Consider the following 254,910-nt stretch of genomic DNA (forward strand, 5'->3'; position numbering starts at 1 on the left):
CGGCAGGAAAAATAAATAATTTTCCGAGGTGACATGTGGTTTTAATTGTTAATTCGCACTCCGGGAATACTCCCGAGTACATTTCAGTCCGAATTATGGTGGCAAGAAAATTTGCACTTCTGAAAGAGAGAAAAAAACAGGGCTTTTTAATGCGAAAAAGTAGCCCAACCTCACGCTAGGTACATATTATCTCTGGATTCGACTCCAAAGCTCAGAAAAAGCTCTGCAAGTTACGGCGATGAGCAGAGGAGTTTGTTAGGAGAGTTACACTGAGAGTGGACGCATGTATCAAGACAAACTCTCTGTGCAAAGATATATACGAAACACATCTTAACATGGTTGCCACTCTGTTACGGACCGACTCGATTCGTATATGGATGATGACATTTGGCAGCATTGCTGGAGATTTCCCCAATAGATTTCCTCTAAAATTTCAAAGAATGATGCTTTGGGTACATACTGAATATAAAATGTGTTAAATCGGATGAGCAAATAAAAATGATCGAACGTCAGCCTGCTCCGAATTAACGCGACTCGCGAAATATGGATGATCGTAATGTTTGGCGATATCGCTCGAGATTTCACCCTTGAATTTCCTCTATAATTTCCTAGGATGGCCCTGGGGTTCCATACTTAACATAAAATGTGTCAAATTGGATGAACAAATGAAATAGATGTAAGGGCTGAGCCTGCTCCGAATTTACGCGGCTCTCCTCGTTTGGATGTTGAGGCAACTCGGCAAAATTGCTCGAGATTACCCCCCTGGATTTTCTCGAAACTTTCCGAGGACGGTCCGAGGAGGCCATAGGGACTTCATATAAAATGAGTCAAATGGGATGAACAAATGAAATCGATGAAACGACGGAGCCTGCTCCAAATTTACGCGACTCCACTCGTATGAATGATGGATGTGGCAACATTGCTCGAGATTTTTCCCTTGAATTTTCTTGAAATTTTCCCAATGGTTCTGGGAGGCTATAAATGATATAAAATGAGTCAAATCGGACGAACAAATGAAATTGATGAAATGACAAGGCTTGCTCCGAATTTACACGGCTTGACAGGAATGAATGACGGATGTGGCAACATTGCATAAATTTCCCCCTTGAAATTTCTTGAAATTTTCAAAGGATCGTCTTTTGAAGCCATTCTTACTATAGAATGTGTCTGACAAGATGAACAAATGAATTGGTTGAAACGACAGAGCCTGCTCCGAATTTACGCGACTTGATTCGTATCAATGACGGACGTGGCAACATTGCATGAATTTTTCCCCTTGGAATTTCCTGAAATTTTCCGAGGATGGTCCTGGGAGGCCATTTATGATATAAAATGAGTCGAATTGGACGAACAAATGAAATTGATGAAATGACAAGGCTTGCTCCGAATTTGCGCGGCTTGACAGGAATGAATGACGAACGTGGCAACATTGCATGAATTTTTTCCCTTGGAATTTCTCGAAATTTTCCGAGGATGGTCTTTTGAGGCTATACTTACTATAAAATGTGTCAAAATGGATGAACAAATGAATTGGTTGAAACGACAGAGCCTGCTCCGAATTTACGCGACTTGATTCGTATTAATGACGGACGTGGCAACATTGCATGAATTTTTCCCCTTGGAATTTCTTGAAATTTTCCGAGGATGGTCTTTTGAGGCTATACTTACTATAAAATGTGTCAATATGGATGAACAAATGAAATGGATGAAACGACAGACCCTGCTTCGAATTTACGCGGCTCTCCTCCTTTGGATGTAGAGGCAACTCGGCAACATTGCTCGAGATATTCCCCTTGGATTTTCTCGAAATTTTTCGAGGATGGTCTTTAGGGGCCATTCTTACTATAAAATGTGTCAAAAGGGATGAACAAATGAAATCGATGAAACGACAGAGCCTGCTCCGAGTTTACGCGGCTCTACTCGTATGGATGTTGAGGCAAATCGGCAACATTACTCAAGATTTCCTCCTTGGAATTTCTCGAAATTTTCCCAACATGGTCCTGGGAGGCTCTACTTACTATAAAATGAGTCAAATCGGATGACAAATGAAGTTGATGAAAGGACAGAGCCTGTTCCAAATTTACGCGACTCTACTCGTATGAATGATGGATATGGCAACATTGCTCGAGATTTTTCCCTTGGATTTTCCTGAAATTTTCCGAGGATGGTCCTGGGAGGTCTTAGTCAGCATAAAATGAGTGAAATCGGATGTACAAATGAATTGGTTAAAACGACAGAGCCTGCTCCGAATTTACGCGACTTGATTCGTATTAATGACGGACGTGGCAACGATGCATGAATTTTTCCCCTTGGAATTTCTTGAAATTTTCCGAGGATGGTCTTTTGAGGCTAAACTTACTATAAAATGTGTCAAAATGGATGAACAAATGAAATGGATGAAACGACAGAGCCTGCTTCGAATTTACGCGGCTCTCCTCCTATGGATGTAGAGGCAACTCGGGAACATTGTTCGAGATTACCCCCTTGGAATTTCTTGAAATTTTCCGAGGATGGTCTTTTGAGGCTATACTTACTATAAAATGTGTCAAAATTGATGAACAGATGAAATGGATGAAACGACAGAGCCTGCTCCGAATTTACACGACTTGACTCGTATGGATGACGAACGTGGCAACAGTGCATGAATTTTTTCCCTTGGAATTTCTCGAAATTTTCCGAGGATGGTCTTTTGAGGCTATACTTAGTATAAAATGTGTCAAAATGGATGAACAAATGAATTGGTTGAAACGACAGAGCCTGCTCCGAATTTACGCGACTTGATTCGTATTAATGACGGACGTGGCAACATTGCATGAATTTTTCCCCTTGGAATTTCTTGAAATTTTCCGAGGATGGTCTTTAGGGGCCATTCTTACTATAAAATGTGTCAAAAGGGATGAACAAATGAAATCGATGAAACGACGGAGCCTGCTCCGAATTTACGCGGCTCTATACTCGTATGGATGTTGAGGCAAAGCGTCAACATTGCTCAAGATTTCCTCCTTGGAATTTCTCAAAATTTTCCCAACATGGTCCTGGCAGGGGAGGACTGGCCCTAAATTAAGTATGGGGCGGGGCCCTAGGGGGTTCGGGGGCCCTCCCCCGGAAAATTTTGAAAATTAGGCCCTTTTAGAATGAATTTTACGCTATTTTAGACCCTATTCTTTAATATTATTTTTGAAACATTATCCAAAAAGAGACCAGAAGCCCAACGTTACGTAACTCTTTTTTGCCGTAAGACCTTTTTTTTTCCCTGTTAATTTAAAAAACTGACCAAAATAGGGGGGAGGGGCGAGGCTTGTGTTACGTATTTATTTATTTTTTTGAGGGGGGGGGGATGGTTCGAGCTTGCGTTACGATGCGTTACGGAGGGGGGATGGGGGTAAAAAAATCGGAAAAACTGCGTTACGTATTACATGGACAGCCCCCATTATGGATTTCGCTAAAGGGGGAAAAATCGCCGAAGGCCCCTACGAAATCCCTTGAGGAAGGTAGGAAAGGTTCCCTACTAGGGGCCTCCAAAGTTCAAAATTGCATAGAAATGCGCCCTCGAGGCCTCTCTGAATCAGTACCAAAGGGCCCCCGGCAAAAAGGACCCTTTTGTCGAATCGGCGAGAAAGAGCCCGGTGCCTTGAAGGTCCTTAGAGGCGGTATAAAACCGCATCAAGGCCTCTTCAAATCGGCAATAAATGGTCCCTTGGAAACGGCAAAAAAGGACTCCTTCGAATCAGATAAAGGGGCTCTTTTAAGGTCCTTAGAAGCGGCAAAAAAAAGGCTCCATCGAGTCTTCTTCGAATCGGCAATAAATGAGTCCTCAGGCTCTTCCGAAATGACAAAAAAGGACCCCTTTGGACTTATTCGAATCAGAAAAAAGGGCTCTCAAAATGCAACGCCCTTATGATACGGCATAAAAAAGCTCCTTCAGGGCGCTCTCCGAATCGGCAATAAAGTGTCCTGTCCTCTCAGGAGTCTCGGGGCCCTTTCTCGAGGACGAACCGAAAAAGCCCTCGGGCGCTTCTTCGAAACGGCGAAATACGGCCCTTCAAATCGGCCAAAAGAGGCCCCTCCGGGGCCCATTTTGGCCGATGAAAGTGGGGCGATCGCCCCATCGCCACTCCGGCCAGTCCGTCCCTGGGTCCTGGGAGGCTATCCTTACTATAAAATGAGTCAAATCGGATGAACAAATGAAGTTGATGAAAGGACAGAGCCTGTTCCAAATTTACGCGACTCTACTCGTATGAATGATGGATATGGCAACATTGCTCGAGATTTTCCCCTTTGGATTTTCCTGAAATTTTCCAAGGATGGTCCTGGGAGGCCATTAATGATATAAAATGAGTCGAATTGGACGAACAAATGTAATTGATGAAATGACAAGGCTTGCTCCGAATTTGCGCGGCTTGACTCGTATTGATGATGGACGTGGCAACATTGCATGAATTTTTCCCTTTGGAATTTCTTGAAATTTTCCGAGGATGGTCTTTTGAGGCTATACTTACTATAAAATGTGTCAAAATGAATGAACAAATGAATCGGTTGAAACGACAGAGCCTGCTCCGAATTTACGCGACTCGATTCGCGTCAATGATCAATTAATCAATCAATCAATCAATCAATCAATCTATCAATGGTTATTAAAGTAGGTAGAGAAACTGACGAAGCATCAACTCCACCGTCCCTTCGCTCCCTCCCCCTCCCCTCCTCTCTTCTCCCCTCCCCTCTTCCTCCCCTCCCCTCTTCCTCCCCTCCCCTCTTCCTCCCCTCCCTTCCCCCTCCCTTCCCCTCCCTTCCCCCTCCCTTCCCCCTCCCCTCTCCCTGCCACTCCCCTCCCTTCCCCTCCCCTCCCTCCTTCATCCGCCCCTACAGCCTACCTTCCCCCTCCCCTCCTCTCCCTCCACCAACCGCCCCTTTAGCCTATCTTCCCCCTCCCCTCCTCTCCCTCCACCAACCGCCCCTTTAGCCTATCTTCCCCCTCCCCTCCTCTCCCTCCACCAACCGCCCCTTTAGCCTACCTTCCCCTCCCCTCCCCCTCCCCTCCCCGCCCCTCCCCCCCCCACCCCTCCCCACCCCCTCCCCACCCCCTCCCTCCTTCATCCGCCCCTTTAGCCTACCTTCTCCCCCTCCCCCTCTCACCTCCAACCGCCCCTTTAGCCTACCTCCCCCCTCCCCTCCCCCTTCCTTTCCCTCCCCCTCCCTAACACTCCCCCGCTTTTCCCGCATCCCTAATGCATTATGCACCTCTCCCTGGCCATCATCTGATCGCGACGGGCCTCTCCTCGGGCTATCCTTTCTGCCAATCGGCTCTGAAAAGATAATATCTGCGATTCATTAATACGGAAGACTCCAAAAGGGTTTAATAAACCGTGAAAATCGATCCCGGAACGAACTCCGCTGTTTTAAGATGGTTCCGGATCTTTTCCGGATCTTTTAGCATACTACCTGTTCCGAAAACAACGGACATCAACTTTGTAGGTAACTATGTAGCTCACAGGTATGGACTGTATGGACAAACGGGGTGCCGAAGTCAGGGCTGCCAGAACGTGTACTTTCGGTACACACGTGTACTATCGATTTTCGTTTTGGATTATTTTGTACTTTTCAGAATTCGGATTAATTGTGTACTTTCGCCGAATTTTGTGTACTCTGTGTACAATTTTTTTCAAAATTAGGAAATAATCTCGAGTTTTCAAAGAATTTTTAAAATTTCCCGCCGAATTAGTGGCGCAAATAATTTATTAGGCTAAAATTCCCGCAGAAATCCCTCTCTGTTATTCAATGGTTGATTCTACCTAATTCTACTCAATCGTGGGATCAAATTGTAGACTTCCAAGTACTTTTGGCGTGCTTTTGTGTATATTTGAAAAAAATGTGTACTATTTGTGTACTTTCTTTCTCGCGGATTATTTTGTACTTTCCCCCAAAATTTCGGATTATTTTGTACTTTGGACTCTAATTCTGTGCACTTTCTCAAGTCCCGTTTCTGGCAGCCCTGGCCGAAGTGGCAGCGCTGAGAAAATCGGCGATCGAGTGACGTATGAAGTCGTACCGTCCATTTGCCGCGTATTTGTCTTCGCAGTCGTACTCTCGATGCTGTCAAATCTACGCGTTTTGACGACTTTCCAAAATTCCATTTGTCCATACCTGTAGTAGAGTGTACCCATAGAGTACAATAGAGTCGCAAAGTACTGGATCGCCGATGAAGCCAATCCATGAACAGGCGTTTCCGAGCCGCGTGTGCTCCGAAAATAGTGAACCATTTGTGAACCCAACGGCATTTTGTAACACGGCGGCTTATGGAGAAATCAAGAACTGCTTGTGGTTTTTAGGTATTTTATAATTCAATCAGCATTAATTTTTGCAAATTTTGCTATTTAAAGGTAGTCAAAGCCATAATGAATCCATTGATGTATATTACTCCTGGATAAAATTCATATAGGAATTTAATTTCTGACTTATACCAAGTGTGAACCAACCGGCATTTTTTTACACGGTGGCTTATGGAGAAATCAACGACTGCTTGTGTTTTTTCGACTTTTTTTAATTCCATCGGTATTAATTTGTGCAAATTTTGCTTGAAATAGATATTCAAAGCCATAATGAATCCATTAATGTATGTTACTCCGAGATAATATTCATTTATGGACTCAATTTCAGACTTATTACCGGCCTACTTATTTTAGCTGGTTCAGTAGCTACGTTTATGCGAGGCTCGAAACCGGGGTTTCACGAAACCCGAGTTTGTAATGCAAGTTTCCTCCGTCGGGTTTATGCGGGCGCTGTAACCCGACTTTCGCGGGAAATCAAAGTTTCCGATTTTGGCGCTGTTTATGCGCATATTTTCGATTGAACTTGAATTTCATGTTGGCGCCATTTTCACAAGCTATACTTCATTTTTCCACTATGAATTGATTCAATAAATTATTAGGTATTACTCTTTTATCCTGTGTATGTTCAATTTTTCCACAGTATATAAGCGGAGGCTTCATCTTCACTAGAAAAGCCTTTACTGACTTTCTGAGCAACAGTTGGAAAAATGACAGTAGATGTTTAATCATTTTACGTTCATCTTTAAAATTGAATGAATACCTAATCTCAACAACCCTCCAAATCATGGTCGAGCTTATATTCTGAGTTATTAATCCATTAATGTATGTTACCCCGAGATAATATTCATATATGGACTCAATTTCAGACTTATTACCGGCCTACTTATTTTAGCTGGTTCAGGTTCAGTGTGTGTCTAGCCGACGACGAACGGAGCCGAGTCGGGACTGTCGGGAGTGGGGAGCGCTGAGCGCGAGTCTCTGCGTATGCGTCATCGCTAGTCGCCGCACACTAGTCTCCGGAGAACTGGACAAAACAGCCTCGAAAAGTGACTTCATCGGCGATCCAGTACTTTGCGACTCTATTGTACTCTATGAGTGTACCTTGCTCACTTCAGTAAGTCTGTGAGTAACGGATAGACTCTATTAGTGCCACGTCACAGTCGGTATCGATTGTATCGAACTGGATCCAAACAATCAAACATAACCTTACTATTCAATATGAAACTAAAGAATTTCAGAGATAATTCGCTCAGTTTGAGAAAAAAGTTGTGTTAGAGACAGCTCTTTTAATCGCGGAACGTTCCCGCATTGTTAAGTTGACGGGATAAAGCAGTTTCAGAAAGGTGAAAATACCCACGAGGGCCACCATGATTTAGGCCACTCCTATGCCACTCCAGTTTCTTGGCTTTTGACAGTGAAATTCTGGGAGGGAGGTGTCAAGATGAGGTTATGTTTGATTGTTTGGATCCAGTTCGATACAATCGATACCGACTGTGACGTGGCACTAATAGCGTCTATAACGGACTCTTCAGCGTCGAACAGTTGTGTTGTGAACGATTGAACACTTTAGACACCAAAAAATCCCCTTCTGTATCTTCTCACTAGTCACCAGGCTCTATTACAATTTTTCGGAAGGCTGGAAGTTCATGAATTCATGTTTTATCATTATGTCCTCACCACCGCAAGTTAAAGAAGTCAAGGTTTGATTCAATTCTTATGTACTAGGGCATGTAATATCCATGGCCAGAAGAAGGCGAAGCTGAGTAGTATGGGCTTATTGTCGTGGATAGCCGTAACATTTGCCTCTGTTTGTATCAGTTAAATAATGGATGTTTAATCGAGGACGAGGTGTCTTAGTGCAGGTTTTGAAAAATTTGTATTATTGATGATTTCAACTAAAACTAGTCTCGCGTATTCTCTAACGAGTCCACTACGTAAATCCAACTTTTAAGTATTACGAAGCAAGTTCAAACTTTCTCTCCCCCATAAGGCACCGTGTAATTTTGAAACTGTTAACTTGTATTCTAGAAAGAGGCACAACTGCATTTTTGCGCCCTGGTCTCCAAGGCCCTTAGAGATTCATGTTTTGTGATCAGATTCGAAAGATACAATTTGAAATTGCCATGTGACAGTTGATACTACATAAGTAGTTCACACAAGGTAGGTTCGACAAGCTGCTGATAAAAGAGCATGCAGTATCCTTTGATTTGCATTAAAAATCCTGTAAGAATCCACCGCTGGTTTGAATTAAATTGAAGTGAATTTGCTCCTTCTAAGTAGCACTTCTCCATCCAACAGTATTGGACCATCAAAGTAACAAGGGTTTGTGTGAAAGGGCACTTTTTAGACCCAAAGTTTATGAAAATTATTTAGGTGTTAATAAATGTCAGCAGTACATATGAGCTGTTTGTTTTTGAAATGTGTTGAATCCAAATATCGTGATTTGCATCGAGAAATGTGTGTTGAAAGCACATGCGCAGTGGCTATCGTTCTTATTTTGGCATCGAAATCAAAATCTGCTAAAGTTCTTGACATAATTGATGCTGTATACACCATGCCAGTTCAACCATGCCAAAACAAAAACGAAAATTTTCTACCGAGCTCTTTGTAGTGGTGTAGAAACTTCCCGATCAAGGATACCCGGAACATTTCCCTGTTTTCAGTAGGGATGTCGATACTCGGGGAAGCACTGATACCGGTATCGAGCATCAAGCTGAAGTATCGATACTATTTCTGAATTATGTTGCAATGCGGAGTGTGCGTATGTCTGTCGGCTGTTAAATTCCGCCAGATTTACGCCTCTGTTGAAACCGCCCTTATTTGCATGTTAAGTCAACTATTATGAGCCCTTTACTACAGTTATCGAACCGAGCTTTTAAAATTTTTAAGGAAAGTAATCATCTTGAGAAACTTGATAACTCCGCTGTTTGTCACAGTGCATAGTGAAGATGAAATAGAAGAGAGAGAAGTTTTTAAAAAAGAAAAAAGGGCCTTCTTCATGGCCAAATCAGATTAAGTATCGATATCGTCGATATTGGGGTCTGGGGATCGAAACGTGTCACCACATGGTGTCCATATTGTTGTGTATCGATCAAAAGTATCGATACTTAGGAAGTATTTGTTAAGTATCGACATCCCTAGTTTTCGGTAGAATAGCAAAAGACTCTTTGTTTTTCTCACAAAATGGAAGCATTTTATGAAAGAAGGACCAAGAGAAGGTCACAGCTTCAAAAATTTTTGAATGAAAATGGTTATTTTAAGTGGGAAGGCTTAGAACATTCTGCATCCCCAGCTCCTCCAATATTGAATTGATTTTTGTGGTTTTAGGGCTTGAGGAAATCATCTCAGTAAGTTTTTGACTGTGGAAATCTGGTTGTGAAAATATAATGTGGATACTGGTTGCTCTGTATTTTGAAGAAGGATTTGGCTAATTGTGACAAGGGTCTTGAACTGCTTCAAGGCTGCCAAACTTGAACTCAGCAGCATTTTTTGCCTTCTTACTTTCTAGACTGCCAAGAGAGATTCTTTGACAGAACCTTGTTTACTTAATCCAACTCAAACTTTTAAAGAGCCGTATGCCAAAACGACATTTTTCGCCCCCCCCCCCCCCCCCCCACTAAAACTTATTCAAACTTTGTCTATCAGTTACTAATAATGGAGCGCTTCTTTCCCCAAATATTCAGACCCCCAAAAAATTTTGGGGGGGCGCTAGGGGGGGTGGAAGTCAAAACCTGTGAACCTCGATATCTTTCGAACGAAACAAGATATTGAGGCCCGGTTTGGACGAAAAATCGTCAAAAGATGCATACTTTAAGATTCTCAAGTTCAAAATCCCTAAATTAAATTTTTAACTTAACTTATGTGCTTTTTTCAGTTTTTGAGGAAAAACAATTTCTTTTAAACACACTAAACTGAAAAAGCACAATTTTGTATTTGAACTAAAACCAGTTTTTCAAATTGCTCGTCTTTTTCCGCATCCAACGAGTGGTCGTATAAGCTGGGGAACCGAACGGTTCCGGAGTTATGATCGATTGAAGTTTCCGCTCAACGCGTGCCGACCGATTTTCGCGCGCCAAAAAGTCGGATTTGACTGTTATTAAATCAGATTGAATGTTTAAACTGAGCAAAATGCATTATTAGGGACTCTTGAGGGTCGCTGAGTTCAGAAATTACAGAGGCCCACTGAGCGCCGACCGGCCGCTCAGTGGTCCTATACGGAGCTGTAATTTTAAAAACGCGAATTTTTTGGAAGTATCTGTAATTTCTATCTGTTTCGTTCGAAAGATATCGAGGTCACAGGTTTTGACTTCCAACCCCCCTAGCGCCCCCCCAAAAGTTTTTGAAATGCCGTTTTTGCATACGGCTCTTTAAGTACCTGTTTTAGCATTATGCTGCATTAGATAATCATCTCCTCTCATGAGTAATTTCTTTTTTCCTCCAGGATTTCCAGTTCAAACTCCATTCAAGGCTACGTGTCTTTGTTGGCTCTCCAGATTCTGGTCTGTTTCAGCATAACGTTAATATTCTTTGTGCTTCTAGTAGGTATGGGCTAGTATTCGCTGGACATCCCACTGGGTTCAGAGGTATGATTACTTGTATCAGATCTTTTTCATTCCCTAATCAAACGTATCGATACTATCAACCTACAATACTATATCAATGGGTCTGTTGCACCCAATTTCTTTAATCCATTTTCTAGAAGTGTACATTGTTCTGAGCACAATGCATTTGTCCATAACTTTTGGACCCCCCGAACACCCCAAAAAACTTCCCAAAAGATAAAGAATTTTTGGCAAATTTTAAGAAGAATGGCGGAAGATTTTTAGCCAATGTGTGACGTTACAACTTGTTCTCTGCGTATGATCATTTTACAAATACATGAATTTCCTAAAGAGAAAACAAGAGTCCAGACGTGAATTGTCGACAGTGCCTCCCTCCCCCCCCCTACTTTTAAACAAGTCTATTTGGCTGATTCACCTGGTGCCCACTTTCTGGAGCTCTCACGGAAAATGACTCGGGGCTTATTTTCCTTGAAAATATCTCTGAAACAAGGAAAAACTTATGGGAAGGATTCGATAGATTTTTCTGAAGAGATTGATGTGTAATTCATGACAGTTCATCCTCAAGCACACTGAACAGTTCGACCTGGAAATCTTTTTTTCACCTTGAAATGCAACACCCTCCGATTGTTTACCGACACCAGGGCAGCTGATAACAACCACCAGCACTTCTCGATCTGAAATGTGATAATTTTTTAATTTAAATTCATTTTCTGTGACTTAGGTTGATTTTTTGTCTTTTAATCAGTATCGTCCTAATACCTTTCATTTCAGTTTCTAAAGTTTATTGCGTTTCTTCATTGTTTCGTGCCCTCCTCATGTTTGAAGCTGAAGCCTAGTAGCTTGTCGGTTTGATCTGCTTTTTTTTCTCATAGACGATTTTAATGTGCCTCACCCTCAAGTCTCAGCTTTAGCAGTGTTACTTTCCATAAGCAGGCAGACAATTTATTATTGTCTGCCTGAAATAGTGGTTTATACCCTCTCTCCATAAAAATCTCCAAATTAAGTCCTCGCTCCAAGTTTGAGACCATTCCTCAGTTTTATCCTTGGTGCCGCAGTGTCATCAGAAGTGCGCAATGTCTGAAGGAACAGTTCATGGTACCACTGTTGTCAAGTTTGTAGACTTTGTCCGGAGGTGGCTACCGCCACCCATGATTTGGAATTTTTCAATTGAGAATGAACTGTTTACACCCAACCATGTACCTACACCAATTAAGCTTGACAGTTATTAGTGTAAGCTCAACTTCATGAGGTAAGAGTGAATATGGCACCGTTGAATATGAAAATAAGTTTCATAAGTTCAAATAAGTCTGCCCTGAAGATAATTTGAATGCTATTTTGAAGCACTGGTTTCATTTGCCCGAGGAGGCGCCTTCCAAATTCACTGCCAATGTGCCCATGGAGTCCCTATCTTTTTCTCACAAGGGTATCTGAACATTGAATAAGTTGTGGATAACTTCCTCAAAGCTAAATCAACTTTTGATAGCCCTTTCTGTGACTTTCGTTGATTTTTTGTCTTTCAATCAGTATCGTCTGATACCTTTTCGTTTCAGTTTCTAAAGTTTATCGCGTTTCCTCATTGTTCCATGCCCTCCTCATGGTTGAAGCTGAAGCCAAGTATCTTGTCGGTTTGATCTGCTTTTGATCCTCATAGACGCTTTTATTGTGCCTCACCCTCAAGTCTCAGCTTTTGCACTGTTACTTTTCCCACATAAACACTAACTTTGTTGATAATTAAAGCTTGTATTTCAGTTCTGTGGCAGGATTTGTTTTCTGAAAGCAGCATCTTGTGGCTGCAGCGTACAGATTGAAATCATGCTTGTTTTCCTCAAACAACTTGTGTTCTAAATTTATCATTGAGGTGTCAAATGGTGTGTATTACTGAAACCTAAAGCCTAGCGTAGTAGCATTGAGCACCCAACTCAGTGTGAGGGGTCCTTTGTTGCGGTCAAAGCTTCTTAATGATGGCAGTTTCTCATAGGAAGAGTTTTTGATGGATCAGGAAAAATGAACTGATGACTTAAACTGATGAAGTACTCTAGGTCATGCTCTAATGATTGTTTTAGGGCTATTGGCGTAGCTAGGTCATTTTGCTGGGGGGGCCTGGCCTCTCACTACCGGGGGTCTGGAGGGTATGGAATACCCCCCAGCCCAGGGGGGGGGGGGCGGGAGGCCTCCCCCGGAAAATTTTTGAAATTTTAACTCTATTTGAGCGCATCTCGGGGCACTTGTGGCGCTAATCTTCCTTCAATTTCTGCCTAAAAATCACCCAGTTTTGTGCATTTTAAGGTTAAAATACTTTGAAATTGTTGTATTCAAAAGGTTTTTTTATTTATGGGCATCCTCTCACGGGCCAAGGCGACAGAGACTTACCGTTTAAGATGGTGTTTTGGCACCATCCAGAATTTCTGGGGGGGGGGGGGGGCAGATGATACTATTTCCAATTCTGGGGGGGGGGGGGGCAGGCCCTCCCTGGCCCCCCTTCCTACGCCTCTGTTTAGGGCTTCTTTACATAAGTATTAAGATTTTTTAAGTGAATAAATCTCTTCTAGTGAATGTGAATTAGACTCCGAATGATTTCCTTTACCGTCCCTCTAAGGATATAATAGGGAGCAAATGAATCAAGTGAGTTCAAATGTGTCTGTTGTTGTTCTTCTCGTAACTCAACGCTTCAAAAGATCATTTAAAAATTATTCATCATAAAGGTTTCCTAGGTCTATGAAATACGCCTTGAAATTTAATTAAAAATATTTCAAAGTCATGTAAAGAAGCTTTTCATGGTCTTTCATACTTTAGAAAAATCTCCAAACATGTCATTAAGAGCGCTTAAATATATGATGCACGCACATAATGTCACATAAAATGTCTTCAATCCGAGAGCCCTCCATTATTGTCACTGTTCCTCCTAGATATCTAAATTTATTTCTGTTCTTTTTTCCTGAGGGGTGAAAAACATCCAAAGCAAGATTTTAAATTTCTTTTTTCGTAACAGTGCAATTTTCAATGCCATTTATTCACATATCAGGTTGAACCTTTGACCTGGCTTGTTCTTTCTCTGCAGCCCAAAGGCAGCATCTGTGGCAAATGTTTATGTTTCTGTAACTATTCCTTTGGGCTGAAATAGAGCTGAAGCTTCAGACTTTTGAAATACGGATCCACTTCTCGGACTTCCTGACTTAAATTTTCCAAATACAGCATGAATTCAGTCTTCTGTGAGAGTAAAGTTCCAGTAAGCCTCCTCAACCAATCATCCAGCAGTACGGGTTAAAATCCAGGAGACCCCGATGAGCCCAGGGGGTGGTTATGTTTTCTTTAGGTTTTCTGGGCTAGGACAGTACCTACCATTAGCTAGATATTGCTAATGAGGGCTATCAAAAGTTGATTTAGCTTTGAGGAAGTTATCCACAACTGATTCAATGTTCAGATACCCTTGTGAGAAAAGGATAGGGACTCCATGGGCACATTGGCAGTGAATTTGGAAGGCGCCTCCTCGGGCAAATGAAACCAGTGCTTCAAAATAGCATTCAAATTATCTTCAGGGCAGACTTATTTGAACTTATGAAACTTATTTTCATATTCAACGGTGCCATATTCACTCTTACCTCATGAAGTTGAGCTTACACTAATAACTGTCAAGCTTAATTGGTGTAGGTACATGGTTGGGTGTAAACAGTTCATTCTCAATTGAAAAATTCCAAATCATGGGTGGCGGTAGCCACCTCCGGACAAAGTCTACAAACTTGACAACAGTGGTACCATGAACTGTTCCTTCAGACATTGCGCACTTCTGATGACACTGCGGCACCAAGGATAAAACTGAGGAATGGTCTCAAACTTGGAGCGAGGACTTAATTTGGAGATTTTTATGGAGAGAGGGTATAAACCACTATTTCAGGCAGACAATAATAAATTGTCTGCCTGCTTATGGAAAGTAACACTGCTAAAGCTGAGACTTGAGGGTGAGGCACATTAAAATCGTCTATGAGAAAAAAAAGCAGATCAAACCGACAAGCTACTAGGCTTCAGCTTCAAACATGAGGAGGGCACGAAACAATGAAGAAACGCAATAAACTTTAGAAACTGAAGTGAAAGGTATTAGGACGATACTGATTGAAAGACAAAAAACCAACCTAAGTCACAGAAAATGAATTTAAATTAAAAAATTATCACATTTCAGATCGAGAAGTGCTGGTGGTTGTTATCAGCTGCCCTGGTGTCGGTAAACAATCGGAGGGTGTTGTATTTCAAGGTGAAAAAAAGATTTCCAGGTCGAACTGTTCAGTGTGCTTGAGGATGAATTGTCATGAATTACACATCAATCTCTTCAGAAAAATCTATCGAATCGTTTTCTGAAATCTTCGATGCATAAATATTTCCTTGTTTCAGAGATATTTTTGATGGAAAATGAGCCTCGTGTTATTTTCCGTGAGGGCTCCAGAAAGTGGGCACCAGGTGAGTCAGCCAAATAGAGAAGACAAGTTTAAAAGTAGGAGGGGCCACTCGGTCGGCATTTCACGTCCGGCCTCTAGTATTCTCTTTGGAATTTCCTGGAAAGGAATAGAGGCCACGAGCGGTATGCAAAAACGACATTTTTCGCCCCCCACCCCCACCCCCCACTAAAACTAACTAGCGCCGACCAACCGGCCGCTCAGTGGGTCTCTCAAGTAGCTCTACGGGGAAAAAGTGAATTTTTGAATTCAGTGACCCTCAAGAATACCTAAAAATGTATTTTGTATGGTTTGGACTTGAAGTCTGATTCAGTAACACCCAAATCCGGCTTTGGAACCATATTTTGGCGCGCGTTGAGCGGATACTTCAATCGCTCAGAACTTGGGAACCGTTCGGTTCCCCAGCTCATATGACCACTCGTTGGATGCGGGAAAAGACGAGCAATTTAAAAAACTGGTTTTGGTTCAAATACAAAAGTGTGATCTTTCAGTTTAGCGTGTTTAAAGGAAATTGTGTTTCCTTAAAACTGAAAAAAAGCACCTAAGTTAACTTAAAAGTAATATTTTGGGATTTTGACCTTTGGAAGCTTAAAGTATGCAATTTTAGACGATTTTTTTTCCGAACAGGACCTCAATATCTTGCTTCGTTCGAAAGATATCGAGGTTCATAGGTTTTGACTTCCACCCCCCCCTAGCGCCCCCCCAAAATTTTATGGGGGTCTGAAAATTTGGGGAAAGAAGCGCTCCAGTATTGGTAACTGATAGACAAAGTTTGAATAAGTTTTAGTGGGGGGGGGGGGGCATAGAGAAAAAAAAGGAGGTGTTTGCATCTTGAGGATTTGTACCCACCTACGTCATCAATGTAAACAAGACGCTCGTTGAGGGTTATGTTGACGCTGTAAAAACGGACCATAATGTCCGATTTTTTTACTTAAATCAACTCTTTATTTAATTTCAAGCACTTTTTATAGAATGACTTTTTCCCTTAAATTACACCATTTCCAAGAAAATCGACAGGATAAAAACGTCGCTGTACCCAACGACGTCATCAAAGCTATAGATACTCTATGAAAAATTCCAAGATGCCCGAAATGCAAACACCTCCTTTTTTTTCTCTATGGGGGGGGGGGGGGGGGGCGATAAATGTCGTTTTTGCATACGGCTCTTTACAAATGAAATTCTCAGCCTGCTGGAGGCTGTATTGATCAAAGTTGCTTGCAATATTAAGCTCTTTATGTTCTTTAATTGATAAAAACATGCCTAGAAACTTACAAATTGCATCAGATGATTTAATTTTTTCTGATGTATCAAAGCATGTCACTGAAGTGAGGTTATGTTTATAATCACTTGCCAAATTAGTGGAACAACAAGTCATCATTAAGAGTCAAATAGTGGATGCAAAACTTGGTTCTACACCATATATCCAATACATGCGTTGATTTATTTGTACAAAAACTAATAAATAGCATTGACTTGATCAGCTAAAACCCCTATAGAGGAACTTAACCTCACTTTCAGGACTTCCTTGGATGTAATAAATATTAATCTGATGCAGTTTTAAATCATCCGTTGATGCTATTGTAAATTAGAGGATATGAGGAACTGATATCTGCAAGAAAATTTGGTAAAATAAGTTACAAATTGACTTAAAATCGTGTTAGAAGAATGACTTTAGATGCCTAATGGGGAAACACAGGTGCATTGGAGTGGCGGGACACAGCGCACAAGTTGTGATGTGGGCCGATTTTATTTAACAGGTGAATCCATGTAACCTTGCCCTCCATTCGTCAATTTTTGTTTTTCAACAAATTCTTCTTTCTATGTGACGGCAGAAAGCGGGAAGAAATTCGTCAGACTCTCAACTGGTCTCAGGCTAATTTTTTTTTCAAGGGAGAAGTTAGAAAAATCTCTGGTGACAAGTAACCAGGGTCCATTTCAAACCTTCCAATCGAATAAATTACCTTCATCATCACATGAGACTTGCCAGAAATGATATTTTACCTCGGTTCTATCCTCAACTTTGATAAAATGACCATGATAAGTGCATCCCCGTAAATAGACTCACGCTAGGTGAGCTGGTAGACTTGTAACCGTGTTTCACATAATTCTGGTGACGCTCTGCTTTTCGCCTCCATCGTGTTCAGCAGGTACCACTAGGGTGCGTCAAAAAAAATGAAAGTCAGAAGTGTTCCGCTTCCCAGGCGGCAATCGATGATGTTCGGTAAAACAACATGTTTGCCAATATTTGTGATTTCAACCATTTTAAATGGTGCCATAAGTCAATTTTGTGATGAAATTCTGATACTTAGGTTGAGACACCGATTTCGTACAAAAAACTCGATTTTACGCTTGAAATCGTGCGTTTACAAGAAAAATGCCAAAGAGCTCAAATTGTAGAGGATAAAATTCTACTTCAGGTAGACGTCTTTGTATACAATAAAAATCAAATTTAAGTAGTGAAACTCACCTCGGTATTTATTTTTTTGGTCCTCAGAATTTCTGAGGTCTTCATTTTTCACTAAAATAAGTCGAAAAAGGGTACTACTGAACTGTAGGCAAGTGCTGAGGGTCCAAAGAAGTTGTCCCATTTTCCATAAGAAATGGCCGCAAGAGCTTTTCCATCCATACTTTCAGGAATCATAACGTATCATCGCAGAAGCCTAAATCCGGTGTCATTTCTCGTATAGCCCCCCAGGGGGAGGGGGGGCAGAGGATCAAAGGTCAAACGCTCCGACCGCCATAACTTTTGAACGAATCATTGAATCAACTTGATCTTGGGCTCAAATGAAAGCTCTTGACAAGACCTTTCATTTGATGTATAGTATTGTCTATTTTTGGTAATTTTTCAACGTAAAAAAATCGTTTTTTGATTTTTCAAGCCCAAAAAATTCAGTTCTTCAGGGTTTTCTTTGAAGGGGAACGCATTAATCATCACAAAAACCAATTTAAATGAAAGCCCCTGGTTCAAGTTTAAAACGAGCTATTGTGAACTTGGGGAAATGAATGGTTCAAAAGTTATGACCGTTCAAAGTTGGCATGGCGCGCTACTTTCGAAGCGCGCAGAGGGTATACTCGCGTGCCACCCCTCCCTACCTTTTCCCCTGGGGCCCGCTTGAGTTGATAACGGATACAGAAAGGTCCAAAGCTCCTTCCACCTAAAGGACGACCAATCATTAGTGTAAAATTATTTTTATTTCTAACGAAAAAAGGGAAATAATAATAAATTAAATGTTAATAAACGATAAGACGCTGGCATACATTATTTTTTTGCCCCCCCCTCCATGATTTAATATTTGATGCAGCCAAATCAAGCTTCCTTTACCGCAAAATACACTCAAAAGCTGTAAATAATATTCATAGGGTGTGGTACGCAACTAGCCGACCAGCACTAGAAACTCGCATTTACCACTGAATATCTCTCCCTCACCTCGCTCTGATCTATTTCCCTCTCATCAAGATTTGAATCGAGGTATGCGAAAACGTCCGATGTCCATTTTTTTGGATTTTGAGTTTTTTGGCTTAACGTCATCTTCGAGGGTAGGCGCATCTATGTGTAGACGGATTTGACCTGTTTTTTGTTTTTTCGCCCCCATTTAGGGGGTCGAACCTCAAAAGTATGCGAAAACGTCCGATGTCCATTAACGAGGGTCATCCAATGAGGTTCTCTACCTCTTATCTTCCAAACGGAAAGAGATAAATCAAATCGGTAAAAAAGTTCTTATAAGGCATACTCTAAGCTTTAAAAGAAGCTCAAGTTTTTGAAAATTGGTCGAGGGGTTCGCGAGGAAACTTAATTTTACTGCGACAACTTCCTGTCGCCGCGCGCCCACCTTCGGAGTCTGGATGCGCGGAGAGTCGATTATTTCAGACTTGGGTTTTCGCCGCTAAGCATCATATCAAAAAGAAATTTGAAGGTTTTTATTGAGTAGACCTTACCTTACTTTTTGACGTAGTCCCTGCCTCTGTTTTGACATTTCTGGTATCAATATTGCAGCTTCTTGATTCCTTCCGCGTAGAGGCTGGCTCTTGTCTTGGCACCGGAATCCGTCATTGACAGCGCTCTGTACTTCCGAATCATTCGGATTCCGCTTTCCACCGAGGAAGTTTTTCAGCTCAGTGAACAGACGAAAGTCACATGAGGCTGAATCGTAAGAGTACGGAAGATGGAGGGAAATTTTCTTATGCAAAGCAACTGATTCGGAAGTGTAGAGGGCTTGTCAATGACTGGTTTAGGCGCCAAGACAAGAACCAGCTTCTACGCGGAAGGCATCAAGAAGCTGCAATATTGATACCAGAAATGTCAAAACAGAGGCAGGGACTTCGTCAAAAAGTAAGGTAAGGTCTACTCAATAAAAACCTTCAAAGGACTACGTGCAAAACAGGCCATTTGGGGCTCGAGGCGGATACTTTTGAGACTTGCCCTATTCATTCACCTAACAATGCCTCACCTTTTCCCAAAGTTTCAAGCCCCCCAAAAATTTTGGGGAGACGCGGCGGAGGGTCAAAGTTAAAAACCGGCAAAATTTTCGCGAATTTATTACTCGAAAACCAAGAAGTTTTGGAAAATGCGGTTTAAACGAGCGTATTCAGCGTGACGAGAGCTTTCAGAAAATGTATAACATCATAGGGTTTTGTCAACTTCAGCTCGAATTATTGCCTCCGAAGCGCCGGAACGCTCAAAACAGACCCCTTATTTTTTCACGTTTGGGCCGATTTAAAAAAAAGCCATTTTTTTATTTTCGTGAAAAACTGATATATTGTTCCTGACTCTCTGCAGCCCCTCTAGCTCTTTACCGCATGCTGGGGAAATGTTTTGGTCGCGAGTTATGAGAGCGGAAAGGAGCGAAGGTCGGGAAAATCGGCTATTTTAAACTGCGCGCGCGGCGTTGATCGGAGGGAAAACGTCCCCTCCCACTCAGTTCGCCGAATCACACTCCTCTGCCGACCTCGCATTGTTGCCACATGTCTCCTAATCCGTCACCGCGCGCAGTTTAAAATAGCCGATTTTCCCGACCTTCGCTCCTTTCCGCTCTCATAACTCGCGACCAAAACATTTCCCCAGCATGCGGTAAAGAGCTAGAGGGGCTACAGAGAGTCAGGAACAATATATCAGTTTTTCACGAAAATAAAAAAAATGGCTTTTTTTTAAATCAGCCCAAACGTGAAAAAATAAGGGGTCTTTTTTGAGCGTTCCGGCGCTTCGGAGGCGATAATTCGAGCTGAAGTTGACAAAACCCTATGATGTTATACATTTTCTGAAAGCTCTCGTCACGCTGAATACGCTCGTTTAAACCGCATTTCCCAAAACTTCTTGGTTTTCGAGTAATAAATTCGCGAAAATTTTGCTAGTTTTTAACTTTGACCCCCTGCCACGTCTCCCCAAAATTTTTGGGGGGCTTAAAACTTTGGGAAAAGATGGGGCATTGTTAGGTTAATGAATAGGGCAAGTCTCAAAGGTATTCGCCCCGAGCCCCAAATGGCCCGTTTTGCACGTAGTCCTTTCTTTTTGATATGATGCTTAGCGGCGAAAACCCAAGTCTGAAATAATCGACTCTCCGCGCATCCAGACTCCGAAGGTGGGCGCGCGGCGACAGGAAGTTGTCGCAGTAAAATTAAGTTTCCTCGCGAACCCCTCGACCAATTTTCAAAAACTTGAGCTTCTTTTAAAGCTTAGAGTATGCCTTATAAGAACTTTTTTACCGATTTGATTTATCTCTTTCCGTTTGGAAGATAAGAGGTAGGGAACCTCATTGGATGGCCCTCGTGCTTTTTTCCACTCCATTATTTTTACAACCCCTCCCCCCCTCGAAATCGACGAAATTGGGATCTGAAGTGTGTTAATTTTCCAAAAGTTTCCAAGGGAGATCCGTCGGACTCACCTAGTCCCTGGGGATTCCATACCCCCCCCCCCCCCAACACAGACACACACCCTCACCCTGATACTCCATCGCCTCTTACGTGTCGCGGCTGCGCGGGCCTTAAATTCATAACCGCCACTGCATGCATAAATACTTACACCTACCTAAATACAACATATCGACGGTGTAAGTGCGTAACCATTTATCTCGTTTGCGATGTCTCAAAATTTCCGCTGTTATTTTATTTATTGAATTAAAGGAGAACAAATCGTCATTATTCCTTAAACTTTTTGCATAATTTTTTCGGACTGAGAAGAAAAAACACGGCAGTTTTTAAAAATCGCCGTTAAGTCGTTTTCCTTTTTAAAATAAGACATGATGGGAAGTCTGCAACGTCGCAAACCTTGATACGTGGTTGCGGACTTACTCCGTCAATCTGGCTACAGTCACCCGGTAAGCAGCAGATCTTCGTGCGACTTATCAATAATGAAAGTTTTGGGCTATCTATGAGAACTCTGTAGTGACCGCAATTTTCATCAGAAAAATTTCAAACCGGGTTAAATAAGACCGAATTTTTATCTGCTTTCATGTGAGATCCACAAACTCTGTCTTAAAATCAACGGCTTTGGCGATAATAGCCGTAAAACGAGAGAATAACCTATTTTTGACCGTTTTTTTATCGGGGGGGGGGGGGGGCTTGGAGGGGTCCCCATGATTGTTCGAGGGGGCAATTTTGGATTCTCGTTAAGGTTCCCCTATAGATGAGAAATTAAATGAGAAAAAAAGTTCTGCTCCCAAAACATGCGATGGTAGCCGAAAAAACGAGAGAAAATAACCGATTTTTGACAGTTGTTTCGATTATGGAGGGGTTTTCGGGGGGGTCCCCATGATTGGTCGAGGGGGCAAATTTGGATTCTCGTTAAGAACTCCCTATAAACGAGAAATTATACGAGAAAAAAATTTCTGCTTTCAAAACATGCGCTAGTAGCAGAACAACGAGAGAAAATAACCAATTTCTGACTGTTTTTTTTTATGTTGGGGGTTTTCGGGGGGGTTCCCATGATTTGTCGAGGGGGCAAATTTGGATTCTCGTTCAGAACCCTCTGAAGATGAATAATTTCACCCCACTTTATATAATTCTAATCGATTTCATGCATTCTAGGCAATCCTGAACACATATCTTGAGGGGCAATCTCAAAGTATGCGAAAACGTCCGATGTCCATTATTGTTCTTCTTCCGCCGTCACGTAACTTTCACTGAAGCCTCGAAGAAAAGAGAAATATTTTTTTTTGTGTTACTGGAGGTCTGACGTTATGTTTTACTCTATTTTAAAGGTTTTTAGAGGGGTCAAAAATAATGGTTTTTGGGCAGATTTTTGCAATGTATGCGAAAACGTCCGATGTCCAAAGCCCTTTTTTTAAAATTACTCGGCACTGAATGGGAGTTGGAATGGGACACAGTTGTGTGCCTTTTCTACAACCCTTTACTAAGAAACACATGCCTTGATTTTCTTCAAAACGCCGATTCTAAAGGCCTCCACAGTTTTTTGCGGTTTACCAAAAGTTGATTTTTTGGACATCGGACGTTTTCGCATACCTCGATTCATTTACCTGCAGGGGAATAATCAGATACCGTAATGATGAGAGGCTTGATTTGGCTGCATCAAATATTAAATCATGGAGGGGGGGGCAAAAAAATAATGTATGCCAGCGTCTTATCGTTTATTAACATTTAATTTATTTTTATTTCCCTTTTTTCGTTAGAAATAAAAATAATTTTACACTAATGATTGGTCGTTCTTTAGGTTGAAGGAGCTTTGGACCTTTATGTATCCGTTATCAACTCAAGCGGGCCCCAGGGGAAAAGGTAGGGAGGGGTGGCACGCGAGTATACCCTCTGCGCGCTTCGAAAATAGCGCGCCACGCCAACTTTGAACGGTCATAACTTTTGAACCATTCATTTCCCCAAGTTCAACGATAGCTCGTTTTAAACTTGAATCAAGGGCTTTCATTTAAATTGGTTTTCGTGATGATTAATGCGTTCCCCTTTAAAGAAAACCCTGAAGAACTAAATTTTTTGGGCTTGAAAAATCAAAAAACGATTTTTTTACGTTGAAAAATTACCAAAAATAGACAATACTATACATCAAATGAAAGGTCTTGTCAAGAGCTTTCATTTGAGCCCAAGATCAAGTTGATCCGATGATTCGTTCAAAAGTTATGACGGTCGGAGCGTTTGACCTTTGACCCTCTGCCTCCCCTCCCCCTGGGGGGCTAGACGAGAAATGACACCGGATTTAGGCTTCTGCGATGATACGTTATGATTCCTGAAAGAATGGATGGAGAAGCTCTTGCGGCCATTTCCTAGGGAATTTGGGACAACCTCTTTCATCAGAACTCCCGCAGTTTAAAAAAAAGGTCCAAATTTTTTGAACAATCCTCCAAAAAGTGTATGGTTCCAAAAACAGGATCGTGCTATGATAGTAAGGGATAAGTGCGTTTTGACCCCAAAAAAATTGCATAACAAACTTTCCCTATGTAATCGTCATCAGTAGGTCCTCCTGAACAACTTCCTAACTGTTAAACATGGTCAGACCCTGGAACACCCCTCAAAGTACCTAAAATTCAGAATGGCGGCCGTAATAAGGGTGTCCGGAAATCGGTATTTTACAATGTTCATTCCGTGTCATGTGAGGTATTATTTTATATGTAACTTTGGTCGTTAATGTAATAAATGAACTCAACAAGGCCCACGGGTCCAAGGGGGCACTCCAAATCAAAGATGGAGGCCAAATGTGAAAGGCAGGAGGTTGCATTTTTTTAAATATTCACGTAAGGAACAAGGCGAGTGAGCGATCTCCATTCCTTTGTAAATTTAGTCATGAACTTCATACATGAGGGTATAAAAGCACCGCCCAGCCCCCCCCCCCCCTCATTAGGAGGAGTGTCTCATATCCAAGACTAAGTTTATGAGATGTCCCGTAATAGGAAATTGATGGAGAAAAACAGGATAAATCATATGCGGGGATTGCTGAAGAACGGCGGACACGCATGAGAACTGGAAGAGAGAATCTGTTGACACATTAACTCACAAAAGTAGGAATGCATGCTTCTAAGCTTACATTTCTCTCCATAGTCCTATTTTTCATTTATTTTCCTTTATTGAGTACATTTCTAACATCAAATTTAAGTCCCTTTGCTATAAATAAATGGAAATAAAGACATCTCATTTGCCTTGTTCCTTCCATGAATATTTAAAAAAACGTAACCTCCTGCCTTTCACATTTGGCCTCCATCTTTTATATGGAGCGCCCCCTTTGACCGGGGGGCCTTGTTGAGTTCATTTATTAAATCTACGACCAAAATCACATAGGAAATGATACCTCACATGACAGAGAATGAACATTCTAAAATACCGATTTCCGGACTCCCTTATTACAGCCGCCATTTTGAATTTCAGGTACTTTGAGGGGTGTGCCGGGGTCGGATCATGTTTAATTTTTAGGAAGTTGTTCAGGAGGACCTACTGATGACGATTACACAGGGAAAGTTTGTTATACAATTTTTTATGGGTCAAACCTCACTTATCTCTTACTATTACAGCACGATCCTGTTTTTCGAGCTGTACACTTTTTGGAGGATTGTTTTTGATGGTTTTGATTGAAATTTTATTTCTATCGTATACCAAGACGTCTACCTAGAGTAGAATTTCATCCTCTTCAACTTGAGTTCTTTGACATTTTTCTCGTAGTCGCACGATTTCAGCGGAAAATCGAGTTTTTTGCACGAAATCGGTGTCTAAACCCGAATATCAGAATTCCATCACAAAATTTACTTTTGGCACCATTTAAAATGGTTGAAATTGTCCCAAATTTTGGCAAACATGTTGTTTTACCAAACGTCATTGATTGCCACCTGGGGAGCGAAACATTTCAAACTTTCATTTTTTTTTGACGCACCCTAAGGTACGTACTACACATGTGGTTTTTTTTTTTTGGTTTACGTCTGTAGAGTGAATTTTAAGGAACAAAGCGCAGCTCAGTTTCATCGAAATCTTGTTTTTTTCCTTGCTAGAAATAAGTTTGTCGGCTGAAAAATCGAGTGTCACACTTACTCAGTGTATTTCTGGTGACGCCTCTCGTACTACTTAATTTCATTTTATTATCAGAATATCTTTCATTTTTAATAGATCCGCATGGCATGATAACATAACCTCTCTTACTTTTCTATTGGTGCCATTTGTATTTCTACGAGAAACATGTCAGTGCGAAAAAGCAACTTCTGGTGATGTCACCAGGGACTACAAGTGTCACAAAAACAACATTAATAAGTGGAACCGTTTTTAAAATGAGGGTCGCTCCTTGGGGAGAGGAGTATTTTGTGGTACATATTTTTTCGAACATACCTTAGCATATGTACAAGTGTTTTCATTCGTGAACAGCGGGAAACTCTACGTCATTTGATAGTTCTAGTGACGCACTCGTAATTCTGATGAAGTGTCTGTAAAGCCGGTGACACCTTCATTTCTGCACTTTTTGTTGACTTCATGAATAAAGGAAATATTAGGGAATTTTTCTGCAAGTCTTATGAGTGTAGCGAACAAGAATTCACGTCCATGATGTTTGAAAAAAGAACGTTCGGAGGATGAATAAAATAGAAGTAAAATACCTAAAAAACCTCGAAAATTTACGTTCCATCACTCGAAACTCATTACCTGGTATACCAACGGATGCATTTCCTATTGTAAAATTACCAATCTCAGAGAGATATTTGCATGAAATGTAAGGCAAAGTGAAAAGCGTCGCTCGAATTACAACTAAACACGGTTTTCTGACCATTAAACTCGTTTCACTGTCAAACTAAACCTTAAAGTGTGTGAAAAAGATATAGTACAGTGGGTACACAAAAAAACCCTGCACTTTTTGATTGGAAATTGCCGCTTTCAGGGATCATTTTTATGGTCATAAGAAGCCCTTTTAGAAGGGGAAGCACTCTGGGGTCCGTGCAAGAACCAAGATGGCGGCCGTTAAAGATGGCCGCCGAGCGTTTTTTCAGCGCGCTATATCTCGGAAACTACGTGTCCGATTTTCGTTTTCTTGGTCTCGTTTTGAAGCTAAAATGCTTCTCCAGAAGTTTATCTCATAAATTTTTTCGCCTAAGGCACACATAAATGGTCGTTAGGAAAATTTTGAAATTTTGAAATTTTACCTGATTTTCAAGAGCGTATAATTATTTAACACGCGAGAAAATTGCGTTTTTGCCTTAAGTAACGGCGATGGGAAATTATCTGGCATTTAATTTGATACCAAAACAATTTTTGTGCGTCAAAAAATGCACCCGCTAGAGCAATTTTAGTGGAGCGTCGCGGTACGCGGTGCGCGGTGAAAACGGCGGAATACGGGCAATTAACATGCTACGCAAGTCATACGCGCGCTGTATCTCGGCACATTCTTGTCCGATTTTCATTATTTTGGGCTTGTTTAGAAGCTATGTTGAAAGTTAACTACTGTAACGGATATACTTGCGTTTTTTCTCCGAATTTTCCCGGTATTTTTCAATAGAACAGAAAATGTTCAAATTTCCAAAATTTACAACGACGAATAATTTTCAATCGGTTGGAGAAACAAACCTCCTCTCGTATTTTGTAGAAAGATCATTCTCTGACGTTTAAAATGGTACCATAACAATTTTTGTGCGATGATAAATAAATCCATGAGCTCAATTTTAAGCGCACCCCCGTGGCAAGAACTTTCCGTTAGTAGGAGTTTAGACCCGATTCGTCGCCGCGCCGCGCCTTATGCAACCTAAGTCGACGCGACCTTGCGTGATTTCCCGGATTCTAAGACAGATTTTCGATTAATCGCGATGTACAGATGGTTATCTCACTTCCCATAAAACTTAATTTGTTTATCAGGATGAATTTTCATCGGTATAGTTGGTATATACGGAGGGGAAAAGGGACAGAAATTCGTAAAAATCAACATGAAAGCGTATTCTCTTTTGGCCTTGGGGTATTCGTTGTCTGGAATAAGACGTGATATGAAATGGTTAGAAAGATCCACTTCGACGGTGCAAGTCGGCAATCACATAACTCGTTTGCAGTGTCTGAAAATCTCCGCGACTATGTTATTTTTTTAAAGGAGAATAAATGGATATGATTCCTTGAAGTTTTTGCAGAATTTTCCTCGCACATAGAAGAAAAATCACGGCAGTTTTAAAGAATTACCGTTGAGTAGTTTTCCGTTTAAAAAATAAAGTATGACAGGAAGTCTGCGACGTCGCAAACCGAGTTATGCATGTGATTGCCGACTTTCACCGTCGACTTGCCGTTTTCGATGTTTTGTTTGTGTAGTTTTGCAATAACGGAGATAGGTGGCAAATGATAGTATTATTTTGACCAAAAGCTTACAATTAGTTTGTACGTATTTAAATTCATTTGTAAATCTTGAAAGAATACCAACATGAGTTGGAATTCCGTAATTAATTGACAGCCCGGTCTTTCACTGAAAGTTAGGTAGTACCGTATCCTATCTTCGGTTATTGTGTGCCTTAAGTCAGCAATAGTGCACGTATCGTAAAAGTCCGGAGGAAAACATTTGTTTGAGGTACAAAACTCTTCTGCAAAAATCATTATGATAGGCATGATTTGCGCTCCGCATGGTAGTGAATTTCGATAAAAAAAACCGGATCTCCACGTTAGTCCCCCACCCTTGGTGACTTTCTTTAATGCGACGAACAAGAATTGTTTACATCTGTTTCCAAAGTAAGATATTTGAAAGTAATGGAAGTCGGGAAAAGAAGGAAGATGTTGGTGGAGCTATTTATCTGCCTCTGTCATTGCCTGCCTCTTAGAAATGGTCAAATTGAAATACTTGTGGGTAGCAAAAGGAATCATATTTCTGCAAAGGAGAGAATATCAGGGAATCTTCCCGCCTTACGGTAGGGCCTCTACCTGCTCAAATTATGGATTAAGAAAAAGGAAAAATAAACAAACGCTAGGTTCTGAGTGTAAAATTGTGATGATAGTCAAGCTGAATGATTCTTCAAACTCTCACAAAAATGGAATAATAAACTGAAAGAAAATATCACCAGGATTGGCAAGGCAGGGTTATCTTGCCCCCCCCCCCCTCCCCCCACTGGAGAATCTTGGGAGCGTTGAAACCCCTCCTTCTTCCTTCACTGTTCAATTCAAAAAGCCTCTCCTTGAAATTTGTTGTAATTTCAGCTATAATCGGAAGAATTTCGAGGTCTCCGTGAGGACATTTTTTTGTTGATTTCCGTACGATAATAACGGTGTTTTACATATTCTCGGCATTAACTACTTCCGCATTCTTCGTTTCAAAGATGTTCTATTTATTTAGTCCTCGTTGACCTCTCTTGTTTGTAAAAAATCGAAAGAAAAATTAGGAGAAATGCCAGAACAATCGTATTTCATCAGTAAATGCCTATTCAAAGTAAAATATGCTTATTAGCACGTCGCTTAGAACGAATTAACTTTTTAATTTTCTCAAAAATACACAAATTGAGAAAAAATACAATTCCATTTTGATTCTTTTTGAAATATGCAATCGAATAATAAAAGAAGAAGAATATTCCAACTGAAATGAGCACGAGGTTTTCATTACAGCCTATGTGCCATAAAAAGGATTAAATGCCATTTACATTATTTACGATTATGTTTCAATTTCTGCTTTAATGGTCGAATTGAAGTAATTTAATAATGTAAATGAAGTAAAGTTGATTTTTTTCTAGTTGATATTTCTTCAATTTGACTGCATGTGGCAGAGGCGTGTCTCCGACGAAGGTTTATTTTCCGCCGAACAGCACTGCTAGGGAGGGCAAGATGATACTAATTTCGATTCTAAGGGAGCCAAGCCCTCAATGCCCCCCGCTCCAACTACGGCCATGATCATGAGAAGAGACTTTAAAATAAAATAAGAAAAATTTAGCCAATTAGAAAAATTATCAGAAAAACATTTTATTATTTGCTACTATCTTGTAGAAATCATTGGAATCGCTGCAATTTTTTTTCAAAATGATGATGTGCAAACATTCTTTGCCATAACTCCGTTATTGGAGGCTCCGTTTTGTGTCAAAGATGTCGTAAAATAACCCCATCAAAAACGGCAAGTGGATCTTTCTAACCATTTCATATCACGTCTTATTCCAGACAACGAATACCCCAAGGCCAAAAGAGAATACGCTTTCATGTTGATTTTTACGAATTTCTGTCCCTTTTCCCCTCCGCATATACCAACTATACCGATGAAAATTCATCCTGATAAACAAATTAAGTTTTATGGGAAGTGAGATAACCATCTGTACATCGCGATTAATCGAAAATCTGTCTTAGAATCCGGGAAATCACGCAAGGTCGCGTCGACTTAGGTTGCATAAGGCGCGGCGCGGCGACGAATCGGGTCTAAACTCCTACTAACGGAAAGTTCTTGCCACGGGGGTGCGCTTAAAATTGAGCTCATGGATTTATTTATCATCGCACAAAAATTGTTATGGTACCATTTTAAACGTCAGAGAATGATCTTTCTACAAAATACGAGAGGAGGTTTGTTTCTCCAACCGATTGAAAATTATTCGTCGTTGTAAATTTTGGAAATTTGAACATTTTCTGTTCTTTTGAAAAATACCGGGAAAATTCGGAGAAAAAACGCAAGTATATCCGTTACAGTAGTTAACTTTCAACATAGCTTCTAAACAAGCCCAAAATAATGAAAATCGGACAAGAATGTGCCGAGATACAGCGCGCGTATGACTTGCGTAGCATGTTAATTGCCCGTATTCCGCCGTTTTCACCGCGCACCGCGTACCGCGACGCTCCACTAAAATTGCTCTAGCGGGTGCATTTTTTGACGCACAAAAATTGTTTTGGTATCAAATTAAATGCCAGATAATTTCCCATCGCCGTTACTTAAGGCAAAAACGCAATTTTCTCGCGTGTTAAATAATTATACGCTCTTGAAAATCAGGTAAAATTTCAAAATTTCAAAATTTTCCTAACGACCATTTATGTGTGCCTTAGGCGAAAAAATTTATGAGATAAACTTCTGGAGAAGCATTTTAGCTTCAAAACGAGACCAAGAAAACGAAAATCGGACACGTAGTTTCCGAGATATAGCGCGCTGAAAAAACGCTCGGCGGCCATCTTTAACGGCCGCCATCTTGGTTCTTGCACGGACCCCAGAGTGCTTCCCCTTCTAAAAGGGCTTCTTATGACCATAAGAATGATCCCTGAAAGCGGCAATTTCCAATCAAAAAGTGCAGGGTTTTGGCCATTATTCGATCGTACCCACCGTACTAATATTCTTTTCATCGGTGGCTTCAGAAAATGTTTGATTTTCACAGTTTCAAGAACTTTTTTTTAAAAAAAAGTTGGAAACTTCAACTCTCCTGTTAAATAAAATCGCGTCCCATGTAGACTGACCAGTGTCACCAATGAGAGGCCTCCGTTTGAACTTTCCGTCTTTCCTTTTGACTTTTATTTAGCTTTTGCAACTTTAATATCGAACTTGAGAGTGTTTTTAAGCACACCAACAGTTTTCTCGTGAAAAATTGCTCATGATTAAGGTAATTGTCTGGTGCAACACCCCCATTCATGGATGTATCTGAATCTTTTGATTTTTATTCCTTTCAACTGCTGAGGGAAGTACCATTGCATCGTATTTACGCCATAGAACACATGAGTTACTTTGTTAGCTCAGTGGTAGCACAGCACAACCTACCATTGCAAACAGGTAGCAGGTTTGTCCTCCTCCCCTATGTGATTATGTTGCTGCCAATTGAGCAGTAGTGCTCATCCATGGTCTGCAATGCATTTGATATGACTTCCCTCTACTGACGTGACTACTGTGCACTGTAACTGTGTCACTTCCTCGTCACTCAAGGCGCTGGTCCTCTACTCAGGTAACAGAGAGATACTGCGGGATATTTATTGCCGAATGAAATATTTTGTAAGGACATCCCTGGAGTATTGTATCAAAATCTGCAAATACTCATCAGCCACCTGATGTGATTCTAAGAAGAAAACTGGGAATTTTGAATTATACACATCCTTTGGATATTTTGCCCTAGAGTTTCATGATATTTAAAAGCAACAATCACCCCATACTTGCTTGTTGCTTTCCAATAAATCCTCTTGCCTAATAATCTTATTCTCATTCATAAATAGGAATTCTTTTTATTTCAAATACTCCATACCGCGACTAACCTAAGCAGTTCCTCATAATTAAAGCACTCTCTCTCAGTCTGGTCAGCAATGTTAAGGTCGTATTGCCAATGTTTTTAAAAACGTTCAGCAGAGTGCAGTATGGCATGTCAAAAACCCCTGAAATAGATAAAGAATTGAAAACTCCTATTCCAGTGATTGATTAGCTGCACAGGGGTGCAGAATCTTCTAAGCTTCCACATTCTCACGTGCCCGGCAGCCGGCTTATCATGTCTCAACGGGACAAATGCATGTGCATCTAACATGTGAATTGAATGAGCGCACAACTCTTGCAGTGCTTTATTCACATGTATAGAGTGCTTCCTTATATAACTGTATCACATTATTTGCGTATAGTGAAATGATTAATCTGACGAAGTATGGTAAAATGATGAGGCATGAAGACATGACTTGATATTAATAATAAGAATGGCCGATTCACTTGATTAAGACTTACAAACTAGAAATTGATGAAACGTGTAAAAACCACATACCTATATATAAAAGAACAAAAAACTAGAAATTGGTTGAAAAATCTTGGAAAAGTGAAAAAACTACTAAAAACGTGGAAGAGACGTGTTAAAAGCGCAAATTGTGGAAGGATGATTAAAATAGGACATTTTTTAGGTCCTTCCTCATTATGCATCATCTTTTCACAGCTTTTATTTGAATTTCATCCAGAAGGAGGAAATTTGGACAGGTTTCCCATAATTTCAGGTTGAAATTGATCAAAGCTACTAAATACATGGAAGAGGCGTGAAGAAAGCGCAAGTTGTGAACGGATGCTGAAAGTAGTACACTTCTCCTAGGCCCTCCAAATTTTGCATCATCCTCAATTTTTCATTGACTTTCCAAGAGCTAGAGAAAACGTGGAAAGGTCTTAAAAAGTGGAAAGCTTGCCATGCATATACATACAGGGTTATCCAAAAGTCACTGACCACCCCTGTAACTTTTTTCCGAATTGAGATAGAAGTTTGAAACTTTGGGAATGTTCCTCGGTCTAAGGTAGCAACTTTTTGGTCCCCCCAAAATTTGGGGGGCGGGGCCAACTTTTTTTTTTCAAATGGCAACCCCCCCTTTGTGATACCTCATTCGAAAGATAATAAAAAAAGAAAATTTTTGGCGCAAACCACAAGTCGAAATGTTCATTTTTGACAAAATGGCGGCCGGTCAAAGTTCAAAATGGCGGAAATTTGGCATCTCCGTTGTTTATTGACGGATTGGTGTGAAACTCGGAATCCTAGGGTTTTTCGGGATGAGAAAAACGATTCTGGCATTGGTTTTCCAGAAAAGTCTGTCCTTTTCAAAATGGCGGCGGTCAAAATGGCGGCCTCGAGCGGGAAGTGGATATTTAGGCTGCATATCGTTGGATTTGCATGAAACTTGGTATCTGGGGGTATTTCGGCACGAGAAGAACGAATCTTTCATTGGATATCTGAAATTTTGACAAATTCCAAAATGGCGGGAAATCAGTTTTACGGCTCTTTACAGATGGATATTCATGAAATTCGATATCCTAGCGGTTTTTGGCTGGTTATAAAGGAATCTTTAATTAGATTCTTGAAATATCAAATAATTTCATGCTAATCCATCAGTAAACAGCCGTAACACTGATTTCCCGCCATTTTGGAATTTGTCAAAATTTCAGATATCCAATGAAAGATTCGTTCTTCTCGTGCCGAAATACCCCTAGATACCAAGTTTCATGCAAATCCAACGATATGCAGCCTAAATATCCACTTCCCGCTCGAGGCCGCCATTTTGACCGCCGCCATTTTGAAAAGGACAGACTTTTCTGGAAAACCAATGCCAGAATCGTTTTTCTCATCCCGAAAAACCCTAGGATTCCGAGTTTCACACCAATCCGTCAATAAACAACGGAGATGCCAAATTTCCGCCATTTTGAACTTTGACCGGCCGCCATTTTGTCAAATTGAACATTTCGGCCTGTGGTTTGCGCCAAAAATTTTCTTTTTTTATTATCTTTCGAATGAGGTATCACAAAGGGGGGGTTGCCATTTGAAAAAAAAAAAGTTAGCCCCCGCCCCCCAAATTTTGGGGGGCCCAAAAAGTTGCTACCTTAGAACGAGGAACATTCCCAAAGTTTCAAACTTCTATCTCAATTTGGAAAAAAGTCACAGGGGTGGTCAGTGACCTTTGGATAATCCTGTAGAAAGCAGGGAAATCTTCAAGTTTGATCCCGATTTTGAAACGATAAATTCATCAGTAGTTGAAGCAAGAGACGAGACTTGATCAATCAGAATCAGTGGACTAATGCTCCCCTTTCCAGGAATAGTTCGAAATTTCTTGCGAATTGCGTTGTTTAGGTTGACGGCTGCAAAGCGCTAGTATCGCAAATCTCCATGCGGACTGATACGAAAACTTGGAACATAACTCTGAAAACTTTTACCTCCTCTCCTATTTTTTTTGGTCTTTCCACAAACTTGGAGCCTTTTCACAAAAAGTCTAACATTTTCTGCACCCCTGTAGCTGCATCCCTTGAAATTAAAGATGAAATGAAAACTATCTCTGAGTATGGTGTACTGAAAGAGACAAGATATTTTTAAATTTTCAAGTGGAGGTAGTCCATTTTGCAGGGCGTGGCTGCCCCAAAAAGTGCCCATATGGGGCCTCAGAGGCTGAACCAATTTTCTTTCTTTGAGGTTGTGGAACAAACAGCAACCCAAGTAATAATTTAATGTGAGGCCCTTGAAAACAGGAGACATGAAAAACTGGGCCTGATTGGCTTTTATGATTGCATTCTGCTTGAGGTGCTCTGTTGCACTGTCTTAGGGGGACAGAGTTTCCACAGCTGTAACCCTATGGTCCGTCAACAAAATAAAAGTTTGAACGTTGTTACTTTCCCCTGGTAGCAATCAATGCCACTTAGTATAAATAATTTTTTGCCAAAATTTTGGTTTAATTTAATCCTTTCAAAGTTAAATTAAATGATGTAATGGTGATTTTTAAGTTTAAACCCCGATTTCGTTCCAAAAACCACATTTTACACGGGTATTGTCCAATAGCATGAAAAATTCTGAGTAACCTAATTTGCAGATGATGAAATTTTACTCTAGGAAAACATCATGTTTTCATCATCATTAACAAGTTTTTTTTTGGGGGGGGGGGGGGAGGGTCAAGCTTGGCAAATGTAATTTCAAAGGGTGTGGAGAGGTCGTTTAAGGGGTGGCTCTAAGGGAGAGAGAGGCATCAAAAAGTCGATCGAAATGTCTTACGTAATACTTAAATGGCTCCTTAAGTATTAAATCATGACACATGATAATGAACCCACAATGAGTTTGAAATTATGACTAAAGTTTTGTGCAAAAAATTGTCCTTTTTTCATGCTCCTCAGAAGGAGACATCACAAGGGGTGTCCTCTCATACAAATAAACAGTTGGAGTCTCCCAAGGGACCCCGCTCCTCCCTGAAAACTTTAGGAGGGCCAAAAAGTAGCTTCCTTCAACCGAGGAACATTCCTTGAGTTTTGAGTTTTTACCTACATTAGGTAAAAATTTAGAGATAGGTGAGGACCTCTGAGACACTCTGTATAATTTAAGAGAAACCCTTAAACACACAGAAAGCTTCTTCACTCCATGCTTGTCTCTCCTCTGATGCGAATATGAGGTTATTCCCTCCCTTCTACTGCGCAGCGTTCTCTTGTGGCGTTTAGGTCCCTATTTGCTGGAGACAAAAATGGAGTTAGGGACCTTTTAAAATTTGCTGTCTTGTCATTGCCATTAGATACTGCCACTAAAATTTTTACACACATGAAACTCTGACTGAATATGTCAAAAATGCTAATAACTGGATTCTTTTTAAAATGTCACTTAGGTATCTTCTCTCTCTGGGGTCCTGATATAATCCCAGGTATTTACCTTTGTAAGTATCCACTTACATGACCTCAATCTTAAATATCCGGGTAATTTTTGACAACATTTTTTATGCCCGAGAATTGTGCGAATTTCTAAGGATTGTGAATTTTGTAAATAGAACTATTGATAAGATAGGTATTTAATTTTTTTCAGTTATTGCTTTGTCCTCACTGCAAGTCTCAGGTCCCACTGAACAGAAGGAGTACGAGCATCGGAATGTCGACCTTCCATTTAAACCCTCTTTCATATCTGTGAATGCTGACGAATCCCTCCTAGTTGTCGTTGTAGATGGAACTGTTGGCGCCCTAGCTACTATTTACGATTTGCCGTCTCTTACAACACAGGTGCTTAGACTTCTGCTATTTTTTTATTACAAAAAAAGAAAATAAAGTAACAGGAGTAGAAATAGAGATCAACTGCCACGCTTGGTCTGAGTGAGTCATTGTACGTAGCTGAAAACATTTTATCAGGGTCATTCCATGCCAAATCAGACCCCAAACAGAAATTTTTTAACCTGATCCCCTCAGATTTCGATCACTTCCTGCAACGAACTTAACAAAAAGCCATCAATTTTAAATTTTTTGGACTATTGGTTCAAATTTTATGGGGAATGGAATTTTCTGGAAATTGCCAGTTTTCAAGGAAGATGACAAACTTTGGAGGCCTACATCTCCGCCCATATTTGTCCTAGAAGACACGTTCTGGTGCCATTTGAAAAAATTTACAATGTACTCCAAGGTAACATACAACAAAAAACCACCGTTTTAAAATTCTGACGAAATTATGGCAGGTGCATCAAGTCCTTGAGAGCTTTTATTCAAAATTTCCGCGTGGCATCATCATAGCAACAAAAATTATGACCCAAAAACCAGTAAAAATTCCAATATTTAATGCGCCTTGAAGATAAAAGGAGGGGTATCTATAAGAGTTTTTTTTGGCTCCCCCTAGAATCTGGACATTTATGTGGGTTTTCCAAGTTGACTCAATGTAGTTTATGGAAATAATCATGATTTGGTCCACAGGCCACTGGATAGGTGTTAGGTGGTCGCCTGAACATACATCTGCAGGCACATTTTAGCAAAAAATGCGTGTTTTTCTATCACTCCGAGGATTTTTTGACACCGAGCACATCCTCTAACTAAAACGAGCTTTTAATATGTTATCAAGGAGGCTATAGGACACATTTTAACCCTGGTTTGGTTCTAGTTAGATGACACGCTCATAGTTAAAAAGAAACTTTTTCATAAGTCGACTTTCAAAGGACATCCGCCAAAATCTTAGGGAAACACATCTCTCCAACTGTATGCACGCTACGTATATTATCGAGGGCAGTTATCAAGCCTTGTTAAACTCTTTTAAGGAGGTTTTCTTTAATTGTAGCCAAAAAAAAACCCTAACGACGTAATTCCCTAAGATTTTTGCGAATGTCCCTTAAAAGTGGACTTTTGAAAAAGTTTTTACTTTCTCGCTCCCCTAGGGTAGAGAGGAAGTTTTGTCATCCTCCAAGAAAAAAAGAAAAAAAAGTTGAAATTTCATCATTTCTAGACGTTTTAAGGTCCCAGGAGTCAAAATAACCATACTTGAAAAAATGTGTGTCCGTCCGTCCGCCGTCCCCCAAATCTGTCTACAGCGATATCTCAGAATCTATCTGTTCGATTTCATTCAAAATTCTCACAGAACACCATATTTATAGTCTCCTTATGCACGTCAAACGATTTTGGGGTACGCTAAAATTTGGGGGGGGCTAGGGTCAAATTGGGTTAAAGGTCCATTTTCAGCAAAATCACACGGAAAGCTCATTTTGAGGGACTTTAAATTTTGAAAAATGCCTTTAATTCTTTAAAAGTGGGCATCAAGGGCATCACCTGGGTCATTCATTTAAGTTCCCAAAAGATCTTTGGACTAAACTCAAAATTCAAGGGATTACGAGGCCCAAAAGTAGGGCACTTTGCTCCGCGACATCACATACGTAAACAACTCATTTTCAAAGACTGTAAATTTGAAAAAAAATGCCTTTCATTTCTTCGAAAGTTGGCATAAGAGCACCACCTGGTTCAATAATGTAAGTTCCTATGAGGTCTTTGGACTAAACTAAAAATTGAAGGGTTACGTGTCATTTAGCGAGGAGAGCACTTCGGTCACACGGAGAGCTCATGGACTGTAGATTTTGAAAAAATGCCTTTAATTCTTTGAAAGTTGGCTCAAAAGCACCATCTGAGTCATTAATTTAAGTTCCTAAAGGATTCTTCGACTAATCTCATAATTGCAGAGGGGCCGATGGGAAACGCTCAATTCTCTGATAAATGAGTTGGAACGCTTCTAGGTAATAGCAGCAAACGCTTTGAGTCAGGTGAAACCTAGGAATTCAAATGCATTATATAATGCATCATATACTATTTCCAAAATTACTCCGTAGGTATACACCAAGCAAAATTAGACAGCTAATTAGGTACTTACTTACATTACATAGGTACTATGAATCATCAAGCTAACGCAAGAACTGACACTTAGATCTTTATTAAAAACTAATATGTTTGTTGTTAATGAATTTAGAATCCCGGCAGATTCCATCTTTCGCGATTCCTTTTTACGAGGTACTAAGCACAAATGTAATATAATAATACGGCACAAATATGACTGATTTAATGCTTGTTAATAAAGGAGGTTATAATTGTTATAACCCGAGGTTTGTTGACGTTTGTAGACAGCAGCAAGGAGATGACGCTCTCTATTGTTTTCGCTTTGAATTACGGGGATACGCGGTAAGGAGATGGCGCTCTTGGCGGGCGTGTGGTGAACCTCCCAGCAGGTAGATTCGCCCGCCAAATTTAAAATTTGGGAGATGCTAAGCAAAAACCGTTCAGTTTTAAGACTATTTAAACATCGAATAGTCATTCTACCCATTAAAGTAGATATTTGATGGCTTTTGACCGTGCTTAAGGAGAGATTATAATATAAAATCGTAAATGAAGTATGATGTCAATGAATGTAATGGATCCTAATGAATCGTAGAAAAGCTAAGATTTTTACGGATCGCCGTCTTTGACCGGAGACTTTGTTAATCAATTACATATTTAATTGAAGATGCCTCATAAAATCAATAAGTCGAGTCCGAATATATGAATTCATCACATATCGCGAAGACATTTACAATGAAGTTCAGTGGTTTGAATAAAAATTTCATAACTATTATCCTGCGATCAAAATTCCAATCAAACTTTATGATTTTGTAAAATTGGCAGTATATTTCTAAATATTCCAGTAAAAGTGTCTATGCCGGCGCTTCGCGCCGGCAAAAGCGGGAAAGTGTTGTGCGATTCTCGCACCATAATCAGGGCGAAGCCCCCCCCACATGCTGGCGCGAGGCGCCGGTACGCGGCGCTTGCGCCGCGCATAAATTGGCCGGAGGCCAATTTTTTTCAAGTTGGAGTGCTTTCTCCAACTAAAACCAAACCAGGGTTAAAATGTGTCCTAAAGCCTCCCTGATAACATATTAAAAGCTCGTTTTCGTTAGACAATGCGCTCGGTGTCAAAAAAGCCTGGGAGCAATAGGAAAACACGCATTTTCGTGAGCCAACTCACGGCGCCTGTAAACGTATGTGCAGTTGACCGTTTGACACGTATCCAGTGGCTTATGGACCAGTCATGATTATTATCGTAAACTACCCAACCAATACTTGGTTGGTTCCCAACTTGGAAAACCCGCATAAAAGAGGAGTGTCGTTATGGGCCATTTCCGGCCCCACCTGGATTTTGCTGAATGTTTCATATTTTCAAAGTACAAATCCTAGGTAGACTTTATGCCAAATATTTCACCGAACGGAGCCCATGCAAAGGTGCAACAACGCCCCAAACCCAGAATCTTGGCATCGAAAAATAGTTATTTTCGTCGACTTTTTGACTGTTATCACTCTTCCAGCAGTTGATTCCCACGTATTTTTTTGCGTACTTTCCGTTTCTGGCCTTTTTAGAGGCCTCCGATCAATTTTAAGGGGCCTTATGGCCCATTGTTGCCATTTTTGGCCCATTTTTAGGGGTTTTTTCTCTTTTACACACGCAGAATTCTATGCAAACCAAGAACCGTGTACGTTTTTTAAAAGAACGCAAAAAAATGAATAAATAATGTTTTGTACAACTTTTTCTACGTCGCCAAATTTTCGATAAAAATCGTCCCAAACAGCCAAAAATGGCATGAATTCGATAAATTGCCACGCTCAAGGTTCAAGAAAGTGGGGTACAACTTTTACATTGACCTACGTAAGAGCTCTTACCTATATATACAACATATCAAAAAATTATAGTTATACCTGGATTCCCACACTGTGAAAATTGACCGGGAATTCAATTTTAGCAGCCTTTTTTTACTTGAAGGTATCTGTTTTGAAAGTTTTTCGACCTTAGTCACCCTCCATAGGTATGTACTAAATGTATTTTTCTACGTACTTTTCATATCTGGCCTTATAAATGGCTTCCCGTGAATTTTAAAAGGCCTAACGGTCCATTGTTGCCAATTTTCACCAATTTTTAGGGGTTCTTTCAAGTTTACGTGTGTGAAACTTAATTTAATCTAAAAACCGTGTACATTTTCGGAAAGAACGTAAGAGAATACATATATAATGTACTTTGTAACTTTTCCCTAAGTTGCCAAATTTTCGAGAAAATTCGTCCTGAAGCGCCAAAAATGCCAAAAATTGGATTACTCATCATGATAAGGGTTTACCTCGGTTGCCTCTTTTAACCCGAGTGGCCGGTTTCCAGAATTGGCCGTTCGAGTTTGTTTTTAGTAGGATATTAAATTTTTCTCCTATCATTAAGCATGATTTGAAATAAAAGTTTTTCTGTGAGGAACTTTGATTTCTCAAAAAACACTTTACGATAGAAAAAGCGAAGGTCATTTTCGGCTTTTGCAGCCAGAAGTACGCAGGTTTACCTCATTAAAACCCATGGAGTAAAATTTGCATCCTTTCCTTTGGATGCCAAACGAATGGATTAGATTTAGATTGGGTTAATAAGCCAATTTTGTGGCTTAACTCACTCATATTTTCTACAAGGAAAAGGAGGATTAGTTCGCATGAATGCTGTAGGTGTATTTTCATGTATTTTTGGCTGCTGAAACGGAAAGTATTACCTACATTTTCCTAGCTTGTAGTTTTTTGGAAAATCCTTTCTCTTGGGAAACTGATTTTTGAGAAAAGTTACATATGACGTTTTAAGAAGCAGTGCTAAAAGTCTGATGAGAATCATCAGAGATCTTTGTTACGCTCCTCAAAAAAATGCTCTATATTTATGAAATTGGCTCACTGAGAAAATCAACTGTAACGCTGGTTCAATCACATGGGAACTCATGGAATCATTTTAATGTTTGTCGTTATTTTTCAATCGTTAATATTTTGTCTGAATAGTTTTGTACCTCCAAATTTGTAGACGAATAGTTTAAAATCAAGTGACCCACCTCAAGTACCTATTTACGTAACTACCTCGGTGCAGTCTCAGCTGATGGCCTAGGTGAATCAGATAATTTTTACGTTATTATTAACATTCAGCATTGCTTCAAAACTCAAGGAGTTGTTAGGGGGAAAACTTGGAACAGCTAGGGGAAGCCAATGCTATATTTTTGCTGTCATCCTGCTTTTGATTTAAGTATACTTAGCGTCTTAGTAAGTGGAGAGTTTGCACTGGCGAACCCAATAAAAGCTTCCTAATGAATTGAAAATATTTGTCTTTGTGTCTCCCCTCTAGAATGTTGTGATAAAGTACCAGCTACGTTTGACTGAGACTCCTGATGTTGTCGTGCGGGATCTTCATTGGAATCCATCTATTTCCAGTCTAATTTCCTTCGTCAATTCTGATGGTTCTGTGAGCCTTTTTGAGCTCAAAGGCTGTTCTTTCGGTTTCACATCCTTGCCACCAACAATTCTTGCAACGTAGGTTTCCTCTTTATGTTTGATTCTTGTTCTGCGCGGTGAACTATTATCATGAGCGCACGAATTGTACTTCAGCCCATTTCATGAGTCTAAATTGGCGGTTTGACGTCCTTGATAGACAAAACTACATTTAACTTTCATGAAATAAAAATTCCATCATTAGACATTTACTCTGGTCTAAACGTTTGTGTTGCATAATACTCTCTGGTTACTGTCGGTCCCCTCCGCAACAAAATCAGATCAGTTGAAAATGTCAGGGAGTGAGGTTGTCTTCGTTTATGCCTACTAGAAAGAAAGAAAATTCAATAACAAATAAAGTGGAATGAGACCAAGCAAGATCATTAGTTGAGATGAATAATGTTTCAAAAATGTTATCCTGTAGTGCGTTCTCTTTTCACGTTCAGTACTTATTTTCTATTTGTATACCTACTGAAAAATTGATGCTGTAAATATTCTAACATGGATCTTGATTGCTATGTTTCCAAAGAGGTTGTTCCAAAAACGCCGATTTTGCCCCCCCCCCCCCCCCCCCCCTGGATTTGGCCCAAACTTTGCTCAGATGTTGTACTAAGTGTCTCCGATGCTTAGACATAATTTCAGCCCCCCCGGATAATTAGATGGGAGGGGGCAGGGGGGCAAAGTTGCAATTTTTTAAAAACTTTAAAAATTGATATCTCGCGAACGGTTTGAGTGTAAGTGTTGCGTTTACGCTAAGAAACGTTTAAAAATATTCTCTACAAGAATATTAATGTTGCTTGCACGGTTGCGTAATTAATCGTAGTCATAAATCGATTTTTTCGATTTTGCAGGTTCGACTTTTTTTCGTTTTCCGTCTCTCCTCTCCAGGCGATTGTTGCTACGTGAATAACAACCTGTTGGGGTAATTCTTCATAAAATTCTTCATCTACCACACTTCGTTTGACCTTGAGGAAACGATTCGTTATTGATTTATAGCGATTTCTCTGCGCGTTCCCGGTTACGCGCGGGCGGCATATCAGCGGTGCTCCATCCCGCGCGGGCGAGGCAGAGGTTGTTTCACCACTGTAGGGCCTTATATTCATGTTGTAGGCTGTAATTATCGATATTTTCTCCTCCTCTTACCCTTCCCCTCCAATAAATAATTTTTTATACTTCGTTATACAGGGTGTCCCAGACCGCCCGTACCAGGTCTTTTTCTCGGTTGGTATAGGTAGTACGAAGTGGGGGACCGTGGGGTCGATTTGGGAATGGGCCTGTTGCAAACTTTTGCTAGAGCAGAATGAAGAGTTGTTTCCTATAGATAATGCCTCAAAAATCACGATGAGCGCATCGGCAAAGTCTGAAATGCACTCATAAATTCACAATCTGCGTAAGAAATTTGCGTTATTTTGAGCTTCCTGCTTCAAAAACGATCCTACTGCACAGGTGAACATTTTGTTAGAGGAGTCGCTCCATCGTCGGCAATATGCATCATGGCGGACGCTTGCGCAGTTCCTCGCGTAATTCGAGGAGAGTTCAAGGTCAATTAAGGCGGGCGAGGAAAATATGAACGTAAACACGCCGATTGTTATATGGTTTAATCCTGTTCAGGTGTTATCTCGTCCCATCACACGTGTTTTGGCGGACTGGCGTCGGCCATGATGAGTATTGTTGCCAATGGAACGACTCCTCTAACAAAATGTTCACCTGTACCGTAGTATCGTTTTCGAAGCGGGAAGCTTAAAAAACCGCAAATATCTTACGCAGATTGTGAAGTTATGAGTGCATTTCAGACTTTGCCGATGCGCTCATCGTGATTTTTGAGGCATTATCTGCAGGAAACAACTCTTAGTTTTGCTCTAGCAAAAGTTTGCAACAGGCCCATTGACCCCGAAGAATCCGAATTTTATGGTCCGGTAACCCCCATGCTCCCTTGGGGAGTAAAGAGGGGGTCACGATCCCAAAAGTCGGGGTCTCCGATAGAATTGCGATTTGATTGCATTAAAATTGGAAAGGACGAAAAATGTCACGTGAAATTGACTCCTAAGAATCCAAAATTGGACCACTTAACTCCCAAAAATGATCTCTTAAAGACGGGGACAGCGGCCCCCTCCATGATTTCCCTTAGGTCAAAAATTGACGTAGATTATCCGGAAAAAGATGATTTCCCAGGTAATCAACCCCGAAGGATCCGATTTTCATGGTCCCGAAACCCCCCTAGCCTCCCTTGGGGGGTAAAAGGGGGAGTCAAAGTTTCTCCCGACTTTTGGGATCGTGACCCCCTCTTTACTCCCCAAGGGGGCATAGGGGGTTACCGGACCGTAATACTCGGATTCTTTGGGGTCAATTCCCAAGTCGACCCCACGGTCCCCCACTTCGTACTACCTATACCAACCGAGAAAAAGACCTGGTACGGGCGGTCTGGGACACCCTGTATAACGAAGTATAAAAAATTACTTATTGGAGGGGAAGGGTAAGAGGAGGAGAAAATATCGATAATTACAGCCTACAACATGAATATAAGGCCCTACAGTGGTGAAACAACCTCTGCCTCGCCCGCATGGGATGGAGCGCCGCTGACATGCCGCCCGCGCGTAACCGGGAACGCGCAGAGAAATCGCTATAAATCAATAACGAATCGTTTCCCCAAGGTCAAACAAAGTGTGGTAGATGAAGAATTTTATGAAGAATCACCCCAACAGGTTTTTATTCACGTAGCAACGATCGCCTGGAGAGGAGAGACGGAAAACGAAAAAAAGTCGAACCTGCAAAATCGAAAAAATCGATTTATGACTACGATTAATTACACAAACGTGCAAGCAACATTAATATTCTTGTAGAGAATATTTCTTAACGTTTCTTAGCGCAAACCGCAACACTTACACTCAAACCGTTCGCGAGATATCAATTTTTAAAGTTTTGAAAAAATTGCAACTTTGCCCCCCTGCCCCCTCCCCTCTAATTATCCGAGGGGGCTGAAATTTGGCCCAAGCATCGGGGACACTTAGTACAACTTCTGAGCAAAGTTTGGGCCAAAATCGGCGTTTTTGGAACAACCTCTTTCAGATCCTTCCATTTTTTTTAAAGAATACCAACGGACATTTTTGCAAGAAACTTTCAGAGAATATTTTGAAAGAAACAAAGAGATATCATACTAAATTTTTTTCGGTACCAATGATCAGTTCAACAACTGTCTTTAAAAGGAGTGGAATGTGACAAAAAATTTGCAACATTGCAGAAAGAGATGCATGACCTTGCAGTCGCACAATTATACATATGTTGAAAGTCTGCTAACTGATTTGCATAATTTGCTCAGATGTCTGTGTTGGAGTCCGAAAGGGAAGCAAATCGTCATCGGATCATCAGATGGTAAATTGACTCAGTATAAACCAGATCTGAAAGCTGTTCGGTCAGTTGAAGCTCCACCACTAATACATAATGCCTCGGTTGTCAATGTTCATTGGCTGTCCAATTTTCAATTCTGTGCTGTTTATCAAGATGCAGCAAGTCTTGATGAGCGGCCATGTAAGTATTTTACATCTCCTTATTTCTAAAGGACACTGCAAACCACTCATAGAGTTGTGTGCCATGATCGATTTTCCATTTTTTTATCGCATGAAACTTGTCAATGGATGCTGATCAAAAGTCCTCCTTGCACCAACTTCCTACGAGCGACTGTTTTCGCACAATTCACGAGAGTTTCGCAAATTCTTTGAATGAAAGGAGTCAGTGCGGAGATGTAGAGTCAAAGAGATCCCTCATTTCAGCACTGGGGTATGGTCGGTTGTGTGCCAACAAGGAAATCAGGAAAACCCTAGGCCATCTTATCTCGTATTCTGCACGCCTTTTTGCTTGACGATCCAAATCAGTTTCTATCGCTCCCACTCTCCCCCTTACCTCTCACCGACTAAGTTTTTCCTTGTTTTTATTGAGTTTTGAAAAAAAGGGGGTCTTGTTGACTCGTGATCGCTGTACTGCCTCCTATTATTCAGGGAATCAACGAAACTTTCGCAGATTGTGCGAAAACAGTAGCTCAGAGAAAGTCAAAGCACTGATCATTTTTGATCAGCATCAACAGACAAGTTTAATGCATTAAAAAAATTAGAAATCGATCATGGCACACATCAATGTTAGAGGTTTGCAGGATCCTTTTAGTGACATTTTTTCATGTTTCATAAGAGTATTATTACTACTCTTGTTCTTGATTCGTTTGAGCCTGATCCCGTTGACCAAATCGGGTGTACTAGTCTGTTGAACCATGGTGATCCAGAATTCCCTGAATATAGCACATAAAAATGGAAAATTGGCAACGCAGTACAACCTAAACGAGGTTTCACTTCAAGTTGAAACTTTTCCTGGAAGTTTGCCTTACCATAAGCTTTCTTTTGAGGCTTGTCCTGTTGACCAACTCGGGTGTACTAGTCTATTGAACCATGATGATCCAGAATTCCTCGATATTACCTCATGAAAATGGAAAATTGGCAACGCTGTACAGCCTAAACGAGGTTTCACTTCAAGTCGAAACTTTTCCTGGAAGTTTTCCTCACCATAAGCTTTCGTTTGAGCCTTGTCCCGATGACCAACTTGGGTGTACTAGCCTGTTGAACCATGATCTTCCAGTATTCCTTGAGTATAGTGCATAAAAATGGAACATTGGCAACGCTGTACAGCCTAAACGAGGTTTCACTTCAAGTCGAAACTTTTCCTGGAAGTTTTCCTCATCGTAAGCTTTCATTTAAGCCTTGTTCCGTTGATCAAATCGGGTGTACTAGTCTGTTGAACCATGGTGATCCAGAATTCCTTAAATATATCACATAAAAATGGAAAATTGGCAACGCAGTACAGCCTAAACGAGGTTTCACTTCAAGTTGAAACTTTTCCTGGAAGTTTGCCTTACCATAAGCTTTCGTTTGAGGCTTGTCCTTTTGACCAACTGGGGTGTACTGGTCTGTTGAACTGTTCATCTGACAACAATGTCAGTGTCAGCTGAAAGAATGTATATTTTCTCATAAGAGGGTAATACAAGTTTTCAGTCAGTCTTTGACATCTACCAAGAATTGTTTTGGTATTTATTTATAATTACTACGTAATTATATATTTTTCTTATTAAGAACTAAGAGAAACATGGTGACCCCAACGTGATTTTCATCTGCGCAATTTAGAAGACGTCAAAGAAAATTAAAAGTTTTCACAAAAGTGGACTATACGGCCGAATGGAAAAAAAAAAATGATCATATTGTGGTTGAGACATGCTGTGATCGCTCGATCTCCGTGTCAATACCTAGCATGTGCAGTGATCGATTGATCTCCACATACCTCTGATATTAAAAATCGTGCAGTAATCGTCCGATTTCCACGATTCAATTTGGAAATATCAGACAGTAATTCTGCCTAACAATGCAAAAAGCGAAAAAGGCCAGTCTTTTGGCAACAAAACTTCATCTTAACTATCAGCTGTCGGGCCTTGAGACCTTCGTAGCACAAGAAAACGTTAAGTAGCATGACGAACTTAAACATTCGTTATGAGGAAGCCAAGCAGATCTTTACCCAATTTTCCGAAACAAATATTGAACTTCAAATGATCGAACCAGATGTAAATCCAAATGAGTACAGCGAATTTGAAACAATATTCTATGAAACGAGGACAAAAGCAAAGACACTAATGGAAGAAAAGAGAGAAGAAACTGACAAAAATATGAAGAATGATACTTCCAACAACGATCAAAAAACCAAATTAAAAACTCTAGAGGCTTTTCTGGGGAATATGAAGAGTATGGCAGAGCTTCAAGCCATTTTCCAACAATTGAGAAATTCTATCATCTCAAACGAGCATTAAGAGGGCAAGCCGGACTTAATCGAACAGCTGAAGCCCACCGAAGAGAATTATGACATAGTATGAACTCGTTCAGAAACTCCTGAATATGGATGATATTATAACCTGTTATCCTGTCCACCTTTCCGAAAATGGTATGAAAAACTACTATTAAAATTATTTCAGTTTTATATGTTTTATAGCCAAATCATCGTACGATTTAAGTATTGTTGAATTATGTTCAACGATTGAACGTTAATTTAGGTTGGCATTGTTGCCAAGTAAGTTGCAATATTTGCTACAAAATCACATCCAAGCCTATCTAAGCGGAAGTGCATTTAGGCAATAAAGACCTAACGAAGCAGGTATATAGGCAACAACGTCCAAAGACAGTCGTCTCAAAAAGAAAGCTTGACTCCAATTTACAACCTGAGTGAGAAGAAAAAGTATGACCTAAGTAAGCAGAAGATGTTAATGAGGTTATGATCAGAAACTGATTGTATGAGTTTTAAAATCGAGCATAATGGAGAAATGAAGCAAGTTTAACATATATAGTGGGGCCGATAAGTGGAAAATATCATAAGAATCGTGCACTTCTGGAAGAAAGCATGAAAATTTCAGGGATTCATCTCTACCCTGTAGACATTCGATTCAGACATAGACCCCAAAAATCTGAGCCCCCTGGGGGGGCAGGGGGGCCCCCAAATTTTGAATTTTGAATAACTACTGAACGGCTAATGTTAGCGTAATTTTTTTTAAGCAGGACGATAGGAAATTTTATCAGGAACAAAAATGGTGCCTACGAATTTTTCTGTGGGATCGATATTTAAGGCGTGAAACGAGAAAAACCATCGGGGGACGGGGAGCCGGCCGTTCTGAGGCAGATCCGCGCGCTGCGCTGTTTGCCCGGGACGCGCGCGGCGGCGCAGTACGGTGTTACCGACGAAACAGCCGCTTGTCTTCGTTTAATCTCAACGATGCGCAGTTTTAAAAGTATTGTGAATAAATCGTACTACCTATAAAGCCTTAAAATAGGGCTTAACTTATGCAGGTAATATATGTATGTATACAAGCAAGCGCACGGCAACAGAAAGAGAAGGGGATAGTGCTGGAGTTCCATTTGTTTTGTTATATGGGTTTGTCAAGTTTTATTACAGCATCCGAGATAACTGCATCAGACATCAGTTGAACGGAATAAAATCTGAGGCACAGTTGTCTCGGGAAGGGGGGGGGGGCTGAAAGTCACAAATCTTATTTGTGTACCACGATGACCTGAAAAATGATTTTAAAGTGTTTTTCTTTCTCTTTCTCTCGGTGCTGCGACATCAGGATGGTATCTAAATATGCTTACTTAAGCCAGGGAGCCTAATTTTGTAAACAATGAGCATACATAAAAACATGCTTATTCTCCTCTCTTTCAGGAACATTTTGGTACATCATTGCTACGCATAGGCATTTTTTTAAGAGGACCAAAACCACCTTCAAAACTTGCTCCAAAAAAACGGCAAAAGAATCTTGAGAAAGCTTGATAGGGATAAATGACCCCCAAAAAACCTTTGTTGGACTGCTTCTTGTACAGTACAAAGAATATTATTAAGTAATACCTAGCCGCCGTATCCGCTAATCTGTCAAAACGGTCCGTTTGAGTGATAAGAAGTCGCGCCTAAGTACTGGGAACCTATCCTGCTCCTATGTCAGCGCATCATAGGTACGATATTCCGCAATCTTGGTAATTTTGCAACTGATTACTGATTACTGATTTTGACTGATTTTTTGATATTTTGACGATAAATTAACCTTTTGATAATCTCTAACGCTAATTCGATCAGTGTTATAATGTACGATAAAGTTTAAGGTGTACGTTTTGTGCATTGCATATTTTGCAAGTCCCGTTTCTTGAAAATTGTCTCCGACATACTTACCTAGAACTCTTCCATGAGCTCCATACAAATCAAAAATCGGTACGAGATTTGCGGGTTGAAAAAGAAGAAATGCAATGAATTTCTTCCTGAGGCCTGGTCCTTCTCAGAGGTTCTTTAAAGAATCAGAACCTGCATGATAAATAAATTATTCCTCCTATGTTAATATTTTTTTCAATGCAAATGTTACCAACTCCATTCTAAATTCTATACAACAAAATGTAAGATAATATACATCGATTTTTTTTACTGCTCATTCCATTTTCTATGTGTCGTGGTAAGTACCAATAATATCTTCAAGGATGACTCGATAAAAAGAGGCGATAGTATTCAGGTATCTTCTTTTTTATCATTTATTTAATGTATTGTTCTATTTTTTTGAAATATGCATATTTGTTGAAAAACTGAAAAAATGGGAAGTTCATGAAAATGAGAACTTCTATTGACCGGCTGGAGGGAAAAAGAGGAGAAAAGAACATTGTCGGAATGTTCCGTATGAATCAGTACCTATGCAATTGCGAGAAACCAATGAACATGAACGAAAAACGATATTCCCTTCATTTTGAAGGAAATCTGGTAACCTCATAGTGGCGAAGGGACTGTGGAGCCCCCCTCCCCTCCCTCCACACTCCTCAATTAATATCTCTACCAAGTTTTGCAAAATTCATGGTTATGTAAGCAGCTCATTGTCTCATTCGCCGAAAGTAACGTGAAAAATAAGCTAAAAATAAGTTACGAAGGATCCGCCATTTCCAATAGTCATGAAAAAGTGGGTCAAAATCGTATTAAAACTTGTTATTTCGCTCTAATATCTTAAAAAAATGTAATCCTGTACAAAACTTACGTGAGGAAAGGGTAATTTACTCTGTAATGAGGTCGGAAAAGCTCTGCATTCAGAGAAAACAAGACGCGTGATGCGCGATGACCGATCCCTCCTATTGACTCGGCGCTCTCACATTGGAGTATTTCGCTTTTGCTTGTTTGTATGTATTACTAGTAAAAAGTAGAGCTTATATTACTGAGGAAAAGTATTTAGGCAGTATGGTAAATTCATTATTATTTTTAAAACTGCGCATCGTTGAGATTAAACCAAGACAAGCGGCTGTTTCGTCGGTAACACCGTACTGCGCCGCCGCGCGCGTCCCGGGCAAACAGCGCAGCGCGCGGATCTGCCTCAGAACGGCCGGCTCCCCGTCCCCCGATGGTTCTTCCCGTTTCACGCCTTAAATATCGATCCCACAGAAAAATTTATAGAACCATTTTTGTTCCTGATAAAATTTCCTATCGTCCTGCTTAAAAAAAATTACGCTAACATTAGCCGTTCAGTAGTTATTCAAAATTCAAAATTTGGGGGCCCCCCTGCCCCCCCAGGGGGCTCAGATTTTTGGGGTCTATGTCTGAATCGAATGTCTATAGGGTAGAGATGAATCCCTGAAATTTTCATGCTTTCTTCCAGAAGTGCACGATTGTTATGCTTATCGGCCCCACTAATATGGATTTAACTAATCCTAATTTATCATCGTTGCAGATTAATTATTATAAACTATTTTAACACATGGTGAAAATGATGCAAAATTAATAATTCCTCAGTAAATTATTATGGCATACATTAAAATTGATTTAATAGCGCTCTGATTGGAAATCGAATTTCCAAAAATTCGGGATTTTCTTTTTGGTGCAGAAGGAAATCATCCAAAATGATTGATGTATTTATACTTTTAATAATCCTCTTGGATAGAGACCAAAGACGTAAGAAATTCATTGTGAGAAAAAGTAAAGACATTTAAAGAGGTATTTAAAGATTGGGTTTTGAGCTGAAAGACTGTGGAAGACTAATAAATACTGCTGAAATAAGGAAATAAAAGAAAAGTGTTAACAAACGAGTCTGAGTTCAGTGGTTTACATAATTAGAGTGCAGATCCTTATTGATCGAATGTGCCACAGAGTGAAGTTCAAGAAGTATTAAAATTCCCGTATTGGCGATTAGTAATATTGAAAGCTATTCTTATTTCTAGCTGGAGATAAGTGGCATCTCTTGATAAGAAAGAACATAAATAGGATTTTACACTGGGTGTAGAAGCAAAACGGACTAAATTATCTGATATTATCAGACATATCATTATGATCTCAAGTTAATATCAATGTGCAAAATAGATACTTCGCTTTTTGTTTCTGTTGTCATCTTGTTTCAGGCAGCATACTATCAACTAAGAGCAAAAAATACTGCAGGAACTAAACCGAGCCTATCCATATCCTCTGCTGTCCCGTCCGTCCTATGTTCTCCTGTCCATCTTGTGTTGTCCTATGTATATCCTACATCCTATGCATGAAATCTTGTATGAAACCCTGACTGAATGCTCATTGCCTACTTTGCTGTATTATAAGCGCCACTACCCTCCGTTGATGTACAAATTAACAAAATGATAAGAGACGATGATGAAGAGAAACGCAAAAGAAGAAAATAATGAACGTATCAGTGTACGACTGAGAGGGTGAATATTCAGCTCTGGCTGATACATTGGAATACAAAGCAAAGGTCACGCCCAGGGATCCATATTCCATATCGATTTGAGTTTTGTTATACTTCATCAGTTGGCCAGCTTAAGAGCCATAAATTGGGCTTCTCAATAATTCTGTTAAAAGCCTTCTGTTATCGCGTTAGGGTCCACAAAACCTGTACCGAAACTGACATATCCCTGTCCTTAGGCATTAATGATCATCACTTACAGCAAGCATCAAAGTGAAAAACTGCTTTCTTCGTGAATCAAGTTGGGCGCATAGGGGTTTTGGCTTTGGCCCATTTTGCCCGCCGCCGGATGCCGGGCTTTTAAAAATTTTTAGAATTTGTTGCAGTCTTGCCTGTCAATTTAGCATACTTGTCATATACATACAAAATACTGCAGTATAGTTTTGAGGAATCAGCCAGTGATTTTTTAAGCAAAAATTAACAGCCAAACAATAGCCAAAACATCATTAGTATAAACTTCGAAGGATTCAGACTTTCAGCGATTCTACCTTTTTCTATTTCACTCGAGAGATTGCCAGATTGTGCGATAAATGTGAATATTTTACATGGATTTGGATTGGGAAAAGTGCTAAAAAAGCAACTTGTGTGGCAACAATAGAGTCCGAAAGGCTGCCTTCCTGGGAAAACCCATGATTTAGCCAGAAATGTCATTAAAACAATTGATTCCGTTTGAAGCATCAATTGTGTACTAGGGGAAAGCTATTTTAAAATAATAATTGTAAATAGATATAGATGCTACAGAAGGGGAAGAAGGAAAGGGAAAGGAAATGAAATGAGGATATGATTACTAATATGCAATCAGAGAGAATAAAACAAAAACATCAGAGAAATTTATATGCGATGAAAGTATAAGAAAAAAACACGAGTGGGCTCATTGCGATTCGGAACTCGAACTATACTATCGTTGAGCAGTTTTTAGACCCCTACGCCACCGATAATCTTCTTAAGAGGTAAATATGAACTTTTGGTACTTCAGCAAATCAAATCGCGGAAGGAGATCCATGGATTGTCTTTTTCCGTCACCCGATGGGACGATGTCCCAGTCAAATGCGTTTTTGAAGAAATGATCGATCCCCATCATCGCTTCATCTCCACACACCTATTCATGTGCAAATGATGGCACGCTCCGGCTACAAGGTTCTGTAACGAAATCATTTATGCCTCTAGAAGTCCAGAGTCTCCAAAATGTATACATCTTAGTGATTAAATGTCCAATCACTGAGAAAACTGGCTCCCGGAGCGAGCCGAATGTCACTCGCGTAGCGAGTGATCGGGGGTCCAGGGGGCGCAGCCCCTTGGCTGTCCGTAACGGCTAGTATCTGCATATTAATCGACAGCCAAAACAAATCTTCGATTCATATGACAGACTATGGCAACTTCTCAAGAAACATACTTTGCGGTAACAAAAAATACAAAAATTGCTTGTAAGATACTCCTCAGACACCGCTAATAATCATTTTTCTCCATGAAACCATCTTCCCGAAAATTACTTATCATCAGTCATCGATTCAGCGGGTAATACCATGAGATTTTACACAACATGTGAATGAGAGTCACTATACTTCCACGTGATGTAATTTAATAAAATGAGTCACGCACCGCGCCCCCTCCACTCCCTGAGAAGTTGACAAAATTATTAAAATGAAATAAACTGTCTTTATAATAACCAAGATCTGTCGCAAATGATTATCAGTAAAATATTTCTTTAAACTTAGATAACTGAATTTCTGATCTCTCGATCATGCGATGCAAAATCCGTCGCTCTGTCGCAGGCCCCTTGACTTGACCAACCAAGTCGCCAAATTGAGCCCAAAGATTGAACATACTATAAAATCGAGGATGGTCCACGAGCGCGTCGTCAATTAGAGGAGAGGCAGGACTTCATACTGCTTCGCGGCCGTCATTTCATCAAGATCGACGGAAACACGGAAAGGAAAAGTTAAAAGTGAAAGAGGAATGTATGCGGGATCGGTGCCACGGGCCACGGAGAAAGGGTCGCGACAAAGATCATTTGACTCAATTGCCCACCGCGCGTACGGGTTTTCCAGGGTGGCGTCTGACCAGATTTCGGCCGTGTCTAGCTCTCGTTCAGCAATCGAGGGCTGGTGGCTGTTCGCCTGGAATTAAAAGGCCGAACTGGCCGGTTGAATGCGGAATTAAATGCACAAACTGACACATGAGCAGCCGGCCACTGTCATTTGTTGAAGGGATGCATATCGTCACCTACCTGACATATGGGCACACAACACTCTACAATGAACCCTGTCTTCCATACATTTCAAAGCTTTTTCGGGCTCATTTCAATGTGCAGTTACGCTCCTATGTTAGCCAAGCGATGCATCGTCTGTGCATAGCCAAATCGTGCATTTTAATCCAAATTTGAACTGCCATTTTAGTTGTCGGGGAATATACTTAAAAATCTTTCTGCCGCAGAAAATATGCTGCCTCCTCAAGCTCTTGAGCTATAATATGGAGTAAAATAACAAGAAAAAAATATTTGAATAATTGTGCGATCCAGTACCGGCAAAAAGTTTAAATTAAGCATAAGAAGAAAATATGAACAGAAAAAGCTCTCGAAAAAAAGAGTTGCCTCAAATTATTGTTTAAAAAAACTGTCGAAAAAGAGGAAAATCCACGAACTTGTGTCATGTGCTGACGTGTATTCTAATTTCTAATAGGCAGCTCACGTTGAACTCGATGGTTTAAGAAAAATCAACCAAGGACTGGCTGTGCGATCAACCACAAATTTTGTATATTTTAGTCGTTTGCCAGACATAAATTAAGTTAAGATTTGTTATTGTTCTGTGTTCACCTGCTCAGAGATTACATATCGATGCCTAAAGTGCGAGACCGCATATATCTGTTTGCGAGATTCTAGACTCTCAGTCATACATTATTTTTTTCTTGTAAACTTATAGTCAACGTAATTTTAACAAAACTTCTTTAATTTTTTTCTCTGTTGTTTGGATATTCTGTATAGATATCAAGCTATGAAGCTGACTTGTTCCTCCTTGAAAAAATAAATTATAAGCGGAGATTTTGAGACACCGCGATGGAGATATGTGCTGTCACACTTTAGCCGTCGATATGATATGCCTCGATATTTCAGAGATTAGTGCATCACGTCTGGTAATGGGGGCGGAGGGCTGATCTGATGGAGGACCCGTCTGATAGATTTTTTGTGAAGCAAAAAATTCGATCAAAATACTACACCATGAGAAAATAAAGAGAAAATGTCATAATCTACGATTTAATACGCTTTTGCTAATTTATTTAATATGGTATCGCCGTCGAGAGGGATGTGTGTCTACAGTTCCTCTTGCACATTTTTTGGGCCATGAAATAGTCTCAGTGGTACTATTAACGCCAAAATTGTGTGTATTTGATCACTGTGCGATTAGGGATTGTTCAGAAAATACGTAACGCTGAACTCGGAGTTTTCGAACCTCCCCCTCCCCGCTTATCTAGCTTTAGTGACGTGGGCCCCAATCCTTTAAGATGTAAAAACAAAATTGTCTTACGCTCTCCTCACTGCTGTCATAGCGTACAGAGCAGTAAGGGTCAAATTTTCGAAATCAAGGCTCCTTCAAAATTCGTCTAATCCATTTTAGATGAAATCACAGAAATAGCTAAAATAGCAAAATTCATCTTATTTTCATGGAAACGAGACATATGAGAAAGCCGCAAGTGCGCAAAAAATGACGTAGTTTCAGGCAAGGTAGCAGTTCTGCCGTAAGTGCAAAATTTTCGAAATCGAGTTTTCTTCAAAATTCGTCTGAACTCTTTTAGATGAAATTACTGAGACAGCTAAAACAGCAAAATTCATCCTAATTTAATGAAAACGAGACGTATGTAAAAGCCGTAAGTGCACAAAAAATGACACAGTTTTTTTTCAAGACAGCCGTAGATGCATGAGAGCCAATGAGAACAGTGTTTTCCAGTAAAGTGCCGCCCTCTTCTGCCAATTTCTAACCTGAAAATGTGTTTGTTGTGCGTCCAAAACGCAACCACGAAAGCATGCAGAAGATAGCATTTACGGCTGTCTTGTCTAACAATAACCTAGCATGAAAATGAAAAATACCCTTTTATGTAATGGAAATTAAATCAGTCGATTTTTAATCATCCAAACGATCTCTAGGAATCTCTCGGACGATTCGTGATAATTTGAGAAAGAATGGCTTCTGTAATAAAATTTTCCGGTCACATGCCTCTGAGCCCGTTTTACCAAAACTTCATTTTGGCACTTACTACCCTCTTTGCTATCAACGGCCCATCACGTTGACACACATTAATCACCGCATCTGTAGGTACTGAAAAGCAATATAGTGATCTATTAACTCAAAGGCTCCAATGAATCATCATTTTCGGAAGTGGCTGAAATCTCGGGGATGGTACTTAATATATTAAAGGGAGTAGTACTATTATTGTGGGTATAATTAGGCCGGGGGAATAACCCGAAAATGACGCGAGGTAACAGTGACAAGGAGCGTATTGAGAATTGGCAAGAAGGAAACCAAAAACACGAAAGGTGATTAAGTGATGGAGGTGTGAGGTTTTATTCCTCCGCGCACTTCATTGTAAAAGAAAACTTTCAATTTCTGTGTTCGCAATGAAAGTTTTGTTTCACATGTATGTGAATCTATATGTCCGGAGAAAGAAGAAACGCAAACCTACCGGTATCTTTTCTAAAACAAGAATTTTTTTAATATCCTAGGCTCTGTCAAATTTTTCGCAGGAAAAATCGATGAGACTTTTCCTCCCAATAAATTAAAACCAATAATTCCGAAATGCGGTCAGGGTAGAGAGGAGGGTTCTACACTTCTACCATCAAAAGTATAAACAACACTATGAAGATGATTTGACCTAGTAAAAGCGAATACGTGAAGCACTTTTCACAAACTCTTAAAAAATTCGTCAAGAAGTATTAATTAAAATAACACTTGGTATATTTTTAAAGGAAAAATGCTTCAGGACTTTTACATAATAGATCTCTGAAAAAGAAGCCTCGTGGTTGAAGCATCATTATGATTTTTTTCTTTCAATTCTTTCAATTCTGGTTAAAACCAGATTAAGTAAAAAGTTACAGTGAAGTCAAATGTTTCAATTTCTTTACTGATGTAATTTTAATTATTGATATAATGTTTCCAAATTGCACACTAAAAAGGGCTTTAGAACTACTTTTAAACAATTTTTCTTGAAATTGTCTGTTTAAAATTTACGAGTTTCTCGATGCGAAGATCATTTGAGAAGAAGAGGAGAAGGAGGAAGAAGAAGAAGAAGAAGAAGAAGAAGAAGAAGAAGAAGAAGAAGGAGGAGAAAAATAGTAGGATTATAATAATAGTTAGAATAGATAACGCAGTAGGAATGGAAGCGCCGCGCAGCGAGGTAGCGGTAGTCTGATTTACGCGGCAAACTCAAATATCGGATATGTTGAGCGAACTTGCCGGGGCCGGCTATAGTTAACTCCAAAGACTGGATTTCACTAGCGAACATCGGAGAATGCTATCGACCGTATGGATTTGTATATCATTGCCGGGCAATGGTATTTAACTCAGGATCTAATGATCACGCCCGGCTCGATCCCTCAGATGTCAAGATTCTAACCGCACTGCTCGCCCATCGCATCCGTCTACCTGATTTCTGATCGCAGAACAAAAGAAAGGGGAATCCCATTCAGATTTGAAGCCAGTGTCAGCGATGAATCGATCCGGCCTCTCGACACTTGACGTGATACGTGCCTTTATGAGCTATCGAAGCATATCATATGCAGTCTCTGTTTGCAGAGCACTGGGATCATCACTTTATTTTTTGTAGGTAAACAATGGATAAGACCGATCATTACCCTTTTTTTTCTTTTGTAGGCAAACAGGCGATAAGACTGTAGTTTTTATTAGATTTAGTTTCATTGGTCTTCAGCTTATGTAAGGACGTTCCTCTGTCATTAACTCTGGCTGCGTGTACGGCAGGAAATTACAAATTATAATTAACACATCCTTTCCAGAACTTTCCAGAATCTTCTTTGACTTCAAGGAGTGTTGATAACAGCTGCAGAGCTTTATAGCAGGTGTTCGCAGTTGGTTCCTTGCCTTATTTTAGAGATAATACTCACCAAGAAGGATGCCAGAAAGACTAAATTTTTCCTACTGATCACCCTTAATTACTTTTTTCATTACATCAGGGTCTCCAACTTCCTTTTGGGCAACAATATTTAGCACGATTTGATGCCTCTAAGGTCAGCTTAACAAGCTGTGTGTGAGGTTTACACAATAAAGTCAGGTGTTGGTTGTAAAGTTTTTGCAATTTTTGAAGTGGTAATTTTTTTTTCAAAATCTTGTTACAGGCACTTTCATTGTAAATACACCAAAAAATGAGCCAATACAGTTCACAAACTACGATGATATCTGCTTCAGTATGGGAGCGATCAGGCCCCCTCAGTACTACATGATCCATCAGCAGTCATGGTAAAATATCACATTTCAGTTAGTTATTCATGTTATGTTAACATAATCCTGTTTCTTAGTCAGGTGACTTGACGTTTGACCTACAAAACATAGTACCCACAGGACATCACACAGAAACTCGAATTTTTAATCAAATTTTCAAAATTCGCAAATCCAAGATGATGGACGTGGCCAGAAATGCTATTTTGGCTCCTGTTCCATCGATTTTCGTGCAACTGCGTATTTACAGATAATTATCCTCTATTCTAATAAAATAATTATCAAGACGCTTGATGGACGAGGTGAGGAAGAGGAGTAAGACAGTCGATGGGCAGGAGTGAGGAAGGGGAGTTTAAAGGTCAGAGTGTTAATACAATGAGTCTTTACTTTCAGAGGCCATTGTTTAGTCATGGACAGCTATATGTGGCCCTGTCAAGGTCGACTTCCCAAAAAAGGAATCAAAATACAGAGTAAAGAGAAAGGCATTACGAATATTCTTTGGTGGGAAATTTTTCTTCGAAACATTGTTTTGTCATTCAATTAAAATTATTTTCTTACTACTCGCCAACGGGCTATTTCGACGATTTTGCTGGCCACGATACAGCCTGTGGGGGCGCGAAACGCCCCGGCGGTTGCGTCGCGTAGCGGCCAGGGGATACAGCTCCTTAGTAAACAAAAAATTCAAATTTTTAGTCAAATTTTCAAAATTTGCAAATCCAAGATGACTGACGCGGCCTCAAATGCTATCTCGGCTCCTGTTCCATCGATTTTCTTGAAACGTGGTTTCAGGAGGTTTTTTCGACGAAAACTCGAATTTTTAGTCAATTTGTCAGACCTTGCAGACCTGAGATGGCGGATGTGACCTAACATGCTACCTTGGCTCGTGCTCCATGGATATTCGTGAAACTTGGAATTTCGAAACTGTCATGAAATAAATTCCTCTTATCTGTATATTTACCCATAGTACGTGATGTACTCTTGAATCAGCACCTCAATATTATTAAATAAATACTATCTATTTCTCTACTGTGGATGGCGAATGTGTCCTGAAATGCAATGTCAGCTCCTATTAAATCGATTTCCGTGTAACTCGGTAACAGGGGGTATTTTTTGGTACTGCTGTCTCAAGTAGCGCATGTGTTGTGCTTAATCTCTCTCTAAACTCGAATTATTAGTCAAATTTCCAAATTTCGCAAATCCAAGATGGCAGATACGGCCCAAAATGCTATCTCGGCTCCTGTTCCATGGATATACGTGAAACTTGGGGTTTTGAAATTTTTATCAAATGAATTCTTCTTATCCATACATTTACCTTTAGTAAGTGCTGTACTTTTGAATCAGCGCTTAAATAATTTCATATGAGCACTATATATTTTTCTACTGAAGATGGGGAACGTGTCCTAAAATGCTATCTCAGCTCCTACCAAATCGATTTTCGTGAAACTTGGTACCAGAGGGTATTTTTTGGTCTGAAGTAGCTCATGAGTTGTGCTTTATCTCTCTTATTGGGTGAGATATATTGTTCACTTTGACTAATTTGCCAATACTATCATTCTGCTAAATCTACAATCAAACCAGTGGAACATGACCAGACAGTGTGCTAGTAACTATTATCAAAGCTGGTATTATCAGGTACTGAATCAAAGCTGTTTACTCTGTCTATCAGGATATTGAGGAGGAATTGGTCAAATTGACTCTGAGATACATGCACTATCTGACATAATTTGTGAATGACAACAATAATGTTGAACATCTATACAGGGTTATCCAAAAGTCATCTACCACCCCTGTAACTTGTTTCCTAATTGAGATAGAAGTTAGAAACTTTGGCAATGTTCCTCGGTCTAAAGTAGCAACTTTTTGGTCTCCCCAAAGTTTTGGGGGCCGGTTCCCCAAAGGGGGGCGGGGGTTAAATTTTTTTTCAAATGGCAACCCCCCTTTTGTGATACCTCATTCGAAAGATAATAAGAAAATTTTTGGGCGCAAACCGCAGGTCAAAATGTGCATTTTTGACAAAATGGTGGAAATTTGGCATCTCCGTTTTTTATCGGCGGATTGGTCTGAAATTCAGACTCCTCAGGTTTTGCGGGACGAGAAACATGACTCTGGCATCAGTTTTCCAGAAAAGTTAGTCCTTTTCAAAACGGTGGCGGTTAAAATGGTGGCTTAGAGCAGGAAGTGGATATTTAGGCTGCTTATCGTTAGATTCGTATGAGACTTGGTATCCGAGGGTATTTCGGCACGAGAAGAACGAACAACTTTCATTTGATTTTTGAAATTTTGAAAAACTTTAAAATGGCGGCGAAATAATGACGGAAAATCCCTATCACGACTGTTTACCAATGGATTTGCACAAAAGTCAATATTCTGGTGGTTTTTGGCTCGAAAAAAATGAGTCTTTCATTAGATCTTGGAAATACAGCGGAAAAATCGGTGTTATGGCCGGTGATATGGCTTTCCCGTCATTTTTTCGCCGCCATTTTAAAGTTTTTCGAAATTTCAAAAATCCCATGAAAGATTCGTTCTTCTCGTGCCGAAATACCCCCGGATACCCCAAGTCTGATACAAATCGAACGATAAGCAGCCTAAATATCCACTTCCCGCTCTAAGCCGCCATTTTGAAAAGAACTGACTTTTCTGGAAAACTGATGCCTGAGTCGTTTTTCTCGTCCCGAAAAACCTGAGGATTCTGAGTTTCAGACCAATCCGCCGATAAAAAACGGAGATGCCAAAGGACGACGGACCGGTCTTATGGCAAAAGTGGGCCCGGTTAAATCGGCTGGCGTTTTGATATGTTGTAGGTCTTAACCTACTGATCAAAAGTGTCAATGGGCATTTCTCCCTATCTCGAAGTTTTACCCCCCATTTTGGGGGTCAAAGTTGCCAATTCGGCGTATAATTGGCAGTTTTTACACCCGGGTTTATCGGTCGCCTATGAGATTCTTTGATGGTTTCTTGAGTCTTTTGTATCCTCTGAATAGGCTAGAGACCATCCGAACTCAAAAACTGACAATTTTGCCTTATGGGGAAGGGGGGGGGGGGTGTTCACGCCACCGATTTCAGAGTCGGCGAGCCGCATTAAACCGATTCTTTCGCCATGTTTTGGAGAATTTTTTATGCAAATGATTACGACTGCATCTTGAAAGGTCGACTAAGATGCAGCTCAGAATATACCCCCGGGCGGGAGGGAGGGAGGGGGGGGGGGGTGCGACCGAACTCGAGCAGCGTAACTGGCTTGCGCGGGTCGGGTCAAACCGATGCTTCTATTATGTTTTAGAGAACTTTTTTGCAAATGACTCAGGCTGCTTCTTGAAAGGTCTACTAAGATGCAGCTCAAAATATACCTCCCCTCCCGAGGCGAAAATTGGGCCGAAAAGCCGACCGAACTCGGGCAGCGAAAGTTGCCCGAGTTTGATTGTTGATCGGTTGATGAGTTGATTGGTTGATGAGATTGAGTTGATCGGTTTACCTATCAACAAATTGTAAAGTTTTCAAAGAGGGGTGTGAAAAAACGGCCAAAAATGCCTCAAGGCATTTGCGAATTTTGAACACATGGGGTGATACAGTATCTTTCGAGACGCCCAAAACCGGTCACCGTTTTGCTTAGAAGCGCCGGGTTGCGACGTTGCCATTTTTTAAAGTGGAAACCTTTAAAAATTCATGTCTCTGCTGCATCTCAACCGATTTCAATGAACTTTTTTTTAAAATGTTCCTCTTAAGTAGAGCTATCTAATGGTGTGTAGTTTTCTTGGTTTACTTGGCTTTGAGGGGCACTTGCGCGGTTTTAGCAGTTTTTGATATAGACAAAAATTTTGTTTTTATTTTACCACGATCGTGGAGTCGACAGAATCTGAACGAAAACCAGTCTAAATGAGAGTTCAGGTTCTCACCTTCCTAACGAGGACAAGATCATTCCGGGGAAATGTTTAGTTTCTGAGATATGACGGCTCAAAGTTGGTCATACGCTTTTGCGCAATGTGAATGAGTCTTATCACTGAATCATTCTCGATCTAGGGGTTCCTTACGTTCAATTTACGTGGAAATAACCACACAGAGCAGTAAGGTGTCCAACAAGAGCCGTTTTTTCACCTTCGGCTGCCGATGTGCGACGTTGTCATTTTTTGAAGTGAAAACTCTTAAAAATGCATAACTCCGCTGCATTTCAACTGATTTCAATGAACTTTTCTTTTAAATGTTCCTCTTAGATAGAGCTTTCTAGAAGTATTTAGATTTTGGAATTTTATTTACCTTATGGAGGCACTGCGGTTGTTTATATGGTTCTTTGCAGAGATTTTTCATACAAAAAATAGTGTTGCTTTTTTTTTTCTGGGGGTTGTGGGAGGGTTTGAAATGGCAGAATTCAAAATGAAGAACTTTTAAAAACGGGTTTCATTTAATCACTATTCTTACGTGTACAAATATTGAATGCGATGCCCTCATTGTACAAGAGGTGGTGTCGCTATTTTACCAAGATTTTTGCATTATACATTAAGCGATGGTGATGTTCCGATCAAGTTTGAATGTTAAAAAAAAATTGGGGGAAATAGAGACCTTCTTACGTAAAAAAGTAAGTATGTAAATAAAATTCCAAAATCTGAATACTTCTAGAAAGTTCTATCTAGGAGGAACATTTAAAAGAAAAGTTCATTGAAATCAGTTGAAATGCAGCGGAGTTATGCATTTTTAAGAGTTTTCACTTCAAAAAATGACAACGTCGTACATCGGCAGCCGAAGGTGAAAAAACGGCTCTTGTTGGACACCTTACTGCTCTGTGTGGTTATTTCCACGTAAATTGAACGTAAGGAACCCCTAGATCGCGAATGATTCAGTGATAAGACTCATTCACATTGCGCAAAAGCGTATGACCAACTTTGAGCCGTCATATCTCAGAAACTAAACATTTCCCAGGAATGATCTTGTCTTCGTTAGAAAGGTGAGAACCTGAACTCTCATTTAGACTGGTTTTCGTTCAGATCCTGTCGACTCCACGATCGTGGTAAAATAAAAACAAAATTTTTGTCTATATCAAAAACTGCTAAAACCGCGCAAGTGCCCCTCAAAGCCAAGTAAACCAAGAAAACTACACACCATTAGATAGCTCTACTTAAGAGGAACATTTTAAAAAAAAGTTCATTGAAATCGGTTGAGATGCAGCGGAGATATGAATTTTTAAAGGTTTCCACTTTAAAAAATGGCAACGTCGCAACCCGGCGCTTCTAAGCAAAACGGTGACCGGTTCTGGGCGTCTCGAAAGATACTGTGTCACCCCAAGTGTTCAAAATTCGAAAATGCCTTGAGGCATTTTCGGCCCTTTTTTCACACTCCTCTTTCTCTTCACTTGAAAACAAAAATTGTGGACGTTTTTTTCTTTTTATTCCTCAGTCTGTGAACCTCATGATATCCCACCGAAAACATTTCCATGTAAAGGTAGAAAGATTTTTTCTTTGTAGAAAAAAATGGATAAATTTGTATCATTGGATTTAATTATTATTTTTCTTTTTGGTCTATATTTTTGCTTTTTAAGCATGAAATGTTGCAGGGAGGAGAACCTTTAAATTAATATTAATACTATTTACTTGGCGGCCATTTTGTGGGATATCACTGCATTTCGGGTGAGGAATGTTTATATTTGTAGCTTGGCGGTTCATCTTCACGTCAAAATATTTTTAGTGGGATTTCTGAGTTGCATTAACGACGAAATATGGGTCCATTAATTTTATACCAGGTGTTCCAGAGTACCCATCCACTACCTTCTTCTCGGGATCGGATGAAAATTGAGCTTCGAGACGAAAACCTACAGAGATAAAATCAACCCCAAAGAATTTAATGAAAATATTTTCAGCATCCTAAAACCCTATTTTGGGCTGATAGGGGATTTAAAAGGGGGTGCCCCTCCATTTCTCACATGTTTCAAATAGGAAGGGCATGTTTAGACTTTTCTGGCCAAAAATAAGAACTTTTTGTTCCATGTACTTTTTCCTAAACCCCCATATTTAGTATGCAGGGCACACAAAAAAACCCTGCACTTTTTGATTGGAAATTGCCGCTTTCAGGGATCATTCTTATGGTCATAAGAAGCCCTTCTAGAAGAGGAAGCACTGTGGGGTCTGTGCAAGAACCAAGATGGCAGCCGTTAAAGATGTCCACCAAGCGTGTTTTCAACGCGCTATATCTCGGAAACAACGTGTCCGATTTTCAATTTCTTGGTCTCGCTATGAAGTTACATTGCTTCTACAGAACTCTACCTCATAAACTTTTCGCCTAAGGCACACATAAATGGTCATTAGTAAAATTTTGAAAGTTTGAAAGGAGGTGTATCGTTTTGGGCCTTTTCCAGCCCCACCTGGATTTTGCTGAACGTTTCATATTTTCAAAGTACTTTTCCTAGGTAGACTTTATGCCAAATATTTCACCAAACGGAGCCTAGGGTGGGACTTTTTTTTTTAAATCGACAAAATTAAATGTTGCACGGTCTTAAATGGTTCTATGTGATAAAAAAACACGGTAGCCAAGAGGATTTTGAGAAAAAAAATTTTTAACCCGGCGCGCACAGAGCCTAAACATCGAGATTTTTCTGGTTTTTTTTGGCATTTTCGCCGTATATTTTTAATATTTTTGCCAGCAACACGCATTTGACGCTAGATGTCCAAAAATTGGTAAAAACCTAGCACATACCTTGCAGATTAAGGGAAAATTTTTGTTTTTCTCCTAAGTCACTTTCCATTCGCTTGGTAATGCCGAAACTCTCCGCTCGGCAGCTCTAAAAATCGAAATTTCGCCGTTTTTCAACGTACAATGAACTTTTTGAGCAGCCTATAATGGTAGTAAAAATCCGAAAATTTGTGGAACGCAAGTCCATACCATCAGTATGGAAGGGCAAATGTCAGAGAACTCCTAGGTCTTTCATTTTCTGCCAAGCGATGCCCACAATGGTGGAAAACCCGTCAAAAATAGCTCAATTTTGACCGTTTTTTTCGCGTTCGAAAATTTATCGGACGCCCTGCAATGACAATGAAGGTCCGAAATTTTGTGGAAAGTAAGTTCATACCGTTTGTATGGAATAAAAAATTTTACTTGGTCCCTACGTCTTATATTCTTCGTTCTGCGATACCCGAAATGGCAGCGAAAACGTCAAAAATACCTCAAATTGGCCGTTTTTGGAGAATTTTTTTGAACACCTTGTAGCGGCAGTGGAGATCCGAAAATTTGTACAAAGTAAGTTCATACCCTCCGCAAGGAATAAAAAAATCTACTTGGTTCTTCGTCTTACATTCCTCGTTGTGCGGTGCCTGCAATCACTTCGAAAACGTCAAAAATACCTCAATTCGGCCGTTTCTTCAATGGCGAAATTTATTGGACACCCTGTAATAACTCTGGAAGTTCGAAAATTGGGGGAAAGCAAGTCCGTACCACTAGTATGGAAGGGCAAATTTCAAAAGATCCATAGATGTTTCATTGTTTGTCGCACGGTGTCCAAAATATACCTCCATTTTGACCGGTCTTTCGCTATCAAAATTTAATAGACACCCTATAATGACAATGGAGGTCGAAAACTTTGCTGAAAGTAAGTTCATTCCATCTTCATGCAATAAAAAATTCTGCTTCGTTCCTGTACTATGCATTCCTCGTTGTGCGGTGCCCGCAATCGTATCGGAAACGTCAAGTATACCTGAATTCGGCCAATTTTTTTTTACCGAATTACTTTTGCAGACACCCTATACTGACAGCAGAAGTCCGAAGCTATGTAAGAAGCTATTGTTGAAAGAAAGCAATGGATAAATTTAGGTATTTTTTAAGTGTTCGCCTCACTTTAGGGCGTCTAGCGACAACAATAAAAAATGGAAGGGTCTTAGAAAAATTGCCGTTCCTCAGTGATGTACAACGTATATTTGCTTGCACTTATAAGAGTCGCCAATGTCATAACAGGGTGCCAAAAAAATTTCTCACGCAAAAAATTGGCTGAATTCAGGTATACTTGACGTTTCCGATACGATTGCGGGCACCGCACAACGAGGAATGCATAATACAGGAACGAAGCAGAATTTTTTATTGCATGAAGATGGAATGAACTTACTTTCAGCAAAGTTTTCGACCTCCATTGTCATTATAGGGTGTCTATTAAATTTTGATAGCGAAAGACCGGTCAAAATGGAGGTATATTTTGGACACCGTGCGACAAACAATGAAACATCTATGGATCTTTTGAAATTTGCCCTTCCATACTAGTGGTACGGACTTGCTTTCCCCCAATTTTCGAACTTCCAGAGTTATTACAGGGTGTCCAATAAATTTCGCCATTGAAGAAACGGCCGAATTGAGGTATTTTTGACGTTTTCGAAGTGATTGCAGGCACCGCACAACGAGGAATGTAAGACGAAGAACCAAGTAGATTTTTTTATTCCTTGCGGAGGGTATGAACTTACTTTGTACAAATTTTCGGATCTCCACTGCCGCTACAAGGTGTTCAAAAAAATTCTCCAAAAACGGCCAATTTGAGGTATTTTTGACGTTTTCGCTGCCATTTCGGGTATCGCAGAACGAAGAATATAAGACGTAGGGACCAAGTAAAATTTTTTATTCCATACAAACGGTATGAACTTACTTTCCACAAAATTTCGGACCTTCATTGTCATTGCAGGGCGTCCGATAAATTTTCGAACGCGAAAAAACGGTCAAAATTGAGCTATTTTTGACGGGTTTTCCACCATTGTGGGCATCGCTTGGCAGAAAATGAAAGACCTAGGAGTTCTCTGACATTTGCCCTTCCATACTGATGGTATGGACTTGCGTTCCACAAATTTTCGGATTTTTACTACCATTATAGGCTGCTCAAAAAGTTCATTGTACGTTGAAAAACGGCGAAATTTCGATTTTTAGAGCTGCCGAGCGGAGAGTTTCGGCATTACCAAGCGAATGGAAAGTGACTTAGGAGAAAAACAAAAATTTTCCCTTAATCTGCAAGGTATGTGCAAGGTTTTTACCAATTTTTGGACATCTAGCGTCAAATCCGTGTTGCTGGCAAAACTATTAAAAATATACGGCGAAAATGCCAAAAAAAACCAGAAAAATCTCGATGTTTAGGCTCTGTGCGCGCCGGGTTAAAAATTTTTTTTCTCAAAATCCTCTTGGCTACCGTGTTTTTTTATCACATAGAACCATTTAAGACCGTGCAACATTTAATTTTGTCGATTTAAAAAAATAAGTCCCACCCTAACGGAGCCCATGCAAAGTTACAACATCGCCTCAAACCCAGAATCTTGGCATCGAAAAATAGTTATTTTTGTCGACTTTTTCGACTGTTATCACTCTTTCAGCTGATAATTCCTGTATAATTTTTTGCATACTTTCCGTTTCTGGCCTTTGTAGAGGTCTCTGATATATTCTAAGGGGCCCTATGGCCTATTATTGCCATTTTTGGCCCATTTTTAGGGTTTTTTTCAATTTTACACACGCAGAAATCAATTCCAACTAAGAACCGTGTACGTTTTTGAAAAGAAGGCAAAAAAATGAATAAAAAATGTTCAGTTCAACTTTTTTCTACGTTGCCAAATTTTCGATAAAAATTGTCCCAAACAGCCAAAAATGGCAAAAATTCGATAAATTGCCACGCTAAAGGTTCAAGAAAGTGGGGTACAACTTTTATATTGACGTACGTAACAGCTCTTACCTATATATTAAACATAGCAAAAAATTATAGTTGTACCTGGATTCCCACAATGTGAAAGTTGACCGGGATGTCGATTTTAGCAGCCTTTTTTTACTTGAAGGTAGCTGTTTTGAAAGTTTTTTGACCTTAGTCACCCTCTATGGGTGTGTACTATTTGTATTTTTCTACATACTTTTCATATCTGGCCATAACAATGGCTTCCTGTGAATTTTAAAAGGCCTAACGGTGCATTGTTGCCAATTTTCACCAACTTTTAGAGGTTTCTTCAAGTTTACGTGGGTGAAACTTAATTTAATCTAAAAACCGTGTACATTTTCGGAAAGAACGTAAAAAAATACATAAAAATGTGAATATGTAGCTTTTCCCTAAGTTGCCAAATTTTTGAGAAAAATCGTCCTGAAGCGCCAAAAATGCCAAAAATTGGATTAATCATCACGTAGAAGGTTCTAGGAAGTGAATATTAAGTTTTCTTTCACTGCAAATAACTTGCCAAAAATGGAAAATTGCAATGCTTCTCACGGAGCATGTAATCGCTCAGATGAACTGTACAAAACGGACCCTCAAGGTGCTTTTAGCTTATCCTTCACTCCATTTCACCTCTTTATTCCTGTAACCTCCAGATAATCCTTGGTTCTAAAAGATGCTTGCTACAGGCCAAATATACCAAACAACAGAAACTGCGTGGGGAAAGTGTCCCACGATCCACATGAAAGTCAAAATTCACTTTCTAGAACCTTCTACGTGATGATTAATCCAATTTTTGGCATTTTTGGCGCTTCAGGACAATTTTTCTCAAAAATTTGGCAACGTAGGGAAAAGCTACAATTCACATTTTTATGTATTTTTTTACGTTCTTCCCGAAAATGTACACGGTTTTTAGATTAAATTAAGTTTCACACACGTCAACATGAAGAAACCCCTTAAAACTGGTGAAAATTGGCAACAATGGACCGGTAGGCCTTTTAAAATTCACAGGAAGCCATTTTTATGGCCAGATATGAAAAGTATGTAGAAAAATACAAATAGTACACACCCATAGAGGGTGACTAAGGTCAAAAAACTATCAAAATAGCTACCTTCAAGTAAAAAAAGGCTGCTAAAATCGACATCCCGGTCAACTTTCACATTGTGGGAATCCAGGTACAACTATAATTTTTTGCTATGTTTAATATATAGGTAAGAGCTGTTACGTACGTCAGTATAAAAGTTGTACCCCACTTTCTTGAACCTTTAGCGTGGCAATTTATCGAATTTTTGCCATTTTTGGCTGTTTGGGACAATTTTTATTGAAAATTTGGCAACATAGAAAAAAGTTGAACTGAACATTTTTTATTCATTTTTTTGCCTTCTTTTCAAAAACGTACACGGTTCTTAGTTGGAATTGATTTCTGCTTGTGTATAATTGAAAAAAACCCTAAAAATGGGCCAAAAATGGCAATAATAGGCCAAAGGGCCCCTTAGAATATATCAGAGACCTCTACAGAGGCCAAAAACGGAAAGTACGCAAAAAAATACATAGGAATTATCTGCTGGAAGAGTGATAACAGTCGAAAAAGTCGACGAAAATAACTATTTTTCGATGCCAAGATTCTGGGTTTGAGGCGTTGTTGCACGTTTGCATGGGCTCCGTTCAGTGAAATATTTGGCACAAAGTGTACCTAGGACCAGTCCCCCCCCCCCCACATAAGGGGGGGTTGCCGGGACTCAAGCCCCGGGGCCCGGGCCTGGGGGGGGGGCGATGGGGCCTCCCAGAAACACAAAAGTTTCCATTTGTAGTACCAATATGCCGGCAAAAGTAAAATAATTTTGTTGATTGAGATTTTCCTCGAGGCCCAGACAAGCTTGCGTCGGCCCCTGGGATAGCCTACCCTTTGCCAAAACTTAGTCCCCATCTAATTTCAGATGTATATCTTTCTGTGCAATAAGCTGAATTTTTAATATGTTTTTATCTCCTTCTTTTTTCGTTTTCTTTCATCAACGGTAAAATTTTACCCCTGTCAGACATGATTCAATAGTTTACTTCAGGCATGAAAGACCTTTTATGTTTAAGATAATTACTTTTTCTATATATATTTAAAAAAAAATTATATGTCGAATATTGTTTTTTTTTTTTTTTTTTTTATAACGGCTAATTACAAATTTTCGAACAACTGCAATTATTCTGAGATTTTGAAAGGGCAAAAATCTTACATACACTAATATAAGTGCGGAAGTAGCATGAAATTACTCAGATTAGAGGCAAAATTTTAAAATATTTTCGGGGGTGACCCCTCGAACCTCCCTCCTGCTGGGGGGGCGGTCCCTCCAGACCCCCCTCAGATAGTTTACCAAAAAGGAGGCGTGCTGACTGATCCAACCCTGGGGCCCACCGATGGATATGGGGGGCCTGCCTAGGACTAGTACTTTGAAAATATGTAACATTCAGCAAAATCCAGGTGGGACCCGGAAAAGGCCCAAAACGATACTCCTCCTTTTACCCAAGTTTCAAGAGGTGTTAATTATTTAACACGCAAGAAAATGGCTTTTTTGCCTCAAGTAACGGTGATGGGAAATTATCTAACATTTGATTCCAACAAAATTTTTTTGCGTCAACAAATGCACCCGCTAGAGCAACTTAAGTAAAGCATCGCGGTACGCGGTGCGCGGTGAAAACGGCGCAATACGGGCAATGGGCCTGTTGCAAACTTTTGCTAGAGCAAAACTAAGAGTTGTTTCTTATAGATAATGCCTCAAAAATCACGATGAGCGCATCGGCAAACTCTGAAATGCACTCATAACTTCACAATCTGCGTAAGAAATTTGCGGTTTTTTGAGCTTCCCGCTTCAAAAACGATACTACGGCACAGGTGAACATTTTGTAAGAGGAGTCGTTTCATCGTCGGCAATAATCATCATAGCCGACGCCAATCCGTCAAAACACGTTTGATGGGACGAGATAACACCTGAACTGGATTAGACCAGATAACAATCGGTGTGTTAACGTTCATATTTTTCACGCCCGAATTGATTGACCTTGAACTCTCCTTGAATTACGCGCGGAACTGCGTGCAAGCGTCGGCCATGATGAATACCGCCGACGATGGAGCGACTCCTCTAACAAAATGTTCACCTATGCCGTAGTATCGTTTTTGAAGCGGGAAACTCAAAAAAACGCAAATTTCTTACGCAGATTGTGAAGTTATGAGTGCATTTCAGAGTTTGCCGATGCGCTCATCGTGATTTTTGAGGCATTATCTACAAGAAACAACTCTTATTTTTGCTCTAGCAAAAGTTTGCAACAGGCCCATTAACGTGCTACGCAAGTCATTCGCGCGCTACATCTCGGCACATTCTCGTCCGATTGTCATTATTTTGGGTTTGTTTAGAAGGAATGTTGAAAGTTAACCAGTGTAACGCCTATACTTGCGGTTTTCCTCCGAATTCTCCGGGGTATTTTTCAAAAGAACAGAAAACGTTCAAATTTCCAAAATTTACAGTGACGAATAATTATCAATCAAGTGGAGAAACAAACCTCCTCTCGTGTTTTGTAGAAACGTTTTGAAAACGTTTGACGTTTAAAATGATACCTTAACCATCGCGTAATTTCCCGGATTCTAAGACAGATTTTCAATAAATCGCGATGTGCTGAGGGTTATCTTATTTCCCATAAAACTTAATTTGTTTATCAGCGTGAATTTTCATGGGTAAAGTCGGTACATACGGAGGGAAAAAGGGACAGAAACTCTTATAAATTAAAATGAAAGCGTATTCTCTTTTGACCTTGGGGTATTTGAGGGCTTTTATGTAACAATACTAGATGTCGAGTTGTCACATCGGGGGAAAATTGCGTTTGAAGTTTTCGAAGCTTTAGACTTTGCCGCTCGTAAAACCGAGTGGATTCTTATAATGATTTTCATGAAGAGCATCTCTTCCTGCAAAAACACACGTTTTACGTTCTATTTAAGTGAAAAATTGAAGGAGTAACAGCAATTTGAAAAAAAAGTGACATCCGTTATTTTTACTGAAAACACTTTTTTATGCATGAAATAAAGTTCTCAGGAAGGGTAAGGGTTTTGAAACGATTGAAATGAACCAAAAGTATGTCAGTACTGAGTCATTTAATAAATTTGAACCAAAAACGAAACCTTCTGTAACTTCAACAACAAAAGTAAGGAACAAATAATAAAATCAGTTAAAAACTCATCAATTCTGGAGAAAGGGTCCCGATATTTATTATTTGAGTGTCAGCTGCAGCCCATGTCCGGTGCATGGGCATAATTGGTTGCATAAAGCGCAGCTCGGCGATGAATCGGGTCAAAACGCCTACCATTCGAAAGTGCTTGCTGCGGGAGTGCGCTTAAAATTGAGCTCATGGATTTATTCATCATTGCACAAAAATGGTTAGAGTATCATTTTAAACGTCAAACGTTTTCCACACGTTTCTGTACGTTTTCGAAACGTTTCTACAAAACACGAGAGGAGGTTTGTTTCTCCACTTGATTGATAATTATTCGTCACTGTAAATTTCGGAGATTTGAACGTTTTCTGTTCTTTTGAAATATACCCCGGAGAATTCGGAGGAAAACCGCAAGTATAGCCGTTACACTGGTTAACTTTCAACATTCCTTCTAAACAAACCCAAAATAATGACAATCGGACGAGAATGTGCCGAGATGTAGCGCGCGAATGACTTGCGTAGCACTTTAATTGCCCGTATTGCGCCGTTTTCACCGCACCGCGTACCGCGACGCTTTACTTAAGTTGCTCTAGCGGGTGCATTTGTTGACGCAAAAAAATTTTTTTTGAATCAAATGTGAGATAATGTCCCATCACCGATACTTGAGGCAAAAAAGCCATTTTCTTGCGTGTTAAATAATTAACAGCTCTTGAAACTTGGGTAAAATTTCAAACTTTCAAAATTTTCCTAATGACCATTTATGTGTGCCCTAGGCGAAAAAATTTATGATGTAGACTTCTGTAGAAGCATTTTAACTTCATAACGAGACCAAGAAAACGAAAATCGGACACGTTATTTCCGAGATATAGCGCGCTGAAAAAACGCTTTGCGGACATCTTTAACGGCTGCCATCTTGGTTCTTGCACAGACCCCAGAGTGCTTCCTCTTTTAAAAGGGCTTCTTTTAACCGTAAGAATGATTCCTGAAAGTGGCAATTTCCAATAAAAAAGTTCAGGGTTTTAGCCATTATTCGACTGTACCCACCGTACTATTTCAGGAGTTGGAGGGCATTTTTTGGGCAAATTTCAATCAGACACCGTAGGCGTTGAAGTTAACTGATTTTCAAAATCTAATATATCCTGAGGGAAGATCTATACCTTTGTATTGGTGGCCTTATGACCCCTATTAATTCAGAATTATGGGGACCACGCCCCCCCCCCCAAAAAAAAATAAATAAAATCTGGAGCTTTAGAGGGCCACAAGTTGAAAATTTCAAAAGGCGAGGGTATGTTTTGACTTCAGGTTTGGCTCCGTCCAGGGGAAAAGGTCCGTAAAATTTCTATGGCGTTTAGCATATTTGCCCCTTTTTTCCTCCAAAAATATGAGGGGGCTTCTTATGAGGATTTGGGCCTCTAAAGTTTTGGAACAAATAGGCCAGACGTTATCAGTTTTACGTAACTTTTCGCGTGGAAGCTAAATCTGAAGTCAAAACGTACCCTCGCCATTTGAAACTTTTTGACTTACGGTCTGCCAAAGCCCCAAAATTTTCGGGGGGTTGTGACTCCCATAATTTTGGATCAGCAGGGGTCATATGGCACATCAATGAAAAGGGTTGATCTCTTCTCTCATAGTCCAGTAATCGAAGCATTTTGATGGCCGAAAACGAACATACGGCTGAAACTAGGTCTAATCGATTCTACATATAAGAATGTGTGACATATAATCTACGTATAAAAATCAAGCGATTCCTCCGAACTTTATGCTTAAACGTGGAGCAAAAAAAGAGCACATCTTGAAAACCAGCAATTTCTCTTGATTTATAATAAGAATGTTCTCCGAAAACTAGAAGCAGATTATCAGCGTGTTAGCGAAGTCACTTAAAAAAAATCTATAAAATCGTGGAAATGGCAGTCGCAGTTGTGTATCCAGCATTTCTAGGAGCATGCGAAGGACACAAAAATTATTTTTATCCAAAACTTAACTAGTACGCTTCAAAGTAAAACAAATTGCGAGTTTCAACTTCAAGAATGAGAGCATAAGTCGATTTTTCCCATTCTTAATAATATGTGAGATTGAACCTTCAGCAGTGGAGTATGTGCAAGGCCTGCAACTTGGGTGGACTCACGCTTCTAAGCAGCCTAGTTGCCTGCTGGAATTTTTAAAGGGAATCCTTTCATCATGCCTGGATGGAAGGGGTGGGGGGTGGATTGAGGTGGGCCCAGAAATACTGTCTGTGGATGGGCCTGTACTTGGTGAGTTTCGCTACTTCCTACAAAGTACGCATGAGATAACAAAAAGAGTATATTTTATATATACTGTAGGACGCAAGCTAAAAACATTACTCTCTAGAATAAAAAATTGCATAAACTTCTCAAGGGTGAGGGGTAGGTGGTGTTAGTTTGGCTCGCAGGTTTTACCGACAGGGGAGTCAAGCCAGGTCTTACGTTAGTCTTCCACTCTAAAAAAAATAATAATTTTTAATAGAAAGAAATATGCCACTTTTCGAACTTTCTCTATTATTTTCCAAAAATTTTGGGGGGGGGGATCAGGGCACATGGTACGTTTTAAACACTTTTAACGCGGTCAACATACCACCCGCAATTTTTTTGCAGACATGTCAACTAGAAGGCCTACTGATTGAGGAACAACAAACCACGAAATCTGCAGTTTGGCCGTTTTTGAGAAAATGCGATTTTTCGCTTTTTTGGCGGGAATTTCGAGTCGAGGCGATGAAAAAGTCAAGTTAGGCTGTTTTTGTGGCTCGTAAATGCATATCCTATACATTTTCAGCTAATCAAGTGCCAGTAGGTGGATTATGCCGATATTCATATTATATTCATTGGTGGATTATATCCATTCGTGGATATTGCCCAAAATTCATATCCTAAAATCCACAACTTTCGGGTTTTTGGGGGGCTAGTCAAGGAGAAATCCGGAAAAAAGAGGGCTAACCCAGAACAACTTGCTTAACAAACTTTTCCCATGTAAACATCTTCAGTATGTCCTATTGAACAACATACCAAAAGTTTACCACGGTTCGATCCCCGAACACCCCCCCCCCCCAATTGCCTAAATTTCAAAATGGCGGCCATAAGAAGGCCTCCGGGACTTCGATTTTTTTGAAAATACGCATACAGTGTCATGTGTGCTGTCGATTACTATGTAATTTTGGTCGTAGATTCAGATATGAAGTCAAAAAAGTCCCCCGGTCAAAAGGGGCTACCCCAAATCCAAGATGGCAGCTGTTAGGTTGACTGGATTTCGGTGGTGAGTTAGAACGGTGGGAGAGCGACAATAGACGAGAAACGTGAATTCGATATGAATTGAAGATTTTTTACTTCGGCTTTGGAAACAAATCACATGAAGCAAGATATTGCAAGACGAGATTCAGCAAAAACAGACGAAATTCGAAACACGAGGAAAAGTTGAAAAAGGGAGCAGCTTCCCGAGCTATGCCCTGTACCTCAGAAAAAAATGAATGAATCACCAAAATGGCTGGTCCTCCTCTTCCAATCCGGTGTTCGATCGTGACGCTGCGCGCGGAGAGGTCTGGAAGCTTCCTCATTTTGAAAAGGAGGCGGGAAGCAATTGGAGGTGCTAACATCCCGGCTTGTTGAAAAAAATGGCTCCTGCCATTTACTGAAAATTTGGTCATTATTTGCTGAATCTTACCTTGCGTACAAAAGTATATCAAGTAATAACAAATATTTTTGGTAATTGTTAAAAATAGTTACTCTAAGTTTCTCATATAATTACAATGCTGATTTGGCATCTATGTCCGTGAGAAAGTGGTTGTCCGCTAACTTAAACTGGTGGTTAACTGTGGTTTTAAAACTTTCGTAATACATACCATTTTAACGAAAAGGAACCAAGAGTGGAAGAAAATTTAACATTGTTTATAATTGTGGACAGGTTTACTTAGCAAAACTAGTCAACTAATTATGGCTTGGTTTACTTTAGAAATAGAAAAGAAGAATTTTATCAGATAAAGTTTGTCGCATAGCTGGAGACGTAACAGCTGTTGTGATTTTGCTGTGATGGCAGCGGCTTATCAAATTTAATGATGCTGTGGTTGAAAGTAGCAGTCTCATAAAAATTGATTAGTTTTCCCTAGGCCAGTCTGAAAGGTGAGTTCCTGCACAGAAAGAAAGCAGAAACACACAATCAGTAGTAAACTGAAATATTAAAATGACAATCGATAGTATAAGTAATTTTTCAAGTCCAAAGTGATCATCCCAGAGTCCAATTATTTTGTTTTCTAGTGATAATGAAACGGAATTAGATTCTTTAATTAATGCTACCATGCAATTAATGAAAATAACTGGTTCCATATCTCAGAACAAATAAGAAAACTTAAAATTTGATAGGAGAATTTCATTTCTTTTTCTATGATTTCTCCTCATGAATCATTTGTCACTGCAAAGTTTTTGCAATGACAAATAAAATGAGTTTAGCTAACCCACGCGACCGTGTGATTAACTAAGATCATTGTTAAGAAGAAAACACGAGAAATACTTATATGAATAATAAGGTATTTGAACATCTATTTGAAAATTTAGAAACATTGCACCTTTATAGTCCAGGTTCTTATGTTCAAAAAAAGCTTCCCGTGGAACGGTAAGTGAAGCAAGTGTGGAAAATATCTTAATCTCTTCATTTCGATACGTAAAGAATTTAAAATTTACTTTAAAATTAACTTTAAAATTTTGAAGTTCTGGCTTGTGAGAAAATAAATAAATAAGGCGTTTGAATGCTGCTTCAGCTTGGGGGTTCCAATCGAATGAGTGATCAGTGGAATCTAAGATGAAGAACCATTTTGCATTCCCATTGGTTGTCGATGGAATTCAAATAAACCTCTGTTTGTAGTGAAAGCTGAGCATTAACGGGATTTAACTGATAGTTCCTGTTGAAAGAATCCACTTATGAAATCGAATTTACTGAAGTATTTATGTTTGCGAAGTTCTGTAAATAAAGAATCTATCCTGGGGAGAGGGTACCTATCGGGGATAACTTTTTTATTAATTTTCTGAAGTCAACCACCAAACGTTTATCGGCAGCAGATAATTTGGTAGATACAGTTTTATCTACGCCGGGTTTTACCACCAGGAAAGCCGGGCTAGCATACGGGCTTGTGCTTTCTCCAATAACATCAATTGATTTTAGCTCTGAAATTATCTCATGTATTTGTTCATCTTCAATTGGTGATTGGTGAAAGGGCGGAGAATGAACTGGTATGTCATCAGTGAGATTTATTTCTGCAGGAAGAATGCAAGCCTTTTTTAATTCTATGTTCTTTGATGCAAATATTTCTTTGGAATTTTCTATGATATTTTTGATCTTCTGAAAGATTGATACTGGCAGAGACCTGTCAATAGAAATTGGTGTTCCCGAATTATCAGTGGGAAGTATGTTTTCTGGGTTGATCACTTCAGAATTGACGTTTGTACAGTCTTCTGAAGAAATACAGGCAATTGTGTGATGTTCCGTAGGGATAAAATCATACATTGATTTTCGGTCATAATAATTCCTAACCTGCGTCAAATTTGAAATTGATAACTTGGGCTTTTTGATAATGCGTTTAATGCACATAGATTGGTTCGCGATGCGAGTCGCATGTACTTTTCTTGATACATTAAGCGTATTAATTCTGCCTCGCAGACTGGCCATTTTAATGGCATTTGTTTGCGCAACGCAGGGGTTCCTAGCTGTTCTAGCAGCATAAGTATAGGTATTTTGCGAAAAGGCGGTTTTAACCGTATTTTTCCTGTTCGCAGGGGAGCTCTTCCTAATCGAACAATTAACATTTAAAAGAAAATCACAATTATTAAAATCACAAGCTGAAATAGATAAAATTGATGCTTTTTCAGCGGTATTCATTTTTTAATAGTATTCCAGATTTTTGTCCAATGAGATCGATCCTAACTTAGTATAGTCATTTATGATGATATTATTGAAAGAGAAATTCTTAACTGGGATAAAATTTGTTCGCAAACGACAATTATTCATATAGATATTGTTAGAATTATACAGTTCAACATTTGGATAAAAAAATAGATTTGTTAAAAACGGGGGAACATCACACTTCATAAGAACATTCATTACACATTGAGGTTCTAAAATCGTGGTAATCTAAGCAGTTACTGGTAAGTCAAGCGGGGTTTGAATGGATGACAGTTTGTCCGCTTTTCTATTTGTTAAAGCGATTGAGAAAGTGATGTCATTGTTGCTTAGCGAAACGGTGCGAGCATGATAATTAATAATGGCTTTCGCTTGGCTTAAAAATGTGTCTCCAAGAATTAAAGGGGAGGATAGCGATTTGGTCACATGAACAGAAATTTTAAATGGGTGGTTATTGATGTTCACACATAAGAATCCCTTTTTAATGATCGGTAAACTTTCATTGTTTGCTGTTTGTAATATTAAAGGTTTTCCTCTTGCTGATAAGACATGGTTTGCAAGGGCTATCGAGCATACATTTACACTGGCATTGCTGTAACGCAATAGTATCTACATTCTGAATTTTTACCGGTATAAACGTGGATAAGTTTGATGATAATGTACAGACTCTGCTTTTGTCTGATATCAGAGCACTAAAGCTTGGGACTTGCCGTGACTTTGGATGTTTGACCTTTCTTGGAGCTGATTTTTCTTGGGTGGGTAAAGGCGGGAAATTCTTATTATCATTGTCAAGTAATTTGCACTCTGATTGAACTAATGACTTTTGGTTACAATAACAATGCTCCCTCAAAAGCTTTTAAGATTGCTGCTTGATACCACTCACTGGAAATTTTGGTCACCGTTATTTTTAAAGCACGATGTGGCAACGTGGTCGAATTTTTTGCAAGATCGGCAATATCTAACTCTACATAATTCCGTGGGGGGATTTAAGGCGCAAATTGAACATGTTGTGGAATTATTAGAACCTTGATCGAATCCATTTTGTGCCTGAGGAACGGGGGGATTTTGGGTTTGGATAGGATAATTATTATGAGAATATTGGAATCGAGGGTCGTTGTAATGTGGTCAGAACCCTTGGTTATTAAAATGTTGCAGTCTGAAATGATTGAAATTGTTATCGTAATAACCGGGATTTGGGTAATAATTACTCCTTCTTCTATTGGGATTTTGATATGGAAATCTCAGTCTAAAATTGTTAATAAGTTCTCCGTTTCCGAAGTGGGGTTGGTTTGTTGCTTGGTTGGATTGATTGGGTTTAGGTTTTTTCGGCTTTTTAAAATTTTGCTTGTTGCTTTCTTTAAGGTTTTCTAACTTTTCTTCAAAACCAGAAATTTTATTAAGAATTTCAGTCAACTGAGAGGTTTGGACTTCTTTTACCACTGGTTGTGTGACTTCAGGGATGTCAATATTAAGATGTAATTGTTTTTGCAGATAAAGATCTACTGAGTTATCAAATTCCGTCAACGTACTGTGGAGAAACAAAGAAAATATTGTCTTGGTTGCTAAGGGTAAACCTTTTATAAGATGAAAAATTATTTGATCTTCTGACATGTTTGGGTCAATTTTCTTACATAGGGTTCTTACTTTATATGAATATTCTCTTAATAAATCATCCGATTCCAATTTCAAGTTCTGTAGTTGCAGGTTAAGCCTGCTTACTCTAGAAGTATCAGCGAACTGCTCTTTGAATTTGACCTTGAAAGTATTGTTTTCTAGTACAGGGTGTTCGGTTTTTAAAAATTTTAAATACTGAAGGGCCGCTCCTGACAAATATTTTTGGATAAAGAGAGGAAGATAATCTTTGTTCCATTTGTTAACTTTAATCGCTGCTTCCACAGACTCTAGGAACTTTTCAATGGTAATATTTGATCCTGTAAATTTTTCTGGGAGAATTAGGGAGAAATTTTCTAACGGTAAATTTATGTCCTCAGTTTCTTTCACATTTGCATTATTAGAGGCATTCTGTGCGTTAAAGTTGACATTCATATTCGGGTTGGGTTGGTTTGGTTTGGAGGGCTTCGGTCAACAGGCATTACTTTTTTTCGCTTTGCCTCGGGCTTTCTTCTGATTACATATACAGGGGGTTTGACTTTTAATAATCTATTAGAGCGCCTCGGGGGTTTTAAAAAATCAGGAGGAGGCAATGGAGGTGGGTGAGGGATTAAAATATTTTCATCAATAGTTGGCGAATGCGCGATATCCTTGGCAAAATTAAGTCCGAAAGAATCATCAAGATTGATAATGTCCGGCGACTTACGACCTCTCATTTATGGATTTAACATTTTAATATTTCTCGAATTTGAGATCTAATTAAAATGTTAGAAAGTAAGGCATTGCACAGAGGAATTTACTGTTCGTATTTCTGATGACCGAAGGAGGGTGGTTCATTTTATGATTATTCGGACATTAGCTTTGGCTAAAAAATATTAAAATTTGATAGTGAAATGTAGATAAAATATGGTTAAAATGATAAATTAGCCTTAGTAACTTTCTTTGGTATGTAATTTCCTTGAGGTTTCAGGGCACTATGATAATAATTAGAAAAACGACGAAACTATAAAATTTCGATAAAAGTTAAAAGAACATTGAACATGTCCGTAAAATGTTAAAATGTGAATACGTTCATGAAATGTTAAAAGAGCAATAAAAACGTTGAAAATATGTTAAAAGAAGGCTAAAATCGGTAAGGGACATTGATAGTGAGAAAAGTATGCATGACCTGTTGATAGACGGCGCGGCGTGGTCCGGTCTTTGTCCTTGATTTGGATGGATTGATTAGAGCGTCTCGTGTTCTTCGAGTGAATTCTTTTCCTCTCTTCAACTTCTTTGGTTGTTGAGGTCCTCGTCTTCGTATGCTGGGAATCTGGTTCAGTAAGCCTTGAGCTGGACAAGCTGGTGTTGTGCAGGTCGAAGTCAGGCTGGTTTCGGCACCATGTTAGGTTGGCTGGATTTCGGTGGTGAGTTAAAACGGTGGGAGAGCGACAAAAGACGAGAAACGTGAATTTGATATGAATTGAAGATTTATTACTTCGGCTTTGGAAACAAATCACATGAAGCAAGATATTGCAAGACGAGATTCAGCAAAAACAGACGAAATTCGAAACACAAGGAAAAGTTGAAAAAGGGATCAGATTCCCGAGCTATGCCCTGTACCTCAGAAAAAAATGAATGAATCACCAAAATGGCCGGTCCTCCTCTCCTAATCCGGTGTTCGATCGTGACGCTGCGCGCGGAGAGGTCTGGAAGCTTCCTCATTTTGAAAAGGAGGCGGGAAGCGATTTGAGATGCTAACAGCAGCCAATTTTGAAAGACAAGAGGGTGGATTTTTAAAAAGTTCGCGTGATAATGCAAGTGTGGTATCATTCCTCATGTAATTTTGGTCGTAGATTTCATTTATGAAGTCATAAAATCCCTCAAGTCAAAGGAATTGCTCCAAATGCCAAGATGGCGGCCAGATTTGAAAGGCAGGAGGGTGAACTTTTGAGATGTTTACGTGACATCCCCAGTAAAAGTGAATCAACCTGACGTCAGGCTATGCTTCATAAACTACCGTGAGTCAGACGGATATCAGGAAATAAACCGGAAACTCTCAGAAAATGGCGATATAAATGAGAATCGCTGAAACGGGCTTTTTTGAATATCGCTAAAATTCACCCCATCTTTGAGGGTCGATATCTCGCGAACGGGGCGCCGGATGGGAAGACCCTTCAAATTTGTTTCTTAGATTAATGTAAAAACCCTGTACACCAATTTTCAGCCAAATCGACGGGAGTCGGGCACCGAGCCAGGTTGAGTTGTCGTGGAATGAGCCATATAGGTTTGTCCAATACGGTTTTCATTCACTTTGGTATCTCATTCTGTAAGGCTGTGAGACCTTAAATTTTGTCGAAATGGTTGTGTGATTATTTTCAGGAATATTATATTGGTAAGCTCTGCTAACAGCATGGAAGTAGGTGTCTTGGCGGCTAATGGGAAGTCGTGGATTTCATGGACTCAGATCGATGAGGGACGAGCAGAACTTCCTGCTGACCCAGCTACAAAAAATGAAACCTACCCTGTTGGATTTACTTTAGATCTTAGCTCTGTCCAACCTATTCCGTGGGGTAAGTCTTGTCATATTCTTTAGGTGATTATTAATTGCCATTTCATCATCAATTGTAATTAATGTTTGTGTCAAAGCCATTGTTATTTCTATTAATAATTTGGGGGCCGCTAGGACACCTTTTTCCGGTAATCAAAATGTCCGTATCTCGGGACAACATATTCAAAATGGCCGCCATGTCTAAAATCGAAAAGTTCGGAGGTGCTCTCAAAAATCCACGATTTACTCGAAAATTTTTAGAGATTCGCAAAATTGTGAGAGGACCAAAAACGTTTTACACAAAATTTTACATAGGCAAGCATGAACTTCCGAACCCCTTAATTTTAATTCACTTTTTCCCATTGTATTTCCTGCAGCAGTTATTTCTTCACGTTCAGATTCAGGATTTCGAAACACCACACCGCATTTTTTCGCCAATAGCAAGAAATACATCTCTGCTCGCTCTGTATGGCTGCATAAAACACCCCTTTTTTGGCGAGGCTCTTTCCCCCCGATTTTTTGAAATCGACACCTAAAAATCCAAAGTCGGACCACTCTGTGCCCAAAAATGATCCCTTAAATAGGGGGATAGCACAGCAGCCCCCTCCATAATTTCCCTGTGGTCAAAAACTGACGCAGATTGTCCGGATAAAGATGATTTACCAGGTAATCGACCCCCAAGAAATCCGATTTTAATGGTCCCAAAGCCCTCTAAGTCTCCCTTGCGGGGTAAATGGAGCAGGCAAAATTTCAAAAGTCGGGGGAAATTGTGCCCCCATTTTACCCCCCAAGGGAGGCTAGGGGGGCCTCACACCATAGATATCAGATTCCTTGGGGTCAATTACCTGGTAAACCATCTTTTTCCGGAGAATCTGCGTCAGTTTTTGACCAAAGGGAAATTATGGAGGTGGCCGTTGTCCTTTTCTTTGAGGGATCATTTTTGGGCGTAAAGTGGTCCGATTTTGGATTTTTAGGAGTCGATTTCACGTAAAATTTTCCGCACTCTTCAATCCTAATATATACTCGAATTGAAATTCGATCGAGAACCCCGACTTTTAGGATTGTGACCCCCTCCTTTTACTTCCCAAGGGTGGCTGGGATGGTTTCGAGACTATGAAATTCGGAACCCTTGGGGTCAATTTCCTATTCCACCTTGCGGTCCTCGACTTCGTCCGACTTAAATCAACCGAGAAAAGGCCTGAGGCACCCTGTACAATCGTGGTAAACAATTTTCAGCCTCTTCGCCAAGGAAATGCTGACCAACAGTCTTATGTGATACATTATATGTCATGAGCATGAAGTGTAGAATTCTGTGCGCGATACATGTGAAGCACAGAATTTTGTGGGGCACTAGTTTACTGGTCAAAAATCATCCTGCCAACTGTGCCAAGAGTAAATCTCATTTTTTGTGAACAATCACGAAAGAAAGAAACAAAAGTCACCTTGCAGAGTTAGTGACTAAGTGCCCAGGAGGTGAAAAGCTGCTGAAGTGAGTAAAGCGAGGAGAAGCATCCATTGTCTGCGTTGAAGACAGTATAAATTTGAAGTCATATTGCAATTTTTTTTTTTTTTTCAATAAAGTGTGTGCATTGTGTATCCTATGAAATCTTGCATTTCTAACCATATACAGTACTTGAAGCTATGAATTTGTAGCATTCAAATTTTAATTCGTGTTACAGGGTCAGAGCAACAGATGATTGCACCAATGCCAATTTTAGGAATCCTGTCTCATACCGGTGTTCTCTGTCTCTTTCACGTTGTGAATTTAAATTCTGCATCTGCAACTATTTGTAGTCCTCCGGAACCTCTTCCTAACAGATCAGCTTTACAATACTCTCCTGTATTTGCACAGGTGTTTCTTATTGCCTCTCAAAACTTTTCAGAATAATTTACCTGAAGAGGAGATGACTCCTCTTCAGTTTTGTAACTCTTTTGGGTTTAATATTCGTCTTCTGATGATCAATGTTGTTTTTCATCCACAATTAAACTGCATTTAACTAAACTCAAACAGCATCATAATAACTAACATCCTAGCACTAGCTGTTAAAATTTGTCTCACAGTTTCATCGCAATTTTCTGTGGATAAGAAATACATAAAAAAAAGAATTACTTAATATTTGCCTTAAGTTTCATATTCGTTTATGAATTCACTTTTGTGAATGTGCAGTGGTTTCAACCACTTTCTCAACAATGTTATCATTTTATATCCAATAGCTGTATGTTGTTAATAGTTGGTCACAAGCTTAAATGAACTAAAGTGGCCAATAGGAAAGTTACAGTAATGAAATTTTATTTTGTTGGAAAAAAATACAGACTGCATGTATTGAATTCAACATTGCAGTACTTAAATAGATCTAAAACACATTTTCAGTCATATTTTTTTGCGTTCAAACAGCTTGATGTCAGTGGTGATCCAGATAATTAGCTTACCACCTTCAGAATTGCTCAAGCGAGTAAAAACGAACTTCTTGCAGGGCCCAAATTATATAAGAATGCATCACTAGGTAAATAATACATCCTTAATTTTTTGAGTTTCCTGCAGTGTTGAGAAGAAAGGGCAACAATGGGTCTATTGAGAGAGAGAATGCAAGAGATGCAGCCACGTGAATAGACCCTGGGGGTGGGGGAGGTATGGCATAAAAATCTATTGGAAAAGTCCTAAAATCACACCTTCATGTGCAATTTGCGTAGATTGAGACACCTAATTCCAAATTTTCTGCATCCGGGGACAGTTATCTCATCAGTGGAAACATGCAAACAACAACCTCTGGTGGCCTTGGTGGTTGCCTATGCGTTGTTGTGCTTTATTTTTTTACAAGGGAAGATTTTTTATATTTTTCCATGCCTTGAGTTGTTGAGAGTGTATTTTATTAATCCGAAGGTTATGTTGATAAAGATTTTGTTCAGAATCAATAGTCAGTTTTCTTTGAAGTAGAAACTGTTTTTATCGGGATGCATTGTAACTGATAATTTTACCCTGGTTCTCTCCACCTAAAGAACACCTAGCCAGTGCCCGTCTCCAAAAATTGGGGAAATCGTCTTTGGCGGATCATTTAATAAGCACAAAACATGACCTGGAAGCCACGGAAGTACAAGTTAAGAAAAATGTGCCAAAGGAAAGAAAATGAACCTCTACGAGCAATTTTACATAGAATCTCAGAAAGGTGACAACCTGCTCAATAACCAACAAGAGAGTGAGGTGGCAACCCTGATAGCCCCTCCGATCCCATTCAGAGATGTGCGCTTGCACCAACACCAAACGGACAACACGATGACGCAATGCCGAAAACCAGGCAAAAATCAGTGATGAGAATAACGCGATGGCGGGCCGGGTGCACCCTACAAGTGTTTTTAATACGTTTTTTTTTTTTTAATATTAGTGTTTTACCATGTAATGTTGGTTTTACGGATGTCACACATCCAAGTTTTAGTGTACAGACCTGATGATGATCATAAAAAGATAGAAATAGCTATCGGCTAAGTCTAAAAAATCAACGTGATCAGGGAAAACCAAGGTAAAATTATTAGTCAGTTTTCGTGTAACCGGAAGTTGCCGCAAGTGCTGTTGCTTCTTTTCAAATACGATGATTGGTAACAGCCCCCATCCACGTGATTTTCGAAAAAACGTGTTCTTAGCAATGCAAATTGCGCATTAGGAAGTAGATTACAGTCTCTTTTAATGGGATAATCATGATTTCCATCCCTCTTTACCCCTGAGATGTCTATCTACACGATTGTATCTCTTGGGTGCATCAGGCCCATTTCTAGAAAAACAAACTCTATAACTGGAAACAATGAATTATTAAAAGGATTTATTTGCTTTTTTTGCAGCCATTAAGTGCATCTCATCAAACAATTCCTGCACCACAACAAACAAGTCGGTAAGCACTAAAATTCAGAATCTCCTTCCCTAGCGGCACAAGTTAAACATAAATGACAGAGGCTCTCTATCCTTATCAGCACCGCATGGCCAAACGGCAGCGCGCTCGCCTTGCAGGCGGGAGGCCCCTGGATTGGATCCAGATTCCGGCCTGTAATTTTATTTTACTTTATGCTTGTTTATTTTTTACTTACTTTATTTTTCACCATTCTCTCCGCCAACGGACTTACGATGTAGAACATGTCGTGACTAAAGATTTTTTACATATGCTGATTGTTGGGGCCTTAATCCCTACTTTAGTTTACAGATACGAAAGGCTACTGAGAGCGCTCGGGCCTGGCTTCAGCTCCCTTGAGCTGGGGTTCCTAGCTAACACCGGGCTCGAGCCGGGGTCCCTATACTGCAGTTCACTGGGCTAACCGGGGTCCCTAAACTACTCTCCGGGCGAACGGGGGTCCCTATCTAAACTCTCCGGGCTAACCGGAGCTTAAGAACTAAAACACCGGGCGCACCGGGGATTTACCTGCATTGACACCGGGCGTGCCGGGGAAACCTTTACCTGATTGATCCTGGCACCGGGCGGACCGGGGAATCGATGAATGTTGAAAGTTCACTCGTGAGTGGCATTGAATTAGCGCTTTTATCGGCGTGCACCTAGGACGTAGGTAAATCGGTATCCCGCGCCCGGCATAGGACGTTGAAGAACAAAAAGTAATACTGAGAAAAGAACTTAAACACCTTTAACCTTGAAACCTTCTTTGCTTTATTTACATTTATTTACAACTCTGGGAACCCAATAAATCATTATTTTCCTTCCGTAAACAAAATAAAGGGACCTTAATAAAACATAAACCACCTTGGCGACGCGAGCGCTCTCTAGGGGAGCGCCGCCGAAGCTGGCCGCGGCCGGCGTCGCGGCGCGACTAGCTGTGCGCTAGACGGCGCGGCGCGGCAGCAGAAATTACGCGCTAGAGGCGCGTACACTGACAGAAACTCGAAGTTTCTGCTGGATTGAAAGGTTATATATAATTGAGTAAACAAAAGACTCTAAAACTCACCAAATCTCGTTGCCAAGCTGAATTTTCAAAGTATCAGTCGAATCTGTATCTTCCCCAATGCATAGAGCTATGCTTCTGTGCTTCATAAAAATAAAAAAAAAAAAAAAAAAAGTAACAAAAAATTCCGTTTGACAGAATCATCGGGTCAACGCTATAATTGAGGGGGAATCTATTCATTTGTTTTGTTTCTTCTTGTTTTTATTTTTTTTGGCTTTCATAACAGATCTCCGTGATTTTTCGCAAAACGTGTAAATTTCGCCGGCGCGTTTTCGCGTGACCCGTTGGTCCAGCGGTGTGATTATTAATGGGGGGGGGGGGGGGTGGAAAAGCTCGCCCTCCTGAGTTTTTTGGCTACGCAACGGGAAAATTTGAACTGATCCTGAAATATATCTCCACTATTGAGTATTTCAATTTCCCATCTAATAATTTTATTTTTTTATTTATTTAATTATTTTTTTTTTTTTTTTTTTTTTTTTTTATCCTTCATGTTGCTGTAACGTGTTTAAAGTATAAGCATAGCTGCACGCACTGGGGAAGATACAGATTCGACTGATACTTTGAAAATTCAGCTTGGCAACGAGATTTTAGGAGTTTTAGAGTGTTTTGTTTACTCAATTATATATAACGTTTCAATCCAGCCAAAACTTTGAGTTTCTATCAGCATATGTGAAAAATCTTCAGTCACGACGTGTTCTACCTCGTAAGTCGGTTGGTGGAGAGAATGGTGCAAAATAAAGTAAGGGAAAAACAAACAAGTTTAAAGTAAAATAAAATTACGGCCCGTAATTGGGATCTGATCCAGGGGCCTCCCGCCTGCGAGGCGAGTGCGCTATCATTTGGCCATGCGGTGCTGATAAGGATAGAGAGCCTCTGTCACTTATGTTTACCTTGTGCCGCTAGGGCACGCGGTTTTTCCGCATCTTTTGCCTTATTTTTGAGGACTTTCCCGACCCCATTCGAAAAAACGGAAAAATGCGGCATCCCTAAAATCATCTCTTGTATCTTCATGTGAAATTTCAACTCGAAATTCCGGTTACACTTGGGAAGCTCCCCTTGTTAGCATTTTTTCCCGTTATTTGTTTGGCGGTGGAGTTACCAACAAACTTCAGCCCACAGAAATGTAGAAAAAAACTAAAAAAATGTAAGTGCTAAAATTCAAGAAATAGCCTGCCCCAAACTTTGACAGACCCAGATAATTGGAAGAACCAGCTGCACCTTTGCAGGAAAGTTGAATAATAATAGATGATGTAACGGACCTACTTCCAAAGACCACTGGACTATTTGAGGAATTCTCCTTTCATTACCTGGACCCTAGGAGTTATCCAAAGCCTCCGACACTTCTCAAGGAGCCATTCTTCGACAAAATTATAGCTGAAACCAATGGTATACTATGAGTCACCATTGAAAATGAAAAATTACCCAATGACTTGAGCACACTGTTGTTTAGAGGAGTTGATGCTGTTTTTTACCTCAATTATAAGAAATTTAGGAAGTCACAAGGAACCACAGTCCTTGAGAAAGAAAGAGAAACGCAGATCTTGGCTTTATCATGGACTCAAAATCAAGATACGAAGATCATATTCTCACTTTAAAACAACTTATCAAATCAAAATGCAAGAAAATGCAATGATTCATAAGAAAACATTCTGAACTAAGTCTGAATAATAAAAGACTTATTTATTAAGTCATGATTAAGCCAATCTAGGCCTATGCCTCAGATACCTACACTCCCTGCACTGCTAACTCAAACATACAGGAAACAAAACCCTTTTCAAATTTAATCTTTAAGGCTAAGTGCGAAAGAAAAGTGGTAAGAAGGAAATGCAGTTATTACAGTAAAACTCGGGATTGTGAGTCTTGAGGTTTTTGTCTCTCGTATGCACAGTAGTTACTAAGAACATCTGGCCTCCCACCTCAACCCAGAGGCCACCATATAATTAGGAGGTAAATTAATTTTCTGAAAATTTCTCTTCTCCCAAATTTTTATCCCCCTGCTCATCATTCATCAAAGGGCATCAATTGCCCAGTTATCCCATTTAAATTTCGGGAAAGTCCAAGATGAAGACCATTGTAATAAAGAAACAGGCCTCATTTTACAGATTGTTTGCTTTCTATTGTATGAAGTGCTTAAAGTTCACTATTTTCCTACTATGTACATATTTCACAACCTCAACATTGTTAACTTTATCTGTTCGATTATGGTTGCGTACTTGATTTTCAGAGTTTCCCCAGAGAAGCCTGGCACACCTATTGATGAATTATCGTGTTTTTCGACAACTGTAACTGCTCCATTAAGTCCTCAACCAAACCAGTTGTTTTCATCTGCCATGCCTTCCAAACCAGCCAATGCACCAAAAAAATTAGACTTCTCCTTTGGTCATAGTACTCTCTTGTCTACCTCCATGACCAGGCCTTTAGACACTAGCGGAGTCAGTTTGATTCCAGAAAAGTCTCCAGCCTCCTCAATACCTGCATTTTATCTACCGACATCTGAGCCTGCACCCATCATAGGTACCTCCTTTCAATTTTTATCTCCTTTTTGAGCTACAAGTACAAATTTTGCGCAGTAAATTTCATTCAGGCCCATCAGATTAAATATTATCTTGAACAAATACGAGGGTCGTCTCAAAAGTCAGTTTTCCGATTTTTTTTCTCTTCTACTAATAAAGCTAGAACAAATCTGTAGAAACGTTCTTGTAGGTCATACTCTCAGCTTTTCAACAAGTTAAAGTTTTTATAATTTGTCCTACTGGGTGCTGAGAAAATGCGGTTTTCCCAAACGAACCTTCGCGCTCCGCGGGTCCAAAGGAGGGGTATCAATACGGGCCTTTTTTGGCCCTCCCTAGAATCTGGAAATTTATGCGGGTTCTCCAAGTTGACTCAATGTAGTTTATGGAAATAATCATGATTTGGTCCATAGGCTACTGGATAGGTGTTAAACGGTGAACTGAACTTATGTCTGCAGGCACATTTCAGCGAAAAATGCTTGTTTTTCTATCACTCTGAGGTTTTTTTGATACTGAGCGCATCGTCTAACTAAAACGAGCTTTTAATATGTTATGAAGAAGGCTTTAAGACATATTGTAACCCTGATTTTGTTTTAGTTGGATGATGCACTCAAAGTTAAAAAAACTTTTTCAAAAGTCGACTTTAAAAGGACATCCGTAAAAATCTCAGGGAAACACGTCTCTCCAACTGTATGCACGCTACTTATATTATCAAGGGCAGTTAGCAAGCCTTGTTAAACGCTTACAAGGAGATTTTCTTTAATTGTAGTAAAAAAAACCCTAACGACGTAATTCCCTAAGATTTTTGCGGATGTCCCTTTAAAGTGGACTTTTGAAAAAGATTTTTTTGACTTTGAGCGAATCATCTAAGATCAAACCAGGGTTAAAATGCGTCCTGAGGCCTCCTTGATGACATATTAATTGCTCTTTTTCGTTAGACAATGCACTCGGTGTCAAAAAAAGCCTCAGAGTGATAGGCAAACACGCATTTTTGTTAAAATGCGCCTGCAGACGTATGTACAGTTAACCGTTTAACAGGTATCGAGTGGCCTATGGACCAAATCATGATTATTTCTGTAAACTTCATTGAGTCAACTTGGAAAATTCGCATAAATTTCCAGTTTCTAGGGGGGGGGGGGGGGGGGGGGGCAAAAAAAGCCCTTATCGATACCCCTCCCTATAATATTTCGAAACTTGTCGTGATTCGCAGGATATAAGTTATTCTCGACGAATAACAGATGAATTGAGCAAATGTTCAATTATTATGCATAGTACTGAGGACCTAACCTTACTTTTCAACATAGTCTCTGCCGATATCTAAACATTTTTAATACCGAGGCATTACCTACCATATCCCTTCTGCAAAGAACTCAGGTGACTGCTTCAGGAGCCAAGAATTGTCTGCGTGCTTCACTTCTTCATCAATGGCAAAGCTCTGACCTTGGAAATCTTTTTTAAGATGAGGAAACAGAAAGTAATCTCTCAGTGCGAGATCAGGAGAGGAAGGTGGTCAAAGTGGATTTCGGAGGTCAGAGCTTTGCCACTAATGGAGAAGTGAAACACGCAGACAACTCTTGGCTCCTGAAGCATTCCCTTGAGTTCTTTGCAGAAAGGATAAGGAAGCCATCAAAAATGTTTGGATATCGGCAGAGACCATGTTGAAAAGTAAGGTAAAGTCCTCAGTATTGTGCTTAGTAATTGAACATTTACTCAATTCATCTGTTATTCGTTGAGAATAATTTCTATCACGCCAATCATGTCCAGTTTCAAAATGCTGTATTTTGGACCCGCAGAGCACGGAAGTTTGTTTGGAAAAACCACATTTTCTTAACACCCAGTGGGCCAAATTATGAAAACTTTAGCGTGTTATAAAGCTGAAAGTATGACCTACAATAATGTTTCCACAGATTTGTTTTAGCTCTGATAGTTGCAGGGAAAAAAGATAAGGAAACTTACCTTTGAGACAACCCTTGTAGGTCTGTTAGATAAGACCCTAAGCTGAAATAAAAGAAAGCAGTCCAGGAGAGAACAACTCTGAGTCAAATTCATGCCCTCTAATTTCGTTGTTGGCCTGAAGAAGTCAGTGTTAAGGAACCTAACTATTGCGAAGGTGTCTGACAGAAAGATCAAATCCATCAATTTAATTTCAATTAAAGAAGACTTGAGAATTCAGGGCATGGATTGTCCGAAAAATTATCAATAAATTAGGAGAAGTTTGATAAATATTTTTTTCTCAACTTCCATTACTGCTATTGGTCCGCAACTTCTACTTCTGTTAGTTTTTCTTTCTCACTGTAGTAAATTTTCTCTTTACACGTCATGAAGTAGGAATTTCTTTATCTCTCCTCTGCGCCCACACCCCCCCCCCCCATCATGTAAAATTTGATATAAATAAACAATCATTACAACGCCCATTCCAAGTGGTCTGGTTGGGTCGCATATTAAACACGTTGACAATTCAAAAGCCTTGTAGTGAAAGTGCGAAAGTGAGCACATAGCACATGTGAGAGGCGTTCAATGAGCTTCTTGTGTTGTGTGTGGGGTGCTTGATTGTTCCTAGAATCGATGTGTTCTCCCAAAAATTCCATGAAATCGGGAGGCGGTGACCATGAAAAGCCATAAAAAAATCCAGGAAATCTGCTAGAAAGGGAAATTTTCGGAAATTTGGAAGGAGAGATTAAACCCTGCATTTTTTGAGTTTTGTTACGTTTTCCGTTCAGAGTTATGGGGCTGTATGCAGCAGTCGACAGGTTGTCACATAGAAGTTGCAAAAGTTAGTTTTTTTCAGTTTTTCCTGATCAAGAAGGTTCCCAGTGGGAAATTACGTACATTTGGGATGGTTGAAGCTTAACTTCCAAAGAGTTTTTGGAGAGGGTTGTGAAGTTTATGAAAATAGTGTAAGTTTTGTCCCTACATGGTGTGTAAATTGGATATAACTGAGATCTGTGCCTTTCAAGTTGTGTCCTTGTTTCACCTTAAAAACCCAGAAGTCTTTCTGATAAATCTCAGCCATGTGAGCTGTGCCCCCCCCCCCCCTTTCTATATGCAAATCCTCACCCTCCCGCTCGTGTATCCCCTAACGTTTTTGAGGCACTGAAAACTTCTGGAACTAAGGTAGCTTTAACTATTGAATAAACAGGTCAAGCCCTAATAATTTATGGCACAGCTGAGTTTGGACTTATTTTTTATCTCTTTTATCCAGCCACTTGCGCTTTTCATTGAATTGAGGAGTTTTTTGGAGCAAGGGCGAATGCCCGAAAAAGCCGTGGAAATCGCATTTGATTTGATTTGTGTGGAAGAGCAAGTCTTAGAGAGTACAAATGCAAAAATGGAACATTGTGACTACATTTCCCTATAATTCCCACAGCATAACAGGGAATGTATGTGCCCTTGTTCCTGAGAACAAGTCTACGAGTTAAAAGTTTTACCTTTTGTAGAAAAAAGATTATGAATTAAAGAGGTAAATGGAAAAAGTAACTTTAATGCACAATTTAAAGTAAAAGGGACTACCCTTAAAGGTTATAAAAATTCACTCTGGAGAGTCATGAATTTTGCCTTAATTTTGGGCAAAGTTCAACAAACGCAATTCAACGTGATTAAAGTTAACCATTTCAATTTCAGTTTTTGAACATTACCCGAAACTGGGATCATAAAAAGGTAATGTTGAACTAATTTTGAACTGACTGAGATAATGTTGGGACAAAGTTACAGAGGATTGGCTCATTTCGCAGAGAATTGTATGATTTTTGAACTGACGATTTGGGGGTCCGAAATCCCCATTAAAATAAGTTTAAAATGATTCCTGTGTCTTTTACTTAAAAGTGCGTATAATTTAGTAAATTTTTCCCCTTTGATTTTCCTTCTTCGGTAATTTGAACTAGAGCTTAGATTTTTTGAAAATAGGTCAAATTTGACCTTTGACCATCATAACTTAGTCAGAAATCAAGATATTGATCTGCGGTTTCCGACAAAATTCTTAGTTTTTAGTGTTCTTTCTCATGAGGTATCCTAAGAAAGGGGTTACAATTTGAGGAAAATCGGGAGGGAGGCCCACCCCCTGAGGGAAGGGTCAAGAGGGGCTGAGCGGGAATTTTGGTCTACCCCCCACCCTATCCTTGGATATTTTCTGAAACTAGGAAGGGTCAAGTTTCAGAAAACGTGTTATCCCGAAAAAGGGCAGATGCGTGCGTACGCTCTTGTTTAAAGAACTTCTCATTTATTATGGCTTTATTTTTTTTTTTCCAGGGCACCTTGAACAGGATAATGCTGAGAATGCAATAGCACTCAAGTCAGTTGCTAATAATGCAATGTTCTCTGCAGCGGTTTTTGATGAAATAACTCGGTTTGAAGCAGAATTGAAAGATTTGAAACATTTGGCTACCAACCTTGATATTACTGTAAGTGCAATTTTTCAACCTTCCGTGCTCTGAATCATTCAATGAGTTTGCTCAGGAATAGGGTAGTTGCATGCAGCTGGGATTTTAAATTTGATGACTGTTTGCAGCATAACTTTTCGCGAAAAAACCGTTTCTCGCATTTGCAAGTTCCGAAATTGAGTCGAAAGCTTCATAAAAGCTTGATAAAAAGTTGTAAAATCGCAGTAAGAAATAAACGATTTCCATTGGCTGTGACGTCAGTTGGTATTTACAAGGCCTCGCCCACCGCCATCATCCCTATCTCGACCGTGTGTTCAGTGAGCCGAAGTATGATCTGTTGTGCTATATAAAGTGTCTAAATTATCTTTTTCCTCGAAAAATACTGTCGGAAATCATGCCAAAAGGTGTTCAGAACCGTATCTTGATCATAAACTGAAACACAGCTCTAGTTGAGATCAGAAAAGTGATAAGAACAAGTCTATGTTATGGTGTTGTTGCGATTTTTGGTCATCGGCGCCACCAGCGCCGAGAGAGCCCAACTCGAGCTCTGATTGGCCACAACGCACGAACACTGCCGAAGCAGTCCGGGCGCATCCGAATCCGACGGACCGCGCGGCTCTCGGCAGCGGCAGAAGATACGCGAAAAGCGTATCCCCCTTTAACTCCCTTTTTCACTAAGAAATCATGATGGAGAGCTTTCAAAATTGTTTTGATATTATTAATCAAATCCTAAAATTTTCATCGACGCAAAGAAATCAAGTCTCGACAAAAAAAAATTGATTTTTCGCGAATTTTTGAAAAGACCGTATTTACACGTATTTGACATACGGCGAACCAGCGACGCAGTGACGTCACGCAGTTCCAGTTTCGAAGCGCGGGAAAAGACTCGTTTCAAATGGCTTTTGACTTTGAGGAGCTTTCTCTCAAAGTTCCGGTGACCGGAAAATTATTTAAAAAAATACCTAAATACTCACTAGACCTCAAACTTTTCGAAATCGAATAAAAAAATTTCATGCAACTACCTCATTTAGGAGTCTTCGGACTTGGATACTTAGATTGAAGTTCTCACACCCTAGAAAATCGGCCTTGGTGCCTAAAAAATGAAGGCTCTGCGCCAACGTGGCCCCTAAAAATCTGAATTTTCACAGGAAGTCACATAAAGAAAGCAAAAGAAATCTATTTGAATTGAAAAAACTCAGAATTTTCAGCACTACAAGTGAAAGCTTGCTTTTTCTATACTTCACGATTTCATTCTTAGTGCTTTTGTCTTCCCCAAGTTACAGCTACTACTAGTTCTGTCACGAAAACACCTTGCATCTAACTTTTCACCAAATGCGTCGCATTTTATAGGCAAAAAGTCAATTTGGCCCCTAAAAAATCCTCAATGGGGTCTAAAAATCGGGCTTGATGCGCCACATGGCTCCTAAAATTCTAAGGTGAGCTTCGAACACTGTAAGAAACACTGGTAAAACTTGGACTTCTTCTATTGTTGTTGGAGGGATTTTTTAAAATTTTCTGCTATGTGCCTTTCTTCTGAAAATGGAACGCTGGTCACAGGTTTTTGCCTTTAAAACTGGAATTTTAGGACGTACATGAGTTTCTAAACAGAAAGAAGTTAATTAATCTCTTCAGCACGATAAAAAATATAAGAAATCTTCTTTGGTGTCAAAATTATTCCCCATCCGTCCATCCGTTAGAGCCACGCGCTATCTCCACAATGTCGCGGCGCCTGAACCCAGAAGTAGATAGATGAGGAACATCGTGAGGCAGCAGTTTGAGGCGGACTTTGCTGCCATTATAGCTGTACTTAAACATATCTGGGCACAGAAAATTGGCTTACTCGCAATTTTCCTGAAAAAAAGGCACCTAGGCTGTGTGCCCTTGTTCCAGAAATAGCCTTTAAACCTGATTTGACCGCACAAAACTTGGTCCCTTGGCTTCACATTTGATTAATTACGCTGAAACTCGAGGCATACATACATTATGATACAAAGAATCCATTTCTGCAATTTCCAGAAAAAGGGCATACATGGGCATGAGCCTTTTTGCCAGAAAGCTCTTCAATTTCTTTTTCTTAAATTTTTCAAAGTAAAGAGTGAACAAAGCTCATTGAAATTTTCCCGGATTTTTCTAAATAATATCCATTTATAAAGAACATGTTCAACATTGCATATCTTGAGCTCCCATTTAAGTGCATATTGCTGTGAAAGTTAAAATGTTGTCTTAAAATATGTTCTGCTGAGGCACACTTTGGACTGCGCAACTCTTTTGCTGCAACTTACGACCTGTGCAGTCCTACATTAATTTTTTTTTGTTTTGAGGAGATAAAAAATCCGCTTACAGATACCAAACTTTGACTAGATTACGCCAACGTCACAACGGCTCCTCATACTTAACAAGAGGCAGTTCGGTTTGCTTATAGCAGAGATATAGATATATATATATTGTTTTCTGACCACTGCGGTAATAAATGTAAATTTACCATGCAAGCTACCAGTCATAAATTTTCGCTATTTCTGCATACGTTTCGGCGCTAACATGGAGGCCTTCTTCAGTGCTTCTTAAAATGCACATAGGTATTTACAAAATAAATATAGTCCCGACGTCAAAATCACACAAGCATTGTCCACAAGAGGTACAGTAAAAGATGTTAAAACTACTAAAACGACATTCTTTTAAAATAAAAACTACTACGCATATCGGAAATGGAAAAACAGCGAGCTAGCCACAACAGAATGCGACGACTGCGGCTGTCAATGACTGATCCCAGCGTAAGGAGAGTAAACAGACCAACGAATTTCGCCTGGTCATGATGGATAAATGGATGATAACGTTCCTTTGAAGGAATAATATTTAAAAGAAACGACATATAACCGTGAAGAGATGCTGGAGTATTTAAAAAGTAATGAATACAAACTAAGAGACGAACCAAGGAATATTTATGACAAAATTATTAAAAATGTAAAAAAGGAAAAAAGAAAATGTATTTTTTGAATTCACCAGGAGGGACGGGGGAAACTTTCAAAAAAGAAATAATATTTTAGCAAAATTGAGGAGTGAAAGTCATATTGTATCAGCTGTGGCATCGTCAGGAATTGCAGCTACTTTAATGCCCGGAGGATAAACTGCTCATTCAACTTTCAAAATTCCATTAGATGTAAATGAAATAGAAAATCCAGTTTGTTCTACAACCAAAAAAAGTAACATGTACGAAGTCCTGAAAAAAACATCATTGATAGTATGGGATGAATGCACCATGATTAACAAAAATGCATAGAAGCTCTTAATCAATCACTGATGGACATTTTTCAAAGTAAAGAGTTAATGGGTAACAGAGCAATACTGTTTTCAGGTGACTTTCGCCAAACTTTGCCAATTATATTTGGAGGAAAAGGACCAGATGAAATTAATGCTTCCTTGAAAACTTCAATCCTTTGAAAAGATATGATATTTAAGTTAACAAAAAATATGAGAGGAAATATAAACCAAGCGAATGAAAATGACTCTAATTTCTCCGCAATATTGTTAAAAATAGGAAATGATGAGACAGATAAAAATGAAAAAGGTTTAATTGAAATTAACCCATCTATTTGCACCACTCTGGAATGAAAAGAAGAACTCATAGCAAAAATTTACCCGGGTATTGAAAAGCTTGAATATATTGAAAATAGTTGGCTATGTGGCAGAGCAAGTCTCACTCAAAAAAAACGAGCAAGCAACAGAAATTAACTCCAAAATAATTAATCTTACAAAATTAGAAGAAAAAAAATATTTTTCAATTAATGCAGGTCTGAACAATAATGACAAATTAAATTACCAACAGAATTCCTGAATAGTTTGGAAGGGCCAGGATTACCCCAGCATGAACTAAAATTAAAAGTTGGTGCACCAATAATTTTTCTAAGAAACCTAAACCCACCTAAATTGTGCAATGGTACAAGTCTTCGCCTAAAAAAATGTACAAAAACTTATTAGAAGCAGAAATTTTAACAGAAAATGGTGTCGGTGAAACAGTATATTTGCCAAAAATAGTGATCAGACCTACCAATTATCCTTTTCAGTTTAAAAGAATACAATTTTCAATGAAATTATGCTATGCAATGGCAATAAATAAAGCGCGAGGACAAACATTCAAGATAGCTGGTATTAATCTCACGTGTAAATGTTTTTTGCATGGTCAATTATATGTAGCATGCTCCCGTGTAAGTTCTCCAAAAAACTTATTTATTGTTTGCCCTAATGGGGGGGACAGAAAACATAGTATACAAAGAAGTATTAATTTGAATAAATATTTTCCATCCCTCCATTAGAGCAAATAAAAAACCCTCTGTATACCCTCTTTATGTATTTGAAATAACAACGGACAAGTTTTCATCATCTTAGAGTGTTTTGAATGATTTTTGGAAATTTAACAAAGAAGGGAGGGTTCTCTAAATAAATTTTCCAACTTAGGCATCTATAGTAGTAAATAGAATTGGATAAATGATTTTGAAAATATGGCCTATTAACTATCAATTTTGTTTTGGAATATTCTGTAATATCAAAAATAAAATTAATACCATGAATTATTATTATTATTATTTTCCCTTCATTGGCTTATATTGAATTGTGGCAAAACGATTTATATTCACCTGTCCGTGCGAAGCACGGGTTAGGCTGCTAGTTACCTATAAAAACCAAGAAAAGACACTTGATATGTTTTAGTCTTATTTTGTCAAAAGAATGTAGCTTTTGCAAAATTGCGACTTGCAAATTTTAGGCCATTGGGTATAAGCGCGCGCAAACTGAACTTCAATGCAAGGTTGCATCGAAGAAATCACGGATAGACCTAGAACGTGTATGGTGCATTGTGCTTGACGATAACTCATTGATTTGTAGAGTACAGCCATTAAAACACCACAAATATATAAATCGGCCACTATTGTCCTTAGTCCAAGGTAAAGTGATATATTGTCTACGATAAGAAATGCTCATTCATCCCAATAAAATTGTTTTGCCTTTTTTAAATTTTATCTTGTTGCTCACAAATTTGCACCATTAACTGTGTTTTTTTTTTGTAAATTGGTATTTGTGAAGTTCAAGTAGCTTTTCTTCATTTTATAATATCTTTCTTTCTACCTCTTGCATTACTAGTGCGTACTAAAACTTGGCCAAATGTGTTAGTTAAAATATGGATTTATAATGAGAATTAGTCTTGACCGCAAAGAGTAGAGGAACTTGACCATTTTTTCATAGTAGGGGCCGGAAACATATGATAGAGAAACCTAGCAGGTGAAAAGAGTGTAAAAGGAGATTCAAATCCTAATACCAATTGAGTTTTATATCTCAGGATTGTGTCTTTGCTCAAGACCAATTTTTTGTTTATTGCTGAGAACGTGGGCAATAAGAAAACACGGTCACCTTTCGAAATCTGGATTTTCAGGTGAAGAAGTGTCATTAATAAATCTGAAATTCAGATAGACAAACATTGAGTTGACGTCGTATTAGACACATTGACTGGTAGGCGCGACTCCGTGGACCCGCAAGAATGATTGGTGGAAGGTTAATTTGGAGTTAGACATATCTTTCGTTAATCACATTATCTTAAGGCGCAAAGTTCTCCGCCCATCGACCCAACTAGGGAATAATTGCTGCGATTGGCAGTTTCACGCAGTTTGTTTACATTTCCACATTGTTTTATCTTCATTGATAGTTTTGGGCAATAATTATAGTCCCTGTAAAGCCGAAAAAAGTCGCGAGTTTTCGCCAATGCACTCTAAGTACGTCTGGCTCTGACCTAACCTTACAACGACCTCCATTTTCCAAATGATATGCAATAAAATATTATTTTTTTGTTTACAGGTAGGCTTAGAGGATGATAAAAACGAGTTGAAGAAAAATGTAGATGGTCTTGAGAGTTTTCATAAGGAGCTTACAGAAACAACAAACTCGCTGAACTCTGAAGTAGACTCCTTGAAAACAGTTCTCATGGAGGCATTTTCGTGGATTGAAGAGGCCAAAGCACGGAAAATGCAACTGTATCATCCAGGGTAAGGAGGCATAATAAATCATGGTTCAATCTTTGAAACTGTTCAGTATTCCGTGATTATGATTCTAAGTAACTGATGAAGCACTGTCTCTAGAAGGACGTCCCTAGTGATTTTCTAGGGGTATGATGATTTATACTGATGCAAGGCTGAGTGTACACAGGAACAAAAAATGAATGAAACAAATTATATAATGAATGAACGGGACAGGAACTAAAGATGAAGAAAAAACTGAAAGAATTCTTGACAAACTCTAATACAATGAGGATATGCAGTGCATGGTCATTACGAGTGAGTCAAATTCTGGACTTGAATACTAGAAAATTGTAGTAAATACATTAGGGTCCCACTTACATCTATATTATGGGGGAAATGGTCCAGAGCTGTAATTTTAACAGAAAATTGGCGGTAAAGACCCTCAAAATATGTATCGTAATATTACAAGGAAAATCAGGCTTTTGTCACATGGATCGCCGCAGGTGACCTCACACATGCAATTTTACCATCTAATCTCGCATCAGGTTAAGAATGACACGAAAATAACGTTGAGCATGTATAGAAAGTCTAAAATCCACTTCTTTTGTTACTATGAAAGTTGACTGAAGACGGTTCCAAATGAAGTGTATTACGGTAGTTTACTCCTGTATGTAGGAAACGAGCGAAACTTGAAGGGTGTTCAGTGAGTAAAAGAATGAGTTTCAGTATCTGCCAAGGTGCTGTCATCTTTGAGCCATTATACAGTGGACTCTCGATAATTCGAACCTTGATAATTCAAAATCCTCGTTATTTCGAAGGAAAGTCCGTTTCCCTTGAAAATCTCTCGATAATTCGAAGAAAATCAATGTATTTTTCTTGCGTCATTAATTCGAAATTTTTAAGCTGGCACGGCTCTCTATCATTTGAAATCGCGACGAAAATTCTTTCTGTAATTCGAAGTGTGAGAAGTAGATATGACCCTCCCTCTATAATTCGAAATCAACTGTATATGTACTTGGGTGTCTGAAAGAGCTTGACTTTTTTCCTACAGACCTTTTGGCGTACCCAAATCCGTCCATTTTCCCCTCTATAATTCGAATTCAGGTAGCGCCTTCCCTCTATCATTCGAACCTCTAATTCGAAATTTCTCCATATGGAATCTCTTTAATTCGAACTGTCTTTATTTCGAAACCTCGCTAATTCGAAGAAAAAGCCGATTCCCTTCAATTTCGAATTATCGAGAGTCCACTGTACAGGGTGTCTCAGACCACCTGTACCAGACCTTTTTTCTCCGACCGCAGGGTTGAACAAGGAATTGACCCCATGAAGTCCGAATTTCATGGTCCTGAAACGTTTTTTCCGTTTTTGCTCGTTCATTGTTCTTTTAGTAGAATCCTTTGGTAGTTAGAGCTTACAATTTAAAATGAAACAATCAGCTTTAGGGTTCCAAGTTATTGTTGGGGACTCACGTAGCTAGCAGAGCAAAAGAAAGGAGAAAAAATAGGACAGAGGAAGGAAGAGTAGAGCAGAGCGATCTGGTATTCTTGGAACGACGAGCTCCGGACTATCATACATAGCGCATAGATGGAACGTAGTAAGTAGAAGAGAACAGAAAGGCAGAAAAGCACTGAAAGGAAAGCATATCAGCGAATATTTCTAAGAAGCATATTTTTAAATAGTTTGAGAAGTTGCAGCATTGATGCATTATATAAAATGTGCGGTAGGCTCGGCGAGCCTGTCACCTCGACCATGCCTTTTGCAAGAGATTCATGAAAAGAAAGAAGGAGCGAGAGAGAGAGAGATGAAGTAGCTATCATTGTAGGGACTTAGCGTCGTCTACGGACCGCACTGTCGGGACCTCACTCAGGTCCCGACAGTGTTTTCAGGCAAAATCCATGAGTAAAATGTCGAAATACAGGGAAATTACGTATGACGTTGAAGAGTATCTCCCTCCTATCTTAGAAATTATGTTTACTTAGATCCTAACCTAAACAACTCTCATCAAATTCACAATTTTAAGGGAGTCCCAATAATGATGGTAGCAAGACGATTTTCTCTCCAACTGAAATAGTAATCATTGTCGGAACTTAAAAACGTACTGATTCGAGCGCCATCTACGTAACTGATCCGAACTAGTTACAGTGTTGACAAACGTGAAACAAGTTTTGATTATTATACGTCAACCACTTGCCCCACGCATTCCTTTCGCGGCTCGCGCCGCGCTGTTCTTTTGTCTGTCCGGTCGAGCTGCGGCTTCTTTTGTTTCTTCCACACAATATCCCTGATGCTATGGGCCTTTACGTAAATTTATCATGAATGGATTCTCATGCGCGGATCTTTTAAAAATGTCTTTGACGGAGTTCACTGCCCTGGAACCTAAGACCTTGGATTCCTTTAACTGCGACTCATGCTGTAGCATCGACACCGCGTAGCAGCGTTTTCGAGCAAGTGGGGGTGTGCAATCGTCTATAACTCGAAGGGTGCAAAACCCACAATTTTTCAAAGAACCCGAAAAATTTCAAAAATAAAATTCCGTTACAATGAACATTCTACGTGCATGTCTACGAACGCAGAATTTTGATCTGGATTCGGTGCTTTAAGTGACAGCGCTGTTATTTTCATTTACTCCGGAAAAACTAACGCTTTCCTGGACAATATTAAGACTGTAAAACTGGACAGCATACTAAGTAATTCATGTGATATGCCTATGAATGCCTTATTTTATTCCATTCATTTCAGGGGGCCTAGACAGTAAAGAGTACGTATCGGCCTTAATTGAGAAGTTGATCAGTTTTTGGAAAAGAGGGGGGGGGGGATTGCCCCGCGATTCCTGTGTAACATCTATACCACCAATTTCACTGTAATTGCAAGATTTTTATAAACAATCTTTGGCATACGTTTTTTCAGTACCTAAGTGTCGAGACTGTGATTCTAGGTTCAGTGGCGTCATTGATGACGTTGGCATTTTCACCAACTCGGTAAACATACAGTAAACACACTCATTCCCGGGACCCTTTACTTTTCCTTGATTATCCTTTACTTTTTGCTGCTATGTAAATAGGCAATTTTACGAAATAGCTAAAAAAAGGTAAACGCTTAAAGCTGATAACGTCGATCCGTGTTATACGATTAGCTAGCTATCCATAGAGTGTTATGATGCCTGTTTTCAAATTTCTTTGCTGATTTCTCAACCTGATTTTTACCCCAAGTTTTACCCGTGACATCGGCCTTCTGACGTTAGGGCGTATCTCAATTTCCACGCAACCCTGCTTTACATGTAAACCCATGCTTTTTGGGTCTCATTCGTGAATCGAGATACGCCCTCACGCCAAAGGAGCAAACGATGAGTTTCAAACTAGAAAGTATTATGTACCTCCATTTTGTGCGTAATTCTTGTAAAATCTGATCGAAATCTTTAACGTGATTTGGTGTATGTATATTTTCTTCCATTCTATGAGATTACTTCCTTCTCAGGAGCTTCTCCAAGACTTATGCTTCATTCACAACTGAATCCTTTCCCTAAAATGCCGAACTGTATACCCATAGTGTGATCACGATACACTTATTTAATTTACGATTTTATATGATCATTATTTATACAGTTATTACTTTGATGTGCTGCACGTTTCTTTTTGATTGCACCGAATGATTTGCATGTCAATGAAAGCTCAGTCAAAATCCCAATTTTAATTCGATTTTTTCTTCTTCCCGTTATCGATTTTAACTATTCGCTTTCATCCAGCATTCTTGCAAACGATCATGATTCTGAACTTACATAAATAAATTTGTTTTTTAAGATTAGTACAATAAAAATATTTGCAAGAATTAAAGAAAGAAAGCTTGATTGAGTTTTCGCCTCCATTAATCAATATGTTTGCCTAAATATGAGGCAATGCCAATTGGCCATGTGTCTCCTACTTTCCACCTTAAGCATACTAAGGCCTTTGGAAGAAAACACTATATGAGGCAGTGGACGGCACGACGACGCGACGCGACGTGGCGTTCCTCCTCCCTGATATGATCACAATAAATCATGTCGGAGGAATCGCAACTGAATGCAAGTCATTGAGGATAGGCGTTCAATGATGTACAGTCAGGCCAATGCCTTTGACTGGCCCCAGTCAGGTGACCTAAAATATTTGCGGATGGAACCAAGGAACTGGCTGTTCCTCAGGTAGTAAAAAGAAAAGGAAATCTTGAATAGGCGACGGGTCGCTGCGCTGCACCAAGCGCCGCGACGTCTTTTGGTCCCGGGCTTGTGTTATGCGCTTCGGGCTCACAATCCCTAATCATAGGAACCTAAGAAAGGGAATCATGACACGATTTTGCACGGCTCTCCTGAGAGTCCGGAAAAAATCCATGGTTTTTGAACCATGTTATCAGAGTTCCATGAAGTCAGTTTTTGCCCAAAGAGAATGGACTCCTGATCTTCTCTGATATAGCTTGGTTTTTTACCCACGAGGCCATAGTTCTCAATTTTTATTAGGTATAGCTTGATTCCATCATTTACACAGAAAATTCAGTTTTTTAGCTCTTTTCAAACGTAAGGCGGGAAAAATCTTAAGTGCAGCCATCTTGCAGGCTAGATTCACACTTCCCGGGGATTTACAGTCTTCTGAATACCGAGCTGAAATGGGCTTTTTGCCTATTCTGCTCTCTGAAATCCCAAAATTTTCTCCAGAAACCTCTTTTAGTAAGAAAGTCCTGTGAATAAAACCCCCCCTCCCCCCACCTATGAAGACGCCGAAGATCATGCCAAGACTCTTAGTCCTTAGTCCCAGAACCAGGCATCTCCTTCGATTCCAATTTACAGAAAAAATCACGTTCTGAACATCAACGGCGTACAGAAACTTTGCAAGCATGTGTTACCATTTTACCTCATTTCAATTCGTAGACACAAACTTAAAAAGAGAAACACCTGGAAGTTCTTTAAAAACTCAAACGCAACGTTGTTATTTACACCTACTCCAGGAAAACGAACCCTTTTCGGAAAATCCTGTGTTAGTATTTTGGACATCCAACAAAACTATTCCTCGTTATATGTCTATTAGTGCATGAATATTGGACGGAAGATGTATCAAATAGAGGATAAACTTGCCAGCCGAATCAATATCGGTATTTTGCGATCAAAGGGTGTAAAAAAACCCTACCCTCGGGGGCGAGCGCATTTCGTGGGAAAGGTCGATGTGGCTTCACAGAGATTTTCTGGTATTCACAGCTACATGCGATCAAATTTTTCTTGAGGATAGGGATAGCCCCCCCCCCCCCCCCCCCTGGCCCCAGCTAGACATGTGACTGTCATGCCACCCTCTTGACAAGGGAAACTCGGGGAAAATAGATTTTGAGAAAATCAGCCTCTTCTTCTAGATATTGTATGCCACTGAAGTTCGTCAGCGCCATTTTTAATATAGTCCACGTGGGATGGGTTCAAGTCAGAGACCACAACGCTCATATTCAAGTTGCCTCGGCCTTACGAATGAAGAGGAGACTGCACCGGGAATTACCTCGGTATTGAAATCTGGTCGGGGATCGGAACGCGTAGCCCGCTGTCAACCCCGGGGAAAGGCGGGGAAGGATGTGAAACGCATGCGATTAAAATCAGGACCTCGGATCGGTCTCTTTTTCGATTAGTGAAATTTTGAGTTAACTATCCACGGCTGGAGCATTTGCTCAAAATCAGTGATTTAGAGTACGTCCCTGAACCTCCCCCCCCCCCTCTCCCCCTAAAATAAAATTCCCACTGTCAAGAAATTACTCACCTTTTGCTCAGGTGGAAAACCAACTTTTTAGCAATTGCTCTCCCCCCCCCCCCAAATTCAATTCGAAATTCCCCATAGGCCCCCAATAAAGCCAGCCCCCGACATTGCCCGATCGACTTCAAACAGGTGTCCAAAACTTGCTCTTGAATTGATCAGAATTGCTCACCAAAAATTAGGAATTGCTCACCCACCATTTCCTCTCTAAATAAGAGTGCCAAAAATGCTATTGTTTGCCAAATGGCGAAATGCTACATAAAATTTTCATGAGTTTTTATTGATGGAATGAAACGTGGAGTAAATTTCACTGCAGCGCCTACATTTCATTCAATAAAGAGTCGTAAGAATATGGAGTTTGATTCGCTCATATTGCTCGGTGTGGAACCTAGAAGATTCTAGACCCCGTCACTTTTTTATGTTAGGGCTGGATTTCGAAGTTTTTTGTCCCTAGACGCAGTCCAATTTGCGGATCCCTCTCTGAGAAGAGTGATGCGTTGGTTTTTACTCTCAGGCGAGGATGGTTAAAATGCCACCGTTGGTAAGTAAAATGCGAATTATGAACCGAGATAAACGCAGTTTGAGAAATTTTTTGGCGGATGTTTAACAGGAACGTATGGGATGAGAGGGGCAGTGGAGGAATTTTTGACGTGTGCTCTTTGGTGGTGAGGACCTCTTGGCGCAAGCCTAGTGTGCCTATATGATAAATCCGGCCCTGACTAAAAATCATGCCGGTTATGTCGGAGAAATCTAAGCTCTAGAGGACAGCGTGAAATGCACTATGAATTGAGGACACCGCACCAAGAACAACCTATAGGCGTATAGGTCGTTATTACGCCAATCTGCTTTTCGGATTCTACGTACCCTGGACTATGCTGTGATAGCGATAGAATATAGATAGGTAACGTCTCGAGGTCGAAAAACCCTTTTTTTCCGAGGCAAGTCAGGCCTCTGGATCGATGGGTGCAAGAACGACCTATACGCGCGGCCTTATCATTCTCGGTTAGCGGGCATCGGCGCGCCGCGGCGATAGTGATGGCTCGATTTTTTGATCTCATTTTATAAAGATTTGTTTTTATTTCAGAAAAACGAGCTATTGAAATAATTTATTCTCCTCTCAAACTATCCTTTCCTCCAAAAATGTATACTTCGCATTTTGCCACCAAAATGACTGTTGGGTGTAATACGGGCCTATAAATTTAAGGGCCTATTATGTGCTAGTTACCCCTCTCCATACTCACCATCGATATTCTTTTATTTTGCGTTAATCATGCGTGATTAAAATGATTTATACTGCATATTGCCACCAAAATGACTGTTGGACGTAATAACGACCTATAAACCGCTTTTTTAAATTAAATATATTAGAGTGTAAACCCAAAATGTATCGCAAAATCTACCCGGCATCCTTCAGTAGAAGGGTTAGGTCACCCAAAAACACCAATACAGGGTACCTGCATAGAAAAGTCTGCGCAGTACATCAAAAACAAAACTTTAAATGCGTTTTTCTCAAAACGCGGTTTCCAGTTATAGGTTGTTCTTGGTGCAATGTCCTCACACAGATAGTCTTAACGACTTTAAATTTTTTGACGAGTCACAAGCAAAAACTCTTCAGATTCTTGAAGTAGAGTGTCTACTGAGTCATTTCAGCCAAAAAGAAAAAAAATCTGTCGAGCTCCTGGAAAATAAAGTCGATTTAAAGGTATTTTTGGGCTAAAATAGCCAAATTACCCATAGCAAGGCCCGTCATATTATTTAAAAAATTGTTTTCTTCCTGGGTATAATGCCCAAGTTTCTTAAACATGCATATTTTAAGCCTCCGATTACTTAAACTACCAATTTTAACCATATGGTAAATTTTGGGGGCCTAAAATGAGCCCTCAGAGCCAAAAATTGCAAACATTTTTGAAAACTTCGGATTTTCAGGGGGGTGTTTTTTTTTTAACGTTGTTTTTTCTACAGTCGTCAATGAGTAATTCTGAAGGGCATTTTCGATTACATAATTGAAATTTTGACTTTTCAGGTGAAGGGGGAAGGGGGAAGGGGGCACCAGGCTTTGCTTTGCCATTCTCACAGTTTCTGAAAACGCTTGAAAATTCCGGATTACATTGGAAGTCCAAAATATCCCTTTTTATTCATTAATTACTGTATCTGATATTATAAAATATGCAGCAGGAGTTACTCCCCCCCCCCTCCTCCTCACTACGCGATGCATGGAAACCTTGATCTCACTGCGCGCGCTACGAAAACGCTTGAAAGTTCCCTAATACATTGGAAGTCCGAAATATCCCTTTTTAATTCATTAATTACTGCCTCTCATATTATGAAATATGCAGCAGGAGTTACTGCCCCCCCCCCCCTCCTCCTCACTACGAGATGCATGGAAACCTTGATCTTACTGCGCGCGCTAACGGATCCTTGCTTTTCGCGTGATGGCAGTCCGTTGTACAGTAGATCCGGGCATTTGCAATAAAACATTTGGCGGTCTTTAGCATTACATATAAATAGACATGTTTATGCTACAAGTTTATCCTGCAAATGCCCGGATGCGAAAAGCAAGGATCCGTTAGCGTGCGCAGTAAGATCAAGGTTTCCATGCATCTCGTAGTGAGGAGGAGGGGGGGGCAGTAACTCCTGCTGCATATTTCATAATATCAGAAGCAGTAATTAATGAATTAAAAAGGGATATTTTGGACTTCCAATGTATTAGGGAACTTTCAAGCGTTTTCGTAGCGCGCGCAGTGAGATCAAGGTTTCCATGCATCGCGTAGTGAGGAGGAGGGGGGGGGGAGTAACTCCTGCTGCATATTTTATAATATCAGATACAGTAATTAATGAATAAAAAGGGATATTTTGGACTTCCAATGTAATCGGGAATTTTCAAGCGTTTTCAGAAACTGTGAGAATGGCAAAGCAAAGCCTGGTGCCCCCTTCCCCCTTCCCCCTTCACCTGAAAAGTCAAAATTTCAATTATGTAATCGAAAATGCCCTTCAGAATTACTCATTGACGACTGTAGAAAAAACAACGTTAAAAAAAAAACACCCCCCTGAAAATCCGAAGTTTTCAAAAATGTTTGCAATTTTTGGCTCTGAGGGCTCATTTTAGGCCCCCAAAATTTACCATATGGTTAAAATTGGTAGTTTAAGTAATCGGAGGCTTAAAATATGCATGTTTAAGAAACTTGGGCATTATACCCAGGAAGAAAACAATTTTTTAAATAATATGACGGGCCTTGCTATGGGTAATTTGGCTATTTTAGCCCAAAAATACCTTTAAATCGACTTTATTTTCCAGGAGCTCGACAGATTTTTTTTCTTTTTGGCTGAAATGACTCAGTAGACACTCTACTTCAAGAATCTGAAGAGTTTTTGCTTGTGACTCGTCAAAAAATTTAAAGTCGTTAAGACTAGCTGTGCTCAATTATCCTCTAACATTTGAATAAAGAGGGTTATTCAAAATCGGCGATTTTACCCTACGCTTGGATTTTGCCCGGAGTTGGATATGTTGTTCCCTATCACAAGACACGCCTTTTTCCGGCATTGGCAAGTTCACCCGAAATTTTTCCCGCGCGCTACAGCGTTGCGAAGTTGATAACGGGCAAATTCCGTAAGTGGCATTAAAATTGAGCTATGAAGTTGCGGTTTTAACGAAAATTCTCCAAAAATTGCGCACTTTTAGGAAATGACCATGTTTTTGATGTCGCATTAATTTTAACATGCATTGTTGCCAATTTTTCGATTTTTAAATTCGACAAATTTTACAAATCCGCGAATACCCAAAAAATCTATCTTCGAATTTGAATGAAAAGTTGTTTAATCGATAGTTCGTTCGATTTCGCATCCATCGATATATTATAGCTTGCTGGGAAACTTTTGGTTCGCGAGATATCATCATTTTTGTAAACAGCTTTATGGAGCGACGACGCTTTTTGAGTCCAGGCAGATAGAAATTTTAGCCTCCATAAACACCGGGTAGCATTAATTCCATGGTTTCGTGTATAATTTTTGGCGCCGAATCCGAATTTGACCATTTCATAAAAAAATTGTCACCAAGATGTTGCCAAATTTCGCAAAAATGGCTCAAAATAGGCCTTTTTGGCGGATTATGGCCAGTGACTTGCCAGGAGTTGATCAGACGTCAAAATTGGTTATTTTCACAGTTAAAACTCGTTAAACTTTCTACAAGCTGAGTCAAATTCTTTCTGCTCACGGCAAAATTAAACGCGCAACAAGCAGCAAACTGAAAAAAAGACACCAAAATTGGCGCTTTTTGCCCTATTTTTCTTGTTTTCCGACCTAATGAACATTCCCTAGGTAAATCTGAATTACACAGAGTGTAACGACAAACTATTGTATTGTTACTTATATAGATAAGAGCCACTTTAACAGCGGTTTCTCACGCCCCGCGACGCCTAACTGCCATATAGTTCCTTGTCCTCTCACTGGTCCTCAGTAATTTGGAGCGCCCTTGTTCCTTTTTAAGCCCCTTATTGCCCTTTCCTGGGCGTCTTCTTCACTTTGGTATTCTTACTTTTTTCTATTAAACTCCATGTTGTCAGAATTATAAAATAAAATTGTATACTGAATATAGGACGATGAATAATAATGGTCAAATACCGCCAAAATTCGATGATTGTACGTACTTTTGGCAATATTGCAATGCGTCTTGTTTTCTTTTAATGAAGTCAGTCTGAGGAGTACATTTTATTCATTTCTTTATAGCAGAAAGTTTTCCATGATTGTTTCAAAATGTTGTTTATTGGCACAATTCGATAAAACTCACTATTTTATAAATTTTTCCTATCTGATCTAAATACCCTAGTAATTAGTATATGTATATCTAAGTTGACATTAACATATTCTACAAAAGTGTATTATTTTGCACGAGAGATACATTTAAATAATTTAAAAATAAGAAGTGAACAAAGAATATAGGACGAATATCGAAAAACCAGCGAAAATTTGAGTAATTTGTTTAAGCTTGGCAACACCGGAATATGTTCGATTTTATTTTACTGTTCATTTATATTAAATTCTGCTAATGTTGTTCATTTGTTTAGTCAAGAAACATTCTCTTAATTGGAAAACAAGAAACTTAGGACAAAAACCGCAAAAAGCGCCAATTTTGGTGTCTTTTTCAGTTTGCTGCTTGTTGCGCGTTTAATTTTGCCGTGAGCAGAAAGAATTTGACTCAGCTTGTAGAAAGTTAAACGAGTTTTAACTGTGAAAATAACCAATTTTGACGTCTGATCAACTCCTGGCAAGTCACTGGCCATAATCCGCCAAAAAGGCCTATTTTGAGCCATTTTTGCGAAATTTGGCAACATCTTGGTGACAATTATTTTATGAAATGGTCAAATTCGGATTCGGCGCCAAAAATTATACACGAAACTATGGAATTAATGCTACCCGGTGTTTATGGAGGCTAAAATTTCTATCTGCGTGGACTCAAAAAGCGTCGTCGCTCCATAAAGCTGTTTACAAAAATGATGATATCTCGCGAACCAAAAGTTTCCCAGCAAGCTATAATATATCGATGGATGCGAAATCGAACGAACTATCGATTAGACAACTTTTCATTCAAATTTGAAGATAGCTTTTTTGGGTATTCGCGGATTTGTAAAATTTGTCGAATTTAAAAATCGAAAAATTGGCAACAATGCATGTTAAAATTAATGCGACATCAAAAACATGGTCATTTCCTAAAAGTGCGCAATTTTTAGAGAATTTTCGTTAAAAACCGCAACTTCATAGCTCAATTTTAATGCCACTTACGGAATTTGCCCGTTATCAACTTGGCAACGCTGTAGCGCGCGGGAAAAATTTCGGGTGAACTTGCCAATGCCGGAAAAAGGCGTGTCTTGTGATAGGGAATAACATATCCAACTCCGGGCAAAATCCAAGCGAAGGGTAAAATCGCCGATTTTGAATAACCCTCTTTGATATTACTTCGAAGAAGGCCAGGGATATATGAAATATCTCAAAAAATGATTTTTAGTATTTTTCAGGAAACAGGTAAGAACTGAAGATTCAAGTTAAAGCCTTAGCGCGCCCCTAGAACTCGTATATCTTTCGCTCCGCAGTCGCAGGAACCTTCCGAAGCGCAGCGCGCAGCGTGGCCACATCTCTTTCCGCTTCGTCTACTGCTCATTGAAACTGACGGTAAGATTCACGCGCTGCGGCAATGCAAGAAAAATCTGGACGGGAGATCCGGCGCTCCTTGCGCGGGATCTTTAAAAGTCGCTGGTTGCCGGAACCCTTCGAAGCGCAGCGTCGCCACATCTCTCTCCGCTTCGTCCACTGCCTATTGAAACTGACGGTAAGATTCACGCGCTGCGGCAACGCAAGAAAAATCTGGATGGGAGATCCGGCGCTCTCTGCGTGGAATGTTAAAGCAGAGATATTGACCCTGATCATTTATCAGGAGCCTTTTTGAGGAGCGCCGTTGCGTTTAACGAGTTCCAATTCTAAATCAGAATGTTAACTTATTCGGAAAGTCAAATATATAGATACTTGACTTCCATCTCAAAAACAATTACAATTTTCCCACTTGTCTGGGTCAAAACATATCATAAATTTGACAGGACTATATTTTAAGAAATGTTCATATATGCGTAAATTGTATATGATTTAAAAATCCCCGAAATCTAAGCAAAAGCAAAGCAGGCCACAGCGATGTTCAATGGAATCCTCTGGGATCCGTGGATTTCCAAAGAGAACAAGAAAAAAATTTACAAAGTTGAAGTCAAAAGTATTCTTACATATGACAGTGAAGTTTTGCAGCTGAAGGAACGGACCCAAGGGATGCTGAGAGCTACGAAGAAAGATTTCTGGAGGAGGTGGCTGTAGGAATTTTTAGGAACGATCGGGTTCGCAATGAAAGAGTGCGGCAGATCATGGGAATCCAAAATGACATCGTATTCGACGGCATGATCAGACAGCTTGACTGGTATGGCCATGTCAATAGAATGACGGACGAAAGACTGCCAAAGAAGATGCTTGATTGGATATTCCTCCCGGCAGGAGACAAAGTTGATGCCCAGTGAAAGGGTAGCGACATAGGGTTTTAGAAGGAATGAGGGTAAGTGAACTCCCTGAAAGGCTTTTCGAGGATCGGGAACTTTGCTCCGCATTTGACGTTTTAACCATTCAGGAGCCAAAATCGCCGCAATCTTGGATTTTGTGCATTTCCGTGGGTCGAGGGGTCCCGATTAGGTATAGAGTGTTTCTGAACACTCTAATCAGAATGACTGCCGAGTTCGGCCTTTGCATGGTCCAAATCAGTACCATTTGGCATGAGATGTTTTTTTCTCCTATTTTTTTGGAATCGGTAACCTCGAAAACGGATATCTGGAGTGTTTACTCCTCTCTTTGCTCCTCATTTGACGTTTTAGCCACTAAAGAGCCCAAATCGGCCGCCATCTTGGATTTTGGTCATTTCCGTGGGTCGAGGGGTCTGTACGACAATTTTTTTGGAATCTACGATTCAAAAAACATGAGGATCGACACCTCTCTTGACGTTTTGTGCCGTTTCACCAACATTTCAATTTCAGCCTCCATTTTGGCCGCCATCTTGTTTTTGGGGCCTTGGCATCAAAATCGGATAGTCCACAAAAGATTTTCTCATTCTAGGGACCAAAATGAAGGAGTAAACTTGCATCACAAACGTGCAAACGGGACGTAATTTTCGAACACATGCTTCCCTGACTATGCAATAAATCGCCTTTTTTCGTCATTTTTGAGCATTTCCGGCCGGTTTTCATTTCCGTTTAGATCCGTGCCCCATCGATGCACGTTAGTAAGTGTTTATTACTCGAAAGTATATACCTTAACGTTGAAATAGAGAGAGAAAATTGGAAATCGCAGTTACAATTTATGGAAAGCATCAGTTACGGTGTGAAAAATCGTCTTTTGGCGTCAATTTCGAGGATTTTCGGTCGGTTTCCGGTTTCTATCAGGCCGTTAATCAATCGGTAAATGTATGGAAAGTGTCGATAGTCTGATTTTATACATCTTAGAGGGTAAACTGGGGGAAAACATCGTTAATTGAAGTGTTCATTATCGAAATATTTGGATTAAAATGTAAAAAATCGTCTTTTTTTACCAATTTTTGACCTTTTTTGGCCTCTTTGAATTTTTTTAGGCCCTTAACCGTCCGATAACTATTGAAAAAAGTATATCAACCAAAAGTATATATCTTAAGCTTGAAGCATAAAAAAAAAAATCGAAAATCGGAGCGACTGTTTTTTAGATAATTCAGTTTGAACATTGAATGGCGAAAAAATAGTAAATTTTAAAAAATCCTAAATTACGGCCATTTAAATAATTTTTAGCTAAATTTCGATGGCATATTCAAAATCTACATGAAAAACTGGTTTAGAAACACTCTTTCAAAGTATGATGGATTGATACAGAGTCTCGCTATGGAGAGTCAAAGAGAGGGAAGTCGAGAAAATGAGAATCGCCAAAACGGGCTTTTTTGAATATCGCTAAAATTCACCCCATCTTTGGGGGTCGATATCTCGCGAACGGGGCGTCGGATGGGAAAACCCTTCAAATTAGTTTCTTATAATGATGTAAAGACCCCGTATACCAATTTTCAGCCAAATCGGAGGGGGTCGGGTTCCGAGCCTGGCACAGTTGACGTGGAATGACCCAAGAACGAGTTCATCATTGAAATGACCGATAAGTTTTCTTTTCAATTATGCTTTGTTGAATACAGCTCCAATTTATGCTTACGTGCAAAATTTCTCCATTTCATTCTGAAGTTACAGGAGAGTGCAAAAATCATGCTCATCACACAGTTTTTTGCAGATTTTAACAACCTCCAAAAATGTCTCATTCTTCTTCGGATCTGCAGTTCGACCTGCCGAAGATTGGAACCGTTTGACCTTTTTATTACCTACTTGATGATGTAATAATTTTAACGCTTTGCTTTTTTGTCGGATTATCATGCGATATGTTTGAAAATATACCGTTTAATTTAAAACTTAAAGATGTAGGTGCAATTTTTCCTGTTAAAAAGTTACCGTATCAGATTCGATGATACATATGCATCTGTCGCAAAAAGATCGCGTACAGACGACGATCGACTCACAATTTCCGTAACCCATTCATCGTTCCGTTCTTTAAAAATATTTTGTAGTGAAGAATCGCATATGTGTTTAAAAAATGCCTTAGACATGCGTGATTTTTCAATAATGTTAATGTAATTAGGGACTCCTTTCAATAGCCGCTTGCATCTTCCGAAATAGTCGATGGAAATATCGAGGTCTATCATTTGGCTTCATTCGTCGTTTCTCCATTTCCACATGCAACAAATTTCCGCAGAAAATCCCTTATTTTCAATCAATATCTGTTTTTTTTTTTTTTTACTTTTTTGGCAAGATGCTCTTCCCCAATGCGTGAAAAATCAGCAACAGCGGCACCCAAGAAGTCAGCACTGAGGTAAGAGGCACTAACTTGATAGGAATCACTTAGGTCAGTGATCATTCACTGAGGTAAGTGACACTTGAGATCATGAGCCGGACTTACGTAAGTGTTCGGTTTACTGAGGTAAGAGGCACTGACGTCGGGAGAAAGCCTTACTTAAGTGCAGCACCCCTTACTTCAGAGATGTCTCTGAGGTAAGCGGGACTGAGGTCAGGACTTGGTTCAGAGGGTAAGTCTCTCACATCAGTCTTGATCGAACCGCACTCACTCTCAAAAAGTAGAAATGGCTCCCCCTTCCCCCACCCTATTTCATTTTCATGGGGGAATATTTCCTCGGGATATTGGGACTATAAACTTTATCTTACAGTAAAGTATATTTTTTAGGAGGGGGGATTTTCTAAGAGGGAAGGAAAACTTGTTCAGGTAGCCACACTCTTGAATAATTATTTGTTTTACCTTCTTCATTTATGATGGCACTTAAATAATTAAAACACGAAAAAACATGAGATCAGTAAAAATATTATCACCGCTATATGTATTTATTTAGGTATTATTATTTTTTTAACTTAAGAGTTTTTTTTTTTAAATTTGGTTTTAATTTTTTTCAGTTTTAACTCTTTTTGAAATGTTTTAGTCTTAATTTCTTTTTTAAATTTTCCTAATTTATTTTTAATTCTTTTCCAACTTTTGTACTCCTTTACTTTCAATTTTTTTATCTGCTAATTTATAATTTGTGTATCATTTCAACTTTAATTATTTTTTTTACATTATTAATGCGGTCCATTTTTTTTATCAAAGAAACATAACGTATAAAACTTCACTTACATACTTACATGTTGAATGATCAAAAATGAATAATAAAAAAATTAAGTATCGGATTCAAATTTAAAGACAAAATCATCATTTGCTGGCCAAATTACTCCATTGGGGGCCTGAGGCTCTAAAATGGCATAATTACGCCCTTAACACTTATACACGCGCAGGTAGTGTAGTGGCTCACAATCAGTCGCCAGGTCGATCACCGAAGTTAAGCTACGTCGGGCGTAGTTAGTGCTTAGATTGGAGACCGCATGGGAACAAGCGTTGTCCACTGAAGATTGTGACAATTAATTGTGATTGAAAACTTACAGCAGCCCTCCCTGGTTGACAAATAGTGAAGTTATGTACCTGCCGTAGCGGTGATTAATTAAAATTTTGCCTTTACAGTATTTGTGGGAGTTTCCACTCCGCTTACGTCTGAGGCACTTAGGTCAGTGCCACTTACATCAAAGGCACTTGCCTTTGGAACAGACCTAACACTGACGTAGCAGATCAGCGCCCGACAGCACTGACATCAGTGTACAGGTCTGTTCCAAAGGCAAGTGCTACTGATTTGAGCACTTCCCATTTTTACCAGGGCACTGAATCCAAAGTATAAAATCCCCGCCAATATCTTTAAAAAAAACTCAAACCGGTGAATATTTAACAAAAATTTTGCGACCGCTATTGTATTGATGTTAACGGTATATTATTCAATCGCGTTTAATTTTTTATACAGTATTCTGGAAAACTCTCCATTTTTCACATGCGACGGACACATTAGCACTTTACGTATAAGATTTAGTCCTTGTAATGGAAAGCATAGAGTACACAGATTAAAGTACAATAATGTTTTAACTTTTTTTTGTTGTTAATGGTTTTGTTTTATGTTTTTAAAGTGCATTTCGGACCATCACAGGACCTAGGTATGGGAGGTTTTTGGACTTGGTGGAGATAATAACACTACGACTCATGCCCAAACTTAAATCCTAACATAACAGGTGTATCAGAGATAACAGTATGGTATACTAATACGTTCCGACTCCCCTGGATTATCCGAAAAATTCTATTTCCCAACTTGAGACCGAAACAGGCACTTAGTCACTTGAGCCCCTGAAATCAGTGCATAAAAGATATTACGACAAACACAAGCCCCGACGCACATTCCTCAAGCAAAGTAATTAATATGGCATATCAAAGACATGTTCACGTAATTTTTTAGAGGGGTGCAGATTTGCGTATAAGATGTGTTACACTGAATAAGGGCGGAGAAATCCGATTATTAGCGCCGCACGTATTATATGAACGTCTCCTAAGCCATCTTCTACATTTCTTCCTTGAAGAACACGAGAAAGTTCGTTTTTAGATAATTAGAGGCCCCTTGAAGCTGATTGAAATTTTAAAGAGAGTTGGCAAAAAAATTACAATTTATCGGCCTGAGCTCAATGTCTCTTTACTATTTTCTATCTTTAGCGGCACAGTTTTGCCCCCGGAAAAGTCAAATAATGACAATAATATCAATGAGTTTTATAGTGTCATGTTTTAAAATATCCCGTTGAAAAGATAGATGTAGGCAGTATACCTACAAATTATTTGAACGTATTGCTACCGAACAGAACCATGTGCAATTGGGGAAGATGGGGTGTGCTCATTAGTCGAGAGCCGTAAGAATGAATGGGAATTATAAAGCGCGAGCGACTTCAGCGGCGACGATGAAGCCGCGGCACGACGATCCGAGGCATTAACTCGTGAGCCGTGTTCACAACGCTATAGACACATGCCCACGGCTCATAAGTGCCGCATACAATTGAACGTATTTCTGCCAAACGGAACTATGTGCATTATGACGTGAGCCCTGTTATGCATATATTTTTATGGATCTCAAGGCTCATCTCTCAATACACATAGTTCCGTTTGGCAGAAGTATGTCCAGTTGGCACTAAGTTCCGATTGGCAAAATGTAAGGTCCCGCTTTTCCAATTCAGCAAACGGAACCTTGTGCCAACTGTATGCGGGACTCATGTTCTGTGGACATGTGTCTAGAGCGTGGTGGACGGGGCTTATTAGTTAATTCATCGGATCGTCGTTCTGAGGCTTCATCGTCACCGCTGACGGCACTGGCGTTTTATAGTTCCCATTCATTCTTACGGCCAACTAGCACACGTCATCTTTCCCACCGGAGCGTAGTTTTGTTTGTTAGTAACTTGTCCATTTGTCATAAAAAAGTAAGAAAGTCAGTTTTTAAAAAAAAAGAGTAAAGGACTGGTTAGAGATGTAAGATGACATTTCAAAATGTTCAGATATATCTTATGAAATTTTATAGAATTATCAGGAGATGCGCATGCAACTCGCCAAAAATTTACGAGGTACAATGAAAAATTAATGAGATTTCATGCGTATTTTTATGATATATTCCATCTTTGTTGCTGGTCTAAAAGAAATGGGAGTGGATAGTCAGTATAAATTGTGCCAGTTTGCTCAACGAACATGCAGGGTTGATCTTCGTCAGAGTTGTAAAACCATTAATCCCTCGATCAACCGGTTGTGTGCGGATGAATCATAAAAGTTTCGACTTCTCAATCGGCCATGTTAGATCACTAGAAGTATTATTACTATAGGTGATGTCCCGCCACCTAATAGGGGGTTGCGACAGTACCTGTGATGGTCTTCTTGACGGGGAAGGCCACACTAAGCCTGACGTTAGGCTAAAATCTATGTGAAACGCTAATTTAATTTAGGAAAATTCTGATTGAGCCATGGCGGGGCGCTCATTTTTTAGGCGCCATGAAGGTTGACCCAAACCTGGCGTGGTTTTAAAGGAAAGTTTTACAGGCGTAATGTGGGGTGAGCCACCAAACCTGGCGTGATTTTTAGGGAGGTAAGAAAACTGCACTTGAAAATGGAACTTGAATAAAATCGGAAAATAGAGGGGACACACAATGCATGCGGATCCAGAGTCGTAGCTGATCTTAGAGGTGCCTCTGGAGGAGTGGAGGTCCAAAAAACTGACAGCAGCGCATGGGATAACGACTACTATCGACTGACATTGTATAAACTAACAATAAGATGACGTAGCCATCCTTGTCGGGACTTAAGATCGTCCACGGACCGCACTGTCGGGACCTCGCCCGGGTCCCGACAATGTTATTAGGCAAAATCTATGTGTGAAACTTCGTAATGCCGGGAAATTATACATTAAAAAGAATCTTCCTGTGTGACTTAAAAGCCTGTTGTTTGATCCCAATTTGAACAATTTTCGCCTACTTCATAATTTTAAGGAAGTCCCGATAATGATGGTAGTAATGCGATTTCCTCCCTAACTGAAATAGGGACCCTTGGCGGGACCTTAAAACGACAATTTTTCAAATTAGGAAAAAACTGAACATCATTTCGAATGAAACCGTAAAATATTTTCTAACGTATAGCGTAATGCCCCATCGACGCCTGACACAATCTTTTTCCTGAAAACATTGTCAGGACCCGGTCAAGGTCCTGACAAGGATAGGGGGTCCCGACGCGAGGTCCCGACAGTGCGGTCCATAGCCGATCTTAAGTCTTGACAAGGTAGCTACGGCACCTATCTGCACTCCTTTAGAGGCAGCCTCAAGATTCGCTTGTACTGTGAGTGCCTCCTTAGGGTACCGTTCCTCCAGCCCTTGTGCCTCGTGTCCGCCGCCAGCAAAGTTTTAAAAAATTCAACTTAATAGGCTGCCATCTTGAACTTGTGATAGACAGGGATCACCAGTTTTCGTCGGGATGTGTCCCTTTTTAAGCTCTTTCTTATGATGTGTTATCCGATGACGGGATGTTTGCAAAAGTTTAATGGGCGGGGGGAGCCAAATTTCTCCTTGCCATTTAAGGGAGTTACCATATTTTTGCCGATCCTTCTGGTCCTTCCGGTAATACATCACAAATGGGGGGGGGGGGGGGACGGCTGGTCTGCATTCCTTTGCCCAAGCCAGTATCTATCTTCTATACCTTTTTTCAAAGCACAAATCAACGTTCATGTGCAAGTTTAATCGGGCCGACTTTTATGCTTTTCCCCCAAATAAAAGTTTAGGATGTCTGAATGTCTAACATACTTTCTAGACCCCGACACTTTTGTAACATTTTGACTGTGAAGGTGAAAAGTATAACCAACCGGCCTGCTGCCTTAGCAGTTCGGCCTGCGCTTGCGTTTTTGGTCATATATGATGAGCCTCGAATCTCTTTTTGTGTTTTTGCCTCCATCGCCTTCTAATGCAAGGTCACTCCTTATGGTACACCACACTACAATAAACCAACGTGCCGCGCCTTTTTGTCTATGACCTCCATTGTGAATAAGGGTTTTTGCATTGTCTACCTTTGAACTGTGAAGAGCCTCTCGCTTCCACTTGCTGTACAAACAATAAAGACTTCACGCTAATTCTCGGAAACTCGCGATACCTAGAGCTGTTACTTGTCTGGGTACCTTGGAGTTCATCAATTTATACACGCTAAGCCATTTTCACTGAGTTAGAGACTATTTCATTAGATGTGCTGCGTAAATGTCGGCTGGAATTTCTTTGAGGGGTTGATATTAGCGATATCTATTTCTGCCTTGATTATCCTTTGTCAGAAGTGTCGCATAAAAGTTGAGTTTCTAGTCTCTACATAATATTGAGATTCTTGATTTCGGTGTAATATTTACCCCATCAAGTGGCGCAACTGAATCTTTGCATAACGACATATCATCTCGGGCTCACCACAATCAATTTGACTTTTGATTTCCCCCATCTCGCAGAGATATATCAGAACTGAGTGGGGATAATTGAACGTATTCGAGCTAAAAGAAAGTATGTGCAAATTATAATCAACAGAAGGAACTAAGTACCACGAAAACTCATTGCATATCATGCAGGGTTGCCATAATTTCTTCATGCTCAAATTCTCTGACCTTCCCTAACTTTTCCCTGGCCATTTTTGCCATTCTCTGACTCCAAAATTTTCGGATTCCGACTTTCCCTGACATTATTTGAATAAAACTTCCACTTTTATTTTTTTCCTTTATATTAAAATCACTTCTGCTGAAGCCTGAACAAATTTAATTCCTTGAATTTTTGTTTCAATCTCCTGACTTTTCCTAGGGTCGCTGCAAATTCCCTGACTTTCCCTGTTTTCTGGACCGCTAGCTACCCTGAAATACCCCTTTGATTACCCTTTGGATTTAATTTATTTTCACGTAGTTCCTGGTGATTTAATTTACTTCAACATACTTAGGTACGTTTACCATGCATTATTACGTCCAACTGACTTATCCTACGGTCGAAAATAAAATCATGCGTTCGCAGATGTACTGAGTCATCTTTTGCTTCCGAGTTTTCAGCGGGTATTCCGAATAACAGACAGTTTTCTAATTTTTATGATTCCGAACTTTTATGCTTCCAAGAGATCCTGCTTGGCCTCGGGGCTGGAGTCCTGGCAACAGCCTCCACTCCCCAGCCCCCTATGTGAGGGGCCCTGGGTGGCAGGTTCGAGGGGATTAATTATGATAAGGTCCAGTTACACAATCAAATTGAGCCATCAAATTGGGCCTCTGAGAGGCCCAATTTGATGGCTCAATTTGATTGTGTAAGTGGACCTAAAAACATATCCGCATATAATGTCCAATTGTAAGTTGGAACGGAGTGGCAACTAGTCATGTAGATTCCCTGATTATAAATTTGGGTGGAGGCGCAAGTCATCGGGGATCTTATGAAGAGACGAAAGGAGCTGCAGTTTGAATGAATGAACAATATAACCCGCCAATAACTTAACGCGCTATACTTGTTTCTTGCGTCTGTCATCTTTGTAATGAGGTCAAATCAGTCTCATAGCTAGCAATCGAATAAAAAAGTTTTTAAATTTCGACAATGATTCAGGTGCTTCAGTTGGAGAGACAATCATCTAGCTACTATCGTTATCGGGACTTCTTTAAAATTTTGAATTTACAAAAATTGTTCAAGTAAGGACGGAACTAAACCTTATTTCAGATCTAGGTAAAGTATCGTCGTTTACCTAAAGCCTAATTTTTCTGTATTTCGGCGTTTCACAAATGGTTATTGCCGCAAAACATTGTCACGAACCGTGCGAGGTCCCGACAGTGCGGTCCGCAGACGATGGGAGATCCCAAACCTCCTGACAGTAATATGGGGGAAGGGGGAGGTTGGTCCAAACCTGACAAAATTTTTTTAAGAAGGGTTGGATATACTTGACTTGAAATCTAGGTGATTAAATGGGGATAGGTAAAAAAAATCGCGGTAAAAAGCCTGACGTCATTCCGAGAGCACGCGGCATGGAGGGTGCACTTGCAATATATGCGGATCTAGAGGATCCTTGTAGATTGTAAAACTGCTTTTAAAGGTCAGAAAAGCTGACAGCAATGCGACGGTGACCAGCATTGACTGACATCAATGTTTTCAAGCAAAATCCATACGTAAAGTATCGAAATCCAAGGAAATTAGCTTTTCAGCTGAAGAGTATCCTCCAGCTCTATCCAAATACATGTTCAGCTAGATCCTAACTTGAACAATTTTCGTCACATTCACAATTTTTAGGAAGTTCCGATAACGACGGTGGCAAGACGATTGTCTCTCCAACTGAAGTAGGAACTCTTGCCAGGACTTGAAAACTTACTTATTCAAACGCTTTCTGCGAAACCAAGTAAAACTAATTAGTTCGTTGACAAATGTAAGAAATAAGTCGTGATCATTGTATAACCGGTGAGGGTAGCTACGCCGCAAATCACTGATATCATACAAGGGGCTCTATTTCCCTCAAAATCTACAAGAACGTACGAGACTTTTTTTTTTATTTTTTTTATTTATTTTTTTTTTTTTTTTTTTTATTTTTCAAATCATTTGTACACAATCATTTGGAGAATGCGGCCTCCCAAGAAAGAATATAAGCACACGTATATTCTTTTACCGACGAAATTTTCAATTGATCTTATTTCTCCTTAAAAATTATTTATCCGTTCCATTTTAGTAACAAAATTTAATTTTTTTCAAAAGGGCATTATAATTTTCGATTAATTTATTTTTTTTAAATTTATTCGAACCAGATGCACCCTTCACGAATGGTTTAAGCAAAAACATAAAATTACATACTGAGCGACTAAAGAAAAATAGTTGTTACAGTATTAAATCGTTGAGGAGATAAGAAAAATATGAATCTATTAATTCCTCATTAATACGTGGTATTTAAAAGATGCACGCGTTTGAATTTGATATTCATATAAGAATGGAATCAAGGCAAATAATACTTATAAAGAAATAAGAAGCTATTTAATTCAAGAAAAGCACATCAAGGCAACGAGATTATATTTATTGCAGTGCGGCTGTGTGAACGGAACGCAGCGCGGTGGGTGGAGATGGGGCGAGGGGTGCAAACGGATTCAATACACCAAATGAAGCTGCCTGCGCTGCGTGACAACGCTGACCATAAGATGGGACGAAAATAAGTAGTTCCCGGATGAGTGGGCAATTCCGGTTTTATAGAGAGATCGGAAAATCCAAAAGGAGAAAGGACAGCGTGCGAAAAAGGCGTGACAAATTAGGGGATTGAGTTTGGACGCCTTTGCAATGGGTGACCTCGAAGCAGTGACAGGTAATCGGCTTGGCAGCGGTGTAGGGAAAAGAGAGAAATTTTTGTCGTCTTGGGACTAGCAAAGTCGGGACATTGTCTTATTTCTATCAATATCGGGACGGTCCCGATAGTGTTTCATGCGAGAGAGTACAAATTTTCTGGAGAGAGTCGTAAAACGGACAACACTCCCCGTAAATACCAATCCGGGGCTACCCGTAACAGTTGTTAACTCCGAAGTCCCGACAATGATGGCACGTAGTTGAAGTCCCGACAATGATTCGAACTCCGTCAAGAGAGAGAGAGAGGGGGGGACCGCATGCCCGTCAATGTGGGGCCAATCCACAGTCTACCGACCAGCGGTCTGGGGTCATCCAGCAATGTGGGGTCACTCTCCAGGACCCCACTTTGAAAGTTGTTGGAAATCACCCAATTCGTGCAGAAAATACATTTTCCGAAAAAAATTAATTTTTAATAATTTCAAAATAAATTTTCAGTACATTTATCCCCCTGTTTCCTATTTTTTCTACATCGAACAGACGGAAACTCGTAACGCTCTAGGATTTGAGCGCCGCCATTTCGAAAGAAATTGAAAATCAACCTGCACCCAGGTGAATTATTTCTTTAGGGTCCTTGATGCGTGCATCCACAGAGTTTCAGGTCGTTGGAATCATATTTAGCACCTCTTCGTTTTCATGTGGAAAACCATGGTGACACTTTAAAATTCAACAATCCGACGGTTTTCCACGGAATCCACTTGAAAACGAAGTGGTTGCACGGGCTAAATATGCTTCCATCGACCTCGAGTTTGAAGGAATATTACTATCGTCGTAAAAATTAAGGTGGTTGACTTCTAATAGATTAATTTTGATATAAATTACACATTTAAGCTTGGTGACCACGGAAGTATTTTTTAAAAATTCGGAGACTTGACCGAAAACGCTGTTTTGGCGCAAATATGCATTTCGGCGAAAATTGATTACTGAATTTTACTTTAAGAAACTGTCTGAAACTACCCAGAATTAGCGTTTGAAAACTGACTTGCCGTTCCTGATGGGAAATCCCATGTAAATTGAACGGACCGAATCCCGGTTAGGGCACCAGGCCTAAACTCGCGATATATCTAGAAATATTATGTCATCACTAAAACGGTCAGGTAAGAACATACTACAAATTTAAATCGGTTAAGGCAATGATGGAAAAGAAGAGGGGGGATTAATTTGTCACCCCTAAGCCCAGTTTGCCATTTTACCCCTAAAAAACCACGAAAATGCGATTATTTTTCGATAAAGTCCCACAAATTGTTTCGAAATTGCCCAAAAATTCACTATGGAGTACCCTACCACAACCTCCAACTTGAATTTTTGATTTACATCCAAATCTCATTAAAAGTTATCTCGGGGACACCAAGTGGGGGGGGGGGGGGTAAGAAAATTGTGCCCCCTCTTTTACTCTTTAAGGGGGGCCTCGGGACCATGAAAATCTCAGGGTCCCTTCAGGAAACCTTCAGGGTCGATCACCTGGTGAACCCTGAGAATCTACGTTAATTTTGCCTCACTTTAGGGGTCAATCTCACGTGAAATTTGTCGTACTTTTTAATTTGAATGCAGTCGAATCGCAAGTGTACCGAAAACCTCGACTTTCAGGATTTCGGTGTATGAAATTCGGACTCCTTGGAGTCGATTACCAACGCAACCTCGCGATCCTCGGCTTCGTACGACCTAAATAACCCGAGAAAAAGGCCTGGTATGGACACCCTGTACATCAAAAGTGATGTGTGATATACCAGTAGCAAAAGCTTCTCTCCTCAAACACATTCAGATTTTCTGCACTTTTGAATTTACAAGACTACACTATGTCAGGGTATGCTAATGTATCCTGACATATTTGATCAGGCTTTCAAATTGTCAGGGATTAAGGTCGATGGGAGTTTGTTTCTGCAGATCCACCTGTACGCTCCTTGAATATTTGTTGCCACCACCGAGATTCGAACCCAGGACCTATTGGTCTAGAGTCAGATGCGCTGACTGCTAGGCCAACCTGGCTGGCTATCTAGTATCATTGTATCTTGACATCTTGCTCAACCCCCCCTCCTCCTTTGTAATCCCTTTGTCACTCACCTCTAGACCCCCTCTTTCCTCGAGGTGGTTGACATAATTTACGCAGTTCGTGTCTACCCTTCTGATGAAAAAATAAATCTAGTAGTGAAACAGGGACTTATGTGGGTGATTTCAAATAAGGGTCCAATTCCAGGTTCTATTTTCTCTCAAAATTTTTTTGGGAATTTTGGAGCAAACCAAACTTTATTTTGACTATCATTAGGTGTAGAATTAGGAAATATAGCTCGTCAAGCTTAATAGTTGGGCTTAAATCCGAATTTCCACCGTCACGTGTATCACTTCCCAAAATTTGCTCTAATTTTTCCTGATTTCCCAAATTTTCATCTCAGAGGTGACATAATTTTTTTAATCGAAAGTTGAACATAATTTTCATGAAAGCATCGTCGAGCACCAAATTAAAGCATAATTGAAAAATGTAACCCTTTCATATCTTGCAGAACTAAAAAAAATTGAGAAAAATTCCATCTGTCATGAAAGATATCTGAGGCTTATTCTGCTTGTCATTTAGACAGTTCCGTCTGTTTATCGAAATGCGCACTGTTTTCCTTTAACACGAGAAGAAGCTTTCATTCCTTGGAATATTGCAACCTTAAATGGATCAAAAACACCGAATTTTAAAACTTCGAGGGGGTGTGTACCCACTGAGGTGGAAATAAAGCCGGGGAAAAGTTTGAGAAAATGCATTAACATAACAATTACACTGGTCAAGGTTTTTTTGGGGGGGATTTGTCGAAGATTTGCCAACGGTTTCGGAGTGAAATTTTGGTGCTGAATCTGAAGATCTCCTCCATTTACCTGTATCAGTGCGATTTATCCCGGGAAAGCTCGGAATTTTTCCTTAAAAATCTAGCTTTTCCAGAAGAGTCAATTTAGCCGGGAGAATCTGTTTACGATGGAAAAAACCTACGAATTTTTAGATTTTGTAGCCTAAGATACATGAGAAACCATGTATTGCACCTTACTAAAATTTCCTTTCTTTTCCTATTACCAAGGTTTTCCGGTCCAGTCGGAGATGGAAAATTTCATGAAATTTATTGAAACTTTTGGGGATAGATTCAGGAAGCTAAAAAACGCCTTGAAACAGTGATTCTTAATTTTGAAATTTTCTACCCCAAGCCTAAAACATTCGCGCGTTACAAATGTTTTCGTCTAGTTTAGAGATTAGGTTGGGGTTTTTCTCTCTAAACTCCCCTTTTTGCCCCCTCTTTGTGTCTGGCACCTTCAGTAGAGTAGCATAATACCGCAGCACCAACAGGAAGACCATCTGAAACGCTTTCAGACTTCCAAAGGTTTAATCAATAATTCGAAAAAAAAAATAAATTTCAACTTTTGTGAAATTTATTCGAGCCTTATGAAATGTCACTTTCCATCTTTGGGTCCAATTTCATGAAAATCAATTAATTAGTCACCGAGATAGTGTATTAAGCCACGGCCGCCATCTTAGATTTTCGAATCTTGGTAATTGTCTAAAATTTTCAGTTTCCCGTCAAAAATTATCAATGGGTACCAAGTTTCACTTGAATCGATTGATTGGGTGCTGAGATATAGTCCAGTCATTTGAGGATAATAATGACCCCTATGCGGTTTTAAGAGCGGAACTTTTTTTCTCACCTGATTTCTCATCCATAGAGGGTCCTTAACGAGAATCCAAATTTGCGACATGGAAAAATTATGGGAACCCCCCCAAAACCCCCAAAATCGCAAAAAACGGCCAAAAATCGGCGATTTTCTCTCGTTTTTCGGCTAATATCGCTAAAATCGCTGGTTTTTTTGAGTAAGTACGTAAGGACTAATCTGAAAGTAGATAAAATTACGGACATTTTCCACCCGGTCCGAAATTTTTCTGATGAAAAATATGCCTACTAAAAGGTTGCCAAAAAAAATCCCAAAATGTTCAAAATTTCACTTTTTTAAGGTTTTTTGCTTGTAATTTTTTTTCCAGCAATTTTAGAAGGTAAGTGTATACGTCCAAATGAAAGTACATCCAAAATGCTACAATTTCATGTATCAGACTTATCCCTAGGGCGTAACGAGACGGCTCCGCGGCGTTGCCAAAGTTGCGATCTCCAAGGGCATTTTCCGCGGCGGTGCATTTCACGCAACCGCTCCACTCTCCCACCGGTCCAAGTGAGAAAACACGGGGTTCGGGGCCGCATCTCCTGCTAATAGACCCCCTTTCTACCTCATGGACGCCTTCTTATTTGTACCTCTCCCCTGCCTTCGAATGAAAACTTGTCCTTCACACTTTATCCAGGCTTAGGACTGGCGCAGAAACGGTGTAGTTTAAGTACATGTTTTACGTTTCTGGGCGTGTTTAAAAAGTTTTTTTTGGGGTTTTTTTGGGTTTTTTAAATTTTTTTTTAATTTTTAATAGTTTTTTTTTTGGGGGGGGGGGATATTTAATTAATGAAAAACCTTATACATGGTTAAATACAAGTGTATCGGATTAAATTTTAAAGTCATATTTGCTGTTTAATGAATTTAATACTGAAGATCTTTTACCGCCGTAATTTTGGTCTTTTAACATTTGATGGGCTCGCTTCCTCGGTAATGTCGATCTCATGTTCAGATGGTTCTAATAGAGCTGGTTCAAATTCCATAGCGGCTAGATTCACTGGCTCGATATTCTCCTCTGATTCTGTAATTTCAGTTTCATCTTCGGAAAATGGGACAATGTCCGGGTCGTCCGCGTCTTCTTCTTGCTCTTCTCCATCTGCGATGATTACGTCATCAGGAATGTTTGTGCATGAGTCACGGCAGTTGGCACATATTATTGTACATGGCAGGCCACTTTTTCTGCAGGTACAAGCTGCCTGACATCCTTTCTTGCATTTGCAGGAAATCATTTTTAGAATTTCTTCAGGAGCAGGAGGTTGTAATGTTGTGATTGGTAGGAGTCCGTGTTTGCTAAGTTTCCAACCCCAATCACAAGCGTTCAAATTTACACCTCTCCACATTTGAACTTGATGGTATGTTCGCAATGAATGTTGTTTCAGAGCCTGTTCTGTTGGTGGCAAAGCCGCAAGATTTTGTTTGCTTCTGAATGCTGTTTTTATGAAGCATTTGTACCTCAGCTCATTGATAGATATCTCTTCAGATCCGGTGTAACCATACAAATAAAGCATAAACTTATGACCGGCGTTGGAAACGCTTTCAGCTGTAGCGTTTGCGTCGTTAAATATTTTTATGAATGATGTAAAGCTTGGATTTTTTGTTAATAAAGTCAGAAATTTGTTTTTGCCTTTTCCAAAAAGGGCGCAGTTCGTGTCGCAGCCGCTGAAAGCGTGTAGGAAAAGAATGTTGTCGGCGATAGTTTCATTGCCAATACTGTCTCTGTTATACACTTTTCGAGGCATTTTCCCTTTGCCTGGCTTCATAAAGAAAACGTTTTGAATATTTTTGGAGTGGAATGCCAAGAGGACAAAGAGATCTATGTCTTCACCGACAATGAACACCGAATTTTCAGTCACCAACGCCTTTTCAATTGCTTTATTCACGATCAAGGTGTCTGCATCTTCCACTGCTTGCAAAACTTGAATACCTTCCGCTTCGAGATGATTTTTCATCATCCTAATTAATCGATTTTTATTTTTACTATTGGCTAAAAACTTTTCTTGAGACACGGTTGGTACCATACTTTCATTGAAAAGTATGTCAATTTGGAGCGCCCATGATGGGGAAGGGAGGTGGGCTATTCTGCTGTGCTAAGGAAAAACGCCATTTAACAATTCGAGAGTTGCCAAATTTCCACGAATAAAACACGTATTGTTGAGAAAAGTTATTCATATTTCTCCATGAAATTTTCAAAATCAAATTGTGGACCAAACTTCCTGAAAAATTTGAAGAATATTATTCAAAATTTTCCGAATAAATTTGCTTTTTATTGAGGGAAATTTGACAACATCTGATGGCTCATACGGCGCTCTTCTTAGTACGGCAGTAGTAGCAGGAGATACGGCCCCGAACCCCGTGTTTTCTCACTTGGACCGGTGGGAGAGTGGAGCGGTTGCGTGAAATGCACCGCCGCGGAAAATGCCCTTGGAGATCGCAACTTTGGCAACGCCGCGGAGCCGTCTCGTTACGCCCTAGGGATAAGTCTGATACATGAAATTGTAGCATTTTGGATGTACTTTCATTTGGACGTATACACTTACCTTCTAAAATTGCTGGAAAAAAAATTACAAGCAAAAAACCTTAAAAAAGTGAAATTTTGAACATTTTGGGATTTTTTTTGGCAACCTTTTAGTAGGCATATTTTTCATCAGAAAAATTTCGGACCGGGTGGAAAATGTCCGTAATTTTATCTACTTTCAGATTAGTCCTTACGTACTTACTCAAAAAACCAGCGATTTTAGCGATATTAGCCGAAAAACGAGAGAAAATCGCCGATTTTTGGCCGTTTTTTGCGATTTTGGGGGTTTTGGGGGGGTTCCCATAATTTTTCCATGTCGCAAATTTGGATTCTCGTTAAGGACCCTCTATGGATGAGAAATCAGGTGAGAAAAAAAGTTCCGCTCTTAAAACCGCATAAAGGCCCCATATGACTGGACTATTAGCATTTTAGGCCACGCCCGCCATCTTGAATTTTCGAATTTTGGAAATTCGACTGAAAATTCGAGTTCCCCATTAAAAATACCATGAGACATCAAATTTCACTTACTTTGGTGGCATCATGAAAAAAAATTGATCTGCCTATGTTTCTCAGATTATGACAATTAGAACAGCTGAGGACACCTGATTAGACGCTTATTTGAATTCACCCATGTATCTACATGATTTATACCCCTAAGGTGTATGGTAAATCCACTGATTGCGCTACATCAGCAAACATCATACCTAGCATCCCCAATGATAAAAGGTTATTTGAATTTATTTAACACTCAGTTATACAGCATCTATTCGGTTTCAGGTATCAAAGTGTGGTCCGATTGCAAGAGTTAGATCCTGTCAGCTTGCAGCGCCTTAACAGTATTCAGTCAAGTTGTTACTATGTGGAAAGTCAGTTGAAGCAAACAAATTCTCAGTTAGACAGTTTGTGGATCGATGTGCAAAATTCTTTGGCTAAAGACAAGTAAGCCTTTCCCCCCCTCCCTTTTCTAAATGAAACAGTGAATTTTTATTTATTTTGCAAGAGTCTGAATGACAGTATCAGGAAAAAATTTCAAGGAAAATGATTAACACTCTTTTTCTGTCAATATCATCTGCGCCATTTGACTAGTGAAGAGTCGTCGCAATGTTCCAGCTGAATTTGTTGATGTTCACCCATGTTGGTGAATAACTTAATATGTGCTACTTTACATAGTTCAAATTCAGAAAAGGCGCCTCTTTTGAATAAATTATATTTTCTAGGAAACTGGTAAGTGACGGAAATCGAGTGAGGTCATTTCTGGCTTTAGAAGCAAAAGCAGAAGAATCAAGCCCCATGAAGCAGGGCCAGATTTAGTTTTATGCCGCCCCTGGGTTGGCCATATTTTGCCCCTGTATTGTTAAGAGTAGTCCCCCAAGGGGGAGGGGGGAGCTTATTTTTGAGTTATGAGAAATTTCATAAAACTGGGTGTTTAATGTGTGTTATGGAGTAAAAGAAAACACCATTATGAAGGATTTAAAAAAAAAAAAAAAAAAAAAATTACCGGTGCCTTGCTCCAGTGAAGGGCGCTAGTCCAAATTGGATCATAGAAGGACTACACCATGTCATTTCTATAGAAATTTTAGAGTAATGAGTTCTTAGGGCAAAAATTTTTTCCATTTTGACGTATCTCAAAGGAGAAAGCCTTGAGAGGTCACTTTAAGACACCCAAAGCCACCCCTCAGAGCAGAGGTCCTGCGGTGAGCAGCATCCGGCACCAGGGTGCGCACAGTAGATGGGTACAGTACAGTAGAGGGTTTCTGTAGATTTCGAAGAGCTGCGGATCTTTGGACGAAAATTTCAAGGATTTTGACGTATTTACAACCGTCAACATGCCAGAGGCTGTATAAAGGCTTGCATGCAATACGCACATGTTGCGGCGAGTACTTCAATTCATAATGCGGGTCGTCGCACAGTGCGTTGAATGGTGTTAAAAATCTCCCTCGAAATGTAAGTCGAAATTTTCCAAAAATTATGTGGTGAACGTTAAGTGGTATATCCGGCAACACTATTGTCAGTGATAGTATTAATTTTTATCGATACCTAGTGCCTGCTCAGGTGGTCGTTATCAGCCAGTTCTGAGCTCCTGATCTGAATCCAATTGCCGATGACAACAATGAGGAGCATATTGACAGGCTTCAGTGCCATTCTATTATTCCTGGCAGCTTCATTCCTACTGGTAAACACTATTTATTTTTGGTTTTTCCAATTTTTAAATCCTTTTTTGGTGGCGAATATTGCACTTTGAAATACTGCTCATTTTTAACCCTTTTTCCTACTTCCATGGAGTGGCAAAAAAAAACTGTTGACAACTATTGAACTTTCGTGCACATGGATTTATTCAGTGGTATGTGTACTCTCAGAAAATCAACGGTTCATCTGCTCAATGTTGCCTGTTGGACGGAAATCATGATTTTCTAGGAAAATTTTGCCATTTTTCAGGTGTTTTTGGGCTTTTATTCGACTTGGATTCAGAGTTCACAAATTAACCTCAAATTTTCAAGACATTATGCAAAGACGCAAATAGATAACACTTTAAATGAAGTAAACAAATGGTAAAATTCATTTTTAAGTATTACATGATGCCAGCTCGCTCTTAAAAACAGGACATTTTTTTCATATTTGTATCCACGTAATATGTATGCATTTATATGAACTTATTCCGATTACATGAACCTAGTTTCCAAAAAATGTTGATATGAATTTTTTAAATGGCATGTAAAAAGAGAAAATTTGAAATTGAAGCAACTCCAGTGTTGCTCAATTTCATAAAAACTTCCATTTTCGCAACGCTCGTTTTTACGTTCTTTTATAGTTTCATGAAGTGGCAAAAAAACTATTGACAACTCTTGAACTTTTGTGCACGCGAATATATTCAGTGGTATGTTTACTTTCAGATAATAAACGGTTCATCTGCCAGATGTTGCCCTTTCGGATGGAAAAAGTGGTTTTCTAGGAAAATTTGGCCATTTTTCAGGTGTGTTTTGCTTTTATTCGACTTCGATTCAGGGTTCACAAATTCACTTCCAATTTTCAAGACACTTTGCGCAAACACAAGTAAATAATTCGTAAAATAATGTATAGAAATGGTAAAATTCATTTTTAAGTATCATATGATGCCAGCTCGCTCTAAAAAATAGCACATTTCTTCAGTATTTGCATCCACGTATATGTAAGTATATAAACCCCAAAAAACTTTCAGATTTAAAGGGGTAAAGAATCCGGCCAAAGTCTTAAACTTACTGAGAAAAATTGTCTTGTTAGGTACTTCTCAAAGGAAATGATAAATTATACTTCACTGTACATCGAATGTAGACCCCTTCATTTATTAAGAATGCAACAGTCATGACGTGTAAGTATGTTTAGCCCCTCTAGGAGGGCTCTGCTTCCTTACCTATTTGCATTTTTATCAAAAGTAAATAAATAGTCGATATGGATTGAGATGAGCCTTCTATGTGCTCCAAAACAATATGAAACAGTTTATCGCACGAAGTCCAATATTTTCCGATTCAGGTCCTACAAATGCTTTTAAAACAGCATGACAAAAATACTCAATCGGCTGGCTGAAGTCCAGTATTTCTCTTGAGAATAGTCTCCTCCTTGAATGAGTGATGCAACAATTGCGACATTTGTGTATAAAAAGCCCTTGCAGAAGCCTTTTTATTTGACTTTGCTAAATTTTGTAGAATCACTGACGTGTCCGCCAGATTGCGTAAAAAAAGTAGGTCACTGAAATTAATGCTTCATATAGATATCTGAGGATCCATGTCAAAACCCTCTTACCTATCCTACTCTAAGTATAAATTAAGAACGCTATTTTCAACCATGAATTTCATTTTTTCTTTAAATCTTCATTAATTTTCCTTTAAAACAATTCGCAATATCCAGGTAATCTGGAGTCATTTTCATGACGATCAGTTCATTATGCAGTGGTATATGATACAGTGTTATGATAGCTTCCATTTACATGCATATTAAACTGCAGCATCGTAAGTTGAGAATATCAAAGATATTATACAATAAATAAGTTTTGGAAGAAAGCAAGAAGAATGATACGCTCGAAAAGTACGCTGCAAGCAATCTTCCAGCAATCTTCCAGCATGCAGAGGGGACAAATTCTAATGATTACAGTAAGGGCAATTTGGCGGGCACGTCAGTGATTCTACAAAATTTAGCTGAGTCAAATAAAAAGGCTTCTGCAAGGGCTTTTTATACACAAATGTCGCAATTGTTGCATCACTCATTCAAGGAGGAGACGATTCTCAAGAGAAATACTGGACTTCAGCCAGCCGATTGAGTATTTTTGTCATGCTGTTTTAAAAGCATTTGTAGGACCTGAATCGGAAAATATTGGACTTCGTGCGATAAACTGTTTCGTATTGTTTTGGAGCACATAGAGGGCTCACATCAATCCATATCGACTATTTATTTACTTTTGATAAAAATGCAAATAGGTAAGGAAGCAGAGCCCTCCTAGAGGGGCTAAAAATACTTACACGTCATGACTGTTGCATTCTTAATAAATGAAGGGGCCTACATTCGATGTACAGTGAAGTATAATTTATCATTTCCTTTGAGAAGTACCTAACAAGACAATTTTTCTCAGTAAGTTTAAGACTTTGGCCGTATACTTTACCCCTTTAAATCTGAAAGTTTTTTGGGGTTTTTGCAGTTTATATCAGGTGGTTTTTGGAATGAAGTGAAGCTAATGAAACATTTGGCTGGAGACAGAGAAACTGAGAATAATATTTTCAATGAGCAGAACTGGGACTCCATATTTGATCAACTAAACATTAATAGGGGGTGATTGAGTTTCCGATCAATAAAAGTTACCTAATGTTTTGGTTAGTTTAAACTTCCCTCATCAAAATAGGGTACATAATGTTTTAAAAACTGATTGATTAGCAATTAATTGTCATAGTGTAGGCTATTTAGAATGAACTTCTTTTGCCGCATAAATTATCCCTTACTCATACAGTTTCAACATTAATTCTGCAATTTTTACTGCGTTTAACTCAACTGTTGGACATACTTACATTCAGCCACTAAAATTTTAAATTACTTAAATAACAGTGAGACCACTAAGTGGAAAGTCCATTCAAAGAGTTAAAATTATTTTTTTTGTTCACTCATATAGAGTATTTCCTGTAAGAGGTACTTAATTTACCAATAAAAGTGTGCGTCAAGCCAAGCTCCATCGGCCACAAAAGTATTTTTTCTTTTAACAGAGTAGAACGTCTAAGAATGTGACTTGAAACATGAAGATAAGAAAATTGTATATATATTATACACTCTGTTGAACTTCAGGCAATACCGTATACCTATATTGGCGCTAGCTGAGAATATTTTGATTTATTTTGCTTCGAGTCGCTTCACCACAAAATATGTCGAATCTTAAAATTGGCATGAAGTAAACTTTTAATTTGTAATGGAGTCATTTGATTCATAAAAGATATTGAAGGCTACCTCTCAGTTACCTGGTAGTTCAAGAATTCCTGGTAATTTGGTTGTCCACCGTCGGACTAAAGACACCACCCCCAAACTCTTCATCAGAGCATGTTCCCCAGTTGGTACCGAAGCACAAACTTTTTGATCATAAACCGAAAAGCTACCGATTGGTCTCATCTTTTTTGGCCTTGATTCACCCGATTATATTTATTCCACTAAGAACTAGGTAGGCACGCAAACCACACATAGACCCAACGCTCAATGAATTTCCGAATGCACTGTTTCACTGGAGTAATTATGCTAGAAATTAAGCCTGGAAAGTACTCACTTGGTGAAGATGGAATACTTCAGTGACACATCGACCAACAACACCACAATACGAGGGGGGGACCCAAAAAAACCGGAATTTCGCTGTAACTTGGCAACAATGGAAAATATTCGGGTTCCACCACTAGGAGGTGTAACTAGGAGCTATGATGAGTAACTAGGCCAAATTTCAACATCGTAGCTCATTTTCTTTCCATTTTGGCGAGACTTGGATTCAGGGGTATTTGGCGGCTTTGTAGTTTTTGAGGATAGGTGATTTTCATAGGCTGTGTGCGGCTAAACTCTGTCAATTTTTGAAGTGAATGTTGCAGAGAACATGATTTACCTATAACATAAGTGAACAAATGTTTTTCTTCGTTTAAAAGTTTGATTTATTGTTCGAACGTAGGCTGAACGCCAGGCGGCCGTCACCGGCTAGAGCGCAAAATAGGGGATCAATTCGGCAACAATGCGTTTTGTGCCAAAATTTTTCATAGCAATGTTCTAAATATTTCTGTATTACATCCAAGTGATATCTGCAAGTAGACGAAACGATATTTAACCATGTTCATTCACAAAAACGCGATTTATTTCTTCTTTCAGCGGTTCTAGCCGATGGCGATAGCGGTTTAGAGCCGTACAGGGGTTTCGGGCGATACAGACCATTTTGAAACTGAAAAACCGTAATTACACTGAACGCTTTAATGAGGCTTGTCCTTCACAAGCAGCACTTAGAAAGTTTAATAGAGAAAACCGTATTTTTATCGAGCAAGAGAGAAAAATTTGAGCTCTAAGTGTTGTTACTGAAATTGACTCATCTTCAAAAACTACGAAGTCGCGAAACACCCCTGAAGCCAAGTCTCGCCAAAATGGAAAAAAAGTGTGCTACGATGTTGAAATTTGGCCTAGTGGCTCTTCATAGCTCCTAGTTACACCTCCTAGCGGTGGAACCCGAATATTTTCCATTGTTGCCAAGTTACAGCGAAATTCCGGTTTTTTTTGGGTCCCCCCTCGTACACCACCAGTGTAAGTCCATGAAATAACCTCACTATTTGGTGTGTTTACATCAAGTTTTCATATGTAAAGATAGAGAAGGAATGGGCGCTACGTACTTACTTGGCCCAGCGATTCATGCAGCAAAATAAAACCTTCATTTAAAAGTAATCATCAAGCTGAGAAAATAGAACGAGTACATACCTTTCATGAAAGACTTTGTTACACGTTGACTGGCAAAATGGTGTTTCTAACAACTTTTGACGCAAAATCAAAGAGACTTGGAGAAAACCAAATTTGAGCTAATACTCATCGTCAAAGATCTCTGATTTAGGGACATAAAGTTGACTCAGTGGTTGAACACACAGACTAGTGATTGAATTATACCTCGCATCCCCATATACCCATGATGTCTTTGATCTAAACAAGCAACGGTAAGAGGCAAAAGCTTTCGAAGATTAGTCATGAAGAAAACAAGGTCTTAATGTCAATAACATATGCTTAGGAAGAGCACAAGCACTCCAGAGCATGTAGGTTGAAAGCAAAATTTATAGCGAATGAACTTCGGTCAGAGCATAGTGACAGTGATGCATGTCGTGTGATGGGCAGAGGCTCATATTACAGTACTTTTTAGGACTTTACCTATGACTGATAGGGTCCACTGGAAACAACTACATCTCTTGAAGATTTGAAAACTAGCATTTGTGACTTGAGGAAAACAGTAATATAATTAAAAACTGAGAGTAATGGGCGATGTCTCTCCTTTCGATCCACTGATCCATTGATGTGCATGGTAGGGAAATTTTTGGATGATGTTAGTCACAAGAATGCAAACTGTGGTGTAAATCCTGCTTCCTTTTGATAGTTTGGCACAACTTTGGTGTCCTTTTATTGACGTAATTTACCTGAATTACATTTATTTATGCCTCCAGGTGAGATACTGATAGATACTTGGACTGATGACCTCACTTCTGGATTCCGTCGTTCAAAATGAAGTCATCTTTTGAACTTTTTTAGAGAAACTAATTAAAAAGTGTATTGGGCTCTGACAGAAGACGTGCAATGTAATAATTGAAGTGTGTAAAAATAGTAGTTAGCGTCTACAGAGAATTGAACTCTTATTTAAATTAAATCTATTCACAACTAGTTAGTAGAGGTTGGTCACGACTCACGAACCAGAATGGGGAATTTCGTTCCCGAAACACGGGCTGGACTGGCTGAACTGAACGGAATCGACCAATGGCATTGAACCACTACTGGTTTTTTTCTAAATTCAAACAATTATAGCTAAAATTTAGAAAGTTATTTGCCGATGCTGAATTATCCAAGCATTGAAACCCTATTTAATGTGGTAGAAATGAAATCCTCACATCTTCAAGCATGATCCTTTGAAAGTTTCATTAGAATCTGCGGCCGGGTAAGCAAGAAATCTGTTGTGAAAGGTGATCGTGTCGGGTAAGTTTCGAAATTTCAAACTTTCCCGCTACTAAACGGCCCATGTTACAAAAAATATTTGTCGTTTTGGGCCTTTAAGTGCTTTTAACTTTTTGAAAACTTAGTGGATCTTGATGAAACTTTCCCACTTTGTAGGCCCAATTTAGGTGCGTCAGTGGACACCCAGATCGTTGGAATCCGTGCCATCGTTTGAGCTACAGTCAACTTCAAACCGAATCAATTTTCAGAATAAGGGGGGGGGACGTGTGTCTATGGTTGGCTGCCACCTTTTTCATTTGGAGCCTTCCACTGTTGTCAAGTTTAGACTTTCTCTGGAGGTGGCTACCGCCACCCATGATATGAACTTATTCCGATTACATAAACCTATTCTCCAAAAATTATTGTTTGTGCAAATTGTCTTGAAAATTTGAGGTTAATTTGTGAATTCTGAATCAAAATCGAATAAAAGCCCAAAAACACCTGAAAAATGACCAAATACCCCTAGGAAATCATGAGTTCCGTCGGAACAGGCAACATCGAGCAGATGAACAGTTGATTTTCTGAAAGTACACATACCACTGATTATATCCAGGTGTACAATAGTTCAATAGTTGTCAATAGTTATTTTTGCTACTCCATGAAAGTGGAAAAAAGGGTCAAAAATGAGCAGTATTTCAAAATGCAATATTCGCCACAAAAAAAGGATTTAAATATTGGAAAAACCAAAAATAAATAGTGCTTGCCAGTATGAATGAATTCTCTATAAAATGCCATCACTTATTCAAACATATCCATTGAACATTACTATTGACATCTTAATCATTTTTCCTTTCAGAAAATAATACAAAGTTGGAAATTTTGAAACATTACAATAAAGAGTTGTATTCTAACTTCATCCATTGATGTAGTAAAACGTAGAAGTAATGAGAAATAAAATTAGAATCATTGAATTAGCTTTTATCTCAATTAAAAAAAAAATTATTTTGCGCTCTTTAAGATTTAAAAACCTGTAATGAAAAATGACGAAAAATGGCAACACAGCAACGTTGAACTATTTTCTCTCTCGGTAAATTGATGTGTTTTGAAAATAAGCACTTAATAATTTTTTTTGGTGCGAGCTTGAGCTTGATATCTTATTTTTTTCGGGGAGATATCTAGTTGAAAGGGTTTTATCCGATTTCTCCTCAAAACGGGGCCCAAAACCCCCTCAAAATTTCCCCTCAAAATGTTCCCCTCAAAAAGTTCTGTTCGTCGCAAAATAGTACGTACCAAGAAGAGGAACTCATGTAATTTCTATGAAATTTCAACAATTTTTAACGGAGATATCGATTTTTGACACTGGAACCCTAGTAATCAATGTGCTGTGTGTCGTCCTAAGGCGAGCGTTTCAAAAATGCAACTTAGCACTCCCTATAGTTCCAGCGGCAATCTATGAGGAAGAAAAGCTCAAGTACTCGCTAGAGCGAATCGATGTGTCGTTAGGGAGAAGAAAGGAGAGAACTGAAGAAATTCTTGCGTAGATACTGAGTTTGCAGTACATCCCATTAAAACGATAGGTAAGAAGAAGTATCAGTTAAAGTAAATAACTAAGGATACAATTTGCCGTCGTCATTATTTTGGAGTCTTTTCACTTCCAATCCATCCACAACTTTTTTTCAAATTTTTGTGTAATTGTATTCCATTCTGTTTGTGCCATTGAAATTATTTTTCTGTTGTTGTTTAGCTCTATTGAACTAATTTTCAAAATTAAATATTCCTAGTTATTTAGTATTTACCTGTTCCTTAAGTTTGGTACTCTAAAATTCATATATCCATTGTGTTATTTTTCTCTCGTTTGTGGTGTTTCTATGTAGCCTCGTTTTAATCTTTACAATTTGCCATCCAATAGAATTTTTTGGCAAATCAGGTGAAAGAGTAGCATGCAGTAAAGCATGACAACCCAGAAGAGGACATACCATATGGGCAATTGGGTATTGAGCAGCCGTTAGCGCATGAACGATTGAAAATATGTCAAAATCCTTGAAATTTCTGGCCCAAGGGCCTCAGTTTTTCGAAATCTTCAGGAATTGACTTTACGCAACCCTGTGCCCGATGCTGTTCTCTGCGGGACCTCTGCTCTGAAGGAGCGCCGAGGGTGGTTTCTTGGGCCTCAAAGTAGCCGTTTAAGGCTTTTTCCATATAGATACGTCAAAATAGACGACATTTTTACTCTGTGGACGTCCTTCTACAATGCAATTTGGACTTGCACCCTTTATTAGCGCCAAGGCACGGGTAAATTTTTTTTTTTAATCCGTCATAATGGTGTTTTTCTATACTTCATAGCACACTTCAAACACTCAACATTGTGATATTTCCCAAAACTCGAAAATAAGCCCCACCCTACCCCTAACCCCCGCCCCAACGCGGCAACTTCCCACGCCACCTCATGTTTGCCCCTCTTTAAATTTAATATTCTTGGATGGATATCCTTATTATCTATTTATTTCTCTCACAGAATCAACATGAAAATTCCAACTCTAGAAAATGTATATCAAGCAATGGTCGTTCAGAAAAATTTGGTGGACCAGTTTAATGTCAAACTCAATGGTCTCTCTTCAAAAGTTAAGACTCTTCAAAACAACAGACCTTACATCATGACATCTAATAATATCGAAAACATAAGTGGGTGAGTTCATAATTATGAAGTAGCTTCAAAAAATTCTCTTTTTGTCGATTTTTAAGTTTTCTTATTTTCATTTGTTATTTGTCCGTAAGTAGTAGGTATAATCTTATGAACTTTTTCCCTGCCATAAGTAAACTGTAAATATCTTTTAATTAAGTTTGATTATGGTTTTTTCATTTTGTCTGGCTGAGCTGACATTGTATCTTATTTTCACAAGTTTTACAATTCTCCAACAATTGATTTCCCCAATGAGAAAAACATAGTATCTAACAAGGGGAGGTATTGAAGTGTTTCTCCTTTATTTTGATTGGAGCATGCCCAAATGTTTCTTTACTCCAAATTATTGCACCCCTATTTCTGCAAATGGAGTTTTAGGGTATTTTCACATTTTATTTTGTATGTTGCGTGTTTCTCTAAGAGGAAGCACTAAAATTTGACCAAATGTGTTATCGACGAATTTAGTTTCTTGTATAGATAGTGTCAAATCTGATGTCACTGTGCAACCTGACGCAGCGTGGTGCAGCACAATTAGTAGATAGCGGTCGATCTCTGTCACCTGTTACGCCTTATGCTAACATGCATAATTGACTTATATTTTATTTTATTTTATTTTTTTGTTTTACAATTCTTTTTTCAAGCATCTAAAGGCACCAGGTATGATAGACAGTGTAACATCATGTAAAGACAGAGCTGAAATTTCTGAGCTTGAGCTATTTTTTTCTCTCTTGAACGCTGAGGGTTATGCAGTTCTGGATCTATTTCATTGAGCAGCAAATTCAATAATATCATGCAAAAAAGTCAGATGCCAAGAATAAAATGTATGCAAAATACCAAACAGGCCGCTGTTGGTCCATCTGAGATTTTACCATAAGTACTCATTTTTTACACATCGGAATTGACAATTTGTAGCAGTAAAGTAACCTTAAAATTCAAGGCATTTATTTTTTAAAACTTACGTTTTAAGGTTACTTCAATCCTTAAGAGGTTATCTCCAAACAATTGACTTTTTTTCCTATTTATTTTTATTTTTCTTAATTGTCTTGTCATAGAGAAAATAAAGAAAGTGGTGGTGAGGCAGCCATCTGGAACATTGGCTGTAATGTAAAAAATCACACAGATATGCAAACTGTTTAAAAAAAGTACATTTTGTCACCTTCCAGCCGAAGTATCACAAGTGCCATTTTTACCGAAATTGAGTTATGAATAGTTTCAAATTAACGAGATGCATTTACATACGAAAATAATAATTTATTCTAGAACAAAAATGTAGAAATATGAATAATAATCTATTAGAGTTGGCGTACTTTCGTATCACAAGGGCTGTTTGGGAGAGAAGCATCACAAGCATCAAATTCGGCTGCTGCCTACCTTTCTGATTGTTAACAATTTTTGTTCCAGCAACCCTCAGAATGACTTAAAGCTAAATTATTTTCGTCTGTAAATGTATCTCATTATTTCAAATATAATATTATTTTTGAATAAAAATAAATAAAAATGGATAATATCCTGTCGAAGTTGATTAACTTTTGTATCACAAGCGCCATATAAGAGCAAAGTATCACAAGTGCCAGGATGGGTACTCACTCAACTTTGGGATTGTTCTTACAATTTTAGTATCAACAACACTCAGAATGACCTGGAGCATTTTGAGCAATTTCACACTTTCCGGCCAGAATATCACATGCCCTATTTTGATCAAAACTGAGTTATGTATGGTTTTGCATTAATAAGATGCATTTACTTTCAATAATAATAATTTTTCTTAAATTAAAAATGAATTTGGAAACCGTGGAAATTTTATTATGGAAAAAACTCCGTTAAATTTGATGAGCTTTGGTATCACAAGCACCAGGGGCTCTCAGAATGCCCCGAGAGCGGGGTATCAGAAGCGCAGTTTTCGAAGAAAAAAAATGTTTTTTCAAAGAAATTTTATTACAATTTAAGGCGGTAAGTTGTGGTGGATCAGTATTTCAAGTTTTAAGCCGAAACTCTCGTCTTGTGCGGTCGCAAATCAGTTTTTTGTGTCTCCCGAAAAGTTGGCAAAGTGGCGCTTGTGATACTTTAACTGGAAGGTGACAATTTCATGATGGAAACTGCATACTCTAGGTCCATGGAACGGTGACAGGTGAAAATATTCAGTCTGGAATGTCCAACTGTAAAAATGTCAAATGAAAAATGCTTACTGTTGTAATGTTTTCTTCTAAATGTCCGATACATAAAATGTCAACTCAACAAAAATATTTATGTTGTGTAATGTCCCAAGTAACATGTAAACGGCATGTAACTGCAAATATCCAAAATATCCGACAAGTCTGAGGCAGAAGTATAGAAGGTGCTCCAAGTTATTTTCCTTCACTCAACATTTTTTCAAATGGTCTCCGAATTTAATACCAAATAAGAGGTGGGCATGACCAGATAAAACACCCCATTAGCCATAGATACGTCACGAATCAACGAAAAGCAGAAAACATCGTCCGAAAGCTACGAGCCTTTTAAAGAGGCCGACAACGCGGACATCTACTTGAGGGCATTGGCCAATCTTTTGAAGAAGCCAGCTGTGGAACAAGTCAACGAGCAAGAAAATCCTTAATTTTGTCAATGATTGAGGCGAAGTTATGGTGACTTACTGACAGTTCTTCAAACTAAACTCCTAACCTAACTTATTTTACTGTAGACATTTGCTGTTATATGCCATTTTATTACCTTTGACATTATACAACATGAGTACTTTCGTGAAGAGGACATTTTATGTAAGGGTCATTTTTAAGAGGACATTACGACATTGGGCATTTTCCATTGGATAGTTTTACAGTCGGACATTCTAACCTGGATATTTCCACTGAACACCTACGGAACGCCGTTTGTAAGAAAACCTAACCAAGGTAGGATGTGATTTCATTATAATTCTTCTTCTTCTTCCGTGCTTGGGGTAACAGACATAAAACATAATCAGTAAAATATAATGTGTTAAACATTAGATAGTTGGATAGTTTGGGGTTTTCTGCCTCCACAGCACTATTCAACGCTCAGTTGGAGTAGTTGCGAGCTGAGCAGTTGTTTGTATGAAGCTTCTACAGGACGTTAGTCTAGACGGTTGTACTTGGTGTTGAAAAGGGTGTCGATCATTTAGAGCCTGTTTCTTCCTTTCGATCTCAGCTGTAACGTCTCTTCTAATTACTGATGGTGCTACTTCAATCAGTGGGTAGACTTTGTCGATGAGAGTTGGTCTCAGGCAGCCGGATATGGTACGTGGGGCTTCATTAACTACTACATCCACATTCTTTGCATGGCTTGAATTCCTCCAAACAGGCGCAGCACATTTTACAGCAGAGACACCAAATGTATGGCCCATTGTACGCAGAACATGTGGCTCGGCTCCCTAGGTTGTTCCTGTAACCTTCCTCAATATGCTATCTCTAGCTTATACTTTTTTCTTGGTGTCGTGGCAATGATGTTCAAATTTGAGGGTTCCGTCTGGTTTTACTCCAAGGTATTTTGGAGTGCTGCAGTGTTCAAGTTCTTGGCCTTGCCAGCTAACCTTCAGTTTTCTTTTGGCTTGTCTGTTTCTCAGGTGAATTGCGCACTCTTGGGATTTACTTGGGTCAGGGGTAAGGTTGTTGTCCTCATAGTAGATTACAAGTTCACTCACGGCTCTCTTTCATGAGCCTTTCTTCCACCTCCTCAAAGGTGTTACCTTGTGCAGCGACCGCTGTATCGGCGGCGTAAATGAATCTTCTTGGGTAAGAACTAGCTGGCTGGTCGTTTGTATAAATGTTGAACAGTATTGGGGCCAGAACGCTTCCTTGGGTGAGTCCATTTTTTTTTCTCCTCCACTGACTGTTTTTGCTCCTCAGCTGGACGAAAAAACACCTATTTTGTAGCATACATGCAATGAACATAGTTAGCGTGTGGTCTTTTGTTATTTGATACACTTTCTGGGAGAGCAACTTATGGTTCACGGTGTCATGGGCAGCTGTGAGGTTCATGGTTTTAGGGCCATTGGGTTGTTGCGCAGGTTTTTTATTAGCTTTCACGCTTTCCTACTGCTGTGCTTCATGTCTGTTTCCTGCAGCAGTTTGCACCATTTTTTTTTTTTGTTCCCTTGGAGACATTTACAAGGAGTTCCTCACCTGCTGTAATGGTTTCATCCAAGAAGGGGTCTCCGCTCTACAACTCCTCATATTTCTTCAGGACGTCCTTAGACTTATCGGTTAATCAGGCAATATATTGTGTGCGGCATCCTCTAGTTATATGTTGTCTAGATACTTCTTATACTAAGTCTACAAAATCTTTATAGTTTTGTGGCTCAGGCTTAAGTTGAGTGATTTTGCTATCGATATCTTCTGAGAAGGGACCCCATTGGACCTGTTTGAAGTAGAATGATCTTTTAAGCGGGATGGTGTCAGGTTTGATCACATCGGTTATACAGCACGTAATTGCATGGTATTGTGTCCGAGGGATTGGATCTTCAACTGATTTGGTGCATTGTTTGGCTATCTTTTCACTTACTAAGATATTATCTGGATTGTATCCTCTTTTTCACCTACCGCTGTTGAATGAGGGAAAGATCTTAGGGTCATGCAGTGGTAGTAGGTCAGTGTGGTCTACCCATATTTCTAGCTTTTCATCATTTTCATCTATTTCATCTTATCCGTAAGCTGTATTATGCCAGCTGAGGTCTCCCATGACAATTTTAGTGCCTTTGTTGTCAAAGTTGTGCGGTTTGTGGAATCTGAAATTGGCGCCGGATGGTCTATAAACAGAAGTTACTGCGCAAGACTGAAATTCTACTGTTAGGATTTCTATATCGTCATCACATGTCATAGCAGCTAAGCAGATATCTATGTGTGTTATTTTTCACAAATATTGCACTCCTATACTGATTGTGCTGTCGTTCTATTATTAGCCTCATGCTGCTATTTTTAGTTTGTATTTGGTAGGTCTTCTATGCTGCCGTGCCAAGGAAGGAGGCCGTATGAACATTCGAAGGTTGTCAAATTTCCTTCGATAAATTGTTTGTTTTTTAGGAAAGTTATAAATGTTTTTCTTTGAAATTTTCAGGAACTTTATGTAAAACTAGCCGCTGTGGCTCGCTTCGCTCGCCTCGCGTCTAGCCGGGGGCTCCGCCCCCTGGACCCCCGGTCACTCGCTTCGCGAGTGACTTACGGCTCGCAAGCGAGCCGTATTCCGTGCCGTAAATGCAAAAAGATGATAAAGTAATGTAATCCAATAAGAACTCTTCTGAATACATGAATACGAGAGGCATTCCTTCCTAAATTAGTTTACCTGTTTTCAGTTCCGTAATGATCTTCCTTGTAAATTTTCAAAAGAAAAACGAAATTACGCGAAATTGCCAAGAAGCATTATGGATAGTTTTCCTGTAAGGGATTTTTCTTCGGGGGGGGGGGGGGGGCATTAACTGTGAGTTAAATAAGGCGAAGTCCCTCCGGAATATGACAATGTAAGCCCTGCGCACTTGGTATTGGCCAGGAGGAGTAGCTCACTGGCGTCCTCCAGGACTCCAGCCAACACCACGCCAAAGCTACAGACTTAAACAATCATACGTCGGGTGGCGCCAGTAGTAGAGAAATTTAGGACTTAAGAAAAGAGCAAATTTCGAATGTTACATGAAAAAAAGCATCTCATGCATTTGGCCATCATATAAATGGATGTATTTTCAAATGAATTTCGCGCAAAAGTATGAACGAACGGGGTACAAAACGTATTACCTTATAAAAGAAGGATTTTCGGTTACTCGGCACTGACCGGCAAAATACATGTAAATTTGGAGTTACTCCTCCTAGTCGTTAGCTACTCACTCAAGGAACATTCTGCGTAAAAAATTCGAGTGAATTGTTTGAATGTGTAAATTATTAGACTCATTAATTAGTATACGCACTAAAAAGAGACAAACTTCATGCACAGGACGCAACAATCTCGCACATTTGCACCCAGAAAATATGAGTAGAAATTGTGTAGAACGTTTCTGGCGAAAACAGGTGTACAATAGCCTCGCACTGGGTTGGACACTAAAAAACCGAGGATATTCCGTAAAAAAAGAAAGGAAAGAAAGTATGAGTAGAAATTGCTAAATATCCATTCATCGACTGGCGCGGCCGCAAAAGAACGTATCTCGCGAATACAGAGGCAAAATAGTATCACTCAATATCGGACACTCACAAATCGGAACTGTTCCGTGAAAAAAGAAAGAAAAATTGAGCAGATATTGTTAAGTACCCATTGATCAACTAACATAACCGTAAAAGAACGTATCCGACGAAAGCAGATGAGCGATGGGCAACCTCTCAAAAAGTCGCGAGATTTCGAAATCTAATCAGTGTTGCTCTCGAGATGCAGGATGCAGCTAAGTTGGCAGCGTACACGAATAGACTGATTTTCGGAGCAACTCAGAGGAAGCAATTCAGTCCTGAAAACATTTTGTTTCCTGTTTTTTCCCACGGTTTTCCTTTGCTCTTCGATAAAGGTAGCTGATGTAGGGGTAACGGGAGGGACAAACATAATTCTGCATTGGTAAGGAAGAACACCGTATGAGTCTTCAGACGTTGCCAAATTTCCCCTGGAAAACCGCTAAATTTCAGGAAAATTTTTGAAAATTTTGGATACTTTTGTTTTTAATTTGATCTAAAACGTCTGAATATTTCATGGGGAAAATATTCATAATTTTCCTCAAAAATAAACATTTTATCAAAGAAAATTTGGCAACTCCCGAATGTTCATATGTCGTTCTTCCTTAGCACGGCAGAATTGCAAACACTACGCTTTAAAAAAGAGACCATTTTCGGTTTTCTTCAAAGTATTCGGACATAACTCCAATAAAAATACAATGAGAGGATTAGCGCGAGGTTTGGATGTCGCTCCCTGGTCGGAAAATCATGTTTTGACTCGTCTGCCGACAAAATCTCGTCAAAGCGTTCAAGAACAGCTGGGCCTGGACAGTCAGGAGACCAGGCGGCAGCAATAGATCTCAATTCGTCATCCTTTTTTCCCTTCCTGCTCGGCCTAGTGGAGCTCCAAAAAAATTGATGAAATTTCTCTCATCGGGTTCGATTTCAACTTTCTCAGTAAATTTACGCTCTGCTAAAAAAGTATATTACAATGAACTAAATTTCGTCGTGATATGTTGATAAGTAACGGAAATATCGTTCAGCAAGTTATAAATGCAGCAGTTGTGGTATCGATCTTAGTGTACCGTAGAATCATGTATTTTCATTAGTTTGACCACCATTCTGCTCAAAATTTCACCGCGAATCGAAAAATATACACTGTAAAAACAATTTCCGAATGATAGAAAAAATTGCATTTTTATTGTCTTTAAATTTTGAGGGTCAGATTTTGTTTGGCATATGAGACAATAGGGCTGCGATCCCGTAGCGAGCAGTCTCGGGCTCGAGGGTTGTTAGACAAAAGGACGGGAAAACCCATGTCATCGCACCGCTTCGACAGTTTTATGGAACCACGTAGCTGGAGCGGCTTCCTTTTATTCAGACAGAGCAGTGCTGAGACTGAGTCCGAGTTTGACCTTCGGCGTTGGGTGAAGGCTGTGTAGTAGTAATATGGAGAGGGGTCTATTTGCATCTCTCAGCGGTTTACACAGATATGGCTGAAAAATTGGAAATTCTCATAGTTTTGCGAGCATCTAGGAGCTAGAAGCTTTCAATCGACCCAAAAATCGTAAAAATCGCCCCGGTAGATCTCTCAAAATAGGCGTTACAACAGGAACATAACCAATTCCCGGGAACTTAAGGCCGGAGGGGGGTGGATTTGGCTTTAAGAGCGTCTCAGGAAGAAGAGTCTGAAAAATTTGGAAGTCTGACAATTTTGCGAGCATCTAGAAGCTAGGAGCTTGCGGTCGACCCAAAAATCGTAAAAATCGCCCCGGTAGATCTCTCAAATTAGGCGTTACAACGGAAACATACCGCAACTCTCGGAAACTTAAGGTCGGAGGGGGGTGGATTTGGCTTTAAAAGCGTCTTAAGCGAAAGAGGCTGAAAAATTTGGAAGTCTGAAAATTTTGCGGACATCGGGACGTCAAGGGCTTTAACCAGAGTCAAGCATCGTCGAAATCGGTCCGGTAGAACTCCAGAAATAAGCGTTACAGTGAAACCCCCAACGATTTTATTTATATAGATTGCGAACAAAATTATCTGAAAAATTGGAAGAAAAGTATGCATAAGTTTACCAGGGAATTCGTGTTTTAGCAAAGGAAACTTGGCAACGCCTAAAGGTCCATATGACGTTTTTCCTTAGCACGGCAGGATGGGTTTCCTGAAGGAGTAGTATATCACAGTCATTTTTTTACGTATTGCACTAAGTAAAAGAGATTTATTTGTTGACAGTCCCTCTATATTACATGAGGTGGTCACCTAGGATGACTTTGATACAGGCCGTTTTGAGAGCGCTTTGGTTAGCCTCACTGTTGCTCCCACTCTGTTGCTCCTGTGTCTGAAGGATCAGCCAGCCAGAGGTATGTAATTCTGACCATTGCCTAGGGGGCGCCCAATTGCTGCACAAAATTCCAATATCTTTCCTTGCAATCCAAGTGTTGGATGAAATCTCCGTAGAGGCTCTTTCAATACCCCCCATTTTATGATAATAGGAACAAGGGTGTCGCCGAGGGCTATAAACAACATAGTCATATGGGAATCTTTTTTTTTTTTTTTTTTTTTTTTTTTTTTTTTTACTTTATTAAATGATTTTTCTCACATCTGTTACAGTGATTCAGAGCTGTCCAAGTTAGCGGAGAGCTTGATTAAAGTGAAACTGAATCTTTCTGGGAAATCAGGAAATCCATGCCTGGAAGCGAAACGACACCTAATTTTTCTTGCAAGGAGACAAATGCTGAGTGCAATAAAGGAGGTTAAACTGAAAGAACTGCAGAGCAATCACACCCCAAGAAGAATCAAACCAGCAAAACTTAAAGCCTCTAATGGAATGTTAATTGGCTCGTTCAATGCACTACCACTGCCTTCCAGTGAAGTCCATACTGTGCAGCAAACAAGAAAGCTTGGGAGTCAAAGTATACTTGTCTCAAACACAGCTCCAGCAGAACCTGGGTCAGTTTCAACCTCAGTCAGACCAACAGCCATTAATCAATTCTCAACTAAAATCATACCGCCAGTCAGTAAATTATTACAAAACAATACCATTTTTGAGGGAACCCAAGAAAGTGATAGTTTAGTCCGAACCAGCTCCAATTTTGTTAAAGGATCCAGCACCTTTGCACCCAAACCCGGTAGTCAGTCTTCTGAGGTGCAGTTTACATTCAAAAGCTCACCTGCCACAAATGTAACTACTATCTTTACACAGGTTGTAAAAGGCGGAACCTCTACGCATGTCACCAGTGCCCTGCAAAGAATACCTACTGCGACAATGTCAGTAGTTTCTACTGACAAGGGTAAAGAAACACCAAAATTAATTCCGGATTCACCTGGAAAGATTGATTTAACGAGTATGTTGGAGAAAAATGGCGAACCTGCTCATCCCAAAGCGGATCCTACCGTCACAGAGACAATCACAAGTGGGCTTAACTTTGGTTCATTAGATCCAAGTTCCACCTTGGCTGCTTCAACACCAGCGGTGAGTGGGTTTGGTGATGATGCGTCCAAAACTTTCAACTTCTTTGGAGCTAAGGTTGACTCTTCTAAACTTGAAGCCAGCCTCCATGCCAAATCTGACCCTCTCAAACCTAATTCTAGCCTCTCAAGTTCATTTGGTTTAAAAGAAGGCATTACAACACCTTCCAGCAGTCCTAGCTCTACCTCTGTTGATATGACCAGTTCTACAAAGACATCTTTCATTTTTGGAGGATTAACCAGACCAACTGCCAAGTGTTCAGCAGAACCCTCTGCAAGTGATGCTCAAAGCTTCACCTTTGCATTGCCTGTACCATCAATGCCTACATTTACAACGGCATCAACTACAGTTTTCAGTTTTGGGATGCGACCAACTGCTACAGCCACAGTAACAACATCAACTATGCCATTCTCTGCTCTGAATCTGAGTGTTACAAACTCCACCTTGACATCTCCTAATCAACCATCACTTTCGTTAAGTAGCACATGTGGAGCACCAACATCAGGAACTAACGCCAAACCTGAATTCAATTTTGATCGAGCCTCAACAAGTGGCCAATCATCATTTAACACCTTTAGCTTCGGTAACATGAAATCACAAGTTTCACTATTTGGTGGTCAATGTAAGTCTACTGAAACTCTGACAACAGACAGCACACCAACATCTTCCATAATGTTGCCTTTTATTGACACAAGTTCTGCTAACACGGTCAACGATACAACTGGCATTTCAGGAAGCTTAACAGTTTCATCCCCTGTTCAACTTTCACATGAAAGTACGCCGGTTTCAACATCCAGTGTGTTTGGATCATTAACAACCACACCGACCACCTCTAGTTTATTTGGATCACCAACGACCACTGCTTCAGGTAGTCTTTTCGTTTCTGTTGTAACAACCACCACCACAAGCCTTTTTCCACAGCAGGCAGGGAATGTATTCAATCAACCAAATGCAATTGTTGCTACCACATCTCAACAAACTACTAATTTTAGCCAAGCAACTACGGTTGCTTCTGCTGCAGACACATCTTCCAGTATATTTGGTCAAGAGTCTCTCTCGAAGGCATTACCTCCAGCCCAAAGTGTGTTTGGTCAAGCTACTTCAGCTACTACCTCTACCTCACAAACACCTGGCATATTTGGGCAGGCACAATCAGTTACCGCCACCACCACACAAACTTCAAGTATATTTGGTTCTGGAACCTTAATTACATCAACATCTACTTTAATGTCTAGTGTGTTTGCCCAAACAACCTCTGTCACCTCTTCTCAACAGACTCCCAGTGTGTTCCCCCAAGCAAGCTCAGGTACATCCCCTGTTCAACAAGGACCCACGCTGTTTCGCCAGTCTACTCCTGTTGTTTCCTCTAGTCCACAAAATTCCATTATCTTTGGTCAGACAACCAATGTTGCTGCTAACACACCCCAAACTTCTAACTTGTTTGGACGCCCTCAAACAACAAGCACAAGTGTTTTTGGAGGTGGTACCAGCCCTGCAGCTAATAGTACGTTTGGACAAGCCTTGCCCATTTCATCTAAGTCTAGCATCTTTGGCAACACCCCTAATCTCTTTCCAACTCCGGCCATGACCTCACCTAGCATTTTCAGTAGTCCTAATACAGCCACCACAACAACACCCAACACAAGCTTGTTTGGAACTCCATCTACTGCTGCGCCTACATCAGGTTCGTCTTTCTTTGGTCAAGCAATTTGTCGTCCAAGTGATTCTGGTGGCAATTCTGGAAATGTGTTTGGTCAGTCTGGGTCCATATTTGGTCAAACTGTAGCAACAGGAGTTGCAGGATTTAGCAACGCACCATTATTTGGTGGAAAACCTACGTTTGGACAATCAGGCGGATCCTTATTTGGGAACTCATCAAAGTAAGTTGGTGTGTTTTTCTTTCAATCACTAAATGAAGCTTTTGAACTGTGTTGTTACTTGCTGTCCACAATTTCCGATTTTAACGTTTTAGTGATTTGAAATATCTTCTGTTATGATCTTTTGCTAAGACCTTTAAACAATTTTCCAATAGTATCCAAGTTCCAAACAAGATTTGTAAGGAAACCATCCTCTTACCATTCTTTGTTCTTAATTGAACTCCTCTCTCAGTCGCTAATTAGAATCCTTATCTTTAATGAAATAAATAAATTAATTTGATACAAACAGCTAAGCACTGTTCATAGCGCCCTGAATTAGCAGATGAAAACAGCTGATAAAGGATTCAAATGGCAATATGAAAGCAATAGAAGATGAGACAAGGACCTGATGAGGAGCTTTGCAATGGTTGAAAAACACTCGTATCTATCTACTGCATTGTCGTTTTTGTTATTCTCAGTTTTGTTACACCTTCATTTCTTTCTTTTAACAGCGTGTATGTGAGAGTTACACAGTGTAATGAGCTACATACAAGGTTCCAAAAGAATAATGCTTTAATTACGGAGCTGAAGTATATGACAAATAATGATTCATGCAAATTTTAATTTTACATTTATCTTCACAAAAGATTCACATGAAGTACACGCCAAAAAATTATAATTTTTGAATAGCTTGGTTTATTTCAATTTGACAAAACTGCTACAGGCTCTCTTTTTTTTTCCAGCTCTTTTGGATCACCCTCTGGGACCTCTGTTTTTGGCTCTCCAACCAACACTTCAGCTGTAGGAAACAGCAGTGCAACCTCCCATGTCTTTGGACAATCCTCTGGTATTCTTTTTCTCTTGACATTTGACTATATTCAGGCTATCCCAGACCATCCATACCATACTTTTTCACCGCTATTTTGGGCCGAATATTTTGAGGACGGACAGAGACTTTATCCCAAGGAATCTAAATTTCATCATCCCCTCCCCCTCTGGGGTGTAGCAAGGAAAAGCGAGAACTCATACCATCCCGATCGTCACACAGCAAGCTTTCTGGAAAAGATCGAGCCTGAGCAGATCAAGCCACAAATTTAGGAAGCCAGATGCTCGTCCGGACGCCTGGGTTCGGGCGCCAACACACTTGAAATGCGTACTCAAAAAATAATAAAATGATTTTTCTTGAAGTGAGGACAGGGTAGTCAAGGAGGGATAATGAGAGCTAATTTGAACATACTAGAGTCAATTTTATTGAAGGGAAGAGAATACAATTTCTTAAACACAATTACAAACTTAAATTTTCAAATTAAACTAAATATGAGATCAAAATAGGGTGGTTGAAAAGGAATGAGTCGATCGGATTGATTTTGTGGGTTTTCTGCTTAGAAATACTTTGAAAGGAACGGTGAAAAGGACTTTAAATGTTGTCGGACTTTCGAATGAAATTTTATTCGTTTATTTATTTGACCTTAAATTTTCCAGACAAGCAGCGCTACTCACCACAGCACTCAATCTTCAATGGTAGATTTAAAGTTCAAAATAATTATTCTTAAAATAAATTCAAATCACAACCAACATCCCAGGTGCTACTCACCACGTGCACACTAGGGTGTCGGTTGAAAAAATAGACTTTCGAATTATCAGCCAGCCCAACCGGAATTAAGTTCTAGTATGTAAAAAACCCCTAAATCCCGAATTTCAGCGAGATCGAACAACTTTCAGGGGTCGCTAACCCCCCCCCCCCCCTTTATGTTTTTTTGTCTCATATTTAGTGATTGGACTTCAATACATTTTCCTCTGATGAAAAAAGTGCTGATGCGATAGGAACATGAGACTTGACCCAAACATTCTTCCCAGGTACTTTTTGGACAAGATTTCTTCAATTTTGACCCACTGTCACTCAAGGCCCCTACAGCCCCCTTCTTTCTGCAGCGTAAAACCACTGGTTTTTTTTGTTTACAAGGTGTACAATTTTTTTGGCCGGCTCAATCACCAATTTTTTTTCATCTTATTGTTTGAACAAGTTAAATTATACGCGCCGACCAAATTTCAGGTCAATCCGACCTTTATTGTACCCGCAGCCCCCCTTTTTCTGCGGAAAAAACGGAAAAAATTAGAAAATTTATCAGAATAACCGCCACCATTTTGGAACAAAATATGACTCTTGTCTTTCTATTCTTCACCCCTTTTGGCGAGCCTTTGGACCAAGTGTATACCAAGTTTTAAGTCGGTTGGATCAAAACAACTCCTGGTCCCCCACGGTTTTTGCCCTGAATACCTTGAAAATCGTGAATTTAATGGAAAAGTGGCGCTGCCATATTGAAAATACTGCAGAACTTTGCAACTTCTCCTTGATATCTTTTTTTAAATACCAATTACATTACATCGCCGAATTTTTGAGTCAAAAGAAGCACATTTACCCCCCTGTCCCCTTATTTTTCCACAGCGACCGGACGGAAAATCGTCAAACTTCAGGGTTTAGCCGCCGCCATTTTGGAAAAAAACTGAAAATCAACCTGCCTCCAGGTGAATTATTTCTAGAGGGTTCTTGACGCGTGCACTTGCCGAATTTCAGGTCGATGGAACCATATTTACTCCCCGCTACCTCTCCGTTTTCGTGTGGGACCCGTGGAAAACCGCGGAATCGATGAATTTGAAGAGCCGCCATTTTGAAACATAATGCGGGTCGCGACTCCATCCAGCCCTAGGAGTATAAAGAAGTCTTGTGTTTGTATTGTTACCAAGTTTCGCGTTGAATTAAGTATATCTACCCCCCTGCCCCCTTATTTTCCCACAGTGAACGGACGGAAAATCGTCAAACTTCAGGGTTTGACCGCCGCAATTTTGGAAAAAAATTGAAAATCAACCTGCACCCAGGTGAATTATTTCTAGAGGGTTCTTGACTCGAGCACTTGCCGAAATTTCAGGTCGATGGAACCATATTTGCCCCCCCCCCCCCCCGCGCTACCTCTTCGTTTTCGTGTGGATTCCGTGGAAAACCGCGGAATCGGTGAATTTGAAGAGCCACCATTTTGGAAAAAAATGCAAATCGAAAAGCACTCGCGTAAAATATTTCAAAAGGGGTCTGTGGACGTGTACTTGCCAAGTTTCAGGTTGATTGAGGCATGTTCCATTTTTTCCTCTTGGAATGTCTCAGATTTTCCAGCCAAAAAAGCGACTATAGATGAGTCAGTTTAATTAGGCTAAAGAGCACAGGGAGCAGAGGGACTGGGCAAGTGACACAACTCAATAGCTACCAGTTGAAAACTCAAAGAAAAATCGGCTCAAATTTAGAAAAAGAAGTTTTGGGACGGTTAACATTTTAAGTTGGCTAGGCAGTTAATTTCCAAAGGCAATGACACAACTAGATTAACTGAAATAAAGAAAGTGAATGGCAAATTGCTGTCTGGAAAAAAGATGCCCTTAGTAACAGTGAGTCAGTAGTGACGTCAAACTGTGTTTCATAAACTACCGTGAGTCCATAGAGAAAAAAAAGGAGGTGTTTGCATTTCGGGCATCTAGTAATTTTTTTGATGACATATGTCGGTACAGCGACTTTTATCATCGATTTTCTTGGAAATGGTGTAATTTATGGAAAAAAGTCATTCTACAAAAAGTGCTTAAAATTATATCATGAGTTGATTTAAGCAAAAAAAATGGGACATTATGGTGCGTTTTTCATACTTCGAATTCCAGATTTTGCTGGCCAGGTTGTACGGACCTACGTCACAGGGTAAACAAACCTCAAGATGCAAGCACCTCCTTTTTTTTCTGTATGCCCTGAGTCAGACTGATCTAGGGTAGTTTAAAAAACATAGTCTGACGTTCAGCTGAGTCACTTTTACTAGGGTAGTACCAAAATGGTGCACGGAAAGTTACACATCATGGCAATTTTCATAAGACATCTCAATCATTTCATTTGAGGGGAATCAGTCGGCTGACGACGCTCAATTTGAGGCCAAGTGTGCCTGAGCTTCGACTTTTTTTGGCTTGCCTAGCGATCATTTTCGGTAAGTTTGTACGTCAGTTAGTAGATAGTGAAGCTAAATCGTCAGGAATTCCCCAGCCAAGATTTCCCAGTCCCAGAAGGAGAATATACGTAGGCGCCCATAGGGATAGCTCCTCGCCGTCTCCCAGGACTCAGACGCGAACGAACTCCCGAAGACAAAGGACAAAAGGCAAGGAGAATCCTAGTGGTTCAACACAAACGTTAAGTCAGTTGAATCGTTACTTTTCCGTGTTTAAAAGGGTTACCTAAGTATATTTTCGCCCTTTTCTGTGGCTTCCGATTTTGAGCTCCCGCAACTATATCAGCGGACTAATCGTGGTTTTTCCTTCAGCGAATCGGGCGGACCGAACAGTCGCTGCTGGGAGGTTCAGGCTTCTCCGCGGTGCAACGATGCTTTCGTGGTTCTTAAGGGATAGGAGGACTGGACATCAAGCTGCCTACCGTTGCCCATGCTACTGATCGCTAGGTGCCCAAGTCTCAGTAATTTGTTGGGCTACTTCTTTAAAATAAGGAAGAGGGTCGAGGGGAACGCGCCATGCGAAGCACAGACACTAACCCGTGTAAAACACTCTTCCTCCACGGCTAGGTAGGGGAACACGCGAAAAGCCGGCGTTACCATCGGCTCAGCCGATTCGGCTGGGGTTGATTGAAAACTTAGGGTTGTTTCTGAGTTGTTATTTCCGGGCAAAATGCGACTTTGTCGAACTGCAGTTAATAGAGGTTCATAATCACCTAAAATCAGGGAGAAAAGAGGCTCACGTATGCGTAGGCTTAGATAGTCATAGTTTGAGGCGCTTCAACCTGCAGCACGCGCCAATCAGAAGGAAGAGGCCAACCGGGGGGGGGGGGGGGGGGGCAATTACTTTTGAGTCACCTTCGAAAGTTAGTCAGGGATTTTCTTGCAATGGTCTTCCAGCCGCATCGCTAATGGATTTAAGTAGAACCGTTGATGGATACCGTGCTCTAAAGTTGATTGACAGCAAATCCAAGGAACCCTATGACACATATGCAGCATGGCTACAAGTGCCTGATGTTCGTGCGCCGGATTTGCAAGTGCAGTAGTATCCGAGAATCTTTTTTGTTTCATCCAGGTCTTCTTGATCATTCGTGGATTTATACGCAATGAATATTTGATGTTTCGTGGCGTTTTGGAACCTAGAGAAAACCCGTACTCGCAAATACCCGGGCTCATGAATGTTACGGTCGACCTACAACTCTTCGTCGTCATCTCTTTGAAGTTTGTCTTGGATGTATAATTTGATTAGAGAATACAATCAGCAGATAAAAAGATGGCTGATAAGGTGGTGCTGCACTGCTACAAGTTGGAGCGACTAAAAATGTGACCATTTACGCCTGAATGGACATCTCTCTTCCTTGAGTTCAGTTAGTAATGATCCCTCTCTCCTCCTTCATTGGTGCGGTTCGGCTAAGTCAAGACCAAGTCAAACTTAGTTCCTACTTGGGCATCATCAGCCGACTGATTCCCCTCGAACTCCTCCACGTGATTTAAAAAAAAGAAAAAACTTTAATAAATTTAAAGAAAGAAAATAAATAAAAAAATAAAATAAAATTCCGAATCTCTTTCCCTGCAAAAAACCACTTAAAGAGCGCTAGGAAGGACCTTACAACAAAACGGCCAAATCGGCCTAAACACGGAATCATACAATTTTCTCAGGGATGAAAGAGGGTCTTCCCAGACACTTAAAACGGGTCCTTTTTTTTCTTAGCCCCCAGGGAAAAGGAGGAGAAGGGGTCAAAGTCCAAACCTTTAAAGTAGCATAACTTCTCAAAGATACTTTTTAGATGGATGATTTTGGCGTCAAAATTACCAAAAAAATGAGAGCTATCAGAATATGTACATGAAATTTATATTATTTCAAAATTTGACCCACTTTTGGGGGAATTTCACAAGGTCCCCTCTTCGTAAATTTTCGTTTTTCGAGATTTTCGGTAGTTCGTTTCGCACGGAACAAAACAAAATAATCCTAAACGAAATTAGAACATATAAGGTTTGAAAAGAGCCCAAGTTCATCTTGAGGAAACTACTGGATGCGGAGTGACGAGTCTTTAAAGTTGACGCGGCGCGCGGGAACCTTGTGTGTTCCTAGTCTCAAGGTCACCTGCGCCCCCGGAATTGCGTAGGTCGTTTTCAAAGTGAATCATTCAATGAAGACGGAATATTCAGAATTTGTGAATTTTACACAATGGGCCTCCGGTGACGCTCGCCACACTAACGTTAAAACATTTGAGCTGCCTTCCGAATTGCTCACTCAACAATAACTGGGGCTTGTTTTAAAGCACAGACCGTCTGCTTCTACGAGGAACTATTTGACTTTAAAAAGTAAGATCCGCCAAACACTGTAGCTTAGCTCAATTATAAAACTTTAAAGTTGAGGATACTTACTCCTACAGAGTTATTCAAAAGTTACGCACCACTTGCCATAACTTTAGTTCTAATTATGATATCGATTTGCGGTTTGTGGCGTCTTTCCTCATATCGAGGGGGAATCTTTTTGAGGTACTTTCCAGTTCTTCAGCCCCCCAGGGGGAGGGGGGCGGGGGGCAACTAAAAAATTTCAAATGGCAACCCCCATCATGTGATACATCGTTAGCATGAAAAAAGAAAATTTTTGGCGCAAACCGGAAGTCGATCTGACCCCCCTATGAAAAGTTAGGGGGGTCCAAAGGTCATTTAGGGGGTCCGAACCTTCATTTTTTAGAGTAGCTTCGGTGGTTCTTGGACATACCGTTTCTCTTTTCAAACAGTTCTCAAATACTCCAAGTCTGATACAGAAGTCTTCATGTTGCCCCCGGGCCACCACAGCCCCCTGGAAGGGGGGGGGGGGGTTGGGCCTGTTACAATGAAACGTTGCGTTAAAATGCGAAAAGTCACAGAAGAGCTTCAAACTTAGCATCAAGTCCGAGTGAAACTTTTTGCCAATGTTAACGCAAACGTAGCCTGCGACTTAAAAGTGAGTTTTCAAAACTCTTAACCCCCTGCCCCCCTCATTTTTGGTTGCAAAGCGGGTAAAAACCGGGAAATTCGCTACAAATAATGCCCGAAACTAATGTCCAACTTGAGAAGGACCCTTGACATGTGGCAATCAGTCGGAGCATTGAAATACAGGGACTGCCGACCCCTTAAAGTAGGGAAACATCCAAAACACCCCCACTGCCCCCCTCATTTTTCGTTGCGAAGCGGGTAAAACCGGGAAAATCTCCAGAAATGATGCCCGAAACCACTGTAGAACTTGACGAGGACCCTTGCAACGTCGCAACCAGTCGGAGGACTGCAATACAGGGACTGCCACTCAATTTAAGTTCGTGTCAAGCGGACCCTTGAAACGTTGCGACCAGTCGGAGAACTGCAATACAGGGACTGCCGCCCACTTTAAGGACGGAAACATCCACAAAACCTCCGCTGTCCCCCTCATTTTTCGTCGAGGAGCGGGTAAAAACCGTGTATTTTAATGCTCCGACAGGTCGCAAGGTTTCAAGGGTCCTCGTCAAATTCGTCAGTAGTTTCGGGCAACATTTTTGGCGAATTTCCCGGTATTTACGAGCTCCGCGACGAAAAATGAGGGGGACAGCGGGGGTTTCATGGATGTTTTCGTCCTTAAAGTGGGCGGCAGTCCCTGTATTGCAGTTCTCCGACTGGTCGCAACGTTTCACGGGTCCGCTTCAGATTCGTCAGTAGTTTCGGGCATAATGTCAGGCGAATTTCCAGTAGTGGGGCCGATAAGCGTAACAATCGTGCACTTCTGGAAGAAAGCATGAAAATTTCAGGGATTCATCTCTACCCTATAGACATTCGATTTAGACATAGACCCCAAAAATCTGAGCCCCCTGGAGGGGCAGGGGGGCCCCCAAATTTTGAATTTTGAATAACTACTGAACGGCTAATGCTAGCGTAATTTTTCTTTAACAGGACGATGGGAAATTTTATTAGGAACAAATATGAGTCTTATGAATTTTTCTGTGGGATCGATATTTAAGGCTCCAGACGGGAAAAACCATCGGGGGACGGGGAGCCGGCCGTTCTGATGCAGATCCGCGCGCTACGGCGCTACGCTGCCTGCCCGGGACGCGCGCCGCGGCGCAGTACGGTGTTACCGACGACACAGCCGCTTGTATTGGTTTAATCTCAACGATGCGTGGTTTTAAAAATATTATGAATTTACCGAAATGCCTAAATACCTTAAAATAGGGCTTAACTTTTGCAGGTAATATAGGTATGCAAGCAAAGCGCACGGCAACAGAAGGAGAATGGGGTTAAGTGCTGGAGTTCTGGACTGTTTTGTTGTATGGGTTTGTCAAGTTTTATTAAAGCATCCGAAATAACTGTATCAGACATCAGTTGAACGGAATAAAATCTGACGAACAGTTGTCTCGCGAAGGGGGGGGGGGGGGGGCTAAAAATCACAAATCTTAATTGTAGACCACGATGACCTGAAAAATGATTTTAAAGTGTTTTTGTTCTTTTTCTCGGTGCTGCGCCACCAGAATGGTATCTAAATATGCTTACATACCCTAAAGTTCCTGGGAGACGGCTTCCAGCCAGACTTTGAAGACAGGGAACCTAATTTTGTAAAAAATGAGCATACATAAAAACATGCTTATTCTCCTCTCTTTAAGGAACATTTTGGTACATCATTGCTACGTTTAGGCATTTTTTTAAGAGGACCAAAACCACCTTCAAAACTTGCTCCAAAAAAACGTCAAAAGAATCTTGAGAAAGCTTGATACGGATAAAAGACCCCCATAAAACCTTTGTTGGACTGTTTCTTGTACAGTACAAAGAATATTATTAAGTAATAATTAGCCGCCAATATCCGCTAATCTGTAAAGACGGTCCATTTGAGTGATAGGAAGTCGCGCCTACTGGGAACCTATCCTACTCTTATGTCATCAATTAAATCGCGCATCATACGATATCCCGTAATCTCGGTAATTTTGCAACTGATTACTGATTATTGATTTTGACTGATTTGCTGATATTTTGACCAGAAATTGACCTTTTGATAATCTCTAAAGCTAATTCGATCAGTGCTATACTTTACGATAAAGTTTGAGGTGTACGTTTTGTGCATTGCATACTTTGCAAGTCCCGTTTCTTGACAATTGTCTCCATCTTACTTACCTATAACTCTTCCGTGAGCTCCATACAAATAAAAAATCAGTACGAGATTTGCGGGTTGAAAAAAAAAAAATGTAATGAATTTCTTCCGGAGGTACTGGTCCTTCTCAGAGGTTCTTTAAAGGATCAGAACCTGCATGATAAATAAATTTCCTCCCATATTAATATTTTTTTCAATACAAATGTTACCAACTCCACTCCAAACTCCAAAGAACAAAATAAAAGATAACATACATGGATTTTTTGTACTACTCATTCTATTTTTTATGTCTCGTGGTAAATACCAATAATATCTTCAAGGGTGACTCGATAAAAAGAAGCGATAGTATTCAGATATCTTCTTTTTTTAATTCATTTAATATATTTTTTCTATTTTTTGAAAAATGCATATTTGTTGAATAACTGAAAGAGTGCGGGGGAGCTCATGAAAATAAAAACTTCTATTGACTGGTTGGAGGGAAAAAAGGAGAAAAGAACATTGTCGGAATGTTCCGTATGTATCAGTACCTATGCAATTGCGAGAAACCATTTAACATGAACGAAAAATGATATTAGAGGAAAGTGAGGGAAATCTGGTAACCTTAGTGGCGAAGGGACTGTGAAGCCCCCCCCCCCCCCACCCTCTCCACACTCCTCAAGTAATGCCTTTGCATCAACTTTTTCGAAATTCTTGCTTACATAAGCAGCTCATGGTCCCATTCGCCGAAAGTAACATGAAAAATAAGTTAAAAATAAGTTATCAAGGATCCGCCATTTCCAATAGTTATGAAAAAGTGGGTCAAAATCGTATTAAAACTTGTTATGTCGCTCTAATATCTTAAACAAATGTAATTTTTTACAAATCTTACGTGAGACATGACATAAGAGCAGGATAGGTTCCCAGTAGGCGCGACTTCCTATCACTCAAATGGACCGTCTTTACAGATTAGCGGATATTGGCGGCTAATTATTACTTAATAATATTCTTTGTACTGTACAAGAAACAGTCCAACAAAGGTTTTATGGGGGTCTTTTATCCGTATCAAGCTTTCTCAAGATTCTTTTGACGTTTTTTTGGAGCAAGTTTTGAAGGTGGTTTTGGTCCTCTTAAAAAAATGCCTAAACGTAGCAATGATGTACCAAAATGTTCCTTAAAGAGAGGAGAATAAGCATGTTTTTATGTATGCTCATTTTTTACAAAATTAGGTTCCCTGTCTTCAAAGTCTGGCTGGAAGCCGTCTCCCAGGAACGTTAGGGTATGTAAGCATATTTAGATACCATTCTGGTGGCGCAGCACCGAGAAAAAGAACAAAAACACTTTAAAATCATTTTTCAGGTCATCGTGGTCTACAATTAAGATTTGTGATTTTTAGCCCCCCCCCCCCCTTCGCGAGACAACTGTTCGTCAGATTTTATTCCGTTCAACTGATGTCTGATACAGTTATTTCGGATGCTTTAATAAAACTTGACAAACCCATACAACAAAACAGTCCAGAACTCCAGCACTTAACCCCATTCTCCTTCTGTTGCCGTGCGCTTTGCTTGCATACCTATATTACCTGCAAAAGTTAAGCCCTATTTTAAGGTATTTAGGCATTTCGGTAAATTCATAATATTTTTAAAACCACGCATCGTTGAGATTAAACCAATACAAGCGGCTGTGTCGTCGGTAACACCGTACTGCGCCGCGGCGCGCGTCCCGGGCAGGCAGCGTAGCGCCGTAGCGCGCGGATCTGCATCAGAACGGCCGGCTCCCCGTCCCCCGATGGTTTTTCCCGTCTGGAGCCTTAAATATCGATCCCACAGAAAAATTCATAAGACTCATATTTGTTCCTAATAAAATTTCCCATCGTCCTGTTAAAGAAAAATTACGCTAGCATTAGCCGTTCAGTAGTTATTCAAAATTCAAAATTTGGGGGCCCCCCTGCCCCTCCAGGGGGCTCAGATTTTTGGGGTCTATGTCTAAATCGAATGTCTATAGGGTAGAGATGAATCCCTGAAATTTTCATGCTTTCTTCCAGAAGTGCACGATTGTTATGATATTTTCCACTTATCGGCCCCACTACAGGTTCTTCAGCTCCGCAACGAAAAATGTGGGGGACAGCGGGGGTTTTATGGATGTTTCCGTCCTTAAAGTGGGCGGCAGTCCCTTTATTGCAGTTCTCCGACTGGTCGCAACGTTTCACGGGTCCGCTTGAAATTCGTCAGCAGTTTCGGGCATAATGTCAGGCGAATTTCCAGGTTCTTACCAGCTCCGCAACGAAAAATGAGGGGGACAGCGGAGGTTTTGTGGATGTTTCCGTCCTTAAAGTGGGCGGCAGTCCCTGTATTGCAGTTCTCCGACTGGTCGCAACGTTTCAAGGGTCCGCTTGACACGAACTTAAATTGAGTGGCAGTCCCTGTATTGCAGTCCTCCGACTGGTTGCGACGTTGCAAGGGTCCTCGTCAAGTTCTACAGTGGTTTCGGGCATCATTTCTGGAGATTTTCCCGGTTTTACCCGCTTCGCAACGAAAAATGAGGGGGGCAGTGGGGGTGTTTTGGATGTTTCCCTACTTTAAGGGGTCGGCAGTCCCTGTATTTCAATGCTCCGACTGATTGCCACATGTCAAGGGTCCTTCTCAAGTTGGACATTAGTTTCGGGCATTATTTGTAGCGAATTTCCCGGTTTTTACCCGCTTTGCAACCAAAAATGAGGGGGGCAGGGGGTTAAGAGTTTTGAAAACTCACTTTTAAGTCGCAGGCTACGTTTGCGTTAACATTGGCAAAAAGTTTCACTCGGACTTGATGCTAAGTTTGAAGCTCTTCTGTGACTTTTCGCATTTTAACGCAACGTTTCATTGTAACAGGCCCAACCCCCCCCCCCCCTTCCAGGGGGCTGTGGTGGCCCGGGAGCAACATGAAGACTTCTGTATCAGACTTGGAGTATTTGAGAACTGTTTGAAAAGAGAAACGGTATGTCCAAGAACCACCGAAGCTACTCTAAAAAATGAAGGTTCGGACCCCCTAAATGACCTTTGGACCCCCCTAACTTTTGATAGGGGGGTCAGATCGACTTCCGGTTTGCGCCAAAAATTTTCTTTTTTCATGCTAACGATGTATCACATGATGGGGGTTGCCATTTGAAATTTTTTAGTTGCCCCCCGCCCCCCTCCCCCTGGGGGGCTGAAGAACTGGAAAGTACCTCAAAAAGATTCCCCCTCGATATGAGGAAAGACGCCACAAACCGCAAATCGATATCATAATTAGAACTAAAGTTATGGCAAGTGGTGCGTAACTTTTGAATAGCCCTGTATATTTTGCATCTATGGGTGAAACAACTGGTTCAGTTATGTATTGATCATAAGTATTTTTGAACTTAGAATCCATGGTTTTTTCCGAATGTTTGAGAGCAGAATCTTCATCACAGCAAATTTTTAAGAGATATGATGGACATGGCGGTCGATACCCTGAGTCCCCTCTCATTCCTCCTGTACAGGGTGTTCGTAAAGTCCCCTCCCCCCCCTCTAACTTTTGACTTAATTGAGGTAGAGATTTGAAACTTGGAGGGTGTTCCTAGATCAAAGGGAGCTACTTTTTGACCCCCCCAAAATTTTGGGGGGCCCGATTTTGGGGGGGTTACGGACCCTAACTTTTAATTTTCAAATGAGAAGACCCCCTTTGTGATACCTCGTTCGAAAGAGCATAAAAAAAGAAAATTTTTCGCGCAAACCGGAAGTCATTATCTCAAACCGTTTCAAAATGGCGGCCGGTCAAAGTTCCAAATGGCCGAAAATTGGCACCTCTGCTATTTGCACATGGATTTGCTTGAAACTCGATATCTGGGGGTATTTTGGCGCGAGAAAAACGAATTTAACGTTAGATTTTCAAAAAAACCCTAATTTTTCAAAATGGCGACCCGTTTAGGCTCAAAAAGGCCGAAAATTTGACAAACTCGATTTTTTTGCCAATGGATTCACCTGAAATTCGGTATCTGGGGGTATTTTGACCCGAGAATAACGATTTCAACGTTAGATTTTTAAACAAACCCTAATTTTTCAAAATGGCCGCCGATTAAAGTTCAAAATGGTCAACAATTGGCAACCTCGACTTTTTGCCGATAGATTCGCCTCAAAATCGGTGTTGGAGGGTATCTGGGTGGGAAACAACCGAATTCAACGTTATTTCACCGAGTTTCAGGCGAATCTATCGGCAAAAAGTCGAGGTTGCCAATTGTTGACCATTTTGAACTTTAATCGGCGGCTATTTTGAAAAATTAGGGTTTGTTTAAAAATCTAACGTTGAATTCGTTATTCTCGGGTCAAAATACCCCCAGATACCGAATTTCAGGTGAATCCATTGGCAAAAAAATCGAGTTTGTCAAATTTTCGGCCTTTTTGAGCCTAAACGGGTCGCCATTTTGAAAAATTAGGGTTTTTTTTGAAAATCTAACGTTAAATTCGTTTTTCTCGTGCCAAAATACCCCCAGATACCGAGTTTCAAGCAAATCCATGTGCAAATAGCAGAGGTGCCAATTTTCGGCCATTTGGAACTTTGACCGGCCGCCATTTTGAAACGGTTTGAGATAATGACTTCCGGTTTGCGCGAAAAATTTTCTTTTTTTATGCTCTTTCGAACGAGGTATCACAAAGGGGGTCTTCTCATTTGAAAATTAAAAGTTAGGGTCCGTAACCCCCCCAAAATCGGGCCCCCCAAAATTTTGGGGGGGTCAAAAAGTAGCTCCCTTTGATCTAGGAACACCCTCCAAGTTTCAAATCTCTACCTCAATTAGGTCAAAAGTTAGAGGGGGGGGAGGGGACTTTACGAACACCCTGTATAATTCACAAATTCCGAATATCCCGTCTTCATTGAATGATTCGTTTTGAGAACGATTTACAGAAGAATAAAAATACAAAAACTCGCCACTTGCGAGCAATCCAGGGGTTGCAGGTGACCTTGAGACTCGGAACATACAAGTTACTCACTGCGTCAACTTTGAAGACTCATCACTCCGCTCCTAATCGTTTCTCCACAATGATTTTTGGCTCGTTTTAAACCTTAAACGTTCTACCTTTATTTAGGATTGTTTTTGTTAAATTCTGTGAGAACCGAACGACCAAAAATCTCGAAAAACGAAAATTTACGAAAGGGGGGCCTTGTATAATTCCCCCGAAAGTAGATAAAATTTTTAAATATTATACATTTCATACTAACGGGGTGGCCCAGACCTACCGTACCAGGCCTTTTTTCGGTTAACTTGGGTCGTGCGAAGTCCAAGTACGCGGGGATGATTAGAAAATCGACCTCAAGGAATCCGAATTTCATGGTTCCAGAGCCCCCCGGCGCCCCTTGGGAGGTAAAAGGGGGGTCCGTACTTCAAAAGTCAGGGTTAATGTCAAAATTTTGAAATTATTTCATCGGAATCAGAACGTACCGAAATTTTTAACCTAAATCGACACCAAGAAATCCAAAATCGGCCCATCCGTGTCCAAAATACCGACCCCTAAAGGTGGGGGACAGAGCCCCCTTTCAAAAAAATTCAAGTTCGTAAAATTGACGAGGAGACTCGAAAAAAATTTGTATTCATGGGTAATCGACCTCAAGGAATCCAAATTTGAGGGTCCCGTTGTCCTCAAAGACTTTTCTGACGGGGCACAATGGGACTCTGAACTTTTAAAAACCGGTTTGGAGGTTACCCCTGTGCCCCATCAGAAAAGTCTTTAAGGACAACGGGACCCTCAAATTTGGATTCCTTGGGGTCGATTACCCATGAATACAAATTTTTTTCGAGTCTCCTCGTCAATTTAACGAACTTGAATTTTTTTGAAAGGGGGCTCTGTCCCTCACCTTTAGGGGTCGGTATTTTGGACACGGATGGGCCGATTTTGGATTTCTTGGTGTCGATTTAGGCTAAAAATTTCGGTACGTTCTGATTCCGATGAAATAATTTCAAAATTTTGACATTAACCCTGAATTTTGAAGTATGGACCCCCCTTTTATCTCCCAAGGGGCGCCAGGGGGGCTCTGGAACCATGAAATTCGGATTCCTTGGGGTCGATTTCCTTATTATCCCCGCGCACTTGGACTTTGCACGACCCGAATGAACCGGAAAAAGGCCTGGTACGGTTGGTCAGGGCCACCCTGTATATTCTGATAGCTCTCATTTTTTTTAGAAATTTCGACGCCAAGATCATCTTTCTCTGAAGTACCGTTGAGAAGTTATGCTACTTTAAAGGTTTTGACTTTGACCGCCCCTCTCTCCCTCTATTCCCTGGGGGCTAGGCAAAAAATGAGACCAGTTTTGAGTGTCTGATGAGACCCTCTTTTATCCTTGAGAAAATTGTATGATTCCGTGTTTAGGCCGATTTGGCCGTTTTGTTGTCGGCCATTCAATACCGAAAAATGACCATGGTTGGTCTGAACAAGTTTAAATTTTTTGACGAGTCATAAGCAAAAACTCTTCAGGTTCTTGAAGTAGAGTGTCTACTGAGTCATTTAAGCCAAAAAGAAAAAAATTCTGTCGAGCTCCTGGAAAATTAAGTCGATCTAAAGGTATTTTTGGGCAAAAATAGCCAAATTACCCATACTATGCCCATGTATAATGCCCGTCATATCATTTAACAAAATTTTTCTTCCCGGATATAATGCCCAAGTTTTTTAAACATGCATATTTTAAGCCTCCGAATACTTAAACTACCAACTTTAACCACATGGTGAATTTTGGGGGCCTAAAATGAGCCCTCATAACCAAAAATTGTGTACATTTTCGAAAACTTCGGATTTTCATGGGGATTTTTTTTTTTTTTATCGTTGTTTTTTCTACAGTCGTCAATGAGTAATTCTGAAGGGCATTTCCGATTACATAATTGACATTTTGACTGCTCAGGTGAAGGGAGAGGGGGGCATCAGGCTTTGCTTTGCCTTTCTCACAGTTTCTAAAAACGCTTGAAAATTCCCTATTACATTGGAAGTCCAAAATATCCCTTTTTAATTCATTGATTGCTGCTTCTGATATTATGAAATATGCAGCAGGAGTTACTGCCCACCCCCCTCCTCCTCCCTACGAGATGCATGTAAACCTTGATCTTACTGCGCACGCTACCGGATCCTTGCTTTTTGCGTGATGGCAGTCCAGTCTGTAGTAGACCCGGGCATTTGCAATAAAACATGTGGCGGTCTTTAGCATTACATATAAATGGACATGTTTATGCTGCAAGTCAATGCTACAAATGGCCGGATCTACTACAGAACGGACTGCCATCACGCAAAAAGCAAGGATCCGGTAGCGTGCGCAGTAAGATCAAGGTTTACATGCATCTCGTAGGGAGGAGGAGGGGGGTGGGCAGTAACTCCTGCTGCATATTTCATAATATCAGAAGCAGCAATCAATGAATTAAAAAGGGATATTTTGGACTTCCAATGTAATAGGGAATTTTCAAGCGTTTTCAGAAACTGTGAGAAAGGCAAAGCAAAGCCTGATGCCCCCCTCTCCCTTCACCTGAGCAGTCAAAATGTCAATTATGTAATCGGAAATGCCCTTCAGAATTACTCATTGACGACTGTAGAAAAAACAACGATAAAAAAAAAAAAAAAACCCAATGAAAATCCGAAGTTTTCGAAAATGTACACAATTTTTGGCTATGAGGGCTCATTTTAGGCCCCCAAAATTCACCATATGGTTAAAGTTGGTAGTTTAAGTATTCGGAGGCTTAAAATATGCATGTTTAAAAAACATGGGCATTATATCCGGGAAGAAAAATTTTGTTAAATGATTTGACGGGCATTATACATGGGCATAGTATGGGTAATTTGGCTATTTTTGCCCAAAAATACCTTTAAATCGACTTTATTTTCCAGGAGCTCGACAGGATTTTTTTCTTTTTGGCTTAAATGACTCAGTAGACACTCTACTTCAAGAACCTGAAGAGTTTTTGCTTGTGACTCGTCAAAGAATTTAAACTTGTGCAGACCAACCATGTGACCTAATTGAGGAAAAGTGGGAGGGTAGTCAGGGAGGTGGCAAGGGTATTTTGGGGTGGTGGGGCGGTACTGCAAATAAGGCTAAGAGAATTCAGAGCTCTTTTTGTTGCAAATTTTAAAATTTTTAAAGTAAATATGACGATTGCTGTATTGAAACCAATATTAACACCGCCACAGATGGGAACACCTGAAAATCCTAATTTGGGGGTAAAAAATAACGTAATTTGGAGGTAAGGGAGGAGAGGGGGGGAAGGTGGTCCGAAGTCAAAGGTTTACTCATTGTTGGGCATTTAACGATAGGTCAAGTCGAATGCACCTTTTTTTGTGCCCATGCCAACATTTAAAGTGCAAAAGTCAAAAATTACCGGAAAATACTCCAATTTTACCCTTTCCGTCCTCTCCTGGGTTCAGCACAACTCGGATTCACGGGGGCTTTTTTGTGAGCATTCTTTACACCCAAATGAACAACTTCAAACAATAAAACCCCGTATCCCAATTTTTTCCACTATTTTTCCCTCTCTCTAGACCATTGGGCCGATTTTTAATTTTTTTGTTTGGATTTAGATCAATGTTTTTAAATGAAATTCTTTTGAAATTGTAGGAATCAAACAGGAACCCTGACTTCCAGCGATAGGATCCCCTTTTTTGTTCTAAGGTGGGTGAAAGGAGCTTCGAGATGGTGAAAATCGAATTCTTTAGAGTTTATTCCCCCTTTGACCTTACAGCCGTTGACTCGGTACTACTCACAATAAGGAAGAAAAAAGCCTGGCATAGATTGTCTGGGATACCTTGTATATGTCTTTACTTTAATGATGAATTGATCGTAGGAAGCTATCTATGTTTTTATTACTAATTTCATTCTATGTTTAATTGTTTTTTCATCATTATTTTTCATTGGATATCTTAAGATTGGAACTGCAAATGGATGTCACGATGGCTTTCCCTCAGTTTAAATGATGTTCTAATGCTCTCATAAAACTAAAAGCCACATTCTGACGCATTTTGACGGATGGGCTTTTGGACCGTCTATCCATCATTATCAGTTTGTAGTCGAATGGTAAAGGCACTGTGCCAGTGTTTTAAAGGTGATGGAATCTAATCCCAGTACAACTGTTGGATGGCTACAAGAACTACTTATGGACAAATCTTGATGTAATGGGATGATCTGAGTTAAATTATAATATTTTGGAATAAATAGAACTGATATAGGAATAATTTGTAGTCGAAAGATATCAATCAGGAAAATTTGGTGCAAATGAGGATTAACTGGACTACGTTTTGAAATTAGAGACCACAATTTATGGCCAGTCTAGAAAGAACAGACATGTACCATCCCTGTATACATGGACATAAGTGTTTGTATGGATGAACCAGACACTGTAATCCCTAATTGCAAAATGAAGTCCAACTGGCCTTAAGAAGAATTAATCGTGATGAATCGGGTGAATGCAGGATGAATAGAGAATATCAGTGATAAATCGTCTTATATGAGAGAGGTTCAGAATTAATAGGAATAAATCGAGAAGTGTCATGTTGGAATATCAGGATTAATGAGAAAAAATCAGGATAAACAGGATAATTATACTTAGTCAGTGTTAAAAAAAGGCAAAGTGGGATTAAAAAAACCAACCGTGAACATTGGGAATGCACGTAGACAATATTTAATTGATGAGGATGAATTTTCATGTTTCAGAATGAATGTGTATGTTGTGTTGAATGATTTTTTGTATTTATTGCAAGTGTTTGCTGTTTTTGATTTCTTTGTTCTGCTGGTTATACATACAGGGTGATCCAAAAGTCCCTTCCACCCCCTCAAACTTTTTACCTAATTGAGGTAAAGATTTGAAACTTGGGGGATACTCCTAGATCAAAGGGAGGTACTTTTTGTCCCCCTCAAATGTTCAGGGGGGCCCCCCTTGGGGGGGCAACGGCCCCCAACTTTTAATTTTCAAATGGGAAGACCCCCTTTGTGATAGCTCGTTCGAAAGAGCATAAAAAAAGAAAACTTTTCGCGCAAACCCGAAGTCAATATCTCAAACCGTTTCAAAATGGCGGCCGGTTAAAGTTCAAAATGGCCGAAAATTCACGCCGGTTATTTGTCGATGGATTTGCGCGAAAATCGGCATGGAGGGGTATTTTGACACGAGAAAAACGAATTTGACGTTAGATTTTCAAAAAAACGAAAATTTCCAAAATGGCTGCCGGTTAAAGTTTAAAATGGCCGAAAATTTTCACCTCGGTTTATCCTGATGGATTTGCCTAAAACTTGGAATTTGAGAGTATTTTGGCATAAGATAAACAAATTTAAACTTAGATTTATAAAAAAATCAATTTTTTGGTCATTTTGAACTTTAACTGGCGGCCATTTTGGAAATTTCGGTTTTTTTAAAAAATCTAACGTCAAATTCGTTTTTCTCGTGTCAAAATACCCCTTCATACCGATTTTCGCGCAAATCCATCGACAAATAACCGGTGTGAATTTTCGGCCATTTTGAACTTTAACCGGCCGCCATTTTGAAACCGTTTGAGATTTTGACTTCGGGGTTGCGCGAAAAGTTTTCTTTTTTCATGCTCTTTTGAACGAGCTATCACAAAGGGGGTCTTCCCATTTGAAAATTAAAAGTTGGGGGCCGTTGCCCCCCCAAGGGGGGCCCCCCTGAAAATTTGAGGGGGACCAAAAATTAGCTCCCTTTGACCTAGGGATATCCCCCAAGTTTCAAATCCTTACCTCAATTAGATAAAAAGTTAGAGGGGGTGGAAGGGACTTTTGGATCACCCTGTATATTTCATGTACTAAGTATTAGTGCAGAACTTAGTGTGTTTAACCTGAGCATTGTATCTGATGTGTTCTTTGTACTTGTGTGTAGTGTACTTTATGTTCGTGGTTGTTTCATGCATTGCTTGTGTATCAAGTGTTTAGTGTATTGCTGTATTAGTCATGTTTGTTTTGTTTGTAGTAATGTGTCATTCTAGCTTCCTTTTTTTTCCTCTTCTTTTCTTTTCTTTTCTTTTTTTTTTTTTTTTTTTGGAGAAGTAATCAAACCATTCGATGAAGATGACAGAATGAGTTTGATGATATTTAATTGAATCCTTTTTAAATGTGTGATTTTAGGAGCCAATACAAGCACTGGTATTTTCGGTGGCTCAAGTGGTGGATCATTTTCAGTAGGATTAAATCAGTCCATGACTCAGTCTGGGTTTGGAACCCCAGGTTTTCAAAATAAACAAGGTTTGTAATTCTTTTAAGAATGTTGGAATGAGTAGATAAATCCAATAATTGGACTATCTTACCTTTGACTTAATCCTTGCATTAGCAGGGTGTCTACGGGTCCCCAATGTCCCCGAGATTCGCCGATTTTGGAAGGGTGTTCCCGATATTTTCGAAAGTCCCCTGTTTTCTTGTTCAGGTCCCCAATAAATGACAAAAATTGTCCTAGACACTTGCATTTTCAAATTTTCCCGCTTGCCGCGGCGGCGCAGTAGGTATCACCAGGAATATAAAAAACTGAAGTGTTGCTTGGTTTTTCGTATGTTTTCATCGGTTCAACAGGACCTGTAAAATTAGTTGTATAAAATACGCCTTTCAACGCTCTAACTAGCTTCCTTTCTCTTACTATTTCGGGGGAAAAAGTTCCCGATTTTCTTGAAAAAACTCCCCTAAAAGTCCCTGAAAGTCCCAAATTTTGGTTTTTCATTACTGGTAGACACCCTGATTAGTTTTGTTGTAAATAATAGTAATATTTTATTTAATATAGGCACCGCTTCCCCTCAGTCTTGATTTTGGCTCATGTCAAGATTTACAGATCGATTATTAAATTTTTATAAGTTATCTGGTATTACTAGGCATACAGGCTCGAAAAAGATCAAACTTGGTTCAATAATGGTTGAACTGATGTTTTTGGACTTTTAAGAGAAGGTACCTGAAGAACAACTTCATCAGCCACAGCATATATTATAACAACAACTTAAGACCCCTGCACCATCCTTATGGGACCCCCCCCCCCCCCTGTCAAATCTGATGAAACATTGATCTGGGATACGATAAGACCACCCCGGCCGGAAACGATGAGCAAAGCCTCGTGAGCGTTGGAGTTCAAGCCTCGGGTATGGGTGGGGGAGAAGCGGAGAGGGGCCGTAATGGTTCGGAAGGGAAGGGTACGAGTAGTGCCGCACAATTGTACGACCGACGGGACCTCCGTTCGCGCATATGAAACGGCGAATATCTCGAAAACTGCACTCGGTATCTCTTTCGACCCGTGACAGCTTTTGATCAGAATGACTAGCTGAGTAATTTATCAAAGTTTCATCAGATTTGACCAGTAGTACGGTGCCTTAGTGAGAACACGCTGCAAATCGTGATTCAGTTTTGCCACTTTTAGAGGTCAAACTAGATGATATTTTAAGAGTTTTGAGTCGAAGAGGCATTTTCAAAATGGTGGCAGGTCCAAGATGGCGGCCATTCTAAATGGCGTCCGGGCGCCTACTTTGAGCCGCTATGGAGCGATATCGACTGGACCGATTTAATTATTCTTTATTTATTTAAAAGATAATTTAAAGGTAAATATAAAAAAAATTACAAAATTGTTGATTTTGACAATATGCAGGGTGTTTTTTCCACAAAAACCGGTTTCTGTGTATTGAAAAAAAAAAACTTTTAACCCATATAACTTTTAAAATCGTTTAATTTATGCCACTTTAAATATGTATCACGTTGAAGAGCGTGTTTCCAGCTTTCCAACTATATATTACATGATGGGTCTATGATTTAAGGTTTCCACGACACTACGATACGCGCGGCGGCGGCACAGCGCGAGCCAGCATAAATTAGTCCAGAGGCATATGTTGAAAAGAAGCCTCCCGTGGAATAGTAAATGGAGTAAGCGTGGAAAATGGACCAATCTCTTCTTTTCGATGTGTAGAAAAATAATTTTGATATTTTCAAGCTCAATTTTGCGTCCCACCCATCCAATTCAAGATGGCGGCAAAAATGGGGGCTCGGGGGTTGAAGATGTTGGAGTTTGTTTTTGATGTCGTGTATGGGGTCTACCACTTAGTAATTTTGGTCGTAGAATCCGAATTTGAGGCCCAAAACTGTCTCCGGCTCAACGGGATGCCAAAAATTCAATATGGCTCCCAAAATTTCCACAATGGGGTCAAATCTCCGAGAGTTGCATACAAGTGCCAAGTAGGATATCTTTCATAGGGTTTTGTGGGTCGTAGATGTCACCGGTATGGTCAGAATTTCACAACAGGTTTATTGAAGCCTAAAAATTTCAATATGGCGGCCAAATGGCCGCCGTTGCGGGTTAAAATATTTTGTTGAGGCTCGTATCGCCATCTTGAATTGGATGGGTGGGACGCAAAATTGAGCTTGAAAATATCAAAATTATTTTTCTACACATCGAAAAGAAGAGATTGGTCCATTTTCCACACTTTCTCCATTTACTATTCCACGGGAGGCTTCTTTTCAACATATGCCTCTGGACTAATTTATGCAGGCTCGCGCTGTGCCGCCGCCGCGCGTATCGTAGTGTCGCGGAAACCTTAAATCATAGACCCATCATGTAATATATCGTTGGAAAGCTGGAAACACGCTCTTCAACGTGATACATATTTAAAGTGGCATAAATTAAACGATTTTAAAAGTTATATGGGTTAAAAGATTTTTTTTTCAATACACAGAAACCGGTTTTTGTGGAAAAAACACCCTGCATATTGTCAAAATCAACAATTTTGTAATTTTTTTTATATCTACCTTTAAATTATCTTTTAAATAAATAAAGAATAATTAAATCGGTCCAGTCGATATCGATCCATAGCGGCTCAAAGTAGGCGCCCGGACGCCATTTAGAATTGCCGCCATCTTGGACCTGCCACCATTTTGAAAATGCCTCTTCGACTCAAAACTCTTAAAATATCATCTGGTTTGACCTCTAAAAGTGGCAAAACTGAATCACGATTTGCAGCGTGTTCGCACTAAGGCACCGTACTACTGGTCAAATCTGATGAAACTTTGATAAATTACTCAGCTAGTCATTCTGATCAAAAGCTGTCACGGGTCGAAAGAGATACCGAGTGCAGTTTTCGAGATATTCGCCGTGATATTGGTCTTATCGTATCCCAGATCAATGTTACATCAGATTTGACAGGGGGGGGGGGGGTCCCATAAGGATGGTGCAGGGGTCTTAAGTTGTTGTTTTAATATATGCTGTGGCTGATGAAGTTGTTCTTCAGGTACCTTCTCTTAAAAGTCCAAAAACATCAGTTCAACCATTATTGAACCAAGTTTGATCTTTTTCGAGCCTGTGTGCCTAGTAATACCAGATAACTTGTAAAAATGTAATAATACATCTTTAAAGTGGCATAAATCAAAAGATTTTAAAAGTTATATGGGTTAAAAGTTTTTTTTTCAATACACAGAAACCGGTTTTTGTGGAAAAAACACCCTGCATATTGTCAAAATCAACAATTTTGTAATTTTTTTTATATTTACCTTTAAATCATCTTTTAAATAAATAAAGAATAATTAAATCGGTCCAGTCGATATCGATCCATAGCGGCTCAAAGTAGGCACCCGGACGCCATTTTGAATGGCCGCCATCTTGGACCTGCCACCATTTTGAAAATGCCTGTACGATCAAAACTCTTAAAATATCATCTGTTTCAGAACTGAATCACGATTCGCAGCATTTTGCCCTTTTTTTGGCACTAAGCCAACGTGCTACAGGGGGAGGGACGGGGGTTGGGGGGATTTCCCATAAGGATGATGTGGGGTGCGCTGCACAAAAACTGCAAACAAAACATAGGATAAATTAAAAAACTCGAAACGTTTAAAAATGGATTAAAGTTTCATTATCAACTGGAAAAAAATAAATAAATTATAAAAGTTTGTTTCGTAGAATTGTCGAAGGACCAATGAAAATTTCGACTTAAGCGGATTTTCGTCTTAAGCGTCGTTCAAAAAAGGGGGATGCCAATAAAGCTGGCGGTGATTACGACATAGTTACTTCGAAAAAAATATATATTTTTGCTTTGCTTCCAATTGAGGGGACAGTTAAAAAGGACCAGAGTCCTCTCCACTGTGTCCAAAAATGGGCACTTGGAGACGCATTGACTTTAACTTTTTAAACTCCTGGATCCCTAGCCCGTGGTGCTTTCTTAGTATTAATCGTCGCAGACATTCACTCCATTTTGGAAGGGCTTGAGCTTTTGGTATTGCTGGACCGAGACTTTTTTTTCTTGTATTGAAGACGTGCTGATTTTAACTTTTATTTTAAAAACTATTTAAACCCCTGCATCCCAAGCTCGTGTTGCCTTCCTTGTATTAAACGACGCTAATGTTCACCCCATTCCTTGGATCCAATGAGCTTGTGTAAATAACTTTTCAACAAAGAAAAATGACTAAAATGACTCCCGGACGAGATGAGGTAAACATGAGGTAAACCAATACCCCCTAGACTGACCATCCCTACACATTTGTTTTGAGGTTAAAATACATCTGGTTGTAACGTTTTACACGGCTCTTATGGGGAAAACCTGAAAAAAGCTATTTTTCACTCCTTTAAGTAAAATTTGATGGGGGAAGAATTTTTTCCCTTAAACTTCAAGTATGAAGGCCTTGAATGCATTTAACTTCGGCGGCTGAATCTGTTTCTGGGTGGGAAAAAAAAAATTTAATAGTGGTAGTACATACTACATAGGGACTGCATCCGTCAACGGAATGGAGAGGAGGGGAGGGGGATGTGGTTATCCACTTGAATGTTTTAAATTCTCTGCCAGGAAAGTGATTCAGTGGCAAATTTTTGGTATTTATGTTCCACGAATGTTATACTTCCAAGAAAAGATCACTTAAGGTCACCAGTCATCTCATGTTACTCTTAATTTCACTTATTCACCTCGTCCCATAAGGTCCTGTGTAAAAACTCACAACCTGATGCACTCACACACTCACAGATGAGTTCCCAATGTTTAGGTATGGTCAGTCTAGGTGGTATTGGGTAAACCTTCAGTAGATTGAGGCGCTGATTCCGGATGTGACCTCCGTTTTTATCCATCATCATCCAATTTTCCGGAAAAGCTTATTCTACTCGAGAAAATGGCCAAGTTTGGTGTTTTTGCAACTGTTACCCCCTGCAGAATGTAGATACAATTTTTCTCAGAAACAAGATAGGGCTAATCTGATGTATTTGAGCCGCTGAGTTCGAAAATGACCTTCATTTTACCCTTTCACCTCTCAGGACTTCCGGAAAAGCGACTTTACCCGGGAAAATGAGCAAAGGAGGGGTATCGATAAGGGCCTTTTTTGGCCCCCTCCTAGAATCTGGTTTATGCGGGTTTTCCCAGTTGACTCGATGTAGTTTACGGAAATAATCATGATTTCATTCAAAGGACACTGGATACGTGTTTAAAGGTTGCCCAAACATAGGTCTGCAGGCGTATTTTGGCGAAAATTCGTGTTTTTCCATCACTCCGAGGCTTTTTTGACACCGAGCGCATCGTTTAACTAAAACGAGCTTTTGGTACGTTATCAAGGAGGCTTTAAGACACATTTTAACCATGGTTTGGTTTTAGTTGGATGCTGCCTTCATAGTTAAAAAAAACTTTTTACAAAAATCGACGTTTGAGGGACATCCGCAAAAATCTTAGGGAAACACGTCATTCGAACTGTATGAACGCTAAATATATTATCGAGGGCAGTTATCAAGCCTTTTCAGACTCTTGCAAGGAGATTTTCTTCAATTGTGTCCAAAAAAAATTGAAATTTCCATACAAACAGCTGTGCAGATAACGGATTTTGGAGTAGTGGAGGCATATTTTCCCTATTAGCATAACATCAACTTAAATCTGAAAATTTTTGCGGGTTTTCCGAGTTGACTCAATGTAGTTTACGGAAATAATCATGATTTAGCCCAAAGTCTACTGGATACGTGTTTAACGGTTGCCTAAACATAGGTCTGCAGGCGTATTTTGGCGAAAATTCGTGTTTTTCCATCACTCCGAGGCTTTTTTGACACCGAGCGCATCGTCTAACTAAAACGAGCTTTTGGTACGTTATCAAGGAGGCTTTAGGACACATTTTAACCATGGTTTGGTTTTAGTTGGATGCTGCCCTCATAGTTAAAAAAAACTATTTACAAAAATCGACGTTTGAGGGACATCCGCAAAAATCTTAGGGAAACACGTCTTTCGAACTGTATGAAAACTAAAACGAGCTTTTGATATGTTATCAAGGAGGCTTTAGGACACATCTTAACTCTGGTTTGGTTTTAGTTAGAAGCTGCGCTCATAGTAAAAAAAAAACTTTTTCAAAAGTCGACGTTTACGGGACACCAACCAAAATCCTGTTGTTTGTATGGAAAATTCAATTTTTTTTGGACACAATTGAAGAAAATCTCCTTGCAAGAGTCTGAAAAGGCTTGATAACTGCCCTCGATAATATATTTAGCGTTCATACAGTTCGAATGACGTGTTTCCCTAAGATTTTTGCGGATGTCCCTCAAACGTCGATTTTTGTAAAAAGTTTTTTTTTAACTATGAAGGCAGCATCCAACTAAAACCAAACCATGGTTAAAATGTGTCTTAAAGCCTCCTTGATAACGTACCAAAAGCTCGTTTTAGTTAAACGATGCGCTCGGTGTCAAAAAAGCCTCGGAGTGATGGAAAAACACGAATTTTCGCCAAAATACGCCTGCAGACCTATGTTTGGGCAACCGTTAAACACGTATCCAGTGTCCTTTGAATGAAATCATGATTATTTCCGTAAACTACATCGAGTCAACTGGGAAAACCCGCATAAACCAGATTCTAGGAGGGGGCCAATAAAGGCCCTTATCGATACCCCTCCTTTGACGTTTATTTGTCAAGCATGAAATTTACTTGTATATATTTTCTGGACCCATGGTACAGTGATTCTTATGTATTTATGGCAGTGGCATCCGTATATGACCTCGGTTTTTTTCCATTACCCCCCCCCCCCCCCTGTTTTCCAGTAAAGTCAATTTTTCCGAGCCTTTTGTGTATAAGCTTTCCCAGATTCAAAGTGTATTGAAATGCATTTAAATAATGTTCGCGACGTGCCATACCACGCTTCTTGAGTATTTTGACTTGCAAAACGCAGTTTTGATCTTGAAAATTTCCTATCACCCACCATTTTCCCCGGTAAAATCCCTTTTTTGGTGTTTTCGGACGATTTTCCTGTTGTGAGGAGTTAAAGAAATTTTCTGAGATCCTCTTTAGGTCACTTTTGCTGTATTAAGAGCAGCTGAACCTGAATTTAACCTCCATTTGTCTCTGACGACCCCCCGTTCTCTGGAAGGTCCGAATTTTCCGGGAAAAAAGCTTTTCCGAACTGTTCCCACCTGCAGGGAGTTTTGAAAATTTTTCCGCATGTGTGATAGTAGGGTCATCCCAAAAGTCTTGCGCGTTTTGCTCTCATTTCAAAAGTATTGAAGATAGGGAAAATCCCATCAACGGTGCATATGAGGCATACTTTCAGCTTTAATTTAATCCCCAGTTTTTTAAACATCGGATGAACGGGACGCTCAAAAGGTCATTTCTGTCGCGCGCCTTCGATACGTTTCTCGCCACCTCCAGGCGCACGGTTACCGTGATGAGTATGATGTGCGGACGATTTGATCCAATCGCATTGAAACCTTTATCAATACTTTTTACCAGGTTGTCAACCTGTTCAGTATGCTGTTTTTTAGGCCTTTTATAACGAGTGCAATTAGTGTTCTGCGACATTTGTGTAAGCTTATTGTGTAAAGTGTGTTGTAAAGTTACGGCACTTTCAAAGACAGAGAACGGTGACGTTCAATCAGTAATTCGATTTTTGACTTTGGAAGGTGTTAGGCCATGTGACATTATTCACAGACTTCAAGAAGTTTACGGGGAAAATGCGATGAAGGATGGAAATTTCCGTAGGTTGATCCAATCATTTCGAGATGGAAGAACAGATGGGCACAATGAATCACGAGATGGCAGGCAAAGTGTGATCGATAGTGATTTAGTGCAATAAGTCGACGCTTTTATCCGTGAAGATCGCTGAATGACACTTAACGAAATGCTCGAGTATTTTATTGTAATTTCTCGATCTGTCTTACATCGAATTGTTCATAAAGGGTTCAATTAAACAAATTTGAGCCAGGCGGGTTCCGAAAATGCTAGCTTACCGCGCGTCTCGAGGTGGTGAGAAACGCATCGAAGGCGGTGCGGGAGAAATAACTTTCTGAGTTTCCTGTTTATACATACATACATAAAGCCGCTTTTATAGCGCCGCCTCGCGCTCTGCGACGCCCAATCGCCATTGCCCCCTATCTTCCCAGAGATCATCAGGCAATTGGCACCTTCTGATCTCCTCCTCCACCCCTTGTCGCCAACCTTTCACAGAACGTCCACGCCATCGCCTTCCGGGAGGAACCTAATCGAAAACCTGCTTGGGTAACCGATCGTCTGTTATCCTTTGCACATGTCCATACCAGACCAACTGCTTGGACCTGATATCGTGCACTATGTCCTTCGCCACACCCATTATCTCACGTACCTTTTCATTGCGGATACGCTCTCTTCTCGATATTCCAGCAGACCTTCGCCAAAGGTCCATCTCAGTTGCCCTTGCCCTTAGCATGTCTTCAGTTCTTTTCTTTAGTTGCCAGACCTCACTCCCGTAAGTTACGATACTCTTCACGATGACGTTGTAAATTTTTCTTTTGGTCTCCTTGGAGATACTCTTGTCACAGAGAACCCCATTTAGCATCGCGATAGCTTTCATGCCTTGCATATTCCGATCTTTAATAGCTCGATCCAAATTTCCGTCCTCAGTTAACCAAACTCCTAGATACGTGGTCTGTCCGGAAAGTATCAGAACTTTTTAGATTTTGAGAAAGCGAGCGTAAGTACTCTCCGTAAGACACAATGCACTTGTTCTAGCGATTTTGGAGCTTTTCAAAACAGTCCAAAAAGCACTCCTTTGCGATGTCCCTCAGCGCTCTCGTCGTATTCTCTTTAATGTCATTGATGGAGTCAAATCGAGTCCCTTTCATAAGAGATTTCAGCTATGGGAACAGCCAGAAGTCGCAAGGAGCTAAGTCTGGACTGCATGGAGGATGTGGAACCAGAGGAATACCGTGCTTTACCAAAAACTGTTGCACAAGACAGAAGGAACGAGCCGGAGCGTTGTCATGTTGGAGCATCCAGTCACCGCTTGCCCATAATGCAGGGCGCTTGCGTCTGATAGCATCCCGCAAACGCCGTAAAGTTTCCTGATATGCTTCTTTAGTGATGGTTGTACCCTGGGGAGCATATTCGTGATTCTTAATACCTTGGTAGTCGAAAAAAACAGTGAGCATGACCTTGATGTTGCTGTGACTTCGCCGTGCTTCTTTGGGGCGCGGCGTCCCGGGTGCGATCCATTCTGAGGACTGTGCTTTTGTCTCAGAGTCATAGCCGTAGACCCAAGACTCATCCCCGGTTATGATTTTCTTCAAAAACTCAGGGTCATTCTCAGTGGTTGCCTGTAACTCGTCGGAAATGAAAAGTCGCCACTCCTTTTGCTCTGCTGTCAAAATCTTTGGCACAAATTTCGCTGCCACTCTACGGAGCCCGAGTTTTTCAGTTAAAAGGACCCTACAACAAAACGGCCAAATCGGCCTAAACACGGAATCGTACGATTTTCTCAGGAATGATAGAGGGTCTTCCCAGACACTCAAAACTGGTCATATTTTTTGCCTAACCCCCAGGGAAAAGGGAGGAGAGGGGGTCAAAGTCAAAACCTTTAAATTAGCATAACTTCTCAACGGTTTGTCGTAGAAAGATGATCTTGGTGTCAAAATTTCCAGAAAAATGAGAGCTTTCAGAATATATGTATGAAATTACTAAAATTATGAAATTTGACCCACTTTTGGGGCATTTTACAAGGTCCCCCTTTCGTAAATTTTCGTTTTTTGAGATTTTCGGTTGTTCGGTTCGTACGGATTAAGACAAAAACAATTTCAAATGAAAGGAGAGCGTTTAAGCTTTAAAACAAGACCAAGATGATCCTTAGAAAACGATTAGAAGCGGAGTTATGAGTCTTCAAAGTTGACGCGGCGCGCGGGAACCTTGTATGTTCCGAGTCTCAAGGTCACCTGCGCGCCCCGGATTGCCTGCAGGTTGCAAGTTTTTGTGTTTTTATGCTTCTGTAAGTAGGTCATTTTTAATGTAAATCATTCAATGAAGATAGTTTAATCAGAATTTTTTTAATTTTACGCAATGGGCCTTGGGCGAGGTACACCTCTTTAACGTCAAAAAAGTTTGACTGCGTTTCAAGTAGCCCCCTCAAGAATAACTAAGACTTGCTTTGAAGCTCAAAGCTCGTCTGCTTCTACGACAAACTATTTGGCTTTACCATGTGAGATCCGTCAAGCGCTGTAGCTTATAGCTCAATTAAAAAAATTTAAAATTAGGGGTACCCCAAAATTTGGCATCAATGGGTTATAATTTCTAAATGGTTCAGTTCTGTATGGAGCATATGTATATTTGAACTGAGGGTCCATGGTTCCTTCTAAATTATAAGAGCAGAATCGTCATCGTCAGCAAATGTTTAATGAGGTATGATGGACATAATGGTTGATACTCTAAGCCCCCTCTCGCTCCTCCCGTAAAATTAAAAAATTTCGATTATTCTATCTTCATTGAATGATTTACATTAAAAATGACCTACAGAAGCATAAAAACACAAAAACTTGCAACCTGCAGGCAATCCGGGGCGCGCAGGTGACCTTGAGACTCGGAACATACAAGGTTCCCGCGCGCCGCGTCATCTTTGAAGACTCATAACTCCGCTTCTAATCGTTTCCCCAAGATCATCTTGGTCTTGTTTTAAAGCTTAAACGCTCTACTTTCATTTGAAATTGTTTTTGTCTTAATCCGTGCGAACCGAACAACCGAAAATCTCAAAAGACGAAAATTTACGAAAGGGGGACCTTGTAAAATGCCCCAAAAGTGGGTCAAATTTTATAAGTTTATTAATTTCATACATGTATTCTGAAAGCTCTCATTTTTTTGGAAATTTTGACACCAAGATCATCTTTCTACGACAAACCGTTGAGAAGTTATGCTAATTTAAAGGTTTTGACTTTGACCCCCTCTCCTCCCTTTTCCCTAGGGGTTAGGCAAAAAATATGACCAGTTTTGAGTGTCTGGGAAGACCCTCTATCATCCCTGAGAAAATCGTACGATTCCGTGTTTAGGCCGATTTGGCCGTTTTGTTGTAGGGTCCTTTCTGTAACGATGGTCTTCGGGATATTTAGCTGCTCTTCCAGTTCCCGCACGGTTAACCGACTGTCTTGGGCAATAGCTTCCCGAACTTTTTCCACGTTATCGGGTGAATTCGTCGACGAAGGTCTCCCGGACCGCGGATCACTAGCAACTGTTTCACGACCCGATTTACAGCGATTAAATCACTCAAAATTTTGCTCTTGCTCATAGTATCAGTGCCGAAAGCTTTCCGAATCATTTCCATGATCTCCTTGGCAGTTTTTTTTAGATTTAAGCAAAATTTAATACAGATTCTCTGATCTTCACGCTCGATCATTTCACGAAAAAAAAACGCGACGATAGCACTTGACACACACACTTGAATCAGTTGATTGCAATCGACTGATCAAAGGTGTGAAAGCCCGATTGTGTGGCTGCATTGAAGAGGACAAGGGCAAAGTCCAACTCACGTTTCAGCTCATTATCTGCATTACATTCCGAGATAATCAAAAAGTCCTGATACTTTCTGGACAGACCACGTATTTATACTTTTCACAGTCCTGAATTTTCCGACCATCCTCCAGTTCAATGCTTTGCTGATCACCACCGATAACCAACTTCTCCGCCTTTACCACATTAACTTCCATCCCCCACTTACGGTATACTTCCACTAACTTGCGCGTCATGTAATTCGCATCTTCTACGTCCTGAACTATCACCACCTGATCATCAGCAAAGCACAGAGTATAAAGGGTGCCATCTTTTCGTAATGGGACGCCCATTCCTGAACAGCATCTCTTCCATTCCTTTAAAACCTCTTCAAGGTTCACTTTATAGAAGGTTGGCGACAAACAACACCCTTGTTTCAGCTCCTTAGTTATTGAAAACTCCATTGATAATTCCCAATGTGATTTAACCCTAGAAAAAGCCCCATCATAAAATTCTTTAATCGCCCTAATTAGTCCCCCACTGAAACGCCTTTTGTTCAAGGCTTCCCTAAGTTTCACCAATGGCACAATATCGTAAGCTTTCTGGAGACCCACAAACACTAGATATAATTCTTGGCCTAATCCTTTCTTTTCTCGATCACGTGGATGATGGTAAATAAGTGAGCAATTGTTGACCGACCGGCTCTGAAACCTGCTTGCTCTTCCGCTTCGTGTTCTTGCCACTCATCCTCGATTTTAGCTTTCAGAATTTTTCCGTATACCTTGCTAAGGGTACATGCGACTGACAGTCCTCTATAATTATCGTCCTCATCCTTTCTACCCTTCTTCTTGTATGTAGGTGACACCCAAGACTTTTTCCATTCGATCGGTACCTTGCCACCTGCCAAGCAATCTTGCATCAGCTTTCTCAAACACTGGAACAGCTCGCAGGTTCCACACTTGATCAACTCTGCAGGAACGTTTCCCGGACCCGGAGCTATATCGTTCGTCAGCTCACGTACGGCCTTTACCACAACCTTCATGTGAATCTCCAAGTTATTTTCATTAGTATATTCAGAGCTTACACCTCCATCTTGAAATTCAGGTCGCCTTTCTGTCAGTAATTTTTTAAAATAACCCTCCAGTTTATCAATGGATATCGGAGATATTAAGTCCCGTTTCATGTCCCTTCGCAGTCCTTTCAGCAACTTCCAGCTCTCAGTACTTTTCCTTCCTCCTATGTACGAGTCTATTCGATTACAGCTCCTCTCCCAAGATTCGTTTTTTTCTTGGTGATGAGCCTTCGCACCTGCGTCGGAGCTTTTCTGTACGCCTGTTTGTCTTCTGCTTTTTTAGAAGAAAGGAACTGATGGTATTTTTTCCGTTTCTCTTGAATCTCCTTCTCAATTTCTCAATCCCACCAGTAAGGTTTTTCACTAACTTTTCTATCATCAGCAATACCAAGAGCCTACATTGCTGCCGAATGAATGCAATTCTTAAGGAACTGATACTGTTGTTCGGTATCACCGAGCCTTGATTCGCCCAACTTCTCATCCAAGCGCTTTCCATACAGTGCCCTTACACTTGGATGCTGCAAGCTGTCAATATTATAACTTACAAGCTTGACACGATTTTTTTGTTAGTGAACCTGCTTTTGTGCTTGCCTGCTCTCCTGGCTCCCTTTCACTGGGAAAGCTATTTTTGCCCCGAGGAAGTAATGATCCATGCCGCAGGAAAGACCTCTCCACACTCTGTCTTGCTGAATATTCATCTTTGTGTCTTGCCTGACCACCACATAATCAATGATTGACTTTAACCCGCGAGTGGACTGGACCTAAGTATATTTATGGATATCTTTGTGTTGGTAGAACCCATTGAGCACTTTAATCTCCCTTTGCTCACATACGTCAATGATACGAGCTCCGTTATCATTTATTGTCGCCTCTTCGAAAGGGCCGACGATCTTACTTTTAACTTGTCGTCCTATTCTACCATTCAGATCTCCCAATGATTTCCCTCCTGGATCCAATCATGCCAATCTCCTCGTTCAATTCTTCGAAGAATTAGTCCTTCACTGCGACAGTAGAATCATCGTTGACGCCATAAACTCCCAAAATGGTGATTTTATGGCCAACTGCAACACCCTGCTGCGCTCGCTGATCTTCCCCTACGCCACTATAAAACAAATCGTAGTCATGCACACTTACAGAGCCTTGTCCTTTTTTCTTGGTTTCCGTTAATACTGCGACAACAAATCCGTGACTCCCTATCTCTGATACCACTTCTGTCATTTTTGTAGAAATTCCTTGTATATTCCAAGTTCCAAAAACCATCATCCTTTTTCGTAATTTTTTCCGATAAATTCGTTTATTTCCGTTTGTACCGAAGCAATTGTTGGGTCTTTAAACAGTTTTTCTTTTTCCGAGTATCGGGGAGTTAGCCCAATGACTCAACCCCCAACCTGGAGGATCAGGGTTTGTTTTCGGAATTTCCTCTTCTAGACAGGTTGCTTCCAGTACAGCTGAGAGCCCTGTCTGCCCTCCCAATGGGTGGTTCATATGCCTTGAAGCCGGTGACCATCTCCACTACCCCATAAGGCAGGGGTTACCAGCTGGGGTCCGCAGGATCGCTAAACCTGTGACATCTGTCCCCCATACGGTTACCATACTTCCTGTTCATCCGATTTCTAAGAACTTGGACTTAAATTAAAGCTGAAAGTATGCCTCATGTGCACATCTAACCGGATTTTCTCTAGCTTCAATATTTTTGAAATGAGAGCTAAATGCGCAAGACTTTTGGGATTACCCTCGTACATTGATTCTCATGTAATTTGAGCTGAAAACCTCGGATATAACCTCAGAAATTCGATTTCACGCACTATTTTGATAGAAATCCTAATTTCGTGGAAAAATGAGTATTTTTGACCATTTGCGGTGTTATTGTATTAATTTCCCTGGAGATCGGGACAGTTCGGAAATGCTCTTTTCCCGGCAAAATCGGACCTTCTACAAAACGGGGAGTTACCGGCGACAAATGGAGGTCCAATTCGGGTTAAGCTATTTTAAATAAAGCAAAAGCGATTTACAGAGAATCTCGTAACATTTCTGAAACTCCTCGCAACAGGAAAATCGTCCGAAAACACCATTAAAGGTAATTTTTTGAGGAAAATATATTTTTCGGGAAAATCGTGGGTGATAGGAAAAATCCAAGGTCATCTTCGGATTTAGCGAGTCAAAATAATTAAAATCGATGTATAGCACGTCGCGAACATTTTTAAAATGTATTTTTAATAGTAGATGTCCAGGGTGCGCTTAGCACACCCTCACGGGTAGGCGGGGGTTCCCACCTGCACCGACGGTCACCCGCTTCACGGGTGAATTTGAAACTCGCAGCCAGCCTCCATGAAGTGATGTCATCACATCGATTAGTCACTTCATTAGTTTTTCATAAATGATTTACTTAAGTTTTTTCAATTGATTGATTTTTTTGGTGTTATTTTCATCTGCCTTTGATGAATGAAAAACATTTGTTTGTTGATTAAAGAAGAAAAAATATGCCTTGATGAGGAGTAAGCGTCCTAAATATGTAGGCTCCTACAATAGCAGCTTGTCATAAAGAATATTTTTTGTTGTTACATCTGCGCCAACAGTCGTTCCATTTTAGTGGGCAAACAAATATTTTCTCAGCAAGTGCCTAAGAAATCGAGAACGCTATTCAAGCGAGTGAGCGAAGCGTCTGACAGGACAGGCTACGGATGACTAATAAGCGAGGTGACTCGGACTGCTCTCGATCATCAAAACAAATAAATATTTTCCTCCTCTGTGGACTGTGCCTCTGCGAAGTAAGCTCCGCCCAAAGTCACCATGGATACCGACTGGAGTGGCCGCGCGGCCGTATTGCATCGACGCTCGCTCGAAGAATATTTATCCACTAACGGTCAATTCTGTATTCCCATCTCACCGATTCATCTTAGAGGTTCATCAAGGTTAACTCAGTAAAGATAAAGTTTGAGTCTGGTAAAGCTTTTACACAAAAGGCTCGGAAAAATCGACTCTACCGGAAAACAGGGGGGGGGGGGGGTGATGGAAAAAAACCGAGGTCATATACGGATGCAGCTGCCTTAAATACATAGGAATCACTGTACCACGGGTCCAGAATATATGTACAAAAAAATTGCATGCTTGTTAAATATACGTCAAATTTGCTCATTTTCTCGGGGAAAAGTGGCTTTTCTAGAAAACTGAGAGGTGATAGGGTAAAATGAAGGTCATTTTTTGACTTGGCGGCTCAAAATACATCCAAAAAGCCCTATCTTGTTTCTGAGATAAATTTTATCTACATTTTCCAGGGGATAAAAGTTGCAAAAACACCAAAATAGCCCCAACATGACCATTTTCCCTAGTAGAATCGGCTATTCCGGAAAATTGGAGGATAATGGATAAAAACGGAGGTCACATCCGGAATCAGCGCCACAAACTATTGATGGTTCATCTCATCTCGTCCGGGAGACATTTTAGTAATTTTTACTTTCTCGCTCCCCTAGGGTAGAGAGGAAGTATTGTCTTCCCCCTAGAAAAAGAAAAAAGTTGAAATTTCATCATTTCTAGACGTCTTAAGGTCCCAGGAGTCAAAATAACCACACTTGAAAAAATGTGTTTCCGTCCCTCCGACGTCCCCCAAATCTGTCTACAGCGATATCTCAGAATCTATCTGTTCGATTTCATTCAAAATTGGCACAGAACACCATTTCTATGGTCTCCTTATGCACGTCAAACGATTTTGGAGTACTGTAAAATTTGGGGGGGGCTACGCTAAATTGTCCATTTTTAGCAAAATCACAGGGAACGCTCATTTTGAAGGACTGTAAATTTTGAAAAATGCCTTTAATTCTTTAACAATGGGCATCAAGCACATCACCTGGGTCATTCATTTAAGTTCCTTAAAGATCTTTGGACTAAACTCAAAATTCAAGGGATTACGAGGCCCAAAAGTAGGGCACTTTGCTCCGCAACATCACACAAACAGCTCATTTTCAAGGACTGTAAATTTTTAAAAAAAATGCCTTTAATTATTTGAAAGTTGGCATAAGAGCACCACCTGGTTCAATAATGTAAGTTCCTACTAGGTCTTTGGACTAAACTAAAAATTGAGGGGTTACGCGTCATTTAGTAAGGGCACTGCGAAATCATACAGAATATATGGACGGTAGATTTTGAAAAATGCCTTTAATTCTTTGAAAGTTGGCTCAAAAGCACCACCTGAGTCATTAATTTAAGTTCCTAAAGGATCTTTGGACTACTCTCATAATTGTAGAGGGGCCGATAAGAAACGCTCAATTCTCTGATAAATGAGTCGGAACGCGCCTAGATATTAGCAGTAAACGCTTTGAGTCAGGTGAAACCTAGGAATTCAAATGCAGTATATAATGCATCATATATTATCTCCAAAATTACTCCGTAGGTATACACCAAGCAAAATTAGACAACTAATTAGGTACTTACATTACATACTATGAATCATCGAAGCTAACGCAAGAACTGACACTAAGATCTTTATTAGAAACTAATATGTTTGTTGTTAATGAATTTAGAATCCCGGCAGATTCTATCTTTCGCGGTTCCTTTTTACGAGGTACTGAACACAAATATAACATAATAATACTGCACAAACATGATTGATTTAATGATTAATGATTACATAATGCGAATTTGTTTACATATCATTGCACTGAGGTTTATCACGGACTGTTTGTGTTGTTGGTGTTTCGACTTCGAGATACGGGGAGTGGACACGAGCTAAGGAGGTGGCGCTCTCGGCGGGCGGGTGGTGAACTATCAGCGGAGAGATTTTGACCGACAAATTTAAAATTTGGGCGATGCTAAGCGAAAACCGTTTAGTTTTACGACTATTTAAATAGCCATTAAAATAGTCATTCTACCCATTAAAGTAGATTTTTGATGGCTCTTGACCGTGCTTAAGGAAAGATTATAATTTATAATCGTATCTGAAGTATGATGTCAATGAATCTAATGGAACCTAATGAATCGTAGAAAAGCTAAGATTTTTACGGATCGCCGTCTTTAATAGGAGGCATCATTAATCAATTACATATTTAATCGAAGATGCCTCATGATATCGACAAGTCGAGTCCGAATATATGAATTCATTACATATCACGAAGACATTCACAATGAAGTTCAGTGGTTTGAATAAAAATTTCTTAACTATTATCCTGCGATCAAAATTCGAATCAAACTTTATGATTTTGTGAAATGGGCAGTATTATTCTTAATATTCCAGTAAAAGTGCCCATGCCGGCGCGGAGCGCCGGCAAAAGCGAGTAAGTGTTGTGCGATCCTCGCACCATGATGGGGGGGCGAAGCCCTCCCACATGCCAGCGCGAAGCGCCGGTACGCGGCGCTTGCGCCGTACATAAATTGGCCGGAGGCCAATTTTTTTTGTAGAAGTGGTTTTTACTCGAGCCCATTGGACCCATGGAATGGGATGAACAAATGCGTTGTTTAATACGAGGAAAGCGACACGCATGAGATGCAGGGGTTAAAAAAGTTTTTAAATTAAAAAATTAAAATCAGCGCGCCTCCAATACATTAAATAAAGGAAAAATACAGTCTCGGTCTACCAATAACACCACATTGACACCTCATTTTTTCCTTAAAAGTTCGCTCTGTCGAACGACGCTTAAGACGAAAGTCCGCTTAAGTCGAAATTTTTATTGATCCTTCGACAATTCTACGAAACGAACTTTTAATTTATTTATTTTTCCGGTTGATAGTGAAACTTTAATTCATTTTTAAACGTTCCGAGTTTTTTTAATTTATCCTCTGTTTAGTTGCAGCTTTTCAGTGCACCCCACATCATCCTTATGGGAAATCCCCCCAACCCTGCTTTAGGTGCAGCACCATTGACGACCAGGAAGGCAACTGCAGACGCGTTCGGGTTCAACCCGAATCCCGGAACGCATGTTGGCTGCTATATCCCTTACTCACTGTCTAACTGAGACAACCTCCTGTTATTGTGTGCCCAACTCGCGGAACTGCGCGGGAAATCGATTCCCTCAAACTCGGGTTATCGCCGCCTTACCTCACTTTTTGACGCGTATTCTTGACATCTTTGGTATCGATGTAGCAGCTTCTTGATATCTTCCACGTAGTAACTTTTGTTTCGGCATTGAAACTAGTCATTGACATCGCACTGCACTTCCGAATCAGTTGCAAACTGCCTTTTACCGAGGAAGGTTTTCAGCTCAAGAAACACAAGAAAGTCATTTGGAGCTAAATAGGGAGAGTACAAAGAATGGGGAAAATTCTCCATGCAAAGCGGTTTGCTACTGACTAAAAAATGCCGTGCGTTCTTAATAACTGGTTTCGTTGCCAAGGTGAAAGCTTCTACGCGAAAGTTATTAAGAAGCTCCCACATCGATAACCAGATATGTCAAGACGGAGATGGATCGAATGGATGGTCGAAAAGTGAGGTAGAATCTTATCAATTAAAAGCCGGAATTTCTTATTGATGTGATACTTTAGAGCGATAACCCGAGTTTGAAAGAATTGTCTCTCTGCGCATCCGGAGCCCCGGAGGTGGGTACGCGGTGACAAGAGGTTATCTTTGTCAATCAAATTGAGTTTTTTCGCAAACCCCTGAACTGAATTCCAAACTTGCGAGCTTTTTAAAGCTTTGAGTATCTTCAATGTGTGCAGTTTTACTGTTTTGACTTGTGTGCAGTGTAGGGAACCTTACTTTTCAAATTACCCTTGTATTTTGAAAATAATCCTCTATTTATAAAATTACCAAAATATTTTGGAAATAAAACCACAGGTAACACTTTTAAAATATTTTGGCCGCGTTTAAAGACAACATTCAGGGAGAAACGATGGAGACATTTGTAATATTATTTGAAAAATCCAATGCCACCTAGCTGGTTTCAATAATTAAATTACAGGTAGGATGCTTTTGAAGAAAAAAAAACAGAAACTTCCAGGAATAAATCTTTCAATATTTTTTCAGCTGCCTCATTTCAGTGTGTCTAAAACACCTCTTGAGTGTCAACTTCGAGGTGTATATATGTGGGAAAGATTCATGTTCTTTGTTTATGTTTTTTAATTTTAATGTATTTTTCTTCCTCAATTATACAGCCAGTGCTTTTGGTGCACCTCCAACATTCGGTGGTGCTCCCTCATTTGGCTCCTCAGCTCCAGCCTTTGGTGCTCCAGCTGCCTTTGGTTCTCCTTCAAGTGTATTTGGCTCTACCTCACCAACGAGTATGTATTCTTTTACCTTCTTAGGATTTACTTTAAAACTAAACTGTATTGAGTGAAAAGAGAAATTGTTTTGGATACTTTGATTCTCTGCAGGTTAAAAATAGGAAGTCAATTGAGTGGTGAGAAAACTGAAGACTCTTGCTGTCTCCCGCATAATTTTAGTGTGTAGTTCTGATATGAATGGCAGGTTTACAGGGAGTTGGATCAAGGAGCACTCGGAGTGAAGTTGTGATAACTAAATTAGAAGATCATTCTATGATAGGACATCTGCATACATATAAAAATTGATTAGTTATCAAATGTGCATCAAGTCGGGTGCTTACCTTCGCATCTGACCAAAGGAATAAAAAACCAGACACATCATTGACCTCTGATGGTGGATTTGAGTCAAATCGCAATTTCTGTTATAAATGATGAGGTAATTTAGAATTATTCACTTGATCTTTTACCTTTATTAAAAATGTATTTGTCGTGAATCAAAATACCAAATGACATAACTAAGGTGTTTGATAGTTAGAATTGTTTACACTTTTTAAGGAATTGAAATTTAGGTTTCTGGGAAACTTGCTGCTTGATTTTTAGAAGGAACACATACATTACCTTACTTCGCTATTTCCTCATCAGATACGACGTAAAGCTGTATTTGTTGTTTTGATATTTCAGGTACCTTTGGTGGAGGAGGTGGGATTGCCAATCAGTCGTCACCGACTAATGCAACTTTTGAGAATCTTGCGAAGCAGAACACTGTCAGCTTTGGTAATCTTGCTCAAAATCAAGCTCCCTCTGGTTTCAGTAACACAAATCTTTTCGGCAGTTCTCCTCAAAATAGTAATTCTTTCCAGAAGCAGACATCTCCTCAGTTTGGGTAAGTGTTTCAACTGCAATAATTTTATTGTCAAAGATTGCGGCTGCTTACATGATTTACTCACCTTGATTAGTAAGGAATGGGAGAAATGTAAATTGACAATAAACTTTTGGGTTGCATTGCATACTAATGCCCTCCGACTGAAGATGTAAACCCAAAAACCGCATTCGAGATTGTGAAGAAAATCGAAAGTCAAGGCTTAAACCGAAAACTGAACTCATAAATTTCTGGCGGGGGAAAATGGTGTTTGCATTAAGGATGCAATCATACAAATTTTTTTTAAATATTCATCAAAGGAACAAGGAAAGTGAAAAGTCTCTATTTTCATGTATTTATGGCCAAGAAACCTAAATTTGATGTTATAAATGTTATAGTCCCTAGTATTTTACTGAATATTATCTTCGTATTTATGTTGCTGTGATTTCTGTGAAAGTGCCTTGAGGGAGGATTCCTCCCAAGAAAAAGAGGTAAAAAGCATTGACGCCTGAAATATTCGAAAACCTGACGATAACCCTGTTCCGGACTTCGCGAACAGGGTCACAGGGACCTGAAAATTAAAGTTGGCAGGAACTTCAATGTTCAGGCTCCTCGCTCCTGTGACCCTGCTCGCAAAGTTTGGAACCTCAGATATTAAAATTGGTTCGACTAACAATTCACATTCCTAATAATGATGCTGAAATGATGGTTAGGCGACTTCAACTCTTTTTCCCCCGGGATCGAAAAAATTTAGACCCTGAAAGGAAAGTGCCTCATCATAATTTTGCGAGACCTGCGGGAATAGGGACAGAGCAGGGATCTAGAAAGGGATGCCATACTGGGTGAATTGAAACCTCTAACTGTAATGTTCACAGCGAGATTCAATGCCTCAAAGCTAAAATAATACGTCATGAAACCATATTAAGTACAATCCTTATAATATGACAGAACCGTGATCCAGCGTTGACGCCGATTTCGGCCGTTGGTGTCTTCGACTTCCAGCGCTCCTAACTTCTGTAAAAACAGTCATTAGTCCAAAAATTGAGAGTCTTTCTTGTAGCATTTTTCGCTGACTTCACTTTTCCACGACCATTTTCGCCGAAAAATCGCCCAGAAAAAATGGTGTTCAGGAAAAACGACAAAAATGACAATTTTTTCAAATTTCCGCGGTTTTCAGCGCGCTCTGGTGGACGGTACATGCATTGTCTCAAAACTTTGATGCATGTTTTAAAATCAAAATTTAACGTACTTTCGCTTTGCAGAACTTTATTTGTCGTCCGACGCACAGGGAACGAGTTATTACCGATTCTTGGACAAAAATGAGATTTGGCAACGTCTTTTCAAGATGGCGGCTTTAGCGGCAAAAATCGAAGGTAGCAAAGTTCAGATTCGAACTTAGCGCTAAAAAACACATAGGATACATATGCTAGAGATTTTTTTCCAGAATGTGGAAGGTAAACCCCTATTTTGGGATAGGTTGGCTATGGACTATTGTGCATTCAAATGAGGCAGAAAAGGTCGATTTTAGCAACTTTCGGGCGGTCTGGCAACCCTTTCCCAGCGGAGTTCGACGGTCTGGCAAGGTAATATCTACTCAGGGAAGTCACCCCTACAAAATGAGACTAAAATCAACTATAATACTTTCCGGTTAAAATTTGCGCAATTTTTCGGAACTTTCGGGCGGTCTGGCAACCCTTTCCCAGCGGAGTTCGACGGTCTGGCAAGGTGATATCTAATCAGGGAAGTCACCCCTACAATATGAGGCTAAAATCAACTATAATACTTTCCGGTTAAATTTTACGCAATTTTTCGGAAATTTGATGGGTCTCAAATTTTGAACCCAGCGGCTATGACCAGCCAGACTGCCCGATCCTTGCTACACTCGAGTTTCCCGATCTAAGAATGTATGTGAAAATTCTTATACTCTCCGGTTAGATAATTCGGTGCTGGCTCTCGGTCTAATATAATTCCGTTCATCACTCCCGGGTCATTTGGCTCGAAGGGGTGTAGCCGTTTCAAAACCGTTAAGAAATTATGCTACTTTAAAGTTTTTGACTTTGACCCCCCCCCCCCGTCTCCCTTTTCCCTTGGGGGTTAGGCAAAAAATATGACCAGTTTTGAGTGTCCGGGAAGACCCTCTTTCATCCCTGAGGAAATCGTAGGATTCCGTGTTTAGGGCGATTTGACCGTTTTGTCGTAGGGTCCTTTGAGATTAGAAGTGCTCAAGTATGAGTAATCAATAGACAAAGTCTGAAGAAATTCTTGAGGGGGGGGGGGGGCGAAAAAAGCCATTTTTGCATCAAGCTCCTTAAAAGTTCAGAGTCCCTCTGTGCCCCATCAGAAAAGTCTCTAAGGAAAACGGGACCCTCAAATTTGGATTTCTTGGGGTCGATTTCCCTCAAACACACATTTTTTCCGAGTCTCCACGTCAATTCAACGAACTTGAATTTTTTGAAAGGGGGCTCTGTCCCCCACCTTTAGGGGTCGGTATTCTGGACACGGATGGACCGATTTTGGATTTCTTGGTGTCGATTTAAGTTAAAAATTCCCGTACGTTCTAATTCCGATGAAATAAATTCAAAATTTTGACATAAACCCTGACTTTTGAAGTACAGACCCCCCCCCCCTTTAACCCCCTAAGGTAAGCCAGGGGGGCTCTGGGACCATGAAATTCGGAATTCTTGGGGTCGATTCCATACTCATCCCCGCGATCCTGGACTCCGTACGACCCAAATTAACCAAAAAAAAGGCCTGGTACGGTAGGTCTGGGCCACCCTGTATAAGCTCCAATAGAGTACCTATATAGGGAGAGTATGAACAACTCGAAATTTGTAGCTCTTAGGGCCCAAAAGGGTAGGTAACATTTGAAAACGAAAAATGTCACTGTCAATCTTTAGACTCCAATATAGAACGAAAGTGGACAAGAAAATTCATAAGTAAGCATTTCTTCCGCAAAAATGAGTAAGTTTATACAAAAACCAAGTCAAATACGTGCTTTACCAACGACAGGTCTGAACAATTATGATTATAAATCACTCTGTATAATTTGAATTCATAGATTGCCTACCCTTTTGGGGTCTAAGAGCTCCATCACCTAACAAATCACCTCAAAATTTTCGCCATGTCCATACTCTCCCTATATAGGTACTCTAAGCTCCAAGACCTCCTAAATTTGCGTATCTGGTAACGTTTAGATCCAGTGTTCTACCGGACCGATTTTCATGATTTTTGCACCTATCGACGGCAATTGTTTCTAGATGAGCCCGCTTTATTTAGATTTTAAAAACATGACCCAGCTTTTTTTATACTACATGTTAAAGTTGCAAAATCTCCCATTTAAACAATGGAATTTTTTATTTTTTGTCATAGTTCGTTTGAGCGTTCTACCAGGCCGATTTCCATGTTTTTTGCCATTATCGACAAGTAGCAGTCCCTAGATGAGCCCATTGTAATCAGAATTACAAATAGGACCCAGGTTTTTTTATATAAGAGGAGATCAGAAAGTTTGAAAGGGGGGCAAAATTTGAAATTCCCGCCAATGAAAAATGGCGGGAATTTGAAAAAATAATGAACTTAGCGGGAAATGTTACGCATCCATTTTTGGCCAAACGCATCCACCAAAGGCAGACGCGGGAAAACGTTCCGTCAAAATATCACGTGACTAGTCATGTGATAAGTGGGAACTGGGAGTTCCAAAAAATTGCATATGGGCGACCTTTTGTTGTGTGCCGTATTGCAAGTGAAGTGTCGTGTAGCTTGGAAAATAAAAGAGAAAAAAAATTTAACCTGATTCTTCTACTATAAATAAACCAGCAAACAGTAATTATAGAACTATAACCTATCATTTTTTGAATAACACCATTATTTAGCCCTATAAACCTTCCCAAAACTGTTGAACTAACCCTAGCAAAGAAAAATCTTGAAATAGAAAATAAATAATATAGTAGGATCAAGGGAATCAACTTGATTAAAGTAGATAAAATAAAAAACCTTATTCATTCAAGTTTTCCACAAATTAAAATAAACCAAAAATGGAAAGGACATAACCCCATCTTAATTATCAACCCTAGAATTAAAATAAACCTATAGAAATGACCCAAATTAATTTATAAAAAAAATAAATACAAGTATCATTAAAGAAAATCTCACTTGAACAAGATAATATCTTATTTTTATTTCTCTAACTCTTCATCCTCTTCCTGATGTACACAAGCCCAAAAATAAACTAAGACATACTTCTATAAGATATCAAATTATTAATCAATTATTTATAGTCCAGCTTATAAAGCTAAACGTAGCTACTAGATAAATTAATAAGACTTTTATATACTTCACTAGATAAGAGATTTTATTAACCTATGATTGAAATATGAATCCAATAACTTAGATTAGCTCACATGTCTTTAGAAATACGTGGTCTCTCCGGGAAGTATCAGGACTTTTTGATTATCTCGGAATGTAATGCAGATAATGTGCTGAAACTTGGGTTGGACTTTGCCCATGTCCTCTCCAATGCAGCCACACAATCGGGCTTTCTCGATTGCAATCAACTGATCAAAGTGTGTGTGTTAAGTGCTATCGTCAATTTTTTTTTTTTTTTTTTTTTTTTTCGTGAAATGACCGAGCGTGAAGATCAGAGAATTTGTATTAAATTTTGCTTTAATCTAGAAAAAACTGCCAAGAAGACCATGGAAATGATTCGGAAAGCTTTCGGCTCTGATTTTATGAGCAAGAGCAATATTAATGAGTGGTATAATCGCTTTAAATCGGGTCGTGAAACAGTCGCGAGTGATCCGCGGTCCGGGAGACCTTCGTCGACGAAATCTCCCGATAACGTAGAAAAAGTTCAGGACGCTATTGCCCAAGACAGTCGATTAACCGTGCGGGAACTGGAAGAGCAGCTAAATATCCCGGAGACCATCGTTGCGGAAATTTTAACTGAAAAACTCGGGCTCCGGTGACTGGATGCTCTAACATGACAACGCTTTGGCTCATTCCTCCTGTTTTGTGCAACAGTTTTTGGCAAAGCACGGTATTCCTCTGGTTCCATATCCTCCATACAGTCCAGACTTAGCTCCTCGCGACTTCTGGCTGTTCCCAAAGCTGAAATCTCCAATGAAAGGGACTCAATTTCACTCCATCAATGACATCAAAGGGAATACGACGAGAGCGCTGAAGGACATCCTAAAGGAGTGCTTTTTGGACTGCTTTGAAAAGCTCAAAAATCACTGGAACAAGTGCATTGTGTCTTACGGAGAGTACTTCAAAGGAGATTAAAGCCACAATGTCATAAGTAAGCTCGATTTCTCAAAATCTAAAAAGTCCAGATACTTTCCGGACAGACCACGTAATTTCTAAATTACACAAATTATTATATAATAATAACCCTTTTATCAGGCATTCTAAAATATACAGCACTGAAATATTACTAACTATATTCTTCTATGTTTGTATTATTCTTCCTCTCCTTCTCTATTGCTAATGATTAATATATATAACTGGGCAAACTGAGCAATAGCCAAGAACCGAGCGTGTAATGGCGTCTTCCCTGTTGACAGACCACGAGATTCTCGGAAGCGTAACCAAAATTTGAATTCTCGCCTCTAATGGATGCGGGATGCGCTACTGAGAGCAGGTCTTGGGCTAGCGAGACCCGCTTCCATTTCATTGGATGCGCATCCACTTTTATGTCATCAGCCAAACCAATTGCCAAACTCGCACCCGCATCGCCAAACTCATTACCCAACTAGGAACTGGATGCGGCACTGGATGCGAGAAATAAAACACGGAAAATGCCACATCCATCACCAATTTTGGATGCGCATCCACCTGCATCCACAAATAAAATACGTCTGTTGAATCTTGGTCCGTTAGTAGGGAAAATAGCTACGTTTATGCGAGGCTCCAAACCTAACTTCAATCGAAACCTGAGTTTGAAACCTCAATTCAAGTCACGGCATAAACTATGCGGAACTAACGAAATGTAGGTTACTGAAATTTGTGTTTGAAACCCTATTTTACACTAAAGACTAGGTTTTCGCATTCCGCACAAACGGACTGGAGGTTGAAATTCAACTTGAAATGCGATTTCTAGGTGAGCTGGGTGATCGGCAACATGGTTAGGGGAACTTCAGTTTAAATCGAAGAGTCATAAGTTCTAGCCATAACATTCTTCTTCCTATTGACACTAAAAACGATGTAAAAAGAAACTTCTGAAGCTCTGAAATTTGATCCCAGAAAAAAGTAGGGTTAAGCATGATGACCTTGATGCAACCAATCGCGATGGATCGCTCTCAGCGGTTGCAGATATCTTTCTCCCACCATGAGCTGTCTCTCTCGCACTTACAGATATCCCGTAAGAGAAACTGGGATCAAATTGTAGCTTTTATTATTAAACTTTCAAAGCTCGCGTTTGTTTCTAAGGATTCCAGACGTATGCTGCTAGAACTTATGAGTCTTAGAATTTAAGATATCTATTGTGATATTTAAATATTCACTGATTTCGGAGTCGGATTTTAGCAGCGCGACGCGGTGGATTTTTTCAGAACTACAGCTGAAAATTAACCTTAAGGAGACTCATCCGTAGACTCTAGCCCACTATTTCACGGCTTACGATGTGAGGTTAGGGTGCAGGGAGTGCTGCAGGGATGCCATATTCCTCAGAAATGAAAAATTAACCACCGGCTAGAGTGGGCCTCTGAATCGTGGATATAACTAGAAAAATGTTCCTCCCACCTGAATTGAGTATCTTTTAGTACAGTATGCTCAGGTAAGTAAGTAAGTAAGTAAGTGAAGGCCGGGCTGACCGGCGAGGCGCCCCCAAGGGGCCAAGGCAACTGGCTACTGCCGTCGTGCACCCCGAAGTTGGACCGTGCTCCTTAACTTTTAACTTCGTACTATTGACACATTGTGTATCCTCTATATTCCCGCAAGGCTCAGCGGCCGTCTGATAGCCAACGGAAGGTCTTTATCAAAGACTGTGGCAGACGCTGCAGAGCACGGAATTTCGGAGCACGGCCATGCCTCCACCGAATTGGACTGTGTTGTTGCAATCTACACTGATAAGCAGCGCTGGCAGTCGCGCACACTACGAGTGATTACCGATTTTTCACAACCCAGTCGAACAGTGCAGACGGATTACTTACTGGGTGACCATGTCCCTCCCGCACCCTGTTACCTCGAAGGGTCAGGGTATTGGAGTGGCATAGTCATCCACAGTCACGATGGCAAATATCAGTCACCTCCGGGGATTGAACCCGGGACCTCAGTGTTGGCAGCGAACTGCCTTGACCACTACACCACTGAGGCTGACTTGTATGCTCAGGTAAGATATAATATAATTAAACACATTTGTAGTTCGATATGGCAGCAGTGGCGGTTTCCATGCGCTTCGCGGATCCTAGAGGAACAAAGCAACTACCCTTGGAGGGTTTTCCGTCTTGAAGCGACCCTGTTTAAATCTTGCTCGGGGGGCTTTTTCCCATTCCTTTTTGTCCCCAAAAGATGATTCTAAAGTTTCAGCATATTAGCTAAAGTCTGTATTTTCCCCCAAAGCTATTAAAATTTCGGGTAAAATTACACTGGTTTAAATAGGAAGGAAATAGGTCGATCCGCGGAACTGCATTTTCCGGCTATAAAATGCGTCCAAATGATTCCAAGCCTGACCATGTCTTCCGAAGACATCCTGAAGCCTTTTTTGAACGAGAAAATTTCATATCTGACCCAGGGATGGGGGTAGGGTGGGTAACGGCGTAGTTACTTTTGAGGCGCTGTGTGCAGCAAAATAATCGCATTTAACAGTTTTTCATCAACCTCAAAACAGGCCTTCCGGTGTTGAGGAGACTAGTATATCTCACAACGTATAAGAAAGTATTACACAATAGATGTTTTTAGTCCTGAAGTACTAATTTTGACAATTTACACTGTTGCCAAATTCACTCGAGCCCAGAAGAAATTTAGTGTATTATTTGTTCTGTGCTTGAATGATCACGGCAACAGTGTAAATTATTAAAAATTGTTTTTCAAGAATTAAAACAACAACTGTATATTATTTTCATACACGTGGTGAGATACGTGGATTTCTTCTCAATCTCAGAAGACCAGCGGGGCGATTATTGAAATGATATCGACTCTATGTCGCCGCTTTGTCGTGTCGCGCCATCGACTAAGCATACGCTTAGTCGATGGCGCGACACGACAAAGCGGCGACATAGAGTCGATATCATTTCAATAATCGCCCCGCTGTTTCGAAGTTGATGAAAAACTTTCAAATACGATCACTTTTCTGCGCGTAGCGCCCTAAAAATAACGGCACCCTGACCCACCCTCCGACCCGCGAAGCACATGAAAACCGCCACTGCTGCCAGATTGAACTACTGATGTGTCTAATTATATCATATATCACCATCAGTCTGAGTTTACTGCACTAAGAGGTACTCAATTCAGGTGGCAGGAACATTTTTCCAGTGATATCCACGATTCAGAGGCCCACTCTAGCCTGGTGGTTAATTTTTCATTTCTGAGGGATATGGCATCCCTGCAGCACTCCTATGTATCCTAACCTCACATCGTAAGCCATAAAATAATGGGCCAGAGTCCACTGATAAGTCTCGTTAAATATTTCACAAAGTATGAGCAAAATAAAACCTATGAAAATTAACATAAAATATAGGTAGTATTTAGGCGCATTTTTAAGGGATTTCGGCGGTCCTAGATGGCGCCCTCTAAGGCATTCCCTGCAAGTTGGGGGTGTCCTCCTCTGACCTGTATCGCTTGAAAGGATATCCGCTTTCCGAATCCGTTTTTTTTCCCCAAGAACCAGGGCCTTCTGTCATTCGAGATGTGAACTAAGCACATCCGTTAACGTGAGAACATGGCAAAATCTTCAAAATCAAAAGTTAATGGCTACTTTCTCCATGAGTCACACTGAAGAATATGCAGTGCTGTGAATCACCAATATTTTCATTTTTTTCTTTCAGCAGTAACTCCGTTGTAAAGGTCGCTTATTCAGCTTTTTCTTTTGGAATTGTATACACCATATTGTCGTTTTACCGGCTGTTCCTATAGAGAAAGTCACGATTCAGATATTTCACGATCAGTCATCTTTGATTTCAGGTCTTCTTGTTGAGTAAAATTAATTGTGAACATCTAATAAAACTGCTAAGCGGATGATACATATTACACTGAAGTATGATACCTTACTTTCGAAGATTTTTACAGTCTTTTACTAAAAGAAGATTACAGAAGATTTACACTATCAAATGTATAGTTCTGCCTCTCGAATTTAGAAGTCGAATATCTTGTACCTAAGAGACCCTGCTTGACCAATTGTAATTTTTTACCTCACATTTGAAATTTACGACCAAAATCATCTAAATTCGCTAAAATCATAGTTTGAATCTTTGCGCCTTGTTGAACCCTTGTAACCTTCAGATTCGGCCAGAATTGTGACTATTATGAGTTTTATGCAGCCTCCCTGCCCGCACGTCATTTATCAGGTGTTATAAAAGAAAAATATATCTTGAGCATCTTATCAAACTGCTTAACTGATTGGATCCAGAAATCGATACCTTACTTGCAATTTAAAATTTATTACAATCAAATTTTACAAGTTAAACTCCTGCCGTTCGAAGTTGACCGCCAGTCTAGATTAGGTGCACCATGTTTGACCAGGAGCTATTTTCACACTATATTTAAAATTTATGATCAAAATGACACCTCACAACGCACTAGATGCACATTTTAAATTACCTGAATCCTTGCTGATCAGAACACGGCTGCCTTCTTTAATTTTAAGCATTTTAAGGGGTATTTCGCGGTCGGACTGTGGCAAATTTTTTGTATGTTTTGTTTTATTCAGTTCAACTTATTAATGATATTCTTCTGGTCGGAAAAGTCTGTTATGCAATTTGTTCAGAGTTCACCCTCTCCATCCGTTGGTATTTCTCCTGGACTGAACGAAAATTTCCGGAAATATAAGGGTTCTTCGAATTTTACACGAAAACGATTGCACTGAGAGAAAAAACGATAAGAAAGGTTGTCGTTCGAAATTTAATTTGTAACAACTTTGACCGTATTCGTTTTTGCCGTATTATTGTCGAAAAACCTAAATTTCTCGCAAATTTGGACTTCAAGGTCAATCTGGACAATCCAAATGCTGCCAAAAAAAATTCAGGAAAATTCAGCCGTTCTTTTCAGACCATTTCGCCTTTTTGGTGTTAGTTCTGATTACGAAAGAAAAAATAAGTCCCAAAACGCTCCACCGTATCCACCACGCCAAACAGTGCCAACTTTTACGATTTCCCAGGGCTCTTCTTATCTGGAATAGACTATGGGTTGACAAAATGTCACTCGGGTTTTCAAGAGCGGCATTTCAGTAGATCGTCTTCATCAACAACTCCCCAGGAATTAGTCGGTTCCAAAATTTTAGCATACTTATTGCACGAGCTTGAGGGCTGAGGGAGAGGGGATTTAATTTGTCGCCCCAAGGCCGATTTTGCTATTTTACCCCTAAAAAACCACAAAAATGCGATTATTTTTCGAGGAGTTCCGACAACCTATTTCGTAATTGCCCAAAAACCCATCAGGGAGTATTCCACTACAACCTCCAACTTGAATTTTTGATGTACATTCAAGTCGCATTAAAAGTGAGTTAAAGCCCACCGTGCATGAATTACACCTAAATAGATGGGGGGAAAAGTTTTTTGTAAATGCAATCATGACATCTATTCTGCCGTGCTAAGGAAGAACGCCGCACGGTGGATAGAGTCAATGGGAGAGATTGGTCATGGAGCGTTGCGCTTTTAATTTTACAAGGATAAAGAATATTCCTGGTCATTCGATCAATTACATACCATCTTCTCATGTAATTTTTTGCGTAGAATTCATTTTTGATGTTATTTTTGGTGAACAACGTACCTAAAGACCCGTTTTTGTGCATTTTGTTGAAAAAACTATGCAGGTGCAAAGTTTAGGCGTCTGTGTTTTACTTTGTAGGACAGGATTTTTAATTTCTCATGATGGAAGAGGATAAATTATGAATAAAATTATGAAAACTTACAAATAAGTGTCACAAATACACAAAAATACCTACTCAGATATGAGCTGCTGCATCAGATATATCATTCCCTTCATAGCAAAGTTATTTTCGAAACTTTGTCATAAGATGCATGATTCTTATCGATTCTTATTGATTCTTATTGATTCTTTGATTGATTCTTATGCATAAGGATCCGTGAAAAAACAAATGAAATACATTTATGAATTCTTTGAAAATATTCAAGATCACTTTTACTTTAAATTCATTTTTAAATTTAGAGGACGGAGAAGGGATTTAGAGTAGAAAAAACACTAGATGGCTTAAAAAAAAAAAAAAAAAACAAAACATGTAGGTAACATATCAGTCATCTGCTTCTCCTTATGCTTCCTCTTCTTCATATTCAGTTTCCCATTCCTCTCATCCTCGTCTTCCACTCTCAAACCGCATCAAACTTAAAGAACAAGCAACGCAATAAACCGCAAATATCCCGGACTTGTAACGTTAAAACGTACTCGCAGTGTAATTAGTTTTGCACTGACTGCACTTTGTTCACATCGAAATAGGTGAAAAATTGAAAAATATGTACGTATTGGACAGAAGTATCAGTTATCAGAGTTCACCGGTGACCGGTCGAGCGCGATCGCGAAGGCCAACAGGTAAAATGGCATCATAGTCAGGGGCCAGGCAAGTAGAGGGGGGTTGGGTTACCTGCAATAAGTTTCCTCAAGCTCTCTACGCATACGTCCCAAGAAAGCTTTTTAAGGGATTTAGATTATAGAGGGATGTCCGAGAGGAAATATGCCCGATTTTTTTTAGTTCTCCTATAGATATGTAGTTTAGGAAATACAGTGGATATCGGATATAACGACCTCAACGACCTTCAAGGGACCAGCCATATTCGGTTGTTATAGCCGATAGTCGTTATAACCGATAGCGGAATTTTTACGCACGTACCCTATGTTAAAGAGCGGAGAACAAGTCTGTGCTGTAGGTGGGATTCCAAGGCCCGGTGAATTTTGCTGCTGATTCATTATCTCTTCAGTAACACCTTTGTTTATTAGCTTTATCTAATTTATTTTTTTATTCTAGGACTAATTTTAATTCAAACACTTTGTTTGAATTTGTAAAAACAAGGTATTTTATAATATTGAGATTACATGCACTACACACTACATTATATTTGCACTACACATGCGCAATACCGAAGAAGTAGGTATAAAACTTCTAATTTGAATAGTAGTCCGTGATTTTTTTTTTGCCTCACAATTGTGTTTGTGTACCTTTTTTGTAACGCGCTATGGGCCGAGCGTAAAGTGTAATAAACTGGAATCGTTCCATTCAGGGTTCAAAATTAGGAATTTTTGAACAGTTGTGATGGCTTCTAGGGCGTCTGAAAACGAGATCCTCTCCTCTTCGGCCTCTGTTGCTGTCGCTCAGGTCGTTATAACCGATGACCACATCTGTTGGGACGCGAAAACTCCGTCGCTATGACCGATATGTCTTTATATGCGATGTCGTTATAACCGATACATAAATACATTGAATGAATGGGATTTCAGCCGGGACCGACCAGTTTACGTCGTTATGCCCGATATGTCGTTATAACCGATGTCGTTGTATCCGATATCCACTGTAATGATATTACGAAAAACGGGCCAAAGAGCACGTTTTGATGGTGAAACTTGTTTTTCAGTATCCGATGAACAGGAATCATACCTACCTGGGTCATTTAGCAGTTACGAGAGTTTACTGGTTGCTTGATTTTCGAGATGAAGCTCGCGCGCAAATCTTGGAGTGCAACAGAAAAAGTGACGTCACGGCAAAAGTGGTGCAAAGTGGCACCGAAAGATTGCGGAATCGTATTCTCAGGACTCCTGCGAACATGCCTATACAAATTTTTCTGGCGGATGGTGGCGGATGGGTAGTTAAAAGTATGCCTAAACTTTATTTCTTTTGCTTTTTGATAGGAGCACAATAGCGCAAACATAATCATTGAAAAAATGGGCCACATGCAAAAAATTACTAGCGCAATGTGTTCTACAGACTCTGAAGAATAAGAATATATCAATGAAACTAGAATTAATTTAAACAGAAGCAAGTTAAGTGCCAGTGAGCTGGCGCCGGTCGCTTGATTTTCGAGATAAGGCTCGCGCACAATCTCGGAACGCAACAGCAAAAGTGACGTCACGGCCAAAGTGACGCAAAGTGGTACCCAAATATTGCGGAATCGTATTCTCAGGACTCCTACGAACATGCCCAAACAAATTTTTCTGGCGGATGATGGCAGATAGGTAGTTAAAAGTTTACCTAAACTTTTTTTTTTTTGCTTATTGATATAAGCACATTAGTGCAAACATAATCATTGAAAAAATGGGCCGAATACAAAAAATTACTAGTGCAATGTGTTCTCCAGACTCTGCAGAATTAGAATCAATCAATGAAACTAGCATTAATTTAAACAGAAGCAACTTAAATGAAAAAGAAAGACTCTGGACGATTTTTCGCTAAAATGAAAAGTTACGCAAAGCCCCTCTTTGATGCCTTATGTCACAAAAATGGACATGTTTCGTTCCAAATCAATGTCAGATCCTCAAAATATAACTCTTAAGGAACACTTTTGTCCCTTAAAAAATGCGATTTGCCCGAATCGCCCATGACCGACCTGTACCATTGACTCGATCTACCGTGCGCCGTATGAACCATCAGATTCAAACTGAGATATTTACGTTCAAAGTCTACAGCATGCCTCTCTGCGAGATTTGCGAATTTTAAGTTTTTGTTTTCTCCTATTGACAGTTTGATCCATTGGCTTTTCATTAGCGCTTCGATCATTTGCAAGAAGATAATGACTTCTCGGAAAATCAAAAAAGAATGAGGGTATGTTGGACTCACGGCAAACTGCCCGTGCAGGCAGGATCCTTTCACTGTGCCGATTTTTCCGTGTGTCCATCGTATATCGATGGTGAAAGTGCAGAAGTGCGTATCTCGATTTTTGACAGTTTTGAGTTAGCTGCATAAACGTGCAGTTGAAGATGTCGTCTATCAGCCAGCAAGACATTATAATCGAAAAAAATCGGGAAGTCACCTAAAACCGTAGAACTTTTCTCGGGCTTAAGTGCAGGAATGCGTATCTCGTTCAGGCCTGTACATTTTTCGGCGCGCCTTACGCACAACCAATCACAACGCGCGCTCCTCAGCAGCGTTTCCCGCCAACACCGCACATCAGCTGATCAGCTGTTCTGTGTTTGTTTTCAATGGTTTTCATTTATCTATCTAAGAGAAAAGTTGATGTGGATAAATGTGGATAATCAGGCAGTCCAGCATGCATAATATCAGTGAATGCTGGTGATAGGCCGATAGACGAGGGAAGGGGGGGATTAGGTACTGTTACTTGTCATTAATGTTGCATACGCTTGTAATTGAAGGCGGATTATCACTCGAGGGCCCTCCAGTATCATTTCTTCTTAGGTATCTACTACCTACTAGCAGCGCGCGGCGTTCAGGTCCATTTTTACTCTCTGGGCCAATGCAATCATGAACTGATTGATCTGACGGTTCATCACAACAACGGTCAGTTTTATCAGAGTCAATCCGGTCAAACAATGCTTCATTTAGTGTATTGGATCGACTAAAGCCTCTAAATAAGTTTTAAGGTTGAATAAATTCTATTTTTGATCTCAATGATCAAGAGTAGCTTTAAAACGCTAATTGCAGAAATGCGTATCTCGTAATCTAATGTCAGTTTCCAATCATACAATGCTTGATCCGGCCGTATGAGGTCAAACTAAAGCTCTTGTTAAAAGAATCGTAAGCATGAAACCCTTTCTTCAGTTTTTAAATTATCAAAATTCGCCAACAATGGGTTCAAAACACTAATTGCAGAATTGCTTATCTCGTGATAAAGTGTCAATTCTTAGTGCCGAAAACGCGAATCTCGGCATTTCGGCCGTATTTTCTAACAGCGCGAGAAATTATTCAAAATATTTATGAAGTCTTAAAAAGCATCTCATTTTTTCTATCCTCAAGAATTATTACCCTTCTACTGACAATAAGGAGGAATGTAGACAGTTTTTTTACTCTCCTGAAAAATTGTGTTTTCCGAGATACGCACTTCTGCATTTTCACCATCGATATAGTCTGTGCAAACCAATTGGACAGAGTAAAAATTCGGGCGAGCCGAGAATCGCAACGTCGTATTCCGGCGAGGAGCCGCTGGGTCAGCGCTGTGCTCACCGGGGTATTGTTCCCATTGTGTCCACGCCGGGCCTTTACCTGGCGGCCGGACTCTTGTCATTAAAGCCCTCTGGCTACTGGTGGACCACAAAAATCTGAATTTTTCCTTCATTTCAACGGATTCGGATTCATCTTGCGATCCTGATGAAAAATATATATAATTATAGGTCAATGTAATGGTAAATTATTGGTGACAGCCCATAAGCGCAAATTTCCGAAATCGACAGCCCAAATGCGAAAATATTCATAGCCCATAAACACAAATGAAATAATCGACCAGAATTTCGATATATCGAATGGAGCGTAATTAAAGGGAGGAATAAAAGCAGAAGCGTGAAAATGGCGCAACGTTATTTACCTTTTTTTCCTTGTCAGTTAAGTCCAGAAGAATGCAAATCAGTGAAAAATCGATGATTGATAAGGTTCGGTTGACAAAAAGTTTCCAGGCTCTGCTTTTGATTTGTGCATGCAAAAAACGAAACCTGGGAACTATCCCCCCCCCCCTGCCTTATTTATATTATTTTTCTAAATCTGTCTGAGTTTGTTGAGGTGAGCCTTACACTTTAGAGAAAGCTTGCGTCGAATATATAGAAGGAAACCATTTACAAGCACCTGCCTTGGAATTTCATGCCAACTCTTTTCAAAAACTGAATTGTAGATAATTCATTGCTGACAAGCTCATCGTATGTTTTCAGTATGAACATTAATTTTTGAGTTTCTTTCTTGCATTTAAGAGGTGGGTTTCGGACACTTCGAATTTTAACATAAGTTTCTGCTTGTACATCTTTTAAAGTTTCAAGGAAGTAGTAAACGTGAAGGTGTGGCCCATAAAAGTTACCTTTGAAATGATGATGAAATTTTTCTGCCCCATTCGTGGTTCTTGGAGAAAGGGCATTGGAAATCTCAGCCCACATTCAGCACGAGCTTTCCTTCGATTATATCGATGTATCGATCAGGCCGATGCCCCTCGAATTGACAGCCCAAAAGCGCAAATAGTCCCATTTGCGTTTTTGGGCTGTCAACTTGGAGGATTTGCGCTTATGGGCTTGAACGAAATTATTGTATTACAGCTATTGCAAATTCCTTCAGCGCTTTCCACAAACTCCAAAAAAGTTCTGTAATACAATAACTTACCATTATACTTACCTACAATTATACATATTTTTCATCAGGATTGCAATCTGAATCCGAATCCGTTGGAATGAAGGAAAAATTCACAGATGATAAAAAAATGTTGTGCAATTTGTGGTCCACCAATAGCCAGAGATCCTTAATGACAAGGGTCCGGCCGCCAGATAAAGGCCCGGCGTGAACACGATGGTAACAATACCCCGGTAAGCTCAGCGCTGACCCAGCGGCTCCTCGTCGGGATCCGACGTTGCGATTCTCGGCTCGCCCGAAAATGCCCGAATTTTTACTCTGTCTACTTGGTTTCCTCTTTCGTTTCTGTGAGGTTTATTTTTGCAGGAATCATTTTACCTATAGTCAAGATCATTAACCGTCCGTGTTTTTAAGGTGTAGGGTTTTAAAAATTGAAATAAAAATTAAAAAGGAAAGACAATGCGGAAGTAACTGCAACTGAAGCGGGAGCTTCATATTTTTCTGTTTTATTTGTATGTTTCTTATTTGAATAAGGGGCATGTTAATTTGAAAGTTGGCCTTAAAAGAAAAAAGTAAGTTCTGCGCGAAAAAAAATTATGTTAATGGTTAGTAGTTTCCTGATTTTAGTAAAAAATAATTCTTTCCCCTTGCAACCTTTGTTTTTCTCCCTTTTTTCACTTTCTATTTTGAGGAGACTATTCCGCATTCATCAAATTATTTTTTTCATTACAAGGCTAGCTTTTCAAATTACTTGATTTACTTACTTATGAAATCTAAACTTCAAAAATATAGAAGGAACGTAAGAACTTGTTTAAAAAAAGAATTTATAGAATTTTCCACTGACAATGTGGAGAAAAAGATCATCAAATAAAATTGACGGTTTCAAAATGCCAAGAATTCACGCAAAGAACCCCGCACAGAGCATGGGCTCAGCGGCTCTCGATGAAAGTTGATGAAACTTTAATAGATTGTTATAAAGTTCATAATTAAGGGAAAGCCACAAAATTAGCTCACTTTTACGAGTAGAAGCTGAGATATTCGCGATTGAACCCGGACTATTTTCTGTGCGGCGGAGGTAAATGGGCGCTCCGCGTCGCCGTCGCCTTACCTTGCTCGAGCACTTCGGCCAGGAAACCCCCTCTCCCCACCAGGTAGCTACGATGTCGCATTGTTTACACTCACAAGGGGAACTTACGGACCTGCTGCCTCCGATTGGGCTGAATTTTTTTTTACAGACTCTATGGACCAATTCTAGAGGTTAAGTTGAGCCGTTTTCCCGAATGCGCAATAGGAAGGGCGTAAAAAATTCCCAAAAGTTGCGTTTTCGGCGTGTGATTTGGTCGTGCGGCGCTTGGCAACACTGAAGCAGCCTCTTGTACCGCTTTATCGGCCTGAAGGTTTCAGCGGAGTCCGGAGCCCTACTGCACACGTACTGGTTCCATGATAGTGATGTTCCGGGTTCGATCCTCGACTTTTTATTTTCCGCATGATCACGTAACATTTTATTTTTAATTCTTCATCCGCATTTATAAATCAAGCAGTTCCGATCACTATCCCCCCCCCCCTCATTTTACGCACATTTTCCCCCGATATTTATTCACATTGGCCACATATAATCGTATGAAACTTCTAAAGCACCGATCGTGGTAAAATAACAACTAAATTTTTGTGTCTATCAAAAACTGCTAATACCGCTTAAGTGCCACTTAAAGCCAAGTAAACCCCAAGAAACTATACATCACTAGAAAGCTCTATTTAAGAGGAACATTTTAAAAAAAGTTCATTGAAATCGGTTGAGATGCGGCGGAGATATGGATTTTTAAAGGTTTCCACTTTAACAAATGGCAACGTCGCAACCCGGCGCTTCTAAGCAAAACGGCGACCGGTTTTGGGTGTCTCGGAAGCTACTGTATCACCCCAAGTGATCAAAATTCGAAAATGCCTTGAGGCATTTTTGGCCGTTTTTTCACACACCTCTTTGAAATTAGATTTCTAAGAAAAAACGATTTTAAAAAACCATACGATATTTTCTCACAATTGAAAGGAAACGCCTTTACATATTTATTGTATCACAAGAAGCACCTAAAAAGCACCTAATACTTCTTGTGAAACGGTGAGTATGTAAAAGGGTTACCTTTTAGTTGTAAGAAAATATAGCACGGTACTTCGACAGTATTCTCAGACAGTATAATACCGCCATGACCGCTTCTCAGCTAAAAAAACTACAGCAAAACCTCAGAGAATCCATTGAAAACTTGACAAGAAATTTTTTCCCACTTTTATCTTATAATTCACTTTAACAACCAAAATTTGCCTCAATATGGGCCTTGCAGACCTCGATTAGTCATTCCAGGGGTAGACGGGAAACAAAAATTGCTGTCTAAAAAAAAAATGTCGAATATTTGTGTTCAAGAATTATGTTTTTAAAGGTTTCTGTAGAGCTACAAGGTCTGTTAGATTAGAAACCGGATTCTCGTCATAACTAGGCCACAATGCGTCCAAATTAGGTTTTCTTGAGCTTTCCTGATAGCTGGAAATATATTTAAGAACGCTATGTTCACAGATTTTGATTATTTTGATCAATGTTTATTCTGTGTCATCTTGAATACAAGTAAGTCAGGTGCGTTTTTGCGATTTTCATCATGCGATCACTGATAGAGCAAAGATTCAATATTAAATTTTGTATTAAACTCAGTATACCTTGTACCGAAACTTTTGGTATGCCAAGTAAAGTTTACTGAGATCATTGTATGAGTTGTTCCCACCGTTTTGAGTGGGTTGAACGATTCAAAACTGGTCAGGAGTTCGTCGAAGATGAGGAGCATGGGAATCGACCATCAATGGCAACTGACATTTGTTACGTGGAAAAAGTACGGGCAAAAGTGCTCGAAAATGGTCGCTTTGAGCTTGTCGAACAGTGCAACATTTCTGAAGGCTCTGTGCATACAATTTTGATAGAATATGTAGGCATGCATCGAGTTTCAGGTACACTTGCCTCTTGATTGTTGTCCGTTGAACAAAAATCCAACCAGATGTCAATTTCCCTTCAGCTACTTGAACGTTCTAACAATGATCCTACATTTTTGGATAGGATAATTTTTGGTGACAATACTTGAGTGTACGGCTACGATATGGAGACGAAACTCCAATCATCCTTGTGGGTTGAAAAATGTAGTGCAAGACCGAAAAAAGAGATACAAGTTCGGTCAAACATAAAAATCGCGAACACCCGTGAGGTTGCCTTACTTCAAGCCACATACCATCGAAGCTAATTAGGATTTTTCAAATTTGTGAACTTAGCGTTCTTAAATATATTTCCAGCCATCAGGAAAGCTCAAGAAAACGTAATTCGGACGCATTGTAGGCTAGTTATAACCAAAATCCGGTTTCTAATCTAACAGACCTCGTATTTGTGAAGGACAGACTTTTCGGCCAATTATAGCGAATGTGGTTCGAAAAATAAAAAGCCATCGGGCCTCGTAGACCCGGTTAGTCATCTAAGGGTTAAAATACCGGTGTTCTCCATTCTACGATTTGCGAGTTCTCCAGTAATAATACTCAAGAATTAAGACGACTTTCGTGCCTACCTGCCTAATTTCGTTTTTCACCAATGAAAAACTTGAATTACTCCTTGAAACAGTTCGTACACATAGAAGACTATTGCATCGTCAACATTTATCGGTTTTAAAGTTGAGGGGAGGGTAGATGTCCAAACTTTTTGGGGCCACATACCCACCAAAAATTGAGTTACAAATTGATTTTCTTTTCGTCTTATAAGACGTCACTTAACAATTACAAACCATTTCCATTGTTAATATTAATCGATCCTAATGAGAAGAGAATGGCCCATAGATTTCAGGAGGCCAAGTACCCCTCGTAAAGTGAAATACAAAACATTTCTGGGGCTTAAAAAACGTAAAAAACTCTCTAGGATAGCTGCACAAGAAACCTTTGGAGCTGGGTAGTAATTTTCGTATTGGTTAACCGATATAAAGCGCACGATAACATATTCAAAAGTAAAGCAACGGAGGATGTGCAAATCAAATTTCGGAAATCAATCAATTTCATAAAGGAATTTTTTTCAGGGAAAAAATATAAATGGCATCATTTGTACCGTTGAACCATCATCTGATTTGACTTAAAAATACTCAAGAGTATCCCGTTCAGAAGTTGATTTCCGAACCTCTCGTTGTGTGCATCATGTTTTACAATAAATTTTGAAGAGAAAATAAGTGCCGTTCATTATTTAATTCAGACTATGTTCGTTGGTCCATCTCCTGTCTAAAGCGAAACAACCGGATTTTCAAGTGCCCATGAAATGTAAACGGCCTGACCCCTCTTAATTTTAGCTGAATAATATACGCTTCTCTCCAAACCGTGAGAACAAAAATCGGGGAAGAAAATCTATAACCTAACCTAGTGTAACCCTGAGCAGCGGAGGAACACGATTTATCTCTGCCCCACTGTAACGGTCGGAAAGGTTGAAAGGCTGCGGCAACATGGCACGGAGGCGAGAAAGATCCGGGCGAGAGATCCGGTGGTCTTTGCGCGGGATATTTGAACGGTGCGATTGACCCTGGTAATTTTTGGTAGCCGTATCCCCCCAAAAAATTGAGTTACAAAATTTATTTTTGGACTTACAAAACACTTACGAAACATTGGCGTTATCGGAATTTATCGATTGCAAAGTGGGGTGGGGGGGGCTGACCCCAAAATTTTGGAAAGCCGTATCCCCCTTAAAAATTGAGTTATAAAATTATTTTTGGACTTACAAAACGTTACAAAACACTTAAAAAACGTTGGCGGTTTCAGAATCTATTGATCGTAAAGTGGTGGGGGGGGGGCCGGCCCCAAAATTTTTGGTAGCCGTATCCCCCCCTAAAAATTCAGTTACAAAATGTTCTTTTGGACTTACAAAACGTTGACGTTGTCAGAATTTATGGATCGCGAAGTGGGGGGATACCATCTCTCCACCCCCCCCCCCCTAAAATGAAGGTATCCATTTGAACCATTTGGAGTGACTTACAAATTTTTTTTAGACTTACAAAACGTTACAAAACACTTACAAAACGATGGCATATTTTTCCTATTTTTTTTTGGAAGTGGGGGGGGCTGGTGAAATGAACCTTAGACTTGGCAGTCTCAATCTCCTCCGCCCTGCCTCTTGGTGCATCCCACAATAACTATTTTCTCTGCTCACTGCCCTGAAAAATTTAGGGAGCAATTTTTTAGCACTTTTAAAATTGGACTCGATGTTCCCTAATACAACTTCCGCTTGCAGTGCTGATGGAAAATATTTATAGCTAAGGGGCTGCTCGGCTGCAGCCCAACCCCCTGATGGTGCAAACATTAAGACATACGAAATACACCGTCGACAAATCTTGTTTTGATGTGTATGGAATATGCTGAATGTAACATTGGGTCTATTACTTACCTTTCTCTTGATATGTTTTGCCGGGATTGGGTTGGATCTAATAATGCAAATTTTTATCTGCTAAATCGCTTGAAATGTTTTAATGTATTTTTTTCTTTTCTTGTCTTTTTCAGAGGCAGTTCATTCAGCAGTTGGCGGTGACCATCTCACTCTGCGAATTATTTGTGATTCTATCTGGTAGAATCATTCTTTATTCAGTATCAAGTCTCATTCCAGAACTTTTTGTATAAGCTCATTATCAGTTCATAATTTTCTCTCTCCCACCTCTGTGATGTAAATCGTAAAATAAAAATTAAAGTTCAATGTAATGACGCACAGTGAATGCCTGAATGTGAGGAGGACTGCATAATGATGGCTTAGGCCTTGTTTCCACGGGACGTTTTCAGGGGATTTTTCCCAAGTTCAAGTAGCAGGAATGAAACTTCTGGGATTTTTCCCAGTTACCGTCTCCACGGGACGAGGCTCATACGGTCCTGCGACTAGTTTGCGCGGGAAGATAAATTAGATAAAGTCGAGTATTTAACCGAGATTAAAATAATAATGCACTCAATTGACAATTAGACACATTATTTTAACTAAACAAACATGAACCATTGGAGTAATCAACTAAATATAGCACAATTCGTTTTCACTTCTTCTTCCTCTCTTTGTGGGTCCTATGGGTACAAGGACCATACTTGGTACTGCGAAAAATATTGATTAACTCAATATTTTTCCCAACTTTGTAAGTGGGATTTTTCTCCGGGCCAAATCCCGTGAGCTGGCCCGTGGAGACAAGGTCTTATGCAGGACATGCTAACATATAATGAAAAAAAGGTAAAAAAAAATGTTTATTGGCTTTTGCCATGCTGCAAATTATATTTTAAGTTATGAAAGCTGTAAGAAAGGTTTGAATTGTGATATTCTGTAAGTTACCTCATTTAAAGAAGGAACCTTGCAGCAAACCATAGTCCTGGCAAGCGACCAAAACCGTCTAAGTTGTCCGCCATCGACAGAGTCTCTCTCTGTACTCTATGATGAGGACATCACGAAATGATTCTCATTGATTTTTGCGGATATGCATATAGTGGATTTGTTGCAGCCAATAACATCATTACCCACAAATGTGAACCATTTACATTACTATCCCGCCAATGATTTCATTGGTCAGAAGGCTCTAGCAATTCTTACATTTTCCTAGTGAGGTTAAGAAGGTCCAGCCCCAAAAATCAGCGCCCAATGATGGTTTACCTCTAAAAGACCTGCCGAAGTGGTGAAACATTTTGCCTGAATACTTAATGGCTTTACTTTTTATAACTTTGATATCATTATTACACACTCATGAAAGGGAATTTTGATATAGGTAGAAGCACTTCCCTCCCTCCCCACAATAGGAGGACAGTGTGTGTGAGTGGGTGTGTGTGTGTGTGAGGGTGTGTGTGTGTGTGTAAATGTAAAGGTAGTAATTATATAATATTATCAAAATGATAATTTAGACTGAAAAATTGTACTGTTGAATTTATGTGTTAATTCGTTTCTGCGCACCTGACTCTTGTGGCACTTAGAATCACACAGTGGCCTTGCAGCAAAGTACACATCCTTCATCAATACATTTGCGGAGGTTGGAAACTTCCTTTCATTTGATTGGATAATTGTTTGATCGGCGATCTTAGATCCAACCTCTGCACTGTGCCTTAGCTTTGATTGGATGAAGTTTTATGTGCAATTTGCCTTGCGTGTATTCTGAAAATGTAATACAAATGTACAGGAATATACTGCAGAAAACATTACAGCCTCTCCTTTAATCTTAAGTAATTGATGTGGGCAAGGTTTCAAATATTTATTATATTTATCTCAAAACTAGAAGGGAATTAGAAAATTCTAGTCGTCGGAAAGTTTCCAAACCCTCCCTTACGTTTATACGTTCTACTTTTTATGACTCATGAGTTTTCATCGGCGCTTTGAAGATTACATTAGCAACTTCAGGACTTGACGTCAAAGACTTTATGATGAGCGACTTTAGGATGACGCTAGCAACTTTAGGATGACGTTAGCAACTTTAAGATAACCCTAACAATTTTATGATCACAGTAGCGACTTTACATTTACATGAGCGACTTTAATGTCATGTTAGGTTAGGTCAGATTAGGTTAGATTAGAAGTTAAATATAGTTCTTCGTAAATTGTTGTTTTTTTCTGCACGTAATCATACTCAGTCCCTCAGACAAAATTTTAATGAATGACGTATTCTAAAAATTCAATTAAGAATAGAATAAACCTGGTAATTACAGTTTTATCGGTCCACCATATGTTAGAAGTAAAAAGAAGAGTGATGATAAGTAAATTATATGATCCTTGTAGATCGATAAAATTGAAGGAGCCAGCCTTATTCGAATTTCCCGCCAGGATTTTTGGTAGGCGTCAAAATGTCACCGCACTCATCATCGACAAGAGAGGGGTTTTTGTTGACATTCGTGTTGTCTGGTTTTCCTGCAGATGGTCATGCTCGATTTTCTCTATAAAGCGGACTGCACTCATAGCAAATGGGGACCTACAAGTGGCTTGTCAGTTACATCGGTGATCGTGCAAACTGCGCGGGCCGCGCAGTTTGCAGTGATCAAAACTCAACACAGCGGCACCGATGTGCCACTTGCAGGTCTTTACTTGCTGTGTGTGCAGTCGGCCTAAAGCATTATGTTTGTTGATAATCGGTCGAGTCGAAATGGGTGGATCATAAGATATCGAATTTTATTTTGACGCAATCCTAATTTTTCGGACCAACATTGGGACTCACCAGACAGATAGAGGGTGAAATTCTTGCAAACGTTGGAGCCAAAATACAATCCTACAAAAAGTAAGGGTTGAGGTCTAGATACACGATCAAATTCCGAACCAATTCTGATCAAAGTAGACCAGTCGATTACTGATGGTCACCATTCAAAAGTTCTCTTTGATCAAAATTGGACGGGCTGTCAAATTTTGATCAGAATGGAGTGCCACCATTCATCATTTCTTGCCGCATGAAGCATTTCTGCCAGGTTTTCATTTGAAAACTAAGCGAAGTAACGATTTTAATACTGATGACTCCCGATACTTTGATGGTAATCGGTTCGGGAATTGGATCGTGCATCAAGGCCTGTAGAAATGACCTGATGAAGATGATGGCATCCAACCAGCATCTATTTCGAAAGTCATATAACCTTAAATGAGTCGTATTTTGTTCGGTGGCAACACTCGCAACATGTTGTAAAAACAAGCAACAATCGCATTTTGCTCCAAGTTGTTTGGTGTTGTGGAGACGGGGCCTATTTTCGAGCTTTGGGAACCCCTGAAGCAAAATTGTTGTATACATTAGCAATGATGCCGTAGTTTCAGTTGTAGAGTCCCCCAATAAAGTGGCAGCCCTGTCAATAATGAGGCCTGAATACACGATCAGCCTGATGCTGCAATCAGACGCTGAATGTGACTTGAATGTGGAAGTCATCGGCCCGATGCCGAACAAAGATTCTCAGCAACCATCGGACTAATGTTGGATTTGCCTGAGCTATTCAAATGGATTTGACACACATCTGGATGAAAATAACTCGAATTAGCGAAATTTCAGCCGTTGGGCGATGACTGTTGACTTCCACATTCAGCTGCTATATTCAGCGTGTGATTGCGGCATGAGCGTAAGTCTGGCATCAGTTTGATGATTGGTGCCTTAACCGTTGAGACGAGAGGACTGAAGAAGTGAAGACAACTTACGAGCCGATACACGGTCAGTGCAGATATTTGTCAAATGGACGTTAAAAAGTAATGAGAACATGTAAATTTTATTATTATTTTTAGAGTACCTGTATAGCGAGAGTATGGACAGATGTGAAACTCCGAAAATCCATCAGGCCTTCACCGATGCTTCTGCGAATAAAGTTAGGGCCCAGAAATTCACCCAACCTATGAATTTAAATTATCCAGAACGATTTACTAATACTATTGTTACGAACCGTCGTTTATAAAGCAAGTATTTGACTCAGTTGTTGCATAAATTTGCTCATTTTTGCGGATGAATGCTCATTTCTGTACATTCTTGGCCATCTTGGTTAGAATGAGAAACTGCAGATTCTGCAGACTGGCAGTGAAATTTAGTGTGTTAGAAGTTGATCAGAAAGATGGCTGCACTTTTGGGCCCTAAGACCTCCATGAAGCGATCTGTCCATACTCTCGCTATACATGTACTCTAATTATTATATGCCATTGAACAACACTACTTACGCCATTCTGATTCAGCTCTAACCTAACTTCGCGAAGATATATCGAAGACACAACAAAGAGGTATATGCATCTCCCATATGAATTAGACCCTGAACAGAATCTTGTCATACCCTCACCTTTTGTAAATGAAGGTCAAAGAAGTTCAAAAATGGCCGAGTTTTTGATCCAGCCCCCCCTGGGGAGGGGGGGGGGTCAAAGAAAAATCAACTCTTGGTCATAACTTTTGAACGGTTGCAGGTATCGAGTTGAACTTTTTTTTAAATAAAAGAACATAAAAAGACCTTTCTATACAATATAAGAAATTGACAATCGGTTAATTTTTGGCAAAGTTATGGCTCATCAAATTTTTGGAAAAATTTTAATTTTGGATTTTTCAATTTTTGAACGTGAGGAAATGTTATGAATATGTGTGCAAAAGATAGCCCTTGTCTGTCTCTTTAAAATGAGCTAAAAGAGATGTTGGGGAAATGATTAGTTTCGGAGTTATGCTTTTTCAAAGTTGACGCGACAGGGTCCGTATATGGGCCCCGGACCCGAGTCCCGCAGCTGCGACCGGGAGCACCCTGTTTCACTTTGATCGCTGTAATTTTTTGACATTTTACAGCTTTTTGACCATTTAGTAAGCATACATATAAGGATGAATATGCCATGTATAATTTCTCTTCCCCCCTTTTTTTTATTTCCAGAGGCAATTTATTTCATCTACACCATTCTGGAATTTGGAAACGGAACATTTTTTAAAGGAAGGGGGGTCTCCCCCGGAAAACTCCCTTCCTCTAGGGGTATCCCTCAGACCCCCCATTTGACATCAGCAAATGCCCCCCGATCCCCTCCAACTCACTCTGGATGCACCGCTGTGCCAATCGCGAGTGCGCCGTTTCTAAATCCCAGAATGGTTTAGTTAAAATAATAAAAGGGGGGAAGGGAAATTATATGGCATATTCATCCTTATATGTATGCTTACTAAATGGTCAAATAGCTGTAAAATGTCAAAAAATTACAGAGATCAGCGTGAAACAGGGTTCTCCCGGTCGCAGCTGCGGGACTCTGGCCCGGGGCCCATATACGGACCCTGCAGTGGCGTGCGGTCCGGATAAGCAAGGCAAGCACTGCTTGCCCAAAGATTTCAAAAGAAAGAAGAAAATTACACCTATTAAATGTTTTACATTTTAGCAAATATAATTTATAAAATGCGTTCAGTAAGAAAATTGCATTAAAACAGAAAGAGAGGGAGACAGAAATACGTATAGAGCCACCAAAGTAGGAAAGCGGCAGAGCGGATGGAGGTGGCGCAGCGCGCTGCGCGGCCTGAACACGGGCCAACTCATGCGCTGGAGAGTCGCTTGCGATCAGCTGAGCGGAGAGCCACTGCTCGGCGGCGGAATCAAGGCAGGCGGGGAGCGCGGTACGTTCCGAGTCCGAGCCCTTCGCTGCGCGATCGCAGCTCGCCTCTCTTGGCCACCTCTTGGCCCGTCACCGCAGCGCGCTGCCTCTGCCTCCGATGCGCTATCCTGTTCCCTCTTTCCGTCGCGGTTGTAATTATTCCTCCGGAGCAAATGCCTTTATATTCTATAAAATTTCGCTCACTTGGATCTAATTGGTGATGAATTAGACAATTCTCAATCATGTTTTAAATGCAGAAAGCCTTTTTTAGGGGGGAAATTTAAGTAACTCAAAAAATTTTAATGCTGTAGAATAAAGACTATAATACCTCAAATAAGTGGCAAAATTAGGAGTTATGAGTAAGGAGCCGTCCTCTAATGCTCAATAACATTCGAAACAAGTTGAGTAAACGAAATCATAAATAAGAGAGAAAGAAATAAAAATACAGTTTTTCAAGACGATACGTTCCATCAGATTTCATCCGAAAAATAGAGCAAATAGAGTAAAATTTTAAGAATTTTCTAGGGAGGCTAGAGGGAGGGGGAAGGGAAAGAGGCTACGTTAACCCCCCCCCCCCCCCCTCCGATGGCGAACGCTAGAGCTTGCCCTATCACTGAACCCACCGCACGCCACTGGGACCCTGTCGCGTCAACTTTGATAAAGCATAACTCCGAAACTAATCATTTCCCCAACATCTCTTCTAGCGCATTTTAAAGAGACAAACAAGGGCTATCTTTTGCACACATATTCATTACATTTCGTGCGACCCCTCACGTTGAGAAATTGAAAAATCTAAAATTAAAATTTTTCAAAAAATTTGATGAGCCATAACTTAGCCAAAAATTAACCGATTGTCAATTACTTATATTGTATAGAAAGGTCTTTTTTTGTTCTTTCATTTAAAAAAAGTTCAACTTGATACAGCTGCAACCGTTCAAAAGTTATGACCAAGAGTTGATTTTTCCTTGACCCCCCCCCCCCCCGTCCACCCTCCCCACGGGGGGCTGGATCAAAAACTCTGCCATTTTTGAGCTTCTGTGACCTTCCTTTACAAATGGTGAAGGTATGACAAGATGGATTGCATTTTGCAAAAAGGAACCACTAGCATTGCAATGTTGCTAAGATTGTGAAACTCCTTTCGTCTTGGAGGAAAAACTCGATTATCCCTTAATAGTTTCTAGTTTACTCGCTAAAAACTGTAAATTTAAGACAACAATTACCATCTAAATTACATAGTTTTTCACAATTTCCGCAATATTATTGCAAAGGATGAAGTTGCACAATCTTAGCAGCAATGCTAGTGGTTCCTTTTTGCTAAATGCAATCCAGATTCTGTTCTGGGCCCAATTCTTATGGGAAATGCATATACCTCTTGGGTGAAGAATCTGGAAAATCAGAATTTTTCGAAGAAAAACGGCCTTTTCTATTCCGCGCGCCGGAAAAAAGGTTTTGACTCGAACGGCGTTCCAGACTTGCTTCGCTACGCCTGTATTAAACCAAGCAAGACAGTGGGCCTGTTGCACCATTTTTTTTTTTTATTGCTGAATCGAAAGAACTAAGGCTCCTGATGTCACAGGAATTTTTCCGGATTTTTTTGATCACCGGAAACCCCCAAGGTTGATTAAAAGGAGGTTGGTACAATCACCCATTTCAGCGCCATGTTGATGACGTACTAGTGGGACCCCGAGTAGCGCGAAGTTTGAATTGACGCGTCTCGTGCGAGTTGCGCGCAGGCAGACTGATGCTATTAATAGCAATTTATTATGCACACATTATTTATTGTAACAACTTATGAAAATATCTATTGATTGAACACATTTAGAATTTTTTTTCGGATGTCTTTTATCATCATATTATCTTAAATTCCTCATCTTACTTAATCAAGCAGAATGCCCTTCCTAGCACAACTGAAGAAAAGGTAAGTAAGTCCAGGAATCTGTCTTGGTCATAGTTATTTTCAAAATCCAATTATTATTTCCATTTTACTTTCGGGGAGTTTGGATTGATGATGCAAAAAATCGAGAAAGCACGTGGCAACAAATCAGCTGTTAAAACAATCGGCGGAACGCGGGAATCGCGAGTCAGCGGGTGGGTTTCGCGGACATTCAGGCGGGAGGGGTACGGTTATTGAAAAGTCACGTGAATGTTAACCCCTTCATTTGTTTTTGACTTCAAATTTTGTAAACAAAGTGCAAGTGTAAGTGCAATTAGTTCTCTTTCTTCGTTTTCATGCATATTTTTTCTTCTTTGAGAGTGTGTGTGTTTGAGAGTGAAAATGGTGAAATGTAGTGTGTGCAATAGCCACAGCAAGCACAAAGAGGATGGCGTAAAATTTTTCCAATTTCCACGGAATGAGCAAATGAGGCGCAGGTGGCTAAAGGCCTGTTCCATCCAGCAGGACAAGAAGGATTGTAAGTACACATATTTTTACCTTCATTAGCCGTAAATGGCATTAATTCATGTTACTCGATAAGTTCAACTACCTTACAAAAAAATGGTCTCCTGAAACGGCACTCTTACGCACTATTTACGTGCACTCTTGAAGAAAGAAAAATTTCTCTACTATGGGGAATAAGAGCAGGTACCTATGCTACCGTCCTAGGGAAGAGCACAGTATGAACCTTTCGACGTTGCCGAATTTCTATTGCTAAAAACTGAATTTCTTGGTAAACTTTTGAATATTTTTCTTCAAATTATTCAGATAGTTGGTTCGCAATTTCATCTAAAGCTCCTGAAAATTTCAAGGAAAAATATTCTTAAGTTTCCTCAAAAACAAAAATTCTAATGGAGGAAATTTGTCAACTCTGGAATGTTAATACAGCGTTTTTCCTTAAGATGGCAATATATTTTGCAATATACCATGCGCCTCCTTAATGGGGTGTCGTGGGGGTTTTGACAGGATGCAGAAAGCAGTCTTCATTATAACAAGCTTCCCAGTTCTAACAGCAGGCATCATTAGAATGAAAGCGCATCGATCCATGCTAGAAAACACCACCAAGTACCCCATCAACTCCAGTTAGCTCTGCAGAAAAAGTTTCCTTGGCCGAGTGAAACAGAGTAACGAGTGCAATGATGGAAAGGACTGAATTCAGCAGAAACCCACATAGTCGCATCAACTTTGAGCGGGGAGGAAAAGAGGTTTAAATTTGTATTCCTCCATAAGACTCCATGCTAACCAACGAGTTAATTTTTTTTCTTCTTTTCCTGTCTGGTGCCAACATTCTTTTAGACTCTGAAGATGTTTTCTCCGGATTTTCTTTTAAAAAAAAAAATTACAAGAGTACATAGGACTGGTTCAGATGCATATTTTGTTCTTTCGATGAAGTAATTATACTAAAAAAAAAACCTTCTTCAAAATGTGTTGAAGGATACTACCTATATTCATAATTACTTATTTGCTAGAACGTAGTGGCAATCAACAATTTTGAAAATTCAATTAGGGTCTCATCTGAAATCAGAACATTGATGGCTAAAGTCAGACACCGTGTGACTCTGATTGCAATGTTGCAAGTCTTCACTTATGATTTATTTTATACAAAGAACAGACAGGTGGTTTTTCTTGAGATTTCCTGTTTATTTTTTTCACTTGTGGTACAAATATTTTTAAAGAAGATTTGAGAGCGATTTTTTTAACTAGTTTGTCTTATAATAAATAAAGTATTATCAAAAATTTTTAAATGTTACAATAGCTATACACATTTTCTTACTTTCATCAATGATAAACGATCACATCAATGAAACAATAGACATAACAAAACTAATTCAGAGAATGACATTTGAAACATTAGCTGATTGGCGACCCCTCTTCTGCCCCAACGATTTCTCTGCATGATAAATAGAAAATATTGAAGCTGAAATAAAATGCAATTCTTGAAAGAAATATAAAGAAATTCTTGGATATTTTGGATGCATTCCTTAACTTGTCAGGATGCATGGTAAGAGAGAGAAATACTTTTATTTGGCAGCTTTTTAGAGTTTTTGTTTTTTCATTCCTCATTATCTAGGCAAAGCAGGATTCAAGGGCAAGATAGCTGATTTCATAAAAGGGAGGAATAATTTATGTACAAAATCTACCAGTTATTGAATTTTATTCACTAAAGCACTTTAATGTGGGAAGCATAACAATCTTCTTTTTTTGCAGTGAGAATATGCAGTAAACACTTTGAGGAGAAGTATCTAGTCAAAAGAAAAAAATTCATGGACAGAATAATGGGGTGGTCTCCTCTTCGCCAAAGACATTTAAGCCCAGACGCTGTGCCAACTCTTCATCTTGCAACTTCATCTTCAACTGACACCGTACCACGTGAAAGGTATAAAATCTGATTAAATTTACAATTGTAATGATTAAACATTTAAAACTAGACTTAAAAACTTTAAGTTGGCTACCATAATTTTTTACTGACAAATTTAACAGCAAAAAACTTTTCCAATAAAAGGCAGAAATAGATTCATGAGTGGTTCCAACCTTGAAACAAACAGCAGCTGCAAATTCCAAATGCCTAAATGTTGACTCTATTTTTTACATATAATTTTCACCAAAGTTTATTTTTATAATATAGATAACGGTACATTTTTCAGATTTGATAAATTGACCAAAATTCAACAACATATATATTATCGTATCGAAAGTATTGACTTTTTTTTAGAAAAAATAAAGTGATGACACAGTAATAAATCATTCGAGTCATCTACCGTTTCGAAATTGTAGTCAGATCTGCTACATTCTTGCATTGTGCATAGTTGCAATCTCTCAATTCGATTTTTGATCATCACCATTTAAAACGATTGTTTGTAAATTGTTTCATCAACATACTTAATTCCTATTTTTCTTCTTCTTTCTTGTCTAGCAGTGAAGTATTTGAGTCAGAGAGAAATGTTGAAAATATACAAATTCCAGAAGAACAAGGCTCATCTTCAATGGAGATTTCGCACGTCCACACAGCTTGCACATCCACAGATGCATGTAATACAGAGAGTCCTGTGTCGAAAATAAACAGATTAATGCAGGAAAATAATCTAGTCATCCAACAATTAAATTCTGAAGACAGTGAGTCCAAGTGAGTTTATTTCAAATCCAATTCTTAGTCACTTTATTATATGTACAGGAACTGGTCTCAGTACTGTAGGCTCTCTGCCTTTTTAAATTTTTATTTCTTGTTCCAGTCTTTTTCACAGATCTACTGGACAAGTTATCATGATGTTTGCTGCAGACAATACAACTATATTAAGGCAGCTACTATCAAATTTACACCCCCCCCCCCCCTTACTCTTTTAGTATACAATCAGAAAATAAGTTTTAGTAGCTTTTCCGGTTATGATTTGAATTTCAATTTTCAAAACGTATCCCTTTTTTTCAATAAGTTAATGCAATGTTGATCCATTAAAAGACAAGGACATTAAGCAAACTTCTGAGCATTGTTGCATAAGGTAAAGGGCCATTTTGAAAGAAATTGGAGCGACAAGCCATGAAAAACAAGTAGCAAAAGCTACCTGCTGAGGGGGCGCCGCCCCCCCAGACCCCCCCTTTCAAATTATATATGTGAGACTTTGAGTATCATAGAAGTCGTGCGGCGACATGCCGAATGAAATGCCACAATTAAAATTATTGGATCAGATGATGAGCTGATAAAAGCCTTACCCAGTAATTTGGGAACATTTCTGACACAGTTTGGTTGCTTTAACAATCACTTTGATTTGCGAAATACAAATCGTTTTCACTTCGTATGTAGTTAAATTTGATTTTGACTGACTTAGTTTCTGATGGATTCAAATTCATAATATACATTTAGGTTCCAGGGAAAGAAAAATGCAGATGAGCTACACTTCACATGAATATAGATTGATTAAAAATAAATAATCCGAAGAAGTGATGGAATAATTGATAATTGTTTACTACAGTAAATACTAAACCTAGGATTCATAGGAATTTTAAATAAAATCCCACCCATCACTAAAATAACCCATATGTATACAGGGTGTTCGAAAAGTCCCCTCCCCCCCCTCTAACTTTTGACCTAATTGAGGTAGAGATTTGAAACTTGGAGGGTGTTCCTAGATCAAAGGGAGCTACTTTTTGACCCCCCCAAAATTTTGGGGGGCCCCATTTTGGGGGGGTCAAAAAGTAGCTCCCTTTGATCTAGGAACACCCTCCAAGTTTCAAATCTCTACCTCAATTAGGTCAAAAGTTAGAGGGGGGGGAGGGAACTTTTCGAACACCCTGTATACTCGTGGTGCCTGCTCTCGGCTCGATTTCGCCGAATGGAATTCTTTATCATCGCGGTTGCGTGCACCGAGTTTCAGGCGAATCTATTGGCAAAAAGTCGAGGTTGCCAATTGTTGACCATTTTGAACTTTAATCGGCGGCCATTTTGAAAAATTAGGGGTTTTTTTTCAAAATCTAACGTTGAATTCGTTATTCTCGGGTCAAAATACCCCCAGATACCGAATTTCAGGTGAATCCATTGGCAAAAAAATCGAGTTTGTCAAATTGTCGGCCTTTTTGAGCCTAAACCGGTCGCCATTTTGAAAAATTAGGGTTTTTTTGGAAATCTAACGTTAAATTCGTTTTTCTCGTGCCAAAATACCCCCAGATACCGAGTTTCAAGCAAATCCATGTGCAAATAGCAGAGGTGCCAATTTTCGGCCATTCGTAACTTTGACCGGCCGCCATTTTGAAACGGTTTGAGATAATGTCTTCCGGTTTGCGCGAAAAATTTTCTTTTTTTATACTCTTTCGAACGAGGTATCACAAAGGGGGTCTTCCCATTTGAAAATTAAAAGTTAGGGTCCGTAACCCCCCAAAATGGGGCCCCCCCCAAATTTTGGGGGGGTCAAAAAGTAGCTCCCTTTGATCTAGGAACACCCTCCAAGTTTCAAATCTCTACCTCAATTAGGTCAAAAGTTAGAGGGGGGAGGGGACTTTTCGAACACCCTGTATACTCGTGGTGCCTGCTCTCGGCTCGATTTCGCCGAATGGAATTCTTTATCATCGCGGTTGTCCTTGTTGCGTGCGGGAGGAAATGAAGGCGCGCTCGCAGTAGCAAGAAGCAGACGCGCCAGGTTGCTTGCGACGCGTGAATGTAGCTTAACCTCCACAGATTAACAAACCGTCGAGCAGCCACGCGAAAAGTCCTATACCTACATAGAGATAAAAAAGGAGGTATTTGCATCTTGAGGTTTGTTTACCCTGTGACGTAGGTCTGTACAACCTGGCCAGCGAAATCCGAAATCCGAACTATGAAAAATTGACCATAATTTCCGATTTTCCGAGGTGTAAAATACACAACTCAGCAGAAGAAAGAAAGAAAAATCGATTCGATATTTCTGGAGATAAATGTATCGATACGGACGATATAGAAACGTTGAAATATCGATACAATATTTTGGTCTAAAATATCGATAGTCTGGTGGCGCGGAGCGTCTTCGAGGGGTTGGGCCGCGTAGTGGCCAGTCGCTAGACGATAGAATAATCGCACCCGAAGCCCGAACCCAAATTGAGCCTCATTCGAGCGGGTCTCAAAGCGAGGCCCAAGGCTGCAATCGCGGCCTCACAGCGGCCCGCGGCGGGGGGCGGCGGGGCTAGGCTAGCGGCCACCGACCCTCGGAAAAGTCGTAAAAACGAATGACTCAAGTTCACACGTGCAGGGCTCGGAGCATTGCAGCCAAATTGGTCTGTTTGTTATTCAGGGATAGTGTCCTAGCATAGGTTTATTTAAAAAACAATTAAATAAGAGGAAGGATTTCAACCCTGAACAATGAGACCACCGACAGCCTGCATGTGACCCTGGAATCACAGTCAGTCCCCCGTCAGTTGTGGTGAGGACAGTTACTGAGATGGACCATTTTTTTTTAGGGAGCGAACAAATCAAAATTTTGAGCCTTAAGTTGGTCGCAACCATATCCGGAAGTCGTTACAGTGACATTTTTGTGCAGTATACTTCTGTGGAAAGTGCAACACTTAATGAATACTTTTGACAAATCGTGTTTTATCCGGTTTGCGCTTCAAACGTGATTTCTTTGTGGAGTGTCATACGTTCCTTTTTGAATTGAAAAACTCGTCAGATGCATTGGGTAATGGAGTAAGGCATCTCTCATTTCTTAACGCAGGGGGCGGCAAATTTTGCATTTTTTTAAAATGTAGGTTTAAAAAAAATCGGATTCAGAAAAAAAAAATTACAAACGAGAAAGCGTCTTTCGGTGACACAAGAGCACCTTTAATTAGTCGAGTTAAGAGAGAAACTAAACACGCAATTTGGCATGGAGCGGTGCAGCAGTGATGATGAGGACTTGAGATAAAAAGGAGAAGCCCTCAGCGCGGCGCACGGTGAATCGAGTCAATGAGAGAGGTCGGAAAAAATTTGGGAACTTAAAACGCTCATAACTCCGTTTATACAAGAACCTTATGTTCTACAAGCTGTTCCACTGGTTTTCTCGTGATATTTTCTTCCAGTATCACCCCTTGAACTTTAAAATGTGACGAAATAAACATCAACATTTGCAGATTTTGTCAAAAATTTCATGTCCAACCCCTCTAATTGACTCAATCCACTGTGCGGCGGTCGGCGTGAAACGCATAACGCCTACAAGACTGTACGAATACTTCACGCATTGTGCCAAACACAGTGCGGTCAGCGCGGCGCGCCGGCGGAAGTTAAAATTATTAAACCACACTGATGTTTGTTCTTGCATAATTTTTACCTTCATTTCTTACAAATGGAAGGCCTTGTTCACACATAGATAGGTTTACGGAACTTAACTTTCGCGCAAAGTTCCGTGCGAACTTTTGGTAGTAGTGAGGGGCATAGTGTCCTTTCTTTTAATTTTTCTTGTTTTGCCGGTTGAAAATGCGGGTGTGATCCCTGCGAAACGTCCCGGGTTTCTTATTATATTTTATGTGTTTCTTTTTTATTATTTGCGGCCTTAGTCCCGTTTTAAGTTGTTTCTCTGTTACTGTTTCGGGCCGATTAAGTTGTTTTTTATTGATGTTTCGAAACGAATGAGAAGGGGGCGGCAAAATACAGGTGGCCGATAGGCAGCAAGTAGGTAAATCCGGCCCATGGGCGGCAAGTAGGTAAATCCAGCCCTGTTTTTGAAATGAATTTTGAGTCAAATTTACGTGAGAAATTGATTTACCAAGATTATTTTTCTTAATTAAAATTAACTTTCTTTTTAATAAAGTTTTTACGTCAATACATTTGTTCGTAATTTCCAATACTTTTTACGAAATTTTTATGTTAATTTAATTATTATGTAAATTTGACTTCCTTTTCCAAATTTTTTCTTTTTTCGCGTTTTTCTGTGACTTTTAACAATTTTAGACTTTCTTTCCTTACTCTAGTAAGGATCTAGTCGTCAGAATCTATCCTGAACGACAACTTACATTCATGGAAAATAAAGCTTTAAATGTTCCTGACCATTTTTTACCATCCAAACTCACTAGAACACATTGTATAGGTATATGAAAAATTTGAAGAGCATCGCTGTCAAAAGCTAAGTTCTCCTTCAATTTAGCTCTTTTTGTATGGTCTACGGGTAAGGACAAAACTAACTGTTTTTGCTAAACGCTTACTGTTTTTTATTCATAAAATTTGAAAGTCTCAATGAAAGCAAAGCTATGTCCAATCACAGCTAGGTATTTTTATTTTGAGACTGCACATCCCAACTTCTCCTACTTTTTCAGCCGAATTATTTTTTTTTTTTGGGCTAGATTTTGGTTGGTGCAGTAATGCTGATGGTTATTTTTAGAGGACTATGATAGTGAAACCTAAAGTTTCCAATGATATTTTATCAGCATAGTAAACTCAACCACGACTTCAATCATAAATAATTCCATTTAGCAAAATCAAGCTGAAAGGCACAAGTAAGGGTTCATGAAAGTTGAAGTCATAGCTCAACATTATAGGGTAGGTTCAAGTAGCTTTTAACGTGTTTTAGACTTTTTTTTCTTACCGTAGACCCTGAAAAACCACTTAAATTCAAGGAAAATAAAGCCTTAAATGTTCATACCCATTTTTAAATGTCAGAACTCACTAGACCACATTATATTCATGATAAATTTGAAGAATATTGCTGTGAAAAGTTGAGTTTTCCGTAGATTTAGCACTTTCCGTATGGTCTTCAAGGTAATGACAAAAAATGCTAAATTGAAGGAGAACTCAACTTTTGACAGCGATATTCTTTAAATTCATCATGAATAAAATGTGGTCTAGAGAGTTCTGACAGTTAAAAAATGGTTATGAACATTGAAAACTTTTAGTTCGATGAATTGAAGTTGTCCCTTAGGGTCCATTAGCGCTAAGGAAAAAAAATCTAAAACTTGTTTGAACCAACCCTATAATATTCTCCCACAGGATTCACTTTCAGACAGTAATAATTAATCAACATAAACATCAACCATTACTGATAAATCATCAAAGATCCTATTGGGCGAAATTCAGCCAAAAAGCACCAGTTTGGAGTCTTGACATTTTGGCCACCGTTGGTTGCTTCCCAAGTAGCATTTTGCAACGAAAAAATTGCAATTTAATTGAAATATAATTTCCAGATGATTTCAACTTTCTTGCAAGAAAATTGCAATTATTTTACAACATCTGACCCCTCATTGTAAAAAAGTTGCAATTTTTTTTTTTGCAAAGAAAATTCAATATTGACGACCTTTAAATTTCAACCCCTAAATTTTCCGGGGAAATTATAATAATTCGAACCCATGCTTACCTAATGTCCTACGACGTTTAGCAGCATAAAATTCCGGACGCCCTTGAGTGGGCTTGAACTCGACCCGCGAATGTCAGAGCGGAGCACTCTTCCACTGAGCTACAGGAAGCTGATGATGAGCTGGGTTGAAATCACGCCTGTTAAGGCTGTTATCGCATGCATTGCGTCAGTGCGTGGCTCAACATTCATCATAGATTTGATTAACGCCGTTTTTCTCAGGCTTCTTTCTTTTGCCTATTATTTATTTTTTTTCGTGTTATTTATTTTTTTCATATTTTTTTTGTCTGATTTTTTTTTTCGATATCACGTAATAGGTACTCACACTAAATTTACACCGGTGTAAATTACACCACATACTAACTTGAGAACTTAAAAATATTTTCAAAAAATATTTTTAAAATATTTTCAAAACTTTCTTAAGGAATATTTTTAACATGCATGTTTACAGGCAATATTTTTGAATTATTTTAAAAATATTTTTTGTAAACATTTTCAAAATATTCCTTTAAAATGTTTTAAAAATATTTTGAAAATATCTTAATTACAATATTGCCATGAAAATATTTTGATAAAGGTGACAATATTTTCAAATATGTTGGGCTATATGGGTTAGGTGAGACATTCAAGTCGAAAAAACTTTAAAACAACTAGAGAATTGGATGCCAGGCACATGGCGTGAATTTGTTACAACATGATTGCACCGAAATTGCAATCTTTATAGTGCCTTGAAAAAGAAGGTTAGGCAACAAGCATAATCTACATTTCTTGCAAACTTATTGCAATAAAATTGCAACTTTTTAAGCGCCTTCAAATGAACGTATAGGCAACAAGCAAAAATTGCAATCAACTCACAATCCATTGCAATGAAATTGCAATCCATGCTACTTGGGTTATTTACGCTATTAAACTGTGACTCGATGATAAAGAATGCCATAGGGCGACATTCCACCGAAAGGTACCCGTGTGGGTTCTTTACATTATGGTCACAGTTGATTGCTAAACGCTACCAAACCATGGCTAAATGATCAGAAATTCCATTTGGCGACACATGTTAACACTCTTTGAACATCTGAGGTATGAGTTCTGGAAATTTTGGCTATACTTGGTTGCTAAACGCTACTTAACAGTAAATGTTCAACAGTGACTTGATGATAAAGAATGCCATAGGGCGACATTCCACCGAAAGGTACCCGTGTGGGTTCTTTACATTATGGTCACAGTTGATTGCTAAACGCTACCAAACCATGGCTAAATGATCAGAAATTCCATTTGGCGACACATGTTAACACTCTTTGAACATCTGAGGTATGAGTTCTGGAAATTTTGGCTATACTTGGTTGCTTAACGCTACTTAACAGTAAATGTTCAACAGTGACTTGATGATAAAGAATGCCATAGGGCGACATTCCACCGAAAGGTACCCGTGTGGGTTCTTTACATTATGGTCACAGTTGATTGCTAAACGCTACCAAACCATGGCTAAATGATCTGAAATTCCATTTGGCGACACATGTTAACACTCTTTGAACATCTGAGGTATGAGTTCTGGAAATTTTGGCTATACTTGGTTGCTAAACGCTACTTAACAGTAAATGTTCAACAGTGACTTGATGATAAAGAATGCCATAGGGCGACATTCCGCCGAAAGGCACCCGTGTGGGTTCTTTACATTATGGTCACAGTTGATTGCTAAACGCTACCAAACCATGGCTAAATGATCAGAAATTCCATTTGGCGACACATGTTAACACTCTTTGAACATCTGAGGTATGAGTTCTGGAAATTTTGGCTATACTTGGTTGCTAAACGCTACTTAACAGTAAATGTTCAACAGTGACTTGATGATAAAGAATGCCATAGGGCGACATTCCGCCGAAAGGCACCCGTGTGGGTTCTTTACATTATGGTCACAGTTGATTGCTAAACGCTACCAAACCATGGCTAAATGATCAGAAATTCCATTTGGCGACACATGTTAACACTCTTTGAACATCTGAGGTATGAGTTCTGGAAATTTTGGCTATACTTGGTTGCTAAACGCTACTTAACAGTAAATGTTCAACAGTGACTTGATGATAAAGAATGCCATAGGGCGACATTCCACCGAAAGGTACCCGTGTGGGTTCTTTACATTATGGTCACAGTTGATTGCTAAACGCTACCAAACCATGGCTAAATGATCAGAAATTCCATTTGGCGACACATGTTAACACTCTTTGAACATCTGAGGTATGAGTTCTGGAAATTTTGGCTATACTTGGTTGCTAAACGCTACTTAACAGTAAATGTTCAACAGTGACTTGATGATAAAGAATGCCATAGGGCGACATTCCGCCGAAAGGCACCCGTGTGGGTTCTTTACATTATGGTCACAGTTGATTGCTAAACGCTACCAAACCATGGCTAAATGATCAGAAATTCCATTTGGCGACACATGTTAACACTCTTTGAACATCTGAGGTATGAGTTCTGGAAATTTTGGCTATACTTGGTTGCTAAACGCTACTTAACAGTAAATGTTCAACAGTGACTTGATGATAAAGAATGCCATAGGGCGACATTCCACCGAAAGGTACCCGTGTGGGTTCTTTACATTATGGTCACAGTTGATTGCTAAACGCTACCAAACCATGGCTAAATGATCAGAAATTCCATTTGGCGACACATGTTAACACTCTTTGAACATCTGAGGTATGAGTTCTGGAAATTTTGGCTATACTTGGTTGCTAAACGCTACTTAACAGTAAATGTTCAACAGTGACTTGATGATATAGAATGCCATAGGGCGACATTCCACCGAAAGGTACCCGTGTGGGTTCTTTACATTATGGTCACAGTTGATTGCTAAACGCTACCAAACCATGGCTAAATGATCAGAAATTCCATTTGGCATAATGGAGATGTTGCATGTGTGAGGAATTTGCGATTTGACTGTTGAATCTTGGGTAAAAGGTCACGAGAAACACGATGGTGCCACTGGTTTTCTCTGAAATCATCTCCCAAGCTAAAAAAAAAGCACTCAAGTTGAGGCCAAAATGAAGGGAATATCCCACCCTACCCTGAGAGTCCAAGTCTAGATCAAGACCAACTCTCCATGCAAAGATAGGGAGCTAATACATTGACAGGGCTACCAATTTATCTGGGGACTCCAAAACTGAAACACACGGCAACCCTGCTAATGTATTTGCTCCCTATCTTTGCATGGAGAGTTTGTCTTCATGTAGACGTGGACTCTCAGGGTAAGGTGGGATATCCCCTCCATTTTGGCCTCAACTTGAGAGCTTTTTTTGAGCTTGGGAGATGATTTCATAGAAAACCAGTGGCACCATTGTGTTCCTCGCAAACTTTTATACAAGAATCAACAGTTAAATTGCAAATTCCTCGCACATGTAACATCTCCATTGGGCCAAAATGCACCGATATCAATACCTCATATGTTACTTGGTTCCTCGAAAATTCTCCTCTTGGACTTAGCCTAAAAGTGTGGACACTTTTTAGCCTCCGGCGAAACCTAGAGTCTATACGGCTTCGCCGCACGACTAAAAAAAAGGAAATTATCTGGTTCTCATAAATCACTTTACAGGATGAGGCAAAACCAGAAAGAACTCGCAAAATTTAATTGGGACTTACAGAGTTAATTTGTTCAGGGTACTGGGAATTGCACACTATGTTAATACGATAAAAGGTGATTAGAATTATCAAGGAAAGAAGTGATTGGTTGCCTGACAGCATGTATGATTGTGTTTTTGTTTTTTCTAGGGATAATATAAGCGAAGAACGTCAAAAAGCTAATACACAGCAATCGGAAAAAATTTCTAAAGAGAATGAAGAGCTCTTGAGGTCAGCATCAATTAATAGTGGCGAGCGAATCAGCACTCTCCAATTGAAGTAAGTCACATTTTGTTGTTTATATTGAGCAAATAAAATTGGATGATCTTGCTTAAGTCTATCATCTCAAAAGCGACCGAACTTTAAAGAAAAATAAGCCAAAGAAGAGGAAAACTGATCGTGGCTGATACAATTTTGTGATTCGAAAATATTATTGGTGCTTTTAAAACTATCACAAAGAGACTAACAGTCTTACTGAAGTTTCAAAGTTTTTTGTGCTTTGAGAGATAAGCCACTGAAAATAATTCAAGAGATGTTTTGTTTTCAAACAACCCAACATTTGCCAACATTATCCTCATGATAGGTCCCAAAAAATTTCACAGAGAAAAATTAAATTTTTGCCTAAAGCCTGAAAACTATTTTCCTCGAAGAAAACACATTTTTTATACTTCCAGAAATTTTCAAAAGATTAAAAAATACAAAACATGCGAGCTTTCTAAACTAAGCTTTTAGTCCGTATCACTATTTCACATTATATTTTATTTGCTGCAGATTCGAGAATGAAGAGCTGAAAGAAAGGCTTGCTGCAACAACAGAGGAGCTTAAAAGGCAAAGATCTTATATTGAGAGTCTCTTGGAAAAGCAAGAACGGCAGGCAAAGGAACTTCAAGAAAGAGATGAAAGAACTGAGAAAGCCACCAAACAAATTCTGCTGAAATACTTCTCCCCGGGGCAAGTTGAGACAATCATAAATGATAGCAAAGGAATCAAGGTTCGTCCCTCATATGCGCCGCAGGACATTTCAGAAATGATTTCTTTCCATAGCATAAGCCCAAAGGCCTATAAGTATATGCGGCTAATTAAAAAGCACCCATATGCTCACCCTAAGACATTGCTGAGATGGGCCAAAAAGGTTAGAGTCAAAGAAGGAGTTTTGGATGACGTAATTAATTTAATGGCAATAAAAGCGAAAGAAAAGTCAGAAAGAAATCGGCTTGTAACTTTGTCCTTTGATGAAATGTCAATTCGTGAACAACAATGTTTTGATTTTGATGATGAGAGGATAATAGGGCCCCACAAAAAGGTTCTAACAGTAATGATGAGGGGTTTGATGGAGCATTACAAGCAGCCCATCTACTTTGGGTTTGATAAGCCGATGACCAAAGATCTCCTTGATGAATTAATTGCAAAACTGTACAAAGCAGGATACACAGTTGTTGCAGTTGTTTCTGACATGGCAGGAGAAAACCGAGGATTATACAAAGATTTTTGGTGGGATATCGAAAAACCCTGGTTTCAGCATCCTTGCGATCCCGAGAAAAAGATCTTTTGGTTTGCGGACATTCCTCACCTCATAAAAAAGCTGAGAGATCATTTCCTTGATACAGGCTATCTGATTCCAGATGAAGACGAAGCAAGGGAAGAAGATATTGAGGAACCATGCAACAGCGGTAGTCCCAAAAATGTCCTTAGCAGAAAGTACACGCCGATTTCGAAAATGGTAATTGAAGAGCTACTTCAGCTAAACACCAGAATATGGAAGTTAAGCCACAAAATATGTCAAAAACACATTGATGTTAAGGATAATGAGCGACAATGTGTGCAAACTGCTGTGCGGCTATTATCAGAGAGTGTTGCAAATGCTATCCAGTGGTGTGGCGACAATGGAAAATTAAAATACAGAAATTATGCAGCAGCAGCAAGATTTATCAGAACGACAAACGATTGGTTTGACGTTTCCAATTCTAGCAACGAATTCGATGCTAAAAAGGAACGATGCGGATATGGCATCTACTTAAAAGAACAAAATGAAGCTCTTGACAAAATGTATCGGATGGTAAAGGATATGAGGGAGATTAAACCGAAGATTCCTAAGGCTATTCTACCTTGCCAAAGAGGAGTCCTATTTTCCATCAATGCTCTCAGAGGTTTATATGAATATTTAAAGGAAACCTATGGAATCGAGTATATCCTTACCGAAAGATTGAATCAAGACTGTCTTGAGAATTTTTTTGCATTTTTAAGAAGAGCTGGTGGTCTGAACGATGACCCACTTCCAACGGACGTTCAGAATCACGTGAAAAACTACATTCTTGGCAGACATTCAAGTGTCGCTTTTGTAGAAGGACGAAACACAAAGGAGCCAACGCAAGAGTCCAACCTTTTAACCCCTACAAAGACGTTGAGGAAACATGCTAAAACTGGTTCCGCGCCAAAGAATAATGACTCACATGCTGAAGAAGAAAATGCTGAAGAATTTGCTAATAAACCTGACAGTGCCACGTGCATAACTGCTGAAATGATGGCCAACTTGGAGGAGGTAGTGAAAGAGACTGGTGGTGGCGAAGACTCAGAAGATGAGCGCCCAGAGGAGGAAAGAGCAATTCTGGATGAAATCGAGAAGGAAGCTTTTCGGGATTTCGTCGGCTTCATAGCTTTCAAGTTTCGCTTGAAGTATCCTGAGTTGCAAAAACCGCAGCAGAAGCGTACCACTCCCAAAGATGGAGAGGAGGAGGAAGCAACTAGTCCAAAAAGACAGAGAACTGGACAGGATACCTTTGTGAACAAGGATTTAGAGAGTGGCCAGAAATCTCAGGATGTCTCCGAAGAGACTGCAGGACCATCAAGAGTCGTCACTTCCGAATCCGAGAAGGAGCAAACTTCGTGGACAGAGTTCCGAACACGTAATCATCTGACAATACCCACTGATGAGTTCCTAGAGGCAATGCAGAAGGTAGATGCATTGCATGATGCCTTCCATGGAACTAGTATGGACCGGAAACCGCAGGTGCTTGAGCGGTTTTTCAATCTTGCCAGACCACAAACACCAGCATTGGTTCCAGATAAAGTACTCAGTTACTTCATCCGAACAATTACTCTGATTAAAATAAGAGAAAGGAATAAGGTACTGAAAAACACTCCGAGAGTAACAGTACAAGCTCGAAGGAAAAAAGTTTCGAAGCTTCTCCCGACAAAATTGAAGGCAAGAGGTAGTTCAAAAGTGACAAACCAATTTCAAAAGTGAGAAGGTAGAGTGTTTGTGGGCGCTCCGTGAGGGAATGCTCTTCCTACTTCTGGAGGGCATGATCAGCTTGAGGGCTCTTTTAGTTTTTGCTTAAAACTAGTAAGTGGCGAGCATTAATTACCTGCAATGACAAGATTTATCGATTGCAATATTGTGATGTTGTTGTGAGAGGCACCAGTTCTTGAAACTTGCCATTTGTTTTTCCAGTGTTTCCCCTCTTCTTTTGACGGTAGTACTCAGAAATTTAAAAGACTGTGTTCATCTCAAGAATTAAGAAGAGTCTGTTCTTATATGTTTCTTTGTGGATATTTTGTTCTTATGACGCCATGACTTGGTTTGTTTCTTTTTCCTATTAAAAAGAAGGCAAAATGTGAGAAAGATAATTATGTAATGATAAATTTTGTAACGATGTGTCCTATGTAGCCATAGATTAATATTTTTTGGTGTGATATTGTTGATTATTCATTGTTGTAACTTCGTACTTAGAAATCGCTTCTTATGCATAAGACAGCCAGGAGGCTGATGATGTTTTTCTCTTTCAGAAATATTTATTCTCAAGGAGCAGTTAGACAATTTTTGATTTTCCTCAGAAAAATGTAGGTAAGTTGCACAGAGATTTAACTCATGATACCTAAATGTTAAAATAATGTATTGTACTATGTAGGTAAAGTTTAAGATTTTGTTATTTAATATTTCAAATCATTTTTGTTGAAAACATTCAAGAATTTGACAGATTTTCGCATTCTCTCTTGAAGCAACCAAAATGTTAATGAAGTTTCAAGTCCTGTCTGTTCATCTTCACTTACATTTTATTTGGTGATCTTGGAAAATAACTAAATGTAGGCTATGTACAAACAATGTTCTGATTATGAGATCAATAAAATATGTTCGTTTGCTGAAACCCTTAAATTTGTTCTGCTTTGCTGCTCTACTAATTGCTTCTTTTACATCACTTCAAAGCTTAGACTTCAAATAAATGAAACTTTTTTTTTCATTCTTTATTCCTTGCTTACCTTCGTTTGCTGGAAAATAAGTATTCAGAAATGAAGACATTGAGGAGAGGGACATCAGTCTCCAGGATGAGCTGAGCAGAAACTATTAAGAGCATTATATTTGGATTCCACTAATACGATCGTTCGGCAGGAAGATAACAAGCAGTCTCACATACTGGAAAAAGAAAAATATCCAACCTCAGATTAATAAAAAACTAACTTCTAACTAAATAAAAGTAATTACTTTAAAAATCTAATTATTACACTGACTTCAATGACTAGCTGAGAATCAGCAAAGTTTTAGAATTCCAAGAAATCAGTTAATTAGGACTTCAACATACCGATGCTTAAAAAAAAATAAAGCCAAATTTGCAATTGACTCCCTTAAGTAATGTTTATTTTCCTTCTCTATTTTATAAAGCCCTACTTGGGTCTTTAGTAGAAGAGCCCCACCACGGCAATATTGTCGATCAACTTTCGAGACACCCGGTGGACGCTTCAGGTGGACGGCTGGTTGAGTGCGGTTGCAAAACGGGTAAACAAACTGCAGCCGGAAAATGATGGGTGGGGAGGGAGGAAGAATGTGTGAGGTCGGTGGTGTGATGTTCGGTCAAAGTTCAGAGCGGCGGAGTCTATTCAGTAACTGCCCGTCACACTTGCGTTAGTTCTGATTTCGATTTTCTCATTTTGTATTTTTCGTGTTTTTCTTGTTAGGGTAGGTTAGGTTAGGTTAGGTTAGGTTAGGTTAGGTTAGGTTAGGTTTGGTTACTTTATTTTGGTTCGTTGGCTTGACTGTTGATTTTAGGGGTTTTGGCAGCACGGCAATAGGGTACGTAAATCGCGCGAGGGAGTGTGGAGGGGAGTAGGTCGGACCGGAGCGTCCACTGGGTGTCTCGGAAGTTGATTGACAATTTTGTCATGGTGGGGCTCTTCTACTAAAGCCCCTTCTACTTGCCTGTGCTTTGCTTTGTATGGGAACTTAATGAAGTGATTCCCTCTTAGAAACTGACAGTTAATACTTCTATGAAGTTTCTCATTTAATTTGTTGAATAAACAGGAAGCAATTCTCACATTGCTTTGTCATGGTCTTGCTATCGTACATTGCTGTTCATTTGAATACTGCTTGTTGCAATCACCCTAATTTCAATCTCCTTAGCCAACAACCAATGGTGTCTTGTTAACTCAGGCAGCACTTCACATAAAGTTTTTGTCGTTGGACCCTCTATGGGACGGTTCATGGCATTGCGTAGAAAGGACTTGATAGTTCCAAACCTCATCATGTTGGCAGTCCTTCAAACAGGACAATCAATGCTGCGTTTGATAGGATGGTAAAACCACTTCAAACGCTGCATGTAATTATTGAAACCATGCAATAGATCATTTTAGGAATTGACTGGAATACCAGTTGTGAAACATACTCACTTCCTTCAGAGTGCAGCAATACGAAAGAAGTAAGAGGCAGCCCCTTTCTCTCTCGAGAGAGATAGGAGAACTAGTACTGAAAGAAACTGTCGCATGCTTGAAACATCAAATGATCTTTGAAGTAACTGATTATCTGACAAGGTATCTGTTAATTTGTAAACTGACTTACCTTTCCTTTTATCTTTATCTTAAGATTTCAATGAGCAAATTGTCACTTTCTGGTGAGAATTGCAACATTCCTGCTGGGAACTCAATGAGCTGAACTTCAAACAAAAGACACTCACGAACTGAAATGAGCAGGCATTATTATTGGGGAAATTGCTAGTTCACTTCTTGAGGAAAAATCGAAGTTTTAAATCCAAAAACCATTTAATTTCCAGGATTTGACTGGAGGTTGACACTTGACACTAAACCGTCTGCCTTTGTTTACGGGTTTACGCGAAAACTAACCTCTAAACACTTGATCAAAACAAGCAGTTTGAACCATAGGATTCAATAGGAACGAGTAGCAAAGGTCGACATCGGCAATGGTCGATTCGTGGCGAACGGTCAGAGGTCGATTCGCGAACGGTCATACGTCGATGCCCGAACGCACCGAACCAATCGAACCTAGTTCACCATTGTGCATTTTATTTTACTTTTCATTTTATCGTTTGTTGCAAATGGAGCATTATGTATAGGCTGCTTGTCTTTGCCGTGGACGACACTAAAGACCTCTAAGTTTAAGTAGCTCTCTTAGCAGAACGAGAGCCACAATGGATCAGGAAATTCCATCAATGGTTGTAAATTAAACTAAATTTATGCTTTGTTTCTGACCCTTAAAGTAGATACCTAAGTAAACAGGTCTCGATTTTTAATTTGACCTCGACTGATGAGCAATAAAAGCCTAGCGTCACCATTAATGTCTTCCTTTTCTTCATCAGAGAAAGGCTATGTCCAATAATAGACTTAATTGAAAATGAACTTTGGAGAAACGTTCTCCTCTTAATTTTGCACCATGATTTGAAGAGAAAGGTCTTCAGGATTTTTCCATTCTGATACTTGGAGGGAATTTAAGTTTTTTTAATATCTTTTCTAATAAGACCCAGCTGGGGCGCTAAGTGGCTTTTTTTATTTATTTTTATCTTTTAATGTGATAAGACATACACATCAATGGTGAACCTAGAAAAATTTCCATTGTGCAAGGAATATGGATTGATAGCACCTCAGAATCGGTGCATTAAATGCAATTTTTCTTCATGTACTGATCCGTTATGCTTCAAAATAGTAAAAAATTTAAGAACATCTGAAATGATGCAACTGCAGATAGGATTGTGGTTAAGTGATGTCACCTTCATTATGCATCCCCTTAAAATGGAAGGATTTATAAAATGAACTTCAAATTTCTTCAATGAAAGTGAAAAACTCTTATGAAGTTGCGTGTAAAAATCAATGTCTCATTTCTGTGTTTTCAGAAACAAGTCGCGGTGAAAATGCCTAATTTTTTTTTTAATTTCATGGAAAATAAACTTGATTTTTCTCGTCTTTGAAAGTATCATGTCTTACCGCGATGTGCAAAAAGAATGCTCGATAGGTACCTATGTCATAACTTTTTCCATGTTTGAATTAAAATGTTCCGATTAGGACTAGTGTGAGAAGTTCCAGTTGTACTTCTTTGAGGCTGGGCCTCAAGTGTTTCATCCTCTAATCTTTTTGTGTTCGTGTTTTCAGCACCCTGTCTCTCTTTAGAAGGGAGCCGAGGCACCCTTCTATGACTCAGTCTTGTCACGTTACAGTATGAGGAACTGCGCAAAAGCAGATTGAAGCAAAGGAAACTGTGTCGGTAGTAAATTCTAGGTATCCTACATGAATGTATTTATTTCCAAGTAACTCCTGTGGGTAACAAAACGTTGGCTTCCACATCAAGAATAAAGTTGTCAAAGTAGAGGCTTGAAAGCAACTTACAATGAGGTAGATGTAAAGACCTGTGATATTAAAGCGTATTAAAGGTGATAAGGAACTTTACCATCGAAGAAATCTTCAGTCATGGCGACTATGACCATGGAGCAGAGACGTTTCCCTCGCTGTATAAGAAAATCTGCCATTAAAGTTTTTCAAGAACAAGAAAAGCTACAGTTTCATCTGCATTTTTCATCAACTTGGTTCTCAAGAAACCTTCAATGATCAGACGCAATGATATGCTCCTTTGGCGTGGTAGCGAGTGGAGATAATCTATGAACTGCTGAAAGACTAGGTACATTTTCCTCAAAAAGTGGATTTTTCCACCTACCTACGCGAAAGTCGTAGAGTGTCCACTCAATTAGGGCTCAGACTGAAAAAGAAATTAATTAATTAATTTAAACTGACTCAAAAACACTTCCGGATTGAACAGCTTCGATTAACTTCCCACCGTTCCGACAATGAACAGCAGTGGCTAGGCAAGAAATTACTACTAAACAGACACACTGCCAAAAAAATAATTTATCCAACGACATGCGAAAATTTATTCAGTGAAAAATATTAGACGTTCTTGACTATTAAATAGGTAGATGTACTATTACGATTACTTACGTCCTCAAAAGGGGTTAGTTTAATGAGAAACAATAACAAACTCGTCCGAACTCGCCCCGGCGAATGTTCATGACATTCGCGGCAGTTCGCGGAACCATTCGACCCGTTCGCTTCGAGTCGACGTCTGCCCTCAGGGTTCCCAGGTGAAATTTTCAAATATCAGCACTGAGCGTCGAAAAATTTCAGCACATTGCCCTAAAAAATCAGCACATTTTAAATGCTTTAAAAAACACAAGTTTTCATATAATAGAGGCTTAACGGTTCCCGTGATCTTCAACTGCATGGTAGTAGCCCACTGAGGCTCAAGATTCGACACATTTTGACAGATTTTACCCTCACCATACCACAAAATGGCTGCGCCCTGATTGAGAATATTCGGTTTGTGTATGAGGCAGCCCTGTCATTCCTCAGCGGCGCTAAATTTAAATTTGGCTCCCTGACTCGGAAGAGAAATATAGAGCATAATTCGGTTAAGTTACAGGAATATTGACTTTCACTATTTCTAGCAGAACTGGTCTCACAGTATTGCAAGTAAAAACATTTAAGTCATGACTCAATATTTGGTCTCAAAATACCATAGTTAATGTCTTTTTCTCATGCCATTAAGTCCCTTTTAAGTTTTTGACTTAAGAACTATTTTTCCGAAATCATCAAATCATTCCCTCCATTTCAACAATGTGCAATGTGGCCTCAGTTGCCAGAGCTGACTTTCCCTCCGTTGCGTGCTGACAAAGAGGTGCCGATGATCAGTGAAAGTGGAGCGCGGGTTTACAGGATTTAATACCCATGTTTTTGAGTTTCCGAGGGCTTGCAGCAGAAAATTCAGCACAAAATCAGCACAAAATTTAATTCACACACTTTTTCACACAAATTTCTGAAAATCAGCACTTTTGCTGAAATTTCAGCACACCTGGGAACCCTGGTCTGCCCTTTTTTCGAATTCGACTTCTGCCGATGTCGACGATTGAACTCCGCCCATTCAATAGTGTCTTTGGAATCGTTGCTGAATTTTGCGCGTCACGCCCACTACCCAGTTAGCAAGATTGAGCTCCGTCATTTGGATCCATTAGCCCGTACAGGAGCTCGCTCCAATACTCGCGTTATCCACAAAATGTAGCAGTAGATTGAAGATGGCATTGCTAAGCGCGCTCCTTTACAGTCTCCGTCCACAGTCTCTAGCGGCAGATTGGAGACTGAGTCATAGAATAATAAGGCGTTAGCTTTATTATTCTATGACTGAGTTGATAAGCGCAAGCGCGCTTCTCACGGTGTTCATCCACCGTCTCTAGCGGTTGAACGAAAATGAGTCGGGAACGAGTCCAGGCGAGCGCATCTAGCCGCGTGTGTAGTGCGTTTGGAGTTGCGGAGAAATGCAGGAGTCTGGATGCGCGCGCCGCGCGTCCTTCAACAGGCAAGTTGTTGTTAGTTGTGATCAAGATCCATCCATATAGGTCAGTCATTCCCGAAACCCAAATGAGAATCTTCTGCGCATGACGTCAGCATTACTGCCGCGAAAACCAGAAATGTCGGAAACAATGCTTTTCTTATGGGAGAGAACAAATTTTTCTTAATGAATCATTTAAATTTCTTACTTTTAAATTCTTTGAAGCTTTCTGAGTGTCGAAAGGAACGTTTAAAAATTAGCGTCATGGGTTTCAATTCAGCTGAATTTGCGTTTTTATATTTTTAAATGATTTTTGAAGTCAGCGATGTAACAAGCCATCTAGTGGTATAGATTCGCGTGTAAAAATGGCTGATGCAGAGTAAACTGTAAAAATGAAAGAACACAAATTCGGCAAAATCGAAACCCTGAATGCTAATGTCTAAACGTTCTTTTCGACACACAGAAAGTTTCAAAGGATTTAAAAGTAAGAAATTTAAATGATTCATTAAGAAAAATTTGCTCTCTCCCATAAGAAAAGCATTGTTTCCGACTTTTCTGGTTTTCGCGGCAGTAATGCTGACGTCACGAGCCAATGGAAAGGGGCTTACCCCGAGCGGGGAAATCTGCGCAATGACTGACCTATGGATGGATCTTGGTTGTGATTCAGGATTCACTTGATCAGTTGTGATTTGAGTCGTGAGCGCTTACGGCGCTTATGGAATTGATTGTAAAGTCCACTTGTTAAAGTAAGTATTTTCCCCATGTATTTATTGCGTTTTCATTTCCTTTACCGGTGTTTAATTCTGCCGGACGTGCAAGAAACAAAGCCGAAGTATTTATCTCTTAGTTAGTTATTTCGCTGAGGGACGAAAGTTAGTTTTCCTTTTCAGAGCTAACCTCCCTACCACTTTGTACCATGCTCTGTTTGTTTGAATTCAACCAGGGCTGCCGATTCGTGAGTAATTACTCACATCGTGAGTAATTTGAGCACCGGTGAGTAAAACGTGAGTAATGAGTAATTGGTGAGTAATCCGACGATCCGTGAGTAATCGTGAGTAATGCAAAATCCATGGGTAATTCTCAGTAATTCTCCATTTTTGGCGCGATTTGTGTGAGTAATCGGTGAGTAAAATTTGGAACGGTGAGTAATCGGTGAGTGAAAACAATGTCAATGTGAGTAAAATCGGGAAATGGTGAGTAAAAAGTGAGTAAAATTGAGAACGGTGAGGAAAATCGCGATCAGTGAGTAGCAAGTGAGTAAATTTTAGATTGGTGAGTAGCGTGTGAGTAAAAAATTCGCGAAATGTGAGTCTGAGTATCGGCAGCCCTGAATTCAACATATTTCCTTGCGAAAGTGCAGGACAGCTGATCGCTGATCCTCTTCCTCAGTTGTCCTCCAGACGTTGAACTACTAATGCGGCAAGAACACAATTCAGCTTAATAAGCCAAAATTCTCGTGATTGTAGTCTATTCGAATCTTACTTGGCTAATGCAAGGTACCACTGGCTTATATCTTGTAGACTCGTGTAAGCACTCGAGCAGTGAGCTTGCTTATGAGTTGTCGACGTATATACTTAATCAATGAGTTTCAGACTGCATCTCACTTCTTCTCCGCTAGGTACTTTCATCTGTGCTCAGGGTTGGAATTGTCCTTGTCCATTGTAACCTATCTCGGATGAGATAAGCTGAACTCAATGAGTAATTGATTTTGGTTTCATCCGCTGGGTGGTCCTTGTGAGGTGTGGAGTATTTGTTCACAATAACATACCTCAAGGGGTTGCGGAGTCTCTCAGAAGTCAACGGAAATGAAATGGTGATTTTCACAGAACTTTTATGCGTTAGTTCTGAAGTATTCAATTTTTAAATGACAACAATCGCTGATTCGTTTAACAGAGTAAATGTATAAGAACTAAACATAAGTTGGGTTTATTAGGTGTGAAGCTAATGTGTAATGTCATTTTCTCCATCTATTTTTCAGTGGCCTCACTCCAGACGAGCATCTGCACTCAGATTTATTTCCAAGCGGCTAATATTCTATGATCTGATTGCCCATCCTGTATCTGAGCAATCATTGGTAGAGAGTTAGCAGCAAAATCAAATCACCTCAAAATTCATCATTTAGTGCTTCAAACAACATTGATATCAAAGAAGATTTAGTGTAGGCAACTTAAATAATCATAAACAGTGACTTTCAAAGTTTGATTTGTCCAGATATTAATTTTTTCAAACGAAGAAGAAAAGTGTACTTAAGTTCAGTGTTGGAAATGCCTAAATATCTGAATCAGTAGGTAAAACCAAACTGTTCTGAATTTAAGTTTTGAAGAAGAACTTTATATTTGGCGAGTCTTTTTTTATATAATTTCTTAACGCATACTCTTTCAACACAGAAGGACTTTGATAAACTGTAGAAAGCAGTTTCTTTTGATGCTCATCATGAAACATCATCTCAGCAAGTTTGATGCCCTCTCAAGTCTGAGTTACATATTTGTGCTGTATATTACCTGAAAATTTTGATTTTATGTAGTTCAAAGCCTTGAATATTTTCTGTCATACTTTTTAGTGATCTAGCTGTATTTGTCGGCATCATTTAAGTGGATCTGAATGTCATGATTTATCATTACAACTTATTAAGCTTAAATTAAAGACATTGTGTACCTCCATCCCCCCAAAACTGAGGGTCTCGCAGTCAAAATCTCACGATACTTTACGCCGGTGACTAATGAAGAGTTACTGGAGTAAGCGTGGAGTTATTCGGACTAGATGTGGCGCATCAATCAATACCTTGGTATACATTTTCTACATCAAACTTCATTCATCTTTGCAGGGTTCTCTATGGCAAACATGCTCCCTTTGTGCTACCAGCCACATGTGTCTTTCAGTGTCATTGATTATCCTAGGATGACCAATGACATGTGTCATCCATAATCGTAGGATGACCAATGACATGCGCCGTTTAATGTCATTCATCATCCTAGAATTCCTAACGACATGTTTTAGGATTTTCAATGACATGCATCCTTCGATGTCAGGATTTTCAACAATATATGGAGTTGAATGTCTTTCAATGTCTTTGTGAGGAATGAAGGATATATCCTCGGAACGACATCTGATGATAAAGTGGCAAAAGTTATATTTTCCTTGAGAAAGTGGTGAAGATTCATTGTCAGCTTCGATGAGATTTGATAGAAAGTATTTGCAGCATCCTATTCTGGACGTATGTTGAGGCTCCATCAAATACGGCTAAAGTAATTAATACTGTTCTTTTGTCCGCTTTCCAATTTTATCGATAATAATTCTTACATCTACTTAATAGTGCCGATTCCGAGGGGAGACTCTTATCAACAGGGTTGTAGAAGAATAATAAGTTATCAAAACCAATGTTTTAAGATATGGCTAGTCTCCAGAATTTCTTATTTTCATACAAATTATGCTTATTACTTGTGCAATGTGTTCCATAAATCAACTTTTTTAATTAATGAAAAAACTGAACTAGGTAATAAAATTTTCTCTTAAATCTCTAGTTTGCCCTAGAGAAAAGATCATCTTGTACATCATCAATGTACATCTTAAATTTAGAAACGAGTCTATTTGGAATGATATAATGATAATAAAATATCTTTGTTGGTATACATCTGAGTTTTTTTCTTTTCTTCTTTTTTTCTTGACTTTAAATGCTCTCCTTTGTTACATTGTTGAGAATAAATCTAGTTAGCCATAGGGGAAAGAATTATGAGAATTTTTGTTAAAGTTCCTGCAATCACATATAATTAGTATTTCAATATAAAAAGTTTTATTAGCGACATATCGAATTCATCCAAGAGGCAATTTGTCTCCTCGAAAAATAGATTTTCGAGGTAATATGGAAAATAACTCTGGTTAATAACTTTGACTTGGTGTTTTGTGTACCTACCGAAAACACTTTGATATAAGTACATTATAAGTATAGGTCTTTACTATAAGTTTTCTTTTAAAAAAATCAAGTTTTCTTTTGGGGTTACTTTTAAAAAAATCGGATCCACAGGAAGTACATCTACATCTCTAGAGTGCCTGATTTCTGAAATTTTGAAGCTAAAAAACTGAGGAATAAAGTGAAAAATATACAAGAAAAAATTTCATGGATTGTGAAATTTTTTCAAAGGTATTTTTGACATTTTATTTTTGAGCTTTTTAGCCTCAAAATTTAATTATATTCTCTTGAGATATAGATCTATTTCCTGAAGATCTGATGTTTTGTAAAAGAAATAAAAACCCCGAATAAATTTCATTATCAGTCAGAACTGCCGCTAGGAACGCGCTGCGTGACGCCGCGCGTGGGCCGCTTGCGTCAGCGCTACAAAGCCGCTCCGGATGCCGCGAGTAGCGGCGCCTGGACTCCGAGTCCGACGAGGGGTATCCACCTACAAACGCAAGGCGGATTAAGAATGGTGGTCGCATTTCGATTTTGGCTGCCATCTTGAAGCGTTGTGACGTCAGGAGGGTACGGGTTTTGCCGTGCAATCCGAGGTTGAGTCGGCCCCCCCCGGCCTCGGCCAGCCCATGTACCCGATGCACCCGATAACGTGTGACGTCCAGAGGGCACGAAATGCGACCACCATTCTTTATCCGCCTTGGTTCTTCTTCTTCGTCACGAAATCTGCGAGAGTGTCCTTTCTATAGGCGTAGCCTTATTATTCTATGGCTGGACGCTTGAACTATTCGAGTAGATTTAATGCACATTTGGATGAAAATAACTCGAATTTGCTGAATTTCAGTCGTTGGGCGATGACTGTTGACTTCCACATTCAGCTGCTAAATTCAGCGTCTGATTGCGGCAATACTCTCTCAATATAGGTGAGTCAAGACATTAGCTACGTTTATGCGAGGCTCGAAACCGGGGTTTCATGAAACCCGAGTTTGTAATGCAAGTTTCCTCCGTCGGGTTTATGCGGGCGCTGTAACCCGACTTTCGCGGGAAATCAAACTTTCCGATTTTGGCGCTGTTTATGCGCATATTTTCGATTGAACTTGAATTTCATGTTGGCGCCATTTTCACAAGCTATACTTCATTTTTCCACTATGAATTGATTCAATAAATTATTAGGTATTACTCTTTTAACCTGTGTATGTTCAATTTTTCCACAATATATAAGCGGAGGCTTCATCTTCACTAGAAAAGCCTTTACTGACTTTCTGAGCAACAGTTGGAAAAATGACAGTAGATGTTTCATCATTTCACGTTCATCTTTAAAATTGAATGAATACCTAATCTCAACAACCCTCCAAATCATGCTCGAGCTTATATTCTGAGTTCAGAAAAGTTGCCATAGGTAATTTTTAGTGATGTTAAAAATAATTATGGCAGGCGCAGAAATTCATCATGTTGTTGATTGAGCTTCTAATGATCTTACAATAGGTACTTAGATATAGGCATTGAAAGTGTAGGAGTGCTAATCCAGTAAAGCACCGCACCTTCACTCCATGCTGTTGTAAAGATTGTGTGTCTGCCATTATTGTAGTGAAACAAATAAAGAATCGGGATATACTTATGGGAATTCCTCCTTCACGATATGATCAAAATAAGCAGATATTGATAGGTCAACAATGTATCGCTGAAGCAGAAGCGTCTAAATCCTCTTGAGGCAATGGACGGTGACAATCTCAACAAACTGGTGACGCTTCACAAATTCTGAATTTCCACATTCCCAGAGACACGCGCTGAAATCCTGTTTCTCGCACCCCTCTTTCCGACTGCTCTCCGAGTCCATGAGCAAGACAGGAAGAAAATAGGCAAGCTACCTACCACTGTTTGCCTACCTATGTGTGTTTTCCTTAAACTTGATTTTCAAAGGTGACTCATGTACTTAAAGAGCAACTGACAAACAAGATTTCAGAACCTGCCATTGCATTTCACTAATCTAAGACACAAACCCAACCTTACCATTGATATTCTTTCGCTTAGACTGTATATTATTCTCCTACTGAGATTCGATATGAACTCAATTCAAAAATCCTTCTGAATTTAATAATTCAGTTAGATTGGAATCTGGAGCTCTCAGTCTATCTGTAAAGCGCATTTACTAACATTCACTGCTGTCACAAGATATTTTTGCACAGGCAGAGCCACTTTCCACAGTTGATGCATCTCTAACGCCAAAACTCAATTATGACAAGTGGTTCAACGACCAAAAATTGTTACACGCCTCAATAAAAACCTTATTCTTATCTCAAATTGAAAATCTTAGATCACAGAGCACTCACCGAAGAATCTCCTTCCTTCTGCATCAGTATGAGAAGAGTGACGATACTTTGGAGCAATAACTTTGAACTAGTTTCAATAAATGATGGCTTCAGAATTTGAGTCATCATTTACAAGAGATTGGATCAAAGAAATAAGTCAGCAGGTCACGGTTGTGGCTGGAGTCACACTTCCAGTAGGACAACCAGGAAATAGATACACGGATAACACACAAATTCAAGAGCTATGCAGCTCTGACTGGATCAGATTTTAGATTTAATCGGTAGATTGAAATGAAAAAATTCGGTGCACTACTTAAAGGGAAGCATGGTGCCTTATCTTGAAATCTTAGGCAAATCGTTTGGATACAGTAAAAAAGTTCTCCGCAGATGATGAACTGGTAGGTAAGGCTATTACTCAATTGTAGCCTGTAAAGCTCTTTGCTTGCTTTGCTTCTGTAGTCATAAAATGTTGATTAGAGTTGCAAGAATTATCTGGAAAAGCAGTAATAAGCCTGGATTCCATCTGACACTAAACACCTTCACTAGAAAATAACGTCCTACGTTTAGCTAAATAAGGATAAGTAAGCCACATATAACTGAAGGAATCACGTGAAAGTGCTTAAGCAACAATTATAGTAAAATTATGATTGTAAAAAATGTTGAATAATGACAAAATTAACGCTAAATCGTGGGATAAGCACCAGTTGTTTACGAACGTTATGATAATAAATCCGCCATATTGCCGATCGCGCACCTGAAAATCGCATTTGAAGTCGAATTTCAACTAATTTCAACCTCCGGTTCGTTTATGCGGAGTGCGAAAACCTAGTCTTTAGTGTAAAATAAGGTTTCAAACACAAATTTCGGAAACCTACATTTCGTTAGTTCCGTATCGTTTATGCCGTGATTTGAACCTTGGTTTCAAACTCAGGTTTCGATTGAAGTTAGGTTAAGAGGCTCGCATAAACATAGCTAATGCGAATCCATTTCTGATTGCATAGGCGGTTCTAGACCTTCATGCTTGGGGGTGCCCGAGGTGGAAAATGTCGGAGACCGGCCCCGAAGGGGACGGTCGCTCAGGAGAGGCCTAAGTTTCGGCCCTCAAGTTTTACGAGTATCCCTTTCCTACCCACCTTTCTCTTTTTCTCTCCTTCCTTTCTACTTAAATACCTATAAATTCAATGTAGAAAATTTTTAGCAAAACTTTACATCAAAACTACAATCTTACCATAAAAAATCAGTAGAATCTTTGTGAAAAACGGCTATCAATATTCATTCTGTTTAAAACATTTTCAATTAATTGCTGGGATTTTTTCTCAGTGTGAGTGAATACAGAATCTTTAAAAGCAGTAATTTCACAGTTCCAAGTACCGTACTTAATTTTCGCTTGGGGGTGCCCGGCATCCACCGGCACCCCCGTAGAACCGCCTATGTCTGATTGGTTAACCGGATTCGCATTTCGTACCCTCTGGACGTCACACGCAGAGATGGAAAATTTCATGAAATTTATTCGAGTGAAATTTCACGCGTGAAATTTCATGAAATTTCATGAAATTTCACGAAATTTCATGAAATTTATTGAAACTTTTGAGGATACATTCAAGAGGCCAAGAAACGCCTAGAAACGGTGATTCTCGATATTGAGATTTTTCAGCCCCCCCTGACCTAACCTAACCTCACCACCCACTCTTCCAGCAGCTCAGTTTTTTATCACGAAGATTTCGGTGTCATGTCAGATGTCACTTATGTAAGTCATGGGTCCTTAATTTTCGTAAGTAATGCATCATTGACACTTGAGTGCCTCCGCTCCACCACAAGAACAATTTCCTCCACGCATCGGCATGAAAATACTAGTTTTTTTATGAGGGGGGGGGGACTTTTATTTGAGAAACGTTGGAGAAATTGATGCTAAAAATTGTAATGCTAAAAAACGGCACTTTTAGTGGTATATTTCTGAACCAACTTATTGTCCTACATATTTTATAATCTTGTCCACGGCCACGCGATTTGCTGGGTACATGTCTGTTTACATTTGGTTTGGAGGTTAGGTTAGGGCTAACTTTCTCTAAAACCCCCCTTGTGCCCCCTCCTTTGGGTGTAGCATCTCATTAGTGGGCCATATTCTGCTGCATCAGCAGAAGGATCATCTGAGCCGTTTCCGAGGCTTAGTAACAATATTTCTTTGAAAAATCAACAAATTTCAATTTTTTTGAAATTTATTCGGGCCTTGTGAAATTTCATGAAATTTCACGTGAAATTTCATGAAATTTCAAAACGTGAAATTTCACTTTCCATCTCTGGTCACACGGTATCGGGTACATGGGCCGGTCGAGGCCGGGGGAGCCGACTCAATCTCGTAGTTAATTGCATCAGGTGCGTTGTTAAATTACTTTTGCTGCCCAACAAAAATGGCCGAATCTTAGCAGGATTGACGTCATCTCAACGATGACGTCAGCTCAACAGACGGGAGAAAATCGAGGTGTCGTTGTTAAATTCCCGTAGGATTCTGCAGATTTGGAGGTTAAGTTTTGTTGAAATTTAAGATTTTTAAGCAATTGCAAGTCAGTCTGGTGACGAACATGTGGCGAAGAAGTGCGAAAAAATGGCGGTTATGGATGTAAACAATAACATTACAACAATCCAGCAAACTCGGCAGCGGTCCACAGCAGCCGAGAACCTCGCTGAGCTGTTGGGCAGTTTGCTGAACAGCCATCTTGGAAAACGGGTAAATCCACCAGAATTTACCAACGCTTTCGTTGAGCTCAACGCTCAGCGGGTAATTTCCGTTGGGCAGTTGTGGACTTTAACAACGCATCTATCACGGCAAATGCCGTACCCTCCTGACGTCACAGTGCTTCAAGATGGCAGCCAAAATTGAAATGCGACCACCATTCATAAATCCGCCTTGAAGAAGGACAGGGACCTGGAGGAACGAGTAGCAAAGGTCGACATCGGCAATGGTCGATTCGTGGCGAACGGTCAGAGGTCGATTCGCGAACGGTCATACGTCGATGCCCGAACGCACCGAACCAATCGAACCTAGTTCACCATTGTGCATTTTATTTTACTTTTCATTTTATCGTTTGTTGCAAATGGAGCATTATGTATAGGCTGCTTGTCTTTGCCGTGGACGACACTAAAGACCTCTAAGTTTAAGTAGCTCTCTTAGCAGAACGAGAGCCACAATGGATCAGGAAATTCCATCAATGGTTGTAAATTAAACTAAATTTATGCTTTGTTTCTGACCCTTAAAGTAGATACCTAAGTAAACAGGTCTCGATTTTTAATTTGACCTCGACTGATGAGCAATAAAAGCCTAGCGTCACCATTAATGTCTTCCTTTTCTTCATCAGAGAAAGGCTATGTCCAATAATAGACTTAATTGAAAATGAACTTTGGAGAAACGTTCTCCTCTTAATTTTGCACCATGATTTGAAGAGAAAGGTCTTCAGGATTTTTCCATTCTGATACTTGGAGGGAATTTAAGTTTTTTTAATATCTTTTCTAATAAGACCCAGCTGGGGCGCTAAGTGGCTTTTTTTATTTATTTTTATCTTTTAATGTGATAAGACATACACATCAATGGTGAACCTAGAAAAATTTCCATTGTGCAAGGAATATGGATTGATAGCACCTCAGAATCGGTGCATTAAATGCAATTTTTCTTCATGTACTGATCCGTTATGCTTCAAAATAGTAAAAAATTTAAGAACATCTGAAATGATGCAACTGCAGATAGGATTGTGGTTAAGTGATGTCACCTTCATTATGCATCCCCTTAAAATGGAAGGATTTATAAAATGAACTTCAAATTTCTTCAATGAAAGTGAAAAACTCTTATGAAGTTGCGTGTAAAAATCAATGTCTCATTTCTGTGTTTTCAGAAACAAGTCGCGGTGAAAATGCCTAATTTTTTTTTTAATTTCATGGAAAATAAACTTGATTTTTCTCGTCTTTGAAAGTATCATGTCTTACCGCGATGTGCAAAAAGAATGCTCGATAGGTACCTATGTCATAACTTTTTCCATGTTTGAATTAAAATGTTCCGATTAGGACTAGTGTGAGAAGTTCCAGTTGTACTTCTTTGAGGCTGGGCCTCAAGTGTTTCATCCTCTAATCTTTTTGTGTTCGTGTTTTCAGCACCCTGTCTCTCTTTAGAAGGGAGCCGAGGCACCCTTCTATGACTCAGTCTTGTCACGTTACAGTATGAGGAACTGCGCAAAAGCAGATTGAAGCAAAGGAAACTGTGTCGGTAGTAAATTCTAGGTATCCTACATGAATGTATTTATTTCCAAGTAACTCCTGTGGGTAACAAAACGTTGGCTTCCACATCAAGAATAAAGTTGTCAAAGTAGAGGCTTGAAAGCAACTTACAATGAGGTAGATGTAAAGACCTGTGATATTAAAGCGTATTAAAGGTGATAAGGAACTTTACCATCGAAGAAATCTTCAGTCATGGCGACTATGACCATGGAGCAGAGACGTTTCCCTCGCTGTATAAGAAAATCTGCCATTAAAGTTTTTCAAGAACAAGAAAAGCTACAGTTTCATCTGCATTTTTCATCAACTTGGTTCTCAAGAAACCTTCAATGATCAGACGCAATGATATGCTCCTTTGGCGTGGTAGCGAGTGGAGATAATCTATGAACTGCTGAAAGACTAGGTACATTTTCCTCAAAAAGTGGATTTTTCCACCTACCTACGCGAAAGTCGTAGAGTGTCCACTCAATTAGGGCTCAGACTGAAAAAGAAATTAATTAATTAATTTAAACTGACTCAAAAACACTTCCGGATTGAACAGCTTCGATTAACTTCCCACCGTTCCGACAATGAACAGCAG

The 254,910-nt window shown here is 39.8% G+C and overlaps 1 protein-coding gene and 2 long non-coding RNA genes across 7 annotated transcripts; all 3 read left to right on the plus strand.

Annotated features, from left to right (window-relative positions):
- Positions 1 to 5,523: 5,523 nt before the first annotated feature.
- LOC140224081 (uncharacterized) lies at positions 5,524 to 7,366 on the plus strand. Its single transcript, XR_011899329.1, has 3 exons — positions 5,524 to 6,326; positions 6,655 to 6,683; positions 7,228 to 7,366. It is a non-coding gene; the product is annotated as an uncharacterized lncRNA (long non-coding RNA).
- A 113-nt stretch (positions 7,367 to 7,479) lies between these two features.
- Nup214 (nuclear pore complex protein Nup214) lies at positions 7,480 to 216,090 on the plus strand. 4 transcript variants are annotated; one of them, XR_011899324.1, is made up of 21 exons: positions 7,480 to 8,026; positions 10,768 to 10,909; positions 35,439 to 35,629; positions 41,025 to 41,209; positions 44,484 to 44,692; positions 57,766 to 57,886; positions 81,559 to 81,749; positions 83,407 to 83,579; positions 85,559 to 85,608; positions 88,887 to 89,176; positions 93,418 to 93,569; positions 99,390 to 99,577; positions 130,144 to 130,305; positions 140,036 to 140,206; positions 148,939 to 151,677; positions 152,397 to 152,500; positions 171,848 to 171,964; positions 191,552 to 191,677; positions 192,341 to 192,542; positions 205,250 to 205,487; positions 214,438 to 216,090. XR_011899324.1 is itself a non-coding variant. In XM_019045590.2 (20 exons), the coding sequence occupies exons 1-20, from the start codon at positions 7,973 to 7,975 to the stop codon at positions 214,463 to 214,465; spliced, it is 5,595 nt and encodes a 1,864-aa protein (XP_018901135.1). In that variant the 5' UTR covers positions 7,481 to 7,972; the 3' UTR covers positions 214,466 to 216,090. The 4 variants fall into 4 exon arrangements, 3 of the variants coding, with proteins under 3 accessions (XP_018901138.1, XP_072153326.1, XP_018901135.1); XM_019045590.2 differs by lacking the exon at positions 205,250 to 205,487 and having other exon boundaries at positions 7,481 to 8,026; XM_019045593.2 differs by lacking the exons at positions 171,848 to 171,964; positions 205,250 to 205,487.
- Positions 216,091 to 243,888: 27,798 nt separating this feature from the next.
- Positions 243,889 to 254,514, plus strand: LOC109035684 (uncharacterized). Of its 2 annotated transcripts, XR_011899328.1 has the most exons (3): positions 243,902 to 244,600; positions 245,833 to 248,684; positions 254,211 to 254,514. It is a non-coding gene; the product is annotated as an uncharacterized lncRNA (long non-coding RNA). The 2 variants fall into 2 exon arrangements; XR_011899327.1 differs by lacking the exon at positions 254,211 to 254,514 and having other exon boundaries at positions 243,889 to 244,600; positions 245,833 to 248,949.
- Positions 254,515 to 254,910: the final 396 nt, after the last annotated feature.

Source organism: Bemisia tabaci, chromosome 2 (genome assembly GCF_918797505.1).
Source record: "Bemisia tabaci chromosome 2, PGI_BMITA_v3".
NCBI classification, from domain to species: domain Eukaryota; kingdom Metazoa; phylum Arthropoda; class Insecta; order Hemiptera; family Aleyrodidae; genus Bemisia; species Bemisia tabaci.

Excerpts from the sequence above, each read along its gene's own strand:
- Nup214 (XM_019045590.2), top strand. The coding sequence starts at position 7,973 with ATGAATTCATGTTTTATCATTATGTCCTCACCACCGCAAGTTAAAGAA. Across the intron at positions 89,177-93,417 it reads TGAGCCTGCACCCATCATAG|GGCACCTTGAACAGGATAAT; the intron begins GTACCTCCTTTC and ends TTTTTTTTCCAG. Across the intron at positions 151,678-152,396 it reads TTATTTGGGAACTCATCAAA|CTCTTTTGGATCACCCTCTG; the intron begins GTAAGTTGGTGT and ends TTTTTTTTCCAG.